The sequence below is a fragment of the Pongo pygmaeus genome, chromosome 15 (genome assembly GCF_028885625.2).
Source record: "Pongo pygmaeus isolate AG05252 chromosome 15, NHGRI_mPonPyg2-v2.0_pri, whole genome shotgun sequence".
NCBI classification, from domain to species: Eukaryota; Metazoa; Chordata; class Mammalia; order Primates; family Hominidae; genus Pongo; species Pongo pygmaeus.
The window spans coordinates 48,669,324-48,921,482 of NC_072388.2; the positions used below are offsets into that span (position 1 = coordinate 48,669,324).

The 252,159-nt window shown below is 42.2% G+C and overlaps 3 protein-coding genes and 2 pseudogenes across 12 annotated transcripts; 1 reads left to right on the forward strand and 4 right to left on the reverse strand.

The window, feature by feature from the left end:
• Nucleotides 1-13,760: 13,760 nt before the first annotated feature.
• On the reverse strand, nt 13,761-17,921 carry LOC129012336 (uncharacterized). Its single transcript, XM_063651286.1, has 2 exons — nt 17,835-17,921; nt 13,761-17,668 (listed from the first exon to the last, which is right to left on the reverse strand). The coding sequence occupies exons 1-2, from the start codon at nt 17,919-17,921 to the stop codon at nt 17,132-17,134; spliced, it is 624 nt and encodes a 207-aa protein (XP_063507356.1). The 3' UTR covers nt 13,761-17,131.
• Nucleotides 17,922-64,444: 46,523 nt separating this feature from the next.
• On the forward strand, nt 64,445-65,434 carry LOC129012190 (PDZ and LIM domain protein 1-like; annotated as a pseudogene).
• A 29,716-nt stretch (nt 65,435-95,150) lies between these two features.
• On the reverse strand, nt 95,151-108,371 carry LOC129012191 (putative uncharacterized protein encoded by LINC01599; annotated as a pseudogene).
• A 2,544-nt stretch (nt 108,372-110,915) lies between these two features.
• Nucleotides 110,916-129,388, reverse strand: VCPKMT (valosin containing protein lysine methyltransferase). Of its 7 annotated transcripts, XM_054447610.2 has the most exons (7): nt 129,017-129,387; nt 128,799-128,909; nt 128,569-128,641; nt 127,024-127,143; nt 125,352-125,456; nt 124,360-124,452; nt 121,377-122,460 (listed from the first exon to the last, which is right to left on the reverse strand). In XM_054447610.2, the coding sequence occupies exons 1-7, from the start codon at nt 129,322-129,324 to the stop codon at nt 122,446-122,448; spliced, it is 825 nt and encodes a 274-aa protein (XP_054303585.2). In that variant the 5' UTR covers nt 129,325-129,387; the 3' UTR covers nt 121,377-122,445. The 7 variants fall into 7 exon arrangements, 6 of the variants coding, with proteins under 6 accessions (XP_063507270.1, XP_054303585.2, XP_054303589.2 ...); XR_008493576.2 differs by lacking the exon at nt 124,360-124,452 and having other exon boundaries at nt 125,352-125,504; nt 129,017-129,383; XM_054447614.2 differs by lacking the exon at nt 125,352-125,456 and having other exon boundaries at nt 129,017-129,388.
• Nucleotides 129,389-129,859: 471 nt separating this feature from the next.
• Nucleotides 129,860-243,593, reverse strand: SOS2 (SOS Ras/Rho guanine nucleotide exchange factor 2). 4 transcript variants are annotated; one of them, XM_054447619.2, is made up of 23 exons: nt 243,193-243,593; nt 216,390-216,515; nt 213,011-213,142; nt 211,730-211,894; nt 200,545-200,748; nt 194,548-194,691; nt 192,636-192,746; nt 186,653-186,751; nt 173,663-173,790; nt 171,620-172,275; nt 170,758-170,839; nt 169,192-169,314; nt 165,247-165,350; nt 162,191-162,413; nt 157,662-157,781; nt 157,361-157,523; nt 152,463-152,580; nt 151,137-151,309; nt 146,641-146,757; nt 143,037-143,298; nt 142,504-142,545; nt 133,033-133,142; nt 129,860-131,581 (listed from the first exon to the last, which is right to left on the reverse strand). In XM_054447619.2, the coding sequence occupies exons 1-23, from the start codon at nt 243,277-243,279 to the stop codon at nt 131,072-131,074; spliced, it is 3,999 nt and encodes a 1,332-aa protein (XP_054303594.2). In that variant the 5' UTR covers nt 243,280-243,593; the 3' UTR covers nt 129,860-131,071. The 4 variants fall into 4 exon arrangements, with proteins under 4 accessions (XP_054303594.2, XP_063507268.1, XP_063507269.1 ...); XM_063651198.1 differs by lacking the exon at nt 192,636-192,746 and having other exon boundaries at nt 243,193-243,419; XM_063651199.1 differs by lacking the exon at nt 133,033-133,142 and having other exon boundaries at nt 243,193-243,419.
• Between the last annotated feature and the right edge of the window lie 8,566 nt (nt 243,594-252,159).

Here is a 252,159-nt window from a genome sequence, read left to right on the forward strand (position 1 = left end):
TCTATAGCTTAAAGAACATGTTCTACTTTGTGAACAGATAGGTGTTTGGTAAGAGGTTTATAAATATACTTTTTCTGGTTTCATTTATTTTAAGAGAATTTTTTTTCACCTCATGACAGTCATTTGGGGCTGACAATGTTACCATGGTAACCATGTTCCAAAATTCTGGTTGCTAGTGAATATTGATCCTTAGCACTTCAACACCCTTCACTACAATGTTCACCTCTCTACGTGAAGGAGCCTCTGCTCAGAGAGCACATTTAGGTCAAGGAGTCCTGGCTTGGTGGCGGCTAGGTACTCCAGAATAAATCTGCAGGATTTTCCTCCCAGGAACCCCACCTAAAGATCCCATTGAGAATCTGACTCAACCCACAACATTCTGGCTTACATTTTCACTGAAACAGATAGGAGCAAAACTTCTTTGTTTCCTTTTCAGCTGCATCGCGAGAGCTCAGAAGCTCAGTCAATGCAACACAGAAGGCACTGAGGGAAAATTTCAGATAAGAATGGATGTACCCTCTCCAGAGGCAAAGAAGTTTGCAAATTACTTTTTGAAGCCCTCTCTATATAATTTTGAGGTTAAAAATGCTTTCCTCCTGGGAAGGAGAGATTTTAATCTGGGTTGTATGCTGGAGCTCAATGATTGATCCAAATCAGAGTCCAGAGGACTCATGGGAATGATGATCGTCAGGGCTACAGCGGGGCAACTGCAGATGGAGCTTGCCCCTCTCCTCCATAAATGGGGAAGAGCCTCTCGCCTTCAGTGAGGTTTTGTGCATAAGAAAGGGGAGGCTTGTTAGAGACAGCAGCTTTGAAAACTTAATTCTCCTTGCCAAGAACTAATGGACTATCTTCAATGTGCATGAAAATGAGTCTGCGCAGTGACCAGAGAAGCTAAAATGAAGCCTCTACAGACCTAATTTGGCATCAATTTATCTCCATATGAGAAAGTCTGGTTGTACTTATTTTACTCTCTGCTCTAACCAAGAAAAAAACAAAAACCCGGCAAAGGTTCATTGAGACAACAGTCGGTCACAAAAAAGGAATTTGAACCAGTCGGTCACAAAAAAGGAATTTGAACCAAGATAACGTAGTTACATTTTATCCACATGTTCCTGAGGCCAGTGTGCTAATAGTTAACAAATGCTATTTAGCCCATCACCATTAGATTAACATTTAACCAAATCAGCGTAGACTTTGTGTGACTAAAAGAATCTACACACACACACACACACACACACACAAATCTTTTTTTTTTTTTTTGAGACGGAATCTCGCTCTGTTGCTCCGGCTGCAGTGCAGTGGCACACTCTCGGCTCACTGCAACCTCCATCTCCCAGGTTCAAGTAATTCTACTGTCTCAGCCTTCTGAGTAGCTGGCATTACAGGTGTGTGCCACCATGCCCGGTTAATTTTTGTATTTTTAGTAGAGACGGGGTTTCACCAAGTTGGCCAGGCTGGTCTCAGAACTCCTGACCTCAAGTGATCTGCCCGCCTAGGCCTCCCAAAGTGCTGGGATTACAGGCATGAACCACCACACCCAGCCACAGATATCTTTTGCTATCTCAAGAACTATGGACAGAATTAAAGAATTCCAAGACCAATTAAAGAGTTCCAAGTGAGACAATTCATTTTCTTATGATCTTGGTCCTGTGTTTGGAGAGGCAAATGTATGTTTTAGTGAAATGTAAATCCAGGGAGAAAGTACAGTAGAAGAAACTGCTCACCTGTCCTTGTAGCCATAGCTAACCTTTATGGAGCTCTATCAGCTAGGCAGTATTTACTCATCAGTTCTGGGAGGTGAATGCTGTTATAATCTCCATTTTCCAATTGTGACAACAGAGACACAGAGAAGTTAAGTGACTTGCCCAACATCACACAGCTAGTTTTACAGGACCATGCTCCTTGTATAAGTTGTTATACATGGTCCCCCTGGTTTGTGGCTCACGATCCTCTGTGCAGAATGCTATTGCGGAAAGCAGGGAGAAAATCAAGCTGCGGTATACTGGGAGGGAAAGAACAAAGGAAAGCTCTTAAGGCGACAACAAGGACAGTGTCTCCAAGGACAGTGCAATTTCTCATCAGTGAGGTACTGGTCAGGCTCCCCAGCCTCAGAGGCCCATCCAGGGTTTCTTCGCTGCCAGAGCCATGCTGTTCAACTGCTTGTAGGGGTGCTTCAGCCCTGGAAAGGAGTCCAGGCGGTAGGGCTGCCAGAGACCTGGCTGGTCTATCCAAAGACAAAGGAGGATGCCATTCCTCTATAAGTTCTCTTTCAAATGACCTTTCTGAGATAGATCCTGTCTGCTTTAGTGTCTGCCCTCCTCAGTACATCCTCCCCGGCTCCAAAAAGACACATCCCTTGATATTCATCCAGTTCTCCCAATGGCCTTGGATGCTTGTGACTGTGCTTCCCAGGGGAATGGAGTCATTCCTAGTGCTGGGTTTCTGGAAGGATCTTATCAGAGTGAATGTGGTGTGACGTTTGGATACAGATTGGCTTATCAGCAAAAGCACCTTTTAACATTTATGCTGCCGGTTTTCCCTGGAAAATAAGCCTCTGTTTAATCCAAATAATATATGGAGGATGTTCAGAACTGTGATGTTACTGTCTGTTGTTGGAAATTGAAAAGCAGAGAGGAAATATGCTGATACGTGTCTTTGGAATTTCTTTACCTGCCCTCTCAGTATAGTAACAGTCTGTTAGGTCTCAAACCTTTGCACCATTTATCATTAGGCCATTAAGATAATGAATGCCTCTGGCCCTAAAATGCGCATTACTGCAATCATTTGGTTTAAAAATATATGAGTATCTCTAATAAAAGGGATGATTATATCAATTTTTAAAAACTTTAAAAATCCAACAGCAGGTCCTCTTGGTTAAACCCATAATATCAGGTCTCATAGTTTTATGTTTCATTTTTTTTTTTTTTGAGATGGAGTCTCGCTCTGTCACCCAGGCTGGAGTGCAGTGGTGTGATCTCGGCTCACTGCCACCTCTGCCTCCTGGGTTCAAGTGATTCTCCTGCCTCAGCCTCCCGATTAGCTTGGATTACAGGTGTGTGCCACCACACCAGGCTAATTTTTTGTATTTTTGGTAGAGACGGAGTTTTGCCATGTTGGCCAGGCTGGCCTTGAATTCCTGACCTCACGTGATCTGCCTTCCTTGGCCTCCCAAAGTGCTGTGATTACAGGCATGAGCCACTGTGCCTGGCCAGGTTTAGTTTTAAACCAGTGATTTAAAGTATAATTTAGTTGTTCCTCTGAAGATTATAACTTTAAAAAAAGTCACATTTGGAGATAATTGTTCACATTTGCCTGAGGATGTTTCTGTTTGAAAATGCATAATAGAATGTAAAATTATGATTTATAATAGCTTTCAGTTTATAATTAAAATCAAAATGGGAACATTCAAGTAAATGAAACAACTAGATATTTCTAAAAGGTATTCTTTATATGAAGATTCAAGGTAACATGTTTTGTTAGCATTCTTCCACATTGATTTAAATTGTTTTTTCTGCTTTTGTGCAGGTGAGGTGGGGAGGAGCAGATGTTTTGCCTCTAGTGAGACAATAATTTACTTCCCTATTGTTGTTTGACTTTGCCTTGTTTGTGTCTGTGAATTACTAACAGAGGCTTGCAGCACTGTCTATGGGGCCTGAAATGTACAATAAGGGACCAGAAGGCCTTGAGAGAGCTGAAAAAGAAATCATCGCCCTAGCCTCACCCAGTCACCTGTCTCCAGGCAAAATAATTCCCTGTCCTTCATGATGATTCGGAGAAGACCAGCCCCACTCAGCTGCTGTTGCCAACCAACCATAGTTCTTGTTACCCTGGGCCACAAGTGCCTTATCCACCAGATTGAGAAAGTTAATGCCAGAGGGAAGTGAGAAACTAACTATGGAAGAGTGGACCCATGTTGCAAAAAACAAAGTTCTAGGGAAAGATGTGAACAAAGATGGGTGAGTATGAATGGGGTCTGGATGGAACATGGCACAGAAGAAATTCAACTATGGAATGAGATAAAGCAAAGATTCTAATGAAAGACTGATGTCATAAAAACAAACAAACAAACAAACAACAACAACAACAAAAAAACAGGTGCCCAATGAATACTTCTAACTGAAAAAAAATCTGAAGATGCTGGTCAGAGGATCCTCAGGAGGGAAAAAACCTGACTTTCCTTGTTAAGGGCCTGTAGAGCGAGTAATTGCAGCTTGAACCATGGGGTCTCCTTGAAGCTGCAGGCACCAAGCATCAGATCTGAACACAGAAGCTGGCCAGTTTGTTAAGTAGGGTGGGGCAGAGACTGTTAGTTGCCTATCCAATATCCAGTCTCCTCTTTTTCCTTAGTCACATAACCCAGATTTTAATCTGGGTGGCAGTGTGCTCAGCTGAAAGACTACACTTAGAAGTCACATTTGCAGCCTGAGGGCCAGTGAGACATAAGCAGAAGTTGTTGGGTAGTCTTCTGTGGACTCCTTAAGAGGGAATAGACTACTGACAGACTCCTTTTTCTCCTTCTCCCTTCCTCCCATGCCTTTCTGGAACAGGAAGATTAACGTGATGGTTGGAGCTCTAGCTGTCACATTGGAACATGAAGTTATCTTTTTTTTTAAATTAATTTTTAGTTTTATTTCAATAGTTTTGGGGGTATAGGTGGTTTTTGATTCCATGGATAGGTTCTTTAGTGGTGATTTCTGAGATTTCAGAGCAGTGTACACTGTACCCAATATGTAGTCTCTTATCCCTCACCCCTCCCAACTTCCCTGACACCGAGTCCCCAAAGTCCACTATGTCATTCTTATACCTTTGCATCCTCATAGCTTAGGAAGTGATCTTGAAGATGAAAGCCATATTCTAAGGATGGCAGGATGAAAAGATAGAACTTTGATGATGCTGTAGCTCCCATACCAGCCTGACTCCAGCCTTCTTTTATATGAGAGAGAAATAAGCTTCTATTTTGTTAAAAACACTGTTACTTCTTCATTCACCCAGGACATCACAAGCTTAGTGATCTTGGAAAGGCTTTGACAGAGGAGTGAAAAACTGGCGTGTTTTGGTTTGTTTATTTGTTTCAGTTAAATAAACTTTAAGATAAAGGTGATTTAAAATGACAAAATATAGTCTCTGAGCTCAGTCATAAAAAGGAATCAAGGGATGATGTAATTGTACTATGTATTTATTTGGTCTAAACAAAAAAGAGCTTTATTCTCTCACATAAGAGAGAAGTCTGGAGGTCATGTGGGCTTCAAGTAAGGCCTCATGTACAGCTGGACGAGTCAATGAAGACCCAGTGTCTTTCTGTCTCTTCTTAGTCTCCATGGTGACAGCTTTATTCTTGGGCTGTCTTGCCAGATGATCACAAGATGGCTGCCAGACACGACCTGAGTTATGGATGTCCTCATTCACGTTTCCTCAGAGAAAGGAAACTTCTTTCCCAGAAGCCCCTGGCAAAGTCACCTTGCATTGGCCTGCATTGGGTGACTATCCCTAAGCCAACCTCTGGGGCTAGGATGATAGGGGTCACTGGTTGGCTTAAACCTCCCAAGGTCTGCCCAGAGAATTGTAACAATGTTAATCCCTGCCAACAGCATGGCTAGGAAGTATGGGACCCTGTTAGGAAAGAGAAAAGAAGAAAAATGCCTGTGGGGAGGCCACCCTATGCCCTATATTTTTCCTTGTCATCCTCACCAGGTAGTATTATTTAAACGACTTTAATATTTTAAAAGGCAAATTGCTCCCAAAAGGTCTATTGCTCTCAAATTTCATTTTCAGTAGCCTGAAACCCAGTATTAGACTTATTGATTTGGGGTAAGGCGCAGGATTTCCTGAAAAACCTTTGCTTCATTCATTCAACTTACCTCATTCATTAATTCCTTGGTAGACATTTCTTGGGTGCTGGTTATGTGTCATACACTCTGCAGGTCTTGCCTAAGAGGATAAACACATCATAAGCCATTAGGATCGGTGGCACTAGCACATGGGGCACTCGTTCTCTTTATGAAGGTTAGGAAGCAAGTAGGAGGGCACGGGAAACAGGACAGGTAAGTTTTGATCATGAGGAGGGAAGAGGCCTAGGAGCTGGGCATAGGGTGATGCCCAGAGAGACTGCACCTGCATGAGTCCCTCATTGAGGACCCGGGGTGGGCTCTTGGTTCTTTTGGGGTGCATTTGGGGACTTAAAGCAGTGCCTGTTTTGCCGTCTTATGAGGGCAGGCTTTGTAATTGGGGTTTCCAGTCCCCCACTTAGGAAGTCTCTAGGGGAAAGATGACTAGAGTCTGTGGCTCTTGATTTGGGCTTGGAGAGGATTTGAGGGTAAGATGCTAGGAAATGAGAGTGAAATCTCTGAAACTTCCAGGAAGAATCTTCCCCAGTCCAGCTTGTCTGCTGCTCTACTGACGCTGGAACAGCTTCTCAGGAGTTTTCCATTTTTCATGGCACAATTCTTTCTCTTGCAAGGATAAGAGAATAAGAGCTTCATAACCCAAATAGTTCACAGCGTGGTATTCGCCTCTATTTAAAATCATCTCCCACTGGGTTCAATTAACAATGTACATGTCAAATTATGTCACACCCATTACTTGCTCTAATTTGGTCAGGCTGGGTCAGGCAGTCCCTGAACTGATGGAGCTGTTAACTTCCCAGCAGAGAGTCACGGCTGCTGTGCCTACACTGCCCTTGGCCTTGGCTGTGTCAGGGCAGAACACGGTACTGGGAAAGTACCAGGCAGTGCTGCAGGAAAGGTCAAGTTCGTGACGACAGTAACCAGTCATCAACCCCTTTACCAGAGCTTTGCCTCTAGAGATGACTATGTGAATTGAATCGTGGCTCTGTCATTTAGCAGCTGTGTGATCTTGGGCACGTTAACTTTTCTGAGCCTCATTTTCCACATCTGTAAAAGGAGACTATTATAACACTTCATTTATAGTTATACATTTAATTATATTGATATTTATTTCACTAGGGTTGTAGTGAGGATTAAATGCCATAATGCATGTAAAGTGTTTTCCATAATGCCTAGCACTTAGCATTAACTCAATACCAGCTATTTAGTAGTAGTATTTAATTTTTTAAAAATCTTGTTTGGTCCCTCAAAACTGGGATTCCTTCTGAGATCACATTCAGGAAATATTTCATCAGCCCTCAAGAAACTCGGAGAAGACAGGCAGTCTTTCCTGGAACGGGTAGAGGGGAACCAAAGGATCTGCAATGGTACCTAGACATCAGGATTATTAATATGTGTGCCAAGAGCAACGCTGACTTTAAGAACACCTCTGTGTGGGCACAGAAAGCTTCCTTTTCTGCCTTGGGGTTTCACAGGTCAATCAATCTGTGTGGTCAATCTTTGTGCCGTCAATCTGCAGAGCCCCAAGGGAGAAGGTAGAAGGGTGCTGGGCACTCTCTCCATTTTAAATAGAGGTAAACTGGCTGGGCGTGGTGGCTTACGCCTGTAATCCCAGTACTTTGGGAGGCCGAGATGGGCGGATCATGAGGTCAGGAGATCGAGACCATCCTGGCTAATACGGTGAAACCCCGTCTCTACTAAAAATACAAAAAAATTAGGCGGGCGTACTGGCGGGTGCGTGTAGTCCCAGCTACTCGGGAGGCTGAGGCAGGAGAATAGCGTGAACCCGGGAGGCGGAGCTTGCAGTGAGCCGAGACCGCGCCACTGCACTCCAGCCTGGGTGACAGAGCGAGTCTCCGTCTCAAAATAAATAAATAGAGGTAAACTGAGGCACATAGAAGTTTCCACACACATGTACAGTACTTTTCATCCCCTCTCAAAAAACAAGGGAAACTGTAGTAATTATAGAGCTAGAGGCAGAATCTCTTGCCCAGAGAGACTTGAGACTGAGGCCAATATTGGGGAAAATTACCTTGGTTTACTTTACAAGCAGAAAGGCTATGCTTCTTACCTTCTCTCCACATCCAAAAATCTCTGGGGTACATTGGCAGCCTCCTTTATGGTACATCCAGGAGATAGATAGTGTGTTGTAGAAAAAGCCCTGGGTTGTAGTCAAGAAACTTGTACTGTAATTCCAGTCCTGCGAAACCAGCGATGTGGCCTTGGAAATGTCACTGAACCTAGTACTGTACTTGAGAAACTGAATGGAAAGGTTTGGGCTACATCAGTGGTTCCCAAACCGGGCTGCTCATGAGAATCTATGTGTGTGTATATGTGCATGTGTGCATGTGTGTGTGTGTGCTGGGGCAGGGGTAGCTGGAGCGGAGGAATCTGTATGTTGTTTTTTGTTTGTTTTTTGAGACAGAGTCTCACTCTGTCACCCAGGCTGGAGTGCAGTGGCACAATCTCGACTCACTGCAACCTCTGCCTCCCAGGTTCAATCAATTCTCCCACCTCAGCCTCCCAAGTAGCTGGGATTACAGGTGTGAGCCATCACGCCTGGCTGGAATCTGTACTTTGGATTATCAAGAGCAGTCACTGCTGGGGACCCTGGAGCAGACGCTTTCTAGAGTGCCTTGCTAGGCTCTAACATTTTCTGACTCCAAAGCCTCTTTTGGCACATTCCACATAATTCAGTCCAAAGGCGATGTCAGCCCTCACAGTCAGCTCCCATGAGTGAATCAGTGTGTGATTCTGCATCTGTGAGGCTGTCTGTGTGCTCGGGCCCTGGGTCCTGTCTGTTTCTTGGCTAATTTGGCATTGAAACCTGCATCTTGGGCTCACCTGGGGCAAGTGGTGCCTGGACCCTGACTTGCTCCAGAGGGTCTGGGGCCTTCTTGCCATTGTGCTGTGGTCTAGAACACCAGCTGCACCTGCCCTGAGTCCAAGAGCAGATTAGGAATCCTGACCAGCCTCCCCCGCACCCTTGAGGCCAGCGTCCTTCACAGGAGTTTTGAATTCACAGAAATGTGTCTCCAGCTGTCTCAGAGTTATGAAAAGTCTCTGTGTTAATAAGGAGCTGTGGAACGCCAAGGCTAAAGCTGTTTTTAACTCTTCTTTCAAAACATTCAGTCCTGACATTCTTTGGCTTAGTAAATGGGGAGCAGGCTTTTGCATTTGTGTAGGGGCGAAGGAAGGAATAAACTGCGGCTCCCAGGGCTGACTTCTGTCCAGGAAACACAGGTCTAGATGTCCTCTGAGTGGCAGAGAGAACAGCAGAGTGGGACTCTGTGGTGGGAGTGACAGTGTGGCCCCTCGCCTGCAGGACACTCCAAGCAAGTGGGGTGGGGCTGCATGGGTGAGTGTTGGGGTACAGTGAGCAGAGGAGGGGGTGCTGTGTGCTCACCCACCATGTGCTGTTGCCCACTGCTGTTGTGTAGGAACACAATCTAGGGTGGCCAAACATGGTGAAACTTGTGATTCTTGGAAGAAATCAGGAATCTCAATTTTACATGAATTTTCCCAATTTTAAAATGATGACACATTTAATTTTTACAATTCCTTAGGCCGGGCATGGTGGCTCATGCCTGTAATCCCAACACTGGGAGGCTGAGATGAGAAGATCACTTAAAACCAGGAGTTCAAGACCAGCCTGGGCAACATAGCAAAACCCCGTCTCTATTTAAAAAAAACCAAATCATTTAAAAAAATTCCTTAGACCAAGCAAATTGCACCTTCAGGCTATAGTCTGGCTAGAGTCCTGGCTGCAGGACTGGTCTGGGTGTGCTCTAATATTCTGCCCCCAAATAGGCAGAACCCCAAAGGAGGTCCTTACGTCTTAAGAGCCTAAATCCACCTTACACTTGGTGACGTCCTTTGTTGGAGGGAGAAGGAAGGCTCTGGCTCTCTAAAGCCTTAGGAATCTACTTTCTCTGCCTCTGTATAACAGCCTACTACAGCGCCATGGATCGGCAGTCCTCACCTTCCTTCTCCCTCTGTCTGTCCCTTGCTCCCAATAAGCCCTGATGACAGAGAGCTCAGATAGGGCCCTCTCCCTGACTCTGCTCAGGTGTGTAGCCAGGCTATAAGCTCTCACACTGTCTCCTTTCCCATTCTAGAAACAAATTTGAACCAAGTAACAGAGAGGTACCCTGTAACATGAATCACTTTGAGCTATAATTTAGTTTTCAAAGGTAAATAATTTTTTGAGACATGGTCTCGCTCTGTTGCCCAGGCTGGAGTGCAGTGGTGCGATCATGGCTCACCACAGCCTCTACTTCCCGAGCTCAAGGGATCCTCCCACCTCAGCCTCCAGAGCAGGTGGGACTATTGGCATGCGCCACCACGTCCAGTTAATTTTTGTATTTTTTGTAGAGACAGGGTTTTGCTATGTTGCCCATGCTGCTCTTGAACTCCTGGGCTCAAACGATCCACCATCCTCAGCCTCCCAAAGTGTTGAGATTACAGGCATGAGCCACTGTGCCTGCCAGGCCAAAGGTAAATAATGTATGTACTTTGATACTGTATCAGAAACTATTTGTGACACATGTCATGGCAAATGTGTGGTGACAACGGAATTTCTATATAGGAAACTCTTGGGAGTGGCATTTTGTTTGGGAGCAAGGAATGGTTAAAAGACTTTATGTAAAGCTACATTGTATATTTGTTGTATATTAAACTCTCTTTTTATTTAAATTGCACTTTTTTTTTTGAGACAGAGTCTCACTGTATCACCCAGGCTGGAGTGCAGTGGCCCGATCTCGGCTCACTGCAACCTCTGTCTCCTGGGTTCAAGCAATTCTCCTGCCTCAGCCTCCAGAGTAGCTGGGACTATAGGCCTGCACCACCACACCTGGCTAATTTTTGCATTTTTAGTAGAGACAGGTTTTCACCACGTTGTCCAGGCTGGTCTTGAACTCCTGAGCTCAGGTGACCTGCCCACCTCAGCCTCCCAAAGTGCTGGGATTATAGGTGTGAACACTGTGTCCAGCCTAAATTGCACTTCTATTTTAAAAACAAAGTTGTGATGGCTAATTTTATGTGTCAACCTGACTGGCCACAGGGTGCGCAGGTGACACCTTGTTTCTGGGTGTGTCTGGGAGGATGTTTCCAGATGGAATCAGCGTTTGTACCGGTGGACACGGTAAAGTCACTTGCCTTCCCCAATGTGAGTGGGCATCATTCAATCCGTTGAGGGCCTGAATAAAACAAAAGGCAGGAGAAGGAGGAATTTGCCCCTTTTTTCCGGCCTCACTGCTTGACCTGGGACATTTTATGTGGTGAGCCATGATTGCAGCACTGAACTCCAGCCCTCCACTGAGATCTCATTCATCAGCTCCCCTGATTCCCAGGCTTTCCAACTTGGGTTGTATTATATCACTAGCTTTCCTGGGTCTCCAGCTTGCAGATGGCAGATCATAGGACTTCTCCACCTCTATGACCCCATGAGCCAATTCCTCATAATAAATTTCCCTTATTTACATACACACACACACACCACACACACACACCTCCTACTAGTTCTGTTTCTCCGAAGAACCCTAATACACAAAGAAAACCTCCAGGAGCCACGCCTTGACACTGCCCCTGTGACCGGTCAGGACACATGCAAGGATAAGAAGGTATGTAGAGACCACCTTGCTCCAGATGGGGAGGAAAATGGTCAAATGAAGTCCCAGAACAACCCAGGGAAAGTGTAGACCCTACTGCTCAGGCAAAAATTCAATTTTGAGGGTGAGAATTTTCAGCCTGGTTCCTGAAAGTGTCCTAGACAAGGAAGATGCATTCTCACCACCACACTGGGCCATTCTGGATAAAACCAAACCTGCTTCTTGGCAAAGGTCAGTGGTAATGTCGGTAGCATCTCAGACACCTGCCCATGGATGCCTTCTGCCAGGCAGCCAGATGGCTCATTACGACCCACATGTAGCCCTCTAGGCCCAGTGCCCTGGCTTGGTGGCAGCAGATGGCCTGGGGGACAGGGGCTTGGTCTCATTGCTCAGAGTGTTCCCAGAGACCGTCTTGGGATTAGCAAACTCAGGGGACACCAAGGAAGATTTCCTTAGACCTGGGTGGACCCAACTTAGAGTTTACTTCTAAGTAACTTCTAAACTCTAGAAAAGTAGAATAAAATGAAATATACTTATTACTTGCCAGGAAGTGGTTGAATTCTTGCTGTTACCATAATGCTACTATTTGGTATTATTTCAAGTAAGTAATCAGACGGTTTCAATATTTAAAAATAAATAATGGCTGGGCGTAGTGGCTCACGCCTGTAATCCCAGCATTTTGGGAGGCTGAGGAGGGCAGATCACGAGGTCAGGAGATCGAGACTATCCTGGCTAACACAGTGAGACCCCCGTCTCTACTAAAAATACAAAAAACTAGCTGGGCGTGGTGGCGGGTGCCTGTAATCACAGCTCCTTGGGAGGCTGAGGCAGAAGAATTGCTTGAACCCAGGAGGCAGAGGTTGCAGTGAGCTGAGATCACACCACTGCACTCCAGCCTGGGCAACAGAGTGAGACCCCGTCTCAAAAATAAAATAAAATAAAATGAAATAAAACAAAATAAAAATAAATAAATATACAAGAAAACCACTGACCCTTCACTAAATTGGTAGTTGTCATCACACTTAATCACTGCCTTGCCGGCATATCATTCCCTTCTGGAAAACCCGTCATCAGCAGCTGGCAGGAACTCACACCGTTCTTACTTAAATTTATCTGTTAATAGATGGTTTGACTGCAACTGTTTCTTTCTTAACTTTTAAGCAGTAGCAATTCAACACTGAAAAGGAATGTGATGTTTATTGCTGTTTTCCCCCGGGAAACAAATCTGGCAGGACACACACAGGTACAGCATGGACCTGCTTTCGGAGTTACGCATACTGATTTTTTAAGTTGGAGTGTGTTTGGATGAGGAGGGACAAGAAAGCTGCTTCTGCAGGGGAGGTGGTCCCCACTGCAGCTTCATCTGTCCCTAGGCCACCTCCCTGCAGCCACCCCAGGCAGTCGCACAGACGTCACGTCCTGGCTGCTTTCCTCTGAGTCACAGAGCTCGCCACAGCACTTCTTCCTCCGCCTCTTTCAGGCCTGGCCAGCCAGGAAGTCACAACCACAGCTAAGAGGTTCTGTGCTGAGCATCTTCAGTAGCCCCTAAGTGAGGCCAGAGGCAGATGGTAATGGGTCTGAGGCGTCTGAGGCTTGGGGCCACTTCACAGGACAATCATCTTTATACTTTTCATTTTGGTTTTAGAACTCTGTGGGATTTCTTTATCTCAAATGCCCTTATCAGTCTGCAGATCTCCTCAAGGCTCATCTGGTTTGCTAGGTCTTAGTCTGCTCAATACAGATGATAAGATGGTGGGTGAAACAAGAGGTTTGGTAACATAAGTTCCTGATGACATGAGATGTACACAGTATATGTGCAATTTCTCAACACGTTTGGCCTAAACGCTTGCAAATACAGCATCCTGAGCTGAGAGAGTGACTTTCTTTGATTTTTTTTTTTCTTTAAGCAATGACATTAATCCCAACAACAATCATTGGAGAATGCCTACTATTTTCCAGGCATTCTCACAAGACCACCAGATTCAATGTGAGAGATCCCCTGCCCTCTAGAATTTTACAGGTTAATGGAAACGGGTTTTTACCAAGAAGCGCAAATCCAAATTACTCTTGTTTCTTTTTTATTTATTTATTTTTTTTATTTTTTATTTTATTATTATTATTATTATTATACTTTAGGTTTTATGGTACATGTGCGCAATGTGCAGGTAAGTTACATATGTATACATGTGCCATGCTGGTGCGCTGCACCCACTAACTCGTCATCTAGCATTAGGTATATCTCCCAGTGCTATCCCTCCCCCCCTCCCTCCACCCCACAACAGTCCCCGAAATGTGATGTTCCCCTTCCTGTGTCCATGTGTTCTCATTGTTCAATTCCCGCCTATGAGTGAGAATATGCGGTGTTTGGTTTTTTGTTCTTGCGATAGTTTACTGAGAATGATGATTTCCAATTTCATCCATGTCCCTCTTGTTTCTTATGTTAGCAGCTTCACACTCAGGAGTAAGCAGCAGCAGCCAAGGGGCACACAGAGCCACAGGCTAAACATGGTCCACGGCTTCCTGAAATCAAAGGGCTTCAAAGATTTGGAAGACACATTTCTTTTTATTTTTAAAGCAACCACACACCTATTCTGGAATAGTGTACAAAAATCACATAGGTCATTCCGACTCCTAACTGAATCCCCTCTTCCACCGTCAGAGGACGAGGGCACTTTTTGGTATGATGGAGAGAAGGGAGGGGGCGGGGTGGCCAGACAGACGGCTGAAGTGGAGGCGGGGGCACCAGGGTGAGGTGAAGGCAGAGGCACCACGGGAATGTAAACTGCAGGACGCATCCTGAGGCAGTCAGGGTTCGGGGCATTCTTGTGGGTGGTCACTTGGGCCCTAGATTAAAGGCAGAAACACAGAAATGCCTTGGGGGACGTTGTAAACTTCAACAGCTCTATCTGTTGTTTCAGAAATGAGGGAGAAACATTCACCAGAAGCTTCAGACTGGGAGGAGACAGAATCTTTGAAGCAACCCAGGGGCTTCTTAGCTGCAGCGGTGTCTGCTTTGAAGTTCAGTCCACTCTCCCCAGGAAGCCAAGAGGCTCTCAAGTGCTTGCAGCAGAGAAGTTTCACAGAACAGAAAGAGCAGACAGAGGCACGCTGCGCCCTCCAGCACGGCTGCCTGGCAGGAAGCTTTGCTGAGTAACTTTGGTTTTAGTTGGAAACCTTCTGTCATGTTCCTGTTGGGGCAGGGTGGGGAGTGTGGGGGCACTGCGGCGGGTGGGTTAGATTTCCTCCTTCCACGCAGTGGACAGGGATGTGGGATGGGGGCATGAAGCCACGGACAAGTGGATAACCGACCTTGAGAAGATGTAGAGGTCACCACAGAGAGTTTCCAACTCACGAAACCATTTCTGCTATGGGGAGGACCAGGGACGCTGGCCTACGGAACAGGCCACTGGAGATTCCAGAGCAGAGCCCTGCCCAGGCCTCCAGACTTGTGGCTTTCATTATCCAGTTAGTCATAGGTTTACTGTCATCCAAGTTTAAGAAGCTTGACTGTGACCCATGTGCAAAAAAAGGTTGTTCAGGCTCTTTTTTTTTTTTTTTTTAAAGCCACTCTGGGCTGTTCAGCAGGCTGAGGCAGGATCCTCAGAGCCCACCAGCCCTGGAGAAGTGGGGACTGCCTACCTGCACTTTTCTTTTCTTTCTTAGGCATTTTTATCTTGAACACAGAGCCTCAGGCATTGGCTAGTCCGGTTAGTCTGGAAAAACTTAACAGCCAACAGTTTATTTCTGCTCTGAGGGCAGTTTCACTAGCACAGAGCACATGGCGAGCAGAGCCCAGATTACAAGGCTGGGCGGGGCGGGGGCGGGGGTGCAGGTGAGGTGCTTCGGCTCTGACGGGCGCTGGGCTGCTCACCCAGTTTTACAGGGGAATTGGTAGGGCCCTGTCTCCCCTGGCCCCTGCCCATGCCCCGGGAGAAACGGGTATGTTTGGGTGGTACCCTCCTGCATGGGCAGAGGCAGGTGATTGTATCGCCAGCCCTGGAGCTCAGCGTTTACAGCTTGGGCTTCCATTTGGAGGAACCTGATCCTTGGACTTGAACACTCTGCTCTTTGTGTTTTGCACAACAGGAGAGTCCTGCTCCTCGCTTAGCTCAGCACAGCGAGTCCCCTGGCTTCAGCTTCCCTCCTGAGCACCTGATAGTTGTTGGTTTACTGTGACTCACTGCCATTATATCTGCCTGGGCTTATGTTTCCAGCGTCTCACCAGAGCTGTTGTGACCCATCTCCTGGGCAAAGCCTTCCACGCAGAGGCTGCTGGGCCAGCAGGAGAGGAGAACCAATCCATCCATCAGCATTTGAATAATTCCATCCACACATACTTCTCTTCCAAACACCCGGGCTATTTTCCTTTCCCTGAGCCATGCAAGCTCAAGGCGCCATCAGGGTTGCGTGCTCTCAGGAGCAGGACACGTCACATCAACTTGAGTGCTCCAGGAGCCCTGCCACAATGGTTTCTTTGTGAGGTCATCTTTGCAGCGGTTTCCTGAAGCTCTGGCCTCCTTCCTGGTATCTTCACACATTCTAGGTGTTTCAATTCAGTAAAAACATAAGGGCCTTTTGACTGCTCACTCCTGCACTTCACACCGGGAAGGACACAGAAGTCCCCAGAGAGTGCCCGGGACGACAAAATGTAGTTCAGAGGTATCTAAGGTGGGTTCCACCCAAAAGGGTCCCACAAAGAAAGAATTCCAGGGCCAATTAAATTTGGGGATCTGCATAGTCCATCTCTCTCTTGGTGATTCAAAACATATATTTATATATATTAAAGGTTCTGAGAAGTCCTGTAAGTAAATCCCGTTCCACTTTTTAACCCACCATCTCCCAAACCCAGCATGATACTGATATCAGCATGCTACTCTTTTCATATAACACCTACTTATATCTGAAGAACTAATTGATGTCTTTTGAGATATATTTTAGGAATGATCTAACAGTGGTTTTCAACCTAATGAAACACCTCACTAGAGAGTGCTTGGGCACAGGAGGTGGCATTTTGGGTTGTCACAAAGATGGGGAGGTGCTACTTGCATTTCATACATAGGGGTTGTGGGGGCGGGGGCAGCTAGTGCTGTTACAGTGATGATGCAATGCGGCCCAATCCCAAGCGGGGTGGGGGGCACTGTCCTACCCTAAATGCCCACAACTCTCCCCACGCCACTCTCCCACCCCACTGAGAAGCAGTGGTTGGACCTACGCTCAGCATTGTGTTCCCAGGCCCTCTCTGCGGGTTCAAACGCCTCTTGATGTCCTCTTGGTCTCTGCCTCCTTGCTTCCTCTAGTTGGGATGCCTGCACGCTGGAGAGTTGGGTCTTTTGTGGCTTTTGTGGCTCTGGTCCCAGTAGGAGATGACAGACACAACCAGAGGGCAGGATTCCATGGTTCCACGGTTCCATCTACTCTGGAGGCGAAAAAGGGGTGTGTGAAGTGGTCCCTGGGAATAAAGAGAAAGCTGCTCACCTTTCTGAGAAACTTTTCACCTCTCAGGGAAAGGGGACCTGAGAGAAGCCTAAGAGAAAACTCCTGATGCTTAGCCAACTCCTTGAGAAGGAAAGTGAGAATGGAGGCTGAAGCCCCTTCCGTCCTTCCTGGTAACGTAGCGGAGACGCCAACACCCACGATCTGCAACTCAAAGTCAGGGATTCCGTGTCCCTGCTTGTGTCAACATAGAAAACGCCCATGGCAACGGGCAAATGCGGCCTGAAACGGCAGAGTGTGTGTTTCACAGAACAGGGGTGGCTCACGGCTGCAGCCGCCCGGGGAGGTCCTGGGCTTGCCTTCGAGGGGCTGGTCCTCGGGGGTGGATGCAGCTTTGCGGGGCTGGCTCCACATCGCGCCGCGGCGGTTTGGGCGCGGGAGCAGCCCTGCAGGGAGGCGCCGCCGGGTGGGCCGCGGAGATAGCTGCAGGGCGGGGGCCCCCGGGGGCGCGGCGACGCCCAGCGGCCGGATATCAGCTGCCACGCCCGCGTGGGCGGGGAAAAGAGCAATTTGACTTTGGACGGACAGGTGAGATGCGGGGAGGAAATCCACCACCGGCCTCCGGCGACTCCTGTCCTGCGCGCAGCGGAGGCAGCGAAGCCCGTGAACACCCCCGAGCCCGGTGCGCGCCGAGCAGTTCTCCGCACCTCCGGTAAAGGTGCAGGACTGGGTGATGGTCTCTGCAGCAGTCAGAAAGCTCCTCTCCCAGCCCAGGAACGTCTGCAATAAATTGCTTCCATGTGCAGGCTTCCCGCTCCCTCTTTCTCTCTCAGGGTTAATGTGGGAAAAGGGAAGTGGCATTTTTTTTTTTAATTTTGAAAATTAGCTTTAGGGCAAAGTCCTGCCAAGTGTGTAGTTTAATACCCCATTTTATAGGTGAGGACACAGCTCCGGTGAGATCAGATTCCAGGTCACACTGCTGGTGCGCCGCCAAACCAGGTGGAGAACCCTGGTGCCTCCGCTCCTTGGGCATTTTGACTCCAGCTTTCATGATTGTTTTCCCTTCTTTAATACCCACTACAGGAAAAATTTTGTTGCTGTTTCCCTCTGTTAAGAATTATTAAAACTTGGAGGAGGGGAAGCAAAAAGTTCTTTCAATATTAAAGCATTGTCTAACAAGCCCATCTGAGAGTCATTTGGCTATCTAGGGGAAGGTGGCTTTGACTTATTTTTTACTATAAAATAGAGTCCAAACATTCTTAACTCTGAAATTAGTTAGGCCAGGAGCCCGGGCTCATGCCTGTAACCCTAGTACTTTGGAGGCCAAGATGGAAGGATTGCTTGAGGCCAGGAGTTCAAGACTAGTGTGAGCAACATAGCAAGATTCCCATTATCAATTTTAAAAAAGAAAATAAAATAACATGAGATAGTACTGTGTAGAAACTATTAAAATGTAAGTGCTGTCTGGGTACGGGAGCTCACGCCTATAATCCCAGCACTTTGGGAGGCTGAGGAGGGCTTGAGCTCAAGAGTTTGAGACCAGCCTGTGCAACATGGCGGCAAAACCCCTTCTCTACAAAAAATACAAAAATTAGCTGGGCATGGTGGTGTGTGCCTGTAGTCCCAGCTACTCTGGATGCTGAGGTGGGAGGATGGCTTGAGCCTAGGAGGTGGAGGTTGCGGTAAACCAAGATCATGCTACTGCACTCCAGCCTGGGGGACAGAGTCAGATACTGTCTAAAAAAAAAAATGGTAAGTGTTTTTCTGTTCTACAGAGATGCAAATGATTCCTATCTGGTCAGATAAATTACCCCAAAGGTTATAGTTTTGCTGCCCTGTAGCACATTAGCCAGTTTAGTATCTAACTTTGTGATCTTACGTCAGCATTCCTTTTCGTTCTCTGAGTACACAAAATCTTTATTCTCGTAATATCTTTGAACCAGTGTTGCCACCTTGCAAAGTCCCTTATGAATGAGTTACCTACCTCACTGATACATACTCACCCTGTCTTGTCAAGGCTTCATATTCCTTTCCCTGTATAGTCCCCACAAATATACAATATCAGCTTTCAATGCACACCAAGCGCCCATTATTGATTCTTTGTCCCAAGTGGCTCCTCTGGAGCATATGCATGACATCAGGGGGACATAGGGCTTTTAATTGTCAAAAGTGTATAAACTCAGCACGTTATTCCAAATAATCTCTGCCCCTGCTCCCTCACATTTTGATCATGCTGTATCTGTGATCTGGGGCTGGGGACTCTGGCCCTCAAGATGCCTACAACGCTCTCGGCCCCTGCTAAGAGCCTCTGCCCACACACGGGGTCATGCGCATAACCCTAGAACTCTGGGCACGGCTAGATGAACTGTGGCATGCACCTGATCCAGGCAGCAGCCCACTTCCCGGTTGGTCAGCCAGTGAAGGAAGGCTCAGCCCCACCAGGCCAGTGAGATTCTCTGTCTTGGCAAATTGCTTAAAGACTTAATAGTAAAGGAGAAAGAGATAAAGCAGGCACCTGAGGCCCCGAAGCAGCAGACACTTAAATAAGCAGCAGGAAGAAGGTCCTGGCAGAGACAGAACACCTGAGTTTTCCACATGGCGCACAGAGCTTGGAGGCACAGAGGGACGGGTCCCGCTACTGAGTGGCAAGAAGACGAAATGTCTGTGTCGTAGAACTGTGTGTGATCTTGAAAGACCTCTCGGTTCGTGAATGGCATCTTGGGTTCTGTCAGGCTCCACACAGGTTCTACTGCTCCTCTTCCTCCAACAGGCTGAGCTGTGTGACTTTTCCAGGGTTGCCATCCGACCTGTCATTTGGTCTGTGGCCCTTAGTTTCTTATCCACATATGGCTGTAAAAGAAACTCCACAATCCTGGAGGGAACTCAGTGGGTCCCTTCTTCCAATCCAAAAACCTCAACTCACTCTTTTACTTTTTCTAATAACTTAATAAGTTAAATAATAATAAAATAATTGTTACCTTTGTTCAGCCAACTCTTTCCGGGCTCATCAACGATTTTCTAGGAAAGAATGTTTCCTTGGTTAGACCTGCCCTTCCTCTCTGTCTCTCTCCATTCATGTTTGAGCATTCATTCATTCTCCCCACAAGCACATCATGGATTCTAAAATGAAGAAGGCAATATTCGTAGTTTGAAGACGCTCACATCTTGCATGTGCAGTGTTACAAGAGTGGGGTTGGTGCAGGAGTGAAATGGGAGGCCGTGTCCCGAGATGGGGTCACCAGAACCTGGAGTGACAAGGAGGGGGTGGGGAGAGGAGCTTTTCCTCCTGGCTTTCCCACAAACACTGACTTTCATGCCTCTGGCCTGGAACCACATGTAACCAAAGCCATATGTTCAACTTGCGTTAATTAAATGGTGGCCTCAGCAACATTTCTGGTGCTGCTTCTGTTGCTTTGGCATTACGATGTCTTCAATATTTGTTACTGTGTGTCATTTGTCATGTTTAACCCAGTGGCTCAGATTCTATTTGTTTGTAAAACTTAAATGTTGAGAGACTTCTATTCTTGATTTTTTAAAAAATAAAAATTATTTTTGGTTTATTCCATGAGAACATATCTTCTATAGGTTGAACCTCCGAGGGTCTTCCTTCTTGATTTTTCTGGGAGATGACTGTAATTTTTTTTTTTTTTTTTTTTTTTGAGATGGAGTTTCATTCTTGTTGCCCAGGCTGCTGGAGTACAATGGTGTGATCTTGGCTCACCGCAACCTCTGCCTCGCTGGTTCAAGGGATTCTCCTGCCTCAGCCTCCCAAGTAGTTGGGACTACAGATGCGTGCCACCACGCCCAGCTAATTTTTGTATTTTTAGTAGAGATGGGGTTTCACCATGTTGGTCAAGCTGGTCTTGAACTCCTGACCTCAGGTGATCCACCTGCCTCAGCCTCCCAAAGTGCTGAGATTACAGGCGTGAGCCACCGTGCCCGGTGTAATCTTAACTGCTTTTAGGAAATGGTGTAAGAAAAGGCTGTGCCATAAACTCAAAATCTTACTAATCCCCAGTTCTCAGCCTCAAACCGAAGAAAATATTACATTTCCAGTCTAGTTTCTAATCCCAAGTATCCAGGCACCAAGGATGGCAGGAAAAGGGAAAAGGCGGTACCTTAAACGAGGGAAGGACATCTCAGTCTTGGCCAGTTCTTACTCTTCCCAGGGGCCACCCTCAAGCCCCACCCTGAGCAGGTAAGTGAGTCAGGCAGGCAGCCTGGGAGGATGTGTGGGAGGGAATCCAACAGTGTTCTCCAGGCTGCAAGAGCTGGGCAGACACAATGGTGCTGCAGCCCTGGCCTGTGTTTTTCTTTCCCACAAAGACCAACACCGGTGCCGCTGACATCATGACAGGTTTGATCATTTTTATTTTGCGGTGATGGTGGTGTCATGGTGATGAAGAGTCCTGTGAGCTTGTGCAGGTCCCCTCAACTGCAGGCTGTCCAGGCTTTCTCCTCTACAGTAAGGACAAGGAGAATGGCTGCTTCCTAAGGTGATGGCGAGGTAGGATGAGGAGTGTAAACTGCTCCCAGTGGTAACTATGGGTATGATTTCCTTTGGGGAGAAGACAGAGAGTGCCCTTCTGATCCTCCCAGCTGTAAATTTGGGCTGGGGCAACTTCTAGACACAAACAGGGCACTCCTGGCTATGGGGCCTCAATGTTTTCCTTGAGGTGGAGTATCTAGGCATTTCCCTGAGGTTTCTGATGCCTGGGCAGGGTGGGGTGGGGTGTGGCTGGTTCTGACAGCTGTTCCCCACCCAGCTTTGTGCCCTGGGGAGGGAGATCTACCTGCACATCCTGCTGCACTGGATCTGCAGGGAGCCGGGGCTGCCCTTGGACACCTCAGGCACAGGCCCTCATCCTCTGCCTAACTGCTCTTTACACCCATCCCTTGTGTCCAGGGAGATTTTGCCACGATTTCAAAAAAGAAATGATTATTCAGAAGGCATTCTTCTGTATATTTCCTTTTTTTTTTTGAGATGGAGTTTTGCTCTGTCACCAGGTTGGAGTGCAGTGGCATGATCTCGGCTCACTGCAAGCTCCGCCTCCCGGGTTCACGCCATTCTCCTGCCTCAGCCTCCTGAGTAGCTGGGACTACAGGTGCGTGCCACCACACCCAGCTAATTTTTTTATTTTTAGTAGAGATGGGGTTTCACCCTGTTGGCCAGGATGGTCTTAATCTCTTGACCTCGTGATCTGCCCGCCTCAGCCTCCCAAAGTGCTGGGATTACAGGCGTGAGCCACCGCGCCTGGCCGCATTGCTGTATATCTTGCAAGCAGACACACTGACTGCCTTTTATTTGATCATCTTTCCAAGGATGCAGGTATAGCATGTATGCTTGGAAAATAGAGATGCTGTTTCTCCAGAGAAAGGGGGAGCTTGCTTGCATTCTTCTATGTAGTTCTAAGGCCCCTGCTCCACTGTACAGCAAGTGGCCACACCCTTAGCATCTTTCTACACCCTTAGCATCTTCCTTGCCTAACCCAGACCCTTACAGCACTCAGCTTGGAAAAGACCCTTACAGCGCTCAGCTGGGTGCCATGATTATGCCTGTAATCTCAGCACTTAGGGACGCCAAGGTGGGTGGATCGCTTGAGCCTAGGAGTTTGAGACCAGCCTGGGCACCATGGCAAAACGCCATCTCTAAAAAAAAAAAAAAACACACACACACAAAAATTAGCCAGGCATGGGGATGCACCTGTAGTCCCAGCTACGGGGGAGGTTGCTGCAGTGGGAGGATTGCCTGAACCCAGGGAGGTCGAGGCTGCAGTGGGCTGTGATGGTGCCACTGCACTCTATCTTGGGCGACAGAGTGAGACCCTGTCTCAAATGAAAACAAAATTTCAAAAAAAAAAAAAAAAAAAAGAATGCATTCTTGCCCTTAGAGGCTCCATCCTCCCCTCCCTCTTCTGGTTTCTCTTCCTATGTCTCTGCTGTGTGTGTCTCTTTAATAAAGAACACTGAAATTAGTAAGCCAGGTTTGCCTCCTGGGCAGGAATTATGAAATCCAGGTGGCCTTGGTTGTAATAGGTGGAAAAAAAAAAAAAAAAACCTTTATTTTGTCTGCTTAGTGTTGTCCTGGCTTTTCTTTGCATATTCCGTCCCCCTACCCCCAAAACTCACTGTGCTGTTCTGGTGAGGCTGACCCCACCCAGATTCAGGACTGACCCAGGCCTGGCCAATCAACAAGGCCTTCAGGGACTGGTACATGTCAGTTAAATGAGTCAGTCCCAGGACTCTTTGTATATATATGTATGTAATATTTGTAACTATTGGGAAAGTGTCTAGCTTTCCACAGGAACTTCTAACCTGTTCAATTGTGACCCTAAGGATGCCGGTAGCCATCTTGCCACTCTCGGGAGAGGAAGCGCCACAGAGACAAGGCATCTCTGAGAGCTGAGTCCTGATGACCGGTCCAAGCACCCGAATTCAGCAGTATGTGAAGCCCCTGAGCTTCCAGTTATATGTGCTGATGAATTATCTTTTTTGCTGAAGTCCATTTGAATTGGAGTTTATATCATTTGCAATTTAAAGAGAACTGATCACCAGCTGGCTCAAGTCTGAAGTATAAACTGGTTTCTAGCAATCAAAAGCAATGTGTGACCAGTACAGTGGCACCAGCCTGTAATCCCAGCACTTTGAGAGGCTGAGGAGGGAGGATCACTTGAGGCCAGCAGTTTGAGACCAGCCTGGGCAACATAGCTGGACCCCTATCTCTAAAAATACATAAATTAAAAATAATTTTTTTTTTTTTTGTGACGGAGTTTCACCTTTGTCACCCAAGCTGGAGTGCAATAGCACGTTCTCGGCTCGCTGCAAATCTCCGCCTCTCGAGTTCAAGCAATTCTTCTGCCTCAGCCTCCGGAGTAGCTGGGATTACAGGCATGCACCACCACGCCCAGCTAATTTTTTTGTATTTTTAGTAGAGACAAGGTTTCACTATGTTGGCCAGGCTGTTCTCGAACTCCTGACCTCAGGTGATCAGCCTGCCTCAGCCTCCCAAAGTGTTGGGATTACAAGCATGAGCCACCACACCCAGCCAAAAATAAAATTTTTAAATAAAATAAAATTTTTAAAAAGCAAGGTATTTCTGCCAGGCATGGTAGCTCATGCCTGTAATCCCAGCACTTTGGGAGGCTGAGGCAGGCGAATCATGAGGTCAGGAGATCGAGACCATCCTGGCTAACACGGTGAAACCCCGTCTCTAATAAAAATACAAAAAATTAGCCGGGTGTGGTGGCGGGCGCCACTTATAGTCCCAGCTACTCGGGAGGCTGAGGCAGGAGAATAGCTGGAACCCGGGAGGCGGAGCTTGCAGTAAGCCAAGATCATGCCACTGCACTCCAGCGTGGGCGACAGAGCGAGACTCCGTCTCAAAAAACGAAAGTAAAGAAGAAAAGAAAAAAGAAAAAACACTGCCTTCCACTTTTTCCGTCTTTATTAAAACCATTCCCCTTCCTTCATCATAGCTAGGTAGGTGATCTGTCTTCACTGTGCTTTTAGCAACACGGCCTTGAAAAAGAGACTCTGAGAGACTCCCTCCAGTCATGCAGAATTTTGGGACAATAGTGAGGTTTTCTCCCCAGGGATCCCTTCCATGTTTGAATTTCCCCACTCCAAGAGTTGTTCAGCAGGGGCCATGGGGACTGGCGTCTGGATCCCGACCCATACTTGGAGTAAGTTTTCCACTTTCGGAAGTCTCCCAGTCTTCAGGCTGAAGTTCACTTCAGTGGGGCAGGCAACCGCATGCCCTACCTAGGTGCCAGTGAGAATTGGATTCAGCTTTTAAAGACCCCACTCTCTGCCGCCAAACGGTGTAAACAAAGATAGAAGTGTATTTCCTTCTCAGGTGAATGAAGTCTGGACTTAGTCTTCCTGAGGTTGTCATGAACCCGGATCTCTTTATCCTGCTTTCTCCCTATCCTCGGCGTTTGGCATAAACTTTCCATGACTCCTTTCCCTCCCCTCTTCTCTCCCCACACTGCGAATGCCACTCTCACTTACTTCATCGGCTGGAACACGGAGACTCCACCAGCGAGGGAGGCTGGAAAAGGCATTCTTCATTCTGAGTGCCAGTTTCATGTTGGGGGCCCATCACTAAGGAAGAAGAGCAGAATGGATATTTGGGGGATACTAGGAGTTCTCTGACCTCTCATGCCACTCTGTGATGTGCCGCAGCAAAAATCCTCACTGGAATAGCTCCAGTGCTGGTGATGCCAATGAAGGCCACTGTGGAAAAGAATAATTAATTCCAGACACATCAGTAAAGACACCCTCCTGTTATAAATGCTGAGAGAATGGCTTGGGACCACCTGGGGTCATTCTCCATCCTGACCGTTTAGAGATCACTACCCTCAGGGAGTAAGGTCTCAAATCCCATTTCAATGCCTCATGAACAGCTGGACTTACAAGGATTTAGGCCCGCAGAAACATTTTAGGAAACTTCCAGGGAGTCAGAGATCAGGCAAGGGAGCTGCGTCCCTACATGACCCCATCTCAGCTGAGATGAGACAATAGCGGCTTTCTTCGTGAAAAACTAAAGTGGGAAATGTTTCTTGATATGTTTCACTACCAGTCGATATAGAGGGTCCGTTTATGAATAAGAGAATTGTGGAATTCCACACAAGGTTGTTGGATCTCAGAGCTCCTTCTGCAGCTCAGGAGCACTGTAACTGGATTCTCCAAACACTGCTTTTGCAGGTCATTAACAACCATGTGACAAAACTATCTTTAGGGAAGGAACCCAACCTCAACACCTCAACATTCACTAGTTAACACTTGCAGAGTGCTTAAAGTGCTGGTTGGAGCATGGTAGGGGCTCAGCAAATATTAGTGAAACACGTGCCTGGACATTCTGGGTAAGAGAAGCCATTATTATTAGATATTTATGGTGCATTTACTATGTATAAGGGATATAAGCACTCTGAAGGATCACAGAGATAAAAAAGACATTGTCTTTGCCCTCAAGGAGTTTACAATCTAATAAAGAAAATAAGAGGCCGGGCGCAGTGGCTCACGCCTGTCATCCCAGCACTTTGGGAGGCTGAGGTGGGTGGATCACAAGGTCAGGAGATCGAGACCATCATGGCTAACATGGTGAAACCCCGTCTCTAATAAAAATACAAAAAATTAGCCAGGCGTGGTGGTGGGCGCCTATAGTCCCAGCTACTCGGGAGGCTGAGGCAGGAGAATGGCGTGAACCCGGGAGGCGGAGCTTGCAGTGAGCCGAGATCATGCCACTGCACTCCAGCCTGGGTGACGGAGCGAGACTCCGTCTTAAAAAAAAAAAAAAAAAAAAAAAAAAAAAGAAGAAAGAAAGAAAGAAAATAAGAATTATTTCAAAGGGTTGTTTATTTCATGTCAGTTTCTAAAACCAAAGCAAAAAATAATCAGGGTAAGAATCTGGGTTCCTGCCTCCCACAATTTATAATTCTACATGTCTTTTTTTTTTTTTTAAGCAAGTTTATTAAGAAAGTAAAGGCATAAAGAATGGCTACTCCATAGGCAGAGTGCCTATAATTGTGTCTTTGAAGAGGCTGGTTTTAATTTTTATTTTCTTTTATTTGTTTAGTTTTAGAGATGGGGGTCTTGCTGTGTTGCTCAGGCTGGTCTCAAACTCCTAGCTTCAACCAGTCCTCCTGCCCTGGCCTTCTAAAGTGCTGGGATTACAGGCATGAGCCACTGTGCTCAGCTAAGGCTGGTTTTAAAATCCTCTTATTTCTCCTAGAAGATGGTGAGGATGTGACGTGGGTCACGTGGGCCAGGCTAGTGGGGTCATGGGCAGCACACTGTCCTTGGAAACAGCAGCAGTGGTGCCTCCTGTTTTTTCCTGTCACCTCTTGCTTCCTAGCTGAGCCTCTGCCTCAGTGTCCCCTCTCCAAGATGAGACAACTGCATGTGTGTCCTGCAGCTCCCTCCCTCCCTTGCACTCCTAGCTGCTAGAAGCAGTCATATCTGTGAATCACATAGAGCTTCCTGACATCTGGTCTTACATCAAATCTTTCTTGGCAATATAAAAGTGAAACATCCAGTTTTTCAAACTGGCTGTTTTGTTTTGAATTCATCTTCAGATGAGCTTTTCTCAGGAGAAATGAGGAGTGGGGGACAGAGAGCAGAATAAAATGCCCACAGGAGAGTAAAACAAGATGCCAGAAGACCAGGAGGAAGACCACAGATTTCCAGAGCCTGATCCTCTGCCACCAGACCCTGAGGGCAGCTCTTTGATTTCTGGGCACTCGTGTCCTCCATTCCATGCCTTCGGCAGTCACCACCCCAACCCTGGGGTCGTGCTCCTCCACACTGCACAGCAATTTTACTGCCTAGCAAAGTATGGCCCAGATCAACGGGGGCTTCAAAACCATCCACACTTACGTTTCATTCATTCATTTGCTAATTTATTCATTCTATATTCATTCAACACTCATTGAGCTCCAGTAGGTGTCATCTAGAAGTCTTGTCTCCATTTGTTATCAGCAAGGGTATCACCTTTTCTATACAATGAGTCTCATTTCCCAAGAGTGGTTTTGGATTTGAAAGCAGATGTTACTCAGAACCTTTTCTGAGGGCAGGGTCTCAGCTCCTCAGGGAGGCCCCCAGTTCTCCAAAGGAGCCTTATACATCTTTGGCCCAGGTTAGCATCCATCTCCCTGCACATCCTCACTGATATTAAAAAGGATCAAAGCATCTTTGGACAGTCCCGGGTTGTCTCCAAGGAAATCAGAGGCACCTGGATGTAACTAACAAAGACTCTTTGTGTCAGTGGGGCTGAGTCACCTGACAGGTCTGAAATGTAACTTCCTCCTCTGGGGCCAGGAGAATGGAATCTGAAAGGCTAGAAGGATAGATCAAAATGAAGATAAAATTTTAAAGGAATGAAAGTAGAGTTTTGTACTTAGCGATTAAAAGAAGAAAAGAAATGACGAAGGAAAAAGGAATCCCATTTGACGGTGTTGTATGTGAAACTGACTTAGAGATTTTGGTTGACTGCAAACTCAAGGTGGACTAAGGCCTGATGTGGCAGCTGGAAACCTGAATGGACTTTGATTGTGTCACAGAGTCAGGAGCGTCTAGTGAGGAGACAGTAGCCCCCTGGGTTTGTCACAGGTCAGGCCATTTGTAAAATATTAGGCTTAGTTGTGGGTCTATGTTTTAAGATACATTTTAACAAACTGGAAGGACCCCCAGAGAAAGGTGGTATAAGTGTGGGAACCACACCGCACAAGAAGCCACTCATGTTCATCTATAAAAATGATTTATGGACATGACAACCTTCTTAAAATATCTGATTGTCAAGATGTAAAAGGGAGCCTGGAGAACTGAAGGCTGAGAAGGACTTCATTCTCAGATTGTGGGAGAGGCCTTCTGACGTGGATTTCCACAACCTCTGGCCACTTCACCTCACAATTTGGTCTGCATCTTCCTCTTTCCCTTCATGTCCTCCTGTCTTAGAGGAAGAATCATTCCTCCTCCTTCCAGAGGCTGACCTCATCCTCTCCCATCTCCTGCAGAACATGCCCTGCTAATTACCATCCCCTCCAGAATCCTTTATTTTTCTTTCTTTCCATAAGCCCACAAATATGAGGGAGATGATGAGTTAGGTACTTATTACATGCCAGGTGCATAGTAATTAATCTGCCTTATCTTGATTAATCTCCTCAAACCAATCCAATGAAGTAGGTGACATCCTCTCCATTTACAGATGAAGAAACAGAGGTTAGCTGGGTGTGGTGGCTCATGCCTGTAATCCCAGCACTTTGAGAGGCCAAGGTGGGCAGATCACTTGAGGCCAGGAGTTTAAGACCAGCCTGGCCAACATGGTAAAACCCCCTCTCTACAAAAAATACAAAAATTAGCCAGGTGTGGTGGTGCACACCTGTGACTCCAGCTACTCAGTAGGCTGAGGCATGAGAATTGCTTGAACCTGGGAGGTGGAGGCTGCAGTGAACTGAGACCTACCACTGTATTCCAGCCTAAGCAACACAGCAAGACTCTGAAAAAAAGAGAAAGAAAGAAAGGAAGGAAGGAAGGGGAAAGGAAAGGAAGACAGAAAGGGAGGAAGGAAGGAGAAAGAAAGAGAAGAAGGAAAGAAAGAAAGAAGAAAGAGGAAGGAAGGGAAAGAAAGGAAAGGAAGACAGAAAGGGAGGAAGGAAGGGAGGAAGGAAGGAGAAAGAAAGAGAAAGAGAAGAAGGAAAGAAGAAAGAAAGAAAAGAAAGAAAAAGAAAGAAAAGAAAGAAAAAGAAAGGAAGAAAAAAGAAAGAAAGAAAAGAGAAAGAAGCTGCAAGGAGTTCAGTGACATTTCCAAGCTCACCCAAGTGAGCTTGGCCAAGTTTGAAACTTGAAGAGTGCTTTAAGTGCTGGATGGACTCAATTCCAGGTCCATCTGCCATTAAAACCCCCAGGCTCACTTGCTTCCAGGCTTTAAACGTGCTCCTCCATTCCCAGCCAAGTGCCTTTAAAGAAGGCTCTCTCTGTGGATCTACCTTCTCACCTCTCATCCACTCAGCCTGCTGCAGCCTGCTTTCTGCCCTAACCCTCTGCAGAAACGGCCTGCAGAAGGTCATCGGTGACCTAGGTTAATCCCATCAGCCTCTCCTCAGTTCTCACCCCACATGGCCTTTTGTGGCATTGACATTGCTGGCCATACTCATCTTCCCCTACCCTCCACCCTCTGCCACATCTGGCTGAGCCCCTTTCTCTCACCACTTCACCTCTCATCCTATAATCCCCACCTCAGGTCCCTCCTTCCAGGTGTCATTGGCCCTTTTAAAGGACCTGAGGACTCAGCTAAAGTTGGAAATCAGGAATCTGTGTGTGGGACTTCCCTGGTAGGGTAGGGGTGCTATGGGTCTAAATGTGTCCCCTTCAAATTCACATGTTGAAGCTTAAATGCCAATGGAATAGTATTAAGAGGGGGGCCTTTTGAAGGTGATTAAGTCATGATTCCTCATGAATGGGACTAATGACCTCATAAAAGAGGTCCTATGGAGCCTCTTTTGCCCTTCCCTCTCTTCTGCCATGTGAGGACACAGCAGTCATCTCTGTCTTCCTTCTCTGCCATGTAATGACACAGCAAGAAGTTGCCATATGAGGGACAGGCCCTCACAGACACTGAATCTGCTAGTGCCTTGATCTTGGACTTCCCAGCCTCTAGAGCTATGAGAAAATAAACCTCTGTTCTTTATAAATTACCCAGTCTGTGGTATTTTGTTGTAACAGGCCAACAGACTAAGACAAGGGGTAAGATATGGGGTGCAGTTCCAATGACCCAACTGTCCTCACACCTATATTGGATGGAGTTATAAAGGGTGAGTAAGAATTATAGGTCAGAAACAAAGGGGCCAGAGGTGGGGATTGGTATTGTCTCAAAAAGCAGAGACAGCTAGCTGGGCAGAAGACAGTGGATAGAGAGTGAGATGGTGAAGTTCAAGGAGAAAGCAGGCTGAGGCCCTGGGAGAGGGTGGCCATGATACAGAAAAGGCATTACAGATGTCACTGGAATTACAGATGTCAAGGAATTAAGACTCTAGATAGTTGGCCGGTTCATCGACCCAGACTCTGAAATCCCCTAAAATCATAACAGCAGGTGGATTTCACTTCCGTAACTTGTGTCCACATCTCATGTGAAGCTGTGTCCTCAGCAGCAATAAGATTTTGCATTCCCTAGGGCTTATCTTCCATTTTCCAGTTTGCCCAGAGCTCAGCATCCCTACTCCAGTTAAGAAGGACCACAGATGCAATGCTGTACTGAGTAGGGTAACTTCAGGGATGCCCTTCCCACAATATACCCATTGGGGGTCCTGAGGCCACTCAGATAAGCACTTATTGAAAGAAGAGATTAATTCATTTCCTGTGTGTCTTTTTTTTTTTTTTTTTTTTTTGAGATGTAGTCTTGCTGTGTTGCCCAGGCTAGAGTGCAGTGGCGCGATCTCGGCTCACTGCAAGCTCCGCCTCCTGGGTTCATGCCATTCTCCTGCCTCAGCCTCCCGAGTAGCTGGATCTACAGGTGCCCACCACCATGCCTGGCTAATTTTTTTTATATTTTTAGTAGAGACGGGGTTTCACCATGTTAGCCAGGATGGTCTGGATCTCCTGACCTTGTGATCCGCCCGCCTCGGCCTCCCAAAGTGCTGGGATTACAGGTATGAGCCACTACGCCCAGCCTCCTGTGTGTCTTATTCCAATTCAATTCAGCAGCATTCTTTGAACCCCTACTGATACCAGGCTCTATGTGATGGATTAAGACAGCTCACAATGAGAAAAGGGGCAGAGGGATAGCCTGCTGCCCGGGCGCTGATGTCCTCATTGATTCTCAGTTAGGGCAAAACCTCAGAGAGTTCCATATGTAGCCCTGGGCTCTCTCATCTGGTCTCAGCATTTGCAAACCTCCTCAGGAACCCCAGCAACTCTTTAGCTTAATAAATGAGAGGACGATGGTCTTGGTGAGACCGCTCAGGAATATTTGGCATCTCTCAGGTCCTGGCCCACACCCCCCCGAGTCACCAGGTGAATGAAGCAGAAACGTGTCTGCCTTGGGCAGAGCCATGGCTGCTTTTTCTCTTCATGGTCTCCAAACTGAGGGGGAGGGGCATTTACTGCTTTTCCCTTTGGCTTCACTCCTACCTCATTTCTTTCTGCAAGGAGTCTCAGGATCTCTTTTCATTTTCACATAGAAACAACCCCTGCCTCCAAACCCTTGGAGTATTTCTCAGAGAATTCCATCTTGGCTGTTTCCTTCAGCATCGACAAAAGCTCGACCATCACAAGGGGCTTCTCCTCCTTATTTTTGAAAGAAAAGCACAAGAAAAGAGCCTTCCAAAGCGAGCCCCAAATGCTGACTTGCTGCTGCCCCATTAAAGTCGGTGTTTGCCCTCACTCTGTCTTATTTTAAGCAGCAGTGCTTCCGTAGAGCAGAGCTAAAGATTCAGCAAGACAGGATAGGTCTTGGATGGCTGCCCCCAGGTCTGCCCTCAGAGACTTCCAGAAAAGCCTTCCTCTCTGTCATTTTGCCTGATTCGCCATTAGCATTCCTGCAGCAGGTCAGCAGGTCCTGGGTACCCAAGTTCCAGCTACATGTGCTATAAAATCCCAAGCAGAACTGGAGCATCGAATTGCTGTGGGTTCATTTTTGGCTGGCAGGCCTCTTCTATTAGCACCATAAACACCACCACTATCCCCACAACACAGACAGAGAAATACAGCCTGAGGATAAGAAGGCACATTGAGGAGCTGAGGGCGCTGATGAGGAGGGGACTGGTCCACCAGCCATGGGGAGGAATCCCTTTACAAAGGGGCCAGCTTTGTTGTGGGAGTGGAGCAGGGAAATCTAGAAACCCTCCATCAGAGACAGAATCCAAGACCTGCAGTCCCAGGACTCTGGTTCTGTTTAGACTCTTAGGTTATTCCTCCTCATGGGAAATCCTGGAACTGGACCAGCTTCTGTGATAACCTGCAACCCTGGGGACACATTCGGTTTGCAGATGTGTTGCACAATATTGAGCAAAAGTTGATTCAACATTTATAAGCTGGGAGTCACAGATTCATGGCTTCTTTTGGAGAAACAGTAGGTATTGGTACCCCAGGCCCTCTTGGCCAAATAGACTGGGCCTTTTAGAGAGAGTGAATGACTCACAAGTTTGCACTTTCCACCGCTCCCTGTGACAGCCCTCATAAGAGGCCAGGTGCTCCTGACCTTGCACGTGCACTGCTGTTTATTCTTATAGTGGAAAAAAGTTTCTCTATATACTCATTGCCATCAAACGTGATTTCCCACACAGGACTTCCCTGACTCCTGAAGGTATTTGATTTTGCAACCCCTGATCTAAAGCACCTTGATTAGCCTGGATTGTTTCAATCACAAGGGAGGGAAGATAACCCACCCAATTTAAAAAAAAAATAAAAAGAGAGGCTGACAGGCTCCCGGAGCTGGGAAGGATTCCTGGGCAGTGACAGAATGGAAGGAGGGACTGCAGGAATCACAGAAAATGGCCACTGAACTCTGCCAGGATTCTCTCTCCAGCTCTCCTTCCTGCCTGTCTCTGTCTTTGGATGTTGGCCTCATTCTCTTTCGGCAGAGATGCCTTTGCCACGTGGTGAGGATCATGGCCACCAGAAGTCCCAATTTAGAAATCCCAGTAGAAAAAAGAGCTTCCTGTTTCCAGTTCTGAAAATCAATCCCAGGAAAGGATGCTGGCCTCACTTGGGTCATATGCCATAGAGCTGCAGGCTATTTTCTTTTCAAATCAAACACTTATGTAGCTAGTCACTGTTCTAAGCAGGTCACAAATATTAACTTATTTAAACCATATTTTAAAGAGCCTATGAGTTAGGTGTCATTATTGCCTCCATTGCAAATAAAGAAAGTGAGCCCCAGAGATGTTAAGTGGCTATCCCAAGGCCACACAGCTATTAATTAATGGAGTTGACATTTGAAGCCAGGCAGCCTGGCTCCAGGGACTATGCTTGTACCCCATTGTATGGTTGTGCAGGTTTGTACCACACAACTCCAGGAAAGCAACCACTGAACTTACACAGAGCATGACCTGTACAGGTGTTGTGGAGAGTCTGCACGTGCCTGAAATTTAATAACCAGTCCTAGAAGTTGACCTGTTTTGGATATTCTGGTTCAGTTTCTACATCTGTAAAGTGAGAGGATAAGGGTTATCTTCTGGGATTGTTAGCATTTGGGGAGATAAGTAACCATCTAGCATGGCTCTTGGCACAAAGAATGCTCTAGAAAAGGTCAGCCATTGAAGACTTAACTTTCTTCCTGGCTCTCATGGGCAGGTGTCATTCCCAGCCCTCTGCTCTCACTTATGACAACATCTAGTCTGTATGTCTGAGAATTACACAGGCCCTGCCACCTCTCCTAGTTTAGCCTTGGCTTTCTAGGATGAAACATAAGCCCTGCTCCCTGTTAAGGAGGGTTGCAAAGGGCAGGGATAAGGTTGGGTGCTGAGTATGTGGGTGGATGGGTGGGTGGTGGCTGAGGGGAATCAGGGCAAGTGATTGAAGAACACCAGGTGCTTTCATGATGAACTGTGATATGGATGAATGAGATGAAATACAATGGAAAAGGAGCAGAAAGAGAGGCAGGGAGAATGCAACTACCAAAACAAGTAAAATTCTATGACTGATCATTGAGTTTCACAGTTAAAGGAAACTTAGAGATGATCCAGTTGAGAGGCTACTCAACCTTTTTTTAAAAATAAGATCTTATGCAGGATCCAATTCTGCAAAATGGATAGAGGCAAGGTGTCCTGGATGGGTGAGGGCAGCGGACTTAGGGAGCAGTTAGTTTGGCTTTCCTGTTGCCCTGCATGCAGGGCTCCTATGAACAAAGTTTGAAAACCAGACCTGCGTCAATCCAGGATCCAACAACACCACAAATATTACCCACATTGTTTGTACTCTACAAATAAATTATGTCATTATTCATACCACAACTTAATATCTAAAGCAATGGCCATTTTATTTGCTCATGATTCTGTGGGACAGCCATTTGGGCTGGGCTCAGCAGGGTGGTTTTCTAAAGTTACTTCTGCAGCCACTGTCATCTAGAGGCCTGAATGGGGCTGGATCTTTTAAGATGACCTCACTCACATGTCTGGGGGTTGGTACTGGCTGTTGGCTGGGTTTCTCTCTATGTATGATCTCTCATCCTCAAGGAGGCTATTCTGGGATTCCTTACATGTAGTACCAAGTTCTAAGAGGGCAAGAATGGAAGTTGAAAGGCCTCTTGAGCTAGAAAGTCACATAGAATCACTTTTGTTACATCTACTGGTCAATGCCAGTCACAAGTTGCTTTTCCCAGAATCAAAGAGTGGAAAAATAGACTCTTGATGAGAAGAATGTCAAAGTCACATGGAAAAGAGTTGTTTGTACAGGAATGGGAGAATTTTTGACTATTTTTTTTTTTGCAACCTACCACATTGCCTTATTTTCTATAACCTTTTTTCAATAAATTTGGCATGTATCTGGGTATACAAATTTATAGTATGTGTGGGAGAATGTGGCAAACTCTGCTAGTTCTCTACTCATTATTCATTCTCCATTTCTTTTCTTTTTTTTATCTTTCTCCATTTTTTTCTTATTAACACAACCTCAGTTATTTTTTCTCAGGGTGGCAATGTGCCCAGTTACAAATATTCATATCCCTGGATTCCCTCACAGCTGGGGTCACTGCATGACTCAGTTCTGGACAATGAATGTAACTAGAAGTTTCCTGGGCAGGGGCTCCAGGAAGGCTGTTAATTTCTGTATAAAAGGGAACAGACTCAGTGGCACTTGCCTTTTTTCTTTTTCCCTTTTTCCCTTTCTGTCTCATTCTTGTCTGGATCACATATGCCACATTTAAGGGTAGAGCAGCCATCCTGAAATCATGAGAAAAATAAAAAACGTGGCAGAATGGAAGAACTGAAGAAACCTGATCTCTAATGGCATCACAGGACCCCTATTCTGGTCCTGGACTCCCTACCTCTGGGCTTCTTTTTGTCTAAGAAAAATAAGCCCTAATTAGTTAAGTCACTAGAGTTGTGGTTTCTTCTACCAAAACTGGAAGTGATGAGGAGATGAGGCTGAGAAAGAAATCAGGAGGCTAAGTGCGAAGATCCATGACTATTAAGAAGACACCATAGCTGCTATGAAAACTGAAATGAGTTTCTGCCTTTTATGTGCATAGATGTTTGTGTGTATTTGGATGTGCATGAGTCTAGACAGATGTGAGTTTGGGTGTGGGGGTGGGAGTGAATGTGTGTATGTAAGGAAATGCTATAGTTGTTGCAAAATTTAAATTCAAATCAGAGTCCAGATTTTCAAAAACTGAAATAATAAGTTAAAATGAAAAGGTAAGTTTAGTGGTGATGACTATAAACCTTGTACTTGGGAATTTAAAAATATATCAGGATGGGAGGGCCTAGTTTCACAGCCTGGGGGTTTGAGTTGTCTGCAAAGGCTCAGAATGAGCTCACAGAGTGAGCTGTTGTGCCAAAAGCTCTGGCTCGCCCTCCAACTGAAGTGTTCATCTAGGATCCAGAGCACGGGGCAGAATTCCCTCAAGCTCTGCATGGTCAGAGCTCTGGGGGCAAGCATCATGTTTATCCCAGGACTGGTTAATGGAGCCCATCCAGAGGAAGACCGAGATGCCATCCAGAGGAAGACCGAGATGCCATCCAGGGATCTGGGAAAGTTTAAGCTGGACAAGAGAAGACTTGGAGGGGCCTGATAATAACTGTAATACGCGTTGATCATTATGTACAAACTATGCCTAAAACCTGGTTTCTTAAACCAACAATAACCATTCATTTGTTCACAGTTCTGCAGTCTGGGCCAGGGAGCTTTCCTCTGTCCCATGTGGTGTCATGGTGTTGGCTGGGCTCCTTGATAGATCTGGGCCCAGCTGGTAGGTCAGCCGGGGTTGGAGGAGCCCTGATGGCTTCACTCACACATCTACGGCCTCAGCTGGAATGGGCACCTCCCTTCTCATGTTCTTTCACCATTCTTCTCCACAGAGCGTCTCATACTCAGGGAGGCTAGCCTAGACTTCATGGCTTCTCAAGGCAGCAAGACAATGAAAGTGGCTGCTACAGGGCTCTAAAAGCCCAGGCTCAGATTTTCTGTTGCTTTCTACTGGACTGAGAAAGTCACAAGAGCAGCCAAAGTAAGTAAGAATGTAGAAAGGGACCACACAAAAGTACAAATTCAGGAGTGTGACTGATTGAGGACCACTTTGTGGCAGTCTATCAAAAAACTAGTATCTATAATTTCTATGGTCTTTATAGTTCACAAAGGACATTTACTTGCACTAACTTAATTTTATCCTTACCACTAAACTGAGATATGATTAGCAGTGTGCTGGTAAAACAACAAACAAACAAAAAGCCTTCATTGGTAGCATTTGCCAATTTCCGTGGTGTAAATATCCTACAGTACCAAGTTCAAGAGACCAATATGAGATCACTCAATGCAGAAGTATAGATACACTGCCTGCAGTGGGGGGTAGTATCTCTACTTGCAAATGAGGTTATGGGACTTTTTCAAATTCACACGCAATCAATAGAGGCGGAGCTGAGACTCACCCAAGACCCAAACTGTATGCTTTAGTCACAACATCACCTTGCCTCATAGCAATTTCCTTCAAACATCTGAAAGACTGCTATAGAGAAGGAGTAGCCCTATGCTAGGTTGCCCCAGGAGGTAAAGTAAGAGTTGTTTTGTTTTGTTTGAGACGGAGTCTTGCTCTGTTGCCCAGGCTGGAGTGCAGTGGCACAATCTCGGCTCACTGCAACCTCTGCCTCCTGGGTTCAAGCGATTCTCCTGCCTCAGCCTCCTGAATAGCTGGGACTACAGGCACGTACCACCGCACCTGGCTAATTTTTGTATTTTTTTTTTTTTTAGTAGAGACAGGGTTTCACCGTGTTGGCCAGGCTGGTCTTGAACTCCTGACCTTGTGATCTGCCCATCTTGGCCTCCCAAAGTACTGGGATTGCAGGCGTGAACCACCGTACCTGACCTGTAAAGTAAGAGTTAATACAAATGAGTTTCAGAGAGGCTGACTTTAGTATAAGAAAGTCAATATGAAAATCAGTTCTACAATAATAGAGTCATCCAAAGAGAATGAATTGCTTTGTGTCATCATGGTCTTCCTATCATGAAGGTGTCTGTCAGAGGCCAGACCCCTGAAGATTTCAGAATTAACAAAGAGGTTAAATTAGATGGCCTCTAAAGTTCCATTTATCTCTTGGATTCTGGTTGTTTAAGAGCGTTTTGAAATCCAGATCTGGAATCACTTAATGTCCTTTTGACACTGAAGAAGGCAAATGAAGGGAAGAGAAAGGAAGCGAAGAAAGAGGGAAGGTGAGTGTTAAATTCTGGGAGGAGCTTGGCCAGATGAGAAGTCCCAGTCCTGGAGAGCTAGCTGTCCTGAGTAATTCAGGGATGGAACATGGGTCTTCACGAGGGTAACTAACTCTACTGTAGCTCACAGAGCCATATGACTCATAATATGAAAGCACAAGCTTTATTTTATCCCAAGCCAGTTCAAATGGCAGCAGACGGCCCAGATCTTGTGTCTGAAATGTTAGGATGTTCTCAGTGTAGCAGGATGCAACCGCAGATCTTAGCTGGCTGTTTAGAAATCCTCTTTCTTTCCAATCAGGCTTCTTTATTTTTTCTCAGAAGGAAACCTTGCTGAGGATTTTGGCAGTTAACTCTCTCTGGCTCAAACAGAACCCAACTCCTCCTACTCCACACTGTCCCAGCTCAGCTCTGCAGGGGTCTTAGGGGATCTGCTTGGAGTCTGGCCATCTCCCTGCTTAGCCCTGGGGGCTTCCTGGGCAGTTACAGTTTGCGGTTTTATACTAAGAACTACCAAACTGGAAGCTTTCCTGAAGGAGCAGCTCAAAACTTGAGGATGAAATCTCAGCCTTTGAGAATAAACACCTAGGATGTTTCCTGGGATGACTCAGGCGTCACCAAACATGCCAAGATATTACACGGGTAATTGTAAGGCTTTGGCGCTTCCAGGGAATGCTCAGGATGGTTACTGAAGTAGATAACTCATCTCTGAGAATAAGCCATTCTCCTTAAAAACTGCAAAAGTCCATGCATCTCCAGTTCTGAGGAGCTGGTATTTCCCTGTGCCAAACTCAAAGAAAGGAAGGCAAGTTGACCGAGTGAAACCCGGCCCTTCTCTTTCAGCAGGCAGCTCCCAGAGCAGAAGCAGCCCCATCAAAGATTTTCCAGCCTGGTGTGGTGGCTCCTGCCTGTAATCCCAGCACTTTGGGAGGCCAACGTGGGAGGATCACCTGAGCCCAGCAGTACAAGGCCAGCCTGGGCAACATAACGAGACCCTGTCTCTAAAAAAAATATTTTTTAAGTTGGCCAAGCACGGTGGTGTACACCTGTAGTTCCAGCTACTTAGGAGGCTGAAGTGGGAGGATGGCTTGAGCCCGGGGGTTTGAGGCTGCAGTGAGCTATGATTGTGCCACTGCACTCCAGCCTGGGCAACAGAGCAAGACCCTGTCTCAAAGAAAAAAAAAATTCTAAGGGCACTTTAACATCGAGGTTCCCTGGTGCCCATTGAATAATATGCTCCATGAGGTCCAGCAGATCCCAGTTACCAGTAGGTAGAAGGGTCTGGAAGGGTTGGGCAGGATGTGAAATCAGAAGCAATGATGGTCTCAAGAACTGCTCAGGTGCTAGCAGTTGCTAGGATGACTACTCCACTCTGAAAAACATTTAGGCAATTAGGAAGCCCCATCATTTTACACACAAACCGGTGCTGGCTCTGTATACCAGGAGCGCCCTCTCCCCAGGCTCGGTGTGCCCTCACTTATTTCTGTTTGCTTGTGCACAGAAATAGATCTGGAAACCTCAGGGAACAGGGCAGGAGCTATTAAATTAGAGCTCACTGTTCCCATTTCCTCATTCAGCAAACGGCAGGACTTGGGCATCCAGCCTGGTCCTGGAGCTGTGGAATCCACTAGGACTGGGGCTTGGAGCCTCGAGCAGGCTCAGGGTTCAGGGCTCAGGCTGCTTCATGGGGCTCAAGTTTCTGTCTCCCTATTCTCTTCCCCTTCTTCACTCCTCTCCTAATAACCTCTAATTGCAAATACCCCAGACTTTAGAAAACTTGGAGATCATACTCATCCAAATACCTGACTTTACAGGCAAGGCCCAGAGATGTTGACTTTTGAAAGACACTCATCCCATTAATAGAAGAGCTGTTCATTCATTAGCCAGGTCATACCACTAAACTTTTCAGTGCATGATGCTCTCCCTCGCCTTCTCTTCTTTCTGAAACAGGCATCCATGATGGCCACCAAGGTCCCTGCCTCCTGGAATTCACACCCTTGCACAGCCTATGCCCACATCAGTGTTTTCTGTGTCACCAAAAGAATGCAGCAGAAATGATAGAATGTCACTCCTGAGATTAGGTTATAAAGGACTATGGCTTCTGTCATGGACTCTCTCTCCTTCTCTTCCTCTGTCTTTCTCTTGGATCACTCTGGGAGAAACCAGCGGTCATGTCATGAGACACTCAGGCACACTGTGAGAGGCTCAGGTTGTGAGGAACAGATGTCTCTGGCCAACAGCCAGCAGGGAGGTAAGGCCTGCCAACAACCACATGACTGAGCTTGCAAGCAGATCCTTCCCCAGTTGAGCCTTCAGATGACGCCAGCCCCAGCCAGCAGGTTAACTGCAACTGTGTGAGAGATCATGAGGCAGAACTGCCAACTGAGCCCCAGATTCCCACAGAAACTGTGAGATCATAAATGTTTGTTGTTTTAAGTTGTTTAGTTTAAGAATAATTCGTAGCCGGGCATGGTGGCTCATGCCTGTAATTCCAGCACTTTGGGAGGCCAAGGCGGGTGGACCACGAGGTCAGGAGTTCAAGACCAGCCTGGCCAAGATGGTGAAACCCTATCTCTACTAAAAATACAAAAATTAGCCAGGCATGGTGGCAGGTGCATATAATCCCAGCTACTCAAGAGGCCGAGGCAGGAGAATCGTTTGAACCCAGGGAGCAGAGGTTGCGATGAGCTGAGATCACGCCACTGCACTTCAGCCTGGGGGACAGAGTAAGAATCCGTCAAGAAAAAAAAAAAAAAAAAAAGAATGATTCGTTACATAGCAACAGAAAAAAACACTGGGTTTTTTTCTTGGCTTTTTTTTTTTTTCTAGGCAAAAAAGAAATCCCTGCATCCACCATAGCCAGCCAACAAGGCCTTGTCCTATGCCGCTTTCAGGGGTGAAACTGGTAAATCAGAATAAAGAAAGCTTCCCAGGAGGCCTGGGGCAAATGCCTCCTTGGCACAAGACTTAGTGATCTTTCTAGGCCTAAGGGAGAGAATTCCAGCTGGTGGGCTGCTAGAATACACCAGCTTCCTTTATAGAAGTTGTGGCCAGTGCAAATGTTAACCAAATAAGATGCGTAATGTATGAGCCTTATAACACTTTACAAATGAAATTCCTTGGCTGGGTGCAGTGGCTCATGCCTGTAATCCCAGTGCTTTGGGAGGCTGAGGCAGGTGGATCACGAGGTCAGGAGATCGAGACCATCCTGGCTAACATAGTGAAACCCCATCTCTACTAAAAATACAAAAAATTAGCCAGGCATGGTGGCATGTGCCTGTAGTCCCAGCTATTCGAGAGGCTGAGGCAGGAGAATCGCTTGAACCTGGGAGACAGAGGTCGCAGTGAGCTGAGATCTCGCCACTACACTCCAGCCTGGGTGACAGAGTGAGACTCTGTCTCAAAAACAAAAACAACAAAAAAAAGCAATGGAGTTCCTCTTTTGTGGCTGTTCTGTAACTTAAGGGGAGTAAGTTGACTTCCCATGACTCTGGCTTCCCAGTTGGGATGGAATTTCCATATGATGTTTTCAGAGGCTACAGTAACGGTGGAACCTGCACTCACTATGTCCTCCCCATCCCTGCTCACCCCTATATTGGTCCAGCCCTGTCTGCCCCATAGACACCTCCAAAGAGAAAGCTCTTTGAAAAGTGCCTGAAAGCATCCTACAAATGCATACATTCCACAGAACATGGTCACACGTGCTCTTTCTGACACACTTAGCCATTGGTGGGTCCAGAACTGCAGGGTCCTTAAGCAACATCCTCTATCCTGCTCATCTGTGTGCCCTAAGTTGAGCTCTGTCTTGTTGTCTCTGCAGAAAACCTGTAGCTAGAAGCAAAATTTGGCCTTTCAGGTGCCCAGCATCTGCTTCCTAAAATACAGCTAAACTAGGTTAATACTTTTTTCTTGACCTTGAAGTGGAGATTCAGAGCCTTTGGGAATCTTCACAGCTTCTTGTTTTAAATATCCAACAAGAATACTGCTTTACCATCCTTTCAGTGGGGGGATTTCAGTTGAATATCCTGGGACCAGACACACCAGAGAGGTAGCACCCATTGGACCTCTCAGGCCAGGTGGAGGCAGTGAGAGCTGCTTAGGCGTTCACTCAGCAATGCCGGTATGTCTTACTATACAAAACAGTGCTGAGTTAATTTCACACAGCTCGGGGAGGACTGGAGGTGCTTTTGGGGCCTATTGTGTGTGAGCCAGCAACCTCATCTCTCCAGCTGTTCCTTGGTAGAAGTAGAAGTAGATGAAAACGAAGAAGTTGGAGCCAGAAGTCAGTTTCTGCCAACAGGAACAATGGGTGCAATTGTGCATCTCAGATAGCAGCAAGGAGTATTAAACAAAATTATGTACACACTGTTACTACCATGAGAACCTTGCCATGGGAACTTCTAGATGTACTTTTTTGGAATCCAGGGGATCTGGGAAGACCATTCCAGAAAAAGAGATACCATAGAAATGTCAGGGAGTGGCCAGTTCTTGGATGACCTCTCCAAGCAAAAGAAAACACAAATGTGTACTTTAGGAGTTTCAAAAGCAATGCAGATCTTTCTTAGTGCAAAAGCCCTGTTTTCCCCTTAATATTAAAGATGGTCTTGGTCTTGTTTCTGGGAAGCTTCCAAGGACAGAGGCTAAACTGTGACCAAACTCACAGGAAAGAGACCCTCAGAGCTGGGAAATGATCACTTCAAGTGGTTTCTTGCCCCTTGCCTTGAACTGCATTCAAGCTAAACCCTGCAAAATCTCCACACGAGGGACTTCTCCAAAGGAAGATGCAGGTGGAATCCCAAAGGCAATGTGGTGGTTGTCAGGTCTCTGAGCCTGAGCTAAGCCATCATAACCCCTGTGACCTGCACGTATACACCCAGATGGCCTGGAGCAACTGAAGAACCACAAAAGATGACATTCCACCATTGTGATTTGTTCCTGCCCCACCCCAACTAATCAATCGACCTTGTGACATTCCCCCCCAGCCCCCTCCACGGGACAATGAGTCTCATGATCTCCCCACTCTGGATCTGGTGACCCCTGCCCCTGCCTGCAAGAGATAACCATCACCTTTAACTGTAATTTTCCACTACCTTCCCAAATCCTATAAAACTGCCCCACCCCTATCTCCCGTTGCTGACCCCTTTTTCAGACTCAGCCTGCCTGCACCCAGGTGAAATAAACAGCCTTGTTGCTCACACAAACCTGTTGGTGGACTCTTCATGGGGACCCACGTGACAGTGGTAAGAGACCTGTCTCAGTCTCTTGAGCTGTTCACCTCAGAAGAGTTCCCTTGCTTCTCTGATCTTCTGTTTCATCTTCTCTGCAATGGAGATGACACCTACCTCATGGATTTTTTGTGTGAATTTTTTCTTCTTTTTTTTTTTTTTTTTTTTTAAGACGGGGTCTTCCTCCTTCACCAGGCTGAAGTACAGTGGTGCGATCTTGGCTCACTGCAACCTCCGCTTCCCAGGTTCAAGCAATTCTCCTGCCTTAGCCTCCTGACTAGCTGGGATTACAGGCGCGTGCCACCACACCCGGCTAATTTTTGTATTTTAGTAGAGATAGGGTTTCACCATGTTAGTCACGCTGGTCTCGATCTTGTGACCTCGTGATCTGCCCGCCTCGGCCTCCCAAAGTGCTGGGATTACAGGCGTGAGCCACCGCACCCGGCCAAATTTTTTCTTCTTTTTTACTTAGTTTTATTTTTCAAAAACAGAGATGGGGTCTATGTTACCCAGGCTGGTCTCGAACTCCTAGGCTTAAATGATCTGCCCACCTCAGCCTCTCAAAGTGCTGGGATTACAGGCATGAGCCACCATGCACTGCCTTTTTTGGGTGAAATTTTAACAAGAGTATGAATAAGGTTTGAACACTGAAAAAATAAATAATCTCTGAGTTGCATTTAGTTGTGCCGTACCCACCACATTAACAACCTAAGGGAGCCTTGCCCTGTGCCCCATGCCACACGAGCCCTCATCCTGGGCCTGCCTGGCTGGCTGCTCTCCTGGATGATAGGGGCTCTGTTCAGTAATCTCAGGTGGCAGAGCAACTTGTCCCAGGGTCTGCCCCCAGCAGTAGAGTGATGCCGTTGGAAGATCTTTGTTTTTATTCCCTCCTCTTCCTTCTGTCCATCTAGGATTGAGGATCCTCTTCATGGCCTCGCTCCTCAAGTGTGGTGCTTGTGCTCCATTTCTCACAACCTGTTTGGATATATTTACAAACCAAAACACAGTTTCCATAGTGTGACTCTCCCAGATCTCTTTCTCTAGCCCTGAGCCCAATCCCAAGTGCCTGCGGGAAATCACTAGCTACACGACCACCTCACCACTGATTCCATTTGTCCAAAAGCAAACCTTCACCTCAAAGTGGTTCCAACTCCCAACTATGACAAACTAGTAAATAAGGAATTTTTTTTCATCCTTTACTCTCCTTCGTTCCCTATTTCAACCTTTTCTGGTCTGAATTGCCCCCTCAAAATGCGTATGTTGAAGCCCTTATCCTCAATGTGACTATATTTAGAAACAAGGCCTTTAAGGGAGGAAGTAAGGCTAAATGAGGTCATAAGGACATTGTCCTAATCTGATAGGACTGGGCGTCCCTTTTTAAAAAAAGACTTAATTTATTTATTTATTTATTTTGAGATAAGGTCTTGCTCTGTCATGCAGGCTAGAGTGCAGTGTCACTATCTCGGCTCACTGCAACCTTCACCTCCTGGGTTCAAGCAATTCTCCTGCCTCAGCCTCCCCAGTAGCTGGGGCTACAGACGTGTGCCACCATGCCTGGCTCTTTTTTATTTTTTGTAGAGACAGGGTCTCACTATGTTGCCCAGGCTGATCTCGAACTCCTGGCCTCAAGTGATCCTCCCACCTCAGCCTCCTAAAGTGCTGAGATTACAGGTGTGAACCATGGCGCCTGACCAGGACTGATTTCCTTATAAGAGGAGGAAGAGACACCAAAAACCTGTCGCTCTCTTTCTTTGTACACACAGAGGAAAGGCCATATGAGGACACAGCAAGATAGTGGCCATGTGCAAGCCAGGAAGAAAGAATTCACCAGAAACCCACTCCGCCAGCAGCATCTTGATCTTAGACATCCACTTCTCAGGACTGTGAGAAAAATAAGTGTCTGTTGTCTAAGCCACCCAATCTATAGCATTTTGTGATGGCAGCTTGTATTAGTCCATTTTCATGCTGCTGATAAAGGCATACCTGAGACTGGGCAATTTACAAAAGAAAGAGGTTTATTGGACTCACAGTTCCGCATGGCTGGGAAGGCCTCACAATCATGGCAGGTGAAAAGCATGTCTCACATGGTGGCAGAAAAGGAAAGAGGGCTTGTTCAGGGAAACTCCTCTTTTTAAAACCATCAGATCTCATGAGAATTATTCACTATCACAAGAACAGCATGGGAAAGACCTGCCCCCATGATTCAATCACCCCCAACCAGGTCCCTCCCACACTGGGAATTCAAGATGAGATTTGGGTGGGGACACAGCCAAACCATAATCACAGCTCAAGCAGAATAACACACAACCTGTTACCAAAACTGGCTACATCTTCCTTTACAATGGCTCTCAGAGTCTCCTCCTTCTTTCTAGATCTTCTCTTGTTGCCTGCTTCGTGTCTTCCTTCCCTGACACCTGGATTCTTGGTCCCACTTCTCATTACCGCTTCACTGCCATCCTTCTCTCCCATCTATCTGATATTCTAAAAACACAACATGTTCCTTGTCTCAGTCAGGATAGGCTAGGTTATGCTACAGTAGCAAATGACCCCAAAATCTCGGTGGCGTCACACAACAAAGATTGACTTATTCGCATCATGTATCCATCATGGACTGTCACGATTGAGCTCTGTCTCTGCCCCAGGTTGTTTCCATTCTGGGACCTGAGGGGAGGGAGCAGTCCCTATGTGGGACTGTGTTGTTCTCGTGGCAGAGGGAAAGGGGAAAATGGTGAACCATGCAATGGTTATCCATTGCTTTTGCATAAAATGACATACGTCCCTTCTACTCACATTTCATTGGTAAAAGTTTCACACTTCCAAGTGTGATATCATCTGGGTAGGAATGTAGAATCCTTCCATGGGGAAGGGAAACAAGTAATTTTGAAAACTACAACAGTTTACCACCATAACCATTCCTGCTTGTCAGCTTCCTCTTCTCTCCTATGATGTAAATACTGTGTGTTGAAGCCCTGGCCATCTCACTGCCCTGTGAAGTCTACTCTTTCCAGCTCAGAACGATTCTCTTTCCTATCACCTTTAGTTGAGATTGTCATCAGGAACCCCCATCCTGGAGTTGTTTTAGGTATCTAGCTGCCCAGAGACCTTTAGGTGATCTTGTGATTACTCCTGGCCACATCTGACTGGACTGTCAGGAGGGACAAGTGACCAAGGATTGCTAAAACACAAGCTCACAGAGGCCTAGGAGCTAGGCCAATCAGAGCCTCTCCTGGGAATTAGAACTACCAAACACAGAAAGAATGAACTACTTAGGGTAGTAGTTGAAGCTGAAAGGATGTCTAGAGGTGGAAACAGAATCCTGGCTGGTGAAGTTATGTGTAAGTTGAAATTAGGAGAGAACAGGAGGCGAATGAGCAGAGGAAGGGTCATTAGAGACAGGAGCAGGGGACAGATGCACAGAGAGAGCAGGGATCTTGAGGGAGGGGTGAAATGGAGAGGCCTCCCCAGGCCTCGGAGCTGTCTCCATGACAGCACCAACCACTTGCACTCCTACATTAAATCCCTCCTTTCTTGAGACAAGTGGAGGGGTCTCTGTCCTTACAATCGGCAAATCCTCAGTAAAGCCACTTTCAGTTTAGAGAAACCTCGGTTGTCCACTTGCTTCACATAGATTTTGACCTTCCCATTCAGACTTTAGGCTCCTAAAAAGCAAGGCTCATGTTTGTATTGTCCATGAGCCTGCCACAGCATAGGCCCTAGTAAATGATTCACCACCAATTTCACGTACTTTTTATTTTTTATTTTTTTGAGACAGGGTCTCACTCTGTTGCCCAGGCTGGAGTGCAGTGGTGTGATCTCTGCTCACTGCAACCTCTGCCTCCCGGGTTCAAGCAATGCTCCTGCCTCAGCCTCCTGAGTATCTGGGATTACAGGCGCCCACCACCACGCCTGGCTAATTTTTGTATTTTTTCAGTAGAGTCGGGGTTTCACCACGTTGGCCAGGCTGGTCTCTATCTCCTGACCTCAAGTGATCCTCCCGCCTTGGCCACGCAAAGTACTGGGATTACAGGCATGAACCACCACACCCAGCCCAATTTCACATACTTTTGCATCATTATTGTCATCATCCTCTTTGTTACCAAGTCTAGAAAACCAACTCAAAGCATTTTTATTGTTGAGCAAACAAAAGAGAAAATGCAAATGTCCTTACCCAGAAAACAGTCTCTATGCTGACTTAGCACACATTTCTGGGACCTCTGTAACTGACGTGGTATGGATCATGGGTATGGAGTGGACTTTTCAGAACTGCTGAAGCCCAGGCTCCAAGCCTCTCATTCAAGTTCCCCAGAGTAAATTGCTAGGCCTCAAATGCAGCCTCTTAAAAGTGGAATTGACATCTGGTTATGGTAAGGGATAAAATAGTAAAAATGAAGAACTGTCACAGAACAAGTGGCACAGATGCTTAGTAGCAACTGAGTCTTCATTTCTGCTTAACAAAATGCTCCATGTAGGCTGTGCATGGTGGTCCACATCTGTAATCCCAGCACTTTGGGAGGCCAAGGCAGGATGACTGCTTGAACCCAGGAGTTCGAAACTAGCCTGGGCTACATAGTGAGACCCCATCTCTACAAAAAGTTTTAAAAGTTAGCCAGGTGCAATGGTGCACACCTGTGGTCCTAGCTACTCAGGAGGCTTGGGTGAGAGGATCACTTGAGCCTGGGGGTAAGGCTGCCGTGAGCTGTGAATGTGCCACTGCACTCCAGCCTGGGAGACAGAGTGAGACTCTGTCTCAAAAAAAAAAAAAAAGCCCCATATGCTCAAAGCAACCTTAGCTCAGCCCCTTGTGAGGTGAGACAGGTAAAGTAGGCAGTGGGAGGAGCTGGATGGTGGCAGCTTGGCCCAGTGGCTGGCTTTTGCAGAGCCTGAGGATGTCCTTTGACTTTCTTCCCCCATCCCTGCAGACTTCCAATTCCACAAGCAGAAATCAAGCAGTGGATGAGGTTGGGGGAACCCAGGAGGAAGAGATCACATACAAAGTTTTTTCACGTGTGCATTTGTGCACATGCAAGAATCATTCAACAAAGAAAGTTTAGTTGGGGTTTGCAAAGACTGTTCATAAGTTAAAGGATGCCTCCCCATTTAGACATTTAGATTTTTCTGCCAGGAAAAGGAAAAAAAAAAAAGATTAGATGGATGGATGGATACATGACAGATAGGTAGATGATAGATAGATAGATAGGTAGATAGATATAGATAGATAGATAGATAGATAGATAGATAGATAGATAGATAGATAGACAGATAGATAGATAGATATTCAAACAGTCCTTGCCAGTCAGCATCAGTTGTGCTTTCTGGGAAGTAGTCTTGTTTAACATGATCCCCAGGAAGTGAGCAAAAAAGGCCTTTCTGAAAGATTTGGTCTCTGTCAGGATACCCTGGTTGCCTGCAGGTGGAGAGAGGACTCCTTGAGCTCCTCTACTGAGAGGAATATCCAAGGGAGACTTCTGGCCCAGCAAGGCTAGGTAAGAGTTCCAGAAAATGAGCATGAGAAGAGAGGGGAACCTGCTGCTTTGGGGTTTCTGCTGTTTCAAGGTAGCCCTGACTGGGGCAGCCACCAGCCACCAGTGACAGACACAAGGGGTTAACACACACACACACACACACACACACACACACACACACACACACAGCGGCAAACAACATGGCTTGGGAATGGCTTTCATTCAGCACACCAATCTCAATCAGGAACTACTGTGTCCAACACAGGATCGCATGGACTCCAGCTCATGCACTTAAAGATGTCGTGGTTAAATGTGTGGACTCTGGAGGGAGTCTGTTTGGGTTCAAACCCCACCTTTTCAGCTGGGTGCAGTGGCTCACACCTGCAATTTCAGCACTTTGGGAGGCTGAAGTGGGAGGATTGCTTGAGGCCAGGAGTTCAAGATCAGCCTGGGCAACATAGCGAGACACCAGCTCTACACAAATAAACAAACAAAACCCCCCAAATCTCACCTTCTCTATGTATTAGCTGCTAACCTTAAGTAAGTTGCTTAGCCTCTCTGTGCCTCAGTTTCCTCATCTGTCACAACAACAAAAGGAATTAGAATATTAAAGCACTTACAATAGTTCCTGGAAAATTAGCAAGCACTACTTATATAGTTGTTACTGGTGCAAATAACAGCCTTTCTGAAACAGAACCATCCGATGCTTGAAGGGATGCAGCGTTTCAAGGCCATGAGGCTGTTGGTGGTTTTTTTTCACTTTCCATCAGCTACAGAAATACAAGGGAGGCTAGCTGCTCTCCACATCTTCATGTCCTGATGTGAGGCTGCAGGGAAATCGCTTGAGTCCAGTGGTTGTCACCAAACTCCTCTGTTCTTTGGTACTTGAAGGATCTTGCCTGAGTTTGCTAGGGCTACCCCGACAAGGTATCACAAACTAGGTGACATAACCAACAGAAATTTGTCTTCTCAGAGTTCTAGAGGCCAGAAGCGCAAGATTAAGGTGTTGGCAGGGCTGGCTCCCCTGAGGGCTGAGAGGGAGAATCTATTGGATGCCTTTCCCATGCTTCTGGTGGTTTGCTGGCAACCTCTGGTTTTCCTTGGCTTGTTGAAGCATCACCCCGACCTCTGCCTGCATCTCACATGCTGTTCTCACTGTGGGTGTGTCTGTCCCCACCTTTTCTTTTTTTCTTTTTTTTTTCTTTTTTTTTTTGAGAAGGAGTCTCACTCTGTCACCCAGGCTGGAGTGCAGTGGCACAATCTCGGCTCACTGCAACCTCTGCCTCCCAGGTTCTTCTGCCTCAGCCTTCCAAGTAGCTGGGACTACAGGCGCGTGCCCCTACACCTGGCTAATTTTTGTATTTTTAGTAGAGATGGGGTTTCACCATATTGGCCAGGCTGGTCTCAAACTCCTGACCTTGTGATCCGCCCCCCTTGGCCTCCCAAAGTCCTGGGATTACAGGCGTGAGCCACCACCGCAGCCGGCCAAATTTCCCCTTTTCATAAGGACAGGAGTTATATTAGATTAAGGCTGACCTTAATGACCACATTTTAACTTGATTACCTCTGTAAAGACTATCTCCAAATAAGGCCATAGTCCGAGGTACTGGGGTTTAAGCCTTCAACTTTTTTTTTGAGGCAGGGGCAGAGGGGTCAGAATTCTATGCATCCCCGGCCTCACCCCACCCAAAGCCAGCCTGCTGAGGCCTGCAATCACCCCAGACAGCCCCAAAGGTTTGTAACTAAACATGCTGACCTTCTCCCCTTGACTCTTGATGTTTTGGATTTGGTTAGCCAGAGGCTGGGGAAACAGATCCATTAAATTCTGCATAGCTTGAAAAACCCAAGGCAGAGCAGTTCAATTAAAGCACCTCCGATCATTCTTGCGGATTCTCTAAAAGGGTGCGCTTTTTCCAGCTCTGCCTGAGTATTGTAACTCTTCACACTTTCTTGGGAAGGGTGACAATGGGCAGGAAAGACCAGTTGCTTTGCTGGACTTTGTGCGATTCCCTGCGGCAGGACCTTTGCCAGGGCAGCCACTGAGGGAAGGTAGCCAAGACTTGGAGCACCTTCGGGCTGTGAGCCTCATTCATTCCTGGAGGCAAAAGCGCAGAGGTCAGGCCTAGCTCTGGTGTGGGAGTCAGGAAAGAGAGGAGGTGCAGGGCCGAGGGGAGGATAAGGGGATCAAGGAGGTGAAGAAGGAGGCTGGGAAAATAGCTATTGTAATCACAGACTTTTCTATAAAATAGGTAATTTATGTGTAGTGCAGAACAATGCTCTTTTCATTAAGCTGAAAAGAAGCTGTGTATAGTAGTTAGGATGATATTTGGCTGTGTATGACAGAAAATGTCAAAATAATAGATGCTTTTTAAAAAATTGACCTTTATTTCTCCCTTTTACAAAAGAAGCCGGGAATTAGGCAATCCAGGGCTGGTGTGGCAGCCCACGGCCATCAGGGAAGGAGGCTCCATGTAATACGCTGACCCTCCAACCTTAGCACGTCTCCTCAGGGTCCCTAATGGCTTTTCAGCCTCCAGCCAGGTACCAAGTAGCAGGAAAGAGCCTTCTCAGAGGCCCCGCACATTACCTCTGCTGACATCTCATTGGCCAGAACGTAGTCAGGTGGCCACATAATCTTTTCTCTGGGTAGCTACGTACCTAGCAAAAACTGGGGACTTGTTATTAAGAAAAGACAAAAAGTTGGAGAACCACAGTGGTCTCCACTACACTGTATATGAAGGCAAGACAGTTAATTTCTACCTAAATTCCCAAATGTATCCTCAGGAAGAGAATGTTTCTGAAGCATGAATTCTTTGTGCATTGGAGGATCTTCCCTTTCGAACTTCAATTGCACTGCATGAAAACCACCCCTCAGGTTCTCAGCTTCAACCCCACTTTCTAGAGGAACCCTCCTCAGTCCCCTCAGTCTGCATTAGGCTTCCCTGTTTTATGCTCCCATTGCACCTTATGCTTCTGCTTTAAAGCCTCTGCACCCTGATCATTATTGACTCATCTGGAATTATGTGTGTAAGGGCTGTCTTGCCTGTAATCTAAACTGTAAGCTCCCTGAGGGCAGACTCTGCTTCACCCTCCACTGTCTTCCAATGTGTGGCACCTAGTAGGCCCTCAATAAGTATTTGTTAAGTGATTGAGTGATTAGAATATTAGAGAGACCCCAGATTCAAGGCCATTTCCACCAAGACCTTTTTTTTTTTTTTTTTGAGACAGAGTTTTGCTCTTGTTGCCCAGGCTGGAGTGCAGTGGCGCGACCTCGGCTCACTGCAACCTCCGCCTTCCAGTTTCAAGCGATTCTCCTGCCTCAGCCTCCCAAGTAGCTGGGATTACAGGCATCTGCCACCACGCCCAGCTAATTTTTGTATTTTTACTAGAGACGGGGTTTCACCATGTTGGCCAGGCTGGTCTCAAACTCCTGACCTCGTGATCTGCCCGTCTCTGCCTCCCAAAGTGCTGGGATTACAGGTGTGAGCCACTGCACCTGGCCAAACTTTTCTTTCTTTAACTAGACTTCCCTGGCTGAGACCGGGACAAAACCAGGTTCCCCTGTGCTGTGTACCTGCCAGGACTGTAGCAGCCCAAACACCCATGGGAGGGCTGCTGACTGGGGCTGTCAGACCAGGCTCTCCAAGGAGGACTCCCACACCCACAGCCAACTCCACTTTACAAAACCAGCTCCAGCCAGAAGTATGCTCGGGGGGCAGGAGAACAGAAACTGCAGTAGTGTGGGTGGATTTTAAATCTGCAAATGCAACTGGCTGCCCAATGTTTGGGAGATAAAATAGGTCACCATCCTCCCCTTGGTTCGGCGTCACTCCCAGGCCCTAAAGGGGAGGGAAGAGTTTTGTGATCTTTGCTGTCACAGGCTATGGACAAATTTGGTTATGCTCAGCTTTACAAGAGCTGCCTGCCCACCTGACTCTTGTTCACAAGACCCCTAAAAATCAGAAAAAGCTCAGTCCAGGCTGTTCAGAGTTGGATGGGGAATCTTCCTGAGGCCAGTTTTTAAAGAGTCCGTTTTGACACCAGCCAAGACAAAAGCCAGGACCCAGAGTCTAGACAGCTCCCAAGCCCGCCGTTTTCAACTTGGCCCATTAGGATGGAGCCTTCTGTTCTCTGGCAATGAATGACAGGCTTTTAAAGGAGACAGTGACAAAAAGCAAACCCTGGAGAGAGCCCCATGAGGCCTTGGGGTAAGGGCTTCCAGGACTATTCATGAGAAGCTGTGCATGTCTCCCTCCAACTTCCCCAGATGAGACACCAAGATTGAGAAGTGAAGAGTCATCTCCAATTTGGCAGACATCCTGACCCTCCACACTCACCATTCTGATATTTAGTCATTACCATTCTGGCATAGTTAACCACTTCTCCTTCTGACTGAGAAGCTGAAAGTGATATTCAGCCTGGGTGTGATGTGGGGATTTTCTGGGACAGGGCGGAGATGATGAGGTGCTGGAGTTGCATGGGCTGGTCATTACAGTCAAGCCTTGTGAACCAGTTGTGAAGCCCTTGGTAACCTGAAATCTGCGATGGTGGGAGTATTTACACTACAGAAATTGGCCAGTGCTGCAAATCAGGGTTTCTTTCTTTTTTCAGTGAGACATTTCACCAGCACACACTGCATTACTCACACAGGAGGAGCTCTGGGAGGGCGGGAGAAAAACCATGGGTGAGCAGAGTTGAGGATGTTTGGTGCTTCCCCTGATGGCTTCATCACGTCATCTTTCTCGGCTCTTTATGGTCAGTGTTTTCTCTGTGGAAACACCAAGAGATTCTACCTCTGCTCCATCAGCAAACAAGGAAGTCATTGATTTTCAAGGCCCCTGTGCTAAAGGACTCCAAGATCCCAACCTCTTAGAGCAGCAGGCCCATTTTCTGGTGGAGAAGAGAGAAGGCAAAGCCAGGGAAGGGCATGTAATAGTGACAACTCAGCGAAAAGCAGAGGCAGCCCGATGATCAAAGGTGTCTTCCTTCAAAGCCCCTGATTGAAAACAGCAATCCATGCTTGCCAATGAAGGCCACAGGTGATGTTTCTTATGTGAGTGCATCCATCTGCTTCAGGTCATATTTTTAGAGGTCATACAAGGCTGAAAGGAAGCAAATCATTTTCATGAGAAGGATAATAAATGAGACCAGGATTGGTATTGAGAAAAGTTTTTAGACATTTCTGAGCTGGCCAACCTGGAGAAGAAAGTGCTTCTGGATACACAGATTTCCAGGACTTTTCCTGAGAGGGTTAGATTCTGGAGGTCTGCAGATGCGGCCAAGAACCCATGTTTTTAACAGCCCCTTCCTCACCCTGTGATTCCGCTGTGGCAGTCTGCAGACCGCACTTTGGGGAACTGGTCTAGTGAGGGTCCTCGGAGGGCATTTTGCAGTGGGTGGAACTGAACTCTGAGTGGGATCTTCCTTCAGTACCTAGGCCCTGCCCTGCCATGGCTATGGATCTTCAGCACTCATCCTTGGAGATCGGTGCTGGGTGTTATGGGAACAGCATAAAAACGCAAAACAAAAAATTCCATTTCTCACCACCAGCGGTGAGAAATGGGGGTGGAGCCTGGAACCGTGGTCATGGGGCTCCAAGAGGAGCAGCCAGGATGCCATTGCACAACCAGCCACCTCCAAGAGAAGCAGGACTAGGCCCAGGGCTAAGCCTCCACAAGCCCTGCCGCCAGCTGCCAGCCACCCTTCCTCCCTGGGAGAGCCAGAAAGGAAAGCATAGTGAAGCCCTACATGGTGGCCTCCATCAACAGGGAGGCCCCTCTCCTCCCTCTGCCGCAGCCATCCTACCTGCGGCCAGAATGTCCCAGGGCCAAGCTGAGGACAGGGCGGCCTCTCCAGAATCCTGCCCTTAGGGGCCCTGCCAGAGACTGGTTTTTCTTGTTGGAGGCACCTCTGCACAGTTTGCATTTATAAGGCCTGATGAACTCATCCCAAGAACCCAAGCCCACTTGCAAAGATGGGATAGAGAAGGGGCATGGCATTCCACAGATGGGCTCACTCTGGAGAGGAGCTACTGACCCAGCAGCAGTTCCCCCTCCTTCACCCCTGCTCACCACCCCCAGGAAGACATCTGAATCTCCATCAAATGGTCCCTGCCAAGGGCATTGTTGTAACATGGGGAAAGAGAGGATGCTAAGTTGCCCCTCTGCCCATTGGACTCTGTCTCATCTGAGGAGAATTCCATGGCAGCCCCTCCTGGGCTGTGCTCTTTATGTCTCTAAGCCACTTCCTGTTTCCTTTTCTAGGTCATAAGCCAGGCTTATAGTTGGTGTGAGTCACTTACCTAGGAAGCCCAGAGTACACGGCTGCCTCTCAGGGAGGGAGCAAAGGATACAGCTTAGAAGTGCGAGGCACTGGTTTGCTCCTAAAACACACAGATTGTCCTAGGCTTTTAGCAGTGCTGTGTGCCATGGCCCCCAAGCGACGCACGCCTGGGAGATCCGTGATTTGCCCAATTCGTGTTCCTCTGCTGATGCCAGGCTTTCAGTTCCCAGGAGGCACTGGACAAGCGTAGTTTTGCAAATGAAACATTGCTTTGCCAAGGGGCTAGGCCTATCAGACAATCATCAGGCAACAGCCAGCAGGCCCTGTGAAAGTCATGGCCAAGAAGCCATTCAAAAGCATTGACTTCTAGTAACTACATTTCAAATCCAGGGGAAAACCACAGCTCAGACATCGGCCAGTGTTCAGCAACCTGGATTCACAGGGAAACGGACAAGAATAGATTCTGCACAACTCTATTGTGCATTGCTTTCCCTTCATGACATCTAGGCAGTTTACTCCTCCTGACTTCCACTACTCACTGCACCAGGATTATTCTGTGGAAACCAGAGTACTAAGGATGAGCTGCTGGATGATTTGGTCAAAGTCAATGTGCCAAGTCAGCATCGAGCAGCTATTTTTGCCTTCCAATTCCATTCCCTGAACTTTTTTTCTGTGAAAGTGTCTTGTAAGCTAGAACACACCTGAGGTGGCCGAGGAAAAGCAGAACTAGAATCTCTTCCCCAGGCCTCTGAGTGAGTTTTGCATTCAGGGATGATACTGGGGCAAGGGGCTTGAAAAGTCCTGATGTTGCTGACACCCGCATAAAACACTTTCTGCAGCAGGGAAGGGAAGGGGAGAGGAAAGAACAGGCAGAGAAAGACCTAGAAACTCAGATCAGCCTAGGATAAGGGTAGCTGTCCTGAAAACAATCAGAAATCCAGAGTCCTGACTCTCCAGCAGGTATGGTCTTGATCCTAGTGAGATTATCTTCAAAGAGAAAACAAACTCTAGTCATGCAGAGAAGCAGCATTGTTCCATGCAGATCTATAAAAAACAACAGAAAGAGCATCATCCCCTTAATTATTGAAGGTATAGGAAAATAGGAATCCTCATACCCTGCTGTTGGGAATATAAACTGGAAAAACTGAGGTGGGGAATCAGTTGAGGCCAGGAGTTGAAGACCAGCTTGGCTAACGTGGCGAAACCCCGTCTCTACTGAAAATACAAAAATTAGCTGGGTGTGGTGGAGTGCACCTGCAATCCCAGCTACTCGGGAGGCTGAGGCTAGAGAATCACTTAAACCTGGGAGGCAGAGGTTGCAGTGAGCCGAGATCACACCACTGCACTCCAGCCTGGGCAACAGAATTAGACTCTGTCTCAAAATAAATAAAATAAATAAATAACTGGAAAAACATTGCTGATTGGCAACTTGGTAATTTTGAGGCAGAGACAATGCTTATTCTGGGTCCATTACACTCTTGTTTTCCTCCTGGACACTCAGGAAGACTACACTTCCCAGCCTCCCTTGCAGTTAGGAGCAGTCATGTGACTGAGTTCTGGACAATTGGAAGGTTGGCAGAGGAAATGATGTGAGTCACTGCCAGGCCTGACCCTAAAACTACCTGTGTAATTCTCCATGCTCTCTCTCTCTCCCTTTACTTATCAGGTGAAATCAGAGCATCCAGTGGAGACGTCCAAGGCCGGTGGCAAATGGAGACCCATCATGTGGGCAAACCCTGGTTCCAGACGACCATGCAGAGTGCCCTCTACTCCCAACCAATGACTTGTGTTGAATTGTGACATAAAAGAGAAATACATCTTTATTGTGTTAAGCCACTGAGATTTTGGCTATGTCTGTTACAACATTTAGCCTATCCTGACTGACACACTATCACAATCCTTTAAAAGGTCATAAGCTTTGACCTAGCAATTAAATTCTTTGGAACATATCCTAAGGAAATAATTAAGAAAATCACCTAGGCTGGGCTCCGTGGCTCACGCCTGTAATCCCAGCCCTTCGGGAGGCCGAGGCGGGGAGATCACGAGGTCAGGAGATCGAGACCATCCTGGCTAACACGGTGAAACCCCATCTCTAATAAAAATACAAAAAAGTAGCCGGGCGTGGTGGCGGGCGCCTGTAGTTCCAGCTACTCGGGAGGCTGAGGCAGGAGAATGGCGTGAACCTGGGAGGCGGAGCTTGCAGTGAGCTGAGATCGGGCCACTGCACTCCAGCGTGGGTGACAGAGCAAGACTCTGTCTCAAAAAAAAAAAGAATAATCACCAAAAATTATAAACAGAATGGGCGTGGTGGCTCATACCTGTAATCCCAGCACTCTGGGAGGCAGAGATGGGAGGATTGCTTGAGGCCAGGAGTTTGAGACCAGCCTGGTCAACATAGCAAGACCCCATCTCTAATAAAATTTTTTAAAAAATTATAAACAACATTAATCTCCAATAATAGGCAACTCATTAAATAAATAATAATACAACTCTGCAAAGGAATATTTAGGCACTTAATATCGTTTAAATGTATTTATTGACATGAAAAAATTTCATGATCTAGTATTACATGAAATAGAGTAACAAAGCAACATGGACGGTGTGAGCCCATAACTATTTATATATGTATATGCAGGCAAAGAAGAAAGTTTGGAAATATACCAAAAAACAGTGATTATTTCTGGACTACAGGTGACTTTTAAAAATTATCTCTTTCTTGCAGTTTTATGCTTTTTCTACAATGAGCATATATTTTTTTAAGTTAAAAAAAATTTTTTTGGCTGGGCGCAGTGGCTCACGCCTGTAATCCCAGCACCTTGGGAGGCCAAGGCAGGCAGATCACAAGGTAAGGAGTTCAAGACCAGCCTGGCCAATATGGTGAAACCCCGTCTCTACTAAAAATACAAAAAAAAATTAGCTGCGCGTGGTGGCACACGCCTGTAGTCCTAGCTACTTGGGAGGCTGAGGCAGAAGAATTGCTTGAACCCGGGAGGCGGAGGTTGCAGTGAACCGAGGTTGCGCCACTGCACTCCAGCCTGGGCGACAGAGCGAGACTCCGTCTCAAAAAAAAAAAATTTTTTTTAAGTAGCCTGTTGGAAATGGATGGGTCTCCTTTGAACTTTAGGGCTGGCCTTACTCTCTCTCAAAGTGTTAAGTGTAATGGGTGCAAAGGAACCATAGGTCCCTTCCACTCTACTGGGCTAAAATGCCACCATTCATAAGGTTAAATACCTATTTTATCTTCACCACTGAGAGCAGCTCTCAAGCCCTTCATTCACTTAGCTTCAGGGCTCAGTTCTGACATAGTGCTCTGGCTTTAAGGAAAGGTGTACCTTTTTAGCACAATGTTTATCAGGATTTTTTTCAGAGTTGCTGGGCCTCAGAACTCTCTTGAGTCCTAATTTGGATAATTTGGGAAACTGCAGCCACAGGTCCTCCCTCCCTTGAGATTGGCTGAGTGAGGCAGACTACGCCTACAGCGCAGAAAGCAGGGCAGGAAATCACACTCTAACCATAGGTCTTTATTCAGAAACCCAGCAGCCTCACTACCAAATAACCTCAGGAGACCTAAAGCCTCAGTGCCCTGACCTATAAGATCAAAGAATCTCATGTGATCTTTCCAAGTGGACTTTTAATAAAAAGTAGCACTGCCAGTTTCTGTTTTGACCTTCCAACCACAGGATCATGCCAACATTCAATAGTAAATGCATTTTTTTTTCCTGCCAAATCGACTCCTTGTTCTTTTCAACACATCCTCACACAGAGGGAACAAGCCACTGAGGTTTCCTGTTGAGGAAGGTTCTTTGGTGTTCTGTGAGGAAATCATATATTCATAGAAACCATGTGTAAGTTTTCTGTGTAGTAGGACAGAACTACCCTAATTTAACTTGATGTCTTTTCGACAAACCATGTACCCCTAAAATGAAGAAATGGAAGGAAGGTGTTTATTTTCATCCCAGCTCTTACTCTGCTGCATTGTTCCTGTGTACATTTCTCTTATTCCACAGAGTAGGAGCTTCTTGAGGACCATGACAGTCATTTATTTCTGCTTCCCTGCTCCTGGCACTAGCAGGACCTCCCCTCCTCCCTCTTAACAAAGTTTTCAGTGAATAAGTGAATGAATGAACTTTCCCCTGTTTCCTTACGGGTTTCAACCAGCACAGACTACCTGCCTTTGTTCAAATGTGTCCTGTGTGTCTTTGTCTCTACGGGCACTATGTTTTATGGGTTTCTCGAAACCTTCCCATGCACACAGTAGTGTAGCAGAAAGATGAGCTACATACATTGTAGGACCCACTGAAAAATGAAAATGCAGGGCCCCTTGTTCAAAAATTATTTACAATGTCAAATTATTCAAAATTAATAAAATTAATTTTTAAACATTAAGTTAAATAGTAAATGATTAAGAATTTCTAAGCTTTGCAGGGTACAGCAGCACAGGCAAGCCCGGTTCTCGTCCACCATGTGGCTCAGCTGCCTGTTCCTCCCCTCTGCTCAGAGTCGCAGTCCTGAGGCCAGCAGGGTGTTTACTGACTTGGGCCTACCTACACCCTGCCCTGCATCCTGTCACCAGAGTTTCATTTGGAATCCTGAGCAAAGGTCTCCAATTGCTGATTCTACTGCCAACAGAAAACACTCTCCCTCTTCTGGATGTGTTGGCAGGAAAACCAAATTCTTATTTCTCCAGGTCAGCTAAAATCTTGAGGCCAGTTAACTTCCCCAGTGATCTCATCTGAATCATCCTTCACTTCTGCCCCCAGTGAAACTGAATCTGCACTCTGCCCGACTCTCAGCCCAAGTGAGGTGCCACGCCCACACCTCACTTGTCTTCTACTGAGGCCTTTCCTGATACCCGGTTTCCCTGGGTTGCCCTCCCTTGCCCTTGAGACCCCTGTTCAGTTGTGAACAGTCTCTCCATTCTATGGCTGCAGACTCTTAACTGAAATCTGTTTGCCTCCATCAAAACTAGATCTTTCCAAGGAAACCACCTGCCCCCATGTGGCTCTAACAGTTCCCAAGTGGAACCTTCCAGTGTCTCTCCCCACTGCCAGACCTGCCATCACCGCAGAAAAGCCGAATTCTCATGTGTGAATCAGCCAGTATCCTGGCCTCAAATTTGTTCACCTCCTTAACTTTGGTGACCATTGTCTCCTCTCCACCTCAGCCATCTCTATATCCTGTACATTCTCAAAACTCAGAACTGAAATGGTAAACTTCAATATCCCTAAACTTATTGAAAACACACAAACTCCAATATCCCACATTCTCATTTCAATTCCTTGGTTTCCAGCATTCATACTGTCAAACATCAGCATTTTTGTGCTCCTCCACATGGCCTGTCTCCATGTGGAGAGCTTGGGCTTCCTCACAGCTTGGTGGTCTCGAGGTAGTCAGACTTGCTACATGGTAGCTGGTCTCCAAGAGTAAAAGCAGATGCTGATAAACCTTTTGAAAGTTAGGCCCAGAACTGGCACAGCATCCTCTCTGCCTTGTTCTCTCAGTCAAAGCAAGTAATAAGAAATCATGAGGTGAGTCCAGATTCAATGGAAGGAGAAATAAACTTCACCTCTTGAGAAGTGGAGCAGCATGTGTATACAATGGGAGAAGGATTTGATGGTGGCCATTTTTGGACACTGTCTACTACAGAGGAGAGAGAAAATAAATATACAGACAAACAGGAAAATACCAGATAGTAATTGTCAGGCCTCTGAGCCCAAGCTAAGCCATCATATCCCCTGTGACCGGCAGGTATACATCCAGGTGGCCTGACGTAACTGAAGAATCACAAAAGAAGTGAAAATGGCCTGTCCCTGCCTTAACTGATGACCTTACCTTGTGAAATTCCTTCTCCTGGCTCATCCTGGCTCAAAAGCTCCCCCACTGAGCACCTTGTGACCCCCACCCCTGCCTGCCAGAGAACAACCCCCTTTGACTGTAATTTTCCACTACCTACCCAAATCCTATAAAACGGCCCCACCTCTATCTCCCTTCGCTGACTCTCTTTTCGGACTCAGCCTGCCTGCACCCAGGTGAAATAAACAGCCTTGTTGCTTACACAAGGCCTGTTTGGTAGTCTCGTCACACGGACGCAAGTGAAAGTAGTAAGAGCTGTTCAGAGAATCGAAACAGGGTGATTTGATGGAGAATGACTGAGGAGCTCCTGGAGATTGAGGGGGTTGTCAGGGAAAGTCTCTCTCAGGAAGTGATGTTTAAATTACAACTTGTGGCTGGGCGTGGTGGCTCATGCCTGTAATCCCAGCACTTTGGGAGGCCAAGGCTGGTGGATCATCTGAGGTCAGGAGTTCAAGACCAACCTGGCCAACATGGTGAAACCCCATCTCTATTAAAAATACAAAAATTAGCTGGATGCGGCGCTAGGCGCCTGTAATCCCAGCTACTCAGGAGGCTGAGGTGGGAAAATCGCTTGAACCCAGGAGGCAGAGGTTGCAGTGAGCTGAGATCGTGCCATTGCACTCCAGCCTGGGCAACAAGAGTGAAACTCCATCTCAAAAAATAAAAATAGAAATAAATTACAACTTGAAAAGCAAGAATTTCCAGCTGTGTGAAGGTCCAGGCAGGAAGAAGAGCCAGCAGAAATGCTCTAACATGGGACTGAGCCAGGCACATTTAAGGAATAGAAAGACCACATGTTAGGAGTGTAGATAAGGACAGGGAGCATGGGCTGGAAAACAGGTCAGACAAGTGGGAAGGGCCAGATCAAGTGAATCACGGGAAGGAAGCTGGACTTTATTCCCAGAACCATTCATGGAAAGTGATTGAAGGGTTTGCAGCAGAGAGGGGACACAATATGACTTACATTAGTGAAAGGTCACTCCGGTTGCCTTGCAGAGAACAGGAAGTGTAACTGTCGACGCAACAAGACCAGTCAGGAGGCTACTGTGAAAGCCCAGGGGAGATGGTGGCTTGTTCTGGCTGCTGGCTGTGGGGAGGAGACAAAATAGAGATAAGTTTGGTGGCTGGACCAGAAGTTGCTGAGGATTAAGCCTGTACTGTCTTGGTTCAATTCCCCTTCATGCCCAGGTGATCACTGCAGAAACCTCCTGGTTGGTCCTCACCCACATCTAGCTGTCAGTTAGTGCCCCTCGTTAGAGTTTTGTGGGGGTTTTCTGTTTTGTTGAGACAGGGTCTGCTTCTGTTGCCTAGGCTGGATTGTGGTGGTGCAATCATAGCTTACTACAACCTCGAACTCCTAGACTTCAAGCTATCCTCTTGCCTGGCCTCTGGAGTAGCTGGGACTACAGGCAACATCACCATGCCCAGCTAATTTAAAAAAAAAAAAAAAAAAAAGATAACTTTTATAGAGATAGAGTCTCACTATGTTGCCTAGGCTGGTCTCCACCTCCTGGGCTTAAGTGATCCTCCCACCTTGGCCTCCCAAAGTGCTGGGATTACAGGTGTGAGCCATGGTGCCCAGACCTCCTTAGAGTTTTTAAGATTACTTTAAATTCCATATCGTTGCACACAATGAGACCCTTCATGGTAGGCTCTGCTCCTTCCCACTTAGATTGGTTTCCCATCTCTGTCCCACACAGGCCTTTGCTCCAGCCAGATCTAAGTCTTCACTGTTCCCTGACCACGTCCTGGTTCACGACCCTGTGCCTGGCACGTGCTGTCTCGTCTGCCTAAAGTATTTCTTCTCCCTCACCTCCATTACTTTGTCTACCCAACTTCTGTTCCTCCCTCAAAATCTAACAGGTGTCACCTCTTCCACTAAGCTTTCCCTGAAACCCCAGTTTTATATAGATTTCTATGCACGTGACACACAACAGCATAAATGTCCAACTCCTTGTCTGTCTCTTCCAATTGGTTGGGGTTTCTTAAGTACAGAGACCATCCCTAGAACCCGGCACAGGGCTCCATAAGCTGATGCTATCATGTTCAGCACGGTTTACCCTTGGAGTGTGAAAATGTGTCTTACAAGGTCAAATCACAGCAGAAAGATTCGATAGATCCCTGTAACAAGGTCCTCCATTCTCCCAGGCTGATTCTGGGAGGCTGGACTCATCACTTAAGAAGCCTGCAAGTAAGGGCTGGGCACAGTGGTTCACGTCTGTAATCTCAGCACTTTGGGAGGCCAAGGCGGGTGGATCACAAGGTCAGGAGTTCAAGACTAGCCTGGCCAACATGGTGAAACCCTGTCATTACTAAAATTACAAAAATTAGCCGGGCGTGGTGGCACATGCCTGTAATCCCAGCTACTCAGGAGGCTGAGGCAGGAGAATTGCTTGAACCCAGGAGGTGGAGGTTGCAGTGAGCTGAGATTGTGTCACTGCACTCCAGCCTGGGGGGGGGGATACAGCAAGACTGTCTGGAAAAAAAAAAAAAAAGGAGAAGCCTCCAAGTCTTCAGTGGGAGAACTGACACAAGATCCTCCAGGCTCGACATGCTCCAGGAAAGGTCTGGCCCCTGCACACGATAGTCAACATCACTGCTGGTAATAGCACTGACTCTTGGCAGAATTAGTACTCAGACCACCATTCTCCCCTTGCTCCTACTCATAGTCTCTGGGAAGATCTGAAAAGCCTACTGCTGTTGACAGGAAGTTCACCATAGTGCTTAAAGGTAAATACACTACAAGTGGCTGACTCTAAAATCTATACCCAGACCCGGTCCTCGTTTCTGAACTTCCGACTCTCATATCAAATTGCCTGATGGACTTCAGTACCTAGATATCCTCCAAACTTGGCAAAACTGAACTCATCATTTCTCTTGCCCCCATATACTCATGAGTGGCCGCCCACTGGGAATGACTGAAGGATGTCTCTTGAGTTCATCCCCTTCATTGCCACTGCCATTGCCAGGATCGTGTTGCAAGCTCTTAGCTTCTCTGGTCTGCACAACCACCTGAGCCCTTCCCCAGCTTCCCTGTTCCTGGCCTCATCTTCCTCAGGTACCCAGAGCATCTCTCCAAAACGCAAATCTAATCTTGTCCTTCCTCTCTCAGAAAACCTTTAATTGCCCAATGCAGGTTATCAAACTTTAGTTTGCATCTGAATTGCCTTATAAGCTTCTTAAAAAATGCAGATTCCTGAGCCCCCTCCAGACCTCCAAAAATCCAAAGTTCTGTGGGTGGAGTGATGCACATTTTCAACCAGTGCCCAAGGGGTACTGATAGAGCTGGGTTCCACCTTGAGAAACACTGTCATGCACAGGCAACTCCAAGCTCCATCATTCACTCCACCGGGCCCTTCTCAGGCCAGGGACCCCTCAAGCAAGGTCTGTGTCATCCACTGCCTCCTCACACACCCTACTCTCCATGGTATGGCTTACCTTCCACCTTTGCTCTATCTTGCCTGGTGCCAAGAATGTCTTCTTCGAAAGACCGAGCCCTCTTTTCATTCCAATAACTCAATAATCCTTTGGAACGTTGCTACTCAAAGCATCAGCATCTCCTGGGATCTTCTCAGAAATTCAGAATTGCAGGCCCCACCCCAGCCCTACTGAATCAGAGCCTTGGTAATTCCTATGCACATAAGAGAAGAAGAAGCACAGCCTTATAACTTGGCTCAATAGTCACCTGTTCCAAGAAGCCTTCCTAGATTGACACAGACTCATCAAATACCCATTCCTCCAAACTGACACTGGGCATCACAATCACACGGCTTGTAACATTTAAAAGTTAGGAATCTCGAGCTGCTGGGGGAGCCCTGCACGCCATGCCACGTCCTGCCTGTCTGTCCCCGCGGGTAGTTGCCCACCACAGCCGTGCCATGACCACCCAGCAGCTCGTCCTCCAGGGCCCGGGCCCATGGGGCTTCCGACTCATGGGTGTCAAGGACTTTGAGTAGCCTCTCACTATTTCCCGGGTCACTCCTGGAAGCAAGGTGGCTCTAGCTAATTTATGTATCAGATATGTAATCACAGCCATTGATGGGGAAAATTCTAGCAATATGACACACTTGGAAGCTCAGAACAGAATCAAAGGCTGCAAAGACAACATGACTCTCACTGTAGCCAGATCCGAACATAAAGTCTGGTCTCCTCTGGTGACGGAGGAAGAGAAGTGTCGTCCATACAAGATGAATTTAGCCTCTGAACCCCAGGAGGTCCTGCACATAGGAAGCGCCCACAACCGAAATTCCATGCCCTTTACCACCTCGCCTGCCTCCAGCACTAATGCCAGGGTCATCACAAACCAGTACAACAACCCAGCTGGCCTCTACTCTTCTGAAAATATCTCCAACTTCAACAATGCCCTGGAGTCAAAGACTGCTGCCAGCAGGGTGGAGGCGAACGGCAGACGGTTAGACCATGCTCAGCCTCCAACCAGCCTTGTCATCAACAAAGAGTCTGAAGTTTGCAAGATGCTTCAGGAGAAACGGGAGTTGAATGAGCCCCCAAAACAGTCCGTGTCTTTTCTGGTTTTGCAGGAAATCCTGGAGTCTGAAGAAAAAGAGGATCCCAACAAGCCCTCAGGATTCAGAAGTGTTAAAGCTCCTGTCACTAAAGTGGCTGCATTGATTGGAAATGCTCAGAAGTTGCCTATGTATGACAAATGTGGCCCTAGAATTGTCGGTGTGTTCGTGAAGCTGTGGGACCATCACCACCACCCCGAGTGTTACGTGCGCGCTGACTGTGGCACCAACCTGAAACAGAGGGGCCATTTCTTTGTGGAGGATCAAATCTACTGTGAGAAGCACGCCTGGGAATGAGTCGCACCACCCGAGGGCTACGAAGTGGTCACCGTGTTCCCCAAGTGACCCGGCAGATCCAACCACTGTTCTCCAGCCGACCTGTGCTACAGCTTTTTCTCCGAGTGTTCTGGCCCTCTCCTTTCTTGAAAGTTCTCTGCTTACTTTGGTTTTCCCCCTGCTCGTAAAACATTAAGTCGCCTGCCTTGGTTAATTGACTCACATCAGCTGTGTGATGCCCGTTTTTACAATTAAAGAAAAACGGTTTTGTTCAGTGTCCCCTTGCCAGAAACACCATGTCCTTTCCTCCCCTCTGTTCTTCTCTGCTGCATTTGGACATCAGCCAAATTTGAACCCAATCAAATATAATGTATCTGACATTGATTTTGTTTTTACTCAATAAATTTATAGACTCCAAAAATAAAAAATAAAAATAAATAAAAGCTATGAATCTCATAGTCCAGTCCCAGAGAACTGTCAGATTTAAAGAGTGGTCCAAAGAAGAATATTTAGAATTTATAAACATTTAGAGGCATTTAAAGAGTGGCCCAAAGCCCAGGGAACACCCCTTTTTCATTCTTGCAGTCCCGTGCCCCATCTTGGCACCTTGCCCCCCTTTCTTCTCTGCTGGCGTTCAGCCCCACAGGAGGTGTTTCCGACATGCCCGGTCCCCCTGCCTCATCTGGCCTCTGCGGCGTGGTTCTTCGGCCCTGCTTTTCTCCTGAGAATCTTGCTGGGTGGCTCCGTCCCTTCTCCTTTCAGAGAGTGGGGCAGGCGGAAGGAATGAAGTGGTCAGTGCCTGGTGTTCTCACTGGGTTCTGGGCTGTCATAGAAGTGCCTCTTCATGTTTCTCTCTCTCCCATCCTTGGACAGCAAGAGTCCTGTTCATTGTTGGACACCCAACATGTCCCTCACATGATGGGAAGAGCACCAGCCCAGGGGCCAGAGGCCTGTTCTCACACCCGGCTCTGCCACGGACTAGGGATGTCACCAGGGGCGGGCCCCTGTACCTCTCTGAACCTCTAGTTATTGGTCTGTTAAAGGGGGATAATACTTGCCTGGTCTGCCTCACACCTTCCATAAGATGTTTCTTTTCTTTTCTTTTTTTTTGAGATGGAATTTCATTCTTGCTCGGGCACACACACACACACACACACACGCTTATACTCACAGCCACTCCACCTCGGTGCTGTTCATCAGCCAAAACAAAAGACAGCAGAATCCCATCTTTCTTCCATTTTCAGTGCTGCCGCAATGGTCTGCATGAGTGGCCTGGCTGACACCCTCAGGAGCACCAACAATGCTGAAAAGAGAAGCAGACACCAGGTTCTTTTTTTTTCTTTCTTTCTTTCTTTTTTTTGAGACAGAGTCTTGCTCTGTCACCCAGGCTGGAGTGCAGTGGCGCGATCTTGGTTCACTGCAACCTCCACCTCGTGGGTTCAAGTGATTCTCCTGCTCAGCCTCCCAAGTAGCTGGGACTACAGGCATGCGCCACCAAGCCTGGCTAATTTTTGTATTTTTGGTAGCGACGGGGTTTCACCATGTTGGCCAGGCTGGTATCAAACTCCTGACCCCAAGTGATCCACCTACCTCAGCCTCCCAAATTTCTGGGATTATAGGCATGAGCCAGTGCGCCCAGCCAACACCAGGTTCTTATTAGGCTGTGCTCCAATATCATCGTCTGGTTTCTAATTGTGATGATGAAGCTTGTTAACTTCGGAAAATTTGAAATCGTTGTTGATCCTAGAACTGAGAAAATTGTTGTGTCCCTCACAGGCAGGCTAAATAAATTGTGCAGTGATCATCTCTAGATTTACTGTGCAACTCAAAGACCTAGAAAAATGGCAGATTAGTCTCCATCCCATCAGTTTGGTTTTGTTGATCTGATGACTGCAGCTGGCATCATGGACCACAAGGAACCATGAGAAAGGCACAGAGGAGAGAAAACCCTGGGATTCTTTTTCTGGGGATGAAATTAATGATTACAAATTAAATGCTTCCCTCAATAAACAAAACCGAGAGAGAGAGAGAGAGAGAGAGGGAGGGAGAGAGAGAGAGAGAGAGAAGAGAGCGAGCAAAGCCCCAGGTCAGTTGTCTGCCGGCTGCTGCTCTGAGTCTCAGCCAGAGCTCTGGACGAGGAGGAACTCAATCCCCTTGGCATCCCAACGAGTGCCTAGAGTGGAGATTTCTCCTCTGCAGCAGACTGGGTATCTGGTACATGTGGATGTTCTCACTGAGGACTGTTTCAGAGCCATTAGCTGACACAGAAGTACTCTGGCCATCCAGGGAGTTGGTCGCAGCTTGCTCTAGCAGAAGAGTGAGGGACTAGGGGCCAGGAGTTAGCATGCTTGCCTAGGACATCTATGGAATCTTTATTTTCCCTTTTTTCCTGCTAAATGAGGCGAGAGAGTTCTATAAATGGGTATGGGGTCAAGGAACACATATTATTTTTGGAATAGTTACAAAGATCTCTCGGGCATAAATGAGACTTGGAAACTGGACTACTCCTCTCCTCCCCACTTCCATTTGATGAATGACAGCTCTTTATGTATGACACACCTACCATGCGCCATGCACTGTATTAGATGCTTGACTTCTGTTGTTTTAGTTGGCACGTTCTTTTCACAGAGTTGAAAATGAGGCCCAGGTGCTCACGTGATTTTTAGAACCTAGGGTAGAGCCTGGAGCATCTGACCTTCACCTCCATCTTGCTCACTCTGTCAGTCTTTCCCAAGGCATTCTCAGTAGAGGCCTAGTCTGGGGGGACCTTCTGTGGTCAGATGAATTGGTTGGGCACTGTCAGCACTTTATATGCCCCTTGGTTTCAGGATGCTGTGAGCTGAACATCACAGGATACCCTAAGGCCTAAACTACAAAGTGACAAACCCAAAGGGCCATTCTGGGGTGGTTAATGCAGCAACTTAACAGCATCAAAAATCAAGACCAGTTTCTCTGAGATTTTCTTGGCTTTTCCCTCATGATTCCAACAGGACTGCAGTAGCGCCAAGCCCATGTCTTCACATGACAATGTCCTAAGGCAGGAAGAGGCAAGTACTCATCCTGTGTCATGTTTTAAGAGCCAAGAAATCCTTCCTAGAGGTTCCCAGGGCCGATTGTCTTTGCATTCGTTACATGCAGGACCACAGCACATGGCCATAACTAAAGCAGTCACTGAAGGAAAATGGCTCAGACCTGTGAACATTTCGTCCTGGGACCAGGGAGGAGCCCATGAGACATACAGGTGCTATAAACCAACAAAATCGAGGGTCTCTCAGCAAAGGCGTGTGGCAGGGAATGTTGAGCAGGAAACCAACACGGTTTTCCATACCCTTCTTGAAGATTTGCATTGCACATTAATATGTTTAAGGCTCTATTGTAAAGAAAGGTATTTTACTTCTTTTTTTTTTTTTTTTTTTGAGACAGAGTCTCACTCTGTCACCTAGGCTGGAGTGCAGTGCTGTGATCTCAGCTCACTGCAAGCTCCGTCTCCTGGGTTCATGGCATTCTCCTGCCTCAGCCTCCTGAGTAGCTGGGACTACAGGCACCCGCCACCACGCCCGGCTAATTGTTTGAATTCTTTAGTAGAGATAGGGTTTCACCATGTTAACCAGGATGGTCTCAATCTCCTGGCCTTGTGATCCGCCCACCTCGGCCTCCCAAAGTGCTGGGATTACAGGTGTGAGCCACCATGCCCAGCCGGTATTTTACTTGTTTTAACCCAGTGCTTCCCAGATTTTTTTTTTTTTTTTTTTTTGAGACAAGAGTCTCGCTCTGGAGTGCAGGCCAGAGTGCAGTGGTGGGATCTCGGCTCACTGCAACCTCTGCCTCCTGGGTTCAAGCAATTCTCTCGCCTCAGCCTCCTGAGTAGCTGGGATTATAGGCGTGCACCATCATGCCCGGCTAATTTTTGTATTTTTAGTAGATTCAGGGTTTCAACATGTTGGCCAGGCTTGTCTCGAACTCCTGACCTCAAATGATCCACCTGCCTCGGCCTCCCAAAGTGCTGGGAATTCAGGCATGAGCCACTGCGCTCGGTCCAGACTAATTTTTTTTTTGGAGTTCTTATTAACTCCCTGCAGACACTGTGAGCAAAGCTGGGTCCGCCATGCTGTTTTCCTCAGTTAAACGACTGTCCTGAGAGCTCTTTGGCACAGCCGTGCAGCCAGATAGTGCCCTTTGCAAACACCAGAGAACGATGAGAGCTAGAAGAATGGCTCGGCTCAGTCATTTGAAGGAAAGAATTTTCTTTGGCTCATTTAATGGGAAATAAAGGCAAGAGTTCTCTCCTGTGGGCTTCTTTCCCTTTTGGCCATTCTAAATTAATAGGTTTAAGACATTACTTTTAGTTTAATTTCTTTCCATTACACTTTCAGTGCTCCAGTGCCACCAGGGAGGGCAGCAATGACTGCTTTTAATAGTGATTAAAGACGGACCCACGGTTAGGTCAAACCAGGCCTGCACCTCCTCCCATGCCGCATGTGCGTCGGCATCAGCAAAGCCTGCAAGAATGCTTCTGAGTGATGACTTCCCCACGGCCACTTGTCTGCAGCAAGCAGCCTGCCAGAAGCCTGGACAGCTGGCAGCCCATGCCCACCAAACTCTCAGCCCCAAAACCTCTCCTTCTCTCTCCTCCTCAGTCCTCCTGTCTCCCCACCCATAGTGTGTTCTCTACCAATACATCCATTAGTTGTTTCCCTGCTGCTAGACATCTAGATTATTTAAACTGCTTTTGCTGTTGGAAGCAATGCCTCCCTGAGCACGCGTGTGAGCATTTCTCAAAGGTAGATCCCAGAACGAGGAATCACTTGGTTCACCAGGCTTGCACATTTAAAAATGTGACAGATACATGCTTTTAAACTGCTCCATCGCCTTGGTGCAGAACGGAACTCCTGAGAGGTGAGGTCAGCGAGGAGATGTGAGTGGCTCTGAGCTGATGGTGGCCCGTATGTTCCCATCCCGGCCCTCACACCCGTGCAGTGAGATGTGTGTGGCTCTGAGCTGATGGTGGCCTGCGTGTTCCCATCCCGGCACTCACACGGTGCAGTGAGAAGATGTGAGTGGCTATGAGCTGGCCAGTTGACCGCGTGTTCCTGTCCCGGCACTCACACGGTGCAGTGAGAAGATGTGTGTGGCTCTGAGCTGGCTGGTGGCCCATGTGTTCCCATCTGGCACTCACACGGTGCAGTGAGAAGATGTAAGTGGCTCTGAGCTGGCCGGCGGCCTGCCTGTTTCTGTCCCGGCACTCACACCGTGCAGTGAGAAGATGTGAGTGGCTCTGAGCTGGCCGGTGGACCGCGTGTTCCCATCCCGGCACTCACACCAGGCAGTGAGAAGATGTGAGTGGCTCTGAGCTGGCCGGTGGACCGCATGTTCCTGTCCCGGCACTCACACCAGGCAGTGAGAAGATGTGTGTGGCTCTGAGCTGGCCGGTGGACCGCATGTTCCTGTCCCGGCACTCACACCAGGCAGTGAGAAGATGTGTGTGGCTCTGAACGGCCGATGGACTGCGTGTTCCCGTCTGGCACTCACGCCAGGCAGTGAGAAGATGTGTGTGGCTCTGAGCTGGCCAGTGGACTGCATGTTCCTGTCCCGGCACTCACACAGTGCAGTGAGAAGATATGTGTGGCTCTGAATGGCCGATGGACCGCGTGTTCCCGTCTGGCACTCACACCAGGCAGTGAGAAGATGTGAGTGGCTCTGAGCTGACGGTAGCCTGTGTGTTCCTGTCCTGGCACTCACACCCATGCAGTGTTGCTTCTCCTGCACTTGCTGATCCTGTAATTGATATAGGGAAGGGCCTGGCAATGGCTTGTCTCAGGGGGAAAAAATGATTCCCCTTCTACGTTTCTGATCAGTCATTTCCTCTTCCGCCGGGGTGGGATGAGATAGGAACAGGAAGGGTTTGAGGTAAGAAGTCCTTTGTTTAAAAATAGCAGAGAAATGCTGCTTGGTAATTTCCCTGATTTTTACTCACTGAAGAACCTGACTCCAGCTCTTCTTGAATTTGGGATGGACAATGGAATGGCTTGGCGCCATCCTAGACTCTATCATGTGTTCACGCAACAAGCATTTGTTGAACACTTCAGGGGTATAGCATACTGACTGATCAGGGCATCACTGGCCTTCATGCAGAAGTGGGGTCCTGGGAGCCCCCTACTATTTGAGTCAAGGCCTGTTTCATTGTTCTTGACTGAATGTTTGTGTTTCTCCCAAAATTCTTATGTTGAAGTCCTAATCCTCAGGGCGATGGTATTTGGAGATGGGGCTTTTTGGGAGGTAATGAGTTAGGTGAGGTCACAAGAGTGGGGGGCCTCGTTCTGATGGGACTACTGTCCTTTAGAAGAAGGAACACCAGAGAGCATGCTCACTCTCTCTCTCCCCTCCCCATGTGAGCACTTAGCAGGAAGGCAGCTGCCTGCAAACCAGGAAGAGAGACCTCACCAGGAACCAGATTGACTCGCACCCTGATCTTGGACCCGGAACTGTGAGAAAATACATTTCTGCTGTTGAAGCCACCCAGTCGATGGTATTTTATTATGGCAGCCCAAGAAAATTAAGACAACTGGGTAGCTGGGAGGTGCCATGGGGAGCACACAGGGACTTGGGGAGTGACCAGCCCCCGACTGGTACAGAAGTGTTTCAATATTTCAACAACAGATACAAAAATGCTAGCACCAGCACTGTTCATGGGGTTTACATGCTAGGGAGAAGAGATAGACAATATACAAAATAAGCAAAATAAATAGTGTGTCAAATGGTGTTATCTGCTGTGGAAACAAACAAGGCAGAGAGAGAATTAGCAAGTGCCTTGGAGGAGGGAGGTTGCTACTTTATGTTGTACAAAGAAGGAAAGAGAAGGAGAAAGGCATGCTCCCTATCCTTTAAGGCACACTATCATTTAAGGGCATTTTACAGAAGTTGTGCACGCTTACTTATACTTAAAGCCTCTTGCTCAGAACTTAATCATACAGCCACACTTTGCTGAGAGACAAGATGGGAAACGCAGACCAAATTCTGGAAAGCCATGCGCACAGCTGTGGGTCAGGGGATGTGGGGGTGTCCGCTACTGAAGGTGCAGAGACTGGGAATTGGGAGGCCACCAGCCACAACGGGGGAATAACATGACTGGATTGTGTTGTAGAAAGATAATTTTTCAGGATCTGTTGGGAGACTGTTCTCCATGCATCTCTAGCATTTGTGGGTGTCTTATGAGCAGGAGCACTCACTGCCTCTGTTTTGGAATCTCTTTCCAAAGGCATTTGAATAGCAAATAGCCTTGGAAGACAAGACTCTCCCTCTGGAGCAAAGTACAGGCATGCTTAGTGCCTAGTATAAGAAAGATAATGTCTTCTGCAGAAGAGGTCAGAGACTTATGGCCTATCATAAAAGATGCTGATTCTGTAAGCTCAGCATTCCTCCCCTCTAGCACAATCCACTGTGTGTGCAGGTGCAACTGGGCCTTCTTTATGTTGACCTGTGGAAATTGGAGCCAAGGGAACCAGCATAAGGACATATATTTAATTTCCACTTTACAAGAACAGATATATATATATAATTATTCCCATGTATCAAGGGAAAATCGTACCTTTACAATGAAAAGATCTGGCAGACACCACCTTAACAAGGTGATCAAACTTAATACCACCAATAACTGACATCATGTGTCTCTTAATGTGATACACTGAAAACAATCCAGTGTTATCTCTGTTAAAAATATATAGCATGACTCTAATCATGAGGAAAAAGCAAATCCAAATGGAAGGATACAAAAAATGCTAATATCATGAAATATAAAAAAGGACAGGAAAACAATTCTAGGTTACAGGGGGCTAAACAGTTATGACAACTAAATGCAATTTGTTATCCATGATTGGCTCTTGAATTGAAAAGGGAAAAAAACAACTATAATAATATCTTATATCCATATACAAATTCCACTTGGCAAAATTGAATGTGGATATATATTAATATTAGATAATATTATTATATCATTGTTAATCTTTTTCTTTTATTTTTTTTTAGACAGAGTTGCAATCTTATTGACCACGCTGGAGTGCAGTGGCGCGATCTTGGCTCACTGCAACCTCTGCCTTCCGGTTTCAAGCAATTCTCCTGCCTCAGCCTCCCAAGTAGCTGGGATTACAGGTGCGGGCCACCACGCCTGGCTAATTTTTTGTATTTTTAGTAGAGATGGGGTTTCATGTTGGCCAGGCTGGTCTTGAACTCCTGACCTCGTGATCCACCTGCCTTGGCCTCCCAAAGTGCTGGGATTATAGGCATGAGCCACAGCGCCCAGCCCTGTTAAATTTCTTGAATGTGATCACGGTATTGTGACTGTGGGGAAAATGTTCGCATTCTTAGGCAATACATGCAGAAATATGTAGGGGAGAAGTGTTATGGCATCAGCAACTTATTTTCAAACGGTTCAGAAAAAACACACATACATGAATATATAGGGAAAAAGAGAACATAACTCACTAAATGCTAATAACTGGTGAATCTAGGTGAAGGGTATGTAGGTATTCACTGGATTATTCTGTCAACTTCTTTGTAGTTGGATTTTTTTTAAAACAAAAAGTTGGAGAACGTGGAAAAGAATCCTGCTGGCCTGTGAAGGATGGATGGGGGCAGGGGGTGGACTTGGTTTGGGGACAGCTGTACTGGGAGCTCTGTCTCCTCAGGAAGTCTCTCTCCGCCACTCATCACGGCTTCTCCCTGCAGCACCGTGTCCCCTCCCTGCTGCAGGCAGGCTTTGCCAGGCTGCGGATGCGTGGCCACAGGTCCCTCTGGATTCCCAGCCTTCCAGCAAGCATCTAGAGAGAAAAGAGCCTGCTGCAGCTAGAAAAACCCTGGGATCTAATGAGCTCAGCTTGGGTCATGTGCCCCTCCCAACTCCCACTCCTACCCCTGCCAACCACCCATTGGGTCAGACCCATGCACTCCAGGCACTGAGGGGAGAGCTAGGAGGGAGAATCAATCAGACTCGGGAGGGAGAGGGCAGAGCAGCAGAGGGCTAAACGATGAGCCAATGGTTTCTAACTAGGGGGACTAGGGAAGGCAGCCTTAATTGAAAGAGAATACAAGACAAGCCAGTTTGGGTGTTCTGTTTTGAACTCGATAAATTCAGAAGCTTTGCGAGGATCTAGGGGGAGAATCTCACAGATTGCTGGGAATATAAATCTGTAGCTCAAAAACGCATTGGCAGTGCCTGCTGCTTGATGACGGCATGGGTGTGCCGGCTTCATCTGGAGAATGCGGAAGGTTCCATCATGCCCGGCAGGCTAGCACGGAGCCCTCTCTCCTTGTAACCAGGCTCGTTGACGACAGAGATCCTGGCAAATTATGAGGAAGTAGAAGCTGGGAGCCATTCAAAGGCATCGCATCCACATTTCTCTTCAGGGACTCAGCCAGGGCCGCTCCTGCTGCTTGTTCCAAGGCACACTGGGAGTTGTTGGGCAAATATTTGCACAACATTTAGGCCCTAAACCTGCAATGGCCTGAGCCCCTCCAAGACAGAGCCTCCTACCCGGGTGCAGGCAGCTCTCTCAGCTCCTCCATCAAACCTAGCTACAGCAAGGGCTGTTGAGCCACTCCAAGCTCAAGTCTGGTTTTCCAGAAAAGATGTCCTGCCAAGAAACGTGTTACTGAAGAGGGAAAGGGAAACATAACCAAAGGCCAGGGTACTGGCACCTTTCTCCTGTCCTCTCCTGAAAACAGGGACCTCTGCTTTCTTTTGCCTTCTTGTTCTGTGTTCAGGAAAAGTTGCGTCTGTGGTTAATCTCTCGAGATCCGGAGGGAGTTGGAGATGGGTTTGAATTCCAGTTTCCCCATCCCCATCACTTCCTTGGGAGTCAGTGAAAGTCACTGAGGTAACACAGCAGAGCGCTTGGCACATGGGAAGTGTGAGCCAAATGTGAGCTGTTCTCTCCCAGGAGCGTGTCTGAAGGGGGCTGGAGATGGATGCCTCCTTTCCTCATTTCTCTCAGACCTCCTGGGGTGGTTTCCTGTCACAGAACAGAAGCAATTGCCTCAAATCAGATACCCCAGGATGCTGTGGGGAGCAGAGGCTAGAAGAGGGTGGCTGGGGTTTCACTTGTGTAAGCCGCACACCTAAAATAAGCCCCGGCAGGAGACTCTGGGAATTTCCTGTAATTTTCACTGTAAATGTCCTATTTATAAAGCTGAGTCACTGCAAGACGTTGTTTCACAACCACCCAGCATGTGGAGACAGGCCGGCACAGGAAACAAGGAGCACACCCTGAAACGCAGGCCTCACTCATGGGCTTTGGGGGTTCCCTGGGGCCACCCTGGGCCTGGCTGTTCAGCCCCTGAAAACACCTCCACAAACTCAGGATTTGGGTCATTGGGCCAGACTTACGCTCTCCCATTAGTCCTTTTTCTGGCTTCTTTGCTCCAAAATAAAGTCTTTTTTTTTTTTTTTTTTTTTTTTTGGTTATACGTTTACAGGAAAAATCTGGTTTCTTCGAGAGTTGCTTACAGACAGTGCCAGGCCTGTCTCCTCTGGAGACCTGAAGGGTCTGGCCTTAGGTAGGATCCAGAGCAACTCTCTGCTTTCCCACATGAATAGATGTGCCTGGATGCCTCTGCTCATCGCCACCTCTATAAAACAAACATTCTCCCAGGACAGACTCCATATGTTCAGAGCTCAGGGTGCCTGAACCCAGAATTCATTAAAAGCAGTGAAGGGGCAAAAACGGGAGCAGACGTCAGCAAAGCACAACTGCGCTTAGCACGTTCACCTTTCCATCCAGAGCTCCTGCAGGAGGGGCCAGGAGGGAACACAAAACCCTCCTCACTTCCTGATTTTACAATCACTCAGCCAGCGGCTACAATCAGGGTCACTAATCACAGCTGTTGAACCAGGCTGCCACATCCTGCCGCCAGCAGCCCCGGAAGACACTGTGCAGAGCAGGAGGCAGCCCTATGCCACTGTTTCTCTGGTGTGCAGAGAAGTCTCCAAATCAAAGAAACCTTAATGCTTAGCGACAGCTTCTCGTTAAACAAGGTAAACAGCCATCCAGTGAAAACATTCTCAATGTTGCTGAGAATGTTTCCCTCAACACACTTCTTTTTGGGAGCCAGCTCGGAGGCCCAGCTCTGTGTGCCTTGTGGGTTCAGCTCTGATTTCAGGGAGCCCTGGGAATGTAGGAGGTTTGGACCCTGAGAAGTCCCTGGGCCGGCAGTGCTGGGTGTCAGTGTCAAGGCAGTGCAGTGGCACGGGGCAAGGCCTCTGTGAACTAGTCAGCGTGGGAGGGGTGGCAGGGCATTGCCGGGTGCCCAGGGCTATCTCCAGTGCCAGAGCTCCTCCCTCCCTGTCCCCATATTACGTGACCAAAGGTCTTTGGGTGTTGCTGCCGGATGGTGGGTCTTCTGGTCCAGCTGCTTTCTAACACCTGATGCCCTTTTATCACCCTCTGTCTCTCATACCTCCCAGGCCCCGGCCTGACCCCCAACCCAGGCAAAGTCCCCTGAAGTCCCTATTCCTTTCCTTATTCTGTCTTTCTTTTCGTTGCCACATTCCTCTCTCTCTCACCCCCATTACCAGAGAATTTAGGCCGCCTTTTCTCCATCAGCATGGCCCGTGGCCCGACAGCAAATGTCTGAATGTGTGTGGTAGCTGGCACTCAGCTTCTCATGAGCTCCATCTATGGAGGACACAGATGTTAGTGTCACAAAAACCCAGGCATTTTCAACTCCTGTCTAGTGAGTCACCCTTCCCCTAAGCCCCACCCTCCACCTATCACAGAGATTAACTGGGGTTGGTGGAGGGTGCTTCTTACTGTAGCAGTAAAAAAACAAAATAACCTGTCAATTTAGAAAAAACAGATTCAGGCCCAGTGCAGTGGCTCATGCCTGTAATCCTAGCACTGTGGGAAGCTGATGTGGGCAGACTGCTTTGAACTCAGGAGTTCAAGACCAGCCTGGGCAACATGGCAAAACCCTATCTCTACAAAAAATTAGCCGGGCATCATGGCACATGCCTGTGGTCCCAGCTACTCCAAAGGCTGGGTGGGAGGATCAGTTGAGCCCAGGAGGCAGAGGTTATAGTAAGCCAAAATCGCACCACTGCATCCAGCCTGGGTGACAGAGACCCTGTCTCAAAAAAAAAAAAAAAAAAAGAAAAAAGAAAAAACAGATTCAAACCAATTAGAACTCATAAGGTTCAGCAAGTTCACCAGACACAAAATCTACCTGCAAAAAATCAATAGCATCTCTGTCCACCCACAGTAACTGCTGGAAAATATTATTAAAAAGACACCATTTACAATAGCAGCAAGAATTACAAAATATATCTAGGTAATAGACAAGAATATACAAAACTTCTATAAACATGTTTTAAATTCTAATAAGGAAACATAAAATGATCTGAATAAATAGAGTACATTCCACATTTTGGGTAGGATGACCTCATGTAAGATGACTTATTTTGGATGACATTTATAAAGACCTAATTATATTAACAATGAACCTATAAATTTAATGCAATGCCAATCAAAATTCCAACTGGATTTCTTTTTGAGAAACTCCATAGAGAAATAACTAACTTTTACAAAGAAGAGTAGAGGGGAGACTTGCCCAATTACATACACTACAAAATCAGAATAACAGTAGCAGTGCCAGCTCTGTGGCAGTCCAGTAGACTAGCGGAAAAGCATGGGTAGCTGGACAACACACTCTGGTCCTTTAGGAACTACACAGAGAGAAAGTTAACCCAGCAAACACAGGTCCTCAGTGGGCTCAGCCACCAGTGGAGGTTTTGCTGGGATATTTTGCTACACTACTATCATTGCAACAAGTGTACCTAAGGGATAACAAAACATGTGCCTCATGGTCCCCGTGTGACTTAAAATGCAGTACATCAAACTGGCTCTGTGGAGAGAGCAGGACTTAACTGTTCAGCAGGCCTAACTCTCTGGAGCTGCCCCTGAAGTCGGCAGCAGCTACATGTCCTTCATGAGGCCAGATGTGAAAAGCTGGGCCCAGAAAGCTGAGGTAGGTCCCTGCACAAGGCCACCGGTCTTCCATCTCTCTCCACAGAAAACACATTGCAGAGCTCATGAGAAGCTAAATGCCAGCTACCAGGAGAGCTGGAGGGTGAGCTGGAGGAGGTGGCCTTAGGTGGAGACGAAGGGACAGGAGTCCACAAAGCAGGCCCACTCTGAGTGTCCAGCAATGCTAGGTAAAATTCACAGGTGGAAATCCTAGCCCCCAGGGTGACGGTGTTTGGAGGTGGGGCTTTGGGAGGTGATTCGGTCTTGGGGGCAGAGCCCTGAAGCCCTTTAACGGAGGGGATTAAAGCCCTTATGAAGGAAACCCCTTCTGCCACAAGAGGACTCTGGGAGAAGGCGCTCTCTATGAACCAGAAAGCCGGCCCTCACCAGACACCAAATCTGCCAGCGCCTTGATCTCAGACCTCCCAGCCTCCAGAACTGTGGGAAATAAATGTCTATCCAGTCTGTGGATTCCTGTCCTAGCAACCCAAATGGACTAAGACAAGCAACTTTTACTTCAACTAATTCATGCAGATGTTTAGCTCTCCTAAATTACTAAAAGCATACACGTTTTTAAAAATACGGCATACAAATAAAATCTCAAGCATTTTGTGTCCACTCTCTTTAGCTCCTTGTCACTCATCTCGTGTTTCTATAAAACCACATTCTTTCCTCTTGTTTTAGGTGGGGTCTGTCTGGGTTGTGCTGCAGCAAGAAAAAATTTCCAAATCACAGAGGCTTTATGCATTGATCATTGATATTTGAGCACTGATCATTGCTGAAGCTGAGTAATGGGTATAACAGGTTTGATATTATATATATGCATATATATATTATATTGTATATATACATACATATTTGAAATTTTCCATAATAAAAGGTTTTGTAAATCTCCATGGCTTAAACCCACAAAGGCTCATTTCTTGCTCATCTTCCATGTCCCTCATGGATCAGCAAGGTCTCTACTCCACTTCATCCTCATCCAGAGACACAGGCTAGCCAGCCTCCACCCTCTGGAGTATTACTCACTACCATAGCACCAAAAAGGAACCATGGGGAGAGCATGTGATGGTTCCTCAGGCTTTTGCCTGAAAGTGAAACCCATGACTTCTGTTCACATTTCATCAGCAAAGCAAGCCACATAGCCACACCTAATTTTAGTGGCTCAAAGACAAATGGACCTACTATCTACTCAGTAGAAAGGGAACTGGAAATATCTGGTGAACATCACTAATGATGACCACAGCCACGAAGAGATGTAAATCTAGAAATTCATTCAGAAAGAAGCCCTGATATGCCATAGAGTTGTTCCCAATGGATTTCACCCCCAACCAAAACCAAACACTCAGTTTTCTCGATTTTAATAAAACATTCAAACTTATACTAAGACTGGGAGTTCCACAATGTCGGGGACAGTTTATATACCTTCTTTACTTTTCCAGTACCTAACAAACACAGCCCATTGAGAACTGTCCCTGACATTGTGAAACTCCAACCTTGATATAAGTTTGATTGTTTTATTAAATGATAAGAAATGTCTTCTTATTGTCTTCCCTCTGTACTGTTTGTGTCCCATTTTCCTCTTCCTATAAGGATGACAGTCCTCTTGGATTAGGGCCCACCCTACTGACATCTTAATTTGATTACCTCTGTGAAGACCCCATTTCCCCACACAGTCACACTCTGAAGTGCCAGGGGTTAGAACTCAGCACTCTGTCTTTAGCAGGTGCTAGATAAAGATCTGCTCAACTGAAGAGACACAGGAGGCAAGTAGAATGGATTTCCAGGCGTCCTCTAGAGAAGCCATTTCTCATCTTTGTTCTTACTCTTACCAAACTCTGTCTTATGACATTCCCAGGAGGAGACAGGAGGGGGCTGGTGCTTTTCTAGAAGGCCACTGGGTCATTGAGGCTGTCCCAGGTGGCCAGTCTTTCTCTGCTGCGAACTCACCAAATGTCAGGGGGTGCAGAAGGGAGCCTTGGGATCATCCTACTCAAAAGCATGCATCTTACAGGTGAGGAAACTGAAGCCCAGAGAAGGCAATGACTTCTACCTGCTTTAAGTCTACTGCCTCCTAAGTCCCTTTGCATTAGCAATCTCTGAAAGGCTTGTGACTTTGAAACCTGGGTATCCTGGACCATAGTCCAGTCCTGTCTGTGTCTGCCATATTATATCCAGCCATGCTGTACACTGCTATATTTTTAGTAAGGCTGAAGAGAGAGAGAGAGAGAGAGAACATTTAAATAGTGTAGGCAATTCTGCCCATTTCACTCAGTGAGGGGATATAAATCTGCTGTTCCCAATAGATGTTGGTTCCTGCCTCATTCTCGTACGTGAGCACTACCAAGCCTTTGTATAATACTAGCATGGCCCCTAGACAGAGGCCAGTCCTGTCCTGGGGCTTTACTGAAGAGACAACACTCTGCTTCCGCACCAGAGAGAGAGCCTGTCCTACGCTTAGTGAGAAATAGTGTCAGGGTCTCCAACACGGCAATTTCTGAAGGGATTTGCACGGGTCATTTGAACTGTACTCTCTGTCTTTACACCCAAAGCCTGGTGTGATATGCTCTGCTGTGACCATTGCCAGTGCCAGGGCTGGGCTGCCGAGAAAGGACACATTGAGAACAGTGCCATGTATTAAATGAGCCTTTGGTGGGCTCTTGCTGGAGCATCTTATGAGCAATGGAGCGTGTAGAGAATAATAACTTGAACAAACCTATGCATCGCTTGAGCATAAAAATCATTAAAATATTAAGGGATTTAACGACGTAATGACCCAGCAAAGATGGAAAATATGTTTAAATGCAGATCTTAGTCATTAAAAATGCATTTGGCATGCCACATTTGCCTCCTCTGAAAATGGGGGAAAATACATTTAGGGTAAGATGGCCACAGCTCCCCAAGAGGAAGGGTTGAAAAGAGAGAGACAATCCTCATTGGGTGCCCAACGAGGCAAAAGCTCTGAGGTGCTCAGATTGCCTTTCTGTGAGGGCTGGTGATGCTATCACCATTGGAAGCTGCAGCCAATTCACCACTCCAGAGGCTTCTGAACTATGCGAGATGCAGGAAGTATTTTCTGAAAGAGAGCCCCTCTTAGGGGAAGATACCAGAGTCTGCTCACCAGGAACATCAAGAGGGGAGGCAGCTGCAGAAATGAATGTGGACAGAAACACTGAACGCAGCAATTTATAAAAGAAGCTACTTTGGTCTCCTGGATACGTGTTTCTTTTTTCTTACCAGATCTTAGTTACTGTATTAGTTTGCTAGGGGGCCCATAGCAAAGCACCACAAACTGGGTGGCTTAAACAATGGAAATATATGTTTTAGTTTCAGAAGCTAGAAATCTGAGATCCAGGTGTTGGCAAGGTCCGTTTCTTCTGAGGGCTGTGAGGGACAGACCTGTCCCTGGTTCTGCCAGGTTTGTAGATGACCGTCTTATTCTAGTGTCCTTTTATCATCTTCCTCCATACTGTTTGTGTTCCAGTGTCCTCTTCCTATAAGGACAACAGTCCTATTGGATTAGGGCCCACGCTGATGACCTCATTCTAATTTGGTTACCTTTGTAAAGACCCCATTTCCCCACACGGTCACACTCTGAGGTACCGGGGGTTAGAACCTCAACATATGAATTGGGGAAGGGGAGGCAGGACAGGGTTCAGCTCACAGCATTACTCAATGATTATAATATATCCAAAGGGAGGCTTTGAAGGGGTGTGTTTTGTCACATGGAGAAAACAAAAAGCTCACAGTGTATGGAGTGGCTCCTGTTTTACTAAGGTGTTTGGTCAATGAAAGGTCTAACTCACCAGGGACAAACTGCATAGACAGTGAAGGGCAAAAGCTGGGGCTGTTGGCCGTGAACCAGTTCTGTGATCTTGAGCAAATAAAACCCTTCCATGACTCAGTGTTCGCATTTGTAAAGGAAAAGAATGAAGTTGGTGAGCTGGATGTGGTGCCTGGCACTCCCACCCACTGTGAGCCTTCCTGTATGACAGAGACACTAAAAACTATGTTTCCAGATTCCTCTGCAGCTAGAATTCTGCTTAGGCATTAGGTGCTCCCAACAAGATGCACTGGGATGAGATCTGGAGGACCACAGTGAGGTAGAGGCCACCTTCTTATTGCTGCCTCTGTGGGCAAAGCCTGGTCAACTGTGTGGAAAGAAGCTGTGGAAGATAGGGTTAGCACTCAGTGTCTCTTAATGAGCCTGAGGGGCTTACCGAGCATTTGCCGAGATGGGGCAGCAGCAGTAACTGCCCAGGAGTCCTTCCCAAAGACATGCTAGCAAAAACACAAAAACATACACAAGCGTGATCATTGCACTGTTGTAATAAGTAAAGGACTGGCAGCAACCCAAGGTAGGGAACTGGTTGAATAAATTATGGCCTATCCACACACATAATGGAAGGCTGTGCAGCTCTCCAAAGGAGCAAAAATAATATTTTCATAACATGCCATGGAGTAATTGTCAAGATTTGTGAAAATGGATGCAGGGTGATCTGGCTGTGACATCTGTCGCTCCATTGATCACCAGGGTTGATTCAGCTCATCTGGCTGGCTAGGCAGGTGTCCCCTTCCTCCCTCACTGCTCTATGTGCCTCCCTCCTGAAGCTGTGCTCTCGGTCAAAGAGGACAACCATCCCTGATAGAGGAGGACTAGTCCTTCTTTGGTCAAAGGTATATGAGTAGCTGTGCTCCCCTGCCAGAACCTCCAAACAAGCTCTCAAGATTGGTGAAAAAGCCGGGCACGGTGGCTCACACCTGTAATCCCAGCACTTTGGGGAACTGAAGCAGGTGAATCACCTGAGGTCAGGAGTTCGAGACCAGCCTGACCAACATGGCGAAACCCCCTCTCTACTAAAAACACAAAAATTAGCCAGGCGTGGTGGCGGGCACCTGTAATCCCAGCTACTCAGGAGGCTGAGGCAGGAGAATCGCTTGAACCCAGGAGGTGCAGGTTACAGTGAGCCAAGTTGCCCCATTGCACTCCAGCCTGGGCAATAAGAGCAAAACTCCATCTCAAAAAAAGAAAAAAGAAAAAAAAAGATTGGTGAAAAAAAGCAAACTGGAGAAAAAGGTATAAAGTACACTTCCACTTACAAAGGAGGGATACATATGTGTATTTTAAAGGAATCTCGGAATAATAAACAAACCAAAAAAAGGTAGTCCTAAAGATCTCTTTTAATAGGAAAAATAGTGAGACTAAGATGTCAGGCCCCAAACTCTGGCTGTGAAACTAGAAGCAAAGGATGAGTGGGCCTGTCTGTCTTTCTTCCGCTCAGTTCAGAATGGAGGAGAAAACACATGGAGGGCAGGCGAGAAAGGGAAATTAGCATTTGCTGAGCTCTCCCTTTTAAACCACCTGGGCAAGGTACTTTAAGTACATTTCTTTCTCTAATCTTTTACAGCTTTGCTTTGTGATAGGCATTTTTATTATCCCCATTTTATAGATAAGGAAAGGAGAACAAAGAGGAGTGAAGCCACAGACATCAGAATCATAAAGCAGGGAGAGTTGCACCCAGGCCGTTGGACCAAGCTCTAGCATCCCTCTCTTGCTGGGCCCCCCAGATTGAACCTGTAGGCAGTGGCCACAGGAAGGTGTTGTCTCCTTGGAATCCTGGTTTCTGTCTTCTTTCCCCACTCCAAGGCTGGACCCCAATCCTGGATTTGAGGGATGGGCCCCAAGCCTAACCAGGGCATCTCCCAGCCCTCCAGCTTCTCTGGGACTGGCTGAGAGGAGGAAGGGAGGGCCACTAAGCCACTGTTTTTTGTTTTTGTTTTTGTTTTTGTTTGATCGGCTATTGAAATCATTTGATGGCCGGGCACCGTGGCTCATGCCCATCATTTCAACACTTTGAGAGACCGAGATGGGAGAACCACTTGAGCCCAGGAGTTTAAGACAAGCCTGGGCAGCATAGTGAGACCTCATCTCTACAAAAATAGAATAAAATAAAATTAGCTGGACGTGGTAGTGCAAGCCTGTAGTTCTAGCTACTTGGAGACTGAGGTGGGAGGATCGCTTGAGCCCAGGAGGTCAAGGCTGCAGCGAGCCAAGATTGTGCCACTGCACTCCAGCCTGGGCAACAGAGTGAGACCCTGTCCCCGTCCACCCCCAAAAAACAAAACAAAACAAAACAAAATCTGAGGAGTTTTAAAAATGACTGATGCCTAAGTTTCGCCCTCAGAGATTCTGATTGAATAGGCATGGGGTGCAACGTTGGCATGGGATGTTTGGGAGCTCCCTATGTAATCCTAATGTGCCATAAAGTTTGAGACTCTTTCTGGTTTTGAGTGTAGCAGGGGCCAGTATCAATGACACCACCCACCATGTGAGAGCTTGTTAGAAATGAGAAATCCATGGCCTACTGAATCAGAAACAGGGCAGGAGGGCAGGGGTGGAGGGAAGGGAGCCAGTATTTTAACAAACCTTCTACATGGTTCTGGTGTGCCCAGTTTGAGATTCACTGTTCTAAGCAACAGCTAGAGACAGATCGTGTGCCGTGATTTGCTTTGTCAACTATCACATAACTGCTATGTTGATTATAAAACAAGCGAAATTTAATGGCCCCAGGGAACGAGAGTGTTCAGGCCTTTTCCCCAAGAAAAAAACCTTGAGGCAAATGAGAAAGTGTTTAAATGTAATTTGGAATCAACTGGAACTCACTCTAGCTTCTGAGAAGGAGAGCAGCATTATCGAAACATGATGATGCCCCTGAGTAACTATACCACGAGCTTCCAAAGCCAGCATGGATGCCTCCAGGAGAACACGGTCCCTGAGGACAGACGGGCGTGGGTGAACAGCCATGGTGACCCCGGACTGCCAAGGCTTCCCAGCTTGATGGTGTGTTCATTTCCTAGGGCTTCTGTGACAAATTACCACAAACTCAGTGCCTTAAAACAACAGAAGTGTATCCTTTCCCTGCTCTGGAGGACAGAAGTCTGAAATCAAGGTGTCGGCAGGGTTGGTTCCTTCTGAAGGCTCAGAGGGGGAGTCCCTGCCATGCCTCTCTCCAGCCTCCAGTGGCTGCTGGCAACCCTTGTGTCCCCTGGCTTATGGACCCATCACCCCAATCTCTGCCTCCATCGTCACATGACCGTATGTCTCAAATTTCCCTCTCCTATCTCTTCTAAGGACACTCAATGGATTTAGGGCCCACCCTCTCCTAATTTTGCAGGTGGAAAAACAGAGGCTCAGAATGAATGATTCAGGGCCTTGAGGTCACTCGGCTGTGAGGTAGAGGTCAGAATATAGCCTGAGCTCTTTGCACTACACTCTTACCTTCATCCTGATTTAGCCTTCCTTTGGTGGCTCCCAAATTTGCTACTTCTCTTTTTTGTTTTGAGACGGAGTCTCACTCACTCTGTTGCCCAGGCTGGAGTCCAGTGGCGCAATCTTGGCTCACTAAAACCTCTGCCTCCCAGGTTCAAGTGATTCTCCTGCCTCTCAGCCTCTCGAGTAGCTGGGATTACAGGTGTGCACCACCATGCCCGGCTACTCATTTTTTAATTTTTTTTGTATTTTTAGTTGAGTCAGGGTTTCACCATGTTAGCCAGACTGGTCTTGAACTCCTGACCTCAAGTGATCCACCTGCCTCAGCCTCCCAAAGTACTGGGATTACAGGCGTGAGCCACCGTGCCTGGCTCTTCAGATTGGCTACTTCCCTTCTGCTTTTGCTAGGACTACCTTAGTCTAGGCCTTCACCATCTTCTTCCTGAATTGCTATAACAGCTTGCCTGCTAGTCTCTTTGTCTACTCTTTTCTGCTCAAATTTGCCTGTGCCCTGCTTCTGTATACTTTTTCATATTTCAGCACATTTTGTTAATAGAATGATCTGGGCCTAACTCAGCAGGAAATTTATTCTGTAGCATCTAAAAATGATTTTTCATTAGGCTAGGTGTCACCTACTCGTCTGTGCCTTGTTAGGATGGGGAGCAGTAAAGTCATACCAGATACAGGCTAGGTTTATAAGATAGTTGACTTTTTACCATCCTTGGTAATGATGGATGAGGACAGAACTCACATGGAGTTCATAGCTAATCTACAAGCTTGCTGTGGCTAACAGCTTTAATCTAAAAGCTCAGGCTGATACGTTTGCAGCCAGTTGTGTTTCTCTACCACTGTACAACTTCAGGTGGGGCCCAAAAGTCTCAGGTGTTAATGATCTACACACTAAACCCTCCAGCTGAGGTGGGAATCTTTAAAAGCCACAAATGCAAAGGAATTACTGAATTCTCAGGTGGCTTCGATGAAGAAAGTCAAGTAAGTTTAGACTAACCTGATTCAGGAACACACATCTTGAGATGTACATTTCAGAGGGGAAGGTGGATTTTATAGAGTTGAATTCTATATGCTTCTCTGATGTAGCATTCAGGGAGGTGTACAAGTTCATATCATACGCATTTTCTTTGCCAACCCGGGTTTAGATCAAAAGAGGATGATGTTAGGAGGTCCCAGTGAAATATGGTAAATATCTTGCACAAGTGACCATTTGCAAGTTACCAGACATGAAAACCACACCTGATTCTTCTCTGCCACAAGAGTGTCATTGCCAGAGATTCATCAGGCTCTCACACTCTTTCCCATTAAGCAATTCAAAACATTTTGACAAATGTGTCCATTTCTTTAATATATTTATCATCTGATTTACCTGTCATAGCACACAGCAAAGCTGTATGTTAGTTATATAAAACCCTAGTTAGATAAAAAGGATGGTTAGACTCAGTATTGAAAATTTCTTCTCAGTGGTGGGGCGGGGGGGGGGGGGGTGGTTCCAAGATGGCCAAATAGGAACAGCTCCAGTCTACAGCTCCCAGCATAAGAGACGCAGAAGACGGGTGATTTCTGCATTTCCAGCTGAGCTTTGAAGAGAGTAGTGGTTCTCCCAGCACGGAGTTTGAGATCCAAGAAAGGATAGACTGCCTCCTCAAGTGGGTCCCTGACCCCTGAGTAGCCTAAGTGGGAGGCACCCCCAAGGAGGGGCAGACTGACACCTTACACAGCCGGGTACCCCTCTGAGATGAAACTTCCAGAGGAATGATCAGACAGCAACATTTGCTATTCAGCAATATTCGCTGTTCTGCAGCCTCTGCTGCTGATACCCAGGCAAACGGGGTCTGGAGTGGACCTCCAGCAAACTCCAACAGACCTGCAGCTGAGGGTCCTGACTGTTAGAAGGAAAACTAACAAACAGAAAGGACATCCACACCAAAATCCATCTGTACGTCACCATCATCAAAGACCAAAAGTAGATAAAACCACCAAGATGGGGAAAAAACAGAGCAGAAAAACTGAAAATTCCAAAAATCAGAGCACCTCTCCTCCTCCAAAGGAACACAGCTCCTCACCAGCAACAGAACAAAGCTGGATGGAGAATGACTTTGACGAGTTGAGAGAAGGCTTCAGACGATCAAACTTCTCTGAGTTAAAGGAGGAAGTTCGAACCCATCGCAAAGAAGTTAAAAACCTTGAAAAAAGATTAGACGAATGGCTAACTAGAATAACCAATGTAGAGAAGGCCTTAAATGACTGATGGAGCTGAAAACCATGGCACGAGAACTACGTGATGAATGCACAAGCTTCAGTAGCCGATTCGATCAACTGGAAGAAAGGGTATCAGTGATTGAAGATCAAATGAATGAAATGAAGCGAGAAGAGAAGTTTAGAGAAAAACGAATAAAAAGAAACAAACAAAGCCTCCAAGAAACATAGGACTATGTGAAAAGACCAAATCTATGTCTGATTGGTGTACCTGAAAGTGATGGGGAGAATGAAACCAAGTTGGAAAGCACTCTGCAGGATATTATCCACGAGAGCTTCCCCAACCTAGCAAGGCAGGCCAACATTCAAATTCAGGGAATACAGAGAATGCCACAAAGATACTCCTTGAGGAGAGCAACTCCGAGACACATAATTGTCAGATTCACCAAAGTTGAAATGAAGGAAAAAATGTTAAGGGCAGCCAGAGAGAAAGGTCGGGTTACCCACAAAGGGAAGCCCATCAGACTAACAGCTGATCTTTTGGCAGAAACTCTACAAGCCAGAAGAGAGTGGGGGCCAATATTCAACATTCTTGAAGGAAAGAATTTTCAACCCAGAATTTCATACCCCGCCAAACTAAGCTTCATAAGTGAAGGAGAAATAAAATACTTTACAGACAAACAAACGCTGAGAGATTTTGTCACCACCAGGCCTGCCCTACAAGAGCTCCTGAAGGAAGCACTAAACACGGAGGAACAACTGGTACCAGCCACTGCAAAAACATGCCAAGTTTTAAAGACCATCGATGCTAGGAAGAAACTGCATCAACTAACGAGCAAAATAACCAGCTAACATCATAATGACAGGATCAAATTCACATATAACAATATTAACTTTAAATTTAAATGGGCTAAATGCTCCAATTAAAAGACACAGACTGGCAAATTGGATAAAGACTCAAGACCCATTAGTGTGCTACATTCAGGAAACCCATCTCACGTGCAGAGACACACATAGGCTCAAAATAAAGGGATGGAGGAAGATCTACCAAGCAAATGGAAAACAAAAAAAGGCAGGGGTTGCAATCCTAGTCTCTGATAAAACAGACTTTAAACCAACAAAGATCAAAAGAGACAAAGAAGGCCATTACATAATGGTAAAGGGATCAATTCATCAAGAAGAGCTAACTATTCTAAATATACATGCACCCAATACAGGAGCACCCAGATTCATAAAGCAAGTCCTTAGAGACATATAAAGAGACTCAGACTCCCACACAATAATAATGGGAGACTTTAACACCCCACTGTCAGTATGAGACAGATCAATGAGACAGAAGGCTAACAAGGATATCCAGGAATTGAACTCAGCTCTACACCAAGCAGACCTAACAGACATCTACAGAACTCTCCACCCCAAATCAACAGAATATACATTCTTCTCAGCACCACATCACACTTATTCCAAAATTGACCACATAGTTGGAAGTAAAGCACTCCTCAGCAAATGTAAAAGAACAGAAATTATAACAAACTGTCTCTCAGACCACAGTGCAATCAAACTAGAACTCAGGATTAAGAAACTCACCCAAAACTGCTCAACTACATGGAAACTGAACAACCTGCTCCTGAATGACTACTGGGTACATAACGAAATGAAGGCAGAAATGAAGATGTTCTTTGAAACCAACGAGAACAAAGACACAACGTACCAGAATCTCTGGGACACATTTAAAGCAGTGTGTAGAGGGAAATTTATAGCACTAAATGCCCACAAGAGAAAGCAGGAAAGATCCAAAATTAGCACCCTAACATCACAATTAAAAGAACTAGAAAAGCAAGAGCAAACATATTCAAAAGCTAGCAGAAGGCAAGAAATAACTAAGATCAGAGCAGAACTGAAGGAAATAGAGACACAAAAAGCCCTTCAAAAAATCATTGAATCCAGGAGCTGATTTTTTTAAAAGATCAACAAAATTGATAGACTGCTAGCAAGACTAATAAAGAGGAAAAGAGAGAAGAATCAAATAGACACAATAAAAAATGATAAAGGGGATATCACCACTGATCCCACAGAAATAAAAACTACCATCAGAGAATACTATAAACACCTCTATGCAAATAAACTAGAAAATCTAGAAGAAATGGATAAATTCCTCGACACATACACCTTCCCAAGACTAAACCAGGAAGAAGTTGAATCTCTGAATAGACCAATAATAGGCTCTGAAATTGAGGCAATAATTAATAGCTTACCAACCAAAAAAAGTCCAGGATCAGACGGATTCACAGCAGAATTCTACCAGAGGTACAGGGAGGAGCTGGTACCATTCCTTCTGAAACTATTCCAGTCAATAGAAAAAGAGGGAATCCTCCCTAACTCATTTTATGAGGCCAGCATCATCCAGATACCAAAGCCTGGCAGAGACACAACAAAAAAAGAGAATTTTAGACCAATATCCCTGATGAACATCGATGCAAAAATCCTCAATAAAATACTGGCAAACCAAATCCAGCAGCACATCAAAAAGCTTATCCACCATGATCAAGTGGGCTTCATCCCTGGAATGCAAGACTGGTTCAACATATGCAAATCAATAAACGTAATCCAGCATATAAACAGAACCAAAGACAAAAACCACATGATTATCTCAATAGATGCAGAAAAGGCCTTTGACAAAATTCAACAGCCCTTCATGCTAAAAACTCTCAATAAATTAGGTATTGATGGGACGTATCTCAAAATAATAAGAGCTATTTATGACAAACCCACAGCCGATATCATACTGAATGGGCAAAAACTGGAAGCATTCCCTTTGAAAACTGGCACAAGACAGGGATGCCCTCTCTTACCACTCCTGTTCAACATAGTGTTGGAAGTTCTGGCCAAGCCAATCAGACAAGAGAAAGAAATAAAGGGTATTGAATTAGGAAAAGAGGAAGTCAAATTGTCCCTGTTTGCAGATGACATGATTGTATATCTAGAAAACCCCATTGTCTCAGCCCAAAATCTCCTTAAGCTGATAAGCAACTTCAGCAAAGTCTCAGGATACAAAATCAATGTGCAAAAATCAGAAGCATTCTTATACATCAATAGCAGACAAACAGAGAGCCAAATCATGAGTGAACTCCCATTCACAATTGCTTCAAAGAGAATAAAATACCTAGGAATCCAACTTATAAGGGATGTGAAGGACCTCTTCAAGGAGAACTACAAACCACTGCTCCATGAAATAAAAGAGGATACAAACAAATGGAAGAACATTCCATGCTCATGGGTAGGAAGAATCAATATCGTGAAAATGGCCATACTGCCCAAGGTAATTTATAGATTCAATGCCAGCCCCATCAAGCTACCAATGACTTTTTTCACAGAATTGGAAAAAACTACTTTAAAGTTCATATGGAACCAAAAAAGAGCCCACATTGCCAAGTCAATCCTAAGCCAAAGAACAAAGCTGGAGGCATCATGCTACCTGACTTCAAACTATACTACAAGGCTACAGTAACCAAAACAGCATGGTACTGGTACCAAAAGAGAGATACAGACCAATGGAACAGAACAGAGCCCTTAGAAATAATACTACACATCTACAACCATCTGATCTTTGACAAACCTGACAAAAACAAGCAATGGGGAAAGGATTCCCTATTTAATAAATGGTGCTGGGAAAACTGGCTAGCCTTATGTAGAAAGCTGAAACTGGATCCCTTCCTTACACCTTATACAAAAATTAATTCAAGATGGATTAAAGACTTAAATGTTAGACCTAAAACCATAAAAACCCTAGAAGGAAACCTAGGCACTACCATTCAGGACATAGGCATGGGCAAAGGCTTCATGTCTAAAACATCAAAAGCAATGGCAACAAAAGCCAAAATTGACAAATGGGATCTAATTAAACTAAAGAGCTTCTGCACAGCAAAAGAAACTACCATCAGAGTGAACAGGCAACCTACAGAATGGGAGAAACTTTTTGCAATCTACTCATCTGACAAAGGGCTAATATCCAGAATCTACAAAGAACTCAAACAAATTTACAAGAAAAAAACAAGCAACCCCATCAACAAGTGGGCAAAGGATATGAACAGACACTTCTCAAAAGAAGACATTTATGCAGCCAACAGACACATGAAAAAATGCTCATCATCACTGGCCATCAGAGAAATGCAAATCAAAACCACAATGAGATACCATCTCACACCAGTTAGAATGGCAATCATTAAAAAGTCAGGAAACAACAGGTGCTGGAGAGGATGTGGAGAAATAGGAACACTTTTACACTGTTGGTGGGACTGTAAACTAGTTCAACCATTGTGGAAGACAGTGTGGTGATTCCTCAGGGATCTAGAACTAGAAATACCATTTGACCCAGCCATCCCATTACTGGGTATATACCCAAAGGATTATAAATCATGCTGCTATAAAGACACATGCACACATATGTTTATTGCAGCACTATTCACAATAGCAAAGACTTGGAACCAACCCAAATGTCCAACAATGATAGACTGGATTAAGAAAATGTAGCACATATGCACCATGGAATACTATGCAGCCATAAAAAATGATGAGTTCATGTCCTTTGTAGGGACATGGATGAAGTTGGAAACCATCATTCTCCACAAACTATGGCAAGGACAAAAAACCAAACACTGCATGTTCTCACTCATAGGTGGGAATTGAACAATGAGAACACTTGGACACAGGAAGGGGAACATCACACACCGGGGCCTGTTGTGGGGCGGGGGGAGGGGGGAGGGATAGCATTAGGAGATATACCTAATGTAAATGACGAGTTAATGGGTACAGCACACCAACATGGCACATGTATACATATGTAACAAATCTGCACATTGTGCACATGTACCCTAGAACTTAAAGTATAATAAAAATATAATGAAAAAAGAAGAAAAAATTCCTTCTCACTGAGAGCAAATTGGTGCAACCTCTTTGTGGCATATGCAAACATCAATTAAAATTTAGAATACAAATATTCTTTGACCTAACAATTCCACTTCTAGGATTTTTTTCATAAATAATAACGAAACCAATCCAAGACAAAAACACACGTGTGTTAATATTTATTTCAGCATTATCTGTAAGATGAGACACAATAGAAATATTCTTTTTTTTTCTTTTGAGATGGAGTCTTGCTCTGTCGCCCAGGCTGGACTGCAGTGGCGTGATCTCTGCTAACTGCAACTTCCGCATCCTGGGTTCAAGCAATTATCCTGCTGCAGCCTCTCAAATAATTAGGATTACGGGCACCTGCCACCACACCCGGGTAATTTTTATATTTTTAGTACAGACGGGGTTTCACCATGTTGGCCAGGCTGGTCTTGAGCTCCTGACCTCAAGTGATCCTCCTGCCTCAGCCTCCTGTAGTGCTGGAATTACAAGCGTGAGCCACCACACCTGGCCTGAAATATTCTTTAATATATGATAAATTCGTATACATCCAGGCCAGGTGCGGTGGATCACCTGAGGCAGGCAGATCACCTGAGGTCAGGAGTTCAAGCCCAGCCTGGCCAACATGGCAAAACCCTGTCTCTACTAAAAATACAAAAAAAAAAAAAAAGAAAAAAAAAAAAAAAAAAAACTAGCCCTGCGTGGTGGCAGGTACCTGTAATCCCAGCTCCTTGGGATGCTAAGGCAGGAGAATTGCTTGAACCCAGGAGGCAGAGGTCGCAGTGAGCCGAGATGGCTCCATTGCACTCCAGCTCTGGGCGAAAGAGTGAGACTCTGTCTCAAAAACAAACAACAACAACAAAAAACTATTAATACTAAGCCTGGTGCTGGCTCCTTATGCTATTTATGGACTAAAGAGCAGAGCTAGTTCTGGCTTTTCTTCCAGCAGCCATAAAGTAAGGGCTGAGCATTGGAGATTAGAAAATAAAAGATCCCACCCATAGTTTCTGCAGAATTTCCAGACCAACAGTATGGTAGGGCAGACTAGGGTGTTAGACACTAAGAGGATTCAGCTGCATACACTTAACCTTGGGATAGTGATGTGATGAAATGCACACGTGCACAGGGAATGTTTAATAGTTCTTAGTCTCATAGGTTTGGTACCTGGACTCTCTCAAAAGAGTAGAGAATGGCTCTGAAGCCAGAATCAGAGATTTGGTCCCGATGCTGCTGTTTACTAGCTATTTGAACATGAATAAGCTACTCTTTGGTCTCAGTGTTCTTATCTGTAAATGGGATAAGTCTAGCACCTATCTCCTAAGGTTGTTGTGAAGATTAAACAAGTAAGTAAAATACATACCAAGTGTTTGACCAATGTTAGACATTGCTATATATTTAAAAGCTAGTCTATTTCAGAAAGAGAAAACAGTCCTATTTCTGCACAGCTGTGGCTCATGCCTGTAATCCCAGCACTTTGGGAGGCAGAGGCAGGCAGATCACGAGGTCAGGAGATCAAGACCATCCTGGCCAACATGGTGAAACCTTGTCTCTACTAAAAATACAAATATTAGCTGGGTGTGGTGACACATATCTGTAGTCCCAGGTACTTAGGAGGCTGAGGCAGGAGAATCGCTTGAACCTGGGAGGCGGAGGTTGCAGTGAGCTGAGATCACACCACTGCACTCCAGCCTGGGTAACAGAGCGAGACTCTGTCTCAAAGAAAAAAAAAAAAGAGCTTCAGAACTCTCACTCTTCCTCCTCTCTCCAAGCCCCCTGCGGCTATGAATTAAAACAACAGACATGATCTTTGTCTCTGAAATTCTACAGAGGAGTTTTCCTAAGCAATGTTGTTTACTGCAATGCAAATTTTCTTGAACTATTCATTTTATCTCAAAATCATTTCTGAATCTCACGGTCATTAATTTCAAATCCAGACTTGCCTTTGTATGTAATTCTACGTAGCACTTTCATTCATTAACAAAAGTTCAGGGGCCCATCATGATGGCGCCGGTGGTCTCTGAAAAGATCCAACCAAGCACTTGGTCTAGTGTGCTAGAACTCCCATCTGCTGCTGCGTAAATGACTCGCAGCGGAGTTTCTAGGCTAAAAGCACAGCAGTTTCCCTACTGTGTAGGCATGATACAGGATTCCCGAACAGGAGGCCGTCGTGGGATCCAGAGCAGGCCCTCACTTGTCTGGAGCTCAGTTTCATCAGCTCTAAAACAAAGGGATTCAATTAAATGGCCTATTTTGTCCTTTCCAATTAAAAAGACTCTAAATATATAAGAACTCTGTCTCAGGAAGCTGAACTCTTTTTTGTACGATGCTGAAACAGCTCCCCCCGCCCACCCCAACCTTGCCACCACGCACTCAAGCACACAGAACCCGTGAAATAAGAACAGCTCAAACTTACTGGGTGCAAAGTGCCAAGGGCTTTATATACATCATTGCACTTAATCTTCACAATAAATCTGTGAGGTTGCTACTAATTTTTCAGATGCCCAGAGAAGTCAAACTGAAGGCCAAAGTGGGAGCCTTGCTTCTTCTTTGTTAGACAGGAACCTGGCCTGGATTTTTTGTGTTTGTTTGTTGGAGATAGGGTCTCGCTCTGTTGCCCAGGCTGGAGTGCTCACTGCAGCCTTGATCTCCTGAGCTCAAGCGATCCTCCTGCCTTAGCTTCCTGAGTACTGTAACTACAGGCCTGCACCACCATGCCCTGCTAATTTTTTACTTTTTGTAGAGACAGAAGCTCGCTATGTTGTCCAGGCTGGTCTTGAATTCCTGGGCTCAAGCAATCCTCCCGCCTTGGCCCCTAAAAGTGCTGGGATTACAGGCAGGAGCCACTGCACTGGGCCCTAGCCTAGATTATTAAAGTACTTTCTGGCTCTGTAACATCCTGTAAATCTAGCTTCATGGTCTTCTTCAGCTTTCCAAGTCAGCTACACCAGGGGTGGGGGCCCAGGAACGTGGGATTCTTCCTGACGTGCAAGATGTGCAGTGGCACCATCATCCTTGGATTCTACTTTTTGAATATTTTTTTTAGCCATGCTGGTTTTATTCATATAAAGCAGCACCCAAAGTGTTCTCCTGGAGCCTTTAAGAGCCTCCAGGACAAACAGAGCTTCTGTACACTTGATTCCAAACCTCCTCCTTGCTCTCAAAAGGTCAGACACCTCCAGAGTTTCTCTCAGGAGAGTGACTGAGTGGAGTTCCCCTCTTGTGGGTGTTTGGCTTGCATCAGGCTGCTGAGTGAGGCCGAACCACAGCAGAGTGATGTCACCTCACTTTCAGGTCTGCTTTCAAAGCACATATTAAAGTTTCTGATTCTACCACAGCCACACATTTTCTCAGTCTTCATCTTCCATCCCTGCCTTAAGCATTTCAGTCTATCCAGCCAATCTCTCTCTCTGTCTTTCTCTCTCTCACTCATACACACACGCTCATACATACACTCATACTCTCATTCATCTTATATTTCATAGTTCAAAATAAACATCAAAATTAAGGCTGTTCCTGTGACAAGAAAGTATATACAAAGAAGTGAGAGGCTGATTTCATAAAACCACCCGCATTCAGGGCTCTTTGGAACCATCCTCCTCTTTACAGGGCTGAGGGCTGCAATAAATAGAGCTCATCAGAGACTCAGACATACTCAGAATAAGAAGTGCACACATTTAATAGAGCAGCTGTGTTGGTCTGCGTTCCTGGAGGGGTGTGGGAGGAGACTGGCATTCATTTGCTGCTCTGGAAAGGCTGTGCCAACAGCACCAAAAGGAGCAAGGAAGTTCCCAGTGCCGTGGGCGGCGCCCACCAGGCATGAGGTCCACCAACGGGACCAGTTTCCTCGCCCACCCACCAGCCATGGCCACCAAGGGGCTGGCCACCAACACTGTACCCACCTGTGGGGCCTCCAGCCTCTTGGAGGTGAGGTGGGGCTGTGTGGGGGACTCCCCAAAACCCTCCCACCAGAACATCCAGGAGTGACTCAGTCTGGTGCGAGTCTTTGGAGTGGGAGGGGCAGGACCATCCTGAGCAACCTGTAGCCCCTCGGGGAGAAGGACACCAAGACTTCCGAGGCCATTGGAGGCCACCTCCCCACAGGAAGGAAGAGCCTAGGCCTCCATGTCCTTAAGGAGAAAAATCCTGCCATCCAGGAAAAGGAGGCACCACTTTACTTCCCATTGGGCCTTCACTTCCTGTGGGACCTCTGGATGGTATTTAGCAAACAGAAATATGGAACACTCAGTTACATCTGAATTTCAGATAATCAGCAAATCCTGTTTCTATGTAAATATGTCCCACATACTGTATTGGGTATACTTAAGACTAAAACATTATTTGTTACTTATCTGAAATTTAAATATAACTGGGCATCTTGTTTTCATCTGGCAATTCGCCCTTCCTCGTAGTCTTCCCTACGGTCCGGCCTTCCCAGGTGAGAGTTAATTCTATGCGCTCTCAAGCAGAAGTTTGTTCAGTTCAGATTCTCCTGGGATTCCTGGTGAAAAGGCAAAGATCTCAGGCCACATCTGTTGACTAATATCTCTGGGGGTGCGACCCAGAATACACATTTTATTAAGTTGTTATCTAAGTGGTTCTGATATACATTTGTATTAGTTATCTATTGCTTCTGAACAAATTACCCTAAAAATCAAGGCTGAAAACCACCAATATTTATCATCTTGTAGTTTACATGGGTGAGGACTTTGGGACTGACTTGGCATTATGATCCTGGCTTGTGGTCTTTCATGGCGCTGCAGTCAAGATGTTTGTCATCTCAAGCCTTTGCTGGCGCTAGGGAGTCTGCTTCCAAGCTCACCTAACTGGCCCTCAGCAGGCCTTGGGTCCTGGAAACACCAGTTCCTCACCACAGGGACCTGTCTATAGGGCTGCTCACAGCACGGCATCTGGCCTTTCCCAGGGTTAGAAAGGAGATGGAGGGAGGGAGAAAGGGAAGAGGAGAAAGGGAGAGAAAGAGAGAAGTGAGGGGTGGAGGTGAAGCACAAACACAAAAGTGAGCCCTCAAGACAAATCTTCTCAAGGGAAGAGGGAAGAGAATTACCCAAGAGCATGAATGGCAAGAGGCGGGAATCCTGGGAGCTGTCTTAGAGGCTCCCTACCACCATGTTCAAGTTTGGGAATTCCTGCTATAGACTGGTCCTCAACACACTGCAGCCAAGACACATTGTAAACAATGGGATCCAGTGTATTTCTTTCCTTATTTTTCCTTGCTTCCACTCCTCCTCCCTGTCCACTTTTTGGTGATCTGAGACAATAACAATGAAAAACTATAAACAAGTGAAGAAGAAAAAGAAATCAAAATAGCAATCTTAGGAGGCTAAGAGTAAATTTTAAAATGCTGGCAAATACTGTTTGGGTAGAATGAAACTATATGCAAATCCCAAGCATATATAGCTGTGTCCTAAAATGTCTTAGCATTCAGTGTGGTTCTTGGAGAATCTCCTGCGAGTACTAATGAAAATATAGGAGTAGGGTGACCAACTGTCGTAGTTTGACCAGGACTCTCCCATGTCTGGGCAGAACAATATGGTTGGTTACCTTTATAACAAGGAGCCAATAAGTCATTGCATCAGCCACTCTGCCCCCATCTAGAGACTGAGGGGGTCGGCCTCGTGATGGAGTGGAGAGGACATGGGCTTTGAGCTGCAGGCCCAGTATGTGCCTTTAGCTGTGGCCTTGAGCTATCTCATCTAGAAAACAGGAACCATGCATCTGCTTGGTAGAGCGTAAATGATACACAGGGGAGTGCCTTGTAAACTGAGAGGTGTCATCTCGATTTTAAAAAGAGCCCCTCCTGTCAAGGAAGGTGAGATCAAAAATATCACCCCTTTTCACTTTTGCGACCAAGTCTGACATTTTCTCTTTCACATAATCTGGCCATGCCGACTTCCTGGAGAGGTGAACACAGCCCACAAAAGCCATATTACACTCGTTTAATTTTCATCTTAATTTGCCATTTAACCCCAAATTGATTTATACTATTCCCTCCAGAAAATGCTAATCTCCCCAAAAGAACAGTCATCTCTATTATATCCTCAGTGACAGGTTTCCCAGGAAATCTGTACCAAGTCCTGATGTAAAAGATGTGATTCATCTTTCACAGCTCTGGCGGTGTGACTCTCTCCTCTCGGGGAGAGAAATGTCCCCAGCAGCACTCTTTCCCTTACCCTCCTCCACTGCCATTCCTCAAGGTTTGGGAGTGAAAAAGGCAGTAATATTTAAATTCTGTTAAAGTGCTCATTCCCTCTCTCCTTTTTTTTTCTTCTGTGTTGTCTCATTCTGGGGAGTAAATGTGCAGGCCTGCAAATTTATATGACCCAAAGTCTCTAATTCAAAATGGCAATACCATTTTGAATGAACTCTATTTTTCTTGAGATGGGTCAATTGCAAGAATGGCCATAATTCTCTTCTATAATGATTCTGTCCATCATTCTCCTTCACCCACCCCTGGGCCCTAGATGTGAGTCTCAGTCACCCAACAAAGACCTTGGACTGATGATAATGCAGAGGAAAGATGATCTCAGTCTGTTCCCTGCCACTTTGCAGCTATATGACCTCAGACCTCTCTTAGTCTCAATGGGGAGAAAGAGATCTGGCTGTCCTATGGCATCAGGTGGTTGTAAGGATGAAATAAACAAGATTAATATCAATGAAAGTCCTTTCAAAACCTTAGAGTGCCATATAAATAAAAGGTAGTTAGTTTATTCATTAGAGTCCTTCCGTTGCCATACTTCAGATATCTTGCCAGCTGAGTATTCCATTAGAATTATTACTTGCATTGGTTACTGGGTGAGAATTTCTGCTTACTGGCCTTGGCAGGTTTCCCTAATAATTTAATTAAAGTATTTAAATTTAAATTACTGGAGGTAATTTTAAAACTTTCACAAATCTGCTGCCTCATGCTTTTTGTTTTATAGTTTTAACACTTAAGAGGCTAATTTTTGGCTGGTCTGAGTGCAATGGTGTTTACAACTAATTGATCACAACCAGTTACAGATTTCTTTATTCCTTCTCCACTCCACTGCTTCACTTGACTAGCCTAAAAAAAAAAAAGAAGGCTAAATTTTGCCCCTGCACTTTAGGCACACCACCATCAAGACCAGTTTATAAAGTATGTCCTTTCCCTGACATTCAAGATGGTGCTATTTCAGTTTACACAGAATTTAACTTTTAGTTTTATACCATTTCTATATAGATATGGAATGTTTTTAAAACCTACTTTTGCAATCAGCAGTTCTACCTCGATAAAATTGACTTTTAAAAAATGAGCCAGGCTTAGCTAATCTTAAACAAGTACCATAATTAAAGAGAAGATAAAAACACAGCTTCCCTCCCTGGTTCCTTTAGTTACATGCAAGCTTGTAGTTAATATAAAAGTAAAACATTACCACCATGTCAAAAGAAAAGAGGAAACTAAAAAAAAAAAAAGGTTCACCTATCAGCCTGATACCACAAGTGGATAGACTGAAAATGAAACAAAGTGAATTGCTTCATTAACAGCATCCTTCTTCTGAAAGAAAAACGATGGGAGGGTTGGGTTCAAAGACTCAACCTTATCCTACAGCGCTTTTTCGTCTTTCCAGGGCATGTGGTGAGTGGGAGTTAAGGTCAGTACCTTGCATAAGATCTCTCAGCCAATTCTTGATGGAGCTAGGCAAAGATGTTGTGATGGTTAATTTTACATGTCAAGTTGGCTGGGCCAAAGTGTCCAGATATTTGGTCAAACATTATTGTGGGTGCTCCTGGTGAGGGTGTTTTTAGATGACATTGACATTTAAATTGGTTGACTTTCAGTAAAGCAGATGGCCCTCCATGATATCTGATAAGCTTCACCAATCATCTGAAGGCCTTAATGGAACAGAAGGCTGGCCTCTCCTGAGCAAGAAGGAGTCTGCTAGCAAACAGCCTTCAGACCTCAACTGCAACATTAGCTCTTTACTGGGTCTTTAGCTGCTAGCCCACCCTGTAAATTTTGGACTGACCAGCCTCCATCACATGAGCCAATTCCTTAAAACCAATCTCTCTCTCTCTATGCACATCCTATTGTTTCTGTTTCTTTGGAGAACCCTGACTAGCAGAGATGTAAAGCAAGAAGCACTTTACACAACAGGATAAGAGTCTGAGCCGTTTCCCTCCTCCACAGTAAATTCACACACACACAGGCATGACTTTTAAGCTGAGATAGGAGCTTTGATTATTTCAAGGACACTGACTAGTGGAGTGGCTGTCAGAATTTTGCAGCTCTGCCCTGCTGGGAGTCAAAAGGCTGGGTTGAGTCCCCTTCCCACAGCTTACTGGCTGGGGGGCCCCAATTGAGTTATTTAACTTCTCTCAGCCTCAGTTTCCTCATCAGACAAAACAGAAAGCTCTTTGTAAACACTGCTATAGAGTGTCTGATATTATTTTTACTTACCATATTTCTTAAAGCAATAATAATAGCTAATATTTGAGGACTTTATATGTGCCAGGCTTTGTGCCAAGAAGATATATTATCTCATTTAATCTGTCCAACAACCCCATGATGTGCGTAGTACCATGTCTCCACTTTACAAATGAAGAAACTGAGATAAAGAGAAGTTGAGCTGCCTGCCGAGGTCACATTGCCGGGATGCAGCAGAGCTGGGATCTACACCTGGCCTATCAGAACTAGGGAACATTCTCCCTAATGATTAGCTCTGTAACTGCAGATGGTTATTTAATCACTTTGAGTTCTGATATTCTTGTATGTGCCATGGGATACCTGCCCATCTCCTAGGCCTGTTGTGAGAATTCAGGGAATGACATTTGGGAGTGACATCTAGCACACTGCGTGGTGTGCACTCAAAGAGTGTGAGAGGAATTTCTATTGTAGGCACTTGTTACGTACTGAATGTTTGTGGCCTCCCCAAATTCCTATGTTGAAATCCTAACCTCCAATGTGATGGTATTAGGAGGCAGGGCCTTTGGGAGGTGACTAGGTTATGAGGGTGGCAGGCTCATGAATGGTATTAGTGCCCTTATAAAAAGACACAAGAGCTTGCTCTCTCTTTTCTCTCTGCCAAGTGAGGACACAGCAAGAAGACACCCACCTGCAAACCAGGAATAGGGCCCACACTAGATGCCAGATGCAGGCACCTTGATCTTGGACTGTCCAGCCTCTAGAACTGTGAAAAAATTAAACAACAAAATTTCTGTTGTCTAAGCCAGCGTTCCCCAACCTTTTTGACACCAGAGACTCATTTTGTGGAAGACAATTTGTCCACGGACCAGTGGTGGGAGGCATTAAAGTCTCATAAGGAGCACACAAGCTCGATCCCTCACATGACAGTTCACAGCAGGGTTTGCGCTCCTGTGAGAATCTGATTCCGCTGCTGATCTGGCAGGAGGCAGGGCTCACTGGAGTGCTGCTCACCTCCTGCTCTGCACCTCAGGTCCTAACAGGACATGGACCAGTAGCAGTCCACGGCCCAAGGACTGGGGACCCCTGGTCTAAGCCACCCAGTCTACAGTATATGTGTTATAGCTGCCTGGGTTAAGACAATGTCCCATGTCCCAAAACACCAGTCCCTTCACAGGGGATAATTTAATCCCATGTGCTAATAGGGGAAGCAGCCAGGTTTGCTGGAAATTAATGACTACTCTGCCATAGTTAACAAAACCTTGTTTTAAGAAATATTTTTCATGAAAAGAGTAGATGAATTTGAACAAATGTTTAATGTTAAGTCTTTTGTTAAGTAAATACCTTCTTATTGAATATATTTATGATTAGTTTATTTATAGAGTCTAAACGACTGTATAACCCAGTTTTTGACATATCAAATAATACTTAAAATGCTGATGAAATATATTTCATACTTTTAATTTTTAAATTTTATTTATTTATTAGAGACAGAGTCTCTCTCTGTTGCCCAGGTTGGAGTTCAGTGGCGTGATCTTGGCTCACTGTAACATTTGCCTCCTGGGTTCAAGAGATTCTCGTGCCTCAGCCTCCTGAGTAGCTGGGATTACAGGCATATGCCACCACACCTGGCTAATATCTCATACTTTTAAAATATAGCTGTAAGATGAATTTGTTAGTTTGTTGGGGCTGCCATAACAAAGTATCACAGACTATGTGAACCAAAATCTAACTGTGCTTCTCCCATCTTCTAAGAATATCACACTGGTACCTGAGAAAGGAAAGCACATAAAGCCAGGAGCACCTACTGAACCAGTAACAGCAAGTAGTTACTTAGCCACAAATCACACCACGAGGGAAGGAGAGAGAACTTCAGAACTTGGGGGAGGCCAGATGGGCCTCAGGATCCTGATACATGGGGTGTGAGTGGGAGAGGGAAGAAAAGATAGCCCTAGAGATAATTCCTATTTCCCCAACTTTGCTCTCCTTTCCCCTCCTTTTCCCTTGACCTCCCCCAATCAGGCCACAGCGCCATTTCTGAGTCGCATATGCCACCCCCAATCATCCCAGCAATGGATCCTTGTCAATTTTGGTGCTTTAATGTTGGGGCTTACGTCCCCTCCTTCCATTCAACAGTGAAAACCTGAGGACATTAGGGTGAGCCATTTTCTCTTTCACGTCTGTGTCCAAATTTAGCTACATCTCCTTCCATTCTCCCTTCCCTCCCCACCTTCACTTCCCTCCCTCTTCCATTAGTCTTGCTGAAGAGGTGACTCTTTTTTTCAGGAATCAATCTGCCTGTGCTCAGGTTCCCATTCCTTCCCTCCAGGCTCTTCTACCCTTTGTTCCATCAATCATCCACCCCCTAGTCACCTCCACATGAGGTTTATCTTCAACCACAACCTCCCTCCCCATGCACTTCTACAATCCTCTCAACCCGGTCTCCTGTTTCCTACCAAACTTTATGAAATAAGCTACTACTCTGACTTTCTCCACTGTTTTGCCCTGCTCTCCATTCACGTCTACTCATTTTTGTATTCCTTGTAGAACCTAGAACTCATATTGTAGGTGCTCGAGGAAAGACAGATAGATTAATCATGGAACTGGATAATCAACTATTCCTGAGCAATAAGTGCGAGGATGGGGCAAGATGCAAAGAAGATGCTGTTCTTGTCTTCAAGGAGGAGGCCGTGGAATTTGTGAGTTAAAACAGGCACACAAAAAAGTCAGTAGATCCACACTGTGAACAAACAGAACAAAGTCTTTAAAATGGAGGCATCAGGAGAGAGGCCCCCAGGACTGGAGTAACAGCTTCCTGTCCCCCTAGTGCTTATGTGAGTGCAGATAAAGTCATAGGTAAACCTAATAAGGTGCAAGAACCGACCCCTGAGCCACAGTTGGGACTTTTATAAAATGAATGCTTGTGGTGAGTATCTGGGATCCTCCCTTGTTGGAGATGGACAGTGTCCCTGGAGGGAGGAAGCAACAGTGGACAAATGGTTCTGTGCCATGGACAGCTCAGCGCAGTGTGAATCAGTGTGGGGTACCCAGGGATTCCTGAGTATCTGAGTGATGGAAGCCGGAACCTGTTCCTGGCTTTCCCTGGCTGTGCACCAACCTCTCCAGCTATAAAATGAGGGGTGATGCTCTGAAGACATGAAGTGTGAGCAGCAACCTCTGGGTGATTTTCCACATTCTCTGCCCACTGTCTTCCGTAACCTTCAGGGCTGCCCCCTCCAGGCAGCAGCAGCACCTCCCTCTCTGAGCAGCATTGGCAGCTGAAAGGAAACACTGGTGGGCTGTGACTGCTGAGCCTTCCCCTGAGGTTCAGGCTTGGAGGGAGCCCTGTACCAGGGGCCAGGCTTTGTGAGAACTTGGCACCCTGGAAGCCCAAGGTCCCAGTGCTGCCTGATCCTCCACAGTAGAGCTTCTCACAGGCTAGGCTGCTTTCAATCAGGTCCTGGAGCTCCCACGGACCGAAATAGCATTTACAGCCTGCCTGGGAAGGTCTACAACCCTAAATTCTTCTAGGAACAATGAAATCAGAGTATTGAGCTGAGCAGTTGTTTCATTTGATAGGTTGAAGGAATTAAAGGAAACACATTTGCAAAACCAGGTCACTCCACTATGCTCCAGTAAGTAGAGTAATAATAATTGGTATCAAATACTGGCGTGTCCCAGGTTCTGTCCGGTAGTAGCCACTCCCTTCAGGAACTTGCTCCTCTACATAACAATGGGCAGCTGGTACCCAGAGCACCTGCCACATGGCCTGGCCTGCCAGATGCAGATAAGGAGAGATGATGACTCCTTGTCTTGGGTCACCTTCTGTGAAGAGAAAGCGTGAGAGGAGAAGATTGATAAGATCTGGTCCAGGATCAGCTAGGGCCTGAAAGGAAGCCAGCTTGGGAGAACGAGGGGAGCGGATCCATAGTCCATCTCCACCCCCTGCCACGCAGCGGGGGCTGAGGACCCTGCTCATGTAGAGATGCAGTAGATCTGCAGACAGCTACTGTGAGCAAAGGTAGCTGGAAGTCCAGGTGCCCCGTTTGTTCTTTTCAAATGTGGTACGCAGCTGAGCAGGGGAAAGAAGGAATCAAGCCGTTTGTAAACCGTGAGAAATACCCACAGGAACTCACATTTCCATCCAGATTTCAAGTTGACGTTTGGCTCTGACATCCATCTTACTGTTCGAGAACCCTAAGACCTCCATAGGTGGACATAACAAATGTCACCACTAGGCCAGGCGTGGTGGCTCATGCATGTAATCCCAGCACTTTAGGAGGCTGAGGCAGGTGGATCACTTAAGGTCAGGGGTTCTAGACCAGCCTGGCCAACATGGCAAAATGCTGACTGTAATAAAAATACAAAAATCAGTCAGGTGTGGTGCCGCACACCTGTAATCCCAGCTACTTGGGAGGCTGAGGCACAAGAATCGCTTGAATCCAGGAGGCAGAGGTGGCAGTGAGCCGAGATCACACCACTGCACTCCAGCCTGGGCAACAGAGGGGAAACTCTGTCTCAAAAAAAAAAACAAAAAAAACAAACAAAAACAAAAACAACCAAATGTCACCACCACTATTATCATCCCTGTCTCACAGGTGAAAAACCAAACTCAGACTGAGGGACCTGCCTCAGAACTCACAGCCAGTCAGCAGCAGAGGCAGGAGTGCAGCCTTCTCCCTCTGGCTTCTGTTAGTCCAGAAAATCCCCACCAAGTGATGCTGAGATAAATCTTCAATCAGGAGAAGGACACGGTGACCTGAGGGGGTCTATGTGGCCACGCTCCTAATCATAATCAATGATTGGCATGGATTGTTTGGAAAGATGTAGTAAAATACTCTGGGGACTCATGGATGAATCAGAGTCAAGGGAAATGTCCTATGGTTGGGAAGTGTTTCTGGGGAGATTCACACACAAGCTCCTGACCAGGGGCAGCTGAACAGGCAAAACCCTGGGCTCTCTCTTTATAGAATCTCACGCTTCTTGCCAGGAACCTCAGGGGAGTATAAAAAATGATGAGTTTTTTTTTTTTGTTTTTGTTTTTTGTTGCAGAATAACAGTCACATTTTTTAAGGCTATCTGGAAAGTTACATCTGTCCTCTGGAGACACTAGTGAAAAAATAAAGTAATAGATTCCCCTCCAGTCTTTTACCAAGAATTACAAACCTACTAATAGCCTTCACCCTTTCTGTCTCTCTCTCTCCTTCTCTCTCTCTCTCTCTCTCACACACACACACACATACCCCTACCTCTGCTCCTCTGCTCATATTTCACAGGGCTGGACAGAGATCTTTATCTAAATGCATAGCTCTGAATTGCTAAGTGGCAGGATTAGCTTGGATCCTATGTTATCCCTGATCACATTAAGCAGGTCAATGAGGCAGAACTTCCATCAGAATTTTTTTTTCTCTCTTTTTTTTTTGAGATGGAATGTCACTCTGTTGCCCAGGCTGGTGTGCAGCGGCAAGATCTCGTCTCACTGCAAACTCTACCTCCCGGGTTCAAGCAATTCTTCTGCTTTAACCTCCCAAGTAGCTGGGATTACAGGCGCACGCCACCACGCCTGGCTAATTTTTGTGTTTTCAGTACAGACAGGGTTTCGCCATGTTGGCCAGGCTGGTCTCAAACTCTTGGCCTCAAGCGATCCACCTGCCTCGGCCTTTCAAAGTGCTGGGATTACACGCATGAGCACCACGCCCAGCCGCCACTTCCATCAGTTTTTGAGTCTGAAGCCCACTCATACGCAACCCCAACATTTAACCTGGTAAGCTGGTTAATTCTGCTACAACTGCAGCCAATCATCTGTCAATCATCAAAGCTACCTTTAAGATCAACCTAGGACTCTACCGTGGGAACGGTAGATGTGGGGCAGGTATGTGTCCTATACTGGCCTTTCTCTTCACTTTCTGCCACCACACATAGGCAGTACCCAAGTGTCAGATTTTCCTGAAGGCTGGGTAACTGAAGGGAAATACAACAGAAAAGGAAAAAAATTGAAACTCCACTCTGAGAGTGACTTTCCCCATAATCCAAGAGAAAAGCAACAAGAAAGCACCTTCAGTTTTAAAACTATTTTTTTTTAAGCTAAGTTCGTGCTTCGTCGCCCAGGTTGGAGCGCAGTGGCACGATCATAGCTGACTGCTGGCTCATCTCCTGGGCTCAAGCACTGCCCCCACCTCAGCCTGTCCAGTAGCTGGAACTCCAGGTATGTGCCACCATGCCAGGTTAATTTTTTGAAATTTATTTTTAGTAAAGACAAGGTCCCACTACATTATCCAGGCTGGTCTCAAATGATCCTCCTGCCTCAGCCTCCCAAAGTACTGGGATTACAACAAGCGTGAGTTACAACACCTGGCCAGATTTTTTTTTTTTTTTTTAAAGAAAGGCAAAATTTATTATTAGATTCAAAATATTCACAACCATTTTCTTTTTTTATTATTATACTTTAAGTTTTAGGGTATATGTGCACAATGTGAAGGTTTGTTACATATGTACACATGTGCCATGTTGGTGTGCTGCACCCATTAGCTCGTCATTTAACATTAGGTATATCTCCTAATGTTATCCCTCCCCAATACCCCCACCCCATGACAGGCCCTGGTGTGTGATGTTCCCCTTCCTGTGTCCAAGTGTTCTCATTGTTCAATTCCCACCTATGAGTGAGAACATGTGGTGTTTGGTTTTTTGTCCTTGCGATAGTTTGCTGAGAATGATGATTTCCAGCTTCATCCATGTCCCTACAAAGGACATGAACTCATTTTTTATGGCTGCATAGTATTCCATGGTGCATATGTGCCACATTTTCTTAATCCAGTCTATCATTGATGGACATTTGGGTTAGTTCCAAGTCTTTGCTATTGTGACTAGTGACCTGGCCAGTTTTAAAACTTGCTCTCCTGGCCAGGTGCAGTGGCTCATGCCTGTAATCTCAGCACTTTGGGAGGCTGAGGCAGGAGAATTGCTTGAGCCCAGGAGTTCAAGACTAGCCTGGGCAAAGTAGCAAGACCTCATTTTGTTGTTGTTGTTATTTGTTTTAATAAGTTTTGAAAAAGAAAAAAGAAAAAAGGCCGGGTGCAGTGGCTTACACCTGTAATCCCAGCACTATGGGAGGCCGAGGCAGGTGGATAGGCCGAGGCAGGCAGATCACCTGAGGTTGGGAGTTCCAGACCAGCCTAATCAACATGCAGAAACTCCGTCTCTACTAAAAATACAAAATTATCTGGGCATGGTGGCACATGCCTGTAATCCCAGCTACTCGGGAGGCTGAGGCAGGAGAATCATTTGAACCCAGGAGGCGGAGGTTGCAGTGAGCCGAGATTGCGCCATTGCACTCCAGGCTGGGCAACAAGAGCGAAAACTCCGTCTCAGAAAAACAAAAACAAAAAACAAAACAAACAAAAAAAAAACACTTGCCCTCCAGATGGCAAACCTCACTGCCCAAGTACCTCTCCTAATACATGTTGCAATTCTCCCTCCACTTCTCAGGAACCCCCATAATCATGGGGGCTAGAACCAAGCCCCAGAATCTACCTCCTTATGTAAGCTACTCATTTTCTCATCTCTTGAGTTATTCTCACTAAATAATGATCCCTTGATGGGGGGATGGAGAGGTGCAGGCTTGAACACTTTCTAGGTGCAAAGAAATAGATTTCCTCTTTTGTTACATTTAAATCAAACCACTCCCACAACAGGTTTTTGTTTCCTCCCTTTTACTTTCTGATGAGTTTCATAACGCTTACTTTTGTAGTTTGATAAGATCTCCACAGTATGATCAGCAACCAACACTATTCTAGAAGGCTTCTAAATCAACTGTTAAGATGATCTGGTGGGTATTATGGACAAAATGCAAACTTAAAAAGCAGATTACTTTCTGGGAAGGTAATGATTGAGAAGGATCTTAAGAGTAGGGTTTAATGGGCTGAAAGGTTTGAATGCTCTACCAGTTAGGATCTGATCCACTGCAAGGGAGAGAAACCCAGCCCCAAACCAGCAGAATAGAGTTAACTAGCTGAGGTAACTGGGAAGTCCAGGGGCTTCGGTGGCTTTAGACATAGCTGGCTTCAGAGACTCAAACAGAGTCATCGGAAAAATGTTCTAATTTCTCTGTTTGCTTCTAGACTCTGCTTTCCTCTATCTTGACTTTTACTCTTGGGCAGCTCAAAACTTACTTACTAGCTATCCCAGACAAGAAGGGCCTCTTATCCAGGGGGGATCCTGTGGGTTAGCCTGGGTCAGGAAACCCAAGTCTCTCCTGAACTTGGTGGGCTATTGGGAGTGGCATGATGAAAAGTCTGGAACCCCAGGTTAGGAGTATGCTCTGCCACCACTGCCTGCACAGATAAGTGTAGAGAGATATTGAAGGTGGGGAGACTATTAGAGGAGTGAGGCCCAACCTGAGGCAATGGCCATGAAGATGGAAAGTGGGGGAGGACTGTGAGAGAACCCATCACAGGCAGATCAGTGTATGACACGCTGAGTTCATGTGAGGCAGAAGAAACTAGAAATGCTAAAAGAATGGTGATGCCATTAGTAAAACAAGAATATGAGGCAGAAGAGTCTATTTTTGCAGAAATTTTGCTAAGACATACTCTTGGTTGGGCAAGCAAAGGAAGACATCAGGCAGGCAGCTGAAGGGGAGAGGTCAGACTTAAGAGAGGGGTCGGAGCCAGAGGTCTAGAGAGGGGGCCTCTACAATAAGCTTGTAGTTGGAATCATGAAAATTGCAAGATCTATGTGTGCAGAGCTGAGTGGTCAAAAGACAGAGCCCCAGGGAATTGTGAGTTAAGCAACAGAGAAGGAAAAGGAATGAAGGATGGTGATGGAGGAGCAACCAGACGCTGGGCGGAGAAAGTCAGACCTACTTAAGTCAAATAGGAAAATTCCAGTATCAAAAAGAAAAAGAAATAGATCCCTATGTTCAACAATATTTCCAATATTGGTTCTATACTAATATTTTCCTCATTCCTTTTCATAAGTGAACTCACAAACTAAGTCCAGTGAGCAGCTATTGAGGCTAAAAGATTTATTGCTTTCTGAATACCAGTGGCTTCCATCCTAAGTTGTATTCATTTGAGACCTGAGTTCCTTATCATTAGTAACAACATATTCATTTTGGGGTCTTCTCTCATTTTTTTAGAACAAGGACGAGGTATTAAAATAGCTGCCCAAGTACCAAGGTGCAAAGATGGCACTGCTGCAGATAGCTAAGCTGCTAAGCAGGCAGCATCATTATGTTGACTTGGGGGCAGATGTATAAAATCTAATCCTGGCAGATGAAAGGCAAGTTGGAAGTCTCAGTGTATGAAGTACAAAAACGGGAGCTATATGACCATCAACCTGTTTGAGAACTGACTGTCCCTAGAGTCAAGGCAGAAGACATTTCAATATTTCACCTTTAAGTGTTCTGTTTTTTTCCTATTATTCCTTGAATTTTGGTACTTCTGAGGGCCTTAACCTGGGCTTTTCCCCAATCTATACATTTGGGGTGATATATAAGACCTCAACTTGGCTGGGCACGGTGGCTCATGTCTGTAATCCCAGCACTTTGAGAGGCTGAGGCAGGTGGATCGCCTGAGGTCAGGAGTTTGAGACCAGCCTAGCCAACATGGTGAAACCCCGTCTCTATTAAAAATACAAAAATTAGCCGGGTGTGGTGGCACGCGCCTGTAATCCCAGCTACTCAGGAGGGTGAGGCAGGAGAATTGCTTGAATCTGGGAGACAGAGGTTGCAGTGAGCCAAGATAGCACCACTGCACTCCAGCCTGGGCTACAGAATGAGACTGTCTCGCCAAAAAAAAAAAAAAAGACATCATCTTTCTCAATCTACTCTCTCTTCTGCCCCCAAACCTATACACGGTCATCCCTCAGTATCCATGGGGAATTGATTCCAGGACCCCCCGCAGACATCAAAATCCACAGATGTTCAAGTCCTTTGTATAAAATAGTATAGTATTTGCATATAACCTACACACATTCTCCCGTATACCTTATTACTTATTGGACTGAATTCATTTTTTTTTCTTCAGCTTTTAAGTTCAGGGGTACATGCGCAGGATGTGCAGGTTTGTTGCACAGGTAAACGTGTGCCATGGTGGTTTGCTGCAAAGATCCACCCATCACTTAGGTATTAAGCCCAGCATCCATTTGCTATGTGTTCGCCCTCCACACCCACCTCCTACCCCCATATAGTTTAAATCATCTCTAGATTACTTATAATACCTAATACAATGTAAATGTTATGTAAATAGTTGTTATACTGTCTTGTGTAGGGAATAATGATAAGAAAAACTCTGTCTGTACATGTTCAGTACAGACACAACCATCCATTTTTTTCCCCCGAATATTTTCAATCTGCGTTTGGTTGAAACCCATGGAACTCACATATATAGAGGACCGCTTGTGTTTAGCTGCCTATTACATACATGTAACCAGGGTCACAGTGTGTGGCCACTCAGGCTGGGTACAGCAAAGAGCAACATTGGAAGGGGACACCATTCACATTGTAGACATCATTATTGTTTTGAAGTTAAAACAAAATTTAAAACTGTTGATTCCAAACTTACATGATTTATATACAGGACAATTTTCTGGCAGATGACAGTAAAGTCTCTAGTTCTAATAAAATTAATGTTATTTCAATTCTTTTCAAAATAAGTGTTTTAAAGAAAAGGGACTCTGACCTGCAGGAGGGCAGTATGAGGACCGTGGAGGCCTTGACCCCATCAGGATGCTCCGCGGGCACCTACAGAACTTACTGTATCTGCCTTAGTCTAGCCCACAGCGGTTCTCAGATCCCTTCCTCTTCATTCCTACTGCTACTGCCGGAGTTCAGACCCCACTCCTCAACATCTCTTACCTGTTCATTCTCCCTTCCTGATCTCTTTGCCTCATGTCTGGCCCCTCTCCCGCCCACTCTCCAAATTTGCTGTCAGAATAATCTTTCTAAAATGATTTGGCCAAGTGGCTACCCTGCTTAAAGTATTGAAATATCCTCTCATTGCCTCCAGAACCCATCTGCACTCCTGAATACGCCACATGGACTCTGCATGTCCTTGCCCTGCCCTCCTGCCTACCCATTAGTCATCTCCTACACATGCCGTACGCTCAAGCCACACCAAAACCACATCTGATGCTGTTGTATGTGTTTGCCTAGAACACCTGACAAGCTGTCCAGTGGATTTCCATTCATCCTTCAAAAATCAGCTTAATGGTCCCTTCATGAAATCTTCCCTGACCAACTGAGGCAGAGGCGACCACATCCTCCTTTGCACTGCCGCTGTAGCTAGCTTATGCCTTTATGATTGCATTTCTCTGAGTTGCAATTATTTTTTGCATATGCCTCTCATTACAGATGTGAGAGCTGCTTATGGGTATGGAATGCATCTTATTATTTGTCCCTAATATTTAAGAGTACTGATGGGTACCCCTGATACCTAGCACAGTGCCTGTCTGCTGAATTGAAGGAGTAAATAAATGTGTTGAATGTTCAGAAAAGTCATTGAGGGTAGATTTGAAAATGAGAGAAGGGAAGAGAATTAAAATGTCTTGAGGATTTTAAGTTCCAGGATACATGTGCGGGATGTGCAGGTTTGTTACATAGGTAAACATGTGCCGTGGTGGTTTGCTGCACCCATCAACCCATCGCCAAGGAATTAAGTCCAGCATGCATTAAGCTATTTATCCTGATGCTCTCCCTCCCCACTGTTGAGGATCTTTTATGTCAGGCATTGTTCCAGACTCTTTACACATAGGTCCTCAGTTTTGAGTTAACTGTGGAGAAACTTTAACAGCAACAAGCCATATTTCATTTGCTGTCCACTTTACAGTATTTTGCGGAGTCTCGGGGAACTTCTTTGCTAAGTTCTGTTCCCACCCTCTGCGGCCTGCAGTAGTCTGCTGCATTGGGACCTTCGTGTTTTTGAAAGGGGACTATTTCTTTGGTTTTACTTTTGGTATTGCATTCTGCTGGGAAATATCAAACCAGTGATGCCCTACGCCTCATTAAAGCCTTACGGGATTTTTTTTTCCTTTTTTTTTTTTTTGATAAGAGCAACCAACCTCTCAATTATTTTCCCCTGTGGCTTCTCTCTTCCTATGATGAAGGTAGGGTCTAAAAGACGTGGTGAAGATGTCTGGTTGGAATATAACGGTAAATGACAGGCACACTGCTAAACTTGGAATCCTTCCTAACAACTGAGGATTGTTTTTCCTGGACCACTTATGTGTCATTTACTTGGGATGGTTTCTTGTACACCTCTCTAGTTTGCAAGAGTTTACTAGTCTGGATTCTCAGAACAGTTTTGGTTTAAACTGAGGAGACTGCTTCCTTAAGTATGGTCCCCATACATTATCTAGTTTAACCATTACCACAATGTTAGCCAATAGATATTCTCATTTTACAGAAAGGGAAAGTAACATGCAGAGTTTAACTTGCCCAAGGACATACAGGTAGATTAGGTGGTAATCAAGTGAGCTGTTTTCTCATAAAGCTTGGGAGCATAAAGGGAAGGTGATTGAATTTAGAACTGAACTGCAGCTGTCTTCCAGGGCTAACAGGGAATATTGTTCCTACCTGCCAAACTATGCCTCTCCTGTTCTTTGGACTCTCAGGTTAACAAGCAGACATTTCACAGGGAACAAGAGTAACAGACTCACTGTGGGTGTCAGATACATGCGTGAGAGTGAAGAGTTTTGAACAACAGAATTTTTTTAAAAATCCATCCACTGCAGTGGCTCACACCTGTAATCCTGGCACTTTGAAAGGCCGAGGTAGGATGACTGCTTGAGCCTAGGAGTTCAAAACCAGCCTGGGCAATACAGTGAGACCCTGTCTCTACAGAAAGAAATATTTTTTTAATTAGGCAGGCATAGTGGTATGTTGCCTGTAGTCCCAGCTACTGGGAGACTGAGACAGGAGGACCACTGGAGCCCAGGAGGTCAAGACTGCAGTGAGCTATGATCATGCCACTGCGCTCTAGCCTGGGCAACAGAGTGAAACACTGTCTCAAAAAAAAAAAAAAAAAAAAAATCCTTGTAACAAGATTTAGAAAGAAAAGTTATTTTAAAAGCACATTACTGTACCTACATTCATAAATGTCACTGAAATCCAAAGATATTCTCTGGTTAAACATTTATTATTTGTGGGATTGTGAAACTTCTTTTTCCTGTTTTTAAGAAGCCAGTCCTTTGTTCCACGTGAATTATATGCCATGAAATTATTTACACTCATTCTAAACACAAGTGTAAAGCTTCTCATCTAAGCTTTGTATAAAAAAAAATAGTAATTTGTGGCCGGGCGCAGTGGCTCATGCCTGTAATCCCGGCACTTTGGGAGGCCGAGGCGGGCAGATCACCTGAGGTCGGGAGATTGAGACCAGCCTGACCAACATGGAGAAACCCCGTCTCTACCAAAAATACAAAATTAGCTGGGCATGGTGGCACATGCCTGTAATCCCAGCTATTAGGGAGGCTGACGCAGGAAAATCGCTTGAACCTGGGAGGCGGAGGTTGCGGTCAGCCAAGATTGAGCCATTGCACTCCAGCCTGGGCAACAAGAGCGAAACTCTATCTCAAAAAAAAAAAAAAAATAGTAATTTGTATATGTAGCACCTCAGTACATTGCTGTACTGTGCATGCAGCACAAGCAGGTTATCAGGACACATTCCTTAAAAGAACAAGGTTGAGTACTGAATGTAGATACATGAGATTGCACTGTGTACATAAAACTCTGGCAATGATTTGTCAAACAATCATGAACCAACACAAGCACCTGGAACTCACATCGTTAATGCCTGGACTTCAGCAGATTAACAAATCTGAGTTAAAGGTAACTTTTAAAAAATTACTCAAGGCCAGGTGTAGTAGCTCATCCCTGCAATTTGGGAGGCCAAAGCAGACAGATTGCTTGAGCTCAGGAGTTTGAGATCAGCCTAGGCAACATGGCCAAACACCATCACTACAAAAAATATAAAACTTAGCCGGTCATGGTGGCACATGCCTGTAATCCCAGCTACTCAGGAGGCTGAAGTAGGAAGATTGCTTAAACCTGGGAGGTGGAGGTTGCAGTGAGCCAAGATTGCACCACTACACTCCAGTCTGGGTTTCAGAGTGAGACTCTGTCACAAACAAACAAACAACAAAAAACCCAAAAGTATTTAACAGCACTGACCCATCAAAAGACTGTCAGTGGTACCTCATTAGAACTAATAACCTGAAAGGAATTTGTTAACTACTCAAACGTTTAAGCCTATAAAAACTGCATCTAGGCCAGCTCTTTTACAAACATTTTAATTTTGCTTTGCAAGGAAGAAATATCCTTGTTTTCAACCTGTGAAAATTAAAAAATGTGAATTAATTCAACAAAATAAGTTACTGTATTATAGGTAATGTGTAAAGGTCTCTAAAAATTAAGACCACCTATTTAGTATTCACGACAATATTTTCCATTAATTGCAAACAGGCCTCGCAAGTTTAATACAATGCAGAAGCAGAGAGCAGGTTTGTCCAGTCCACTGCTCATGGGCCGCATATGGCCCAGGACATCTTTGAACGTGGACTAACACAAATTTGTAAACCTTCTTAAAACATTATAAGATTTTTTTGCAATTTTTTTTTAAACTCATCAGCTATCACTCGAGTATTTTATGTGTGGCCCAAAGGCAATTCTTCTCCTTCCAGTGTGGCCCAGGGAAGACTGGACACCCCTTCTGAAGTAAAGCCTATGTGCCACTTTACACTGGCTGATGGAGAAACAGACACAATCCAAGGTTTTGTCATTCTTGTCTGTTAGTAAAAGACATGGTCAGTTAGCCTGAGGAATTAGTTAAGTCCCGCATCCCACACACGCACTCATTACACAGTGAAAGATTATTTAGGCAAGAAACAACTGCTACAAACATATTTTAAAGTCACATTGCTCTTTTAGAGTTAATAAACCTAAACTCTGAAAATATCGTTATGCAGATAGATCAAGTCTCAGACTTCAGAAATATGACTTTCTGCTGTACTTTAATGGCCTGCTACCTATCTGGTCTCAGGTTTAGCAAAGAACCCTGGAAGGAAGAATTGAGTAAGGGTCCAGGGCGGTGGAATGTTAATCTTGCTGCTCCAGCCAGCAAACCCAGGCTCCCATATTTAGAAACGAGGATTTGCTCTGTCTCTATTGGCCTCTGAATGCTCGTGGCAGTTGCTTTCAAACTGTAAAAATGAACAGTGAATAAAAATTTTCTTCCCCGTATCTTCTTTATTTTTCTAAGATTGTTATTTGTTTAAATAACAGTACACGTTGTGTAACAATGTTCTCAACTTCCTCCCATCCCAGCTGCCATTCCCGCCGTGACTGAGCAGCAATGTTTACATGTATCCTATACTCTCAAAAAGGTGCCCAGATTTCACACTGCAACAGATAAAACTGACTTGCATTATGCATATTTTCCAAGTGCCCACCTGTAATTCCACCCCAACTACAGTCACATTTATTGAACACTTACTACGCACCTGGTACCTAAGTACATGTATTTGACTAATTTAATCTCCACAGCAACCTATAAGATATTATGATCTTTACCTTACATATGAGGAAACTGAGGCACACAGAGTTTAAGTAACTTCAAGGTCACACAGCCAGTAAGTGGCAGCACTGGGATTCAAACCCAGACAATCTGGTCTCAGAGCCTCTGTGCTGACACTGTTTTCAGAATGCACGTGAGCAAAATATTATCATGGAGATAATTTGCTCTACCATATTTTAGGTTTATCATTTGCAAATGATAGCATCTTGTTATTAATAATCAATGACTTAGAATGTATCTCACAGTTGATGGGGACTCGCTAGATATTCACAGAACTTCACTAACACATAAGAACTTCAATGTCTTGAACAACCCCAAATATCTAATGGTTTAAACTTTAACTGGTGAAAATGCCTTGAGAATTTATTGCTTTCCTACCCAATATTATGGAAAGTAAAAACTTAGCTTTTCCATTAATTTTCAGTAAGATATTGTTGCAACAGTTTTCTTTTTCTGTATTTCTATTAGAGTGAAGGTCTTTATGGTATGAAAACTGAATATTCTCCTCTAACAATGTTTGTTATCAATGAATCAAAACTCTTTCAAATTCTGATGTTTCCTGAGAAAAAAGAAAACCCAAAAGTCAAATACCTGGTCTGTGTCTACAGGACTGTGGGAACCAAAGACACAGCTTCAGCTTTCAGAAGTAAGAACTACCACTTACTCTATTGAAAAAAAAAAAAAACAAACTGCTTTGAAAAACTAATTAAAATGAGAAGTTTTAAGTGTCTCAGATGTAAAATCATGATTATGTGAAAGGTACTTTCAAGGTGAATTTTAATTTTCAGAACGTCACTTGAATTAATTTAGCCTCTTAAATATCTGTCTTCTTTTCACAGAAGGTATCAATAGCAGAGAAAATGTTTTATGAATTGTAATAATGCAGCTTTATGAATGATATTCAAAAGACATATCAGAAAGAAACGGAAAGATAAACCAAATACAATTTTACAAGAAAAAAACTTGTTTTACTTACCCTGTGTTATCTTCTGAAAGTAACTCAAAAGGTAGGCTTATTTTTTTAAATCTAATTTCGTTCACCTTTAAAATGTGATTGCATTTCAAAGTAGATTCTATTTTAACAACTTCCTTTCTATAAAACATTTAAAGACAAAGTCAAGCAATGCCATCTACAGGGGGCCTTTAGAACAACAGATGTTTCTATAACCCATACTCTTCTTTAAATTAAAATACCTATAATCTGTCATATCATATTTTGCATAATTTAACAAGGAAATTTTCAAGAAAGGTAAGAAAAAATTAAAAGATATGCTGTGTATAAAAAAATTCCCACTAACATTCTGGATTAATAGTTCTTACTTTAAAATAACCTAGGCCAGGTGCAGTGGCTCACGCACATAATCCCAACACTCTGGGAGGCTGAGACGGGTGGATTGCTTGAGGTCAGGAACTCAAGACCAGCTTGACCAGCATGGTGAAATCCCATCTCTACTAAAAATACAAAAATCAGCTGGGTGTGGTGGCAGGTGCCTGTAAACCCAGCTATTTCAGAGACTGAGGCAGGAGAATCACTTGAACCTGGGAGGCGGAGGTTGCAGTGAGCCAAGATCACACCATTGCACTCCAGCCTGGGTGACAGAGTGAGAGTCTGTCTCGAAACAAAACAAAACAAAACAACAAAAAACTAATTTCATTTCCAACTTCACCAAACATATGATCCATGGACCCTTGGTTATAAACTGTGGCAGATTAAAATGCAAAGTTATGCAACCTCAAAGACGTTTAAAGTTATAACTGGTGTACACAAGAGACTCAAGTCATTGGAGACTGGACCTGCAACAATTTTTAACTGTCGAATCCCCCTTCTTTCTTGAGTAGCATCACCTTTGCCTTCTTGGCCAGATTCTCTGAATTTTCGGATTATATTTATAGTCTATTTCCGTTTCCAAAGCTCAGTACTGTTTATTTTAAAACCTCCTGTTTCACACAAGGTTCCACATCGGATTCCAAGTGGTTTTTTGTCCGTATGTACTATGGGCCCACTCTATTCACAGATGGTTTGCTTTTTATATACTTTCTTCTTTCTTTGCTCTCTTCTCCTTGGGAAGTAGATGCTAAAAGAGGTTTCCTTGTTGCAGTGGTTCTCATTTTAAGGCAAACATTAAGACCATCTGGAACCCCTTAACAAAAATACTACACCTCTGATTAAACTGGACTGGGATAGGGCCTGAACATGGGTTTTGTGTGCTTTTAATTTTCCAGGTGCAGCCTGGTTTGAGAAACACTGCCTTACTGTGGGGTTGCAACCCTTTCCCTAATTGGCTATAATTGCATTCTGATAAGTGGTTTACAAGCTCCATTGTGCAGAGGCAACCCACACTTGCCCAGAGGCCAAGGCATTGGCAGTCCCTTGGGATTTGGGAATTAGCTATGTCCTAGCTGAGCCCCAGCTAGTGGCATCACCTCATCTGTTGCACTTGCCTTTTAAACCACGTCATCCCCTCCTTCATGTTGTTGCAGAAGTCTTCTAACCCTCAATTCATGCATCATTTCTCAGGTTGGCAGGGTGCATCTTCAATACCCCTCGGCCTTACAGTTTCCACATCACTCCTCCAATTCTGTCTCCATGCTTTGGAATCTGCTGCTAGTGGGTAAACACAAATCCAGCCAGAAAGAGAAATACCGGTCTCCCATACTTGCAAGCATCTTGACTCTCTAGTCACTTCCTCAGGCCTTCCTCCTGTGGTTTTGTCTTTTTGAGATAGGGTCTGTCACCCAGGCTGGAGTGCAGTGGTGCAATCATGGCTTACTGCAGTCTCAACCTCCCTGGGCTCAGATGAACCTCCCACATCAGCCTCCCTAGTATGGATGGGACTACAGGTGTACACCACCACACCCAGGTAATTATTTGTATGTTTTGTAGAAACAGGGTCTTGCTATGTTGCCCAGCCTGGTCTCAAGCTCCTCGGCTCAAGTGATCTGCCTGCCTTGGCCTCCCAAAGTGCTGGGATTACAGGAATGAGCCACCTCACCCAGCCTCCTCCTGTGGTTTGTGAGTGCAGGTACAACCTGTTACCTCTCCACATTCAAAAGCCCAAAAGACTAAATTACATTCCCTAACAGACTCCTCCAAAAGGAGACCTCTTCCAGGGCTCCCCATCTGTCTGTGGAATAGTGGTTGGTGATGGAGCATGTTCTCTGAACTGGCCACCTTCAGTAAGCCCTGTAGCATTCACTGGTCCTAACCACCACTGGTAGAATCTTAGAATGTGAGGATTGGCACCTTGACTTCAGTTTTGGCCTTATTCCAGAACAGGAAAGATATCCTATTTCACTTTTTTTTTTTTTTTTTTTTTTTTGAGACAGAGTCTTGCTCTGTCACCCAGGCTTGAGTGCAGTGGCTCCATCTCAGCTCACTGTAGCCTCTACCTCTGGGGTTCAAGCTATTCTCCTGCCGCAGCCCCCCAAGTAGCTGGGATTACAGCACACACCACCATGCCAGGCTAATTTTTGTTATTTTTAGCAGAGACGGGGTTTCACCATGTTGGCCAAGCTGGTCTCCAACTCCCGACCTCAGGAGATCCGCCTGCCTCGGCGTACAGGCGTGAGCCACTGCGCGTGGGGCCTATTTGACTTTCAATTACAAATTTCCTCTACAGTCAGTACTTAGGTGAGTTCTCCAGAAGCAGATAGAGAGGAATGTATGCAAATGATTTATCAAGGTGAAGTAAAGGAATGGGAATAGCCAAACAGGAAGCGGGAGGAAGTCAAGCAAGAGTGTGATTTTGGCAAAGTTGCATAGAGGCCGACTTCAGCCCGACTCCTCCAGGAAATTAGTGAAGTTTCATTTTTCTGAACTAAAAGACCTGGGTTTTCATACAGTAAAATCAAGGGGCACTTCAGGCCAAAGACCCACAGATAATGTTTATTAAAAGAGAGGGCCAGGTGCAGTGGCTCATGGCTAGTAATCCCAGCACTTTGGGGGGCTAAGGAGGGTGGATCACTTGGCTCCAGGAATTTGAGACCAGTCTGGGCAACATGGTGAAACCTTGGCTCTAAAAAAATACAACAAAGCTAGCCAGCCGTGGTGGCGCACCTGTAGTTCCAGCTACTAAGGAGGTTGAGGTAGGAGGATCGCCCGAGCCTGGAAGGAGTAGGCTGCAGTGAGCCAAGATTGTGCCACTAATGCACTCCAGCCTGGGCAACAGAACAAAACCCTGTCTCAAAAAAAAAAAAAAAAAAAAGAAAGCAGGTCGGCATAAAAACTGGAGGGTGAAAAGACATTTAAGGAACCTGGGTGGACTACTATAGTCAAGGTCAAACTTATTTTTACAAATTTCATAATGTTATAGAACAAGCTAAAAAGTGGTCATTTGTCTTAAGACATCATTAACAACAGCGAGCACTATCTGTACCTCACAAAGCACCACACATTTAGGTTACACTGCCTTGCAAACTGCTTAATGAAATGCTAAGGACAGTATGAACAAAGTATTTTGGGGGAAAAAAAAAACCAAAAACCAGCAAAGGAAACTTTTAAGATTGAAATAAACCTGAAAGGAATGAACTGATTTCTTGACTTGTATCCTTAATGTCTCTAAATAGGGCTGCTTTTGCTCTTTCTGTTAACTGTTTAGATGTTCACTTTCTTCAAAGGTATTTCTGAAATTCAGTCACAAGGTCTCAAAAACAATGTTTATTTTAACACATAAAATGTACCATCTAGCACCAATGCCTGTAAATACCAGAATTCCATCCGGTTACTACTCTTTGGAACAAGTATGATTAAAGTCCTTGACAGATTATTGTATATGAGCGAATGGCTTCATAACATAAAACAGAGAGACACAGAACAAAAATTCATTTGGTATATACATACAGAACTACATTTGTAGTTATTCAAAAACCTTTCACTGCTTCATGTAAACAAGTTAATACCAGTATTTTTAAGCCAGATTTTCCTGAAACATATACATAAAGTGCATGAGCCACGTAAGTGCGTAAGCCTGAAACTGGTTTTTCTATTCTCACTCCATTCTCAAATGAAAAATCTATAAAGATATCTTTTGTTCCTCCAATCTTCTAATTTGTCTTCTTAGCAACTCATTACAGTACAATTTACTGATTAAATCACATAGATATGTACGGTGGAGGAAAAGAAAACTTTGGCCAATGTAAGTATAAAAGACAATATCTCAGTTCTTTTTAAAATTAAAAGAACATTTAAGTATTAAAGATATTTTAAAAGAAATGAAGTGGAAAATACAAATGATAAATATTGTATAATTATGTATAAAATGAAAACCTTTTAAACTTTGAAGACAAACTAAAATTTACTAGTTTGAATTTAAAACATTATTATATAATAGCAGATAGTTCTCTTCAGAAATTTATCTCTAGTTTCCTGTAAAAGGTCAAGTCAATCATGTTGGTTCACTGTTTTTGGCAGATTTTAGCCTCGCCTCAATACCAATTTTTATTTGAATAACTGATTCCCAACATTTAAGTAGAACTTTATGCTGAACTAAGTAACCTAAGCTGGATTCAGGGCCACTGGCAGGCAGGCAGGCAAGCAGGCATTTTTCATATTGCAGACAGCCCCTGGTGGTCGTCATCTATATATCGGATCTCTAAGGACGTGCCGGAAAAAAAATCTGTGAACACAATCTTCCCATGCTGTATTGACATGCTCTATTCACATCTTTAGTGTACCCAGGTTGTTAGAGGCTTGGGTAAGATGATTAAAGGCTTCACGATGGAAATTTCTATAAGAAAAAAAGGGAACTTGAAAGATTGATTTACCACAAACTATTTACTGGGTATTTAATAATGCCTAATATGCCTCATAATGCCTAGTATGCCTAACAGTGGCTACATGCAATTCAAGTGAACAACCATGCATGTTTATAGATGGTTCTGTGCTGACACCTAACAAGCAACTGAAGGAAGAACAGATGCATTGGACATTATCAAAATTAAAATATTTGTGCTTCAAAAGACACAACATAGGCCGGGTGTGGTGGCTCACACCTGTAATCCCAGCACTTTGGGAGGCTGAGGCGGCAGAGCACTTGAGGCCAGGAGTTTGACACAAGCCTGGCCAACACAGTGAAACCCAATCTCTACTAAAAATACAAAAAAATTAGCCGGGCGTCATGGCACATGCCTGTAGACCCAGCTACTTGGGAGGCTCACACAGGACAATCACTTGAACCTGGGAGGCAGAGGTTGCACTGAGCCAAGATCATGCCACTGCACTCCAGACTGGGTGACAGTGCGAGACTCTGTCTCAAAAGAAAAATAGGAAAATAATAAATTAAGAAAATAAAAGACACACTATCAAGAAAATGAAAAGACAACCCACAGAATGGGAGAAAATATTCACAAATAATGCATCTGTAAGTGTCTAGTATTCAGAATGTATAAGGAACTCTCACAACTCAAAAGTAAAAAGACAAACCAATCTGAAAATGGGCCAAGCATTTCTTCTAAATACAGAAAAGATACCCAACATCATTAGTCATTAGAGAAATGAGAACCACAGTTTAGAGACTGTCTCATACGCAATGAGATGGGTATAATTAACAAATGTTGGTAAAAATGTGGAGAAAACTGGAACCCTCAAACACTGCTGGTGAGAATGTATAATGGTATGGTAGATTTGGAACAGTTTGGCAAGTCTTCAAAAAGTTAAACAGAGTTCCCATATAACCTTGCAGTTCCTCTAGGTATATACTCAAGAGGTCTGAAAACATGTTCACACAAAAATTTGTAGATGAATGTTCATAGCGGCAATATTCATCTCATCAATGGATGGATAAGGTGTGGTATAGCCATATAAAGGAATATTATTCAGCCACAAAAAGGAGTTAAGTGCTAATGTGTGCTACAATGTAGATGAGGCTTGAGAATACTGTGCTGAGTGAAAGAAGACAGGCACAAGAGGCCACACAGTATGTGACTTGTTACATATGACATGTGCAGAATAGGCAAATCCATAGAGAGATTAGTGGCTGCCAGTAGCTGGGAACGGGGGTAAAAGGGAGTGACTGCTAATGGGTAAGAGGCTTCTCTGGGGGATGAAATCGTTTAAAATTAGAAAGTGGTGATTTACACAACTATGTGAATATACTAAAAACCACCAAATGGTACACCTTAAAAGCGTGAATTTTATGGTATGTGAATTACATCAACTAAAAAATAAGAGGTTTTTTTTTGGGGCAAAAAAAAAAAAAAAAAGCCTTTATATTCAGGAAACACAAAATCTTTATGCTTCCAAAAAATTCTACTTTTAAAACTGCACAACAACTTCAGTTAAAACTGGATCCCTTAAAGCACAAAACAGTTTTTTTGTATCTGTGGCACCATGCCACATAAATGTTAATCTGAATAATCCCACTGCTGCCTTTTTACTTAGATTTAGTCCTAACACCTACTTCTGTTCCCTAAAACTAAGTTTTATTTGCTTTTGACTAGAATTCATATAATCAGAAAACTTTATCACAAACATAATCAAAGCAAAGATGATAGAAAAATTGTGGGCTTATTGAATCTAGCATCCTTAATTCATAAAAGTAATCATCTCCCTGCCTTACACTAGTCACATATACCAAAGGTGCTGGAAATACAAAAATAGATGAAAGGCCAGGCGCAGCAGCTCACACCTGTAATCCCAACAATTTGGGAGGCCGAGGCGGGCAGGTCACTGGAGTCCAGGAGTGCAAAATCAGCCTGGACAACATGGCGAAACCCTGTCTCTACAAAAAAAAATACAAAAATTAGCCGGGCATGGTGGTGCATGCCTATGGTCCCAGGTACTCAGGAGGCTGAGGTGGGAGGATCACTTCTTGAGCCCGTGAGGCAGAGGTTGCAGCAAGCTGAGATTGCATCACTGTACTCCAGCCTGGATGACAGAGTGAGACCCTGTTTCAAAAAAAAAAAGGATGAAGTACAATTCTTCCCTCTTTCTACAGGCTCAAACCCTAGGTGTCACTGAGGCAACCTGCATAAAATGTGATTGTTATACAAGGTAAAACATGCACCAAGAAGGGGGAAGATATATAAATTCTACTTAATTGAGTGCATTTATCTTTTATGGATTCATCTGCCTTGTTATATTTCATTTTCTGTAAACAATTTTTAATAAGGAAAAGTTTACAAAGTAAGAGCTGGCATTTTAAAATCTCACAGAGATAAAAGAAACTTATAAATAGCTAATAACTTGTCTGAGGTAATACCCAATTATAGAGCTATAAAATTTACGCCTACAGAGAAGCTGGAAAAGGCCTTTAAAAGAGAAGCCTGGCCAGGTATGGTGGCTGATGCCTGTAATCCCAGAACTTTGGGAGGCCGAAGTGGGCAGATCACTTGAGCCCAGGAGTTCGACACCAGTCTAGGCAACACGGTGAAACGTGTCTCCACTTAAAAAATACAAAAAAAAAAAAAAAAAAAAAAAAAAAAAAGCCTGGCTTTAGAGCAAAAACCCAAGGCAAGATGGATTAAATTACCTTGACACTAAAGTTACTGCCTGAGTCCAGTGAATCATTATAGCTGTTTCTCCACATCAAAATCAACGCCCATACCACATATATGCCCTGAAATAGTGTCCAGCTGATGAAACCTCCTTGGAGAATGAAGAACTGAGAATGTTATTTACCGATTTTTTCTTTCTGATGTATATAATATGAATATCTTCACTTCGATACTCTTCATCGTGTTTTTCCAAAGGAATTTTTTCAAAGTCAAAATCTAGCTGAAGGAGCTATAAATTTAAAAGAGACATACTTCAAATTCAATAATATGAAGTGACCTGTGGGTGATAGAAGTCAGAATGGTGGTTCCTTTTTTTTTTTTTTTTTTTTTGAGACAGAGTCTCACTCTGTCAGCCAGGCTGGAGTGCAGTGGTGCGATCTTGGCTCACTGCAACCTCCGCCTCCCTGGGTTCAAGTGATTCTCCTGCCTCAGCCTCCTGAGTAGCTGGGATTACAGGTGCATGACACCACACCCAGCTAATTTTTGTATTTTTAGTAAAGAAAGGGTTTCACCATGTTGGCCAGGCTGGTCTCGAACTCCTGACCTCGTGATGTGCCCATCTCGGCCTCCCAAAGTGCTGGGATTACAGGCGTGAGCCACCGCGCCTGGCCAGTGGTTACCTTTTGAGTATTGCCTGGGAACGGGCAGTGTGCAAACCTTCCAAGATCCTGAAAATGTCCTCTATCTTTATGTTGGTAAGTAGTTACTTGGGTGTATACACATGAAAAATTAAGCTCAGCACTTGACTGATACGTATGCATTTTACATATGCTTTACCCCAATAAAAGCTGTTTAACAGTATGAAATTTTCATTATGCATCATTTCAAAAGTTCATGAACATTTTTCATATTCAAGAAAAACAAGAAAATAAACATTTTAGTATATGTTACCTGAGGCAGTCATATACCTGCTTTCTCATTAAACCAAAGCAGTCCTTTCAGCAGACAAAACTGCAGGCCTATATAGATGTACCCTCAAAAGGAGTCACTCACAATGTGATAGATTTGTGCCCATAAAAAGGGTTTGGGTTATCACTAGGGGAAGAAGGGTGACAGATACATAAAACCCTATATACTATATTTGCAACTTCCTGTAAGTCTTTTCTAACTATTTCAGAACAAAAAGTTAAAAAAAAAAAGACCCTAAAAATAGACAGGTATCTAGGTTGGAGGTTTCATAAATATGTAGAGAAAAACACAGAAGTAAAAACTTATCACTTGGCAACATGGGAAAACCCCATCTCTACAAAAAATACAAAAAGTTAGCCGGGTGTGGTGGTACATGCCTGTAGTCCCGGTTACTTGGGGGGGCTGAGGCAGGAGGATCACTTGAGCCCAGGAGGTTGAGGATGCAGTAAGCCCTGACTGTGCCACTGCACTCCGGCATGGCCTACAGGGTGAAACCCTGTCTCAAAACAAAAACAAAAACAAAACAACTTACCACCTGCACATTTCTATCATGTATTCTCCAAAGGTAATACATACATCATTAATATGTTCTCCAAAGGCAGCATCATGTTTAATAAACACTGAAAACTGTTCTTAAAAAGGAGTGGCACCAGTATTATTTAACATTCTTCTGTAGCCATAGATCAACTAATTAGAAATGAAATAAAGTATCAGAAAAGATGAAAAAGGGGAGCTCGGTAGAATCATGGGCTGTGAAGATCCTTTCCTCAGCTTCACACAAACAGAATGTTTTCCCCACCCAAAATTACCATAATATACTTGAAGAGTCACATACAGCCTCCCTGAAGGGAAATCACTACAAAGATAATAGAGTACTTAATACTTACCTCAAAATATTTTTTCTCAATTTCTGGATTTTTCCCCATTGTTCGTTGTTCATAACAACATATAATACAAGTTTCAAATCCACTGATATCTTTTAGAGTTTTCAGCAATGGCTCCAAAGACTATTTAAAAAAGAATATATTTTTTGTTTATGATTTAAAAATTTTTCTACTCTAAAAGTAGGTTGAGGAGGTACAGGGGTATTTATAGCTCCCCTACAATTTATCCATCTTTGAATCAATCCAACAAAGCACATGTAATTAAAGCTCTAGGCTAGGTGCAGTGGCTCACACCTGTAATATCAACACTTTGGAAGGCAGAGGTGGAAAGATCGCTTGAAACCAGGAGTTGAAGACCAGCCTGGAGAATATAGCGAGAGACAACCCCCCCCCCCCACACCTTACAAAAAATTTAAAAATTAGCCAGCATGCTGGTGCACACCTATAGTCCTAGCTACTGAGGAGGCTGAATGGGAGAATTACTTGAGCCTCAGGAGCTCGAGGTTACAGTAAGCTATGATCACTCCACTGCACTACAACATGTGTGACAGAGCAAGATCCCTATCTTAAAACAAAAACAAACAAACAAAAACCCCTCTGTAACTAATGATTGGGTAAGCTCCTGTTAACTAAACCATGTACTGATTTCGGTTTAAAGAAAAAGGATTCAGATGACTGCATTTTGGAGTTCTCATGGGAAAACAAATGGAATCAACTTTACTCTTAAAAGTTTAATTTTATTTAATCTAATTTGGGATTTAAATAATCAACAATTTACCCTACAAAAGTTAAATCTGACCCTAACTTGGTTCAATGCTAATTATTTTTAAAATAATCGATGCCCGCAACACTATACAAACTGATTTTTTTTTTTTTTTTGAGACGGAGTTTTGCTCTTGTTGCCCAGGCTGGAATGCAATGGCGTGATTTCGGCTCACTGCAACCTCCGCCTCCCAGGTTCAAGCGATTCTCCTGCCTCAGACTCCCAAATAGCTGGGATTACAGACATGCACCACCACGCCTGGCTAATTTTGTATTTTTAGTAGAGACAGGGTTTTGCCATGTAAGTGAGGCTGGTCTCGAACTCCCGACCTCAGGTGACCCACCCGCCTTGGCCTCCCAAGTGCTGGGATTACAGGCGTGAGCCACCGCGCCCGGCCCAAACTGATATTTAAAGAAAAGAACAATGAATTATTTACAACTTAATTCTCAATGTCATGGTTAACATGTTCCGTGGGAACAACCAAGAGAAAAAGAGAGGATTTTGGCTTTTCATAACATCCAATTGGCAAAATCCTTTAAAATTTTTACAGAAGCCTCTAGTAAAATGCATATAATACTTTTCTCAACATGCTTCACCAGGTCGGTATGATAATGATGAGCGTATATACATATGGTCCCTGGTGACTTTTATCTTCTCTTTACTGCATCAACTATAAGGCAAATCCCGGATTCAAAGATGTTAAAATGTGAAGAAACGTGTGCTTTAGAATCCATGGAACAAGGTTCATCTTCTAAATGAAGAGACTTCGCTCACTGGATACTTACCTCTTCATAGTATATGCAGTCGGCCATCAGTATGTAGTCGGGTGGAGAAGGAAAGCCTTCTATTTCTTCCCCCCTTAAAAATGTCAAACAAATATTTCAATTGTTTTAATAATTCAAAATACTCTTGTTTTATAAAGAACCGGAAAGTCCCCTTCCATCCTTTTAATGAAACGCAATTTAAAACAAACTACAAATCAGTATCTTAAAACAAGCTGAAAGGCCATACAAACCATTTCAGTACCTTGGCTTGAACAGAACCAGTGACAAGATGCTTGTTCATACTAATATTCATCTTCAGCAAGTCTTGCAATTCCTCAAGATCGGTGACTACAACATCAGCCCTATAAAATAACGTCGACTGAGGTGTAGGCACAGGAGGGAAAGCCTGTAATCCAGATTTCCCCAGCAAGAAGGCGCCCCCACATCCCGCCCGCCCGCCAGCTCTTACCCGAGGGTAGCAGCCATGAGCCCCACGGCCCCGGTGCCCGAACCCAGCTCCAGCACCGACCGCCGGCTCAGCGCGTGGGCCCCGTCGCCAGAAAACTCGGGCGTTTCCAGGTATTTAGAAAGGACAATGGCAGCGTCCCAAACAACGCAACCCACGCCACCGGAGCCATACTGCTGTAGTCGTAGCACTGTACCATCCCGCTTCTCCAAAACTCGCACAAAGCTCCGCAGTGGGTCCTCCAGCGAGGACTCCAGCGTAGCCTCCATGGCATCTGGCAACACAGAGCGGCGCGCGCAGTGACGCCACATCAACGCGCACCGCCCCGCCCTGCGGCTCCACCCCCTGCCGGCGGCTGAGTTGGCGCCGCAGCGCGCGCGAGTTAACAAAGCCCGGAAGGCAGCGTTACCTGGGCGGGGCCGAGCGTGGGGCCTCAGCTTCCCCCACGCGCTTGGCAGCCTCCCTCTACCCTGAATCACACGTTTGGCTTAACGAAGAGGCCGTTTAAATCACTTTCCCAGACAAAACTATTATAATCTGCTCTGTAAAAAACAAAGCCAACCTCAGAGTTTACCAAGTTGGAGACTTGATTTACACAGTAGTTACAAGGCTTAAATGCAATCAGCTTCCAAGAGCTTACCAAAGATGGCTATAATCTTACAATCTTCCTTTTCAAGTTCCTAGTATGCTCCTAGTTTTTTGTATGAATTCATAAAAGTGGTTGCTAAAAGCCTGCAGCTCACATTTAACAGTGAAGAAAAAATTGTGTGTGTGTGTGTATATGTCTACAGGACTCAACGATCTCCCCCTTTGTTCCTTATAATGAAAACACATATTTTAAAAGTCTTTTACAAATTAAGACTGGGGTGATTTATTAATCTTGTTAAGAACTCTGATACAAAGCACAGTAAAAGGCCACAGACCAGTAAATAAACAACGTGGCTTTTGGCTACTTTACAACTGCTGCTACAGCACTATCAGCAAAACACTCTATCACTTTGAACGAAGGCATCCAAATGGCAAATAAAAGCTTTACTCACTTATCTGATTAAAACGTTTAATAAAGCTTTAAGTATTTGCTGGTTTAAATATTACCAATCTAAAAAGTATATTTAAAAAAAATTTCAGTTAACACGAGATTTATAGAGAAAGTTACTAGGTCTTGAAGGCAAGGCAGTTGGTTCCTATGCCATAGAATTTTTTCTGAATTTATGAATTAGTAAAGTAGCAGATTGTATTATAGGCCTCAAGTCACTTAAATTTATATAGGTTATTAGCAGTATCTTTAAATATACAATATAAACAAAACTGTACATACATGGCATATTAACTGTTTTCCATAACAATAGGCAATTCATTAGCTAAAGACATCATAGTCTGCAAAAACAAAAGGCACATCTGAATGAGATACATGCCCTTTTTCCCTCCATCATTGGGTTATGTAGTCTTTGTTTACATTTTGACAAAATAATAAACACTTACAGTGCCATTCTATTATTTTCATCCTACTTTTCATTTTTGTCTTCAGCAGCAAATACCGGCATTTAAGACATGGCATTAAAGAGTTTAAGAACAGTTGGTGTTATTCACAATTCTCCTAGATGTAAAAACTAGAAGTAAAAACTAGAAGATGGTCAAAGAGGTTTAAAAATCAGTAACACCATATACCCCTCCCATATTTGTGTAAATTCACTGCCTTAAAAAGGCATCTATTACTCAAATTTGAAAAATTTCACAAAAGCACTATCCCTTTTCAGTGCAATCATGTCACTTTAAACCATATTTTTGCAGAGTTTACAGTGCAAATATAAATTCTTTATACTGGCCTTTTGGCAGCACTGAGGATCCAAGACAAGGCAATGCTACTGATCACCTGAGGATAATGGTGAAGGACTTTTGTGTTTTTATTTTTCCAATTCTTAAAAGCTTATTTGATCAGTAGCATTTTTGTAAGAGCATTATTTGTAAAAAGTACTAAAATACTATGTCTTTTTTTGAATAAATTAAAAAAAACTTTACAAATACCATTCCAGTGTCAATGACTACATATGGCTAAGGTCATTGGGGAGTTTCTGCATTTTCTAGCAAAGGCAGTCTGTACAATGGGGGGTGCGAAAACTCCCGTTTGTAAGTCTTTGGTGGCAGTTTTGGCAGATGAGGGCTTGAATTCTGCCTTGGTGGAACAGGGGGAGCTGGAGGATGAGCAAGATTATTCTGACTAGAACTGAGCACATAGCATCGACGCGGTACCCTTGGAGAGGGTGTGCTAGGAGGAGTGCTTGGCGAATTTGGACACGTACTAATGTCTCTAAGCCAGTCTGAATCTCTGTGAAGATGCCCCAGTGGAGGTGGCTGAAGATTAAATGGACAGTTTATAAAGTGTTCTGGAGGCCGAAGGGGAACCGGTGGAGGGGTATCAGGAAGAGGATCTCTTGGTGGTGGCGGAGGTGGACTATGCAGAGGCCCATCAAATGCACCAGTAGGAACAGGAACTCTGGGTTTTATCTTTGGAGGAGGAGGCTGTCTTGGTGGAATAGCAGGAGGATCATCATCAGATTTCATATTTCCCTCAAAAAAAAAAAGTAATTAAATTATACCTCTATTCTCCTGAAAAATTAAAAAAAAATTTTTTTAAGTGTGAAAAATTCTTATGTGTCAAGTTAAATTCAGAGGCTCAAAATAAACTAATCTGGGTTAATTATCAGATTATGAGTACTCCTAGTTTAATTCAGGGCTGGGTTTAATATTTTTATATATGAGATGTTTTAATTTAAGTCTTAGATCCTAGCTCTTTATCTTGCTTTGTGTATACATTTCAGAAATTTATGTATTTTAATTATAATAGTAGGTAAGTGACAATAATTTATTGCTTTATAGACATGAAAGGACATGATGTCAAGAGGACTTTAATGTCTAGCTTCTGCTTACTGGGCATCTACTGCTACTTTCTCCAGTGAGGCTTAGAGCAGTAAATCTCAAAGTGTGATCCAGGGACCAACAACATCAGCATCAGTAGGGAACTTGTCAGAAAAGCAAATTCTTGGGCCCCATCCTAGACTACTGAATCAGAAACTCTGGAGGTGCGGCTCCACAATCTGATTTTACTAAGCCTTTCAGGTAATTCTGATGCACCCTTAAAATTTTGAGAAGCATTAGTTGAAAGTTTGAAGAACACTTGGAATACTACTAAAGTTTTTTTCCACCTGTACCAGAAAGAAAATGTACTTCCAGCCTCTATTTTATTTTTTTATTTTTAGTTTTAGTTTTTGAGACGGAGTCTTGCTCTGTCGCCCAGGCTGGAGTGCAATGGTGCGATCTTGGCTTACTGCAACCTACCTTCACCTCCCAGGTTCAAGTGATTCTCCTGCCTTAGCCTCTTGAGTAGCTGGGATTATAGGTGCCCACCACCATGCCTGGCTAATTTTTGTATTTTTAGTAGAGACAGGGTTTCACCATGTTGGCCAGGCTGGTCTTGAACTCCTGACTTCAGGTGATCCGCCTGCCTCAGCCTCCCAACCAGCCTTTTTTTTTTTTTTTTTTTTTTTTGAGACAGAGTTTTGCAATTGTTGCCCAGGCTGGAGTGCAGTGGCATGATCCTGGCTCACTGCAACCTCCACCTCCCAGGTTCAAGCGCTTCTCCTGCCTCAGCCTCCCCAGTAACTGGAATCACAAGCACCCGCCACCACACCCAGCTAATTTTTTGTATTTTTAGTAGAGATGGGGTTTCATTATGTTGACCAGGCTGGTCTCGAACTCCTGATCTCAGGTGATCTACCCGTCTCGTCCTCCCAAAGTGCTGGGGTTACAGGCATGAGCCACCGCACCCGGCCCAGCCTCTCATTTAGAAAAGGTTTTTTATAAGGATTAAGCAACTAAAAGTATTTTTCAAATATAACAACCCAAATGCTGAAAAACCATAAATGGTAGCCAAGGTATAATTCACAGACTCTTTATAACACTAGGCATTATTTTGAAGATTCACAACTTTGAATAAGTTGGAGTAAAGTCCTCTTGATTACCTTGGAATTTGAAGCATCATGATCAAACTTTTTTCGAGGAGGAAGAGGAGGAGGAATCAGGGGCTCTTCACTTAGTTTATGTAAACTACCACATGAACTAAAGAAAGACTCTGGGGGAGAAAAAGACTAGTTTAACCACAATTCACAGTATAAGATAAACCTTTATCACAGTTTGGGATCGATACTTCTACCACGGCATTTGTCAGACTGTATCAACTATTGGTTTATCTATCTTCCCCATTAAATTGTAAGTTTTCTGAGGGCAGTGTGTATTTATTTCTGTGTCTCTAGCACCTACCACAGTGCCTGGGGCATGATGGGTACTTCAGCTAAATGAAGGTATACTATTTAATTATGATTAATGAGATTCTGCTCCCTGAAAAGCCTTTCAGAAATCAAAACAAAACATGTCTAAATATACTGTAGTAACTTCCAAAGAAAGACCATCCTAATCAGAGACCATTTTTTTTTTTTTTTTTTGAGACAGAGTCCCACTCTGTTGCCCAGGCTGGAGTGCAATGGCACGATCTTGGCTCACTGCAACCTCCGCCTCCCAGGTTCAAGCAATTCTCCTGCCTCAGCCTCCTGAGTGGCTGGGATAACAGGTACCCACTACCACGCCCAGCTAATTTTTGTATTTTTAGTAGAGACAGGGTTTCACCATTTTGGTCAGGCTGGTCTCGAACTCTTGACCTTGTGATCCGCCCACCTCGGCCTCCCAAAGTGCTAGGATTACAGGCATGAGCCACCGCCCCCTGCGAGACCATATATTTTTGAAGCAGCTACGATTGGGCACATCACCACAAAGGTAATAAAACCCTCCATATAGGAGCCCATAAGGTAGTGTTATATCACATAACTCTTTGTCTTTGCAAGTCTCTCATTGATAATGTACACGTTATATAACTACATTAAAGGAAATTTACAAAATGATAAATGACAGGAAAATACCCCTAAACAGATCAACCAGACATATAATAATTACTATCTTCATTTTTTCTGTAGTTCAACTTCCCATTTGATCTCTCTATATTCACACAGTTGTTACAAAGGCAGCAACTATGTCTTATTTGTCATTATACTGAGATTGGGAACACAGGAGCTAACTGGGAAAGAAGTTGATAAGTTTAACCTTAAACACTCTAACTGAACTGCTTATGAGACATCCATGTAGATATGTCAAACTAATTATTCTATGTCAAAAATTGCTATCCCGATCATGTGGCTCTGCAGTTACTTCTGGGGAGGTCCTCTTGGCTCAGGGGGAAATAGCTGATACAAAAGGTATGCCTATAAGGTTGGTAGATGGTGTGGGGAGGTTAGGCAGAGGATGTTCCTCTGACCTGCCAGCATTGTTTGTCCCGTCTTTGGGAGAACTCCTCTTGGTAGTGGTAAATCTGTCCCATTTGGTTTAGTTGGCCAATCCTGCCCAGGGCACCCCAATTCAAGCCAAGGAATAGGCATGGGACTCACTTTCTTAACATGATCAGATTTTTATCTACCTCTCTTTCATGCAAGTAGCCATTTTTTTAGGGAAAGTGAACCTGACCCCTTAGCTCTAGGGATGGAGCCTAATTAGTATAAATCAATCAGAGTAATCCCATTCCTTTAGCCAGAGTGATGAGTTTAACTGTAGGCATGTGACCTAATTCAGGCATGTGACCTAATTCAGACCAGTGAAATTTAAAAGGAGATTTTCTGGGGGCTAATGGAAAGGAAGTTCCTTGCTCTTTTTTGGAAAAGCATTCTGTCATACTGTCTTGTCTGTACTTCTCTCTATATATAATTTGACTGAACAAAGAAGCACACAACCTTTACTGCTCTTGCCATTTATGATTTTGAGGGAAAACAGCTTTAAATCAAGCTGATAATGTGGACAAAACAATGAAGAGTCAAAACAAACCCTGGTCTTTTTTTTTTTTTTTTTTTTTTGAGACGGTGTCTCGCTCTGTCGCCCAGGCTGGAGTACAGGAACCCTGGTCTTTAATTACATCATCGAGTCACTAAATCAACCAGTCTTAAAGCAGCCTTCCTCTAGGCTTCCAAGTATGTCTGAGTGTTTTCTTATTGTTAAGCCAGTCTTAGGTGGTAACAGACACACACACTCATGGAAGCAGATGATATGTGAATGATGGGAAACTATGAGAGTTTTGAATCTGGGTCTGACTCTACAGTCATCACTTAACCAGTATATTTCTCCATAGTAGGCAATCAATAACCCTTGCTGAAGTCTGAATGCAATTTAATTGTCTATCAAGAGCATTTCCCTACAAGACTACAGTTTTTATGCACTTTTTTAGTGCCTGCAGTTATTCCAAACTGGTGAATATAGTAGAATTTACTAAACAATTTCTGTAATGTTAGTTAGCTATCTAAGTTACTTCTAATTTTCTGCCATTCATTCATTCATTCAACAGTTATTGGGCAACTGCTAATACTATCAGCCACTGTCTGAAGCACTAGCAATATAACCGTGAACAAAACTCAAAAATTCATATCCTTATGGAACTTATAATCTAGGTTAGGGAAAGATAAGTAAAAGTATGATGCCTATAAATTATGACAAGAAATATTTGGTTGGAAAGGGGTACAGAAAGAGGTGGGAGGGGAGCAACATAAATAGGGTGATTAGGGAAGGCTTCACTAAGGTAACAGCTTGAAGGAGATAAGGGAGCAGGCTGTGAGGCTAAATGGCTGAAAAGTATTATAAACAGCAGGAATGGCAAGAGCAAAGCACTGATGCAATAATGTGTCTATTATGTTGAGGCAGACTGAGTGAAGGGGGAGAATAAGTGATGAGGTCTGACAGATCAAACAAGCCTAAACTGTGTAGGGCCTGTGGGTTCTTTAAAGGAACCGGCTTTCACTCTGAGTGAGATAGAAAGCCACCAGGGGTTTTTTTTTTTTTTTTGAGATGGAGTTTCATTCTTGTCGCCCAGGCTGGAGAGCAATGGTGTGATCTCGGCTCACTGCAACCTCCGCCTCCCAGGTTCAAGCAATTCTCCTGCTTCAGCCTCCTGAGTAGCTGGGATTACAGGCGCCTGCAACCAGGCCCAGCTAATTTTTGTATTTTTAGTAGAGACGGGGTTTCACCATGTTGGCCAGGCTGGTCTCGAACTCCTGACCTCAGGTGATCCATCGCCTCAGCCTCCCACAGTGCTGGGATTATGGGGGTGAGCCACCGTACCCGGCCCACCAGAGGGCTTTAAGCACAAGTAAAACAAGGTCTAACTCAGATTCTAAAAGGATCATTCTGGCTGCTATACTAAAAACATACTGAAGTGGAGAAGATAAGAAGTTAGGATGCTTACTGTAATAAACAAGGTAAAAGTTATGGTGGTTTGGACCAGGGTGGCAGCAGTGGAGATGGCAAAAAATTGTTAGATTCTGGATATATTTTGAGAGCAGTCAAGATTTGTTGATAGGTCACATTTGGGGTGTGAGAAAGGGAGAGAAGTAAAAGATACTTCTATTACAGTATTTTTAGCCTAAGTAACTGGATGCTTGTAAATAGAATTGAGATGAGGAGGCAGTGAGAGGAACAACTTTGGAGGGGATAATAAGCTCAGTTTCAGAGAGGTTAGGTTTGAGATTCCTATTAGATATCCAACTGGAGATGTTAAATGGGTAATTAAACATATGAGTCTAGAAGTCAGAAGAGAGGTTCTGGCTAGATATAAACTTGGGAATTATCATCATGTAAATGATAGAAGACTGAACAACTAAGTGAGTGAGAAGAGGTCCAGAAACTGAGTCCTAAGGCCTTCCAATGTCAATAGTTTGGGAAGGTGAGGAGGAACCAGAAAGAGAGACCAAGCAGTGACAAGTGAAGTGGAAGAAAAGACGAGAGAGTGGGATGAATCTTCATGCATGTGACTTTTTCCAAACATTTATTGGGTATTTTGTATAAATAAAGGCAGAGGCTTTGTCTTTCTTGTTTGCCACTGAATGTCTTGTGCTTAGCAGAGTAACTGGTACAAACTAAGTATTCAATTATCTACTGAATCAGTAACATCAAAGGGTGTGAACATTTTTATGGTTTGATATGTTGTATTCAGATTGCTTTCCAAAAGGGTTATACTAATATACCAATTTATGTGGGGATAAGCCTATTTACCATAGGCTTGCTCACACTAAAACAAAAAAAAAAACACATTAATTCAAAAGACTAAAATGGCAACTCACTATTGTGTAAAATTCCTCAGATTTCTAATGATGCTGAACTATCTATAATTATCTATGTTTCTTTACAATATATACTTCCTTTGATGTGAAGTACCCGTGTTCATTGTGAATGGAGTCTTGCCGTTTTTCTCATTTCATCTGAGTACTTTTCATACTTGCTAAGAATATTTGATTTTCTTTGGGGATTTATTTTAGAATATTCAGAATTTAATGCAGTTATTCTCAATTTTCTATGAAATTTCAAAATGTAAAATTTTCTTATATGGAAAATGTATTTTACTACCATTCAAAATAATGTCTAGAATTCCTGCTTCTATGATGGCACAGTGTTATGGGTTGAACTGTGTTCCCCCAAAGATACGATGAAGTCCCATAGCCTAGTACCTATAATTGCAACCTTATTTGGAATACAGTCTTTGCAGATGTAATGAAGTTAGGATGAGGTCATTAAAATGGGTTCAAATCCAATATGACATGACCAGCGTCTTTATAAGAAGAGGAGAAGAAATAAAGAAACATATCACGAGAAGACAGCCATATGACAATGGAGGCAAAGATTGAAGTGATGCATCTACAAATCAGGAGATGCCAAGGATTGCCAGCAAATGCCAGAAGCTAGAAGAAGCAAGGAAGGATTCTCTTCTCCAAGTTTCAGAGTAAACATGGCCCTGCCAACATCTTGATTTTGGATTTCTGGCCTTCAGAACTGTGGGACAATACATTTTTGCTCTTTTAAGCTACTCAGTTTGTGGTGCTTTCTTATGGCAGTACTAAGAAACTAATAGTGTAATGACATTTCCACCACAGAACAACAAGAAAAATAAGAAATATCAACAAACTTCAATAAAGCCAGGAAATATATGAAGCTGAAGCTTTAATTCATGAAGGTAGATTATAATGTATATGGAGACAGATGGAGGAAGACGAAACCCAAATGCCTACAGACAGTAATACTGACAAGCAGCAGCAAATCTGCCCCACAGAACCAAATAAGGATTCAGGAGCTAAAGGCATTTGGTACAAAGGAAGGCATGGACATGAAAACAGAAGACTTGGTTAAGTCTGGATAAGGGAGAGTTAGAACCCCATTCTCCTCTTCCCTACTTAGTGAGGCCAGGCAATGATCTCATTCCCACCTCTGTAGGAGACTGGCAGTTTTATTCTCTGGAGAATCTAAACCCCAGACTTGGGATACTAGTCTGAGCTGAAAACACAGATATCCATACTACATGGCGAGACTGCCCCAGGCAGAAGATTCAAAGATCCTTCTTTAGAGAAACTAAATATTCTTAGAGAAAATGCCTATAGATTCTAACATTTGGGGATTTCCTAAGTAAAAAATTATCATTCCATCACTCTACAGTGAAACCCACAAGTCAATAAGTGCCCATGGATATAGATATAGCACTTCCCATCAGTTTCCCCCTCATTCTAAAATATGAACAGAAATACTACTGGACAAGAAAGGAAAGCCTCCAATAGGAAAGACAAGAGACTACAACTAATACAAGAAAGGAGGTCACAAAAGAGACAACACCAGAAACAAAACAAATTTTTTTTTTCAAAAATACTATAATTATCCATCATCTCAAATATTCATCATTTCTTTGTGGTGAGAACATTTAAAGTCTTCTATCTATCCAGAGATACACATTATTATTAACTATAGTCACTGAAACTTTGCATCCATTGACCACAGTCTCCCCTTTCCCGGTCCAACCCTGCCCAGCCACTGGATATGCGACTTAGCTGGTTTGATCATTCTACAATGTATACATGTATGAAAACATCAGATAGTACCCCATAAACATATACAATTATCTGTCAATTAAAAATAAAATTTAAAATTACTATAATTATTATCCTAAGAGAGATAAGGGAAGACAGTGCATCCATGAAATTAGAATAGGATGCTATTCAAAAAGGCTATTAAAAAAAGGCACAATCAGAGGGAACTGAGAAGATTCTTAGAAATTCAAAATTATGACAGATGAAGAAAATAAATAGAAGAGCTCAAAGATAAAGTGAGGAAATCTTCCAGGAAACAGAACAAGAAGACAAAGAGATGGACAAGAGGTGATAAAAGACAAGAAAATTCGAGGATCAATCTAGGATGTATGAGAATAAGAAAAAGGAGCTCCACAAAAGGAGTCAGAGAACATGCTGGGGGAAAAATTATTACCAAAGCAATAGGAAGCATTTTCTGGAAATCAAACACTCGAATCTCTAATTAAAGGGCTAATTAAGTAGATGGCAAAATGAAAAAAAAAATACCCACATCAAAGCAGTTCATTATGAAGCTGTAGATTATTAAGAATAAAGAGAATGCCTTAAAAGTTTCTTCAACATATTGTGGCAGAGCCTGCTGCTTCCCAGTATACCTTTCCCTTTTTCGTTTTAGTAATAGGATCCCACGAATTTTGGTAAGGCAAATGGCTACCTAGTTAGAGACGTTTCTTAGCTTCCTTTGTAGCTAAGAAGGTCTCCTTTATTTTTTTTTTTATTTTTTTTTGAGACGGAGTCTGACTCTGTCGCCCCAGGCTAGAGTGCAATGACACAATCTTGGATCACTGCAACCTCCACCTCCTGGGTTCAAGCAATTCTCCTGTCTCAGCCTTCCGAATAGCTGGGACTACAGGCGCACGCCACTATGCCCAGCTAATTTTTGTATTTTTAGTAGAGATGGGGTTTCACCATGTTGGTCAGGCTGGTCTCGAACTCCTGACCTCAGGTGATCTGTCTGCCTCGGCCTCCCAAAGTGCTGGGATTACAGGCGTGAGCCACCGCGCCCGGCCCAGATCGTGTTTTTATAACAAAGCTGCTTGCCCTCCATCTTCCTGCTAGCCAAAAAATGTTAATAACTACAGCAGGTACTCAAGACAGAGATAGAAGTCACATCTTGAGAATTCTGAATTGCCCTGCTTAGCTGGAAAACCCAGTGGAGCAGAGTTGCCTACTTGCTCTGACTATTGTGAAGAATAAACTTCTATTTCATTTAAGGCTCTGTATATTGGGGTCCCTCTGTATGACACTGGGTCCTCTGCTACTGTTAAGTATGCTCAAGTTTAAAAAAAGATTGAAACTGTAGGATCATTGAGAGAAAGATATTTGTCTATTTCATTCACTGCTATCACTCTCACACCTGAAATAGTGCCTGCACATATCAGGCATTTAAAAATTATGTACTGAGTAAGTAAATAAATGGTATTAGACTTTTCAGCAGGAATTATGAAAGGTAGAAGACCGTGGAGAAAAATGACTTCAAGATTCTGAGTCAAATTATTTTTTACATTCTATTTCCAGCTAAACTATTAACAATTAAATGTATAATAGGCTTCCACAAAATAAAACAAACAAAAAAAGGTATAACAGGTTTCCACATATACAAGAACTTAAAAAGTTTAGGTCTTATGTATTATCTTTTCTCACGTAGAAACTAAAGGAGCTACTCCTATTAAAATCAGGGAGCATATCAAGAAAGAAGATGAGGAATCCAAAAACAAGGATCCAACACAGGAGGGAGGCAAAGGGAATTTCTAGGATGACAATGAAAGAAAGTTCTAGGTTGACAGCAGGGTCAATACCTGAATATCAACCAGTCCAAACTGGAACAGGGGGACAAAAAGGCACCAGGAAGGAAGATTCCAGGAAAGAAAGAAGGTAAAGGGAAAGGAAAAGAAAAGAAAAAGGAAAACCCTGCTAGGTTCCCTGATTGGCCTGACTTTATGGAAAACTGCTATGAAAGGGCATGAAAAGGTGCTAAACAAACATACAAACAAACCTAAACATTAATGAGGCAATTATTAACTCCAGGAAACAGAGCTATACAAGAAAGGAAGCATAGCAGTGAATAATATTTGCCCCAAATGTGGTAAGTATAGGCAGGGTAGACATGAAATTCTCATCCACCATGAGAGGAGATCAGTAAACATTGTCTAAAATTAATGACTCAAGAGAGACTATAAAAACATCATTTAGAAACGTGGAAGTGTACTTGGAGAACAAGAAAAGGAGTGGGGAGACTTGAGGTAGAGAACCACTGTTAATTTCATTTTAAGTGTTTTAGCACTATTTCCCTTTTAAATACTATTAATATGTCACTTTGATAAATTTTTTTTTGGTAGGGAGGACAGGGTCTTGCTATGTTGCCCAGGCTAGTCTTGAACTGCTATGTTGCCCTGACCTCAAGTGATCCTCCTGCCTCAGCCTCCCAAAGTGCTAGGATTACAGGTATGAGCCACTGTGCCTGGCCAGATAAAAATTTTTTAACCTAAAATTAAATAGAAAATTAAACATTTAAAAGACTAAGCTTATTTTTCTCATAAGATAGGGAACCTTGCTACTATATATTTTACTATGCTCGAAGCAGATGTTCTCCAGATTGGGAGAATTATACCCAAAGGTGCTGTGTTCATTTTTGAGTTATTTTGTTTTAAACAAATGACCAGAGAGAGAAAGTTAACAGCATTAAAAGTTATAAATTATGAAATAATTAGGAATGATAGAATAGTACTTTACTTAAAATACTGCTTTAATTAAATAAGATGATGTAAAAAAAATAAGTGATTGAGGATATCCTGGGAACCTGATAAACATTTAGTATATTATTGCCATGGGAAATTGATTTGAAAAGGGTAAGGAAGAAAGACAACTGACATGAAATTACTATTCATTCTATGCCAAGCAATATTTTAGGTGTTTTTGTTTGTTTGTTTGTTTGTTTTTTTTTGAGATGGAATCTCACTCCGTTGCCCAGGCTGGAGTGCAGTGGCCTGATCTCAGCTCACCACAACCTGTGCCTCCCGAGTTCAAGCGATTCTCCTGCCTCAGCCTCCTGAGTAGCTGGGACTACAGGCGTGCACCACCATATCCAGCTAATTTTTGTAATTTTTTAGTAGAGACAGGGTTTCACTATGTTGGCCAGGCTGGTCTTGAACTCCTGACCTCGTGATCCACCTGCCTTGGCCTCCCAAAGTGCTGGGATTACAGGCGTGAGCCACCGTGCCCGGCTAGGTGTTCTATACAGTTATTTCATTTGATCCTTACCAAGTGTGGGGAAGGTAAGTGATTTCTTCAAGGCCATACAGCCCTTAGAACAGATCATAAAAAATGATGAAAATAAACTATACTGAAGCTTAAGTAGTACACAGTTGTAAGCAAATAATTAAATTTATTTATAACTTTTCTTATTCTTTAATATTGCCAAAACCCAAAATACTCAAATATAATCAACCAGATTATTATCTTTACAGTCATTTCATTAGAATCAACTTAAATCTTACTTACTTGAATGTGGCAAAAGCACTGGAGCAAAGACGCTATTGCTGCCTATTGGAATAAGAAAAATTAATTTGAAAAGGAAGGTAACATGTACAGTATTATTTTTTAAATGTTTCCATAAATAATACATAATACACAGTGCAGAATTTTATCATCTTTTGCCATGTTAGTTTTTTAAAAAATTAACCCAGAACCTTCTGTACCTAGAATGGTTTTCCTTCTTAGCATTAAGTGGTTCCCCCTCTATCACAGTACTTATCTATTTCTTATTCATCATCTATTGCTCCCTTTAGACTGGTAGTGGGACCCAAAAGCTACTAAACAAATCTTTGTTGAATGAGTACATTAGAAGATAATATGCAACAACAATGCACAAATTATGCTCTACTTCTTGTATTAATCATTGTTTTCACATTTAGGTGTCACTTTTCACACTAATATAGTTTGCAAAGGATTCTATAGTTCCCTAATTAAAATGATAAGAATTATCTGAGACACAGGATTCCTTTTTTACCAAGTGGTTTACATCAAATACTTACCACAGGAGCTGTTGAGATCCACATCTAAAAATACACTAAGGTCTGAAGAAGCAGATACTGGTGGAGTAGATGGTGTATTTGGAGAGGTTGGTGCTGACACTGTTGATTCCAGCTCAGTTTCAGCAATCCGACTAAAGCTTATTTTACATGGTTCTCTTTCTAATGGTGTTGGGTGACCTCGTAAAGTACCTGAGGTAGAGCCATGTCGGCCGGTGTTAGGCCGTATTCCAGGAGATTTTAAGGAGAAAGTTGATTTCCTAGGCTGAGAAAAGCAAACATAATTAATGTCACAAATTTGCACAGACAGTATTTTGTTTCTGTGACTTAGAGCTACCTTATTAGTCTTACTAGTTCTTAAGCATACAGTTCTTAAGCGTGCAGTCCTTCAGTCTGCAATGACAGCCTGTATCATTCTAGTAGAATCTTCTGGATTTGACTGACTTAATTTTAAAATGAATTAGAATGTAAGTAAGTCTCTTTTCAGCACTGCAGAAATAAAATTCTTGAAATTTTATGTGAAAATCACATTTTACTCCTAAAACATATGAACCTAAACTTCTCTTTGAAAATAACTATATAAATTTTACAAACATTTACTGGGAACATAACTTACGAAACATATTATGCTATATGCTTCAGAAAAAAAAAAGATCATTTTTTCCCCTTCCTATACTAAATGATCAACCTCTACACTGGTGCTTTAAAAATTTTTGGAGAAAATTCCTACCATTGTCTCCCACCCTCACCTCTGTCCCATTTTTCAAGTTCTTGCAGGAGTAATCGAATAAAAAACACAGAACTCAGATCAGAAAACTTCAGTTAAGATTTCAACTGTGCCAATATCTAGCTATGCAGCCTTGAAAAACTTATTTAACCCCTTAGAATCTCACTATTTTCCTTTGTAAAATGAGAATAAGATCTATGAGGGGTTTTCAAAAAGTACATGGCAAATGTCTATTATGAAATAACTATGCAAGACTTTCATTTTTTTCCATCAAAACAAACTCATACTAACTTATTATAACATGTCTGAACAGTTTGAGATACTCAAACATATCTAGTTTGAGATACTAAGAAGGATAACACATCAGTTTGTAAAGAGTCCCTATCAGAGGAACACGAATTCTGCTAAAATTGAAGCAAGAACAAACATCAAATTCATGATGATGCTTGGGTAGAAGAATGGTGAAATCACTAATACTTTATGAAAAGTTTATGGGGACAATGCCCCAAAGAAATCAGCTGTTTACAAATTGATAACTAATTTTAACAAGGGATCAGATGATATGGAAGATAAAGCCAATGGCAGCAGACCATCAACATCAATTTCTGAGGAAAAAATTAATCTCATTCCTGCCCTAATTGAAGAGGACTGATGATTAACAGCAGAAACAATAGCCAACACCACAGATATCTCAACTGGTTCAGCTTACACAATTCTGACTGAAAAATTAAAGTTGAGCAAACTTTCCACTAGACAGATGGCAAAACTATTGCACCCAGATCAGCTGCAGACAAGAGCAAAACTTTCAATGAAATGTTAAATAAGCGGGATCAAGACCCTGAAGCATTTCTTTGAAAAACAGTTAATAGGAAATGAAACACGGCTTCCCAGTATCATCCTGAAGACAAAGCACAATCAAAGCAATGGCTACCAAGAGGTGGGAGTGTGGTCCAGTCAAAGCAAAACCAAATCAGTCAAGAGCAAAGGTTGGCCAAGCACAGTGGCTCATGTCTGTAATCCTAGCACCTTGGGAGGCTGAGGCAGGAGGATCATTTAAGGCCAGGGGTTTGAGACCAGCCTGGGCAATATAGCAAGACTCTATTGCCATTAAAAAAATAAAAATGCTGGGCATGGTGGCTCACACCTGTAATCCCATCACTTTGGGAGGTCAAGGCAGGTGGATCACTTGAGGTCAGGAGTTCAAGACATGCCTGGCCAACATGGTGAAACCTCATCTCTACTAAAAATACAAAAATTAGCCGGGCATGGTGGCACACTCCTGTTATCCCAGTTACTTGGAAGGCTGAGGCAGTAGAATTGCTTGAACTTGGGAGGTGGAGGTTACAGTGAGTTGAGATTGCACCACTGTACTCCAGCCTGGGTGACAGAGCGAGACTCTGTCTCAAAAAAACAAAACAAAAACAAAAACAAAGGTCAGACAACAGTTTTTTAGGACGCTCAAGGCATTTTTCTTGTTGAGTTTGTAGAGGGTCAAAGAACAATAACATCTGCTTACTATGGGACTGTTTTGAGAAAGTTAGCCAAAGCTTTTGCAGAAAAACAACCAGGAAAGCTTCACCAAGGAGACCTTCTCCACCACAACAATGCTCCTGCTCATCCCTCTCATTAAACCAAGGCAATTCTTTGAGAGTTTTGATGGCAGATCATTAGGCATCCACTTACAGTCTTGACTTGGCTCCTTCTGACTTTTTTTTGTTTCCTAATTATAAAAAAAAAAATTAAAGGGCAACCATTTTTCTTCAGTTAATAATGTAAAAGAGACTGCAATGACATGGTTAAATTCCCAGGATCTTTAGTTTTTTAGGGATGGACAAAATGGTTGGTGTTAGCGCTTACAAAAGTGTCCTGAACTTGAGGAAGCTTATGTTGGGAAATAAAATTAATGTTTTTATGTTTATCTTTTAATTCCATCAAAAAAATTTATCTTTTCATTCCATTTTTCCATGAACTTTCTTTTCTTTCTTTTTCTTTTTCTTTTTTTTTTTTTTTGAGACGGGGTCTTGCTCTGTCACCCACGTTGGAGTGAAGTGGAGTGATCTTGGCTTACTGCAACCTCCACCCCACAGGCGTGCACCACCATGCCTGGCTAACTTTTTTGTATTTTTGGTAGAGACAGGGTTTTGCCATGTTGCCCAGCCTGGTCTCAAACTCTTGAGCTGAAGCAATCTGCCTGCCTTGGTCTCCCAATGTGCTGGGATTACAGGCGTGAGCCACCATGCCCGGCCTCTATGAACTTTTTGAAGTCCCCTCATGTATCACACAATTGTGAAGATGAGATAGCATGAAACTACCTGACTTCCTGCCTCACCTAAAGTTGGTTTGTGTTTTTACTTCCTTCTATATCTTGCTTCACTTTTAGCTACTTAGAATTCATCTTCTACTACTTCTGTTGCCACTGCAAACTCCTGCAGTAACTGGAAACTGTAGCATCAAATTCTAGTGACAGAGATGGGTTCCAGAGGCAACTATGGACCATGGAACCCTAATGGCAGAAGTCATATCAAGTCACAAGAACCAAAATACATTTGCTTACTCCTTCCCAGGTCTTTTCATTTTTTTTTTTTGTTCCATTCAGCTACCTATTAAGTTCTCACTTTCTCACACCTTTTTGAATTATTCTAGGAGGGATCAAAAGTAGACACATAAATAAGTAGTAGTAAGATAAGGCATAAACCAGATTTTATCAAAAGGCTGACATTTCCCCCCACAGTATATGTAATTTTAGAAATAGTACATTACTGCAAACAAAATACCTAGGAACAGCCATTCGATTACATTTTTAAGATAACAGGTTGTTAAACATTGAAAATAATATTTTAAAAAACAGAACACTTGTTCCCGAAATTATAAAAGACTTACAAATCGAGGTGGCTGTTTGCAGTTTCGAGGTTCAATTTCTAGTGACTTGTTGAACAAATAATCTGTAAACTCTTTTTCAGATGCACTTCCCATGGGGTTAAGGTTTTCAAAGAATCTCTGGAATTAAACAAATATCACAAGTGCATATATAATAAGTATATATTTTAGATCTTATTAAAATAAGATCTCATTAAAATTTTTTGCTGAAAATTACTTCATTATTTAATGCTAAAAAATTAACACATTAAGAGATCACAATATCTGAAAAGTTCACAAGTGTTGCTTATTCCAATCTCTTTACTTCTGAATAAGATTATATAATTTCTGTGGAAGTTATATTCTAGTCTTAAAGTTCTATTAAGAATATGAGTTTTCATTTATTATCATTTTAATGGCTCAGTAGTAGCACTACTTATTCCTTAGGAAACTTTACTCCTACTCATTGTAACAAACGATCATCACCAGTAAGCTACCAAAAGTGTTTAGAACAAAGCTATGGTTATAATCTACAATGAAGTTTTGATAATCAGAAAAAAAGTGGAGATAAATTAGATTAAGGTCTGTTAATCCAATTTATAGATCATTCTTGATCATTTATAATTACTCTGGAAATTTCTTTTACTTTAAAAGTAGTCATTTAAATTACTTTAAATTTAAATTACTTTAAAAGTAATGTCAAGAATGACTATAGGCCGGGCATGGTGGCTCATGCCTGTAATCCCACCACTTTGGGAGGCTGAGGTAGGTGGATCACCTGAGGTCGGGAGTTTGAGACCAGCCTGACCAACCCCATCTCTACTAAAAATACAAAATTAGCTGGGCGTGGTGGCACATGCCTGTAATCCCAGCTACTCAGGAGGCTGAGACAGGAGAATCACTTGAACCTGGGAGGCGGAGGTTGAGGTGAGCCAAGATCACGCCATTGCACTCCAGCCTGGGCAACAAGAGCGAGACTCTGTCTCAAAAAAAAAAAAAAAGAAAGAAAGAACGAATGATTATAAACTTAAACCTATCTGTGCTAACTTCTAGTATAAAAAATGTTTTTATCTGAGCCAAGCCATGATGGCTCACACCTGTAATCCTAGCAGTTTGAGAGGCTGAGGCCGGGGGACTGCTTAAGCCCAGGAATTTGAGACCAGCCAGGGCAATATGGTGAGACCTCTCCTCTTAAAAAAAGCCTAATAAATAAAATGTTTAAAATTTTTGTCTTTATCAAAAAATATTTTAAGCTTAAATTTAAGTTTTAACGTAGAAAATTTAGGTGATTTAGCACTGCCAAAAAAAGAGAAAAAAAAAAAGAAACAGTAATCTTACAAACCAGAAATATCATTGTTCACATTTAAATATTAGACTGTCTTCCAATGATTTTACTGTGCATGTAAATATATGCATGTATATATGTATTTATACATAATTATCAATATATAATTTATATATATTTTCCTGAAAAACTGGGATATCAATTTTAATCTTTCTGAAGTTTATATTCAATTAACTTTTTTCCATGTGGTTTGCTTTTTTTTTTTTTTTTGAGATGGAGTCTCACTCAGCCTTCCAAAGGGCTGGGATTACAGGTATGAGCCACCGCACCCAGCCAGTTTGCTTATTTTACAAAATACAAATTTTAACTCTATAGTATTTCATCAGATGGATATTTCAGAATGTAACAATCTCCATATAGCTAGTTATCCACATAGGTACTTTCTAATTTTTTGCTATTATAATAATTATTTTTATTAACTCCTGTATATAAATTTTTCTGTACATTTTTTATGATTTCCTTAGAAAAATTCCTTAGCAGCAAATTACTGGATTTAGCTTTATTTAATTTTGAAGTGGTTTAGAAGCGTATATAAAAATGGTACTGGGTTTTAGCTTTAGCAGTAGGCAAAATGAGCTTTAAAATTTCTAGTATAAAATTCTTCCCATTTTTAAGGCATTCTGCCAATTTCAAGAAAATTATATTAATCCTTTAACAATACTGAAACAATGTGTTCTTATATTCAGGCTAGCTAAATTAAATATTAGCCAATAGTAATTAAAGACTTTCAGAAAGCTATAACAGCAGTATTCCTGATTTTCTCATCCTTTGCTCTATTTTTAAATACTATTTATTTAAGTATGATTTGAAAAGTGAATAGCTACTTTGTCTACATTTTAAATTTATTTTGTTTGACTCAATCATATAGAAGACGTTTCCTCCCAAAAATGCTTTAAATGGTGGTAGGAACCCTAGACCACACCACAAACACCAATTAGCAGGTATGTTTCTGAGATATGAATACTAAAAGTACTATTTCAAGTATACCGAATTAAAGTGTAACATTATTCCTGTGGGGACCGTATTTCCTTAGGCCTCTGAAGCCCCACATCACAGAGGGCGGGTTCAATGGTGAGAGGGGATGAAATAGGTCACCATCAGTAGGTTACCACCTTTTTTTTTTTTTTAAGAGCAAGTATCTTTTTTTTTTTTTTTTTTTTTTTTTTGAGATGCAGTCTCGCTCTGCCACCTAGGCTAGAGTGCAGTGGCACTATCTCAGTTCTCTGCAACATTTGCCTCCTGGGTCCAAGCGATCCTCCCACCTCAGCCTCCGGAGTAGCTGGGATTTCAAGCACGTGCCACCACACCCAGCGAATTTTTGTATTTTTAGTGGAGACAGAGTTTCACCATGTTGGCCAGGCTGGTCTTGAACTCCTGACCTCAGGTGATCCACCCACCTCAGCCTCTCAAAGTGCTGGATTTACAGGCATTAGCCACTGTGCCCGACCTATCATTTTTATAAATGGTATGCTTTAGGTGGTCTTTTTCTTAGGACTTTAGGGTACTTTGTTTTGAAACGAGAACAAAGAAGTTACTATCTCATAATTTAGTAGGATGGAAGTAATGGTGGATATTTTCACTCAATATGCCCAATCTGCATGCAGATTATGTCTAAAAAGGGTTTAGCACAATTTTTAATATGACACGTAAACTTATTCTGGTTGATAGTTATAATGTGTTCCAAGTTCAAGTAAGTATAATATAATAACATTCATTTAACATAAACATAATATCATAGTTTAATTTAGAAGGTTATTTCACATTTTATAGTACTATAGTATCAACATTACACACTATTGCTCAAAATAGAACATCAACTGACAGGATGTTAGTAAAATCATCTTCTGCCAGGCATACATATACCACTTTCCTGACCCTTTTCCTATTTAAACACATTGTTCTTATGAATTATATAACATTATTTTGCTCCATGTAAAATTATCTAAAATGGCTATCAAATCTAGCAATGAATTTTCTTTTTACTGCATGGACATCATTCTACTTTGTCATTCACTTTTTATGGTGTAGCTTGAACCAACTACACAAAGAAGCAATACTTTCAAAAGAAAGTACTTAGTAACAATATTAACAACTGCAGATAGTGTAGAATGTCTAATGTTTAACCTGCTATCTACTGATTAATTTTTTTCTATTATTTGCATAGCAAGACAAATAATTATGATATTTCTTAAAGGTCACACAAGATCTAAAATTTTTTTTTAATTTTTAAAATTTTTAATTTTCATGGGAACATAGTAGGTGTATATATTTTAGGGTATAAGAGATGTTTTGATACAGGCATGTAATGTACAATAATCCCATCATGGAAAGTGGGGTATCCATTCCCTCAAGCATTTATCTTTTGTATTATGAATAATCCAATTATACTCTTATGCTTATTATTTTTTATTTTATTTTTTGAGACGGAGTCTCCCTCTGTCACCCAGGCTGGAGGGCAGTGGCATGATCTCGGCTCACTGCAGCCTCCACCTCCTGGGTTCACATGATTCTCCTGCCTCAGTCTCCCAAGTAGCTGGGATTACAGGCACCCGCCACCACGCCCAGCTAATTTTTTGTATTTTTAGTAGAGAAGGGGTTTCACCATGTTGGTCAGGCTGGTCTCAAACTCTTGACCTCAAGTGGTCCTCCCGCCTCAGCCTCCCAAAGTGCTGTGATTACAGGCGTGAGCCACCATGCCCAGCTGATACTCTTATAGTTATTACTACTATTATTATTTTGAGACAGAGTCTTACTCTGTCACCCAGGCTGGAGTGCAGTGGCGCTATCTCAGCTCACTGCAACCTACCCCTCCCAGGCTCAAGTGATTCTCCCACCTCAGACTCTTGAGTAGCTGGGACTGCAGGCACCCAGCACCATGCCCAGCTAATTTTTTTTTATATTTTTTAGTAGAGACGGGGTTTCGCCATGTTGGCCAGGCTGCTCTCCAACTCCTGATCTCAAGCGATCCGCCCGCCTCGGCCTCCCAAAGTGCTGGGATTACAGGCGTGAGCCACAGTGCCTGGCCTCTTATAGTTACTTTTAAATCTGCAATTAAGTTATTATTGACTGTAGTCACCCTGTTGTGCGATCCAATAGTATGTCTTACTCATTCTATTTTTTTTTTTGGTACCCATTAACACGTTCTCTTTTAAAGATATGCAAAGAAAATATTTACCCTCATATCTGGTTCTATCCGTAAACAGTAAGGCTGATTCTGATACTGCTGAATTTCTCCAGTAATTTCAGCTACTTTCCTCCTCTTACTGAAATTGATTAAATCTTTCCCTTTCTTTTTTAAAAAATCATTATTCCCTTCTTCGGTCTTCAGAATATTTGTTAAATATATTCCTAGTGAAAAAAAAAAGAATTTAAAGAAAAGTTATTTTAAATTTTGTTATTTAATCAATTATTTGGGAAAACAACTGATCTAGTAAGTTGAAAGACATCCTATACTATTCAGCAACTCTACTACTAAAATGTTAAGTCTCTGATAAACAATTATTAACTCTCCATTAAGCATTTTTTAAAGAGAAAAGAATTTAAAATAAAAAGAAAATAAAAGCTACTGGCTTCTACAAAAATAAAGGTTGCTAATCTAAGAAATGGCAAATTAAGCTTTTCTAAACTCTAATTTCACCAAGTGCAAACTGTGTTAAATCTATTCTAACTAAATGTTTTAATATTTGATTATAAATATTTAATGCCAAGTATCTTAGGTGATTATTAATCAATAAATTAATTTTAAGCCAATTTTGGTTAATAAGTCTATAGGCTTATAAACTAATTCTGTTTTTTCAGAGACTGTAATTTAGATGAAAAATAATTACTTCTCATTCATGAACAATAAAAAGTTTTTAGTCCCTTTTTCATGCATAATTGCTGATTCATTTAAATTGGTGGTTCTCAGCTGGGGACAATTTAGTCCCCCAGGGGATATTTAGGAAGTCCAGAGACATTTTTGGTTACCACAACTCCGGGATGCTATTGGAGTGTAATGAATAGAGGCCAGGATGCTGCTACAGATCCTACCACGCACACGACAGCCCATCACAACAAAGAATTCTCTGGCCCAAAATACCAAAACTGTTGAAGTTGACAAAACTCGATGTAAATCATTCAATTTCAATCATACACAACAATATTTTAATTCTAAATTTAAAAATCACACAGAAGCTTTTAATAAATTAAAGAGAAAGCAAACACTGTAGATGTGACACAGATAGTTATGATAAAAATAAGTTACCATTTCATGAGTGCATCCTATGTGCTAGACTTATTAGGTAGTACAGACAAAATATTTTTAAACCTTATATAACAACCCTATGAGATATTATAGTCTTCATTTTATAGACAATAGAGAGTTTTATTATTTATTAATACAGAGAGCTAATAAAAGTAGATGAGCTCAGATATAAAATAAAGATAACGTGCCTCTGAAGACTGCTCTCTTTTGGCTATCACACGCTCACCCTCAAAAATATATCCATATTTAGTAACTTACCAAAAAAAGGCACACAAGGTGGGTTGATTGACTTAAGTTTTACTAGGTATTTTTTAAAGTGATCTTGACTTAATTCCACAGCCTCATCCAAAATTTTCCTTTTTCTTTCCTGCAATGCCTTAAAGTATATATAAATTGAGTATAAATTTTTTACAATTTAATCATATTTTATAAATGCAAATCTTTAAATTTTATAGAATTTTGCAAATTATCTGGAAAACAATTTTTTAAATTAAGAGATGAGTGGTACTCCTTTGTACACTTACCTGAAGTGATTTCTCCTCTCTTTATCTATAAATATAAAACCCATAATTTACTCATATAAATTAGAAGATCAAGCAATACAAAAAATTCTACGTCATGCCTTGTGAGTTATTTTGACTAGCCGGGGTTTCAAGTCATAGCTGTAGAAGAGGAACACTGTAACCCCTGAATGTTCAAATATTTTTCCACTGAAAGATCTTTTGGGGCTAAAGGTTGGGGTTTTGGTAAGGAGAAGACAACTATCGGAAGACAAGAAGACTTGAACAAAAATTTAGTGAATGAAGTAAACTAGCATTTCTTTTATATTTCATTACCAGATCTTCTTATTGAAAATTAATTTTTACTTCAGAAAGAATATACGCACACACATAAACCCCAGAGCAAACATTATGCTTGATGGAGAACCATTCAGTCAATTTCCTCTAAATCAAGGAAAAAGCCAAGGGGATAACATTATAGCTTTTATTCAATACTATACAGAAGTCCTAGCTAGCATGGACAAGAATAAGAAATAAAGAGCTAGAGATTGGAAAGAAAAAAAAATGTCACTATTCACACAGAGGATATGACTGCCCATGAGGAAACTCCGATAAATCTACATATAGAATGTTAATGAGAGAATCAGCAATGTTGCTATATATAAAACCAATAGACAAAAATCAACTGCATTTCTAGATATCATCAATAAAGAAATCATGATTTAAAAAAAATTGTGGTCAACTGCAGTGGCTCACACCTGTAATCCCAGCACTTTGAGATGTTGGGGTGGGAGAATCGTTTGAGCCCAGAAGTTCAAAACCAGTCTGTGCAACATAGCAACGCCCAATCTCCACATAAAATTTTAAAAATTAGCTGAGCAGGGTGGCACATGCCTATAGTCCCCACTACTCAGGAGACTAAGGTAGGAAGATTGCTTGAGCCTGGGAATAGGAGGCTGCAGTAAACTATGATCATGCCACTGTACTCCAGCCTGGGTGACAGAGCATGACCCTGTCTCTAAGGGTCACTGAAAACAAAATAATTCTAATATACATCTAGCAAAAGAGGTATGCGATCTCTGTCAAAACAAAAAAACCCCACAAAACTTTATTAACTGAGTAAATAAAGAGACAAACGATGTTCACAGTTGAAAAGACTTGTTACTATAAAAATGTCAGTTCTTCACTAATCTGTAATTGGATTTAGAGATCCAATGCAACTCCTATCAAAATGCCAATTTAAAAAAATGGAGCTTAAATTGATTCTAAAATTTATATAGGAGAACAAAGAACCAAGAATACGTTCCTCCTGAAAAAGAGTAAGATTGGCCAGGATTTGCCCTACTCTTCTTTATCAAGGACTACTATAAAGTTATGATAGTTTAGACAAGTGGCACTGCCACAAGAGTAATCAAACAGATCAAAGGAACAGAACAGAGAGACCAACAAAGAGCCCACATATATAGGAATTCAATTTATGACACATTTATTAAATAGATTAATATTTGTTTTTTTTTTTTTTTTGAGATGGAATCTTGCTCTGTCGCACAGGCTGGAGTGCAGTGGTGCGATCTCGGCTCACTGGAACCTCTGCTTCCCAGGTTCAAGTGATTCTCCTGCCTCAGACTCCCAAGCAGCTGGGATTACAGGCGCCCGCCACCACGCCTGGGTAATTTTTATATTTTTAGTAAAGACGGGGTTTCATCATGTTGGCCAGGCTGGTCTCAAACTCCTGGCCTCATGTGATCCACCCACCTCAGCCTCCTAAAGTGTTGGGATTACAGGCATGAGCCACTGCACCCGGCCTATTTAATAATATTTGACTAAGTATTAGTATCTTTAACATATAAAGTTCATACAAATCAATAAAATGCAAACACCCAAACAGAAAAATATATGTATAAAGCAGTTTTTCCTCTATTCCCCTCTAATAACAACCCACTAAAAAAATAATAATAAATAATGTTTAAAGAGGAGTATGTACCCTCCCACATTATTCTCAATACTTATCCAATTCCACTTAGAGGTTTGGGGTTTGCTCTGCTTTGTGATACTAAAACGGAATAATGTTATAGTAATTCTGAAGCTTTTCCCCTGCTGAAGTATCACAAATGTTCTTCCACAACAATACACATAGATCCCACTCACTTTGTTCTATAGCTGAACAATATTCTACAATATAGGTATAAGAGGATGTATTTAATCATTCTCTTATTGATAGACATTCAGGTTGTTTCCTGTTTTCTGCTACTACAGCTAATGCTGCAGTAACTATACCTTTGTACATATAACTTTATACTCTGGTGCATTTATTTCTTTACAATTCTGGGTCCTAAGAGTATGCATATTTTTAATTTTAACATATATTGTTAGACTGCTTTCCAGAAAGATTGTAAAAACACACATTCCCAAAAGCAGTATTTATATGGCTGAGTTTCTAACTTGTTATCCTTTGCTTAAAAAAAGTCTTTCCAGGTACAAAAGCAAAGGAAGAAATCATAAGTGAAGAGACTGATATGTGCAACTAAATAAAAATGATAAAACTTCCTTATGTCAAAGCATTATACATTTTTTAAATTAAAAAGCAGATAAAAGACAAACAGAAATGAGAAAATATGTACAGTCTGAGTTTTAATATCTTTAATATATGAAAAATCCATATAAATGAATAAAATGCAGCTGGACATGCTGACTAATGCCTGTAATCTCAGCTACTCAAGAGGCTGGGACACGACAATCCCTTGAACCCAGGAGTTCGAGGCTGCAGTGGGCTATGATCATGTCACTGGCACTCCAGCCTGGGTGACAGAGCAAGCTTGACTCTTTAGGAAAAAAAAAAAAAAAAAAATCAACAAAATGAAAACACTCTCCCCCCAAAAATGAGAGAGGAAATGAATATATAAATCATAAAGTACCCAATAAATATTCAACCTTACTAGTTATTATTTATTTTGAGAACGAGTTTCACTCTGTTGCCCAGCTGGAGTGCAGTGGGGCAATCTCGGCTCACTGCAACCTCCACCTGCCAGGTTCAAACGATACCCCTGCCTCAGCCTCTTGAGTAGCTGGGATTGCAAACCAGCACATACCACCATGCCTGGCTAATTTTTGTATTTTTAGTAGAGATGGGGTTTCATCATGTTAGCCAGGCTGGTATCGAACTCCTGACCTCAGGTGATCCACCCGCCTCGGCCTCCCAAAGTGCTAGGATTACAGGTGAGCCACTGAGCCCAGCCTCACTAGTTATTTTTTAAGATACAATTTAAAAATGCAGTGCGATTTCTGCCCCCCACAGAGGCATGCACTACCATGCCTGGCTAATTTTTTTTTTTTTTTGTAGAGATGGGGTCTCCCTATGTTGCCCAGGCTGGTCTCAAACTCCTGGGCTCAAGTGATCCTCCTGTCTCTGCCTCCCAAAGTGTTGGGATTACAGGTGAGAGCCCCCACACCTGGCCAAAAGCTTTTAATATAATACATAATACCAAGGGGCATTTATCGTATCCTGCTACAAAACACCTTGGCAAAAGTATTTAAAGTCTTAAAGTATATAAATACTCAGACCCAGGATTTCCACCCCTAGATTATTTCTAGGGAAATAATCAAGCTCTTAAAAAGACTTCTATATATAAATATTCCATGATAAATTATCACAGAAAAAAATCAGAAATAACTTAATTGTCCCACAACCTACTGTTGGAATAAATTATGATTTATCCATGAAAGAAAATCTTGATGCCATTAAAATCTTGTTTTTGAAGATAAGCTAATAAAAAAATAGAAAACTATGAGAAAAAGGCCATAAAAATCTATGTACAATATAATCTCAATTTTGTTATTAAAATATATATGCAAAATATCTTCCTATTTTCTATATCTCTGGAATTTTCAATAGTACATGTTAAACACATATTTTATAATTAAAAAAATACATTTTTTAATTTTTTGAGACTGAGTCTCACTCTGTCGCCCAGCCTGGAGTGCAGTGGTGTGATCTCAGCTCACTGCAAATTCTGTCTCCTGAGTTCAAGCAATTCTCCTGTCTCAGCCTCCCGAGTAGCTGGGATAACAGGCGTGCGTCACCATGCCCAGCTAATTTTTGTATTTTTGGTAGAGATGGGGTTTCGCCGTGTTGTCCAGGTTGGTCTCGAACTCCTGAGCTCAGGTGATCCACCCGCCTCAGCCTCCTAAAGTGCTGGGATTACAGGCACGAGCCACCACACCTGGCCAAATTTAAGTTTTTGAAATAGTTCTTCCTGTGTTATACTATTGTTGACTATCTAAAGGTGATTAAGACATTACTTGTATTTTTATATTTAAAATCCTTTGTCATTTGAGACAATCAATGTGTTATTGAATAAATCCACTTGGAACTTCATTACATTTAGGTAAGTACATTACATGGCAGTGCAAGTCTCATACTCTTTATTGAATATTGATATATTTTCTAATATAAGCCTAGGATTCACATATTATATATCATATTCATATATTAACTAATATGTCAACATATTTTCTAATATATTTATATCACTGTGTTTAAGAAGCAAGGATGAATTTACAAAGAATTTAATAAAAAAGATAGATGATAGATGAAATTTCTTTTATGCTAATTTTATCATCCCCGAGAAAAATGAAAAAGTTAAGCCTAAAACTTACCTCAAAGGTATGGTCTAGTCTGTATACTGACACTGAATTTACTGCACTGACTATCTCCAATACGCCATTGAAATTATTCAAATCTTGAAAAACTTGCAGAATTTCTATAATTCTACTTAGTACTGCCACCCGTTCTTCAAAATTTTCTGCTTCCACAATGCATCTAACAACAACAAAAATTCACGGCTTAGAAAAGTTTCTTCACCTCACTTAGAAAACAAGATAATTATGAGTAGCCAGAATTTTAGATTAAATATGACTTAATATTATGGCTATTAGGAAGTAGTAAATTAAAACTTACTTTTCAAACCAGAGGGTGAGATTTGTGGTATGGCGAATCATTTTTAATAAATTTGGAGAATTTATTTCTTTATCTTCTTTGGTCCACACACTCCCTACAAGTTCAGACGGTTGAACTTTCCTATGGAATTAAAAATCAGTGCAACTTAACCTATAAAGGATTAGGATTAGTATCACTTAAAGATCTTCTAAAACTTAATAAGAAAAAGACAACTAACCCAAAAGATAGATAAACACATATATGAACAAGTAATTCAGAGAGGAACAGACCCAAATAGCTACAAACGTGAAAACACACTTTATCCCTTACTCAGGGAAAATAACATAAAACTACAATGAAATCCCATTTTACTCATTAGATGAACAAAAGTCTGATAACTCAGGGCCAGGCGCGGTGGCTCATGCCTGTAATCCCAGCGCTTTGGGAGGCCGAGGCGGGTGGATCACCTGAGGTCAGGAGTTCGAGACCAGCCTGACCATCATGGAAAAACCCCGTCTCTACTAAAATACAAAATTAGCCGGGCGTGGTGGCATATGCCTGTAATCCCAGCTACTTGGGAGGCTGAGGGAGGAGAACCGCTTGAACCCGGGAGATGGAGGTTGTGGTGAGCCGAGATCACACCACTGCACTCCAGCCTGGGCAACAACAGCAAAGCTCTGTCTCAAAAAAAAAAAAAAAAAAAAAAGAAAAGAAAGAAAAAAAGTCTGATAATTCCAAATGGATAAAAATATAATAAAACAGGAACACCAATAAGAAAGTAAAAATTGATACAACCATTTTGTAAAACAATTTGGCAAGATCTCATAGTACTGAAGAGATACACACCGGATGACTCAGCAATTCGACTCTTAAGTATGCATATATCCTAGATAAACTCTTACACAAATTTATAAGAGCCAGGTGCAGCAGCTCATGCCTATAATCCCAGCACTTTGGGAGGCTGAGGCGGGCAGATCACTTGAGGTCAGGAGTTTAAGAACAGCCTGGCCAACAAGGCGAAACCCCGTCTCTACTAAAAATACAAAGAAATTAGCCGGGCGTAGTAGTGCATGCCTGTAGTCCCAGCTACTTGGGAGGCTGAGGCAGGAGAATCGCTTGAACCCAGGAAGCAGAGGGTTGCAGTGAGCCGAGATCATGCCACTGCACTCCAGCCTGGGCAACAGAGTGAGACTCTGTCTCAAAACAAACAAAAAACAGAGTTATAAGAAAACGTTTACAAGAATGTTCAGTGAAGCATTATTTGCAAGAGTGAATAGAGGCTTATCATCCAGAGACTGGATAAATTGTGGAGTATAAATATAATGGAACACTACACAGCATCTAAAATAAGCTAACTAGAACTGTATTCATTGACTTGAACAAATGCCAAAAATGATTTAAGTAAAAAGCATGTTGCAGAATGATACACAAGTATATGCAGTTTAAAAAATGTGCAAAACAAGCTGAGGTGCAGTGGTATGCACCTATAATCCCAACTACTTGGGAGGATGAGGTGGAAGGATTGATTGAGGCAAAGGGTTTGAGACTATCCTGGGCAATCATAATGAGATCCTATCTCAAAAAAATAAAACAAAAAAACTAGGCACAGTAGTTCCTCCCTGCAGTTCCTGCTACTGAGAGACTGAGGTGGGAAGACTGCTTGAGCCTAGAGTTTGGGGCTGCAGTGAGCTATGATCATGCCACTGCATCCCAGCCTGGGTGACAGAGTGAGACCCCATCTTAAACAAACAAACAACAACAACAACAAACCAGTTGGGCACTGTAGCTCACACCTGTAATCCTGGCATTTTGGGAGGTTGAGGTGGGAGGACAACTTGAGGCCAAGATCAAGACCATCCTGGGCAACATAGCAAGACCTCATCTCTGTGAAATTTTTTTAAAAAAATTAGCCAGGTATGGTGGTGCGTGCCTGTAGTTCTAGCTACTTGAGAGGCTGAGGCAGGAGGATTGCTTGAGCCGAGGAGTTCAAGGCTACAGTGAGCTATGATTGTGCCACTGCACTCCAGCCTGGGCAACAGAGTGAGACCCTGTTTCTAAAAAAAAAAAGTGCACAACAATGCTATATGTTGTTTATGAATCTCTGTATATGTATATAAATTATAAAAATATAAAGAGAAATAGTAAACATCAAATTCAGGGTGGTGGTGATTTCTTAGGGGAAAGAGAGCAGTAAGATTTGGGAGAATTATACAAAGGATTTCAATTTTATCTAAAATGTTTTTGTTGTTCATGAATATTCATTATATTATTTCCTATATTTTTTGAATGCCTGAGTATTTAATTAAAATTCAGACAAAAGAGCAGATTAAAACATTGTATACAGTGAGTCAGAATACACAATTTAAAAATTGGCCAAGTACAGTGGCTCACACCTGTAATCCCAGCACCTGGGAGGCAAAGGCAGGAGGACTGCCTGAGGCCAGGAGTTCAAGGCCAACCTGGGCAACATAGTGAGACCCTATCTCTATTTTTTTTTTTTTAATTGACCGGTGGCATTGCCATCAATGGCCTACAGACTTGGTTATTCATTAAAAAAATATTTTTAATCAGTAGATTTGTGTATAAATAAGTACTTGCTAACAGTTTCTGAAATGTTTTCTTAAAGTAGCTCTATTATTTCAGCAGAAATTTAGTTTACAAAGCTGGGTGCAGTGGCTCCTGCCTGTAATCCCAGCACTTTGGGAGGCTGAGGTGGGTGGATCACTGGAGGTCAGGAGTTCGTGGCCACTGTGGCCAACATGGTGAAACCCCGTCTCTACTAAAAATACAAAAAAGCCGGGCGTGGTGGCACACACCTGTAATCCCAGCTACTCGGGAGGTTGAGGCATGAGAATCACTTCAACTTGGGAGGCAGAGGTTGCAGTGAGCCGAGATTGCACAACTGCACTCTAGCCTGGGTGACAGAGCAAGACTCCATCTCAAAAATTAAAAAAAAAAAGAAAGAAATTTAGTTTACAAATGATGTCAATATCAGGTATTTTTCTATGTCCTGAAAGTAGGTCCACATGAAGTGACGTGCTTTTTTTCTGATGTCCATTCATGTTAAACAATTACATTGTGAGAAAAAACATGATGCAGTACTATTTGCTTTTTTTACCTCAAGTAACAAGTCCCTTCATTTCTACCTATCACAAATCCCACAACATAAACGAAGCTACCTGAACTCTAAATTACTTAAAATATAACATAACATTTTGAGTCAGATGTTGACAACTTCTGGTGGGTGTGCTAAAAGTCTGGTTCTGAATGGCATAGCCAGTGCAAACTAGGCAAATTCTAAAGAACATAAAGTAAACACAATATAGTAAAGGTACCTTACTATATTATCTATTAGCACTAAATTTTATATCTTCTTGCTTTTCCCTGTGTAATCTTTATTTAAAAACTGGCTGCTAATCAGGATAACTGCGTGAAAATATTTTTATTTTAGAGATAGGGTCTCGCTCTGTCACTCAAGCTGGAGTGCAGTGGCACAATCTTGGCTCACTGCAGCCTTGACCTTAAGTGACCTTCCTACCTCAGCCTCCTGGGTAACTGGGACTACAGGGGCACTACAGGCCTGAGCCACCATGCCTGGCTATTTTTTGTAGTTTTTGTATGACGGAGTTTGCCATGTTGCTCAGGCTGGTCTTGGACTCCTGGTCTCAAGCGATCTGCCCACCTTGGCCCCCTAAGTGCTGGGATTGCAGGCATGAGCCATCATGCCCAGCCAAGCATATTTATATTTTAAAATGAGGCTTCTATACTACTCACAATAGCTATGATATGGAATCAACAGATTAAAGAAAATGTGGTATATATACACAATGGAACACTATTCGGCCATAAAAAAAGAATGAAAGCCTGTCGTTCAAGGCAACATGGATGAGCCCGGAGGACCTTATGTTAAGCAAAATAAATCAGACACAGAAAGAAAAATATAACATGTTCCCACTCATATATGAAAACTAAAAAAAAAAATGAACTCATGGAAGTAGAGAGTAGAACTGCAGGTATTAGTGGCTGGGAAGGATTGGGAGGAGGGAAAAACAGAGAGGTTGGTGTAGAAAAGCTTTTGATGGAATGATAATGATAGTGACATTTTTTGACAGACAGCTGTTACATGCAAGGCCTGTACCCTTTGCAACAGCCTGAGTTGTAAATGAGAAAAGAAAACCCATCTCACACAATATTCTATTCACTTAGCTGCTAAGGGCCTAGCATCCATACTAACTGACTTGACTGACTGACCTCAAACTAAACCAAGGTGAGAAAGTATCAGGAGTTGGAGAGGGGTGGTGGACTTGAAAATCTTCTTCCTGCCATTCCTCTTGTGATGGATTGCTAGTCCCCATTCTAGGCCTAAATAGTGACATAAGACTTTTACTTGCAGGGCAGACTAGTTAAAAACCGTGCTATGACCTTTCTTCTAAGCCCAAGAGTAGATGAGGTATTTTTAAGCACTAATGAATAATGTGCAAAATGTTTTGAAAATAGGTAATGTTCAAGATTCTTAAAAATAAAGCAAGAAATTAACATTAATTGTCTACCTGTAGAGATCAGACTCCAAAAGTGTCAGCTGACGTGCAATTTCTATTGGATGAAGTGTCATGAGATCAAATGTTTCAAACTGTCCTGGTTTGCTGATATGCCATTCAATTGGTGGAGGTGGACTTTCAAAGGTAATATTATGGCTTATTCCGTTTGCCTGAGCTTGCTTCTTCCTCCTGATGATTTTAGCGATTGACTCTACCCATTTTTTCATAGCTTTCCCTGGAAAAAGAACACATAAAGAAAAATGTCTTTTACTTGACAGACATGACTGCAAATCTTCATTTAATCCTTAACTTTCACCCAGCCTCAACAATTACCAACTCATGGACAATTTTTATTTTCTCTAACCCTACTCATGCCATCCTGTCACTTCCTAGGTTATTCTGAAACAAATCCGAGACATCGTATTTCATTCATATTTAAGCATCTTTAAAACACTCTTTAAAGTAATAACCACAACACCATTATCACACATAAAACTGACAACTTCTTAATACACTGTTATTTTCAAGTATTTTGTCACTGTTCACATTTCTCTGATTATTTTCCTTTTTTTTTTTTTTTTTTTTTTGAGACAGGGTCTTGCTCTGCGGCCCAGGTTGGAGTGCAGTGGCGCAATCTCAGCTTATTGCAACTTCCATGTTGCGGGCTCAAGTGATCCTCCCACCTCAGCCTCCCGAGTAGCTGGGAATGCACATACTACCACGCCTGGCTAATTTTTGTACTTTTTTTGAGATGGAGTCCCACTTTGTCACCCAGGCTGGAGAATAATGGCGTGATCTCGGCTCACTGCAACCTCCACCTCCTGGGTTCAAGCGATTCTCTTGCCTCAGCCTCCTGAGTAGCTGGGATTATAGGCGCACACTACCATGCTTGGCTAATTTTGTTGTATTTTTAGTACAGACGGGGTTTCACCATGTTGGCCAGGCTGGTCTCGAACTCCTGACCTCGTGATCTGCCTGCCTCGGCCTCTCAAAGTGCTGGGATTACAGGCGTGAGCCACCGCGCCCGGCCTAATTTTTGTATTTTTAGTAGAAATGGGGTTTATCCATGTTGCCCAAGCTGGTCTTGAACTCCTGGGCTCAAGTGATCTGCTTGCCTTGGCCTCCCAAAGTGTTGGGATTACAGGCATGAGCCACTGTGCCCGGCCATATTTTCTTATATTTAGTTTGAAAATGGATCTGAACAAGATTGCACATATTGCATTGAGTCAATGTGTCTCAAGTCTCCTTTAATCTACAGGTTACTGCTTTATTGCATATTTTTGCTTGCACTTTGTGGAAGAAATTGTCATTTGCCATGTTTTTCTGTCCTCTATATTTTCTGTAAGGCAGAGATATAGTGACTTGGTCTGATTCAGGATTAATTTTATGACACAAATACTTGCCAAGAATACTTCTAACAGGAGGCATATAATGTCCAGTTACCTTTTTGTGATAGTACCCATCCACTCATGATAATTCCCTAGGTTTGTTATTTTACTAGGAACTGAGAAATGGGATATTCTACCATTCCTTCTTCACTTAGTAGTGGAAATACTTCCACAAAAATAAACTTTTCCTCATGAACTATTTGGTTATTCTGAAGTATAACTAGTATAGAAAAGAACTTTGGACATTAACATAACCATTTACTTAATTTATTCTAATGTGTGTGTGTATTTTAGAAGCTTCTTAGATTGTGTCTAATCCAGTATTCTCATTTAGAATATAAATTTTTGTTTTTTGTTTGAGACAGGGTCTCACTCTGCCCAGGCTCGTGTGCAGTGTCGCAGTGTCGCGATTTTGGGTCACTGCAGCCTCGAGCTCTGGGCTTAAAAATGATCGCTTCACCTCAGCCTCATGAGTAGCTGGGACTACAGGCACATGCCACCATGCTTGGCTAATTTTCATATTTTTTGTAGAGACTGGGTTTTGCCATTTTGCCCAGACTGTTCTCAAACATCTGGACTCAAGCAATCAGCCCGCCTCTGCCTTCCAAAGTGCTGGGATATTCTAGGTGTGAGCCACTGCACTGGCCTAGAATACAACTTGAAAATGTAGTATTATGAAAATTTTAAGACACACATAAAAATGTATCATAAACATCTCAAAATAGAAATAAAGGAATAACATTCTTAACTTTAAATAATATTCCCCTTAAAGAACAAGTAGAACACGAAATAAGTTACACTTGTTATACTATTTGTAATGCCCTATAATGTCAGATAAAATATAAATGTTCTTGACTAAATAATATACATTTGATGACACATTTGTTTAAATGTTCATGGCCTAGGGTTTCATTTCTTGGGCTATGATTCTGAAACTTAAAATAGAAAACTCCTCTCTTTCAGATTTCAGAAATATACCAAAAACATTTCCAGAAGATGTAAATATTATAAGAAAGCTGTTAATCATTAAAAGAATAAGATTAAAGAAAGTAAGAAAACATAAAATTACACATATTTTTATTCAGTTGAAGAAATGGCAACCTTGCAATGAGATAAAAATAAACAGCTTAAATTTATTAAAGAGGACTTTTGACTTCTTTAAAAGAAATATTCTCCTCAAAAACTTGAAAAGGCGAAGTTCTGAGACCTCAGATGATTCTAAACATATATGAGTTTCTTGCCGTCTATAAAAAAATTCCAAATGTTATTTCAGCTTTTTAAAAATGAAAAATGCTGGCCAGGCATGGTGGCTCATGCCTGTAATCCCAGCACTTTGGGAAGCTGAGGCGGGTGGATCATCTGAGCTCAGGAGTTCGAGACCAGCCTGGCCAACATGGTGAAATACCATCTCTACTAAAAATATGAAAATTAGCCAGGCGTGATGTCATGTGCCTGTAGTCCCAGCTACTTGGGAGGCTGAGGCAGGAGAATCACTTGAACCTGGGAGGCGGAGGTTGCAGTGAGCTGAGATGGCACCACTGCACTCCAGCCTGGACAACAAAGCAAAGCTCTGTTTCAAAAAAAAAAAAGACAAAAAAAGTTTTAGTTTCTTAAAGTCACACAAATTTGAACATAAACTCTGTGCAATATAAGATTCAACCAAACCTTTATATAATATACCTCTTACACTTGAAATGAAGGATTCTAGTCTTTCAAGCAATTCCAAGTCTCTTTCAAAGTCATAAAAATGATGTTCAACCCAATGCCGAAATACATTTAAGATCCTGATAAAATGGAAAGAAACACATTTTAGCAAAACCTAAGTGTTCAATTACACTTCTTCCTTCTCTAATGCCATGATGATAGCTTTATATACAAGGGTCAACATAATACTCAAAGACTCTCTAATCTGTATTTAATTAATACCTTAAGCGCTTCAATGACAAGAGGAGAGTAGGTCTCCAAACTGTGTATTATTTATTAATAAAATGTATACTTTTAAAATATTTATAAGCATAAAAATAGTGGTTTCTGTGCTTCCCATTTATGTTAAGGAAAAGTACCCTTTCTTTATTCATATGTAGAAAACTTATGCTCTATATTACAAAAGCTATTTTAAGTTCATAAAAAGCATTTTTAAGATTTAAATTTTGGTACTTTTTCACTGAAAATGGAAAACCAACTAAGATGTACTGTATCTGGTTCTAAATTCAAGTGCTACCATCAAATTTCTTTCTTTTTTTTTGAGATGGAATTTTGCTCTTGTTGCCCAGGCTGGAGTGCAATGGTGCGATCTCAGCTCACTACAACCTCCAACTCCCAGGTTCAAGTGATTCTCCTACCTCAGACTCCCAAGTAGCTGCGATTATAGGCGCCCGCCACCATGCTGGGCTAATTTTTGTATTTTTAGTAGAGACGAGGTTTTACTATGTTGGCCAGGCTGGTCTCGAACTCCTGATCTCAGGTGATCCGCCCACCTCGGCCTCCCAAAGTGCTGGGCTTATAGGCATGAGCCACTGCGCCCAGCCTATCATAAAATTTCTATGTAATCTACACATATACTACAGTCTCTTATTTCATTTCAAAAGACAAAAATAGAACTGTTTTGTTTTACAGTATCACAAAAATGATTACCTATAACCTTGCAAAGAGAAATTTAATCAACTATGCAAATGGAAAGGAAAGTAAAGACAAGGGGAGAGGAAAGAGGAGGGAAATGGAGGAAGAAGGGAAAAGGAAAGGGAAGGAAGGAAACTAGTAGGCAAGCCATGGAGAGAAAATATTTGCAAAATGTTTATCTGACAAAGGACTGGCATTCAGTCCTACCCAATTTACTCCTACAACTCAGTAATAAAAAGACAAGTATCTCAACAAAAATTAGAGGCTTTGAACAGATTCTCCACAAAATAAGTATGAATGAAATACCACTACCTCCAGCAGTATGGCTAAGGCACAAAGACTGACATGACTAAACACTGGTGAGAATATGAAACAACTAGAACATTGTTGGTGAGAATGTTTGGGAAGTTTTGGCAGTTTCTTTCAAAACTAAACATACACATACTTTCTGATCCAGCCACTCCGCTCTGAGTTATTTACCCAAGAAAAGTGAAAAATATTCACAGTAAGACTGGTAAGATAAAGTTCACAGCGGCTTTATTCATAATAATAAAAAACGAGAAAAAGCCCATGTATCTTTCAATGGGAAAAATGAATAAACTGGTATATTCATATAATAAAACACAACCTCGCAATAAAATAAACCATTGATACACAAGTAAAACCATGGATGAAATTCAAAAGCATGTTGAGTGAAAGAAGACACAAAATTGAGTTTGTAAGAATGCATTTATTAAGACTCTAAAACAGGTAAAACTAATCTATGGAAGGAGAAATTGGAACACTGCCCTTGGGCAGTGGGAACAAAAACTGATGAGAAGGAACATAAGTGAACTTTCTGGGGTGTAGTAACATTCCATATCTTGAAAGGCGTTTGGATTATAGAGATACATGTATTTGTTAAAACTCAACAAAAGTACACTTAAGATGTGTGTATCTTTTATCTTCAGCGGCAGCAAGAAAAAAATGTATTTAATTATATGCACATTTTAGAACAAAAGAAAAACAAACACTGAACTGTTAATGACATACAAGTTGAAGTATTTAAGGAGTGTACTTCAAAATTCATACAAAAATGAACTGATAGATGAATGATAAATGAACAGATATATGAATAGATATGAATAGATGAATACATATCTAGGTGGTGGGTTTATGGGTGTTCATTGTAAAATTCTCAATTTTGCTGTATGTTAAAATTTTTCATAATAAAATGTTAGAAAAATTACTACCACCCATTTTACTAGAAATCTTTCAATATTTATATAACAGGTTTAATAACTTGGCTTGGATTTCAGTTTTCCACTCCATCCAATTCCATATAGGTAATCTCATCTACTACTTGTGATACAATGCCTACATTCCTCTCAGGTCAATGTCCTTATCTGTGTCCTCAGCACACCATTCTCATTTCTGCCTTCTTGTCTTTGTTCATACTATTTCTCATGACCCTGAATACCTACAGTCACCTTTCTACCTATCTAAAGCCTATAGATCCTTTAGGGGCAATCTCAGATTTTACCTTCTCCAAGATGCCTTCCCTAATTACTCTGGCCTAATCTTTGCTATTCCTGAAATTTTATAGGGATGTATTTTTCTAAGTCACTTAAGCACTCCAAGTAGAACAATATATAACTGTTTCATGTGTCTTTTTCCCCCAGTAAAGTCCCCAGTAAAGCCATAATATCATGACAGTCTGTTATTTTTGTACTTAGCATAGTTATAAGTACAGGACTGAGAACAGAGCAAATGCTTAGAAATACATAAAGAGCTTATATGACTGAGAATCGAAGATCATACTCCCACCCCCTACCCCACCCGATAGCAACCTCATAAACGTATGTGCCATATCAAGGGATTTAATGTGAGTGTAGATAAGTACAAATGCATCACCGCTAGCAGAAAAAAATTAATTACTTATTTATTGCTGATACATAAATAATCTCATCTTCTTATACAAAGAATGACGTTAAAAGTTTTGGTGAAAGACATATAGCTGGGAGCACTATCATTCTTCTAAAACTGCATTTATTTGTGGCAATTATCCTGGGAAATAAATAACTAATATACTCAGTTCCAAAATTACAATTTACTGGTCAATAGTAATCAAGGAAACTTGAAATTTAGAGAGAAAAAAAAATTTAGATTATATATAATTAATAAGATAACTTGGTTTCCAATGGAAAGGGGCGGATAATACTTTGGTTACTTGGACTGTAAAGAGGGCTAATTGAAGGCGTTTCCAATTTTCAATGCTTAGTGGTACACACACACACATACACACACACACAGGCTAAGAAAGTCAGACATGAGTCTGAATCTTGTCCTGCCACACTCTTTATATAACTTAGCTCAAATTACTTCATCTTGCTAGGTTTCAATTTCCTTATATATAAAGTAGGAATAGTAATCATGTTGTAAGAATGAGATAAAAAAGATATAGCATTTAGGGTAATCCCTGGCACACAGTAGTATTTATTAACTGGAACCTTCTCTAATCAAATACATTTTTAGAAATTATTGCAATTAAAGTAACAAATGTCTATATATTTTGTGAGAGATAAGTGGGAAAAGGGCTAGAACTTCCACAAATATTATAAATTGTAAAAAAGCCAGGATTACTATATGATCGCAAAGGGAAATGAAGGAAAAAAGCGTGAAAAAAGGTTGACAGCAGGCAAGCTCATATGAAATTTTATAATTTTTACTTACAATAAAAAATAGGTATCCTGCTATGTAAGCATAACATATCACATGCCAGAGATATGTGATGCAAACATAGGATATTTAAATAGTTGAATTTCTTCAGGGTATTTAAGAATAGCTTCACTGAGAAAGAACTCTTTTAGTTTAACTTAACTCCTGTGAAGTTAAAAATATTACCTATATTTGAATTAAAAGCTGAGAGCTTTTGTGTTAACTATATATTGAAAACTGACACATAAAATATGTGTGTGTGTGTGTGTATATATATATATATATATGTAAAAAATATTCAAGCCAAACCTAAGTTGTACTGGTTGGACGTATTCCTTGCGAAATCTTTTAAGGTCTGCACTGATTGGCTGCTCGCCTTTCTCTATTGCCAATTTGTCTGCGTCAGTAGGTTCTGGCTCTGGAATTTCAAACCTAAGAAGAAAAGCAAAAGGAGAAAAATCTGTTCATACATAATGAAAATACAAGGAGGAAAACAGCAAGCAACCTTCTTTCCTGCCACTTTCACAAAAAGTGGATTACTGTTAAACTTCCCTTGAGGTATGATATACTACAAAAAACTGTCCTTTGGCTATACAAAACTAAGGTTTTGCATTCTTACTTTTATAAAAACTAAAGTTTTGTCTTTTAGCACTGATAATACAGAAAAGGTCCAGGGAAAAGAGCCAAGGAAAGAATTCATAAGGAATTTAAAGAACATGACAGAAATTGCTTATCTAATAATGTCTTTAATATTTATATTATTAAAATGAAAGTAGGCTAATAAATTTATTTAAATGAGTACAAATTCAAAGAGAGGGCCAAAACTGAATATTTAACAATATTTAAATAATTTACCTAAGTGGATAAGATGAAGATAAAAAACCTTGCTCAAACATAGGAAATACAGCTAAACTATAAGTCTAACGTGTGCTTTCCTTATTCTGGACATGGAAACAGAACTAAGTAGATCTTCACAGCACATTACACTGACTCAGTCTGGTAAATTTAGTCTGATAAAACAACATAGTGATAGAGACCTAGAATTATATCTTGATAATACAGTTAATAAGCTTTGGTATAATAATAAGTTTCAGTAAGTTTTAAAACGTAAAACTAAAAATCATTTTGGAGTCCGGATTCTACATTTTAAACTATAAAACATTTAAAATGCCACTATAATACTAGGTAAAAAAAATTCAACCCAACACTAATTTTTAAAAGTTAATCATAATAAAGGAATTGCTGATTTTTTAGGTTTAATAATGATATCTGATTATTAAAAATGAGCCCGTATTTTCTAGAGATACATAGAAAAATATTTATAGATGAATTATGTTGTCTAGGATCTACTTCAAAATAATCACGAGGTGGGGTGTTTAAATTTGTAGGGAAACAGATGAAACAATGAGATGATAATTACTGAAGGTGGTTGATGAATAAATGGGTTTATTATATTCTTGTATCTGCTCTTGTATATGTTTTGAAAGTTTTCATAACAAGTTTGTTTTAAAAGTGGAAAGTATTTGGCAAAGTAGTCTACGGTCCAAAAAAAAAAAATAGTGGTAAGTAGAAAAGTCTCTTTTAAGAAAGTATCGTTTTATTACACAGAACAATATTCATTAAAATATAGTGCTTTCATCCTCTAAATTAGTCTTTCTGATTACCACTTGAAATATTTCTAAGAGCTGAAAAGATCTCTGTTATAAACAGATTTTAGGGAGTACTCCATTTGAAGAGAATAGTAATACTGCCAATTTAATGCCAAATAAAGTATGTCCAATAATTAACTTGAGTATTTATTAGGTACTAGGCCCTTTACAAAATAGTTAATTTTTCACAAAATGTCAATATAAGTGAAATACATATTTTTCTTACCGTTCAATCAGTAAGCTCAGCAATTCCTGTGGTTTACAAAATGAACGATATGTGGTAAGAAAAGTACGAACAAAATTGGGATCTGAAAAGGCAGAGCATAAAATAGGTTTCATGTTTAATGTATTCAGTTTAATTAACTCAAAGTATCATATTTGGAGGCCTTCCTCCCTTTTTCTTTTTACTTTGGCTCCTCAGATTGTGGCTTTTCCTGACAATCATGGTACTGGCAGGATACCATGGTATCCCTGCCATACACAGAGAAATACTGATAGAGAATATGCTATGGTATATTCTTAATAAGCGAGGATTGTTTTCAAATTTGAAATTCATGAATATGGCTGGGTGCGGTGGCTCACGCCTATAATCCCAGCACTTTGGGAGGCCGAGGTGGGCGGATCACGAGGTCAGGAGATCGAGACCATCCTGGCTAACACGGTGAAACCCCGTCTCTACTAAAAATACAAAAAAAAAAAATTAGCCGGGCATGGTGGCTGGCACCTGTAGTCCCAGCTACTCGGGAGGCTGAGGCAGGAGAATGGCATGAACCCAGGAGGCGGAGCTTGCAGTGAGCAGAGACAGTGCCACTGCACTCCAGCCTGGGCAACAGAGTGAGACTCTGTCTCAAAAAAAAAAAAAAATTCATGAATATATATATTTTATGAATATTTATTCAATAATTAATGAAGTTAACAATATTACCTTTTTAGACATTTAATTCCTTCTCTTATTCCTTTTGTTTTTGCAGTATTTTTATATTTTGGAGGCAATCCATTTTTTCCCCAAGCCTCAAATATTTTTGAGCATTCTTAAAAAGCTTTGGGTCCCAGGCCCTAGGTCAGCAGTTGTAATGAGTTTCACATACCTGCATACATATGGTATGTTAACCTTTCAATTAATTTCACTACAGTTCCTCCTTTAATAATGGGGATGCCACTTCTACTTTGCAAGTTGTCTTCAAAAACAATGTTTTCCTCAGAGTCTTTTACTACAAAACGATATACTTCAGGACTTGGTAATCTCAGTGGTTGCTCATTTTCTTCTTTCAATAATACTGAATCTAACATTCGATCTAGAGTACTACGATAATGAAGAGAAATAAGGGCTGCCATCCAGTTGTTTTTTTCTTCAGCAGACTTAGCAGCAAATATTATGCTGTTCTCATCTTTGGATACTAATTCAAATGCATGCTTGTACTCACAAGTATCTTCTTTATCACAAATTTGTATTTTCCTCATGACAAATTTTTCTTTTAACCTGTATTCTGCACTACTGTAACCTGGAAGCCGAGTCTGGCCATGATTAGGTTTACAACTGATCATTAAGCCATCAAACAGAAAAATATGCCGTTCATGTTTGGCACCGATTCTTGTCAATGGTCCCTCCATAATGAATTCATTACAACACTGTCCAATATCTTTGCCTTCCCATCCATCGATATTTTTCTGAATTTCATTCATTTTTTTGATAGCCAGGTGTTTGCTTCTTAATTGATGACTATAAAAAGGGCAAACAGGATCTCTAAAAAAACAAACAATATAGCTTATTCAATGGCTAGCAACCCAAATGGTTTCAAGCATAAACCATCTCAAATCAAGTGAGTAAAATATTAAATAACCAGTAGCTTTTACACACAGCATTTAGTTCTAACTTTGCCGCTAAATAATACATCCCACAATTTCATTATTATGAAAGAGAAGTACTATCGGCTCTATAAGAACTAAAATTACAAAAAATTCTAAATTTCTTTCATAGATTATATTTTTAAACATTTATTAAGTCTATCCTAATAATATAACAATGCTAATCTTTTTTTTTTTTTTTTGAGACGAAGTCTCGCTCTTGTCCCCCAGGCTGGAGTGCAATGGCACGATCTTGGCTCACTGCAACCTCCCCCTGCCAGGTTTAAGTGATTCTCCTGCCTCAGCCTCCCAAGTAGCTGGGATTACAGGTGCCTGCCACCACGCCGGGCTAATTTTTGTATTTTTAGTAGAGACGGGGTTTCACCATGTTGGCCAGGCTGGTCTCCAACTCCTGACCTCAGGCGATCCGCCCACCTTGGACTCCCGAAGTGCTGGGATTATAGGCGTGAGCCACCGCGCCCAGCCAACAATGCTAATCTTAAGACTAGGCTGGGTTGGCCAGGTGCAGTGGCTCAGACCTGCAATCTCAGCACTCCGGGAGGCCAAAGCAGGCAGATCACCTGAGCCCAGGAGCTCAAGACCAGCCTGGGCAACATAGCAAAACCCTATTTCAACAAAAAATACAAAAATTAGGCAGGTGTGGTGGCATGTGCCACCCAACTACTCGAGTCCCAGCTACTCCAGAGGGTTGAGGCAGGAGGACTGCTTGAGCCCAGGAGGTTGAGGCTGCTGTGAGCTGAGATCACATCACTGCACTCCAGCCTGGGCAACCAAGTGAGACCCTGTCTCTTAAAAAAAAGAAAAAAAGGCTGGGTGTGGTGGCTCACACCTATAATCCGAGCACTTTCGGAGGCTGAGGTCAGGAGTTTGAGACCAGTCTGGCCAACGTGGTAAAACCCCGTCTCTACTAAAAATACAAAAATTAGCTGGGCATGGTGGTGGGCTCCTGTAGTCCCAGCTACTTGGGAGGCGAAGGCAGGAGAATCACTGGAACCCTCAGGACGCTAAGGTTGCAGTGAGCTGAGATTACACCACTGCACTCCAGCCTGGGCAAGAGAGACTGCTTCTCAAGAAAAAAAAAAAAAAGGAAAGGAAAGGAAAAGGAAAAAAAGAAAGGAAAAGACCAACATAAAAGTATATAAAAGTATGACAAGCACAACTTTCAAGAATGTAACTATCACAATAAATCACACTTCTTTGAAAACTAGGCATCAGAGACAGCAAAGTAAGCAGAGGCATTCACATTTTCAACACTTTGGAATTACCCAGGTCGACGTCTAGGCGAATACTGCTTGTAAATTCGGTCCATGCTACCTTGGAGATTCATGAGAGCAGTAATAGCTTGGTTCAAACATTCTCTGTCTTCTTGTTCTTCACTACATGCTTTCAATTGCTAAGAAAAAACAGAAAGAAAAATCAAAACTGCATTGTTTGATTCTTCCCCCAACTTTCTAGTAAGAGAAAGCAGCAACGAATATTATCAACTCTAAGTTAATTTTATATATACTTAATAAAAACAGCTATAATTTTATATATACCTACTGACCTCTCAAACCAACCCTCTTTCTTTTTTTTTTTTTTTTTGAAACAGGATCTCACTCACTGTGGCCTTGAGCTCCTGGGTTCTAATGATTCTCCACTCTCAGCCTCTCAAGTAGCTGAGACCACAGGTGAATAGCCACCACACCCAGCTAATTTTTAAAATTTCTGTAGAGACAGGGTCTCGCTATGTCTCCCAGGCTGATCTTGAACACCTGCTCAAGCTATCCTTCTGCCTCTGCCTCCCAAAGTGCTGAGATTAGAGGTGTGAGCCACCAGGCCTGGCCCAACCCTCTTTCTATAAACATAAACACAATACAGATATAAACTAACATGAACATAGTAAACAGGAAAAAAAAAAAGCAACTGTAAAAACCATTTGGACATTTTATTTTTATTTTTTATTTTTTTGAGACAGGGTCTCACTCACTCCGTCACCCAGGGTGGTGTACAGTGGCAGGGCTAACTGCAGCCTCGATCTCCTGGGCATAAAGCCTCCCGAGTAGCTGGGACCACAGTTGCATGCCACCACATCCAGCTAATTTTTTTATTTTTATTTTTTGTAGAGATAGGGTCTCACTAGGCTGGTCCCAAACTCCTGCGCTCAAGCTATCCTCCCATCTCTGCCCCCCAAAGTGTTGAAATTACAGGTGTGAGCCACTGTGCCAGGCCATATTTTCCAAACATATTAAAAAAGTTTACTACATCTAAAGCATGAAGCTTACAACTTACTTTTATTCATTAGCAACTATGAATAGAGAAAATAAGATAAATAACTATAAACTATTTCATATTCTCTAATGATTACTTTGTTTTAGCAATTTCAAAAAGTTTACAAATCTTTGTTATATAACATAATCAAGTGTACTAACCTTAACACTTCAATCCATCATAAACTTTTCCATAAACAGCATCTCTCAAAGGATTCCACTGCTATTTTTTACAACATGAGATGTCAAGAAACCATGAAAATTAACATTCTATCTCAACCTTTAGAAGATTTAGAAACTGACTTAATCCCTAAAACTCTGGTTCTATTTCATTTGCCCCAAAATTTTCTCTTGTATTTCACTCTCAGAAAGAAAGCAGATTTACTTATAATAAATAATTCAGATTGGATTGGATTGTGCTCCAATGTTTTGAATTTTTTTTTTTTTTTTTTTTTTTTTTTTGTGAGACAGGGTCTCACTCTGTCACCCAAACTGGAGTACAGTGAAGTGATCATGGCTCACTGCAGCCTTGCCCCAACCTCCTGGACCCAAGTGATCCTTCCATCTCAGCCTCCCAAGTAGCTAGAACTACAGATGTGTGCCACCATACTTGGCTAATTTTTTTTTTTAATTTTTCTGTAGAGATGGGGTCTCGCTATGCTGCCCAAGCTGCTCTCAAACTGTTTTAATCTTTTTGAAAGAAGAGTTCAAAGTGGAGCATCATATAGATATTATGTATATTATGTATTTATAAATATATATTTATGCAAGGATATGGGGAATTATGATCACTTCAGAAAATTTTTAAAAACTTAAATCTATTTTGTGATCTTAAACTAACTTATTAGAGATTTTGTGATAAATTAAAATTTTCCTTATATTCCAAGAGCAATCTCAAAAGCATTCAGCAATGGTTCCCTTTCCTCAGCAAAGAACTGGATATTGTTTGAGAACTTTGTCCATTACCTTTTATTTATATGTCTTAGAAATTATTCTCTATATGAAGCACAGAGCCATTTGATTTTATTTCGAGACACATGTAGAGGTCTTGTCATCAAGAGATTAGCAACATAAATAATGTAAATGACTATCATTAGAAGTAATACCTTAATCTCTAGAGTAAGCAATAGAAAGGATGGAAGCAAAGTCAAAATATCATAGAAAGTTTGAAAAAGGATCTGTGCTTGGTTATTCTGACTTCTACAGGTGAAAGTTACTGGCAAAATCACTTATTTTGCTGCTTTAAAGATTTCTTACAGAAAGAGTCTTCTCAGTTCCACTCTAAAATTTCTTTAATAAATATGAATGTTGATGATATCAAATGCTTAATTAGAACTGTTTTATTCTTATTGTTTTTGCTGATCCAAATATCTAAATTATCACCAGTAGTGATATTCTACCAAAAAGGTATGAGGATACCAAATTTTCATTGTCTACTTGGTCTTAAGGTTGCTCAAACTCTTCCACGTGTCATTTTTAAATAACCATGTAATAATTATAAGCTATAAAGGAGAACAAAATTGAGGATATTTAGAGTGGGATTTCCTGGTAATGGAAGTATATTAAACAATGGCTCTGTTTGGCATAATAATCCGATAATTTGCTAAATATTTCTTGAATTTTCAGCAGTGAGATTTGATAAACATCATATTAATGAATATCCAACTAATATTCTACAGATACTCAAAAGAATGTGTTCCAAAATCTTACACAGAAATTACTGGGCCAGGCAAGGTGGCTCACACTTGTAATCCCAACATACTGGGAGGGCAAGGCGGGCAGATCATTTGAGCCCAGGAGTTCAAGACCAGCCTGACCACATGGAGAAACCCTGTCTCTACAAAAAATACAAAAATTAGCCGGGCGTGGTGTTGGTGCACATGTAGTCCCAGCTATTTGGGAGGCTGAGGTGGGAGGATGACCTGAGCATGGGAGGTAGAGAATACAGTGAGCTGAGATTGTGCCATTACACTCCAGCCTGGGTGACAGAGTGAGACTCTGTCCCCCACAAAAAAATGAAAATAAAAATAAAAAATAAAAATACAAAAAAAAATTATCTGGACGTGGTGGTGCACGCCTGTAATCCTGAGCTACTCGCGAGGCTGAGGCATGAGAATCACTTGAACCTAGGAGGTGGAGATTGCAGTAAGCCAAGATCGCACCACCGCACTCCAGCCTGGGTGATAAGGTGAGACTCTGTCTCCAAAAAAAAAAAGAAAGAAAGAAAAAGAAAAGAAAAATTATTGTACTGAACTATGTGCAAATAAGTAATGCACTTTCATGCCCCCATTCGCTTTCTACACATCAGTCTCTGACCTCCTTATCCACTTGGTGAATTTAGCCACTAGGATACAGTTGAAATGCTTCCTCTTGAAGATGCCTTCTGATTATGTCTTTTCCCTCTTAAAATTTTTTCTTTTGAAATATCAAATTTATAGAAAAGTTGTAAAAGTAACACAAATAACTCCTGTAATACTCTGAATCACCAATTTTTAACATTTTGTCACATGCTTCATCATTCTGTGTGCCAGTGTGTGCAGAACCTTTTTTTAGTAGTTTGTGATACTATCCATTCAGTTCCTTCCAGAGGAAGGGGGACTACGGCTGAATGGTTTTGTGGTAGTTTTTGGAATATAAGGAAAAGTCAAATGTATCACAAATTACTCTCAAATAGTATCATTCTCCTTTACTCCTTTAATATTTCTCATGGCTCATCTTACAACAAGGATTTTCTTTTACAGAATCACAGTATAGTGATCAACTTCACGAAATTTAACACCGAGTAATCGACTGCGTAATCTAATCCATAGTGTATATTCCAATTTTGCCAACTGTTTTAATAACATCCTTTAAGGTAATATTTTCCCCTAAAACAGGAACTGGTCAGTGAAGCACTAAATTGTCATGTTTCTATTGTCTTTTTTATTCTGGAGAGTTCCTAAGCATTTGTCTTTCATGACTCCCGCAAATAAATAAGGACACATACACACGCACACACACTGTTCTCTCTCTCAGTAAGACAAATACCCAAAACCAATATGTATTTTTTTTTTACTTCACTGAACAAAGGAAAAATCAGTAGGAATTTTTTTCTGCCTTCCCTAAGCAGAGCTAGTAACTCCTGCTTCATTGATCTCATAGTACTACCTCTATTAGGCTCTTATAATATTGTAATTATTTGTTTGACATCTATTTTCTTCACTAAATTGTGAACATCTTAATGCCTAGGGACATGTTTTATTCCTTTTCAGTTTACCTGCATGTGGTAGGTGCTCACTAGGTGGTTGTCAGAAGTAACTGAAATAAATGACTACTGTATGATTTTAAGTATTTAGACCAATAATGAATGGTTTTTGAGCTCTGCTCTGTGCACGCTCTTTTATGCATTAGCTTATTTAATTTTTATTACAACTCTGTAACACGAGGTACTATAATCATATGTTACAGATGAAGGAAATGAGGCACAGAGAAATTAAGTAATTTGCCCAATATAAATAGGAGAGTTTATATCCAAACCCAGGAGCTCTGACCCCAAAGTCTCTGCTTTTTTGCTACACTAATACCCCGTGGCTCTACAATGACACCAGACACAGCTACGCAAAACACTGGTCTGTGTCTAAATCTGATGACCATTGAGTTGAAAGGGATTCTTTCTATGTTGAAAACAAACTGGATAACTACTGAGTTTAAGAAATAAAATGAAAATGGAAAAGAGGTCAAACAGAAAAGATACCCTTGCTATATATGCTTAAAATTAAAAATAAAAGTGACTGTTTATTAATGGGTAATATCATTTCTTTTTCTTTGAGATAAAGTCTCACTTTGTCTACTAGGCTGGAATGCAGTGGCACGATCTCGGTTCACTGCATCCTCGATGTCCCAGGTTCAAGCGATCCTCTTGCCTTAACCCCCAGACCCCCGAGTAGCTTGGACTACAGGCATGGCCACCACACCCAGCTAATTTTTGAATATTTTGTAGAGATGGGGTTTGGCCATGTTGCCCAGGCTGGTCTCAAATTCCTGAGCTCCAGCAATCCACCTTCCTTGGCCTCCTAAAGTGCTAGGATTACAAGCATGACCCACCGCGCTTAGCTTTAATGGGTAGTATCTTATGAACCTAGCTGAAGAATATATTCCTTGCTACCTGATACTCATCATTATCCTTAGTTGTCCATAAGTGTATCCTGTCCAAGATTTTACATTTCATTTGTTTTTTCTTAACTCTGTGTGAGACTTCACTGAAATATTTACCCTGCTTTTCTTGAAACTCCTACCAAATGCTACATCTACTATGGACATATGCGCCCATAGCAAGGGGAATTTCAACAAATTATGAATTTGTCTCTAATTCACTGTACTAGGAGTTCAGTCTAGGTGTGAAATAAAACATGTAATCAATTCTTTTTTATTAGTAATAAACTCTCTAGATTTTCATAAGAGTGGAGTTGGTAATTTGGTGGGAAATTAAATCCATTAAAACCTATGACTAGGCTGGGCACACGGGCTCATGCCTGTAATCTCTCCACTTTGGAAGGTCAAGGCAAGAGGATCACTTGAGGCCAGAAGTTTGAGATCAGCTTGGGCAACATAGCGAGACTCCTTCTCTAAAAAGAAATAACCTAAAAACCCCAAAACAAACAAACAAAAAACCCATGATCATATTTCTTTGCGTGCTTTTTTAAAAAAACACTAACTTTTAAAAAAAAAACACATAAGAAAGTTAACTGCTATTAACTTTCTTTCATATGTACCTGAATCATATGTCAGTACTGAAAAAGTAAATATGTAGTAAAATCCTCTTCATGGTCTTTTTTAAGAGTTGAGAGATTTCTTTCAAAAGAGATTGCAAGCTCTTTATGTTATGAATATACTCACACACACACACACAAAGAATGACAAAGCAAGCCTGGGCAACATGACAAAACCCCTTCTCTACAAAAAATAAAAAAACAAAAATTAGCTGGGTATGGTGGCATGCTCTTGTAGTTCTAGCTACTCGGGAAGCTGAGATGGGAGGACTGATTGAGGCTGGGACGTCAAGGCTGCAGTAAGCCATGAATGGGCTACTGCACTCCAGCCTGGGCGACAAGAGTGAGACTCTGTCTAAAAAAAACAGGAATGATAACAAGCAAATGTTGCATAATGTTAACAACTGGTAGCCAGGCGCAATGGCTCACACCTGTAATCCCAGCACTTTGGGGGGCTGAGGCAAGAGGATCACCTGAAATCAGGAGTTTGAGACCAGCCTGGCCAACATGGTGAAACCCAGTCTCTACCGAACAATACAAAAATTAGAATGGCGTGGTGGTGTGCACCTGTAATCCCAGCTACTTGGGAGGCTGATGTGGGAGAATCGCTTGAACTCAGGAGGTGGGGGTTGTAGTGAGCTGAGATCTCACCACTGCACTCCAGCCTGGGCAACAGAGTGAGACTCTGTCTCAAAAAAAAAAGAAAAAAAAAGTGAGTCCAGGTGAAGGGTGCTCACCACTATTTCTGTAACTTTTTTCTGTTTTTCAAAGTAAAAGGTAAAAAAAATTACCTATAAACTCTATTGTTTCATATTGAAATACTGGTTGATCTTCCTCAATGAACCTCACTGAAGTTATTACTAAGTTTTCCTGTTAAGCTTTAAACTAAATTAATTCCTCTTGAGAGAGAATAATTTTTATTCTTTCCATTACTGAATTCCCAAGGAATGACCAGGGAGTTAGGAGAGTAAGAGAACATTACTTGCCTTTGAATAAACCAGTTCTGAAATGAGAGAGTTAACATGTCCTTAGTAAAAAATGACAGACATAGATTATTTTCTGAGACAAGGTCTTGCTCTGTTGCCCAGGCTGGAGTGCCATGGTGTGATCTCAGTTTATTACAGCCTCCAATTCCTGGGCTCAAGTGATCTTCTCATCTCAGTCTCACAAGTAGCTGTGACTACTGGCATGCATTACCACGCTCAGCTAATTTTAAATATTTTTGTAGAGATGAGGTCTCACTATATTGCCCAGGCTGGTCTCAAACTCCTGGGTTCACGCCATCCTTTCACCTCAGCCTCCCAAAGTGCTGGGATTACAGACATGAGCCACCATGCCTCGCCTATGTACCTTCTTAGAGAAATGTCTAAGTCCTTTGCTCATTTTTTTAGTCATTTTGTTTTTGTTGTTGAGTTGTAGGAGTTCTTTATGTATTCTGCATATTAATCTTTTAACAGATATATAATTTACAAATATTTTCCCATTCTATAGATTGCCGTTTTGTGATACTGTTTTGGCTCAGTACTCATCCAAAATAAATTCTGTCTCATGTTAAGCCCACTTTGGGATGAGAATCATAAGACAGAAGGCTGGACTAGTGTGACTCAAAGGTTATTACATCCCTTTAGTAGTAGAAAACACAATCCTGGAACAGTTTTAACCCACTGTTTTAAAGTATCTGCTTTGGTGATACACCAAGAGAGATTTATTCTTGGATTTAGTGTTTAAATATTATTTAAGTTTTATTTTCCAAAATCAGATTTATGATAAAACAAGATGGAAAAACAACTATATGACAAGAAATTAGAGGATACCATACATAGTTACTTAACATTATTTCAAAGTACATTGTTAGGTTTGGTGCAGTGGCTCACGCCTGTAATCCCAGCAGTTTGGGAGGCCAAGGTAGGCGGATCATTTGAGGTCAGGAGTTTGAGACTAGCCTGACCAACATGGTGAAACCCCGTCTCTACTAAAAATACAAAAAAAAAAAAAATTAGCCAGGCATGGTAGCACGCGTCTGTAATCTCAGCTACTCAGGAGGCTGAAGCAGGAGAATCGTTTGAACCTGGGAGGTGGAGGTTGCAGTGAGCCGAGATTGCACCATTGCACTCCGGCCTGGGCGACAGAGTGGGACTCCATCTCAAAAAAAATAAAAATAAAAATAAAAAAACAAACAAACAAGCCAGGCACAGTGGCTCACACCTGTAATCCCAGCACTTTGGGAGGCCGAAGGCAGGTGGATCACTTGAGGTCAGGAGTTTGAGACCAGCCTGGCCAACATGGTGAAACCCCATCTCTACTAAAAAAAAAAACAGAAAAATCAGCTGGGTGTGGTGGTGGTCACCTGTAATCTCAGCTACTTGGGAGGCTGAGGCAGGAGGATCACTTGAACCTGGGAGGCGGAGGTTGCAGTGAGCCAAGATTGCACTACTGCACTCCAGCCTGGGTGACAGAGTGAGATGTGCCTCAAAAAACAAAGTACATTGTTGGTTCATTGTTACTCATGGCAATATATATTGTTATATACATTGTTGGAACAATGTTATATTATTGTTGCCATGCAACAATTTATATTGCATGGCAATATATATTGTTACATATATATAGTTACTCATGGCAGATATATAGAATATATATCTATAATATATTCACTTTATAGATAATTTTTTTTGTTCTTTTCAAATTTAAGCCCCATAACGTTCATCACAAACTACTGTTTTCATTTTTCTTCTCAGATAAATTTTGTTTATTTATTCATTTACTTTTAAGACAGGGTTTCACTCTGTCATCTAGGCTGGAGTGTACTGACACAAACATGGCTCACTGCAGCCTTGGCCTCCTAGACTCAAGCAATCCTCCTGCCTCAGCCTCCCTAGTAGCCGGGACCACAGGCATGCACCACCATGTCCAGCTAATCTGATTTTTTTTTTGTAGAGACAAGGTCTCACTTTGTTGCCCAGGCTGGTCTTGAACTCCTGGGCTCAAGTGACCTTCTCACCTTGGCCTCCCAAAGCACTGAGATTATAAGCATGAGGCACCTTATCCCACTTTCTAAGATAAATTTTAGATAAATTTCTACAAACTGCTTTTTAAACATAATTTTAGATTATTATCTTAACATATAATTCAATCTTCATGCAAGAAGAAAAAGAAAAAAATCACTTCTTGATTTATAAGTAACTTTATAACATAATTCTTATATCCAAAGAAAAAAATATAGCCAGGCACAGTGGCTCATGCCTGTAATCCCAGGACTTTGGAAAGCTGAGGCAGGCAGATTGCTTGAGCCTAGGTGTTCACGACCAGCCTAGGCAACATGGTGAGACTCTATCTCTACAAAAAATTTAAAAATCAGCTGGGCATGGTAGCACACATCTGTAGTCCTAGCTACGTGGGAGGGTCGTTTGAGCCCAGGAGGTCAAGGCTGCAGTAAGCCATGACTGTAGCACTGCATTCCAGCCTAGGTAACAGAGCAAGACCCTGTCCCAAAACAACACAACAAAATAGATGATATACAAATAGTTAACAAGTATATAAAATATACTCAACATTACTAGTCATTAGGAAAATTAAAATCAAAACCACAATGAGATACCACCTCGTATCCATTAGGATGACTATTATTTAAAAAAAAAACAAAAACAGGCCAGGCATGGTGGCTCACGCCTGTAATCCCAACACTTTGGGAGGACGAGGCAGGTGGATTGCCTGAGGTCAGGAGTTTGAGACCAGCTTGGCCAACATAGTGAAACCCTGTCTCTACTAAAATACAAAAAATTAGCTGGGTGTGGTGACAGGCGCCTGTAATCCCAGCTACGCGGGAAGCTGAGGCAGGAGAATCACTTGAACCTGGGAGGCGGAAGTTGCAGTGAGCCGAGATCGTGCCATTGCACTCCAGCCTGGGCAACAGGAGTGAAACTCCATCTCAAAAAAAAAAAAAAAAAAAAAAAATTAACACGGTTTGGTAAAGATGTGGAGAAATCAGAACCCTGTGCACTGTTGGTAGGAATGTAAAATGGTGCCGTTACTATGAAAAACAGTGTGGTAGTTACTCAAAAAATTAAAGATAAAATTACCATATGATCCATCCATTCCATTCCTGGGTATATACATAAAATAATTCAAAGCAAGGTCTCAAAGACATATTTGTACACCCACATTCACAGAAGCATTATTTATAGTAACCAAAAGGTAGAAAAAAATCCAACAGTCAGCTAGGTGCGGTGGCTCACGCCTGTAATCCCAGCATTTTGGGAGGCCAAGATGGATGGATCATGAGGTCAAGAGATTGAGTCCATCCTGGCCAACATGGTGAAACTCCGGCTCTACTAAAAATACAAAAATTAGCTGGGCGTGGTGACATGCACCTGTAGTCCCAGCTACTCAGGAGGCTGAGGCAGGAGAACTGCTTGAACCCAGGGGGCAGAGGTTGCAGTGAGCCGAGATCATGCCGCTGCACTCCAGCCAGGCGACAGAGCAAAATTCCATCTCAAAAAAAAAAAAAAAAAATTCAACGGTCTATCAACAGATGAATGGATAAATAAAATACGGTATAACACACCAATGAAATATTATCATCTCTCAAAGTTTATTTGTAAGCGTCATTGATGTTGTGTGTTGTTCTAGTGTAAGTTTCCTTCATTATCTGAATGAACCACAATATATTTACCCTTTTCTGGTTGGCAAACAGGGTTTGCTATTACTGACACCTGCTATAGACTTTCTTGTACATTTCTCTTGGTATACATGTGCCTGCATTTTGTTTCTTTAGAGTATATATTCAAGGGTGGAATTGCCTAGTCATACAGTATATATATTTTTTAATTTAAAAGGTAATGCCAAGCAGTTTTCCAAAGTGGGTTATACAGTTTACATTCCTAACAGAATGCAAATAGTTCATGCTGCTGTTTATGGATATTTTCAGACTTTCAAATTTCTGCAATCTGATGTGTATGTAATGGTATCCTGTGGTTTTAACTGCATTTCCTTGACTATTAATGAGTTTGAATACACGTTTACTGCCATTTTGGATATCCTGTTTTGTGAAGTGATTCAAATCTTTTGCCATTTCTAATCTCTTCTAAGGCTTGTCTTTCCATTCCACATTTCTATTTGTTCTTCTTGTTGCTGTGCATTAACTAAAACTGAGTATATTCCATATTTATTCTAAGGGTTACAGTTTCATTGATCAGACATGGGTAGTTTCTCTTTATTCATTCTTTTTTTTTTTTGAGATGGAGTCTCGCTGTGTTGCCCAAGCTGTCTCCTGCCTCAGCCTCCTGAGTAGCTGGGATTACAGGCATGTGCCACCACCCCTAGCTAATTTTTGTATTTTTAGTAGAGACTAAAAACATGATTTTGCCATGTTGACCAGACTGGCCTCAAACTCCTAGCCTCAAGTGATTCGCTCTCCCTTGGACTCCTAAAGTGCTGGGATTACAGGCATGAGCCACTGCACCTGGCTCTCTTTATTCATTCTTTGAAGCCCAAAATTACTACTACTTAGTAATAAGAGTATCTGCTGCCTTTGGACAAGCATGAGTACTCATCAATGAGTGTTTCTTTTCCCATTTCTAATTCCTTACACAATTTCCCTCGATCTTTTAAAGGTAGGAGTGATTACCAAAGTGAGCACGTGAGAGATGGAGATTTTCTGGTGACAATCCATTCATTTCTCTCTATTACTGCTACTGATTTTCACTGACTCTAGCTAACATTTAAGAACTTCTGTCTACTTTCAGATTATGGCCCCTTTTCAACTGTAATTCCTACATATCTTGCTCAGTAAAATGTTCTTTCTCAATTTTTTTTTTCTTTAACAGGGTCTTGCTATGTTGCTCAGGCTGGCCTTGAACTCCTGACCTCATGTGATCCTCCTATCTCAGCCTCCCAAGTAGGTGGGACTATAGGCTTGTGGCCACCATGCCCAGCTTCCAACTTTTTTACTGCTCTTTAGAGGCAAAGTATCTTTCTGCTTGATTATTTTGTAACTCTCCTTTAGGATACCACATCGTTGGTTTAGATAGACAGTTAAGACTTTTTCCGTCTAATCCATGGTAGTAACATCAAAATAAAAGCCAAAATAATTCTATGTATACCTTGTAGGCATCTAGGCAAGTAATATATATGATTATTTCTAATGAATACTTATCTCTTTTTTACGTTCTTTTTTATGGAGTGCTACTACCCACAGCATTTGATGCTGGAGGTAGCCAGCTTTTTTTTTATTTTTATTTTTTTGAGACGCAGTCTCGCTCTGCCGCCCAGGCTGGAGTGCAATGGCGCGATCTCTGCTCACTGCAAGCTCCATCTCCCGGGTTCACACCATTCTCCTGCCTCAGCCTCCCAAGTAGCTGGGACTACAGGCGCCCACCATCACGCCCGGCTAATTTTTTGTACATTTAGTAGAGACGGGGTTTCACCATGTTAGCCAGGATGGTCTCGATCTCCTGACCTTGTGATCCACCCGCCTCAGCCTGCCAAAGTGCTGGGATTACAGGTGTGAGCCACCGCACCCGGCGGTAGTCAGCTTTTATCCACAAATAGATGAGCAACTTCATTGTGTAAGTCTCCATGGATACTAATGGATCCATAAAGAACTCATCAAAAGATATGCAGGCTTCATATGAATAATATATAAGCATATATTTGGATGACTAAATTTTTAAAAATAAGGTTCATGTCTTATTAGAAGTCCTATCATTAGTCTTAGAGTTTCCCTCTAATATTGGCCAACATTTAAAAATGCTGGTTTGACCATATAATTAAAAAAAAATTTTCCCCTACCTAGATGATTGCTTTTTAAAAATCCTTGCTACTAGGTCTGCATTTAAGATCAGGTCATTGACTATAATGGCCTGACTCATCCTAAGCCACAGCTACTTTTGCCACCAATTAATCACTAGCCTCCAAACCCTCTTAGCCAATGTGACCAGGACTAGTGGTTGGCTAGTTAATTAAAACAGAGAAGAGAGTCTTTTTTTTTAAGTTATACATATATTTTTAAGGTGTTGCTTGGGTCCCAGCTAAGAGAGGAAGAATACAACACTGCACAGAAAAAAATATTAACTTCAAAAGTTATTTCCTTTATAAGATAAACAAGATAGAAATTTAGAGCAATGTTACATATAAAAATTATTAATTACTTACATAAAATAAGAATTAAAAGACTGGTACTGTGTGTCTCCAAAATTAATTCAAAAAAGTAAACTCTTCTATTAGATAAGTACTTTGAGATTCTGTTATAAAATCTTACCTTTAATAACTCAAAGTAGTGCCAACAGTGGTACACTGGCACCAGCATAAGACGTGGAAGGACATAACGAACTGCCTCTTTAAAACCATCAGCAATGGACTGCAAAGCAAAAAGATATCACAGTATGTATGTCTCTGACATCAAGGATATGCAACAGCAGTGACTAACAGAAATGGCTACTAAAAATTTGAGATACACACTTATCAAAACTACAACAGAATGCATGTTCTATATTGAAACTGAAGTGCTATCAAGTTGTTCTTTTCTCCCTTTCCTCCTTTAAGTTATTAGAGAAATATACACATTAATTTTCTTTTATATGGCTAAAATAGCTTTCACAATAATCCTCTACAGCTTATGTTCTGGCTTCCATATACCCTCAAGGAATTCTGAAAATCTATGTACTCTCCTGCACAATTTTAAAATGTTTTAAATTTAAATAGTTACAAAAGATGCATTTCAGGGAATGCTGTATACTGTAAATGTGATTTATAAGTATTTCACCAAACAATAATTGAATAAATTTCAGATTTAGCTCATTTATGAAAAATGTCTGTCATACAACTTAATTGACAAAGTCGATCTTCACTGTCAAAATAAACAGCAACATCAGACTCAGTTTGTCAGAAGTCAAACTTTATTGTTAAATTCAAACGAACATTATTAACGTCATAGTCTCAAGGATTAGAAGCCTCTGGAGGAAACTACAACTGCTTCCAACATATTACATCAAGGTATGAGAACTTTACAAGCTTCTCCTCTTCTTTATCCCAAATGATGATGAAGTACTTACAATAAGGTTAATATAAACCTTTGTGATAACCATATCACTTCTTAATTCTGACAGATAGATATGACATAACATACATAGATATGACATTTTGGCTACCAAGAATTTTTACTATCATCCCCCTATAACATTCTTTTGTGAACTCTTTTGCTTTGTACTCAGTGAACTCTCCAATAGGAGTAATACTTTTTTTTTTTTTTTTTTTTCCTGTTTGGTGCCCTAGAGGTTTTTACATCTTGGATCAATGCATAATGGGAAATACGTAATAGCAAAAGGTAACAAGTAAGAGAATTTGGAAAAGACAATGCAAAAAAACATAAACAAGATCTCCGAAGACTAGAAACAGATTCCCTTAAAGCTCTCTGTGCCATTATATATCCTGAAAAATCTTAGTGTATAGCTTGGGATAGGTATACCCCAGTTTTGGAAACTACTGTAGAATAAATGGTTTTCTAAAATTTATAATGGATTTAACTCATGTTAATTTTAAATGTCTATATAGTTGACTTACTGGTATTTCTCCCCATAAGAAAAACACCAACCACACCAATATAAAATGTGAGAAAGAATCTGATATGCTGCTTTAAAAAAATCTTCATAAATATTCCCATAATTTTCACATTTTGTTAAATTATAATCTGTTCAACAGACTTATTACCCAGTAACCAAACTTCTTACTAGGATACACAAAAAGTGCCACCAATTTTCCTAAAGATTAATTCATTTTCACATTTGTTATGATCTGAATGTTTGTGTTCCCTCAAAAGTCATATATTGAAACCTAATCCCCAATGCAACAGTATTAAGAGGTGGGGCCTTTAGGAGGTGATTAGGATATGAGGGCAGAGCCCCTGTGAACGGGGTTAGTGTCCTTATAAAAGGGGCCTAAGGGAGCTTGTTTGTGCTATCCATCATGTGAGGACACAACAAGAAAGCACCATCTATGAACCAGAAGAGCAAACCCTCACTAGTGCACCAAACTAGACACCAAATCTGTTAGCCTCTTGACGTGGGACTTCCTAAATGTGAACTGTGAGAAATAAATTTCTATTGTTTATAAGTCATCCAGTTTATGATATTTTATTAGAGAAGCCTGAATAGACTAAGACAGCAGTAAACTAATTAATATAGTGAATTACTCTGGATATTTTATATACAGTGCTTGAACTGGAACCAATATGAAACTTCAAAATTAGTCTACAAGATCAACTGTTTTGCTAATTTGTACTAAAATGCCTGATAAAGTGCATTCTAAAATTTTTGTACCATGTATTTACAGTGTAAGGAGTCCTCTGATAATAACAGGAGCTACATTTGAGTATTTAATACACATCAAACATTATGCTTATGCTTTATATATACATTACCATTTAATTTCCTAATAACTATAAGAGGTATATATTATTATGATCATCATTTTACAAACGAGCAAACTGAGTCTCAGAGACTAAGTGAATTGCTCAAGGTAACACAACCATTAATTAGGGCTTGGTGTGATGGCTCGCACCTGTAATCCCAGCACTTTGGGAGGCCGAGTTGGGAGGATTACCTGAGGTCAAGAGTTTGAAAACAGCCTGGCCAACATGGTGAAACCCCGTCTCTACTAAAATACAAAAATTAGCCAGGTACGGTGGCATGCGCCTGTAGTCCCAGCTACTCAGGAGGCTGAGGCAGGGGGACTCCTTAAACCCAGAGGCAGAGGTTGCAGTGAGGCAAGATCGGGCCACTGCACTCCAGCCTGGGTGAAAGAGCGAGATTCCATCGCAAACAAACAAACAAAAACTATTAATTGGCTCAAAGCCTTAAGTTCTAACTTCAAATCTTATTTTTTTAAGTGTGCTATACAGTCTAGGTATGGTGCCTCATGGTCAACAGAACAGCCTAGCCAATATGGTGAAACTCTGTCTCTAACAGAAAATACCAAAATTAGCCAGGCATGGTGGTCCACACTTGTAGTCTCAGCTACTCGAGAGGCTAAGGCAGGAGAATCGCTTGAACCCGGGAGGTGGAGGTTGCAATGAACTGAGATTGTGCCACTGGGCAACAGAGTGAGACCCTGTCTCTAAATAAATAGATAAAGTACACTACACAGCTTCTAAAGATGCTTTTTTAGTTTTATTAAGGAAGCATTATTTTATCTTAAACTGAATGAATTTTTTTTTAAGTTAAAACAAGTGAGTTTGGCCTAAAAAGGATTTCATCTAACTCCTCCAATTTCACTGAATATCTAGGATGACAGCTTTATTAATAACTGGGCCTTTTAATCAAATTCCACAGCAAAAATTCCTAATAAAATAGGACTGAAACAAGAAATGTGTTGTGAGTGTTTTTAATGAGTATCCAAAGTTCTTATAGACTGTGTATTTAATGCATACTTTATAGTTGATATGAATATATGAGTTAACTTTAAAAACATTCCTCTCTTGAAGTAATTTTGAGAATTAAGTATAATTTGTATTCCATGATAACAAATTTTTGACAGTAGAGAAGTGGAAGATAATAAACAATGGAAATTTACAGTAAAGAAGGCAGGGAGAAGATGGTAAGTTCAGTTTTAAACATGTCATATTTGAAGTGCGTTTAGGGTATCCAAGTGCATCAATTCAAGGCAGCTGGTTATATGAAAGTGTATAGACACATGCGCATATGTACAGAGTGCTTAAAAGAAAGTGATGGCCTGGAAATACAAATAAGAAGTCACTAGTATATAGATATGAAGTCACCCAAGGAGAGCACAGAACAGAAAAACAGGGGCTGATAACAGAAGTTGGATAATAGCTATAATAATTAAGAGACTGAGAAGAAATCAGAGAAGACGAAAATTGGGAGCATGTAGTATCATAGGAGCTGATATGGTTTGATTTTGTGTCCCCGTCCAAATCTCATCTTCAACTGTAATCCCCAATTTTGGAGGTGGGACCTAGTGGGAGGTAACTGGATCATGGGGGTGGATTTCTTCCTTTAATGCTGTTCTTGTAATAGAGTTCTCAGGAGATCTGGTTGTTTAAAAGTCTGTGGCACCTCCCTGCTCCTTCCTCCTGCTTTGACCATGTGAAGACATACCTGCTTCCCTTTTGCCTTCCGCCATGATTTTAAGTTTCCTGAGGCCTCCCCAGCCATGCTTCCTGTAGAGCCTGTGGAACTCTGAGCCAATTAAATCTCTTTTCTTTATAAATCACCCAGTCTCAGGTATTTTTTTCTTTTTTTTTTTTGAGACAGAGTCTCACTCTGTAGCCCAGGCTTGAGTGCAGCGTTGCAATCTCGGCTCACTGCAACCCTCACCTCCTGGGTTCAAGTGATCCTCCTGCCTCTGCCTCTGTAGTAGCTGAAACTACAGGTGTGCACTACCATGCCCGCTAGTGTGTGTGTGTGTATACCTTTTTTTTTTTTTTTTTTTTTTTGGAGACAGGGTCTTGCTCTGTCACTTAGGCTGGAGTGTAGTGGCACGATCTCGGCTCACTGCAACCTCCGCCTCCCGGGTTCAAGCAATTCTCCTGCCTCAGCCTCCCGAGTAGCTGGGATTACAGGTGCGTGCCACCACACCCAGCTAATTTTTGCATTTTTTAGTAGAGAGGGTTTCACCAGGTTGGCTAGGCTGGTCTGGAACTCCTGACCTCAGGTGATCCACCCACCTCAGCCTCCCAAAGTGCTGGGATTACAGGCATGAGCCATCACGCCCAGTCTTCAGGTATACAGGAACCAAGAGATAAGAGCAGTAACAAATACTACAGACTTAAGTATGAAATAAAAATGTCCACTGGATTTGGCAATTAAGTTACTTGTCAAAGCCAATTTATATCCTGATTAAAACATACATGGTAGTGTTTTCATAAAGAATGGTAAAAAATAATATAAAGACAATTGGCTGCAAAGAAAAAATGAGAGACGAAATGAAAAAACTTTCTTCACTCTAGTTAATTATTCTACTAGAGTGAAGCATTTGTTTGCTTGTTTGTTTTAGGACGATAAGGATTTTTACCATATTCAAACGTCAAGGGGTAAAAGCCAGCTTATTTTTTATTTTTATTTTTTTTGAGACTGGGTCTCACTCTGTACCCAAGGCTGGAGTGCAGTGGCATGATCATGACTCATTGCAGCCTTGACCTCCCAGGCTCAAGCAATTCTCCTGGCATGCCACAGGTGCACACCACCACGCTCGGCTAAGTTTTTATATTTTGTAGAGATGAGGTCTCCCTATTTTGCCCAGGCTGGTCTCAAACACCTGGGTCCAAGCAATCCTCTGACCTTAGCCTCCCAAAGTGCTGGGATTACAGGCACGAGCCACCACGTCTGGCTGGAAAAGTCAGTTTAGATGTAGAAGTTTTACATATTTAGCCAAGTATTACCTATGCCAACATAACTTTTGTTGTTAGTGTTGATAGTAAAAATAAAATTTTATTTGTATCTCTCCACTTATTTTCATTTTATCTAAGTGTATTCCTGAACCAACTAACTTGCATACTCTCCCTCAATACAGTATTTATCTCCTTTAAATTGTAGGCCTCACAGAAAAATCAGTATGAGTACATAAGAGGTTGAGGTTATCTCAACTTTTTAAGATTTCTCCAAATCTTCCTCCTATAGGGAACATAATCCTGAAATCACACTCCAGATTCATCTTTATTTTTTATTTTTTTATTTTTTTGAGACAGAGTCTCGCTATTCCACCCAAGCTGGAGTGCAGTGGGCGCGATCTCGGCTCACTGCAACCTCCGCCTTCCAGGTTCAAGTGATTCTCCTGCCTTAGCCTCCTGAGTAGCTGGGATTACAGGAGCCCGCCACCACGCCCAGCTAACTTGTGCAATTTTAGTGGAGACAGGGTGTCACCATACTGGCCAGGCTGGTCTCAAACTCCTGACCTCAAGTGATCCACCTGTCTTGGCCTCCCAAAATGCTGGGATTTACAGGCATGAGCCACCGCACCCGGCCAAATTCATCTTTATACCCCAGATCTAGTATGTGCCAAATTCTTCTGGTCATTCAGTATTCGTGATATTGTACTATAAAAGATTTCTACAATAAGAACAGACAGAGCTCCAGAGAGAAAACAGAAGATAATCCAAAACAGGTTTAGAATAAACAAGATTTGAAGGATTAAAAGGATTCTAGAATTACAAATATTTGAAGGATAAAATAGTGAGATATTTATTTGCTTTATTAAAAAAAAAAAAAAAACCTTCAATTTAAGTTTACCTGAAAGTGTAGAGCAACTGCAGGTCTGGCCATCAATTTATTGAAATGTTCATGAAACTCTGGTGAAAGAATGTCCTGTGATAATGTTTCATAAGGATCAAATGCTTGCTCCTATTTTTTTAAAAAAGAGAAAAAGCATTAGGTTTAAAAGAATATATTTTCTACCAATATGGTACAGATTATTATCACTTGATCCCAGGAGTTCGAGGTTACAGTGAGCTATGATTGTGCCACTATATTCCAGCTTGAGCAAGAGTGAAACCCTGTCTCAAAAGAAAAGAAAGAAATGAAAAGAAAGAAGAGAAGAGGAAAGAAAGATTTATTTTCCCATTAGACTGGCAAAAATTAATGGGATATCTGCAGAACCAGATATGAAAACAAAACAAATTTTGAAAAAAAGAATTAAAAAGAAAAGGAATAAGGTAATACCGAGTTAGTGAAGGGAAAGGGTGAAGAAAGAAGGAAGCTTAATACACTGGAACTTAGCTGGAAGTGAACGTGGCAAAATGTTTCGAAATTCTAAAAATGTATCTAGTCTTTAGCACTACAATTCCACTTCCAGGAATATATCCTTAAAAATGATTAGAATATATGGCTAGGTGCAGTGGCTCACGCCTATAATCCCAGCACTTTGGGAGGCCGAGGCGGACGGATCATGAGGTCAGGAGTTCGAGGCCAGCCTAGCCAACAGAGAGGATCACTGTCTCTACTAAAAATACAAAAAATTAGCCGGGCGTGGTGGCAGGCGCCTGTAATCCCAGCTACTCAGGAGGCTGAGGCAGGAGAATGGCTTGAACCTAAGAGGCAGAGGTTGCAGTAAGACGAGATTGTGCCATTGCACTCTAGCCTGTGTGACAGAGGGAGACTCCGTGTCAAAAAAAAAAAAAAAGATTAGAATATCAAGGCATAGTGCAAGTATGTTTGTTGCAGTGTTGTTTACAATAACAAAAAAAAAAAAAGGAAAAAACTCTACAACCTATGGATAATAGATAGTTAAAGTATGTTATGGTGTCTCCATATAACATCGCATTATTTATACTTGAAAATTGTGTTGAAGTATATACATTAACATGGATAATGTTTATGATATACAGAGTAAAAACAGTAAGTTATAAAATAGTGGGATCCTATTTTTGCAAACACACATACATTCGCATGTATGCACAGAAATATATAAGGATAAGTTATCTCTGGGTGTTATAAAATAAAGTGACTTTCATCTAATTTATATATCTCTATTTTTCTGAATATTTTTACAATGAGCTACATTATTTTTATAGTCATTTAAAAGATAACAAAATGATTTTTACTTTGGAAAACATTAAAATAATATAAACCTTCTTTCCAACTTTAAGTTTAAAATTCACAGAAGGTAAAGAGCTATGTCAATAAAATGTATCTTCCTTCATCTTGAACATACTTACCACTAAAAAAAAAAAAAAAAAAAAACCTAAATGTTACTACTCTAGTTTATATACTACTCTAGTATATAAACTTTCACTATAAATATTGCCATAAACACACTATAAAGAAAGTGTCACTATATAGGCAATGTGATTTTAGTTTGTTATCAGTTAAATCTTAAATATCTTTTTATAATGGCCAGTAGTATCTTCTAATTTTCATAAAGAATATCTTACAAAAAAATTTTTTTTTTGGAGACAGGGTCTCACTCTGTTGCCCAGGATGGAGTGCAGTGACACAATCATGGGCTTGATTTCCCAGGCTCAAGCAGTCCTCCTACCTTAGCCTCCTCAGTCACTGGGACCACAGATGGGCACTACCATGCCTGGCTAATTATTTTACTTTTTTATGGAAATGGGGTCTCACTCTGTTGCCAAGACTCATCTCTAAATTTCTTACCACAGCATTTAGGACTTTAATGAGAGTATAAGTAGTTTTGTAAACTTACTTCTGCCAAATCTTCAAAACAGCTGCCAGCTAAGGGATGAGGACTGCTTTCATCAGTCATTTCAACTGTGTCTTCAATCAAACCTAAAAGTTTCACAGTCAATTCATGTATATCTGAAATGTTACTAAAAATCTTTTCGATATCCTGAAAAAAGAGAAGGAAAGGTTAAGAAATGTGAGATTGAGAATTCTGCTTAAAAATTACTAAATATAAAAAGCAATATAGGCTACTCGAGGCACACTGCCTATGGAGTAGCCCTGCTCCACAACAAACAGTACTTCTGCTGCTGCTGTACGCTGCCGCTTCAGCAGAGGTTCCTACCATTGTCATGCCTTTGACTTCTTTCCTGGACAAAGCCAAGAACTGTCCCGAGCTAAGCCTCAACTTTGGGGCTTACCTGCCCTGCACGAAATACATCATTTAATTTATGGGTGATACTAGTTTTCTACATGTTTTTAAATTTATGGAATAAACTATAGAATTTCTTTAACTAGCAAATCTTTTATTGGGAGCATGATTAAAGCTATTATTATCACTTTTGAACAATTCGTATATTATATAAAGCAATATATTTGCATTAAATGTCAACAAGCTATAGCAGAATTTTTGCATTTTGCTCTTGGGAAAACTCATTCTTTGTAAAAATAAAAGTTATCACATGTGAATGCATTCTCATTATAAAAGATTCAAACACAAGACAGTAAAATATGAATGTTTACTTTCATGCCCCCCTTACACCCGTGACCCTCAGAGGTAGAAACTATTAATAGTTTAGCATGCATTATTCCAGTATAAAATTCCAACCATTTCCAAACATGTACATCTTGATGTTAATATATTAAAAGATGGAATCATACTGTGTATTCTTTTAACTTGGGTTGGAGAGGTCAACATACTTTGGAAATAAAGAGACTTGCTTGTACAAAAAAAAAAAAGAAACAATATAAGAGTTAAGGGTATATCTTCATTCAATCCGAAATTAATATATTCCAAGACAGTAAAAATCAATCATGAACAGGAAGAGAATTTTAAAAATCTCTTGGATAACAGACAATAAAAATACTACAAAATATAGATTCTAGATAGTTTTGCTAAATCTAAAACCTCCTACTGTGGATGATTCTAAGCTACTTTTTACATAAAGAATTCTGGCATTTGAGTGTTTTAAAACTGGCTGAGATGCTAAAAGACTTGATCAAGGTCTTACAGAGCTCCAGGTTTTACTTATAGCTTAGGCTATATAGTCTTATAGGTTAATGATAAGAGCTGGGATGAGAATGAAGATAACTCCTAATCCTGTTATAATCTGGTTTCACAATTTAGGGCCCATCTCCTGGATCTGAGAAGGAATTACAGATTTCATCCAAGCTCCCATCTGTGAATTACAGCCATGCATTGCTTAAAGACAGGGGTATGTTCTGAGAAATGCACTGTTAGGCGATTTTGTCATTGTGCAAATATCATGGCTAGATGATATACTACAACACTTAGGCCACATAGGTACAGCCTATTGCTCCTGGGCTACAAACCTGTACAGCATGTTACTGTATGGAATACCGTAGGTAATTGTAACACAATGGTATTTGTGTATCTAAACATATCTATATAGAGAAAAGGTACAGTAAAAATATAGTATAATCTTACAGGATTACTGTCATATATGTGGGTATTTATAGTCTATCACTGACTAAAACATCGTATGTGGCAGATAGCTATATATCTAGGATAAGACAGGTTCAAATCCTCTGAACACAAACATATCATATGACTGACCATCCCGGTTATGGCCAACTATTATTCACTCTGGCATCTTATAATGGAAACATCACGGGCTTTGGAACCTGACAGACCAGAGCTTGGATCCTGGCTCCACCACATGTGGTATAATATGAAACATATTTTTGGTCTTTGTCCCTGGTTCCTGTCTTAGAGCCCCTAAAATGCCAAGAATATCCTGAGTGATAATAATGTGTTTTGTTATTCACAATGAGTCCCTTTGATAAATATTGAGTTTATGCTAATGAGGTTACTTACAGGAGGGCCCCTAGATAACCTCATGATAGGGCCAGTCACCAAAAAGACCAGATGATTAGAGGATTGAAGGGTTACTTGAAACCAAACTGACTCACGAAAAAAAGAAAAAGGATCAGAGGGTTGCAACTTTCAGCCCCACCCACTGACCTCTAAAAAATTGGGGAAAGAGCCTGGGAAACATGGCAAAACCCCATCTCTACAAAAAACACAAAATTAATCGGGTGGGGTGGTGTGTGCCTGTAGTCCCAGCTACTCAGGAGGCTGAAGCTGGAGGATCGCTTGAGCCCAGGAAGCAGAGGTTATGGTGAGCCAAGATGGTGCCACTGCACTTAAGCCTGGGCAACAGAGCCAGACCCTGTCTCAAAAAAAAAAAAAAGCAGGGGCGAGAGGCTAGAGATCAAGCTCCATAAAAACTCCATAAAAACCAGCTTCCTGGTTGCTGACCCTGTGGAGGTGCTAGGAGGGTGGCTTGCCCAGAGAGGGCTTGGAAACTCTGTGCCCCTATACTTTGCCCTGTCCATCTCTTCATCTGTATCATTTTAAAGTCCTTCATAATAAACTGGTAAACGTGTTTCCCTGATTTCTGCAAACTGTTCGACCAAATTAATGGAAGCCAAGGAGGGGGTCATGGGAACTCCAAGTTATAACTAATCAGTCCGGAGCACAGTTCACAACCTGGGACTTTCAACTGGCGCCTGAAGTGGGAGACAGTCGTGTTGGGACTGAGTCCTTAATCTGGGAGATCTGACACTATTTCCAGGTAAATAATGTCAAAATTGAGCTAAATTATAGGACACCTAGTTGGTGTCCACAGGAGAATTACTTTGGTGTATGGGGAAAAAATCCTCACATACATTGTCGCAGAAATGTTCTGTGTTGAGTGTGAAGATTAGAGAGGGGTCAGGCGCGGTGGCTCATGCCTGTAATCCTAGAACTTTGGGAAGCCAAGGCGGGCGGATCACCTGAGGTCAGGATTTCGAGACCAGCCTGGCCAACATGGTGAAACCCCGTTTCTACCAAAAGTACAAAAATTAGCCGGGTGTGGTGGCGCACATCTCTAATCCCAGCTACTCGGGAGGCCGAGGCAGGAGAATCGCTTGAACCCGGGAGGCAGAGGTTGCAGTGAGCCAAGATTGTACCATTACACTCAAGACTCCGTCTCAAAAAAAAAAAAAAAAAAAAAGATTAGAGAGGAAAAACTGTTTTTCCCTTTTACAACATGCCAGATGAATGACCCTGGATTAGGAATGAAAAGGACAATAATAACAACTAACATGTATTGGCCACATTATACTCTAGGCACTCTTCTAAGCATTTGAAATGTAATAACCTAATATCCTTATTAGATAGGTACTATCATCATCCTCATTTTACAAATAAGGAAACAGAGGCATAGAGCAGTTAAGTAATTTGCCCATTATCACACATTTGGTCTGCTAATACCCAGCTCATAAGGTTCTTAGGGTTAAATTAGATGATTTCTGTAAAATGCTCCTGGCACATATCAGGCCTTCCAAAAATGCGAGCTTTTTGAAAACACAGGATGAGGGGCAAAAGGAGTAACTTAAGATCATTTTTAAGTCATTCACTTCTTTAATATTTGCAGAGTACTATGCTCTGATTTTAGATCGTCTTTACCTCAAAAGTTCATATTTTACTTAATGTTAAAAAAATTATAGTAGATACAGAAATAGATAAAAAAGGGATTCTCTCTTCCATCTGACCCTTTAGTATTAAAATAGACATTTTCTGTCATATCAGCACTAATCCAGTGAAAAGAGATCCATAAAAATTAATTCCTGAGGAATGAAAACTGATGGGACACAAAAAGACAAAGATAACATTAGCTGCCAGCATTTATTAGGTTTTTATTCTTCATACCACTAGAGACAAAATCCAATTATAATGTGGTAGAAAAGAAGCCACATTCAAGATTAAGCTCTATAACTAACTTGATTAAGATGTTAATTTCCAGCTAGGCACAGTGGCTCAGGCCTGTAATCTTAGCACTTTGGGGGGCTGAGAAGGAAGACTGCTTAAGCCCAGGAGTTCAAGACCAACCTGAACAACATAGTGAGACCCCCATCTATATTTAAAAAAAAAAAAAAAAAAGTCAATCTCCTTACAAGTAAAGTAGAGATAATAATATCTGCCCAATCTATCCCTCAGGATTGTTATAAGGGTCAAATAAAATGGAACAGTACTTTGAAAAACATAAAGTTCTGACTACTTATGATAGTACTCCCAGTGGGAGTTATTATAAACATTGTTAAACTAAACATATATCCAAAAGAAAAAAACTAATTGCCAACTGAAACACTTTCGATTATCATTTAAAACTCATTCTTTTGGAAAATAATGAGAAAAGCTAAATCTGTTCCTAACTTTAAATACTCAGCCACCTGTGTCTGAGTATCACTCTTACTCACGTTATAGTTATTTTGTGGAGGAAATTAGGAGGTACAAGATAAATAAGACAAAGGCTAAGTATCTTTTTTTTAAGCCGAGGTCTTGCTCTTTTGCCCAGGCTGGAGGGCAGTGGCACGATCATGGCTCACTATAGTCTCGAATTCCTGGCTCAAGCAAACCTCTCACTTCAGCCTCCCCAGCAGCTGGGACTACAGGCATGTGCCATCACGCCCAGCTAAGTTTTAAATTTTTTTGTAGAGACTGGGTCTTGCTCTGTTACCCAGGCTGGTCTCAAATTCTTGGCCTCAAGCAATCCTCCTGCCTCAGGTTCCCAAAACAGCTGAGATTACAGGCATGAGCCACTGCACCTGGCCAAGACTAATTATTATTAGTATTACTATTTTTTTTTTTTTTTTGAGAAGGAGTCTCACTCTGTCGCCCAGGCTGGAGTGCAGTGGCGTGATCTCTGCTCACTGCAAGCTCTGCCTCCCAGGTTCACACCATTCTCCTCCCTCAGCCTCCCGAGTAGCTAGGACTACAGGCGCCCGCCACTACGCCCGGCTAACTTTTTTGTATTTTTTAGTGGAGACGGGGTTTCACCGTGTTAGCCAGGATGGTCTCGATCTTCTGACCTCATGATCTGCCCGCCTTGGCCTCCCAAAGTGCTGGGATTACAGGCGTGAGCCACCGCGCCTGGCCAAGACTAATTATTTTTAAAGTGCGGGCCAAACACATAGACATGGAAAAATAAATCATGTGATAAAGGAGAGAAAGAAAAAAACCTTTTTTGTTAAACATGGCATTCTGCATAAACTTTTATTTTTAAAAGTTCCACCGTTAAAACTTTATTTTTTTTAACCCCATGTATTCTGAGCTTCAAACTAAAACTTTAAACTACTGCCTTAAGGTACTTACCAAAAGACAGAAAAATGCAGAGCTCTTTCTTTCCTAGACCATACATCTTTTTCACTACCTCCAAATGAATGACTCTAAATATCAGATACTGCATAGCGGAAAATGATTTCACCCCAGTATAAACCTCTTTCTAATTTTGTGCCTAATTTTCATTGTCACTGTACCTATTATATTAGTATAACAATTCACATGTTTATAAAGCCCACAAATACATGAAAGTATTTTTAATGTACTCATAAAGTATTTAAAGTTACTATTTATGGGCTGGGTGCAGTGGCTCATGCCTATAATCCCAGCACTTTGGGAGGCCGAGGCAGGTGGATCACTTGAGGTCGGCAGTTTGAGACCAGCCTGGCCAACATGCAGAAACCCCATCTCTACTAAAAATATAAAAAAATTAGCTGAGTGTGGTGGTGCATTCCTCTAATCCCAGCTACTCAGGAGGCTGAAGCAGGAATTGCTTGAACCTGGGAGGTGGAGGCTGCAGTGGTGCGAGCCAAGATCGCGCCACCACACTCCAGCCTGGGCAACAGAGCAAGACTCCGTCTCAAAAAAATTAAAAAAAAGTGACTATTTATGATTTTAAGCTGGTCTGATTTTTTGGGGTACACAGAATTTCAAACCCAAAAAGGTACTTACATAAGGTTTAAAGAGCTTCCTATCAGAAAGAAAGGCTTCTCGAAACACTTTTATGATCATATTTAATTCCCGTAGATACTGTCTTTCTTCTGCGATTTCAGTTCTGACAAGATCATAGTAGTTTAATTCACCAGAAGAACTAGGTTCATCTTCACAGAGAGAAACCAAACCTATGTCATCCTGATCAAACATGTCCATCAAAACCTGAGAAACAGAAATCAATAATGTACAAATTTATTTTCCTTACTTTTATAAAAACTGTCTCAAAGTACTTGAAATCTATACGTTATTAAACAGGGCTGGGTGTTGTAATCCCAGCACTTTGGGAGGCCAAGGCAGGAGGATCACTTGAGGTCAGGAGTTCAAGGCCAGCCTGGCCGACATGATGAAACCCTGTCTCGACCAAAAATACAAAAAATTAGCCAGGCGTCATGGTAGGCACTTGTAATCCCAGCTATTTGGGTAAGCTGAGGCAGGAGAATTGCTTGAGCCTGGGAGGTCAAGGCTGCAGTGAGTCATGATCACACCACTGCATTCCAGCCTGGGCGACAGAGCGAGACTCCATCACACACACACACACACACACACACACACACACAAATATTAAACAATGAGTTGTGTGTATTATAAGTAAATTTATATAAAACCTAGAATAAAAGGAAAAAAAGTTGTTGAAGGTGGGAAATAGTCAAATAAAATCGAGTATGGCAAAATAAATATTTCTGGAGATATGAACTAATGGTGAAATATGTACTAATACATATGTATATGTATATATGTGTACTGTAATACACACACACACACATACATAATAGCAAAAAAAAAAAAAAAAAAAAAAAGCAAGCCTGTCTTTGGGGAACAATAATCTGAGCCAAAAATTCCAGTTCAGCCACTACTCGACTATGATGATGAACACATTCTTTTGAAAGTCATATTCCTTATGTGTAAAATGTAACTGATAAGAAGAATTCAATGTGGTGCTGTATATAAAATGCATACTACTACATCTAGCAAATAGTAGGTATTCAGCATGGTAGTTCCTTGCCATATTATAAGGATGATAGTACATATTTGAGTAGGGTTAAAAGGAGAAAAGTGAAATGCTACTATGGTAGAGGCACACGATAGATCAGTGCGATGCATTTCTGATGCACATTTACTACAATGACCACTGCTATTACATTCATTTGCTAAATCCAAACATCTCACAGATGCTTAAATTGTTGTAGCAACCACTTCTTTCAGAAATGCTACCATGGACTTAGGTCAACCAACAGGCAAGAACTAGCTGTAAATCAAAGTGAAGAAGAAAAAGAAAGTTGACTATAGTTTTTTTGTGTGTGTGTGAGACAGAGTCTTGCTCTGTCACCCAGGCTGGAGTGCAGTGGCATGATCTCGGCTTACTGCAACCTCCGCCTCCCAAGTTCAAGTGATTCTCTTGCCTCAGCCTCCTGAGTAGCTGGGATTACAGGTGCATGCCACCATGACTGGCTAATTTTTTTTTGTATTTTTAATAGAGACAGGGTTTCACCACGTTGGCCAGGCTGGTCTCGAACTTCTGACTTCAAGTGATCCACCTGCCTCAGCCTCCCAAAGTGCTGGGATTACAGGTGTGAGGCACTGCGCCTGGCTGTGACCATACATTTTATAATTAATAATAGTTTAAAAAAATGATTAGACCTAGTTAATTATATATTTAAGACTGACCGAAAAGTACCCAGAGAGTTCAGCATAAAGGTATACCCTGAAAAGGAAACTACAAAAAGGAAAAAACTTCAAAGGGATGAGAGGAAATTCTGACAACACAATAACAGATATTCATTCATTCATTCTGAAAAACATCTACTGATCACCATAAACTGTACCACATATTGGTAAAATACGCTAATAAAGTAAACATGAACTCTGCCTACCTAATCTTTTTGAATCTAACTCAGAAATATCTTACAAGCATCTTTTAATTCTGGTCAGCTCTCTCCATCTTACTGCAGGCTTTAGATTACTCCACCAAACAACCACCATCTCTTACAAAGATACACAAATTTCATAATTTGATCTGCCTGCCACAGGTCTTCCCAATCCCAGTTCTAAAATCATATTACTAAAAATAAATGATACATAAAAATGATACCGGATTTCACTGCCTTCTGCATAAAATCCTAACTTCTTTAGGATAAAGGCCATTCATAATTTAACTCCAACCCACCTTCCTAATCTCATGTTCTGTGACACTCTCAAATCCCTCCCTTCCCCACTGCTTACTCCATGCAATCCACCTTCTTGTCACTGAAGACCATCATCCCCACTTCCCAGCCACTTTAAATTTAAAGAAACCAGTAAGGCTACACGGGGAATTTGGTGATGAAATCTGATTTCAAACAGACATGCAAAATAAAGGAAGGCATAAGATATAAAAACACACAGAAGAGCTACCTTCTCTTCCCCACCAGAGACCCTTTTAGAGTAGGTCATACTTGCTAGCTATAACTTCTTGCTCCCATTCACTTAGCAAGCCCATTACTATATTAAAACTGCTCTCACTATTGATCTAGTGTCAAATCTAATGGTGTGTTTTAGTCTTCCTACTTGTTTTCTCTAGTTTTTGATACAGCTGACCATTCTCTCATTCTTAAAACTCTTAAAACTCTCAGGGCGAGGCATGGTGGCTCATGCTTACAATCTCAGCACTTTGGAAGGCTGAGGCAGGAGGATCACTTGAGGCCAGGCATTCAAGACCAGCCTGGGCAATATAGCAAGATTCTGTCTCTACCAAAAGTAAAAAAAAATAATAACCAGGTATAGTGGTAGACACCTGCAGTCCTAACTACTCTGAAGGCTGAGGTGGGAGAATCACTTGAGCCCAGGAATTCGAAGCTGCAGTGAGCTAATATTGTACCACCACATTCTAGCCCGAGTGACAGAATGAGATCCTATCTCTAAATAAGAAAAAACACATATAAACCCCCCCGCCCCAAACAATTTTTCTCTTCTTGGCTTCTGATACACCATTCTGTCAGTGGGGCCTCCTTCTCTATGACTTACCTTCTCTACCACCCACTCCAGGGTTCCATTCTTAAAACTCTTTTGGTCACATAATACCAAAGTTCCTGAATTTAAATGCTACAGGGGTCAGGCAAGTAACATTATAACATATAAGAAACAGTGGGGATTATGGCAAACCGGAAGGTACATGCACCTAAAGAGGAAGTGTGCTTCTCAGTGCCAGCTATTTTCTGTTAGGCATTCTGATTTTCTTTTTTCATGAAAGTCTGGGATTTACATTTTTATGTAAAATTTTTAGATCTGTAAATATAAATAGATGGCAAATAATTCAAAAATTTAAAAAACAAACCTAGAGACCCCATTCACTAGAAGGTCACCAGTCTGAAACTGGGAGGATTGCTTGAGCCCAGGAGTTCAAGACCAGCCTGAGCAACAAAGAGAGACCCAGCCTCTACAAAACAATTTTAAACATAGCCAGGCATGGTGGTTCAAGCCTGTGGTCCCAGCTACAAAGGAAGCTAAGGCAGGAGGATCACTTGAGCTCTGGAGGTTGAGGCTGCAGTGAGCTGTGTTCACACCACTGTACTCCGGCTTAGGTGAGGCCTTGTTACAAAAAAAAAAAAAAGAGAGAGAACGAGCTAGCTCTTGAAATAGATGGAGTAATACTACCATGAAAGAGAAAATATATTCATACCCCACTCCTGGTACCTTCAGATTTTTCTGGCCAGGCATGGGTGGCTCACGCCTATAATCCCAGAACTTTAGAGGCTAAGGTGGACAGATCACCTGAGGTCAGGAGTTCAAGACCAGCCTGGCCAACATGGCGAAACCCTGTCTCTACTAAAAGCACAAAAAATTAGCCGGGCATGGTGGCATGCGCCTGTAATCCCAGCTACTCAGGAGGCTGAGGTGGGAGAATCGCTTGAACACGGGAGGCAGAGGTTGCACTGGGCAGAGATTGTGCCACTACACTCCAGCCTGGGCGACAGAGCAAGACTTTGTCTTTAAAAAAAAAAAAAAAAAAAAAAAAAAAAAAGGCCAGGCGCAGTAGCTCATGCCTGTAATCCTAGCACTTTGGGAGGCCAAGGCAGGCAGATCACTTGAGGTCAGGAGTTTGAGACCAGCCTGGCTAACACGGCAAAACCCTGTCTTTACTAAAAATACAAAAATTAGCCAGGCGTGGTGGAAGGTGCCTGTAATCCCAGCTACTCAGAAGGCTGAGGCAGGAGAATGGATTGAACCCTGGAGGCGGAGGTTGCAGTGAGCCAAGATCACGCCATTATACTCCAGCCTGGTCGAGAGAGTGAGAGTCTGTCTCAGAAGGAAAAAAAAAAGTATAATTCAATAGGTTAAAAACGAAAGAAAATATAGAACTCAACTGCTAGCACATCTAGATCTGGTGAACTAAGCTTCCTCAGAGCAGCTTTGTGCCCTCTTATTCTCTCATTTTTTTTGTTTTTTTTTTGTCCACTGTTGCCCAATGGCACAATAATAGCTCGCTATAGCCTCAATGTCCCAGGCTCAAGCAATACTCCCACCTCAGCCTTCCAAGTAGCTGGGATGCACCACCACACCCAGCTAATTTTTTTTTATTTTTAGTAGAGATGAGGTCTTGCTATACTCCCCAGGGTGTCTCACCTTTCTTTCTTTGTTTCTTTTTTTAAATTTTTTGTAGAGATAAAGTCTTGCTATGCTACCCAGGCTGGTCTCAAACTCCTGGGCTCAATCTATCCTCCTGCCTCAACCTCCTAAAGTGCTGGGATTACAAGCATGAACCACTGTGCCTGGCCTTTACCTTTCCTAAACATCAATTTTCTTCTTAAGCATTTATGTTCGATTTTTCCAGTTTAAATACTATTTTAATTAATAGTAACATATATACTAGAAGTTAAATTCTATGGTTCTTTCCTATGATCATCTAATTCTCCGCAATCTTTGATATGCTAGAATACCTCATATAGCCAAATGTTCCTTTTATTTTTAAATGTAAAGAAATAGGTTGATTCTCAAGTTCTCTGTCTGGCAAATTAAAGATATCCCTAGAAACCATATATTCAAATAATTTATCAAACAGATGGTCTGTGAGCTCTTGAACTAGTGATCTCTAGATATCAGTTTGGATATACTAAGATCATACCATGTCATACAATCTCATTACTTAGGGTTACATAACTAGACCCACATATCAAGTCATCAGGATTTTTTTTTTTTTTTTTTTTTTGAGACATAGTTTCACTTTGTTGCCCAGGCTGGAGTGCAGTGGTACTCGGCTTACTGCAACCTCCGCCTCCCAGGTTCAAGCAATTCTTGTGCCTCAGCCTCCTGAGTAGCTGGGATTACAGGCAACCACCAGCACGTCTGGACGATTTTTTGTATTTTAGTAGAGATGGGGTTTCACCATGTTGCCCAGGCTGGTCTCAAACTCCTGAGCTCAGACAATCTGCCCATCTCGGCCTCCCAAAGTGCTAGGATTAAAGGCGTGAGCCACCACGCCCGGCTAAGTCATCTGGATTTTAGCTAAGCATATGACAGTCTCTTGTGACACATAGGGGATCATGACAGGAATGTCTGAAACAAGGACCAGCAAACTACAGGCCAAATCCAGCCCGCAGCCTATTTTTGTAAATAGAGTTTTGCTGGAACATAGCCCATGCTCATTCATTTATGGCTGCTTTCATGCTACAAGAGCAGAGAAGAGTAGATGCAAGAAAGACGTATGGCCCACAAAGCCTAAAATATTTATCCCCTGGGTCTTTATAGGTAAAGTTTTTTTTGACCCATGAATGAAATAAAATGTGAAATAATAGCTACCTAAAAGGCAATAATGAAGAAAAGTGGTAACTTTTAACCTAGAAGAATGCCACTAATAACATATGCTAGAAATCTCATTTCTTATATAAAGCCTTTCCTTTTTTTTTTTTTTTTTTTTTTAAGATGGAGTATTGGCTGGGCGCGGGGGCTTACACCTGTAATCCCAGCATTTTGGGAGGCTGAGGCGGATGGATCACCTGAGGTCAGGAGTTTGAGACCAGCGTGTCCAACATGGTAAAATCCCATCTCCACTAAAAATACAAAAATATTAGCCAGGCATGGTGGCAGGCACCTGTTATCCCAGCTACTTGAGAGGCTGAGGCAGGAGAATCGCTTGAAACTGGGAGGCGGAGGTTTCAGTGAGCCAAGATTACGTCACTGCACTCCATCCTGGGTGACAGAGCAAGACTCTGTCTCAACAACAAAAAATAAATAAAGAAAATAAAATAATATGGAGTCTCGCTCTGTCACCCAGGCTGGAGTGCAGTGGCATGATCTCGGCTCACTGCAATCTCCGCCTCCCAGATTCAAAGGCACCTGGCCTTTTCAACATTTTTACTAAATAATTTTAATTCAAGATTTATCAGATTTGTACACATTACAAAAACCTGGGTAGAGTATCTAAAATGCTACATGACAGAATTCAATTTTGGAAATATCTACATATGCTGGAACATAGTCTCAATAACAGTATGAAATTTTCTAGGGATAAATTCACGTTCATTCTTACAACAATAACAAAAAATCGACAGCACAAGTTGGAGAAATCAAAGACCTAACATAATGGTACTTCATGTGGAACAGTCCTCCGGAGTTTAGAAATCTGCAGACTCAACAAGTACACAGAGTAACATTGTGCCAAAATATTAATGCTGAAATTATTAAAGAATAGCATATAGAATAAAGGATACGTACGTGCATTTCAATATACTCTGTTGGTCAGACCAAATCTGGACTATTGTCTTCACAGTTTTAGAAATCAGTCTAAAAGCAATATAACAAGGGGATCTGAAAATCCTGCCACATGAAGATTTTTTAAAATGCTCAAAAGGTGAAGATTTAGAACATGGAAAAATGCTTCAAATAAAGGAATGACTTATTCAAAAAAATAGTTTATGGCCTGGTGCAGTGGCCAACACCTGTAATCCCAGCATCTTGGGAGGTTGAGGCAAGAAAATCACTAGAAGCCAGGAGTTCCAGACCAGCCTGGGCAATATAACGAGACCCCACTCCTACAAAAATTTAGAAATTAGCTGGGCATGGTGGCAGGCGCCTATAGCTCTAGCTACTTGTGAGGGTGAGGCAGGAGGATTGCCTGAGCCCAGGGGTTTGAAGCTGCAGTGAGCCTGAGTGACAGAGGGAGACTCAAGCTCTCAAAAACAAACAAGCTGGGTGTGGTGGCTCACACCTGTAATCCCAGCACTTTGGGAGGCCGAGGCGGGCAGATCACAAGGTCAGGAGTTCCAGACCAGCCTGGCCAACATAATGAAACCCCATCTACTAAAAACACAAAAATTAGCCAGGCATGGTGGCGGGCACTTGTAGTTCCATCTACCTGGGAGGCTGAGGCAAGAGAATCGCTTGAACCTAGGAGGCGGAGGTTGCAGTGAGCCGAGATCACACCACTGCACTCCAACCTGGGCGACAGAGCGAGACTCTGTCTCAAAAAAGAAAAAAAACAAAAACAAAAAACAAACAAACAACAAAGAAAATGCACATGTGTTTTCACTTACATGTGGAATCTAGAACAAACTCATAGAAGCAGAGTAGAATGTGGTTACCAGAGGCTGAAGGGTAGGGGGACAAAACCTCAATTAGGAGGAATTGGGTCTTTTTGTAAGATTTATTGCACAGTATGGTGAATGTAGTAAATAATAATGTATTTACATTTCAAAATTGCAAAAAGAGTAAATTTTTTTGTCATTTCAATTTTTAAAAGAAATTTTTGTGGGTACATAGTAGGTGTATATATTTATGGGGTAAATGCAGGCATATAATGAACACATCAGAATAAAATGGAGTCTCCATCACCTCAAGCATTTATCCTTTTTTTGTGTTACAAACAATCCAATTAAACTCTTTTAATTGTTGTAAAATATACAATAAATTATCGTTGACTGTAGTCACCCTGTTTTGCTATCAAATACTAGATCTCATTCATTCTAATAATATTTTTGTACCCATTAACCATCCCCATTTCCCCCACTCCAGCTACCCTTCCTAGCCTTGTAACCATCATTCTACTAGCTAAGAGTAAATTTCAAATGTTCTCACCACAAAAAATAAGTATTTGAGGTAATAAATGTTAATCAGCTTGATTTAATTATTCCACATTTTCTTCGTAATCATAACCTTACCTTGTACTCCATAAATATATACAACTATAATTTGTCAATTTATAATTAAATAAATTAATAAATAGGAAGGAGAAAAGAAAATGAAGTGCTCAAATAATGACAGGAACAGAAAAACCAAGCTAGGGCTCCTAATAACCAAATCTGGAAAAAACGGAACTTTTTTTTTTTTGAGACAGTGTCTCACTCTGTCACCTAGGCTGGAGTGCAGTGGCGTGATCTCAGCTCCGTGTAGCCTCAACCTCCCAAGCTCCAGTGATTCTCCCACCTCAGCCTCCCAAATAGCTGGGACTATAGTCACAAGCACACGCCTGGATAATTTTTTTTATTTGTAGAGACATGTTGCCCAGGCTGGTCTCAAACTCCTGAGCTCAAGCGATCCACCTGTCTCAGCCTCCCAAAGTGCTGGGATTACAGGCATGAGCCACAGTGCCTGGCCTGCAACATCTAAATAATGAAGTAACAGATTATGACCCATTGAATAAAATAACAATTCATTAGTCCATATTAAAATAAATAAATTTGAGTGTGATGAAGAATAAGATACACAGTTTCAAAGTACTCCATAAAATATTCATTTATTAATTACAAAAGGGAAAAGAGTAACTTCACAGATGAAAAGCCTGGCAGATAACTCCTTAATCAAGTAATCAAAGTCAACATCACCAGCACTAATGAGACACAATGAAATCATGTGCCTGTGTGCCATCCGAGAAAATGCAATGAGAAGAACACAGCACAATTTCTATGATATTCCTGCGAAAGACCATTACCTGATTCTAACCAAGAGAAAACCTAAATTGAGGGACATTCTACACAGTAACTGACCTGTAACCCTCAGAAGTGTCCAGGTTATAAAAGTTAAGGGAGGAGAGTTGATTCTAACGTCTATCTCCCCAACCACGGGATTACACTGCAGTGGTCCCTGGGCCTATTGCCATGGCCTCCCTTGAATAAAGTCAGCTTTACCACCTTTTTTTTTTGAAACAGCCTTGCTTTGTCGCCCAGGCTGGAGTGCAGTGGTGCAATCTCAACTCAGTGCAAACTTTACCTCCTGGGTTCAAATGATTCTCGTGTCTCAGCCTCCCAAGTAGCTAGGATTACAGGCATATGCCACCATGCCCAGCTACTTTTTTTGTATTTTTAGTAGAGATGGGGTTTTGCCATGTTGACTAGGCTGGTTTGAACTCCTGACCTTAAGTGACCTGCCTGCCTCAGCCTCCCAAAGTGCTGGGATTACAGGTGTGATCCACCTGGCCTGCTTTGCCATCCTTTTTTTTTTTTTTTTTTTTTTTAAAGTTAAGGGAGGAATGAGGAATTATTCCAGACTGAAGAGGATAAAAATACATGACACATAAGCAATATATGATTCTGGAATGAATTATTTTGGTAAAAAGATCATCATTAGGATATGTGACAAAACTTGAATGATGTTTGAAAGTTAGATGGTATAATGTATCAAATGTATTCATTTCCTGGATTTTGACTGTCAGTCATACTGTGGTAACGTAGCAGAATGTTCTTGTTTATAGGACATACTATATCAGCAACTTACTCTCATACGGTTCAAGTGGCAAGGGCTTACTTTTTGTTGTACTTCCAACTTTTCTATAAGTCTAAGATATTTTCAAAGTTAAAAAAAAAAAGTAGCCATAATTTTATAAGTCAAAATAGAGATAACAGGAATTGCTACCATGATGTAAGTGAAAAGTCATTTCTGAAATTATGGCATCATACAATCGGTCTCAGTCATTATAACTGCGCATCAGAATTACCTGGAATTCTTTCAAAGAACACTGAGGTTTGGAGATCCAATCCAGGCCAATTAAATCTCTGGGGGTGATATGCAGGCATCAGCATTCTTTAAAAAGCTTTCTATTAATTCTGATGTGCAGTCAAGGCTGAGAACCACCAGCACGTGCTAGGTCCTGAAGGTTGTTCACCCTGAGAGAGTTTCATTTAGGCATTTTCTCTGTAGTCTTTCTGGCCTCACCCATGCTAAAGTTCATTACTTTCTCCACTGTACCTTGGACTTACTAGTATGACAGTTTTAATCATATTGTTCTGTAATTATCTGTTTATTTTTATTTTGCAGTAAAATAAACACCTTCTAACACAAGGATTGCTATGTTATTCAGCGTTATAGCTTCAGTGGGTGCAGTGGCTCATGCCTATAATCCCAATACTTTGGGAGGCTGAGGCAGGCACTTGAGCTCAGGAGTTCAAGACCAGCCTGGGCAACATGGTGAAATCCTATCTCTCCAAAAAATATAAAAACAGCTGGACATGGTGATGCACGCCTGTGGTCCTAGCTACTTGAGAGGCTGAGACAAGAAGATCGCTTGAGCCAGGGAGGCAAAGTTTGCAGTGAGCTGAGATTGTGCCACTGCACTCCAGCCTGGGTGACAAAGTGAGACCTTGTCTCAAATAATAGGAAGAAAAATAAGATGGTAAGAAAAGGAATACAGAAGAATATGAAAGACTCAATTTCTTCCCACAAGCAGCTTACAGCCAGGAAAGAAGACAGATATAAAAACAAAAAAAATGATCAGAGGGGAGTAACTTCAACATTGCAGTCTAATTTTCTCTCCCCTGTGCCTCACTAAGCTATGCTGTGAAACCAAAGTAGGGTCTTCAAAATTACTTACACTTAAAAGTAACTGAGTAGAACTCTATATATTCTCTTTCTAAAAATATAAAACTGAAACTACTTAAATTGTTTTGAGGCCTTGGATGTTTTTTTCTTGTAAGTAAAAGATTCTTGACCAAAAAAAGAGATCCCCCTCCTGCCATATGCTTAAAAACCTGGAAATATCACGGTTACTCTGTAAAGCCAGGATTTTTCTCTCTTCTAGTACTAGCAATTATAAAAATTACTTATCTAATAATGTATACAAAAAGATTGAGGCAGAAATTTGTATACATTATCTAATAATGTATACAAAAAGATTGAGGCAGTTAAGTTAAGAAAACTTAACTGCTATTCAAGTTAAGTTTAAATACCTTGTAACACTTACCTTATCCGCACACATTGACACTTTAATGTCCTGCTGAGATATTTCATAATGCCGGATATTAAAAACATAATTACCAGCCAATTTTAAAATATCAGCTGAGATATACTCTAGTACAGCCACAATATATAGGGATACATGGTAGTCCACTTTGTACCCTAACACTTCCTGTGAAAAGAATAAATAATTTAATTGCAAAATGTAGCACTGTCAAGTATTAACCACTCAAAAAATTCCTATTTAACATCCTTGCTTATAAAAAAACTTTCTATTAACTACATGTCTAAATGTATGGGTACCACAGGACATAAAATGAATCTTTGGTCCCTGTATTAGGGTATTTTTTTCTTTTAAGAGACATCTAATCTAACAACTCTGCCTTTTAACAAACAACAACAGTTGATCTTAATATAGAAATCTTGGGTTGGACTCCACTAAAAGCCTCTTAATACATTAACCAAAACTCATCTGACAAATATCAAAATATCTGCTATCTTCAAGGACTCTGCTTTAAAACCAGTATCCCGTAATTACAGTAGTTTCTACTGAGGGGAGGTGTGGAAGTGTCTGTGTGTGTGTGTGTGTGTGTGTGTGGCAGGCTGGGGGCGGGGCTTGAATTTGCTACAAAACTCTTAAAATCCATATACACCAAACATATTTTGCCCTATGCATTAATATGCATCTAGTATCCAAACTAGATCCTAGTCCACTTTTCCAGTATATAAAAAATAATCTGTGATAATACAAATTAATTTTAAAGACAGTTCTGAACTCACAGTAGCTTCTGAAATTATACACTTTCTTAATCAACAAATGGCTGAGAATCATGGCCTACTACATAGGAATCAGTCAGAGTAGCAGTCATTGGAAGATGCCACAAAGATGCCACAATGGGCCAGGCCTGATGGCTCATGACTCTTATCTTAGCACTTTGGGAGGCCAAAGTAGGTGGATCACTTGAGCCCAGGAGTTTGAGACCAGCCTGGGCAACACAGCAAGACCCTGTCTCTATTTAAAAAAAAAAAAAAGATGCCACAAAATAATAGTGATGCATTATCACTATTAATAATTTTTAATATTGTTTTAAAAGCAATCCAATTTCACCAGAGTATAATCATTTCATATACATATTAATATATGTGATGTGTATGTACAAGTATACACATGGAAGTGCACATATACACACTAACACAGACCATGCTACATTAATGCTTTATAAATACAGAAATAAAATATTACTTGTTATAAAGAACACCCCCCAACTAATGTTTAATCTTTTGTTACCTTCAACGAAGGATGGATTTTGTCCACAGGCAGTAAAAGAGGATTTCTTCGTTTTCGTTTTTCTATAGCAGATTGTGCATCAGCAATGGCCCATTTATCAATTGGGTGAGGAAAGGTCTTCTGAACTCGCTCCTGCTCAATCACAGCGAACCATTGTAGTATTAATAAAAGTGTTCATAAATAGGAAATTCATACAAAATTCAACTTGATTTCTATTCTTAATGCTAACAGATAATAGTGACACAATACATTCTGATTCCTGTAACAAATAAATTTTTTGGCTTAAAAAAAAGGTCAGGCTGGGCGCGGTGGCTCACGCCTGTAATCCCAACACTTTGGGAGGCTGAGGCAGGTGGATCACTTGAGCTCAGGAGTTTGAGACCAGCCAGGCAACATGGTGAAACCCCATCTCTATTAAAAATACAAAAATTAGCCTGGCATGGTGGTGGTGCATGCATATAGTCCCAGCTACTTCGGAAGCTGAGGTGGGAGGATTGCTTGAACCCAGGAGGTGGAGGTTGCAGTAAGCCGAGATCACGCCACTACACTCCAGCCTGGGTGAGAGGGAGACCCTCAACTGAAAAAAAAAAAAAAAAAAAAAAAGGTCAACAGGACTATCAATATTTTTCCACATAATTTTCATGGATAAAACAAAAAGGTAAACTTCAAAAAGAAAGCTTAAACATAATTAAGATGAACTGGAAAAAGAAAAAAACAATACATAGGATATATAAGAAAGATTAAAGCGAACATGAAATAGTGTATTAGTGATTTTAAGTTAGGTTTCTAGAGTTAAAACTATTTACCTAGCAGAGCAGAAATTGTTCATTCATTTTTAATCATTAGTATACAGCCACTCTCCTTTCGCTAATCTTAGAGCTTCAAATAAAAGAGGTCATGTATCTCTTGGAAGATGAAATAGGTGAGAGAGCTCAGAATGGCTTATGAAAATACGTACCTTGACAAAAACAATCCTAGCCTTTGTGGTTCATTGGTTCATCTTGCTTTTTTTTTTTTTTTTTTTGGAGACAGGGTCTCACTCTTGTCACTCTGTCTGTGTCACTTCTGGCTGAAGTGCAAGTGCAGTGGCGGGATCTCAGCTCACTGCAACCTCCACTTCCCAGACTCCAATGATCCTCCCACCTCAGCATCCCAAGTAGCTGGGACTATAAGCACATACCACCACTCCTGGCTAATTTTTCTATTTTTTGTAGAGACAGGTTTTGCCATGTTGCCCAGGCTAGTTTCAAACTCCTGGGCTCAAGTGATTGTATCCGCCTTAACTTCCCAAAGTGCTGGGATTACAGGTGTGAGCCACTGCACCTAGGCAGTTCACCTAATTTTAATTTAATCAGTGATTCATTGGCATGAAAAACAAGAACTACTGAGATCTGAATTAAACTCTAATTTAGCAGGGTTTCCTATATTTATAGTTATATTCTCAGATTTTAGCAAATTTAGCTGTTGAAAAGTATGCTTTCAGTGCGTTTATTTCATGTTCAAAACTAGTAGCAGAGGCTGGGCATGGTGGCCCATGCCTCTAAGTCTCAGCATTTTGGGAGACCAAGATGGGAGGATCCCTTGAGGCCAGGAGTATGAAACAGCCTGCGCAATGTAGGGAGACCCTGTCTCTACAAAAAAAATTTAAAAATTAGCCAGGCATGGTTGCATGCACTTGTAGTCCCAGCTACTTGGAAGGCTGAGGCAGGATAACTGCTTGATCCCAGGAGTTCAAGGCTACAGTGAGCTATGATCCTGTCACTACACCCTAGTCTGGGTGATAAAGCAAGACTCTGTCTCTTAAAACAAAACACAACAAAACCCAAACAATTGGCAGCAGAGAACAGGGGAAAAAAATGCTTTAATTCCAAGAATCCTGGAAAATCTTAATAGCTCAATCACTACAAATTAAGATTTTCCTTTATACTGAAAGTTGTAGCTGGGCATGGTGGCTAACACCTGTATCCCAGCACTCTGGAAGGCTGAGGAGGGAGGATCACTGAAGGCCAGGAGTTCAAGACCAGCCTGGGCAACACGGCAAGGCCCAGTCTTTACAAAAATAAAAATAAAAATTAGCTGGGTGCAGTGACATGTCCCTGTAGTCCCAGCTACTCAGGAGGCTGAGGCAGGAGGATCACTTGGGCCCAGGAGTTCAAGGCTACAGTGAGCTATGATCATGCCACTTCACAAAAAGAAAGAAAGAAAGTTGTTGCTTATAGAAACAAATTTCAAAAAAAAAGGAAATGTAAACAGTATAGTATAAAAGTAATTTTTGAAAATATAAAAATTAGCCTGGGGTGCACGCCTGTAGTCCCAGCTGCTTGGGAGGCTGAGGCAGGAGAATAGCTTGAACCTGGGTGGCTGAGGTTGCAGTGAGCCAAGATCACACCACTGTACTCCAGTCCGGGCAACAGAGTGAGACTCCAACTCAAAAAATAAAAATAAAAATAATTTTTGATAGCTGTACTATTAGACATTTGTTTTTAGCAGGAGAAAAATAATATCAATTTTATTAATATTAATTTTATGTGCACAGGGTGCTTTTATACAAAAGAAGTAAAACTAATAGATATTGCTAAAACAGATCCCTAACAGATATTGCTAAAAATCCAAAAATACTACCATGTAACCAAGGCAAAACAATTATTTTAGTACTAATTTAAACACAGTTTTTCAGATATATATATATACACACACACACACATACATACATATACATTTTTTTAAATCAATGAGCAAATGTCCTCAAAATTTACACTAATCTTTTACTGAGGTAATATTTATATGCAGTAAAATACACAGATCTTAAAATGTACAATTTGTTGAGTTTTAGAAATGCTTATGTCTGTGTAACCATCATCTCAACTGACATAGAGAACATTTTTTTTTTTTTTGGTTTTTTTTTTGAGACTGTCTCCCGCCTCAGCCACCCAAAGTACTGGGATTACAGGTGTGAGCCACCGCACCTGGCCTTATTATTCAATATAAAGTACTATGTTTTGAGTCCTCTCTAAAAAATACGTGCCTAACCCCAGGTTATGAAGATATTTTCCAGAATTTTCTTCTAGAAACTTTGTAGTTTAGCTGTTATGTCTAAGGCCATGATCCATTTTGAATTAATTTTTGTCTACGGCATGAGATAGGTTTCAAGGTTTTTTCCCCTCATAAATGTACCCAGTTGTTCTAAGATTTTTTTTTCTGAAAAACTTGCCTTTCCTCAATGAACTGCCTGGACGTTTTTGTCAAAAACAAACTGACCATATATATCATACATAATTTCAGTGGTTTTAGTTTTCACAATAATTTAGAATGATATAGATACAAAAATTAATTCATACAATGGTTAAGTGACTTTTTGAAATGACAAAATAATTTTTACCTCTACATCTTGAACAGTCCTTGGCTGGGCCATGCATAATTTATTAAGCAGCTGAAAAATCAGCTCTTCAATATAATAGAGAGACTCTTCATTAGCTGAGAGAGTGGGATGCACTTGTTCCTGAACCTTTAAAAAAAGTTATCAGTTAAAGTAATGGCAAAATAATATAAATTGAACAAAAGTCAAAGAGAATCTTATATATAATTAATATTTTACTATAATGGTTACTCAAAACAGACATAAAACACAAAATGAAGAAAAAAACTATTTGTTGGTCTCTGTAAACTTTTCTTAACCCACAGAGCAGTGGTTCTTAAGCATTTTTGGATCCTTTGAAAAATCTATGGAAAGCCATTGAACTCTCTCTCTTCCCTATCACCAAAAAGCATATACACATAAACTATTCTATACAATTTCAGAGGAATTGTGGATACCCTGAAGTCAATAAACCTACTTGAAGTCTATGCAGGTCATGAATCCCAGTAATAAAGGTAACATCTGAAAAACCATACTCCTTTACAAATTACAGAGGTGCTCTGTGAAATAGGTGCTACTCAGCTTTCACAATAGCACTGTCACCACCAGCTATGCTAAGCCCCCCACGTTTTTTTCTTTCTTTTTTTTTTTTTTAAGCAGCTGCATCCTTCTAGGAATGAGTTGTTTTTGTTTCTAAATTTTCTGTCCTAAATAATAATCCAGTCTGACTGGATATAAGAAATATGGTAAATAACAGTACCTAGCATACAGTAGGTGTCCTATAAATATTTGTTGAAAGAAATAAAAAAAAAGTATTGCTTTCCTTTCTTTTCTTTTTTTGAGACAGGGTCTCACTCTGTCACCCAGGCTCACTGCAGACCTGGGGTCAAACAACCCTCCCACCTCAGCCTCCCAAGTAGCTGGCACTACAGGTGTGTGCCACCATGACCCGGCTAATTTTTAAAACTTTTTTTAGAGATGAAGTCTCACCATGTTGCCCAGGCTGATCTTGAACTCCTGGGCTCAAGTGATCCTCCCACCTCAGCTCCCCAAAGTGCTGGGATTATATGCATAAGCCACTGCACCCAGCCTGCTTTAACTTTTTGTGCCATGAAGTCAGAAGGATATCAGAAGCACTAACACAAAAATAGATAACTTGAATAGCCTCATAGTTAAGCAAAAGTAATTTAAAACCCTCCCCACAAAAAACACAGCATTGAAGTTAACCATTTCATTTGAAGTCTCAAAATTTACCATAGAATTCTTCCTAACATCACATCACGTGCCACCACTAAACCGACCATTGCCAAACAATGATTAGTCTACGATTTAGACTTTGCCATTTCCTAAGAGATCCATGCCTGAACAAAATAAGAGTTTTAAAAAATTAGTATAGGCGCGGTGGCTAACATCTGTAATCCCAGCACTCTGGGAGGCCGAGGTGGGTGGATCACCTGAGGTCAGAAGTTTGAGACCAGCCTGGCCAACATGGTGAAACTAAAAATACAAAATTAGCTGGGTGTGGTGGCACGTGCCTGTAATCCCAGCTACTAAGGAGGCTGAGGCAGGAGAATTGCTTGAACCTGGGAGGCAGAGGTTGCAGTGAGCAGAGATCGCACCACTGCACTCCAGCCTGGGCGACTCCATCTCAAAAAAAAAAAAAAAATAGCATAAAATTGTGCATTATAGCCTCATATTTTGTAAGTCTATAGGATTTATAGTAAAATCCCTTCTTTCATTTCTAATATTAGTTATTTGTGTATTCGTTCTTTTCTTGATCAGCATCTCAGAGGTTTATCAATGTTATTAATCTTTTAAAGAACCAACTCTTGGCTTTTATGATCCTATTTTATGTTTGTTTTATATTTCATTTATTTTTGCTTTATCTTCATTATTTCTTCTGCTTTTTATGTTCTTTTGCCAACTTCTTGAGATGGATACTTTGCTCATTTTTGTCAACCTTTCTTTTCTAATATGTATGTTTTCTCTAAAACTACTTTTGTAAAAACCCACATATTTTCATATGGAATATTTTTGTAATCATCCAGTTCAAAATACAGTCATCCTTCAGTGTCCGTGGGAAATTAGTTCCAGGACACCTGTGGATACCCAAATCCATGGATGCCCAAGTCCTTTATATATAATGGTGTAACATTTGTATACAACCTACACACATCCTCCCATATACTTTAAATCTTCTATAGGTTACTTATAACACCTAATACAATGTAAATGCTATGTAATAGTGGTTATATTGTACTGTTTAGGAAATAATGACAAGAGAAAAGTCTGTATGTGTTCAGTACAAATGCAACCATCCATTATTTTCCCAAATACTGTTGATCTGAGGTTGGCTGAATCTATGGATTAAGAACCCAAGGATAAGAATGGTGGACTATAGTTTCTAATTTCCATTATGGTTTCTTCTTTCACCTTAAGAATCTAGAAGCAAATTTCTTAATTTTTAAACATGAGATTTTCTTAAAGGTTTTTAAAATTGATTTCTATAATAATCACATGTGGTCAGAAAACATACTTTCCTTTTCATTTTTATTTACTTATTTAATTTTTTTGAGACAGAGTCTCATTCTGCCACCCACGTTGGAATGCAGTAGTGCAATCATGGCTCACTGTAGCCTTGACCTCAAGCTGGTCTTGAACTTGTGAGCTCAAGCTAGTCTTGAACTTGTGAGCTCAAGCTATCCACCCACCTCTGCCTCCCAAAATGCTGGGATTACAGGCATAAGCCACCATGCCTGGCCAGAAAACATATTTTCTATGATTTCAGTCTTTTGAAATTTGTTGAGACTTGCATTATAGCCCATTATATGAGTCTACCTGGCTTCACTGACAAACTCATCAAACATAAAGGAAGCAATACAACAATCTTAAGCGAACATTTAGAAAATTTTTTTTAAAAAGATACTCTCCAATTTATTTTGGGACTAGACTTTATATAAAAACTCAAAAAGAAAGATGAAAATTATAGGCCATTTTTAGCTCAGCACAGTGGTTTATGCCTGTAATCCCAGCACTTTGGGAGGCCAAGGTCAGAGGATCTCTTGAGGCCAGGAATTCCAGACCAGCCTGGGCAACATAGCAAGACCTCGTCTCTCCAAAATAAAAAATTAGCTGGGCATGGTGGCATATGCCTGTAGTCCCAGCTACTCAGGAGGCTAAGGCAGAAGGATTTTTGAGTCCAGAAGGTCAAGGCTACAGTGAGACATGATGGTGCCACTGTGCTCCAGCCTGGGGGAATGAGCAACACCTCATCTCTAAAAGAAAAGAAAATTATAGGCCATTTTCACTTATGAATCCAGAAAAAAAAAAGCCTAAGTAAAGTGTCACCTAACTAAATTCCATAATGTATACAAATAAGATTATACAATCACAGCCAGGCATGGTGGCTCACACCTGTAATCCCAGCACTTTGGGAGGCTGGAAGTGGGTGGATCATCTGAGGTCGGGAGTTCGAGACCAGACTGGACAACATGGTGAAACCCCGTCTCTACTAAAAATATAAAAATTAGCTAGGTGTGGTGGCACAGGCCTGTAATCCTAGCTACTTGGGTGGCTAAGGCAGGAGAACTGCTTGAACCCGGGAGACAGACGCTGCCATGAGCTGAGATCACTGCAATCCAGCCTGGATGACTGAGCAAGACTCCATCTCAAAAAAAAAAAAAGAAAAGAAAAATAATATGACCATCCCAATATATATGTAAAAAAGCCATTTGAAAAATATTCAACATTCATTCATGATAAAATCTTTTTGTGGGCCCAGCACAGAGGCTCACGCCTATAATCCCAGTACTTTAGGAGGCCGAGGCGGGTGGATCGCTTCAGGTCAGCAGTTCAAGGCCAGCCTGGCCAACATGGTGAAACCCCATTTCTACTAAAAATATAAAAAATTAGCCGCACATGGGTAGCAGGCACTTGTAGACCCAGCTACTTGGGAGGCTGAGGCAGGAGAATCGCTTGAATCCGGGAGGCAGAGGTTGCAGTGAGCCGAGATCACGTGCCACTGCATTCCAGCCTGGGTGAGAGTGAGACTCTGTCTCAAACAAACAAACAAACAAAAAATCTCTTTGTGAACTTCTTTCATTTGATAAAGGATGTATACTAAAAAGCTACAATAGCCTGGGTGCGGTGGCTCAGACCTGTAATCTCAGCACTTTGGGAGGCTGAGACGGGGGGATCACAAGGTCAGAGTTTGAGACCACCCTGGCCAATATGGTGAAACCCCGTCTCTACTAAAAATACAAAAATTAGCCGGCGTGGTGGCGGGTGCCTGTAGTCCCAGCTACTCGGGAGGCTGAGGCAGAAGAATCACTTGAACTGGGAAGCAGAGGTTGCAGTGAGCCGAGATCATGCCACTGCACTCCAGCCTGAGCAACACAGCAACGCTCCATCTCAAAAAAAACAAAACAAAACAAAAAAAGCTACAATAAAATCATAGTTAATGGTAAGACAAGACACTGACAGCTTTCCTTTTGAGATCATGAAAAAGGATATTTTCTATTATCATTTCTATTCCACATTATATTTGGAGGTCCTGGCTAGTGCAGTAAACCAAGAAAAAGAAAATTTCAGAATTGGTAAAGAAGAAACAAATTTGTAGATCATCTGACTGCCCATTGTGATGGTTAATTTTGGGGTACCCATATAACTGGTTACACACTATATCTGGGTATGTCTGTCAGGGTATTTCTGGAGGAGATTAACATCTGAGTTGGTAGACTGAGAAAAGCAGACTACCCTCCCCAATGTGGCCTTATCCACTTGACTAAAGGCCTGAATAGAACAAAAGGCTGAGAAAGAATTCTTTCTCTCCGCCTGACTGTATTTGAGCTGTGACATCGGTCTTCTGCCTTCAGACTCAGACTCAGACTGGAATTTACATCACCAGCTCTTCTGGTTCTCAGGCCTTCAGACTAGGACTAGAATTATACCATTGGCTTTTCTGGGTCTGCAGCTTGACAAATGCAGATCTTGGACTTCCTGGCCACCATAACCTCATGAACCTATTTCCTTACAGTAAATGTCGTGTGTGTGTGTGTGTGTGTGTGTGTGTGTGTGTGTGTGTGTGTGTGTGTGTTTCTTATTGGTTCTGCTTCTCTGAAGAATCCACGCACCCATGGAGGACAAAATAATTTACCCATGCAGGACAAAAATATTGTACAGATAAATTACCTGAACTCATAAAAAATAAACTTTTATTTCTATGTACCAGCAACAAAGCTAGCAAACAAAATTTTTAGGCCAGGTGCGGTGGCTCACTCCTGTAATCCCAGTACTTTGGGAAGCTGAGGCGGGAGGATCGCTTGAGCCCAGGAGTTCGAGACCAGTCTGGGCAACACGGTGAAACACCACTTCTACAAAAAATTAGCCAGACGTGGTGGCACACAACTGTAGTCCCAGCTACACGGGAGGCTGATGTGGGAGGATCACCTGAGCCTGGAGGTCGAGGCTGCAATGAGCCATGATTATGCCACTGCACTCCAGCTTGGGTGAGAGTGAGACCTTGTCTCAAAAAAAAAAAAAAAAAAAAAAAATTAAATAGCATTTACAATAGAATTTAAAATACCGCGTACCTTGAGTACATGATAAGGTACACATGACTCCTAGGGAGAAAACTAGACTTTAAGAAAAATTAAAGAGCTAAATAAATGAAAGATGATACCATGTTGGTGAACTGTCAGACTTAATATTGTATACAACTGAATTCTCTCAAAATTGATACATGCAGTTATAAAATCACAATCAAAACCAAGCAGGTTGTTTTGCTAAAAATGCCAAGATAATTTCAAAATGTACATAAAAGTGCAAAAGGCTAAGAAAATCAATCATATATTCTTTTTTTAAATTACTGACAACAAAGTCAAATGTCTGTAAGGAAGTATAAGGATTTGCTCAAATGGTTGTCAGGATTTATCACAAAGCTATAGTAATGAAGAATGTGACAATGGCATAAGGATAGAGAAAGAAATCAATGGGACATAACAGAGTCCACAAACAAGTCCACATATATATAGACGCTTATTTACAAAGATGGCACTGTAGAGTATGAGGTGTGGCAGAGAGTTGCCGGGAGGCAGGGAAGTGTATGAATAGTGTTGAACCACTGCAGAAAAATAAAATCAACTCCTACTTCATCCTTTACCCAAAAATCAATCCTAGCTGCATATTAGGCCTAATAAATAAATATACCCAATAAAGCTCTGACAGTGTAAAACTAGATAATATCTTCATGATTTCAGGATTGAAAAAGATTTCTTATATAGGACACAAAAAATTACTAACTATGAAGGAAAGAACTGATAAACTTTATATTAAACTTTAAAATTTAGGTTTATCAAAAGACATCTTTAAGAAAGTAAAAAGGCAAGTTACAGAGTTGGAGAAGATATATGTAGTACATATAACAAAAGGCTCATATCCAGAATATATAGAGAACTCCTAAAAGTTCAGTAAGAAAAAAAATGATAAAAATCCCAAGAGAAAAAATGGGCAAAAAAACCTTAAACTAGCACTTCACAAAAGAAAAAATTCAAATAGCCTATATATACACTAAAAAGTGCTCTAGCTCTTAAGTAATCAGAAAAATGCAAATTAAACGACCATGAAAACTATCCGCTCACCAGGCAGCAAAACTAAAAATTCTGATAATACCAAATGTTGGTAACTATGTGGAGCAATGGGAACTATCACACATTGTTACTAGAATGTAAAATGGTTCAATCACTTTCAAAAACTCTGCCATTAAGTACTAAAGTTCAAGATATGTATAGTCTATGACTGAGCAATTCCACTATAGGATATATATATATACAGGATAGATTTACATATATTTCTTTAGAGCTATACAGTCCAATATAATAGACATTAGCCTCATGTGGGTACTGAACACCTGAAATGTAGCTCCACTGAGTTGAAATGGGATGTTGGTGTAAAATACAAACCAGATTCAGTATTAAAATAAGAAGTCAAATTCTCAATTTTTATGACACATGCTGAAATGATTAGACTTTTTGGGTTAAAAATATGTTATTAAAATCAACGTCATCTGTTTCTTCTTACTTTTCAACTGTGGCTATGATAATTTTCATTTTTAACTTTTATTTTAGATTAAGGGGATATATGTGCGGATTTTGTTACCTAGGTATATTATGTCATGCTGAGGTTTGGGGTACAAATGATCCCATCACCCAGGTACTGAGCATAGTACTACTCCCTCTATTAGTCCTCGGTGTCTATTGTTAACATCTTTATGTCCATGGGTACCCCATGTTTAGCTCTCACCTGTAAATGAGAACATGCAGCATTTGTTTTTTTTGTTCCTGCATTAATTCACTTAGGAGGGAAAATTTTATTTATTTATTTTTAATTTATTATTATTATTATTATTATTTAAATTTTTGAGACAGGTTCTCACTGTGTTGCCCAGGCTGGCCTTGAACTCCTGGGCTCAAGCAATCCTCCTGCCTTGTCCTCCCAAAGCGCTGGGATTATAGGCATGAGCCACCATGCCCAGCCTAGGAGGGAAAATTTTAAATTACATGTGTGGCTCACATTGTATCTCTTCTAGACAGCAATGCTCTAGAGAAATGTTTACCAGAAGACATACGCTAGAAGGCTCACAAATAACATTATTAATAATACCTTCCAAAACTAGAAAAGAATTCAAACATTCATCCAGAATGGGACAGATAAATTGTGGCTTATTAATACAATGGAATACACACAGTCAAAAAAATGCAGTAATAATGACAGCTACATAAAATGTGGATGCACCTTGAAAAAATGTTGGCAGAAAGAAGCCAGATAAAAAGAATACATACAATGGGATTCCATTCACAAAGTCAGACAAATTAAACACAAAAATAAAAAATAAACAAATTCAGAACAAATTAAACAATGGCGTTAAGGGATACACGCTAAAATGGAAAAACTATTAAGAAAATCAAAACAGGCCAGGCGCAGTGGCTCGCGCCTATAATCCCAGCACTTTGGGAGGCCGAGGCAGGAGGATCACGAGGTGAAGAGATCGAGACCATCCTGGCTAACACGGTGAAACCCCGTCTCTACTAAAAATACAAAAATTAGCTGGGCATGGTGGTGCACACCTGTAGTCCCAGCTACTCGGGAGGCTGAGGCAGGAGAATCACTTGAACCCAGGAGGCGGAGGTTGCAGTGAGCAAAGATCATGCCACTGCACTCCAGCCTGGCAACAGAGCAAGACTCCGTCTCAAAAAGAAAGAAAATCAAAACAGTGAATACCACAAAAATGGTTACCTTTTGGAGAGTTATTCTGAGAAAAGTGCTGACAATGTTCTGTCTTCTAACCTGAGTGTTAAACAGGTGTTCCTTAAACTGTATATTTATCCTTTACACATTTTCTGATTATATGTTACACTTCACCATAAATGAGGTTTTCAAAAGTTTGAGAATCATCTAGCAAACAGAGGAAATTGAGGGAGAAATTATCAATAAAATAAGTCTAAAGGGCTTTTCTAGTGCCCATGTCACTGAACAAAATTTAAATGTCAGGACACTGGAGACAAAGATAATCCTACAAGACTGGAAGGACAGGGAAGTAAGGAGGAGCAGATTATATACAAGAAGCAGACATTAGCTTCAGATTTCAACAGTAATACTAGAAGTTAGATGGCAATGATGTTCAGCCTGGAATCCAAGACACCAACAATAACAAATGCCATGCTAAAGTGACATTCTTAGATAGAATAAGGTCCAAAACTTTATCTCTCACGTAGTCTTTTTCATTAAGCTTCTGTCATTTGTACTACACTAAAACAAGGGTATGAATCAAGAAAGAAAAATATGGAATAAAGGAAATAAAGGAATCAATAGAGAAGAAAGGTCAAAGGAATGCCCAGGATAAAATGAAAGGAAATTATAGGATGAGAGCTGTACAACAGGAATAAAGGTGACCAGTCCACATTGGTGCAGGTCAGAAGGCTCTGGGAGAGACTGTCTCAAGAAAACGAACTTGACAGAGTATGCAATGGGATGAAAATCTTGATAGGATATTTAGAAAACTGGTAAAAAGTTCGAATTTGGTAATAAATGTACTACATAGAAAAACACACAAACAAGAAAACAAGATAATTAATAACTCCAGTAAAAGCAGTGAGTTAGAAAAGAAAAAGCAGATTAAATAGCATTTACAGGCCGGGTATGCTGGTTCATGCCTATGATCTCAGCACTTTGGGAGGCCAAGGTGGGGGTGGATCACTTGAGGCCAGGAGCTCAAGACCAGCCTGGCCCACACAGTGAAACCCCGTCTCTATCAAAAATACAAAAATTAGCTGGGCCTGGTGGCGCGTGCCTGTAATCTCAGCTTGAACCCGGGAGGTGGAGGTTGAGGTGAGTGGAGATTGTGCCACTGCACTCCAGCCTGGGCAACAGAGTGAGACCCTGTCCCCCCGCAAAAAAAACCCCAAAAATAGCATTTACAGTCATAATAATGTAAACTTTGAATATTAATCCAACTCAAATTAAGATATAACTTTGAAGTGGGGGAAGAGAAAGTGGAAAGTGTGTGTGTGGTTGGAGGGGAACGTATGTGCATATTAAAGAATATTAAATCCTTTGTGCCACTGCACTCCAGTCTGGGCAACAGAGTGAGTCCCTGCCAAGAAAAAAAAGAGAGAGAGAGAGAAAAAAGGATATTAAATCCTTACCCTCCATGGTAGGAAATCAACAGATAACATCCAAAACAGAAAAAAACAAGAAATAGCAATATAAGCAACTTTTTCTTTCTTAGAAATATAGAAGTAAATAAATCACTTTGAAAAGTTAAAGTGGTTTTCTCTAGGAAACAGAAAATTTTGTGTTTAAGGGGGAAGTAATGCTATTTTTCATAACAAGCCTCACAGAGCTAATTATCTTTTTATTTACATAAATAATTTTGACAGAATACAAACTAATTGATAAAGAAAAATAATTTTGAATTGGGGAATGGCGAAGTGGAAGGCCATAGTAAGGAAAGACTACTCTTTGAAGAAGTCTGGTCCAAAAAGTCTAACAGTAAGGCAGTTAGAAATTCATATAGGACCGATAATAAAAAAAAATCAGGCTTTCTAATGTATTTCTATGTGAGAAATATGTTTCTAACATATTTTCTAATAAATTCAAATTAGGTTTTGGAGAAATAAATATTTCCTCTTATACCCTGCACTTCTTTAACACAGCCAGAGGTAACTTAATTACATTTTAACCATACATTTCTAACATATCAATCGACTTTTAAAAGACATTTTTAAAAAAATAGACATTTAACTAGGCATAGTGGGGTGCCTGTAGTCCCAGCTACTCTAGTGGCTGAGGTGGGAGGATTCCTTGGGCCTAGGAGTTTCAGGCTTCCAAACATAATGAGACTCCATCTCTAAATAAATAAATAAACATTTATATTGTAAGTGTGGCAGTAGACTTCATAAGGCCGTTTCTTTTTTTTTTTTTTTTCTTTTAAACATGAGGACTACCTAAATTGCTCAAGCTGGTCACCAACTCCTTGGCTCAAACAATCCTTCTGCCTCCTCAGGCCCCCCTCCCTAAGGCAAAGTTGTTTGTTTTTTTTTTGAGACGGAGTCTTGTTCTGTCGCCCAGGATGGAGTGCAGTGGCACGATCTCAGCTCACTGCAAGCTCTGCCACCCGAGTTCATGCCATTCTCCTGCCTCAGCCTCCTGAGTAGCTGGGACTATAGGCGCCCGCGGCCATGCCTGACTAATTTTTTGTATTTTTTAGTAGAGACGGGGTTTCACTGTGTTATCCAGGATGGTTTTGATCTCCTGACCTCATGATCCGCCCTCCTTGGCCTCCCAAAGCTCTGGGATTACAGGCGTGAGCCACTGAGCCCGGCAAGGTTGTTTCTTAAAACATCTTTCCATAAAAAGCCAAGGGCCCCACTCAGTGAAAATGATTGAACATGAGAATTAAAATAATGTCTAACTGGGATGGATTCTTTTTCTGTGATTATGATTTTGTTAAATAAGCTACAAAGCAATTTGAACATCAAGCATCAAAGTTTCTTATGCCAAACTTCTTAATTTCAAATACGAAAACAGTCATAAAAATAAATACACAATGTTAAAATCTCACCCATAAATACTGTAATAGGACATCAAGAGGACAATGGAAGAGAACCATGCTTTACACTTCTACAGAGACAGTAAACATAAAATTACCACAACAAAACCAATTTGCCTATCATATTTTTTGAAAGACTAGTCAGAAAAAGAGCAATTAAAATAATTTCCAGTCTTTAACAGTAGATTAACAAGTCAGACCTGTATTTTAGTTACACCATATTTTCAAACTGCCAGAAGGCATTTCCTTACTGTAACACTATAAATAGAATAGTCTCATACTATAAATCCATGTGTAGACACACACAAAAGCACTTTAACTTTTTACCCTGATAAACCGCTACATTTGACAAGTTATAGAAATGTTATTTCCTAATTTATATTTTTCAGTTTTCCATCTTCACATTTAAATTAAAAATCTTGCCAGTGCACTTGTTTAGTAATTAACATTTGAGTTTCAGGTACAATGTGGAAATAAATCCTTTTGGATATATAGTCTGACTGATATTTATTTTTGCCAAATTCTTCATTGTGTTGCCAAGATTTCCACAAGGACGCAAATATCTCAAACATCAATTAAGAATACTGGCAATGTTTTCATTATTAAATGTTTTGGGGTTTTGGTGTTTTTTTTTGTTTTTTGTTTTTTTTGAGATGGAGTCTCGCTCTTTCGCCCAGGCTGGAGTGCGGTGGCAGCAATCTTGGCTCACTGCAACCTCCACCTCCCAGATTCAAGAGATCCGCCTGCCTCAGCCTCCCGAGTAGCTGGGACTACAGGTGCGCACCAGCACGTCCAGCTAATTTTTGTATTTTCAGTAGAGACGGTGTTTCACCATGTTGACCAGGCTAGTCTTGAACTCCTGAACTCAGGTAATCTGCCTGCCTCAGCCTCCCAAAGTGTTGGGATTATGGGCGTGAGCCACCACACCCAGCCCATTATGAAATATTAAAATTCAATTTAAAAAGAAAATAAAAATTTTAGTTGAAGTATATATACTAAAACTACAAAATACTGGCAGAGCACGGTTGCTCACACCTGTAATCCCAGCACTTTGGGAGGCCAAGGCAGGTAGATCACCTGAGGTCAGGAATTTGAGATCAGCCTGGCCAACATGGTGAAATCCCGTCTCTACTAAAAGTACAAAAATTAGCTGGGCAGCTACTCTGGAGGCTGAGGCAGGAGAATCACTGGAACCCAGGAGGCAGAGGTTGCAGTGAGCTGAGATCATGCTGCTGCACTCCAGCCTGGGTGACAAGAGTGAGACTCAATCTCAAAAAATAAAAACAAAATACAATAGAAATGAATAAATAAAAATAAAAATACAATATACTGCTGATAGGAATTAAATACTTAAATAAATGAAGAGATAAACTATGAGTTGGAAGACTCAACATTGTTATGATGTCAATTCCTCCCAAATAATCTGTACATGCAACACAATCTCAATCAAAATTACAGCAAGCTTTCTTGTAGAAATTGGTATGTTGATTAAAAAATTCTTATGGAAATACAAAGGTCCTAGAATAAGTAAAACAACTCTAAAGAAGAACAAAGTTGAAGGGCTAACACTACCTGATTTCAAGGATTTCTATAAAGCTATGGTAACCAAAACAGTATGGCACTGACATAAAGATAAGGAAAACAATCAATAGAACAGAATAGAGAATCCAGAAATAAAACCACACATATATGGGCAACTGATTTTTTAAATAAAAGCATGAAGACCTTTAGCAAAGGAAAAGGATAGCCTTTTCAATAAATGGTGACAGAACAACCAGATATCCATATGCAAAAAAACAAACATACCATATACAGAATCATCACACCATATATAAAATGATTCAATCAGCACCATAAGACAAGGTGAGTTTTTTTTAAAAAGAAAGAAAAAGTGATTCAAATGAGTCATAGATATAAATATAAAATTTAAACTACAAAATTTCTAGAACAGGCCAGGTATGGTGGATCACACCTATAATTGCAAAACTTTGGGAGGCTGAGGCCAAAGGATCACTTTAGGCCAGGAATTCGAGACCAGCCTGGGCAACAGCCTGTCTCTATTTTTGAAAATTAAAATAAATAAATAAAAAATTTCTAGAAGGGAAAATTTTTGTAACCCTGGGTTAGGCAAAGATTTCCTAGATATGACACTAATGGCGCAGTCCCTAAAAAATCAAATTGATAAAAATTTAAAACTTTTGGCCAGGCATGGTGGCTCACGCCTGTAATCCCAGCACTTTGGGAGGCTGAGGCTGGCAGATCACGAGGTCAGGAGATCAAGACCATCCTGGCTAAGACGGTGAAACCCCGTCTCTATTAAAAATACAAAAAATTAGCCGGGCGTGGTGGCAGGCGCCTGTAGTCCCAGCTACTCGGGAGGCTGAGGCAGGAAAATGGCGTGTACCCGGAGGCGGAGCTTGCAGTGAGCCAAGATCGTGCCACTGCACTCCAGCCTGGGTGACAGAGCGAGACTCTGTCTCAAAAAAAAAAAAAAACAAAAAACTTTTGGTCTCCAAAACATAGTATAGGCCAGGTGCAGTGGCTTATGCCTGTAGTCCCAGCACTTTGGGAGGCTGAGGCAGGACGATCACTTGAGGCCAGGAGCTTAAGACCAGCCTAGGCAACACAGCAAGACCCTATCTCTTAAAAAGAAAAAAAAAAAAAGAAAGAAAGAAAAAGATGAAAAGATAGTATTAAGAGAATGGTATACAATGAAACCTCCATAAAAGGAAAAAAAAAAAGGCCGAGTGAGATGGCTCATGCCTGTAATCCCAGTACTTTGGGAGGCCAAGGTGGGTGGATTCCTTGAGGCCAAGAGTTTGAGACCAGCCTGGGCAACATGGCAAAATCCTGTCTCTACTAAAAATACAAAAATTAGCAGGGCATGGTGTTGGGTGCCTGCAATCCCAGCTACTTGGGAGGCTGAGGTAAAAGAATCGCTTGAACCCGGAAGGCAGAGGGTGCAGTAAGCTGAGATTGTGCCACTGCACTCCAGCATGGGCGACAGAGCAAGACTCCGTCCCAAAACAAAAACAAAAACAAAAACAAAAAAACAACTCAACAAAAATGGGCCAAAGATCTGAACAAACACTTCACCAAAGAAGATTTATGGAAGGCAAATAAAAACATGAAAGATGTTCAACATCATTAATCACTAGGGAAATGCAAACTAAAACCACAAAGTACCATTACACCGCTATTAGAATGGCTAAAATTAAATTACCAAGTACTGGCAGGAGGAACAGGATCTCTTATATTGCTAGTGGGAATGTAAAACCATACAACCACTTTAGAAAACAGTTTGAAAGTTTCTTAAAAAGTTAAGCAGCCAGGCGTGGTGGCTCACACCTATAATCCCAGCACTTTGGGAGGACGAGACAGGTGGATCATGAGGTCAAGAGATCGAGACCATCCTGGCCAATATAGTGAAACCCTGTCTCTACTAAAAATAGAAAAATTAGCCGGGCGTGGTGGGGTGTGCCTGTAATCTCAGCTACTCAGGAGGCTGAGGCAGGAGAATCACTTGAACCCGGGAGCCGGAGGTTGCAGTGAGTCAGGATTGCAGCACTGCTCTCCAGCCTGGCAACAGAGCGAGATTTCGTCTCAAAAAAAAAAGTTAAGCATCCACCTACTATCCGATCCAACCACTCTTTGGTAATCACCAGCAATTTCCATTCTTTGTATTGAAACATATCTTCATACAAAGACTTGTACACAAATATACATAGCAGCTTTATTTGAATAGCCAAGATCTGAAAAACCAAATGTACATAAATAAGTGAATGGATAAACAAGCCACAGTATATCTACACAATGGAATACACTACTGAGCAATAAAAAGGAATGAACTATTGATATATGCAACATAAATGAATCTAAAATAATCATGCTGAAAGAAGCCAGATTGAAAAAAAGAGTATGTACTGTATGATTCTATTAGTATTAATATAAAACTCCAGAAAATGCAATCGATAATGACAGAAAACAGATTAGTGATGGCTTGGGATGTCTCCTAAGTGGGAAGAAATAGAAGGGAGAATTACAGTCAAGAGGAAATTTATGGGGCTGAAGGATATGTCTACTAGCTTTATTGGGATGGTTTTACTGTGTATATATAACTTATCACATTGTTGAAAACATCAAATTGTACATTGTAAATATATGCACTGTAAATATATACTTTATATCAATTACATCCCAATAAAGTTTTTAAAAATAATTCTAAAATATAATATTCTAAGGCAACATTTTTCTAATCAAAGTGTATAATCAAGAATTGAAACCACAGTTGTATACTCTAAACTCATTAAGATCAGGAACCATTTCTCGTTTGTTTTTTGGGGGGCAGGGGAGAGGTGTGGAGACAGAATCTTGCTCTGTCACCCAGGCTGGAGTGCAGTGGTGTAATCACCACTCACTGTTAAGCCTCGAACTCCTGGGCTCAAGTGATCCTTCCACCTCAGCCTCCCTTGTGACTGGGACTACAGGTAGGCACTACCACACCAGCTCCCATTTCTTGTTTTTGGTCTCCTCCTCCTATTTCCCTACACCTGTATTCTTAGCATACAGGTAATCTAGTATGTCATTAAAAGAACAGACCCTGCATTGGGGCAGGCGCGGTGGCTCACGCCTGTAATCCCAGCACTTTGGGAGGCCAAAGTGGGCAGATCACGAGGTCAGGAGATCGAGACCATCCTGGCTAACACGGTGAAACCCCATCTCTACTAAAAATACAAAAAAAAAAAATTAGCTGGGCGTGGTGGCGGGCGCCTGTAGTCCCAGCTACTAGGGTGGCTGAGGAAGGAGAATGGCGTGAACCCGGAAGGCAGAGCTTGCAGTGAGCCAAGATAGCGCCACTGCACTCCAGCCTGGGCGACAGAGCGAGACTCCATCTCAAAAAAAAAAAAAAAAAAAAACAACAACAAAACAGACCCTGCATAAAGAAAACAGTCAGTAAATACTTGTCAAATAGATTCACAGCAGCAAACAGATCTCTTGGCCTCACTGAAATAATCTGGATACTGGAAAAAATTTTAAACTCCATAAAATTTGTTTTCATTTCACTGGATACGTATCTGGAGACCTGGTTCTCATACAACATTATAAATGAAGGAATTCTCTCTCTTATGTTTCTCTATTCCTCCCACTGTCTACTAATACTTCTCAGAGTCCATGCTCTTAATTAGGTACTTTCAGCAGGCTTTCACAATGTAAGTTTATTTAAAATACAAGTAAGTACAGGCCAAGAAGCTATTTCTACTTAACTTAATATTAGGTGAGAGCTTACCATAATATAATCAAATGTGTAAAACAGATTAGCTGAAGCAAAAATTTTTGTCATCAAAGTTTTCTTTGAATGGCGTATGACCTAGAAGCACCTTCCCATAAAGGCAGGCCATTTGCCTGTAAACACAAGAGAGTACAGGCTAGATAAATGGTTCCCAACTTGTTCCAGTGGCAGATCATTTGGAAATCAGTGTTCTTTGCAGAACATGAAATTTTAAGACTCATATTCTATCACAGCACGGACAATGCTAATAATGACTTTAAAACTTAAAATCAAACTACAGGAACATGTTTCTAAGAAAAAAACCAAAAAGTATTAAAAGTCATTTTCCCTTTAAAACCTCCATTATCATTCGTTCATTTATTTTACAATCTTTCACTACTCACTAGCAAGTAAACTGCAGCAGACAACAAAGATTTTTTTTTCTAATTTATGGAAGAAAAATAAAATTGAAAAAATAATTGCTTTTTTTCCCCTGTGAACTGGGAAAGATCACTATTAAATTTGTTTCATTCATTTATGTTTAATAAATCCCTGGGCCAAACACCCATGTCTGTCAGGATACTTTGTAAACAGCCATACGTACTCTTTCCTAAAGAAGATCTGCCTGACAAGGTGCCTGCACACAGTGAGTAAAGCAGGGTCTCCTTTTACACCTCTCTTTTCACAGATGCCCTCTCATTTTACTAAGAAAGGCAGATCTCTCACTTATCTTGAAATTCTCTATAGGATACATGTTGCTCTGAAGTACAATAAATAAATCCTAGACACTAAACAAAGAGACAATTACAAATATTTTCATTTAAGTATCTTGCCTCTTCCATTCTCTAGCCTAGTCAAAAAATACATCCTCCTGAGGGGACAGGCCCATGAAAATAAAAAGAAAGCATCTTTAAGATTTTTTAAAAATTAGCCAAGTGTGGTGGCATGTGCCTGCAGTCCTAGCTACTCAGGAGGCTGAAATCAGAGGATCACTTGAGCCTGGGAGGTTGAAGCTGCAGTGAGCCATTATCATGCCACTGTACTCCAGCCTGGGTGACAGAATGAGACTTTAATAATAATAATAATAATAATAATTCAGTTCAAAAGACAGGTTTTAAAGCTTTACGGTTGTAGGGAAAATCTTTTTAAATTCAATACGTAGACTTTTTTGTTGTTGTAAAGAAGTATAAATAAAAAAGTGGGATTAAAGACTTAAATCTAAAAATATTATATTAGAATTATGTAGGGGAAATACAATGAAAAATGTTCACAGAGAAAAAAAGGACAATGTAAAATTTCCAACTTTTAAAGACACACTTTTCATGTGTATTTTTAAAAAATGATGGTGGATATCAAATTATTTTGGTATTTAAATTCCATTCGGCACATTTAAAAGACTGATGGAACTGTTTTTCCTTAAAACATCAGTATTTATAACACATATGAAATTACATCTACTGCAACTATTTAAATGTAAAATGAAAATTTCTAGATGTCAGCATAAAAATGTGCAAGTTTTTCAAAATTCTTTTGGGGATACACAGCAAAAAAAGTTAGAAAACTCCTAATTTAGGAGAAAGAATCAAGTAGATTAAGTGATGAATAGATGTTAGCCTGGCACGAGAAGGAGAGAAAGAATGATGACTAGGTTTCTGGCTTGAGAACTGGATATATCATTTATATTGGAGATACAGGTTTATGGAAAAAAATACTGTGAACACTGATGTGGGACTGTCTGGGAAGCAGGAGGATGTAGCAGTTTCAGACAGGCTGTAAGAGAAAATCTCTCCAAGAAAATGTTGTCTGACTATAACGACCTAAAGGAGGTAAAAGGGCCAGCCACGTGATTATCTGAGGGAAGGGTGTTTCAGGTAGAAAATTCAGCAAGTACAAATGTCCTAAGACTAAAACATGTCTATGTTATAGAAACAAGAAAGCCAGTACGGGGCAGAAGCAGAACAAACAACGGACAATATTAAAGAGGTCAGAGAGGTAAAAGTGGGAGGTGGGGCAGCCCTAGACTGCAGAGGGCCTAGTAAACCTTTGGGAGGACTTTTTTGACTTTTATTCTGAGAAGCACTGAGAGGGTTTTGAACAAAGGAGTGAAATGATCTCACTTATCTCTTTGTGTTTGGGGGGAAAAAAACTAAATAGGGCAAGAGTAGATGATCAGAGACCAGTTGAAAAGATATTTCAATATTCCAGGAGATTGGTGATGATGACTTGGTTCCAGGTGGTAAAAGTCAAAAAGTATAAAACGGTAACTAAATATAGTTATAGTTTGAAGTAGAGCTAAAAGGATGTGCTGACAAATCAGATGTGTGGTATAAAAAAAGACAATATTCAAGAATAACTTAAGATTTTTAGTTTGAGCAACCGGAAGGATGGAGTAGCCATTTATTGATATGTGAACCACTACAAAAGGAACAAGTTTGCGGGGAAAGAAAAGGATACAGTGTTCGTTGAGATGCCTGTGTGGAAATATCAAGTAAAATGTTGGCTGGGTGTGGTGCTTCATGCCTGTAACTCAAACACTTTGGAGGCTGAGGCAGGAGGAATGCTTGGGCCCAGGAAGTGGAGACCAGTTTATGCAACACAGTAAGACCCTGTCTCTACAAAAAGTTTTTAAAAAATTGGGCCTGGGTGTGGTGGCTCATCCCTGTAATCCCAGTACTTTGGGAGGCCGGGGCGGGCAGATGACGAGGTCAACAGATTGAGACCATCCTGGCCAACGTGGTGAAACCCCGTCTCTACTAAAAATACAAAAAAATTAGTTGGGCATGGTGGCGCATGCCTGTAGTCCCAGCTACTCGGGAGGCTGAGGCAGGAGAATCACTTGAACCTGAGAGGTGGAGGTTGCAGTGAGCCAAGACTGCATCACTGCACTCCAGCCTGGCAAAAAAGCGAGACTCCATCTAAAACAAACAAACAAAAAATTAGCTGGGTGTGGTGGCACACACCTGTAGTCCCAGCTATATGGGGGCGGCAGGGGGGTGAGGTGGGAGGATCACTTGAGCCCAGGAGATTAAGGCTATAGTGAGCTGTGATCTTGCCACTGCACTCCATCCTGGGTGACAGAGTGTGACCCTGTCTCAAAAAAAGAGTTGAACATTCATGTTTAAGAAAGAGGTCTGAGCCAGAAATGTAAATTTGGTAATTATCAGATTTAGATTATATGTGAAGCAATGAGGCAGGATGGCATCTCCAAAGGAGTATGTGTTAACAGAAATAGAAGTCTAAAAAATGGCCAGGCGCAGTGGCTCACACCTGTAATCCCAACACTTGAGGGTCTGAGGCGGGCAGATCACAAGGTTAGGAGTTCGAGGCCAGCCTGGCCAACATGGTGAAACCCTGTCTCTACTAAAAATACAAAAAAAAAAATTAACCAGACACAGTAGTGCGCGCCTGTAATCTCAGCTACTCGGGAGGCTGAGGCAGGAGAATTGGTTGAGCCTGGGAAACAGAGGTTGCAGTGAGCCAAGATCGCACCACTGCACTCCAGCCTGGGTGACAGAGCAAGACTCCGTCTCGGGGGGGGGAAATATATATATATATACACACACACACACACACACACACAAACACACACATATACACACACATATATATAAATGGGCTCTGGGGAGGTCAGAAGGATGTGGTCACAGGAAGATGAGGAGGAATCAAGGAAAGGGGAACTAGAAGGAATATTCAGAGAAAAAAAATCCCTGAAAGCTTGATGTTCTTCTGGAAGCCAAATGAAGAAAGGATTTCAAAAAAAGAAAGAGATCAACTGTCAAATGCTGCAATTAAGAAAGAACTATAATATACTTTGTATGTAAGAAGCAGTTTTTGGCAGGCAGGTGGCTCACTCCTGTAATCCCAGAACTTTGGGAGGCCAAGGCTGGAGGATCACTTGAGTCCAGGAATTTGAGACCAGCCAGGGGACATAGCAAGACCTTGTCTCCACAAAAAAAAAAAGAAAATTAGCTGGGTGTAGTGGCACATGCCTGTAGTCCCAGCTACTCAGGAGGCTATAGTGGGAGGATCATTTGAGCCCAGGAGTTTGAGGCTGCAGTGAGCTATGATCATGCCACTGTACTCCAGCCTGCATAGCAGAGCAAAACCCTGTCAAAAAAAAAAAAAAGAGAGAGAGAGAAGAAATAGTGTTTGAGTTTACAAAATGACCTAATGAAGAAGAAAACTGGAGTACAGAAAACTTTACTTAGAAGAGCTAATACTAGTCCTTATATCTAGATCTTGGTATTATTTTCATCTTGTTGCTTCACTTCTACATGTTAAAATGTGAAGTGTGTAATACTTTATCCATTTGAAAAAACTGTACTAGCATATATTCTTATGTAAAAGAAGAAAATAATTTTTTATGGACATGGGACCTCGCTATGTTGGCCAGGTTGGTCTTGAACTCCTGGCCTCAAGCAATCCTCCCATCTCAGCCTCCCAAAGTACTAGGATTACAGGCATGAGCTACTGCACCTGGCCCATGGAAGAAAATAATTTTTGGTTGTTAATTTCTAACATGAGATAATGCTAAATCCATTAGTTACATTAAAATTCCTTTTGATTCAAATATGCAGGATATAATCAAACTACTGTTCCCTTGAAAGAGAGTCCATGGCTAATATAAAAGACATATAGTTGATTTATGTCAAGTGGTAACACAGGTAATGCTCTGAATACTCAGCATAAAACACTTTAATGGAATATTATTGCTCCAAATATACCATACCAAAATTAAACCGAAAATAGAAGGCTACTTAATCATGGCTGACAGGGAGCCAAGTACAGCAAGTTAAAGTACATTCCTACCGCTCATCTAGTTCTGGCTGAACTCTTCGGGTCAGTTTGGGTCATTATTAGTTTGGAATAATTCCAAATGACTCCCTCGAGTTCTACTGTTACATTCAGCGGCTTTAGGAATTCCAGAATAGGCTTCATGTCACAAAAATCACAGGATCGCTCATTAGTTTTTGGCTTTGACTTGAAGTAATCTTTTCAAAAAGCAATTCTGATCAAGTTAATCTAATTACTTTGCTATGTAAATGAGAACCCAACAGGACTTCCTATTCTCAGGCAGAGACCTTAACTCAGTGTACCTACAGTCTACCATACTAGCTTCATCCACTTATTCTTCTTGTTTTTTAAAAAAAGTCATTAAATTCAGAATCTGAGACCTATTCAAAACAAACAAACAAACAAATCATGTTCTTACTTTCCCCTCAGCCTCAAATCCTTCCCCCTCTTTTTTTTTTTTTGTTAATTCTACTGATCTTTCAGATAACTGTTTACTTCCTTATTGTCCCTCTGCCACAGCCACTTAGAACACAAGCTTTATGACAGCAGGGGGCTCTGCTACATCTTCCGTATCAAGAACAGTGTCTGCAGCCAGGCGAGGTAGCTCACAACTGTAATCCCAGCATTTTTGGAGGCCCAGGTGGGAGGGATCGCTTGAGCCCAGGAGTTCAAGACCAGCCTGGAGAGAGTAATATTACTATATTTGAATATATAATCTAGAAAGAAGCACAAATGTTGCTTGCTTAAAGTCTTCTTTGACTCTCATATATCAATGACACCAGTTATATTTTCTCAGATCACCCTGTACTTTTCTTGTGGGCCTCAGGAAAGATCCAGTGCTATCTTCTAAAACAAACTTCCAAGAGACATTTGTACAAACGCAGAAACACTAGGATCTCAGTAGAACTTCACAAAACCATTTTTAAATCAAAGCCCCTACCGATCTTTTTCCTTGCCGTAGACTGCTATTAATTAACCCAGACATTCTCTCACACCGCTTGCCTTTTAGATATCTAAGAGCAAATTGTCACGGGGTGGGGAGGTCGATATTTAACCTGAATCTAATTGGACTCAGGAACAAAGTAATTCAACCAATTCTTTCTAGCTTTCTCTGACATTTATAACTACAGCTGGCAAGAAAACAGCCAAATTCTTTTCTATGGCTAGCCTGGTGAAAAACACCTTACAGAAAAGACATCTACAAAATAAATATCAGGGACTGTAAAATCTGATAAAATGATTTTGAGGCATATTTCCCATATGAAGAATGCTGATTTATCTCAACATATAATCAAATAACATATGCATATAGTACCAGGGCATTTCAAAGACACAGGTAATAAACTGCATTTACAAATATACACCATGCTCTTTTTTCCCCAAGTAACACAATAGCTTCAATGATCTTGGGGAGCAGTGTTGAAGGCAATTATGTTCTAGGCTCCTTTAGGGAAGATACATAATTTAGCAGTAATGTTAACAATCCATGCATTATCCATTAGTAGTGTCATTTCACTCTGCTTTGTAGCTCTCTCTGTTCTTAAATGATCTAGGTGAGGTTCTGTTTTAAAAGTTAAAGAACAAGCAAAAAGCTAAAGAACATCACATTTCTATTCCCAAAATTATTTTTCCATAAATCTATTTGTCTATCTCTGTGTTTCTTTTTCTTTCTTTCTTTTTTTTTTTTTTTTTGAGACAGAGTCTCGCTCTGTCGCCCAGGCTGGAGTGCAGTGGTGCGATCTCAGCCCACTGTAACCTCTGCCTCCCAGGTTCAAGCAATTCTCTGCCTCAGCCTCCCGAGTAGCTGGGATCACAGGCATGCACCACCACACTTGGCTAATTTTTGTGTTTTTTTTTTGTTTTTTTGTTTTTTTTTTTGAGACAGAGTCTTACTCTGTCGCCCACGCTGGAGCGCAGTGGCGCAATCTCAGCTCAACCGCAAGCTCCGCCTCCTGGGTTCACGCCATTCTCCTGCCTCAGCCTCCCGAGTAGCTGGGACTACAGGCACCCGCCACCACGCCCGGCTAATTTTTTTTTTTGTATTTTTAGTAGAGATGGGGTTTCACCGTGTTAGCCAGCATGGTCTCGATCTCCTGACTTCAGGTGATCCGCCCGCCTTGGCCTCCCAAATGGGATTACAGGCATGAGCCACTGCGCCCAGCCCATCTCTGTTTCTATGTAATGCAATGAATACTTGAGGTTGGTTTTTTAAAAATCCCTTGCATTTTCAATGTTGACAATGGTGACTTTGTCAAATACATATATATATATATGGATCTATATATGGGTATATATGGATATATACATGGATATAGATATAGATATCCAGTTTTCATAAAAACTAGCCAAAACTAGAAAATAAGCAAAAGAGAATACTGGGTGTGTTTCAGTACAGTGCTATGCTTGAATCTTTTATTAATTTCTACTGACTGAGCTATTTTATACATCTATAAGATTAAGTTACAGCTTTTCAGCAGACAGAGATGCAAGTAATTTTTTTTTTTTTTTTTGAGATGGAGTCTCACTCTGTCGCCCAGAATGGAGTGCAGTGGTGCGATCTCGACTCACTGCAACCTCCGCCTAGCAGGTTCAAGTGATTCTCCTGCCTCAGCCTCCTGAGTAGCTGGGATTACAGGCACACACCACCACGCCCAGCTAATTTTTGGTATTTTTTAGTACAGACGGGGTTTCACCATGCTGGCCAGGCTGGTCACAAACTCCTAACCTCAGTTGATCCACCAGCCTCAGCCTCCCAGAATGCTGGATTACAGACGTGAGCCACCACGCCCACTGAGATGCAAGTAATTTTTAGCCAGAGGAAAAGACAACCCAAAGCCTACTCTTTTATGTTTCTTGTAGGATATTAACTAATTCTGTATGCAACCCAACAGTCTTAATATTCCCTTATTAAACTGCCTATAAATACCTCCTCAAATTTTCATATTAAGTGACTTTAACATCTTACTAGTTCCCTCATTAAGTAATGGGCTGAATCAAAATCATTGATACATGTTCATTTACATTTGCATGGAAGTGATGACTTTACTTTTCTGAAAATTACGTTCTCACAGGTTTGGAGGTTCCACCAAGATGTCCAAGTGGACTAAACTGACAGAGCCAAGTAAGCTACATTGCTGCTTTCACAGACACAAATATCCCTTACTGAACTCTAAGCTCAGAATCGCTCTCATTTACATAAACCAAAACCCCAAATTTTAGAATTTTTGATTTAGATGGTATACACCTTTGGAGGGACCTTTATTTTAACTTTGTACTCCTAGGATCCCGCATCATGTCAAGTACGTAAAATGTATTCAATAATGGTTAAGTGAATTAATGAAGCTAGAATACACCACATGTGCAATGGCAACACCAATTGAAGGAGATACTCCAATCAAATCCTAGTTGTCTTTGTAACTATCTGGTCAGCTAGAGGAAGGACACCAAGTTCTAGATGCTCTGAATGTGAAGAATTTCCCCCAAAATGGTAGAAATTCTCATTTTACAAAGACAAGGTGGCTGATGCATACCAGAATTTAAAACTTCCTGCAAAGAAAGAGTGAAACTTTAGCTCCCTAAGAGCTACAGCTCCTAGCAGGCACTACAGACCTACAAGTTGCAATGTTCTAAATACCACAAAAGTGGACATAATCTTAATTACTTTTACCAAAATTTTTCCAAAAATATAAAAAAATTTTCCATACTAATGTACTTCAATTCTATCACAGCAGTAAGTTAATAGAAAATGTTTTCTGAATTCACCTCAAAAGACCAAATTTTCTTAGATGTATTTATTTCATAAAGAACATACTAGAACTGTGGAATATAACATAGTACCTACAAGGCACCTGAGTTCCAGGAAAACAAGCAAAATATAAATGCAAAGTAATAGCACCAAAGCAATGGACTAGGATTGGATGCTAATCTTGGCTTTGTCTCCAGCCTAACTTGAAAAACAAAAACAAAAACAAAAAAATCTGGGTCTGGTGCGAGGTGGCTCATGCCTGTAATCCCAACAGTTTGGAAGGCAGAGGTGGGCAGACTGCTTGAGGCCAGAAGTTCAAGACCAGCCTGGGCAACATAGCATAACCCTGTCTCTATTTGAAGAAAAAGAAAACATAAATCTGTTTCTGGACATAAAGTATTATTAGAATCAAAGCTACCTATTGAACAAGTTATGCAACACACACTCAAATACTATTTGCTACCAGAAAGTTATAAATGGGTATATACCTGCGTCACATTGCCAACAATATAGGCCTACCTGATTACTGCACTCACACTTGTCTGTGGTCAAAGGGCTAATTACTATCTAGGCATTTCCCCCTTTGCTTGTAATTCAGGCCAGAGTTCATTATCACCACTCAGCACACTTTTCATTTCTTTCCCTCTCCTTACAGAATTGGGCTGCACATGGAAGTAAGGTCAATTTAATACTTTAGCACTTGGTATACCAATGGAATAACTGTCTAGCTGCCACTAGTCATTTCTGCCAAGTTCTTTAAAAAGATACGACTTGGTGTTTGCCCTGAGGAAAGCAATACTTCCTTGTAAGAATTATGAAAATAATGGAAAATCTGCAACTCTCATGCATGAGGAAAATGTCTTTAACTTTAAAATACACTACTTCCTTTCATTTATAGAAATTTAATGTCTGAGGATATACTTTCCAAGTAGAGTCTTTTAAATTAATCTTTATTTTTTCCTTATTATTTTAGAATGTATTCTTGGTTATTTTGCACAAAAGGCAGAAGAGACTAAGTCTGCATTAATGGCAAAGAAAGCCCCTGCTCAGCAGGCGTGACAGCTGATCACGCAACCTATTCACAGTCTTTAAACGTCTTGATCTTACAAAAGGGTTTATTATAAAAATGATCGTATGGTTACTACCTAAATTCACAGAGGAAGACCGCCACCATCTACAGGAAAGATGCACCCTAGCAATGCACCCAAACGTGAAAGACTGATTTGCAGGAGTTGCCCCTTTTTTGTTCCTTAAAATGATTTCAAGTCCTAAATCGCAATTTGGTCGTGAAGACAATGAAGACACTGACCAAATTTTCTAAGGGTAATCTCTTGTAAACAGGTAAGACACCGTTTGCAGGAAGCGGGAAGGCGCTTTAAATTTACCTTGAGAACTGCAAAATGAATAAGAATATTATGACTCACTGACATTTCACACATGTGAAACATCCATATTACAAAAAACCATTGCCTCATAAGTGGATACCTTTGACAAGCAAACCGCCTAGGGGGAACACTCCCAAAGAACTTAATTAAAAGTAATTACCCGGCCTGAAAATGTGCTTTTGTTTTAGAAACTGTCTAAATACCAGCGGGACTTTCTCTTGCCCGATTCCAGCCTGGGGACAACAAATTGGTCAACGGCGGAAGTTGCCTGACGAAATGACTGCAACATGAAATCCAGTTTTATGATCATAACAAAACCTTCCTTCCGGGACCAGGCAAAAAAAAAAAAAAAAACTTGAGAAACGTCCTTCAGAATGCAACAGGCAATTGTGAGCCCCCCCATCGCCAGCCAACGAGAAACGGCTCGGCCCCGGGAACTCGAGCCCTGTGGGAGGGACGACCTGCTCCCCGTTAGAACCTCGGGGGGCCACGGGCCACCTGCCGGCCGCCCCGGCCCTAGCACTGACCTTCCGCAGGGCCGAGACCAACAGTCCCCGCCATTTCGGACTGTTCTCCTCGCTGAAGAACTCGTAAGGCTGCGGCGCCTGCTGCATGGCCCCGGCGACAGCGCCTCCGCATCGGGGGCAGCCCGCGGGCCGGGCCGGTGGCCTGACAGGCAGGGCGCGGGCCGCCTCGCCTCGCCGGCGGCCGCCGCCTCCCGCCCGGGCCGAGGCTACGGCCGAGGCGGCTCGGAGGCGGCGCCGGCGGGCGGGCGGAGACCCCGGGGTCCGCTTCCTCCGCCGAGGCGGCCCTCGCCTCCCGCAGCGCCCGCAGAGGAAGCGCGGCGACCCGCGAGCCGGAGCGACCCCCGGCGGCGACCTCCTTTCCCGGCGGCGCTGGCCCGTTTCTGGGGCGGCTCCTCCTCCTTTGTCTGGGTTCGCGGCCCGGCAGGGGTACAGCTGGCCCAGCCCCGCCCCGACTCCCGCTACGGCCGCGGCGGGCGGTGAGCAGCGGAGGCGGCGGCGGCTGCTCGTCTCCTCATCGCCTCCTCCCCGCCCTCCCAGCCGACAGCGCCGCCCGGCCCGGCCCACTCGAGTCACCTCCACAGAGCTCTGGGGACCGACCCGGAGTGCGCGTCGGGCGAGGGAGCCTCGCTATGGCACGTAGAGCGCTGGCCGCCGCTGCTGCCCCTTTAGCAGCGGCGCAGAGTGCCTTGGGGTCGCCGCCGAGCCCTGAGTCCCAGCAGCCGAGGCTCGGCCCGCCCCCTCGGCTCAGCGCTCATTATCCCGAGTAGCCCGAGAGGCCTAACACGGAGCATGCGCGCCGCGAAGCAGGCAGAGGCGCCAGCCCGGCGCGGGGGTGCGGGGCCTGGAGCCCCGGGGGAGTCAGACTTTCCCGAGAGTGTGCTGGGGGCCGCTCCAGACTCTCCAGTTTGACTGCTTTTTACCCATATGCTCCCTCCTCTCGACCTGCTTAAGACAATCCGGACTCGGTGCCACTCTTGTAGCGCCTGGAGCCCCAGGACTACCGTCGTGGGAGGCTGTATAGGGACGTGGAGAGAAAGGGGCATTCGGGCTGGACAGGATATTTAATGTATTTGTGCTCTACGTGGCTTGTTTTCATGAGTACCGTATGTTTATACAAAGTATGTACTATATATAATATATCGTTAGGAGATATAGTAACTATTTCTTAGGGTGATGGTGTGGGGACCGAGAGATGAGGCGTGGAAAGCCCTTAGCCTGGTGGTAGGGTCAGAAGGGGCAGATGGCAGTGAGGTTGATCAAGCTTGAATTGAAAGGTCCTTCACTTGCATGGTCCCCTGTGCGTTCACAAAATCATATCGTTTTTACAAAACTTTCAAAAGATATTTTCGAATTGTTTTCTTAATCGTGTCATCCAAATTGTGTAGGCTTCAGGTCCTACAAAACCTGGATCGGCGTCTAGGAAACACTCATTAGCAACACAGAAAAGATCCTGACAAGCTTTTCAATCCAAAGAGGCATAGGCTCTGGTAACTTTATCATTACCACAAATTTCATCCCACTAAAGAGGCTGAGCACATTACTTTTAAGAGGTTGTAAAGAAGATATTTTACTCCCTGTCCTTAGCCACCAGCAGTGAGAAAGGGGAAAGACGAACAGGGTACAAAAAATAAGTCAGTACTACAATTCAGTTCCGGCATCAGTAGCTGAGTAATTATTCTCCCCAAAACATGCACCACTTTTTCATTTGGGCAAAATCAGAATGGCAGAGTTGGAAAATAAGATTATTTTTCTAATCCACTAAAGTAGCCACTAAATCAAGAACATCCTCTAATAAATGGCCATATCCATTCACATGTACTTGGGATAAAAGGTGGGATGGTAAAATGCTTGTATTTCTCCCATTAATGTTGCAGTCTGTGAGAGCAAAGACTTTGGCTTATATAGAGGGTCCTTACTTTTCTCTCCTGTTCCCAGACTCCAGCTATAAACTATTGTGCTGTCAAACTACTAGACCATGTATGTTCTCTTTATTCATAGGAGAGTAAACTTGTTAGAAATCTCATTCTTGGCCAGGAATATCAGAAGGCTTTTCTGGGCCAAGTCAGGCCTGAAGACATATTTTGTTTAGCTAAAGCTGTATTTAAATTTAATTGTTAACATTTTAAAATCAAGAGGCTTCATATAAAAATGTGTATTTTCAGCTTCTCTTGACAAAGATCTGGCAACACTGGGACCTACTGCATTCGTGCAAGAGAGTAATCAGCAGGCACCGGGTAGTGGCTGCCCTCTTTATAAAAGTATGCCATCCATTTCCAGTTGGCTATACTTCCCACCTGGCACTCTTCACCCTTTTATGTAACTTGCCTAGTCTCTACAGGCATCTGAGTTGTGATCTCTGGGCTGAGCAAACAGAAATGTGATCCACGTGCATGTGGAGGATAGTCCAAGAATGACAGCAGTAAAAAGTTTCCCATACAGGGCCGGGCGAGGTGGCTCACACCTGTAATTCCAGCACTTTGGGAGGCCGAGGCGGGCAGATCACCTGAGGTCGGGAGTTTGAGACCAGCCTGACCAACATGGAAAAACCCCCTCTCTACTAAAAATACAAAACTAGCTGGGCAAGGTGGTGCATGCCTGTAATTCTTAGCTACACGGGAGGCTGAGTCAGGAGAATCGCTTGAACCTGGGAGGTGGAGGTTGTGGTGAGCTGAGATCACGCCATTGCACTCTAGCCTGGGCAACAAGAGCAAGACTCCGTCTCAAATAAAAAAGTTTCCCATTCAGACAAATGGGCTATCTAGAAAAAATGTTGGATCCATACCCTATACAATACACTAGCACAAACTCCAGATATGTCAAAGATTTAAATGTAAACAATAAAATCATACAATGATTCATTTATAACCTCAGAACAGAAAAAGACACTTTCACTATGACACAAGATCTAAAAGACTGATAAATTCAATTTTTATAAATGTATGAGCCGGGCATGGTGGTACATGCCTGTAATCCCAACAACTCCAGTGGCCGAGGTAGAAGCATAGCTTGAGGCCAGGAGTTGGAGACCAGCCTGGGCAACACAGTGAGACCCTGTCTCTTAAAAAAAAAAAAAAAGGCCAAAAAAAATCACCAGATAAGCCAAAAGGAAAATGACAAACTGGAAAAAATAGCTGCAACTCATTTTTGCGGGTTTTTTGTTTGTTTGTTTGTTTGAGATGGGGTCCCACTCTAGCTCAGGCTGGATTGCAGTGGCATGATCTTGGGTCACTGCAACCTCCGCCTCCTGGGCTCAAGTGATCCTCCCACTTCAGCCTCCCGAGTAGCTGGAATCACAGGCACGTGTCACCACGCCCGGCTAATTTTTTGTATTTTTGGTAGAGACAGGGTCTCACCATGTTGCCCAAGCTGGTGCAATTCATTTTTGTAGTTAATTTCAGTAAAATATAAAAGAGCCCCTACAAATTAAAAGACCAAAATTCAACAAGAAAAACAAAGGGGCCAGGCACAGTGGCTCAACACCTGTAATCCCAGCACTTTGGGAGGCTGAGGCAGGAGGATCCCTTGAGCCCAGGAATTGAAGACGAGCCTGGGCAACATAATGAGACCCCATCTCTATAAGAAAAACTTTTTAAAAAATTTAAAACAAAAAAAGAAAAAAGAAGACATACAAATGGCAAATGGGATATGACAAGGCGCTCAACATCATTGATCATTAGAGAAATGCAGATCAAAACTACAATAAGATATCATCTCGCCCCAGTTAAAATGGCCTATATCCAAAAGACAGGTAATAACAAATACTGTTGAGGATGTGGAGAAAAAGACAATCCTCTTTTTGGGGTTATACTGTTATCATTTTTCACCTATTAGGATAGCACAGATGAAAAAGTTTGATTACACACTATGATGGTGAAGATATGAGGAAACAAGCATTCTAATATATTGTAAGTGTATTAGGACTGTAAATTGTTTCAACTTCTGTCAAGGGGAACTAGATAATATCAAAGTTTCTCTTTGACCTAGCAAATTCTAGGAATATGTCCTGTAGATATACTTGCTCTTATATGAAGTCACTTAGAGACAAGGTTATTCATTGCAGTGTTGTTTATTATACCAGAAGTAAAACAAAACAGAAAATGCCCTAGAAATAAAGTTTAAATAATCATCAGTAGGAATAAGGGACTAGTTCAATAAATAACAGTAAATCCATACAGTGGAACCTATAAAGTTATTTTAAAATAACCAGGCCTCTGTGGAACATTATCTAAGATATGCTGCAAAATGAAAAGTGCAGGATGTATAGTACTGCAAGTATGGTTCCTCATATATACATAAGGAATGCAGTATTTTATTATATAAGCATTTGACTCAAATAATTTCTCTGCATTTACCGTATTGGTCTGTTCTCACGCTGCCAATAAAGACATACCCAATACTGGGTAATTTATAAAGGAAAGAGGTTTAAACAACTCACAATTCCACAGGGCTGGGGAGGCCTCAGGAAACTTTACAATCATGGTGGGAGGGGAAGCAAACATGTCCTTCACATAGCGGCAGCAAGGAGAAGTGCTGAGCAAAAGCGGGAAAAGGCCCTTATAAAACCATCAGATTTTGTGAGAACTCACTATCATGAGAACTGCAGCATGGGAGTAATCGCCCCCATGATTCAATCACATCCTACTGGGTCCCTCCCATGACACGTGGAGATTATAGGAACTACAATTCAAGATGAGATTTCAGTGGGGACACAGCCAAACCGTATCAGCAAGGCTACAAAGATTTTTGTTGCCACAGGGATGAAAACTGGGTGGCCGGAGATGAAAGGGAGATTTTTCACCGTGTACCTTTTTGTGACTTTTGTTGTTGTTGAGATGGGGGTCTTGCTACGTTGCCCAGGCTGGTCTAAAAACACCTGGGCTCAAGAGAGCCTCCCTCCTTAGCCTACCAAAGTAGTAAGATTATAAGTGTCAGCCAACTTTGTCTAGACCCCTTATTGTGACTTTTCAATTTGCAACCACATGAAAATGGTACTTATTCAAAACACTAATTAAGAGGTATTTTTAATGAAAAATTTCCAGTCTAACTATAAACATTTGCTTCAAATGTTAGAAAATAAAAAATTAGGCTGGGCGTGGTGGCTCACGGCTGTAATCCCAGCACTTGAGACGCTGAGGCAGGCAGATCACCTGAGGTCAGGAGTTCGAGACCAGCCTGGCCAAAATGGTGAAACCCCATCTCTACTAAAAATACAAAAATTAGCCAGGAATAGTGGTGAGTGCCTGTAATCCCAGCTACTCGGGAGGCTGAGGCAGGAGAATCGCTTGAACCCAGGAGGTGGAGGAGGTTGCAGTGAGCCGAGATCGCGCCACTGCACTCCAGCCTGGGCAAAAAAGGGAGGCTCCATCTCAAAAAAATAAAAATAAAATAAAACAAAAAAATGCAAGTATTAAACACACTGATACTATAAGAGGGAGGGCGTATGTATACATAACAAAAAGCTTAATCACAGATTTGTACTGAAATATGCTAATTATCATGTTAATAATTTTTTTTTTTTTTTTTTTTTTTTTTGAGGGGACAGAGTCCTGCTCTGTCACCCAGGCTGGAGTGCAGTGGTGCGATCTCGGCTCACTGCAACCTCTGCCTCCTGGGTTCAAGCAATTCTCCTGCCTCAGCCTCCCGAGTAGCTGGGATTACAGGCACACACCACCAAGGCCGGCTAATTTTTTTGTATTTTTAGTAGAGACGGGGTTTAGCCACATTGGCCAGGCTGGTCTCGAACTCCTGACCTCAGGTAATCCATCTTCTTCAGCCTCCCAAAGTGCTGGGATTATAGGCGAGAGCCACCGCGCCCAGCCAATAATTTGACAGATTGTAATTTTGCTTCCCTTTTTAAATTATTATTTTTTTTTAAGAGACAGGGTCTCGCTCTGTCACCCAGGCTGGAGTGCGGTGGCGTGATCATACTAGCTCCCTGCAGCCTTGAACTCCTAGGCTCAAGGGGTCCTCCTGCCTCAGCCTCCCAGGTAGCTAGGACTACAGGTATGCACCACCAAGCCCAGCTAATTTATTTTGTAATTTGTAATTTTTTTTTAAGAGATGGGGGTCTTGTTCTGTTGCCCAGGCTGGTCTTGAACTCCTCGTCTTAAGTGATCCTCCTGCCTCGGCCTTCTAATGTACTGGGACTACATGCATGAATCACTGCATCTGGCCTTTACCTTTTTTTAAATTTAGAAAGGATTTGGGGAAAATGTGAATGATCCAAGCCCAATTAAAATGTTAAAAGACAGTTAGAAATTTACCACTAATATTCTCCCACTTAAAAACATTTTCAAGAAGGACTTACTCAACATTTCTTCCATTTACTCTCTCATACTTCCTCAATTTATTTAAAGCTACAAGTGCTACCAGTCAATAGCAAAGCAAAGCAACACCACAGGAAACAATAAATGTTGTTATCACTTACTTTCATGGGTTGCTGCCATAGCCAGCTCAGTCCTCTCACAGCCACCTGCCTGAAAGAAGTTGAAGCAGGCCCTCTGACAGGCCTTTGTCCTCTGACCCTTATGGGAGGCTCATGCCCAACCCCCTGTAAGAGACAGCATACCTAAAAGGTCTTCCCAAGAGGAACTATAATTTTGTATGAAACTCCAAAAGATTGATTTAAAAGTATGCCTCCCCACTCCCCACAAAAAAGGCATTGTATGTTTCTATGTTACATACAACCTGCTATTGAACAAAAAGAGTGTTTTCTGGTTCTCCAAGGTATGAAGATGCCACTGAGGTCATCCAAATATTGCCACCACCACCAGGTGGAAAGTCATTGTACATGGGGAAAGTAGCTGTTCCAAACACCATCTCCTATAATAAAGGTGAAAGGGCAAAGCATTGCCGGGCGTGGTGGCTCACGCCTGTAATCCCAGCACTTTGGGAGGCCCAGGAGGGCGAATCACAAAGTCAGGAGATCGAGACCATCCTGGCCACGGTGAAACCCTGTCTCTACTGAAAACACAAAAAATTAGCCTGGCGTGGTGGCGGGCGCCTGTAGTCCCAGCTACTCGGGAGGCTGAGGCAGGAGAATGGTGTGAACCTGGGAGGCGGAGCTTGCAGTGAGCCAAGATCGTGCCACTGCACTCCAGTCTGGGAGAGCAAGACTCCGTCTCAAAAAAAAAAAAAAAAGCAAAGCATCATTCAAATTTTTGTTATTTATATTATTGCAATAGAATCCTTCAAATTCCTGACAGGTAATGAAGTTGAGCTGTCAACAACGAACGTATTCGTAATCTGTTCAGTATAGCTCCCAGCCTATCAGATACACTAGAGTGAGATATAGAAGGCAGAAGTGAGCCCGGGCACGGTGGCTCACGCCTGTAATCCCAGCACTTTGGGAGGCCGAGGTGGACGGATCACCTGAGGTTAGGAGTTCAAGACCAGCCTGGCCAACGTGGCGAAACCCTGCCTACTAGAAGTACAAAAATTAGGTGGGCGTGGTGATGGGCGCCTGTAATCGCAGCGACTCAGGAGGCTGAGGCAGGAGAATAGCTTGAACCCAGGAGGTGGAGGTTGCAGTGAGCCGAGATCACACTGCTGCAATCCAGCCTGGGTGACAAGAGCGAGACTCCATCTCAAAAAAAAAAAAAAGAAGGCAGAAGTGAGTTGGAAGCTGCAACTCTGATATTTCTGTTAGCAAGCACCATTCAGTCACTAGTTTTATGTGGCAGCAGCAATGGCTAGACTCATGGTGTGGCAGTTCTCTGTGGATCATAATTGTTTTGAAATTACTCTCTTAGTGGCCTGGTTCTGTGGTGTGGCTTTGGGACTTGTTCCTGAAAGCTCAACCAGAATCTACTTCATTAGCCTTCCAATGATTCTGTATTCTCTGAATGAATGTATTATTATTATTACTTTTAGACAGGGTCTCACTGTTACCCAGGCTGGAGTGCAGTGGTGCAATCATAGCTCCCTGCAGCCTTGAACTCTTGGGCTTAAGGGATCCTCATCTCAACCTTTCAGATAGCTAGGACTGGTCAGGCAAGGTGGCTCACCACGCCTGTAATCCCAGCACTTTGGGAGGCCGAGGCAGGTGGATCACTTAAGGTTAAGAGTTTGAGACCAGCCTGGCCAACATGGCAAAACCCTTTCTCTACTAAAAATACAAAATAAATTAGCCGGGCATGGTGGCACATGCCTGTAATCCTAGCTACTCAGGAGGCTGAGGCAGGAGATGCTTGAGCCTGGGAGGTGGAGGTTGTAGTGAGCCAAGATTGTGCCACTGCACTCCAGCCTGGGCAATAGTGAGATTCCGTCTCAAAAAGAAAAAAAAAAAAGGGGGGGAAAAAAAGCATCTAAGAAAAACATAGGCAAAGGTTAAGGATCTAGGCATTCTGGGAAAGAGCAATTAGCATGTGGCCCACGTGACTTGGGAAGCTACTCAGAGACCAAAACAACAACAAAAACCCAAACAAACTAAAGAACCTGCTATTATTATAAACTGATATCACAGCCAGGTGTGGTGACCCATGCCTGTAATCTCAGCACGTTGGGAGCCCAAGGCAAGAAGATTGATTGCTTGAGGCCAGGAGTTCCAGACCATCCTGGGCAAAATAGTGAAACCTCTCTCCTCAAAAAAAAAAAAAAAAAAAAAAAAAAAAAAAAATTAGCTGGGCATAGAGATGCACACCTGTAGTCTCAGCTATTCAGGAGGCTAAAGCAGGAAGATTACTTGAGCCCAGGATGTTGAGGCTACAGTGAGCTATGATCATGCCACTGCACTCCAGCCTGCGTCTTGGGTGACAGAGTGAGACTCTGTCTTAAAAAAAAAAAATAAAAAGGCCAGGAGTGGTGGCTCACGCCTGTAATCCCAACACTTTCGGAGGCCAAGGCGGGTGGATCACTTGAGGTCAGGAGTTCGAGACCAGCCTGGCCAACGTGGTGAAACCCCATCTCTACCAAAAACATAAAAAATTAGCTGGGTGTGGTGGCGCGTGCCTGTAATCCTAGCTACTC

Coding starts and splice junctions, on each gene's coding strand:
- LOC129012336 (XM_063651286.1), bottom strand. CDS start 17,921: ATGCCCAAGGAGCGGAGGCACCAGGGTTCTCCACCTGGTTTGGCGGCG. Junction 17,669..17,834: donor AATCTGATCTCACCGGAGCT/GTGTCCTCACCT, acceptor AATTTATTGCAG/ACGTTCCTGGGCTGGGAGAG.
- VCPKMT (XM_054447610.2), bottom strand. CDS start 129,324: ATGTGGCGTCACTGCGCGCGCCGCTCTGTGTTGCCAGATGCCATGGAG. Junction 127,144..128,568: donor ACTGCATATACTATGAAGAG/GTAAGTATCCAG, acceptor TTTTTTAAATAG/TCTTTGGAGCCATTGCTGAA. Junction 125,457..127,023: donor TTGAGAAAAAATATTTTGAG/GTAAGTATTAAG, acceptor TTAAATTTATAG/CTCCTTCAGCTAGATTTTGA.
- SOS2 (XM_054447619.2), bottom strand. CDS start 243,279: ATGCAGCAGGCGCCGCAGCCTTACGAGTTCTTCAGCGAGGAGAACAGT. Junction 151,310..152,462: donor ACCTTGTGTGCCTTTTTTTG/GTAAGTTACTAA, acceptor TTTTTTCACTAG/GAATATATTTAACAAATATT. Junction 142,546..143,036: donor GGATCTCAACAGCTCCTGTG/GTAAGTATTTGA, acceptor TTATTCCAATAG/GCAGCAATAGCGTCTTTGCT.